At 43.5% G+C, this 288,358-nt stretch overlaps 6 protein-coding genes across 13 annotated transcripts; 2 read left to right on the top strand and 4 right to left on the bottom strand.

Moving 5' to 3' along the window:
- Positions 1–23,868: 23,868 nt before the first annotated feature.
- GATA3 (GATA binding protein 3) lies at positions 23,869–53,086 on the bottom strand. Of its 4 annotated transcripts, none has more exons than XM_069034666.1 (6): positions 52,925–53,086; positions 42,932–43,546; positions 39,821–40,357; positions 36,702–36,847; positions 31,205–31,330; positions 23,869–25,362 (listed from the first exon to the last, which is right to left on the bottom strand). In XM_069034666.1, the coding sequence occupies exons 2-6, from the start codon at positions 43,170–43,172 to the stop codon at positions 25,078–25,080; spliced, it is 1,335 nt and encodes a 444-aa protein (XP_068890767.1). In that variant the 5' UTR covers positions 43,173–43,546; positions 52,925–53,086; the 3' UTR covers positions 23,869–25,077. The 4 variants fall into 4 exon arrangements, with proteins under 4 accessions (XP_068890767.1, XP_068890785.1, XP_068890758.1 ...); XM_069034684.1 differs by lacking the exon at positions 52,925–53,086 and adding an exon at positions 44,193–44,956 and having other exon boundaries at positions 36,702–36,844; XM_069034657.1 differs by lacking the exon at positions 52,925–53,086 and adding an exon at positions 44,193–44,955.
- Positions 53,087–75,159: 22,073 nt separating this feature from the next.
- On the bottom strand, positions 75,160–189,827 carry TAF3 (TATA-box binding protein associated factor 3). Of its 3 annotated transcripts, XR_011156149.1 has the most exons (8): positions 189,585–189,827; positions 179,400–179,642; positions 102,236–104,049; positions 97,214–97,296; positions 82,118–82,373; positions 78,010–78,116; positions 76,816–77,249; positions 75,160–76,256 (listed from the first exon to the last, which is right to left on the bottom strand). XR_011156149.1 is itself a non-coding variant. In XM_069034629.1 (7 exons), the coding sequence occupies exons 1-7, from the start codon at positions 189,748–189,750 to the stop codon at positions 77,135–77,137; spliced, it is 2,784 nt and encodes a 927-aa protein (XP_068890730.1). In that variant the 5' UTR covers positions 189,751–189,827; the 3' UTR covers positions 75,160–77,134. The 3 variants fall into 3 exon arrangements, 2 of the variants coding, with proteins under 2 accessions (XP_068890730.1, XP_068890744.1); XM_069034629.1 differs by having other exon boundaries at positions 75,160–77,249; XM_069034643.1 differs by lacking the exons at positions 179,400–179,642; positions 189,585–189,827 and adding an exon at positions 106,532–106,597 and having other exon boundaries at positions 75,160–77,249.
- Positions 189,828–192,224: 2,397 nt separating this feature from the next.
- On the bottom strand, positions 192,225–200,047 carry ATP5F1C (ATP synthase F1 subunit gamma). 2 transcript variants are annotated; one of them, XM_069034609.1, is made up of 10 exons: positions 199,942–200,047; positions 198,250–198,284; positions 197,192–197,323; positions 196,632–196,836; positions 196,043–196,186; positions 195,599–195,663; positions 194,820–194,975; positions 193,766–193,862; positions 192,926–192,963; positions 192,225–192,364 (listed from the first exon to the last, which is right to left on the bottom strand). In XM_069034609.1, the coding sequence occupies exons 1-9, from the start codon at positions 199,983–199,985 to the stop codon at positions 192,957–192,959; spliced, it is 885 nt and encodes a 294-aa protein (XP_068890710.1). In that variant the 5' UTR covers positions 199,986–200,047; the 3' UTR covers positions 192,225–192,364; positions 192,926–192,956. The 2 variants fall into 2 exon arrangements, with proteins under 2 accessions (XP_068890710.1, XP_068890716.1); XM_069034615.1 differs by lacking the exons at positions 192,225–192,364; positions 192,926–192,963 and having other exon boundaries at positions 193,762–193,862.
- Positions 200,048–200,098: 51 nt separating this feature from the next.
- KIN (Kin17 DNA and RNA binding protein) lies at positions 200,099–211,127 on the top strand. Of its 2 annotated transcripts, none has more exons than XM_069034599.1 (13): positions 200,099–200,259; positions 201,707–201,801; positions 202,460–202,503; positions 202,629–202,751; positions 203,660–203,841; positions 204,780–204,828; positions 205,146–205,203; positions 207,182–207,302; positions 207,798–207,848; positions 208,253–208,321; positions 208,831–208,930; positions 209,204–209,304; positions 210,184–211,127. In XM_069034599.1, the coding sequence occupies exons 1-13, from the start codon at positions 200,146–200,148 to the stop codon at positions 210,244–210,246; spliced, it is 1,170 nt and encodes a 389-aa protein (XP_068890700.1). In that variant the 5' UTR covers positions 200,099–200,145; the 3' UTR covers positions 210,247–211,127. The 2 variants fall into 2 exon arrangements, with proteins under 2 accessions (XP_068890700.1, XP_068890692.1); XM_069034591.1 differs by having other exon boundaries at positions 207,179–207,302.
- A 1,518-nt stretch (positions 211,128–212,645) lies between these two features.
- On the bottom strand, positions 212,646–236,396 carry ITIH2 (inter-alpha-trypsin inhibitor heavy chain 2). The gene is made up of 21 exons (XM_069034577.1): positions 236,185–236,396; positions 234,584–234,658; positions 229,410–229,445; positions 228,512–228,684; positions 227,735–227,839; positions 227,247–227,409; positions 226,637–226,744; positions 225,782–225,910; positions 225,000–225,116; positions 223,764–223,932; positions 222,007–222,132; positions 220,850–221,031; positions 219,880–220,065; positions 218,771–218,910; positions 218,369–218,541; positions 217,411–217,545; positions 216,117–216,230; positions 214,887–215,085; positions 214,286–214,458; positions 213,278–213,389; positions 212,646–212,995 (listed from the first exon to the last, which is right to left on the bottom strand). Exons 1-21 carry the CDS (start codon positions 236,266–236,268, stop codon positions 212,848–212,850), a joined length of 2,847 nt encoding a protein of 948 aa, XP_068890678.1. The 5' UTR covers positions 236,269–236,396; the 3' UTR covers positions 212,646–212,847.
- Positions 236,397–242,849: 6,453 nt separating this feature from the next.
- Positions 242,850–288,011, top strand: ITIH5 (inter-alpha-trypsin inhibitor heavy chain 5). Its single transcript, XM_069034563.1, is given in 15 exon segments — positions 242,850–242,930; positions 242,932–243,216; positions 246,702–246,746; positions 250,756–250,919; positions 251,660–251,767; positions 252,291–252,541; positions 260,288–260,457; positions 261,008–261,124; positions 274,799–274,970; positions 277,506–277,815; positions 280,487–281,040; positions 281,410–281,460; positions 282,508–282,624; positions 283,962–284,339; positions 285,304–288,011. Coding segments are annotated over 15 exon segments (3,102 nt in total). The 3' UTR covers positions 285,603–288,011.
- The last annotated feature ends 347 nt before the right edge of the window (positions 288,012–288,358 follow it).

The raw sequence follows: 288,358 nt of genomic DNA, 5'->3' as shown, positions 1-288,358 counted from the left end.
TCAGAGACAAAAGACAATCTGAATGGCAACAAAACTATGCTGGGAATAAAACTGAAGTCTATTAAAAAGAAAAAAAAAATACAGGAGGAGGAAGAAAAACCAACAATGCACACTAAAATATTCCATATGCACTTATGGTGGGTTGCCCTCGGCACACAGAGAAAGATTGTAACTAGGCACAATCTGATAAGACAGAATGCAACTGCGAGCTACTAGGCAACCACCAAAAAAAGAGGAAGAAAAAGGACAGAATCAGCATACACACAAAAAAGAATAAGGTAGAAGATGGAGGTGAAACTGAGTTACTGTGCATAAAATATCACTGTTCATGGAGGACCAGATGTTCATAAAAGTTTGCAGGGGTTTCCAAGTGAGGCCACGACTGAGGCTGCAGTCTGGGTGCTGCACAACGATGCCTGTTGTAGTCTAGCTGGTTTTCTTTCCCTTTTCCTTGCATGGTGGAGAAACACACGCCAACCGCATAATCACAAGACACCCTCAGCACCTCCTTCTCCCTCTCTTTGTAGGTCTCACCCCACTGTCAAGCCTTGTCATTAATAGAAGCCTTGATCCTGCAATGTGAAGCACGCATGGGATGGCCGGTTCTCACACGGGGAGCTTCTCTTCACATGGAGAGCAGCTTTTCATCGGGATGCCAAGGAAGGGTGTTGCACTGCAAAGATGTCAGCCAAGGTCTGCAAAGCTAGTTTTGTTCCCAAACTTACGGCTTCCCAATAAAACTCATGTATGTTAGCACATAATTAGAAGCTAAGCTCTGGTGGATCTAGACCTGAGATCATGAAGGACAATTGCTGTTTCCTAGCACAACAGGTCTGATTGCTGATTAGGAATTTGATGCACTACTGCAATGAATATAAATAATAATAATAATAATAATAATAATAATAATAATAATAATAATAATAATAATTCACTAGATCTAGGCTTGCAGCTCTGTTTCAAGCAGACTTCGTATTGAAATTAAGCAGGCTCCCATGCATCCTGAGAAAGCGTGTCTCCTTACAAAATGGAAATGTGATCCTGCAGTCCTACCCTATGGTAGCAGTCAGGCCCAGGAACAGCGCCAAAAAGCTCAGCAAGATGAGCCTGTACAAGGGCCATTTTACATAAAGCAGGAGTAATCATGGAAACATGGCTCTCTGGATTGGAACCAAGCCCCTGAGTCACGGAGCGGGACCCCCCTGTTGTAGTTTCTGTAGAAACACAAAGCAACGTGGGAACACGGCCTCATTTGAAGAGACAAAGGGCAAAATCCCTTATTCTGGATTTTTAGGGCAAGCTCTTTCACACCAACCTGCTCCTTGGCTTTGAGCAAATCACTTTGCTTGCTTAAGTTTGTTTTTTTTTTAAATTAGTACCGAAAATGGGTTTCGACACATTTTTCCTCACGGGGGTGTTGGGAGGCTGAGTTAATAACTGCTTGCCAAGCAGTAGGAGATTCTCAGATGAATTTCACTTCCCCTGGATGTGTACCATGCTCATTGTGGCCGTGTCTGAACACTTACGCATGTATAATTAAGAAGGACCATGATAACAGAAAGTGCAAAGTGCTGCTCCTTTCTCACTGCATAATCATGTCTTGGAGGTGGGTGGCCCAAGAGGGAAGCATTGCATCAGGTGCGACAGAGCTTGCTGCTGAGGTATGTTCTGAGAACAGTCAGTTTTTGTCTTTCACCGAATGGGGCTCGGTATAACCTTTAGATTTTTCACTATATGCTAATTAAACCTTCCCTGGGCACTCAGCTATTCCCTCCAGCCCCTGCTTGCTTTCTGTGCACAAACCCTCTACAAGCCTACACAAGCACCCATCAGCTTTCATTATAATTTACCTGCAAAATCCACACACTCCTGCTTTCATGTAAAAAAAAAAACACTAAAAAAAAAAAAGACTAAGATATAAAAACCATCGTGAAAGCCAGTGAAATAATCTGTTGCCTACAAATCAGGGCTGTGATGGTAGGAATTAGACCTCCCACATCACATTAGCTTGGAGGGCTCTCCCTTCCCCTTAGCCTGCAGTGGAATTCCCATTCCTACCACCATGGTGGAAGCCAGCCCTGGCCCGGTGTCTGCATACCACCCGTCCTGTAACTGCAGCATGTTTACTTCAGGATTAAAAAATCAGGAGTGGGGGAAATGATTGTGAACTAACAGCAGTCTCTTTGTTGTGTGTGGTACACACAGGGCAGGTGGAAGAATCCCACCTTGGTCAGAGGCCAGGCTGCATGGCCTCCCCGTCTATTGTCACCAATAGCTGGGTGATTTCAGGTGAGGAAACACATTACAAAGAAGGAAAAGGAAGGCTAGATAAGGCAATCCAATGAGATGGGATTAGTACATCCCTGGCCTTAAATACTCTATATGATACAGTCCCCACTTTTCTGTGATAACTGCTCTGCTGCCCCTAAGGTCTCACAGCAAAGAAGGTTCTTTATGACATGTAGGCCCCATCATTAGTTATTATAATACAGAGCTGTGTCACTGTATCCTCTCAGTGCTGCTGGTTTCACATTTTGCATTGCCAAAGATAACCCCGCACATGTGTAGACAGCTCTAGATAGTTATCATGACATGCTGGCAAAGTGGGGATAAATCCCAGACGAGTGGTACAATTCAAACCTACAACGTCCTCTCAGAGATGAGGGCCTTGCATGGCCCAGTGGGTGTCCCAATGCTGTGAGAAGCACTGGGTTGTTCTTGCCACCTGGGTGTTGTTTCCTTTTCCTTATTCATGTCACCAAGATGGTCACCATCTCAAAGCCTCCCATCAGCACCCTCTGCCCTCATGCACCAAACCTCCTGATGGAAGAGAGGAAGGAGGAAAAAGACCTTGTCCTGAGCAGAGGCAGTGCTTCAGGTTCCACCATCTGCAAAAATGCAGGCTTGAAAATTCTGACTCAAGTCAGAGGGTGCCAACTCACCACAGCCTGCGCCGCACCCTCTCTTTTTGGCATACCTGAAGCAAACACCAAGGAGCCTTCAAAATGAGGGCTGTGCAGTCATTAGGACCTAAGAAATGGCTTGCAGCACTCTGCCAAACTGGGTACTGCAGCAAGAGCTTGGGGAAGGCTGGAGTCAGCAGAATGTTTTTGGAGAAAAGGTGCAGTAGGATCTCAGATATTTGGGCGTTTCACACACTGAGCCTTCCAAGGGAGTATGGCAAGGAGTAGGTGGATGGACAGACAAGCAGCTGCCAGAGCCACATGAACTCATTGCCTCCTGCACGTTCATCCACTGCAGATAGAGCTTTGCAACAAAACCCTGAGGCGGGTATTCAGTGGTGAAGCTAATTAGCCCCCCAGAACTCCTAGTCCAAATAGTCCCCCAAATATACAGCTACTTAGATTGCACAGTGAGTTCAGTAGTAGCTTTCTTGCTAGAATCTTCCTAAGTAGACTGAGAAAAGCAGAGCAGGAGCACCCAAAGAAGGATAAACAATTCCCTTTAAGACGTGGAATGGGGTACAGAAAATCCAGTGAAGGAAGAGTTTAAACAGCTTCAGGCTCCCTGAGCTAAGTGGGGACCCACTTCAATCAGGAACAGGTCACACAGAGACACAGGTTCCCATCCAGAGCCATCTAGGATCTCCCTAGGGACTGGAAGGGAATCTTGGAGAACATGCCACAAAAGGGATTACAAGTCTACTGAGCCCTATTATATTCAGTAATGCAGTAGTTAATTAAGGAATTATTTTGAAGAATCCCAAAGACTGTCAACAGGATATCAATATACCAAAATCAGTCAGTTGCAGTCTTCCCACTGTACATGTTCACATCATGGAGAGGAGGACAATACACACCATCACATCTGGGCGAAAAACAAACGGACAGACCTCCTCTCCTTGGAAACTCCTGGGCAGAGAGGATACACAGAACGTGACCATGTGTAAAGTCACTTATAAAAATGTCAGACACTTGTGTCTCATGGATATAATGGGTCTACAAGGGCAAAGATGCCTGTCAGCTTTTTGTGCATAGCTGATGATTTTGGTAATGATTATGAAGAGTCAAAAGCTGTACTCAGACTTGTTGACAAGGCAAGGTTTTATAGTTCTTCCCATTGAAGATCCAAGTCCTCACTCAGCCTGCACTCTCATTCAGAGCTCATATCTCATTGGTCTCATTGGATATTCCATAGGGTAAGAGGTCAGAAGGCTGCCAATGCCCAGTGGAAAAGCAGCAATCCCAGCAAGGTATCCAGGTTCATGAACCCATTTGACAGCTGCATATTTTTCCCTTGTGGTTTGCCAGCAAAGGAGATACCGTCTCTGTGAACCATTCCCAGCTATGAAATGGTTGGCAGTTCTCTGACAAATCAAGCTCCTCACTTATAATCCTCCCCTTTTCAGTTATCCAAAAGTCAAATCATTATTTGCCATAATGGGTAATGGCTGTTTGCCCAAGGGGCAACTTGTGATTACCATGCAACTAATAAGTAATTGGTGGTTTAGGGATACTATGAAGTCTTCTGCTTTTCCTGGGAGACATCAGGCAAGACAAGAGAAATTATATCTAATGGTGAGTGTATTAATTACTGGAAGAGAAGATTTTAAGAACTGCTGACAAAAATCAACCTGTAAAGAGAAGAGCTGACACCTCAAGGAGCGAAGGATTTACTTCCCTCACCTGAGAAGTTCCTTCTCATGTTATTTTCTACATGTTCTATTTTTTTCAGGAAAATATTATACTTCCTTCCATTCTGCTCTCTACACGTTCCTGTGCCACCTCCATCTGGAGGTGTTCAGACAGCTTTCAATAATGCTGGGAGGACTGTGACCAGTATTTCCCCATTCAGTGGCTTCAGCCAGCAGCAAGCTAAAGGTAGGCAGCAAAGGCGTCTGCCTTCATAGATACCCAACTCAGCAACCTGGGGGGCTCACATAACCTCCAGCTAGAAACACTGCAGTGCTTCTGAGCCACCCAGGACCTTGTCAGGGTAGGGTTTGCAGAGGGTTTGCTGCGGTCTCTTGCCACCTCGCCGTACATAAATCAAACATAATTAAAGACATAATCAAATGGATTCCTGAAAACAAGCCCTGACTGTAAAGTTTCATTACAACCCCTAACACACCTGCTAGTGCAGCTATTGCCCAGCTATGCACTATCAAAGGTGTAATAACACGGCCGTATCCTGCAAAAGCTCCAGGGGAAAGCTTGAACAGAAAAGCCTTCATAGTCTTAAGGCAAGGAAAATATTATTGCACTTCTACAAAGCAGCTTCCTTTCCTCCAGGACAACCACCTCAGGACTTTCATCTCAGCGAGCTCTTGCCATTTATTATTTTAGAGCTTTTTCGCATCAAGAAATGATTATTTTCTTTCTTGCTCCAAGATCACTCTTTATTGTTAGTTAAATAAATAAAACTGATGGAGAAAAGAGCAAATGCTTAGCAAAAGTGTGTTTCATCAAACTGTCTGATCCTGGGGATCCCAGGTATTTATTCAACATGGAAAACCTACTCAGCTGGATTTATATATATATTATACACACACATATAAATGCATGCTTACACACACATATATATCTCATAAATGTTTGTACATTCATGTGATGGCTAATATCAAGTCTCTCTCTCTTTGCTGCTGAACGTGATCATGTTTCTTGAGTACAGACCTAGAGTCTGTCTCTTTCATAGGTAACAAAGAGGGAAAGTCCCAGAGACTTCCATTGATTTCATTTCCCTTGGGAAATTTAAGTTTTGTCTGCAAGAGTGGCAAGCACTTCACTGGGAAAGGAAAGGAAATGAGATCATGTTCCCATCTGCCTCACTCTGTGCTTCTCTAGCAAAACTTCTCTGACAAAATCTGAGGAGATTTATGTGGATTGCAAACTCTGAAAAAAATTATGATCTTAGTTTTTTCAGGAATTTATAATAATCCCACACACATCCCTGGATATACCATCACTTCTGGAGCGTCACTTAGTGCCAGGTTGAAGGCTCCCTGATGCTTTTCAAACCCAAGGGCTGCAGTTTCATGGAGCAGATGAATCTTTGCTTCTTATTCACCCTTTGATCAAGACCAGCTCCAGCAGCAGCAGGCAGTGGGTTCTGACAGCTTCCCTTTTGGATCTGACCCATTTTGGGTACTGGTTTCTGCAGTAACTATCCATGCACGCTTTAAGGCATGTTTTTGTTCCTCATCTATCTATTCACTCAACAAATTAGCACAGTCTAGTCTTATGCAAATCAGAGGTTCGATTTCCTTGTGTACGTTGAAACTCTTCCTCTGCCTTTACCAGCCAATGCACAGCTACTGCTATTTCCTTGCCCAGATGGGTTTTCATGGCTCGCTGCAGGCTGTAGAAGTTAATACGTGGGAACACAATCCAAGTAAGCTAAGCATGTGTTTTACCACATACAGAGAGTAAAACATGGGGACAACAAAGAGACAGAGGATGGGGGGAGAAGAGAAAGGATCAGATTCATTTGCTTTCAGATGACAGAAAGCAAAACATAAATAAAGAATAAAAAATGTGATAGTTGGAGAGGAGAGAGTACTACCAATTACCCACACTCAAATACAAATGCAAAATGACAGCTCCAAACTCAATGCCCTTAAAGAGAAATGGAGAGTACCCTTCATATGTGAGAGCAGAGTAGGGGGAAAACAACTTGTAATTTCCTTTCAGTAGCACCTAGAGATCATAGAACCATGTAGGTGGGAAAAGACCTTTAGAATCATCAAGTCCAACCACTGCCAATCCCTCAAAACCATGTCCCTCCCTAAGTGTCACATCTACATGTGCCAAAATGCCCATGGGTCAGTTTTCCAGACAAAAAATAGAAACCTGTTTATGGTGCTCACAGAAGGCCTTAAGAGTGTAGAAATGAGAAAAAAAAAATTGAGGAGAATTTTATGAGGGCAAAAGAGGGATTACAAGGAGGTTCCCACAGCAGACCATGGACTAGGTCCTATAGCCCCTAAACTCCATCTCCAGACTCTGACCACTGGACAATAAAACTTTCTGTCCAACTGCTGTTTTCACTTGATTTCAGTCAAGGTAAACTGGGACCTGACTTCCATAAAACTATAATTGTGTCAAGGGAACTGTAATGTGTCCTTTGCCAGCATAGTTAAAACACCCTAACAGATGTTATTCTGATGACAGACGTCAAAATAAGTAGATAGATTAACTGACAGATAGACAGAAAGAGATTGAAATAAGGAAAATACATACAGGGAGATAGTGAGAGAGATTGATAGATACATAGATGAGCAGGAAGAGCTGGGAATATAAAAGATTATATAGATAGATAGACAGATCTTGGCATAAAGCACTCACATCAAGCTGCAGTTGGCAGCCCTGATTTAATGCATCATTTGCTCAAAGTGCTCATCTCCCTCCCTCTAAGTAAAACGAAGTTGTTTGTTATGTGTTACGGAACAAATCTGTGTGTGGGCTCCCTCAGGGTCATAGGATTGCATGAGGTGAAGGACCTGATCCTGCCAAGTTCCCAGCACCCTCTCTCCTCTCTGAAGCACAGGGAGAAGGGATGATGCTCAGCATCAGCACCCAAAACGCCAAACGCCCTGAGAGCCCTAACTGGAATGTGCGCCAGGACGCGGGGAGGAAGGAAGGAGGGTGGATCATGACTTACCCGCATCATCTCATAACCTGCCTCAAGATGTATTCAAATTATAAATAAGTAGTAAGATTCCTTCTGTCAACACATTTCAATTTAGGACTTCTGGTTTGGCAAACAGTTTCACAAGAAAGCTTCTTACAATACCCAGGGCAGTGTGAACACAGAGGACTCATGGCCACTCTTCTGCATCACAGAGCACCCTTTCCAATTTCACCTGAGAAATACTTCTTGTAATTTGTTTAAACTTTGAGGCTCTCAGGAGGCTGCCTGCCCTTGATTTTCATTTAAAGCAACTATACCTTGTTTTTGCACTGCATTAAACCCCAGCATTAAGGCCTTTTTGCCAATCCAAGACTGTAGCCTAACACGATGTTTTAACAAAGACAGCTTTATGCAAAGCTTGAAGCTGGGGAAAAGAAGCAATGCAAATAAAAGACTGTAATTCTCCTATTAAATAATCTTGCTTCATTCTCCCTGACTCCTCTGCTGTTGGTCCCTATCTGCTGGCTCACCTCTGCTTTGTTCTAAGGTTGGTGTAAAATGTACCTTGATTTCAATGAGAACAAAAATTTTTGCAGCCTCAATAAAAACTTCAGGGCTGAACTAACATTGGTTCTTTACCCAGAGGGTGGTTGGGCACTGGAACAGCCTCGCCAGGGAAGTGGTCATGGCCCCAAGGCTGCCAGAGCCCAGGGAGTGCTTGGAAAACGTTCTCAGGCACATGGTGGGATTCTTGGGGCTGTCCTGTGCAAGGCCAGGAGCTGGATTTGATGATCCTTGTGGGCCCTTTCCAACTCAGGATATTCTATGATTTTGTGATCCTAGTTTAGGAATGATGATTTATTTTGCCCTCTTTGTATCCATAAGCCAGACCCATTCTCAGTCACCCACAACCAAGATTCAGTCTTTGCACTTAGGACAGCGAGGCTGGGGGAAGGTTTCGACTCACGGGAAAGGCCCCACCTCCAAACCCACTCACGAACAAGAGCCATCCTGAGCCCTGCCAAAGCTTGCTGGAAACCTACCCACACCAGGCGGCCCTTTGTGGTATTTCAGCACATCCTGCTTCTTGTCCTACCTTGAAGGAGTGAAAATGAAAATATGAATATACTTTCCAAAACCTCAACATCGTTTTGGTGCAAGGGTGCAGAAGGCAAAGTTGTGGTTTTGTTTGCATTGCACATCCACAGAAAGTTCAGTTGGTTTTTTTTCTTTATTTTTGCACCAGTGTCTGATTGCCCTTTTTGAAATGTCCCAGACAAGGCAACGCTGAGGCTTGGAGAGTGCCATTTATCCATAGAAAAAAGTCATAATTTCTTAGCCATAGTTACCTCTGGCTGTATTCTTGACCACTTTGCATGGACAGGCAACCCCAGCAGTGATGCAGAATCACCTATTGTGGTTTGAAGAGGAAAGACTCTAAGAATTTCATTTTTACTCCTTGCTTGGAAAAAATGATGGTCCTGATATCTCCAATGGGGTCACATAAAATCTTGCATTCATTTTATGGTAATAGCTTTCTTCCCTTGGCACTGTGTGTCAATGCTTAATTAACAAATGCTCAGAGCTGAGGAAAGACATGAAAGATTGGAGATATTTGAGGTGTATCACCAAAACTATTTTCAAAGAGGTCACCAGTGGTGATTCACTTCAGAGAATTACTGCATTTTCCAGCAGCAGGGCCAAGCATAATAAGTGCAGAGGAAAAAAATTACAAGAGTCAAAGCAAAGCAAAATGAGAAGTTTGAAGGTTTTCATTTGGTTTTAATGAAACAAACAACAAAAAAAAATTGTTTGAGTCAGCTCAAAACATTTTCCTCATCTGAAAATGAAATGTTGAGTACCATTTGGAAGTCATTTAAAAGTTTTCTTTCTTATCTCTTTCTTTTAATATAAATTAGGTCAATCCTTCAAGGAAAATGCCATTTGGAAATGAAAAATGCAAAAAGCTTCAAATAGTTTTTTTTTCATAAAGGAAGTATTTTACCCTAAAAATACTCATGTGCCATGATTTTTAAACATTTCCCTTATTTATTTTGGTGACAAATTTCTTCAGCAAATTCAAGCAGTATTTAGTCCCTGGTAAAAATGTTCTGATTATTACAATATATATATTGCCCTCCACATCACAGATTACAAAGTGCTAATTGCTTGTCACCAAAAGCTGAATTCAGTAAGTGAGCATGAAATAAGACAGTGATCCCAATCATCACCAGTGCTCTGGTGAAAATACCCAGCAAGTAACAGGCCTGTATTAAACCAGACCATAAACCAGAGTCTGTTTTGTGACCATTATCCTTGGGAAGGGGCTCAGAGACCTCGTGTTACAGGAATTCAGGCAGGAATTCAGGTTCACCACTGAGCTTGTACAGGTCTACAACAGCATCTGCACACTAAGAAACTGGTCAAGTGTCAAGAGAATGCTACAGCCCACTCCCCTCACATTTTCTCTGGTCATTCTTATAGCAGTAAGGGCTAGAGGAGGTCACAAAGATGATTAAAGGGATGAAACTCCTCTCCTGTGAGAAAAGATTTAGACAATTGAGTTTGTTCAGACTGGAGAAGAGGAGGCTCCAGGTTGACCTTTTTGCAGCCTCTTGATACTTGAAGGGGCTACAAGAGCTGGAGAGGAGCTGTTTATAAGGGCATGGAGTGATAGGACAAGGGGGAGTGGCTTTAAAGTGAGAGAGGGCAGGTTTAGATATTGGGAGGAAGAAATTCTTTGCTGTGAGGGTGGTGAGGCCCTGACAGGCTGCCCAGAGACATTGTACCAGCCCCATCCCTGGAAGTGTCCAAGGCCAGGTTGGATGGGGCTTGGAGCAGCCTGAGATAGTGGAAGGTGTCCCTGCACATGGCAGGAAGACTGTAACTAGATGGTCTTTAAGGACCCTTCCAGCCCCAATCAATCTATGAATGTTTGGAAACGTAACAAGAATATCTCTCACCCTGTGGCCATTGGAATATTGCTTCTAATAGAAGCATCTCTCAGCCTAGTAACTGGGTATTTGCCTACCTAAAAAAGAAGTGATGGGTACAGGAAATATTGGAGTGTTGGGAGGTTTTATCTTTTTCTTGAAACCTTGGGGTCAAATCATGCCTGTCCCACTTCTATACACCATTAAAAATAAGATGTTTTTTAATAGCAAGTGCTGTTACTCTGAATGTTCCATGCAAGGTAAGGTTTATTCTTTCTAAGGGCTTTGGAGTACTTTTGGCTGAATGGCCACGTGTTTGTCATGTTGGATGCTGGATATTTTGCCCCCGGGGTAAGGGGCACAACCCACGTATTCACGCATGTGCTAAAGCACAGTAACCCTGACCACCCTATCAGCCTATCTTGCTATCAGCACCTCCATCTGCCCATATATTTTATCTCATCCTTCTCTATTTATTTATATTGCCATGATATCTGAGATCCTGCCTACACTCAGCTGCCGACGGCTCAAGCTCGTGTGCTGCACGGGAGGGGAAGGCACGAGGAGAGGGTGCAAGGCTCAGCCTGGCCAGACATAGTTGTATAATGAAGGCAGATTTGCCTCTACAAAGTGCAAAATCTGTGTGGGTTTGCCTTTTTTTTTTTTTTTTTTGGCTGAGGTGTTATTTTTTTGCAAGGTGGTCATGTGGGGAGGTGCAAAAAGGTATTCAGCTCACTTCCAAAGAAGCTCAAATTCACCCAAGTGGTGTCAGAGTTGGTTGGGTTTTTTTTTTCTCTCTGATATTTGTTTTTCAAGCATTCGTTCCCCAGCCATGTTGTTTGCTCGTCTCTGAGTGTTAAATACAGGGAGGCAACGTCTAATTGTGGTTTTCCTGAGGGTGCTGAAACACATAAAATGCACACAGGCTCGAGGTCAGTGTCCTGGAAGTGTCAGCTTTCTCCCTTGGAGGAAACCGGTGCAAGTGGTACCTCGTGAATCACTCTCCCAAGGCTGTATACCTGAGATTCTCAAATTCTGCCTGAAGGAGGGGAGAAACGTGGCTCAAATGCTATTTATCACCCCTGTCTTTCAACAGCTCAAGCAGAGTCATCCAACATCTGCAGCACTGCTGAAAGGCTCCCGTCCATCTTTGCAAGGAAGGTCACGCAGAGGTAACTGAGCACTGCTGCACTTAACCATTTCTCTTGACCTGATGGGTTGTTCCCCTTTTAAATCAAACTTTGGGCACAGCCTGCCTATGTTCCCAAGGGATTTATTCTTTTTTACCAGTCTTTTTAGAAATGGGAGATAAAAGGTAAGGTATGAAAAATTTTGTGAGCTCTGCTCTGGGGTTCTCCTGTCAGAAACCCCCATTTCCAGGCTGGCAAGACCCCTGTTAGCAAAACTTAGAAATGTCAGCACTGTTTTTGTTACAGAACATTTGATTCATAGTGTATCTTACTTGTAAGACCCAGATGGCCTTACAAATGTCAGTGAGTTATGCCCCATGTCTAGTAGGTGGAGCTATTCTTAGTAGTAGAACAAACATAACCAAGATATTAGATTGGGATTTACACCTCTACATTCCTGGATTATAGGGGAGCAGCTGAAGGACTTGTGAAAATACACAGCTTTGGCTCATGTGGGCTGACTTCTCTTTCCCCACCACTACCTGATGTCTTGGAAGAATCTGTTGCATCACAATGTTTTAGCATTCTTCCAAAAGTCTGTCCTAAAGAACTAAGACAATGCACATTCCATGAACCTGGCAAGACACCTACCCTTCAGGATGAGTTTTCTGAAACCTTTTGAGACTGATTCCCTGCATTGACAAGAACCTACTGCTGTCCTTGGAGTCTCTGTGTTGAGATATTTAACTTGTCTTGGAAAGGCAGTGGAGAGAAGGAGAGGAGAGGAGAGGAGAGGAGAGGAGAGGAGAGGAGAGGAGAGGAGAGGAGAGGAGAGGAGAGGAGAGGAGAGGAGAGGAGAGGAGAGGAGAGGAGAGGAGAGGAGAGGAGAGGAGAGGAGAGGAGAGGAGAGGAGAGGAGAGGAGAGGAGAGGAGAGGAGAGGAGAGGAGAGGAGAGGAGAGGAGAGGAGAGGAGAGGAGAGGAGAGGAGAGGAGAGGAGAGGAGAGGAGAGGAGAGGAGAGGAGAGGAGAGGAGAGGAGAGGAGAGGAGAGGAGAGGAGAGGAGAGGAGAGGAGAGGAGAGGAGAGGAGAGGAGAGGAGAGGAGAGGAGAGGAGAGGAGAGGAGAGGAGAGGAGAGGAGAGGAGAGGAGAGCTTTTCTTACACTGGATATCTCTATAGGGTGTCTAAAAAGAGCAGTAAAATGTCACGATCCCTGTTAATGATGGGATTTCTGAAGTCAGGCTGTGTTGGCCTGGTTTGATTACTGATCACAAAGAGAGCAGATTAAGTCCAAGAATAACCTGGGGGTGGAAAAAATTACCCTTTGCTAGAGGCGTCCCTCCCATTGGAGAGATTCCATTTAGAAACAGAATACAAAAAATTGAAGAAGGTTAACATTCATTTTTCATTTTGTGCTGAATTATTTTTAAATGCATTATAGGTCAAGGCAAAATATTTTCTTCAACTAGACCCCAAAATTTTCACATTAATTTACCCTATTAGTATATTTTTTTGGCTGGCTGGTTGGTTGGTTGGTTGTTTTTTTACGTCAGTCCATTTTTTATGCAAAGTGCTTTTACAAAATAAAATATCAAAACTTTTTGCTTTTTAAGCATGAAAGCAAATACATTTGAAAAGAGAAACATTTTGAAAATGTTGAAATTATATACCTGGGGACTAAATTTTCCCGACAACTTTTTTCTGTCACCTTCAAGCTCAGTTCTGAAATGAGTCTACATCCCTTTAACATGGGGGTTTTTTTAGTAAAATTAACTTGAAAACAAAACCCAGCTTCAGGGAGACTACAAACTTAATTGATTCACCAGGAACTTAGCTCCTGTGAGAAGAACCCAATGCAGTGCCATAATCTAACACTGTCTTTAGTAGCCAAAATTATTTTTCATGCTATTAACGTCTAACTTTTTAACATTGACAACTGAAACAACCACTGGTTTGTTTGGGTTTTTTTTTGCACAGCCATTCTTGTGTGTTGGCATGGTTGCAGATTTAGAAGATCTATCAAGATTTTAATCCCAGAAAACAATATTTCCCAGACAGAGCATCACCTTGCTCCTGCCATGGCAAAGTACTGCAATAGCAGGTTTGCTGTAAAGGGGGCTTCAGCATTTCTGAGGTCACTGACTGGAGTTGGATGGGGCTGGTACTATTATGGCAGTGACTTTACTCTTTTCTTTTAGCTTTGAAGCTTTTAACCTCACCCTCAGAAGCATATTGATATTCTTGCATAGTGAAGGAGATAAAATATTTTGCATCTCAAATGTTTTCACAATGTTTGATGACATGAGGCTAATTAGCTCCATTTCTCAGATGTACAAAAAGATGAGAACCTAATAATTTACAGAAATAGGCATTGGAGCCTAAAGCTCTCTGTCACCTTCCCAGATAAAGTCAAAGCTAATGCGGGCAGGGAAAAATAATTTTTTAATGGCCACTTCAAAGATTTGTGTCTACATAACCATAATTTTACAACAGGTTAAATGAACAAGTTAAAATAGGCCTCAGTAGTCCTGACTTGATTTTAGAGCTTTAACAATGCTTTACCAGTGAAATAACACCCCCTTAAGATGTGTGAAGCATTAACTCTATGTAGCTGAGAATCAAAGTATTTATGTGTTTGTTTATTTACCTACACAATGGCATTTCAAGCTTCTTTAACATCATTGCTGTGTCTGGGTGCCCTCCAAATACATGCTTAGATGTTAGATAAGATAAGTATTTTAAATTATTTGTGTCTATAATTATTACTCTTACTGCCAGGAGCCCTTTTGATACCAAAAAGAAAACCTGATTAATGCAAATTAGTTGATCATAATAAACATAAAAACGAATCACTGCAGCACTGAGCACAGTTTTGACATAAAAACATAGATGTGCAGATCTGAAAAGGTTTGGGCCTCAGAGACTTCACTGGGATGCCATTTTGGGTGGAAGTTTTTAGAAGAGGAGCAATAGGAGTCTCTGTCCTAATCTACCTGCTGTATTCCTTGGAAAATCCTTTGCAGTCCAATAGTGCATGGCCACTTCCAAACTCACCAGAAAATCTTCAGTGGGAAGGTCAAAGGCCAGCAAAGTCATCCTTGCTTTGCATGAGGTCACTTCTGGCTGAGACTTATCTCTCTCATTTCCAGATATTGGCAAAGCCCACATCTTCAGTAGAGCTATCCCATGAAAAAAGTGGGCCTCTCCAGGATGTGGAGAGCATCTTGTGAAGGCTGTCTAAAATATGTATAAGATTTAAACTTTTGAACTGCCTTTTTCTCTCTACTTACTGTCGAGAAGCTCCAGACAACTACTGGTAAGTAAACCTTGTATTTGTAGCCTGGGAAAACCTTAAGCCTGAGGACACATATTTGATTAGATATACCTGGAAAGGTCATGTCTGCACCTGGACATTTAGCCTGGTCTAAGGACCTAATACCAAGCCTGAGGAGGTACAGAAATGTGCAAAATGGTCCAGGTAATGGAACAAGAACTGTCAGAAATTTGTTGCAAGAGACCTCAAGAGGAAACCTTGGTTATTTTCAGTGTCCCCAGTGAGTCACTGGCCAGCTCTCATGAGCACCGATGTAGGTTTTGGGGATCAGAGGATTCTAAATAAAAGCCTTTTCTCAAAACCAGGAATATTGTTGCTGGATACTCACTGCAAAGACAGTTTGAACACAAATGTTGCTCCTATTTCACACAGGTAAACTAATGGCTGTAATTCAGACATAACTTCCTGGATTAATTCCAGCCTTAGTCTCACAGCTCTGACACCACCCAAAATCAATTACCCTGATACAACTGAGGACAGAGATAGGCTTCTCCTGAACACCTAAAATTTTAAAGGACCAGCCCAAATGATGACTTTGTGCCAGGGGTAATTCCACTTTCCCTATGTATAAAGGAGGAAAAAAATATATTGGGATACTGGTACAAATAAAAAAAAACCAACAAAAAAGTGACAGAGAAAGATCAGACAACCCTTTTCCATCTGTTTTTTCATTGCCTGAGGCACATGTGCTGTGAACATTTGGAAGGAAGACTGCCACCTTCATGAACACCTCTCACTGAATGTCAGCTGAGTGTGGTCAAGATTACATCCCAGGCTTGAATCTCCTCCTGGGAGTTTCTTTTTGAAAAGCCTCACACTCCAGGGCAGGCAGTGGCATCTATTGATCACCTGTGACAGGTTGTCTGTTCCTTTGAGGACCAAGAATGGCTGACAGCCCACTAAATCCAACCCCCACTCAGGGCTCTGCCAAAGCCAACAAATGAGGCAGGAGGCTTTCCATCAACACCTCAAGGGAGAGGAGAGGGGCTTTTCAGAAGCCACCTCTTCCATAAGATCAGGATTTGAGTTGATTCATATATTTCTGAATCAACTGCTGAATCAACTGAATCTATCCAGCTGCACTTAATGCTTCAAGGTGCACTGCTGAACACAAGTAGCAAATCTAGCAAAGACTAGAGGCCTTAAGGATGTATTATATGAGACAGGGGAATTCTCTCAGAAATTAAGAAGCAGACACTTGAATTCAGGATCTTTTGAAACAAGACCATGTATTTTTATACACAGTAAAAGTTTCTCTTTGGTTTAGCAGAAGGGATGCAGAATAAATTATTTTGAAGGTCAGTCTGATAGATCATATTTGTGGGTGCTCACCCCATCACCTGGTATGTTGCAATGTGCTATAGCTCATGTGTGAGTCTTACAGTGCTCTTAATCCCATACTACAGGTAATGGGAACACAAATGTCTCTATACCCATAAACTGTGGAGAAGGCACATCCCCCATCCAGGTAACGTAATCTACCCATGTTCCTAAGCTAAAGTCAGTCACCAAACTGAAAAATTGTCAAAGATTATGTTTAAAATACATTACAGAACTATCTAAAAGCACCTGGAAATTTTTCTGATAATCCTGCAACAGTAGGAATATGTTTGTATGGATCGATCTTGACCAAAGCACTTATCAAAATCAATAAACTTCTATAGGCATGATAGATGTTTTCCCTTCCATGTCCCTGGATTGTCAGTGACTACAGATTTCCACTGCCTTAAAGGAAAAATGGCTCATGTTCCTAACCCAGGAGATTTATGGTGGAGAAGAGAGAAAATTTGGTTGTCCAATAGCCTGAAGGGAGAACTTAGCCGAAGAAACTCAGTAATTCCTGAGAGTGAGCAGACAATGAGACCTGGCAATTGATTTTAGCAAAACTGGGATGAAGGTCTGGTGGTCAAAGTTTGAAGACAGGTTTGATTTGGAGAGCTATTCACTTTACATGCAGAGTGAAGATGCATGACATCACGTCAGAGAGGTGGATCAAGTAGACCAGAGGGAATGGAAAGAAAATTCAGTGAAAACACGGGATTTCCTCATCTCTCCAAACATCATAAATCATGTCTGAGCTGCATAGTCACTCTGTGCTGATCTATCATACCCCAGTAAAGCAAGCACTTAAATGCTTGAATATCCTGAGGTCTTCAAGAATGCAGGAGGCTTGAAAAGCTTGTTGCCTCCTACCTCTCTTCTGTCTCAATTCTTAAAAAAAAACTAAAGAAATCTTCCAGACACCAACTCCTTTCACTCAGACAGGTCAGGAACAGTTTGGGCAGATTTCCTCTGCACCACAGGCAAGCGAAATCTGAGACCCACTGCTAAAGCCAGAAGCCAAGGAAGACCTGGGTGTTGTCCACTCCAAGGGCAAGAGCTGAGAGACAGGACACTGAAACAGCAGTTCAGAGCAGAGATATAGAATTTGCTGCTCAAGGTTTGTGTGATAAAACTTCCAGTCAATTTTCCAATGAAGTGATAAGGAGAGACATCCCCACCAGAGCCTGCACTCCAGTTTTACATGCCTTGATGCAAAAGGACAACTCTGCAGAACAAAAAACAACCATTCCTATATGACATCCAGGTAGTACCCTATGCAGAGACAACAGGGACAAATATCCATCATCAAATCCATAGGCTTTCACCTTCCTCTCCCATGACCCCTTTGGAAAAGGTCTTAGAAATACAAATAAGGTTGGCAGGAGTACATGGAAGCATAACTCTTTTTGGATGTCCAGGATTTTATAGAAAAGCCACCCTACGGAAATTAATAGACAAGAATATCCCTGTTCTGTCCATGCATGCAGCACACAGAATGAAAATCCTTATAGAAAGGTTATCAGTGTCTGACAAACTTAATTGGGTTTTCATAAAGGAAAACATCCTGCTTGCTATTAATGGAAGGACCCTGGGTGACTGTTCAGAAATCCATCATATGTTCAGTGCCTCCTTCCTCATTTTTGGCTTTCCCATGGGTCTTGCTCCATTCCTACTTGAGGATCCTCCTTTCTCTGGGCTCAGCATAATTTTATATTCCCCTCCACTTCCTGTTCCATACTGATACTTTAAAAAAGTCTATTATGAAGCAGCTGCAATCAAGAATAACAGTTCAGGACCTGTGTCTATTCATTGCTGTTTCCTCAGAGTCCCTAAATATAGTTTAAAATTTATCACAGAATCTATAAATCTGCTCCAGTGCGACGCTGCAGGAAATAAATTCATCAACCATCATTTCTGCATGCATGGAGAACAGGGATGACCTTCTGCAACTGGCTGGAGGTTGTGCAAGGGAGGCAACTTCATCTCTTACAGAGAGGGATCCTCTGCCCTCCCTGGTCATGGGCAATTTTGGGATCTGGGGAAACAAACCAAAAGTGTCAAAAACAGGTCATCAACACCCCTCATCATTCACAGCAGTCCATACTGCTTTCTTCTGACTGTAATTTTTCATGATGGTTGCAGCTGAGAGAAGAAGCTCTTCTATGAATGCTGAATATCAGGTAAGAGGGCAATTAAAAGCAGAACTGGAGCTGAAGGATTGTATTCTGACTTGGAATAAAGAAATCCAGGTCTGCAGACAGCAGTGCTACCTGCAACCATGTTATGCACTGGGTGATTTGTGGCTTAGCAGGAAGAGAGTTATCCACTCAAGTGTAAGAAGGTTAATGTGATTTTAACACAGAAACAGTGAAATAAACAGTTGCACTGTAATATTGCGATGCAATATTAATCGGGAATTAAAATGGTCATGGGCTAAGTCTAAATATGCATGCAGGTGGTTCACTAATTATCCACATTAACATGAACACCAGCATGTGAGGCTTGCAAGCAAACTTTCCCTGAGTGTTTCAGTCACTTCTATCTTCCCAGAGGACAGGTTTTCATTAATTATTTCAGTGCCTCTGGAGTCGACAGTAACCCAGAGTGGAAATGTAAAAGGACAGGTTAAATAACCAGGTGTTTTGTACCTTGAGAGAAAAAAAATGAGTTGAGCTTCAGGTCAAAGCCTTAATTTAAACTTATAACAAGGGAAATATACTTCTAAGATAGAGTGATCCAACATCCACCCGGGAGTCTGCATAGCCTCAGGGCATTGTGTGAAACAGGTATAAATTTGCTATACATTTGTGTTGTGCCTTGGTTTCTGCAGAGCTGTAGCTTAGATATCCACACAGGCACACACAGAACCAGCAAAGACAGGCAGGTGACACAGGGGCCCTCCAGGTCTCTGGGCATAAACACACTCATGCACAGGCACAACACACGTTGCATTTCCTTTGTGACAAAGTATGAAGTCCATACCACCCATAAGCACCCACCTATACCTGTACATGTGTATTTCTACGGAAGAATGCAACCAAAAATTTCATTTAGAACAGTGTGAAGATTAAAAAATCAGCCACCAAAATGTTAGGAAACACCGGACTGGATTATTCACCCTTCCTCCACCTCTATTGTTCCTTCTACATATGATAATCACACCTTTTTATTTTCCTTTGCCTCATTCGGGGCACAGGGAGGACATTGCATTTCCCAAGCCATGCACCTGTATTTTCCTTACTCCTCCCTCCTGCTTTCTTGCAGACCCATTGAAGCTGATGAGTTTTCCTTGGTGCTCATCAACCTGCATCCAAGCTCTGCACAAGTGATGGATTTATCTTCACAACATATCTTTTCTCCAGATTTAGGGATGGGAGGAAGTGGAAGAAATTAAACACTGGATTTGCAGTTCAGGTTGAGATGAGCATTGTATTTTTGAAGAATTTATTTATCTGAAGGATAAATACAGGAGTGAGACTCTCTGGCTTTAAATAGCAGTGAGAGTTCTGTACCCGCAAAGGAGAGTTCAGGGTGTGAAATTTGGCATCGTAATGATGATCACAAATTTAGTACCTGTTTCCACATGACAAGACTGGGTTGACTTTTCCAATGCCATATAGAACCTCTATGAAAAGAGGTAGGGGTAAATAGGATATTTTTAAAGGCTTAGTTTACAGGGTTTTTTTTCAATAAGAACTTCTTTATGTTTGTTATCCTGAACATCTCCTAAACTTTAAAAAAACCAAAATGGGTTCCCTCTTGTCCCTTCATCACTCTCCCTGATTTTTCCCCAGATTAGAACTAGTATTGAGTGAATCAAGAGTTTCAGTGACCAAAAATGAGTATGAGAACATGCGGTCTATGATTCTGTGGACATTAGAAAGACAAGTGATTCTGGAGGGGAAAATAACCCATGCTGAGGACTGAAAGATCATATTTTGTGGGGTAACTTCAGTGTAGTTTTATTCTGGCCCTGAGGCCTGAGTTTCCATGAGTGTAGTAGGTGGAGGTCCAAGGAAACCATGGTGCATGAGCCAAGATAAAATCTCATCACTCCAAAGTGGAACTACCACCTTGGAGGAAATCAGTTCAAAAACACACTGCTAATCTGAACCTAAATGCAGCTCTAGATGCATCCTAAGTCAACTCATAATTCAAAAGGACAGGATAAAAATTAAAAGTTTGCAGACTGTGTTAATTGCAACATTTATATTTTCTTCAACCTCAAAGCACTGAGGTTGGTAATCCTAAAAATATCCCTTCAATATCACAACATCTCTGTGCACATGTGTACCACTATGGGAACAACAGAGCTAAAACATTATCTGAGATCCTAGAATCCCAGAATATCCTGAGTCAGAGAGGACCCACAAGGATCGTTGAGTCCATCTCCTGGCTCTGCACAGGTCAGCCCCAAGAGTGACACCACATGCCTTGAGAGCATTGTCCAAACACTCCTTGAGCTCTGTCAGGGTTGGTGCTGTGACCACTTTCCCTGGGGAGCCTTTTACAGTGCCCAAACACACTCTAAGTGAAGAATCTTTTCCTAATATCCAACCTAAACCTGCCCTGACTCAGCTTCAGGCCATTCTCTCAGGTCTTGTCATTGGTCACCAGAGAAGAGACATCAGTTCTGGCCACTGCACATCCCCTGTAGCTGAGGAAGCTGTAGACTGCTGTGAGGTCTCTCCTCAGTCTCCTCTTCTGTAGGCTGGATAAATCAAGGGGATAAGTTGAAAATAACACATAGGATGTCTTGATTCAAGTCTCATTGCATTACCCATTAGGAGTCTTTCCACTGATGTCAGTGGAGTTTTGCTCGGAGTAAAATGTAGCTGCAACGGACACATCAGCACAGCACCTATTACTCACTCAAATTCCCAAAAGGAATTTTGCCTGCAAAAAGACCACAAGATGTGACCCCACTAATGACTTCCATGGTGTTTTCTGCACAATTTAGATTATCAAAGTGGATCCATGACTCAGAGGGTTTTCCTGGTCCAGCCTGCCCATCGTCAGCACTTCCCTGCAATCTCAGCAATGAAGAAAGGCAGAGTGGCCATTCACAAGGTGTTTGCCCAAAAACAACAGTCCTCAGCCTTTCTGTAAACCAGATTTTACTCATTAAAGGGAAGGAAAGAAGGAATAAAAGCCCACCCAAGCAAGCAAACAAACAAAACAAAGCAAACACAAAACATAAGCACAAACACACAAACAAAACCCTTCAAGACATTAAAATTCTGGAATATTTCCTCAAAGAGAATAATTTTTTAAAAAAAACATTAATTGAGAAACTGATAGAACACTAATGTCAATTTAGCATCTTATGCAGTAGTTGGGGGGATGTGATCTTAGGGATTCTGTTCTTCCTCTTCCTGACATTGAAATATAAGATAATTGATGTAAGAAGTCTCTAGACAAAATCTATATATTTCCTAGAGTATATGCAGACAGAGTGTCTCCATTTGTGTCCTTTTCATGATGCTCATTCTCTGGGCTCACCCCAGTCCTGCTGAATTTCACTCAATGTTCCTAAGACCTGTGAAACAACATCAGAAGGAAACTGCAAGAAGGTGTTTCCACTTTTAAGGAAAAAAACAGTTAGAGACAGAAACTCAGGAGTCAGTTCCAGCTAAAGAAAACGGAAAAAATCCCCCACAAAAATTGCCAGCTGCAAAATTCTGCCATGCAAATCCTCCTCTAAGTTTTGCTATTTCTGTGGTCCTGGAATCAATATTTTAGTCCAACTGCAATCTGCTGATGAGCAAAAGGAGGGAAAGGTTGTAGCATCGCGAATTAAAAAATAATAATCTCTCAAGCTTAATATCAGCAAAGATGATTATTTCCTTTGATTTGTCAGGCTAATTGAAAATAGCTTTATAGTTTGCAGATGATTAATTAGGAGCCAACAAGATCTCCATTTGCATCTCGGTAATTCTTCACTGTTTTATTTCGACATTTAGTCTTTATGCTTAAAATACTCATTGAGAAAGCAAAAAGGTGATTAACATAAGATTTTAAATGTGTACCATTTGTTCTGACTTTTCCTCTTTCACACATTTTTGTCAACAGAGAAGAAAGGAAAGAATATACAACATTACAAACGATTACTTCATGTTCCGCTTCCATCTGCCAAATCCTCCTTTATGGTAGACATAGTTTAACCAGGTTCATTTTGAAACGGGGGAGAAGGAGCCCAAATAAAGGTCAATCCTCTGCCCCTCCTCCCTCATTCCCCAATCACTGACTATTTGACCTCGCATAACCATCCTGAAAGTTTGAAGAGTTTTCCTTCTTACATGAAACACCCTCACTCATGTGAACCATCCTGCAGCAAAAGACCAGACCATGCCACTGTTACCCCTCCCTCCAGGGATCACCCAAGAGAAAGAGGGTTCAAAGAGATGTGACAGATATGATGATATTTTTCCATCCACCTGGCTCTGAAAAGCAGGAGTACGCTTATTTCTGGGTGAAATATTTCACTCAGCATTAAAAAAAAGTCACGTCTGTTGAGGTTTTTACATTTGGGGGTTGTATTTTTGTTTGGGATTTTTTAAGTATTTTCTCACAGCCTTGGCAACCTCTGTCTTGTCACACCGTGCTTAAATCTCCAGCAAATGGAGTGGTTTGATAAGAAGTTTAACTCTTCATTTGGAAGGTGAATTCCCAGCCCTTATGATAGTATAAAGAAGCTGGACGAGTAAACTCTGAAAACTAAAAAAATTATGGATTCTTAATTATTAAACCACCAGAAATCAAATTATAAGAGCCAAACTTTGTTGTTATCAATACTAATATTAATTAAAATTGCACTATTTCAAAGAGAGCTCTTGCAGGATGGGACTTGCTAAAGGCCTTTGAATTTTTGTGAATTTTCCTCTATCATCAAATCCAGCCTTTCAGAATGGATTCTGCCCATTCCTCCAAGCACAAGGACAGATCTGGTCCATCCTGATTTCACACCAAGATCTCAACTCACAAGGTGTTTGCCCAAGAACAACAGTTCTCAGCCCTTTCTGTAAACCAGATTTTACTCATTAAATTGTTTGATCTACCACTGAGTACCCAATGAGACAGAGCAGAATGTGCTTTTCCAGCTCCTGCCCAAAACCTTTCCTTTTTTTTCAAAAAGATGCCAGGATCATAAGGACCCTGCTGTACCTCTTGCACTTATCCCAGTCCTGAATTGTCCTCAACACCAGTTTGTCCATGTTGCCTGAGACCCAAAGGGACCCATCCCACGTGGGAGCCCGAAATCACATAGGAGCAGCAGCTGGGCTGCAATTCGAGGGACAGGGAGCACACAGCGGACAGTGGGGTTACACTAACATGCAGTCCATTTATTTTTGAGGGTTTTTTTCCTTTGTTCTGTGATTTATCTTTTTTTTATCAAGCCACTGCAAACATTGCTTTGGCTGTCAGCATGAGCGCAGAGACAGACATTCCCGTACCCGTGGTAACTATGCAATAAATACCATCCAAGCAAATGTTAAGAAAAATTAATAAAAAAAAGAAAAATACTCCTTTTCCCACCCCCAAGCACAAAACACTGTTAAGTCAACAGAATTTAATCTAGTTTATTCTCAAAAAAAAAAAAAACAAAGGAGGAAAAAATATGAAAACAAAAACAAAAACAAAAAAAAAAGCAGGTCTTATCACTAGCAGTAAATAAATTTGTACAACCATTCAGTCTGTATAATAGGATGAAATAAATCTACATCTTTCTTATTTTGGTGCGTTGAATTATACATACAAACAACAATTACAGGAACTTGTTCACAATGCATATAGACCTGGAGAATGGCTATCTGAAACCCCCTTGTTGGCAATGTCCGCATGTTAACACTGATTGCCTGACACCATTGGTACTTCCTATGTAAAAGGCCCATGGCCCAAAATGAATGATCTCCCTACAGGTTTTATTTATTTAGTTATTTAGTTAGTTAGTTAGTTAGTTAATGCATCATCAAAACCGTTCTAGCCAGCCCCCTCCCCCTCCCCGGAAACAAAAAAAAAAAAGAAACCGGAAAAAAAACCAACCGAAAAAAAACCAAAATAAAAATAAAATAAAAGGAGAAGACATGACTGGCAGTTGGTCCATTTGTTCGTAAGACCGCGTTTCCTCTTGGTCTGCATTGTTTGTTTTTCTGGTTTTAAATTGTCCTCCCATCTTCTTTTTTTTTTTTCTTTTCCTTTAAAAAAAATTCTCTCAGAGTCCTTCATGCCTTTTTCTTTACAGCTCCTCAGATGCAATAAAGTCTTCCTCAAATGTACAGTATTTCTTACAATATAAGTTATATGCAATGTTCAGCGTTTTTTATTTTATTTTATTTTATTTTCTCACAGCACTAGAGATCCTGTCCAATAGGGAATGCAAGTTCTGAATGGCTTATTCACAAATGGTATCCAGATTCAGTGGGTAAGAATACATAGACGCCATAGTGAGTTCCTTTAAAAAGTGGCAAACATCACTTTTTTAAAACTTTTTTTTTTTTTACTATTTTCTCTTTTTTTCTTTTTTTTTCCTTTTTTGTGCTTTTTGTAGTTTTTTTCTGCTTTTTAAAATTTTTTTTCTCTCTCTCTCTCTTACACCTTCAAATAACTTTTTTTTTTTTTTTAATTTTTTAAATTCTTTTTTTTTTTTTTTTTCCCCCTCCCATTTGTTTCGGGACGTCAGACCCATAACCACACGCCTGCAAAAATGCAAGTAGTATATAAAGTAAATCTCACTTTGAGACTGTAAGCATTCAGCAGGGGAGTCTCTTGCTAACCCATGGCAGTGACCATACTGGAAGGGTGGTGAGGTCCGAAGGAGAGGCTGGATGGAGGATGCATCGGTGTCGGTGTGGTCAGCATGTGGCTGGAGTGACTGAAAGGTGAAATGTGGCTGATGGAGGACATGTGTCTGGAGAGGGCGGCGGGGTTAAAGGAGCTGCTCTTGGGAAAGTCTTCAAGGTTGTCATGGACCTTTTTGCACTTTTTGGATTTGCTAGACATTTTTCGGTTTCTGGTCTGAATTCCTTCTTTCTTCATAGTCAGGGGTCTGTTAATCTAAACAAAAAGCAATTATTTTTTTTGTGCTTCCATCCCTTCTCCCCAAAGCACCGTGGGATCCATGGACCCCATGCCTCAGCCCAGCAGGACCAGCTGGTCATAGCCCCCCTCCTCCCCTGTACACACCGTGTGCCATGGCTACCCAGCCTCTCCATTTCCCTCCCAAAATTCAGATCCCTCCAGGAAATCCCAAGTTCAGTTGAGATTTCTGAAGACAAGATGACAGAAAATTGCTGGCAGAGCCACACAGGAGCAAAACATACCCGAATAATTCACAGCAGCTGAAAAATTTCAACTATCTGCACATTAGGTAATTGTACCGTGTTTAGGTATGAAACCAATCATTACCTCCTGGAAATATTCCCCACAGACACCGTCTCACCCTGAGGCTTCCTGTCTGATCTAAAACCATTAGCAGCAAGAACTGCTGGCATTTCAGTGCTATGAGGAGTCTCAAGCTTTCATAGCTACATTAGGGAGCTGGGCAACTCTTCACAAGAGGGACAGGCATTTGTTTTATTTTTCGTCTTTCTAAAGATTTTGCTCTGATCATCCTTTCTGGTTTACTTTAGCTAATCTGATTTTATTTCTAAAGCCTCCCAGTTGTTTTGTTTTGTTTGGTTGGTTTTTTTTTGGGGGGGGGGCCTGAAACAGGTATCTGTGCTGCCCAGCAAATCATTTTCTACATCCATACAAAAGTATCTGTAGGAAAACTGAACATTAAATTCTCCCCTGGAAGCTACACAGCAGAAATGATCATCCATTCTGATGATCAGGGTTAGGAAATGGTAACAAAAGATCTGTTGGACCTCCTGTAAGAATCTCTTATTACTCGAGGCTGTCCTGTACAGGCCCAGGAGTTAGACTTTGATGATTCTAGCGGGTCTCTTCCAGCTCAGGATATTCCATGATTTTGTGATTCAATACTGCATAGAGAGCCAGCATCACAACATACACGAGCACAGGTGACATGAAACCCCTGCAAACCACACTCAGGAAGAGATTTGTGCATCCAATGTCCATAAACAACCTTAAAAGTCTGGAGCTGGGAGTCTACATGGGTCTTGCTCTGGCTCCTCTGCAGGATTTCACCTATAGCAGAAGGGAGCAAATCACCCTGAGGCTGAACCACTTTTTGTAATAAATGTGAGCACATGATGGTGCTGATGGACATTCTGGAAAAGGGAGAAAATGGAGAAAAAATGGATCCACTGTCTACCAGGATCTACTGTGAAGGACAATGAAAAGATGTCCCTGCAAGGGTCCTGAGCAGCTCTTTGTCCATAAAGCCTTAAATCAGCACAAGGAACAAAGCATTCCCTTCTTCCAGATCGCAGCAAAGTTTCACTTGTTGTTCCTCAGCTCCTTCCTGGGCCCTTTCCCCACGGCATGGGAATCATTCCTGGATTTCTCTCCCCGAGGAGGCTGGGATAAAATAGTTCCCTGTTACGTGCAAAGATGGAACTATGGGGAGAGGAAGGACCAGCCTCATCTCTGGTTTAGGCATCCAAAAATTTGTCATTCTAGTCTGGATTTGTGACCCCAGGTTCTTTTTACCAGCAGTCACAGGAGCCTTCACCTCACCAGAAAATGGGTGAATAAAAGCTTGATTCCTCTGCCTCTGGATAAAGGGAGCTGGAGGGAGCAGCCCTGCTTGCCAGCAACTTAAGGTAGGAAGGAAGAATCTTCCCATGAGCAGCACAACAGCAGCAACAAGCAAAATTAAAAATGTCCTGGGCTCCAAACACAACATAACCTGTCTCCCTGGCTTTCTGTCCTCACTGAACTAATGAGGATGCACACACAAGGATGGCCCTCTGCTCCAGATCAGCGACTGGGATGGGAAAGCTTTGCCTGGCCTGTTTTAAGTTTTTAACAGGGATGTATTGCCCAGGTTCAAAGCCAGGAAGAAGTCCCAAGTGAGCTCCACCAGGCAGCGATGCTAGAGGAGACCAGGAGGTGTCAATCCCTGATGAATCCAGCTCAGATTTGGGGAGGCATACACAGCCCCAGCCACACCAGCTTCAAATGAGGATCTGTATCATGACACAAAGGCTCAGGAGCAGCCAGACCCAATTTCCAGCTGAAGCAGCAAAGGTGCAAGCTCGGGAGCTGGTTGTGGCTAAGTGATATAAGCCTGGTGGTGGGATTGGGGCTGTGCTGGGTCTTGGAACAAGCACAGGGTCCTGACCCTTGCTTGGTGCCGTGTCCCAGAGGACAGTGAACACTTCCCCAAAGCAACTCCTCTCCTGTTTCACTCAATCACTAAGAACAGGTTGGCCCAGGCCATGATTTGATGTGAAACTCAAGGATAAGAACACCAGCTCTGCATCAGGATGGTGACAAAGCCATGGCCAGCCCTACAGCTGGGGTCAGAGGTGCCATCCAAGCTGTTGGCTGGTCACATCACGGTCTCACACTTCAAGCAGGTTACTAACCCAAGAGCCAAACAGATAAGGACTCAGATAAATGTCAGGAACCAGCACAGTCAAAGCAGCAAGCTGGAAAATTTTTCCAGTGACTTCAAAGAACAGTCACAGCAGGGTTAAAGTGGTCCCCAAAACATCAAAGCTAAGGACCCATCTCTGTTTCTGGGGTAGAGAAATTAAAGACCCGGAGGGAAGACCCTCTCCGTGAAAATTCATTCTGATAAAAATGACAAACACATGCTAAATTAAAATTAAACCAGCCCAATGCATGTATATGAAATTCATTAATTTCAGATGGAGCCAATTAATTATGGGCAGGAATTATGCTCTTTGTTTTATCATATGCAAAATACTGACTGCTCTGCTCTCGGGACACATAGCCCTGCATTAGGGTATTGTGAAAGGGGCCTTTTCTGGTGAATTTTACCAAAAATAATGGCAAATCACTCACTTCTGTGGGCACAGGCCAGCCTGCTCTGCACCTCCAGCCAGGTACACTCCCACCCATCCCTGAAGTGTGAGAAGGCTCATCCCACTTCTAAGGACTAAAATAACAAGGATGAGAACCTCATATTCAACAGATCAAATCCAGGGGATAGTCTTAACCATTATAGGTCTGATCTTGCTCTGACTGAAGACAATGGGATTTTGCCATTGACCTCAATAAGGTCCTGTCACTGAAGCGGATTTATCCTTCAGACATAGTCATTACAATGTTGGGTTAATCTTCCAGGCTGGCTGTATCTTAGAAAGCACTCTGGGATGCCACAGGATGAAAGGCACCGTATCAATGTGAAATATTAGTCATTGTTAATACTGGTGTTAATGGAGCCGGCTGTTGTTGAAGTCAGTGGGAGGAATGCCAACAGCTTCACTAAATGCACCCCAAGACTATTATGATTATTGCTTATATCCTACTGACAAATGGGTTTGCTTAAGCTGTGGGAATCAACAGTAAAACAAACTGATATAGCTCCATGAAAAAATTAACACCATGAAAAAAATTAGCCTTTTCACTGCAATCGTTCCCGGTGTGGACATAAAAAAATCTGGGTAAATTTCAACTGCAGATCAATCCATTAAAATAACCTAATGATGTTAAGGTCCCAGAAAATTTCATTAAACCCAAAGAAAAGAAAAAATGGGAAGGGGGAATGGAAAAAAAGCTGACAGCCTAGATTGAAACAGAGTTAAGTCGTCTTCCGAGCACCCAAAGACCTTCCACTGGTACTGGCACAACGTCTATGCTGACAGCTGTTTGGGAGGGACATGCTACAATCAGCCTCTCTATTTCTGACCCTTCTCCTGATGGTAATCAGGAGATAATATACACACAGGGAGCAGAACCACACTTCTCACCACAGTCAGAACTAAATACTTTAAGAAAATTAAAAAAAAAAAACAGTTCTATCCACTTATATCTGGTTTTTAGTATCCTTGCCTGGTTATATTGCTGCACAGAGGATCTCAGTCCTCTGGGGGTTTCATTTAAGCTGGAACCATTAATGGTGCTGCTCATAAGGCAAGATGCTACTTGACTTTGGTAAGTAGCTGTGCTGAGCTTTTAAGCAGCTGTTGGTGTTTTTAATGAATTAAAAAGTGGTTCCAATGTGCTCAAGGCCTGCCCCATGTCACAAATTTCACAGCTGGATCGGCGTTTCCCTAAACAATGGATCTAGAGGTCAATTCAGGCCAGGTAGGTTTGCAGTGGTAGTGCAAAAAAGAAAAGGATGAGCTCTTGCAGGCACATTTCTGGAGAACCTCAGCACCCAGACACCATTCTAGACATTTCAGGGGGAGATTCCTCCAGTCAGATACATACAGTGGAAGTAGACAAATTGTAACTCGTCATCCTGCTATCTTTTGTAGTCGTGGGGAGGAATTACACTGTCTTTAAGGGTACAAGTCATCCCATTGAAAAACAGGCATCCACCAACATCAACTGAGAAGAGCCTGTTTTCTTCAAAGAGCTTTGTTGGCTACAGGAGGAGCAGCTCCTTAGAGGTTTCCCAAACTACACAATTTAAGTCCTACCACTGGTGGTTACAAGCCCAAAATGGAAGCAGAGCACAAGCACAGATCCCCCTCCCCCCCCCCAGTGAATCTGGCTGACCTTGATCCCTTCTTGCTAAGGAAATAACAAACAATACTTTTTGTGATATTCTTAGAGTTTTCACTCTGGGTCCAACCTGTTTGCTTGCAGTGATCACACAGAGAGTTTGATGACAATCTTTGCTTGCTACATGAGACTCAAAGCATGCTGAGATACCTGCCTAATAAAGGGTAAACACATTCTCCTTTTTTCCAAGAGAGATGCCTCCCATGAAACAGGTGAAAAATTAGCCTGGTTGTTTGTTGGGGTTTTTTTCTACTTAATCCAAACTTGTTTACTTATCCTAAGAAACCAAACAGCTTGGAATAACAAATGGAAGGGACTGAGATACCACAAGGGTTGGATGCCCCATGAAACCCGATACGTCTTTGATGTGTTTGCATGGGTGGACATAAGGGCAAAACATAGCCCCAGATTTCCAAACCAAACACAAAGCAATCAACCACTACTGGAAAAAAAAATATATCAAAGCAGAGAAATTGCAAGTCTTTTCCTTCTTCTGACATAATAATTATTCTAATGCCACATGTGGAATGAGAGTAACAGGAGTAGCTTTAAGTCTCCTTTATTAGCAGTATTATTCAGTAGAAGACTTTTCAGATCCCTTTAGCTCTTTCCCTGGGGCACATATCCCTGGTTCCTGCAAGCTGGCTTTGCATGGAGATATTAGATTAAATCTGCCAGCCATTTCATTTCATTTCTCCTTCCCTTCCATGACAGATGCTTTAAAATTCACCTCACAGGTTGAGCATACTCTGTCCCCCACTAACTAAATCAAGTCCTTTTTTCGTTTGGGACTCGCTTGCGTCAACCAGGGCAAACACAAGGCCTAAATAAATCATCTTTGGGGACAGGACAAAGGCAGCCACAAACCCAAGAATGATTTAAATAGTTTCTGGCACGCTATTTCTTTTTTTCCAGAGTTTGTATTTGCTGGAGGAACCAAGCTACACATAGGAGGGGTATCAGCTTGCCGGGCGGTGTGTTGTCTTTTCCAACACTCTGAGCCCAATCAGCAGCAGATAATGTCTCCCTGTGTTGATCCACCCCTCCTTTCTTGGCTGAGGCATGGAAAAGCTCTAAGATTACCCATGGACAACCTTGTTTTATAGCTCCCCAAGTTGGATGGGCTACATTTGAAAGGCTGACGACTCATCGCTCCAAACCCCCAAGGTCCCGAAAGGGATAACAGAGGTCCAGCACCACCCAAGACTGGAAATCCTCAAGTCAAGGAAGAGTTTGGATCATTGAGCACCAAAGCTGAGGCCCCATTATTGAGTATTACAGTCACACTTACATTGTGCAGCTTGTAGTAGAGCCCACAGGCATTACAGACAGGATCGCCGTTGGCATTTCTCCTCCACAGGGTGGTAGTGGTGGTCTGACAGTTTGCACAGGATGTGCCCGCCCTCCTGGCTGCAGACTGTGGGAAGGAGGGAAAGAGAAGGAGAGGAAGAGAAAAACACCCGTGTTAAAAAAAAAAAAAAAAAAAAAAATTCAATCAGCAAAATTTCTGAGAAAGAAAACATCAACCCTGCAAGACTGACGCACATCAGCAGAGGCCTCCAGAAACTGACTTGTGAGAACAAATAATAATTGTGAAAAAAAATCCCCAAGGTACTTTAATCCCAAATTATATGTAAACGGAATCAGGTGCCAAAGGGCATCCTAAAAGTGAGTGCTAAACCTCTGATAGAACTCATCAAAATTAGCAGCGCTGGCACAGCCCATTCCAGAGGGGAAAATGTTATTTAAATGCCAACATGTCTTTCCATCTCAATTCTCCCAGACCCCCCAGGGGTCTAATTCTGCAGTCAGGGCCTGAACCGACAATTGCTGGAGTCAAGGACATGAGTCACTCCGGCTCCGGCGAGCGCCGGGTGAGACCCGGGTGGGCAGCTGCTCGCCGGGCCCGACCGCAAGCACAGCCCGGTCCTGTAAATTCAGCTCAGCTTCAAAGGAGACAGGCTCCAGATCGGAAATAACACTGTGGCAAAGAGCAAGAATCCCAACTTTTTAATTACACCCTTTTCTCAGCCCAAACCTTCATGTTTATTTAAGGATTGGTAACCAGCCTGAAAGAAGAATTTACTATTTCATAAAGGGGTAGGAACAAGAAAAAAAATCTACATGTCAAAATGAATACAGAAGCTTTTTCTGTTAGCTGTGATAATGACTTAGCAAAGTCAAATTTAGTAAAGTTACTCTTCTTTCACATGCATAAATTCGTACTTATCATTTAAAAACTGTAACTTTAGCAAACAAATTGTCCTTCTGCCACTGAAGGAGGAACAGGAGTTTTCAGACTGCTGTGTGAGCGTGTATGCGTGTTTGCGTGTGTGCAAGTGCCTACAGCTCCTAAAAAAAAAAAAAGACCTTTAGATCCCCATCCTATCTCTTCTTCATCAATATGACACGGTCCCAGAGCTCTGATTTCATCCCAATGCGTTGCTTTCAATGGGACTGCTCATGTGCTTAAAGTTAAAACATGTGCTTAAGCGATTTGCCAGATCATAGCAATGCTTGGCACCTTGCAGAACTGAGCCTCTAATGCTCTCTTTTGTGCTCTTACTGTTTCAAATTTACCCCTCACCCCACACAGCCGCACACTGTAGCACATCCAACATTCAAAAAAAAAAAGGAAAATACCACATCTTTGGATACTGTACAACAAACCCAAAATGCAAACATGGACACTGGCACAGCTTTAGCATTAATACCAACTCTTGTTAGGTCATGTTTCAATTTTAATCATAATTGAATGCGGCGTAGGTGGAGAGAGGACGGGTTGGTTTTGCTTTAGATAGAGGAGGATTTTTTTTTTCTTTTAATTAGACAAAAAGAACTGTCTAAAAAATAAATAAGACAATGCCCATGAGCACTAGGAAGCATCACAGAGTGGCTGATCCGACAGCAAGTGGCTCTCTCAGGCTGCCCGTAGGGACAGTTCCATTTTGCCTGACCATAAACCACTGTGAACCAAGTCAGTCCCAAGGAGGCCTTTAGCTGACTTTGTGCTGATGACAAGCAGGAGCTGGGGACAGCACATGGGACTTGAAAAAATCCCAGGACCAGCAGAGAAGATGAAGCATCCCACCATGAAGAGCAGAGCCCTGAACTGATGCCCGCACACCTCCTAACCACACCATGGGCCCAAAGTTGGTTCCCTTCAAAATCACCAGGGTAATGAAATAATGACTTTTTCAAAGTGTTTCAAATGCAGCATGAAGAGAGCAGCTTGCAAAGTCGGGTTCTCGTTAAGAGCTGGAGAAGAGTCTGGAGGTCTCTGCCCCCAACTCCCGCCAGTCAGCACGCGTGGCTCGGAGGGGCACAAGCCTGGATTGAGTCTCTTGGTGGCAGCTTTGCCCTTATCAGACCCAAAAATCAAGCCTAAGGAAATTTCTAAAAACCAGTGATATTTGACTCAGCCCACACAGGGGAAACATCCCCTTTGAAGATATTTGGGGTTTCTACACAGCACTCGCTGTAATTTCTCTTACAGCAAGCGCGTTCAAAAGACACGCCTGGTCACCACCTCGCCGCCTTCAAACAAACTCTGACATTAAATAAGCAAATAAATCACAACATCTACTATCTTCTCGAAAACTATTTCCAACTACTGTGTTTCGTTTACGAAAATTCAGCATCATTGGCTGAATATTTTAAGCTCTTTCGGTCCCAGGCTGTACCTTTTATGCTGTACCAACTTCTACCAGAGACACCGGCAGCAGGCAGGAAACAATGAATAACAACGCTATTGTAAAGCTCCCAGCAATGGCATCCACTGACGCTAATCTCGGGCCTGGCCATGTCAGTAATGGGATGACTAATTAGTTGCCCCATATAATCTAAAGGACCAGAGCCCATGGCACAGCTGCCAGTGAGCGAGGGCACAATTTCAGAAGCGCTAGTAGTGATGAGAAGGTGAAATTGAGGAGGTTGGAGGAACCAAGTACTAATAAAGATGCTTAATTAAGGGGTATTTTCAGTGTCTGGATTTACCCACAAAGCTCCAAGCATCATTTTCCTAAAATAAGATTGCACGTGCATGGACCTGCTGAGAAATTGCCTCTAATCCTTCCAAAACCAGCTTGGCTCAACATGGAAACAGAGAGCTCTACATCTGCATGGGCAGGCGATAGGAGAAAATCTAAAGGAAGGTTTTATCTCAGCAGTGACGGGGCTGCCACTGGCTGTGACAGGGACAGGAATGGCCTCCAAGAGGGCTGAAACTTTTTAGGCAGTGATGGTGTGGTACCACCTGCCTGTTCTTGATCCCCCTGCCAACATGTCCAGGTCTTTCACCTTCCTTCTCGAGAAGAAGGAGAGCTATCTGAGCCCCTTTAGCCGGCAGGACTCCATCCCTGTCACCCAAAGGACACCCTCACGAAGACGCCCATTGAATTTAATAAGGCTAGGGCTGGGTTCTCAGCATCTAAGAACCTCTTTGCCTCCTCTCTCCCACCCATCGAATCCTATCATTAGTTTCAGTGCAGCTGTGATCAGAGCCTACAAAACCAGCCCAAGGTCACGCAGGAAACTTGTGGCAGAGGGAAGGAGCTGGATCCCCACCCTGAGCCTCCATCCACGGTCGTGCCCAGTCCACCTGCCTTCACAGCAGGAGAGATCCAGGCAAGCCACAGCCACACAAAATCCACATCCAGGCACACAAAATGCAAATGCAGGCCCAGATTTGGTGCCTTCTGAGTCTTTTTTTTTTCAGAGGTTAGCAAAGGAAATAAATATAGGTGCAAACAGCATCAGGGATGTTTTTCTTTTTCCCAGGCAGAGCTGGGGGGGAGGGGGGGGAGGGGAGGAAGTAGAAAAATCAAATTTCACATTTAGCAAAGGCTGCATTTAAAGAAGGGGAACTTTTTGTAACTTTAACTAAAATGCCCAAAGATTGGAGTGATAATGCAAGACAAGGTCTCTCTTTACTTCTTTTCTTTCTTCCTCTCTTTTTTTCCCCCAAGAATGACCTTTTACTATGTATTTATTTATATAGTTCATTTTACATGTGCCGGGCTCAGGGTGACTCGGGACATTCTTTCATGGTTCCATCAGACACTTTTTGAAAGCTCTCCCCCTCTTTCCAGCCGCTTTCCTATTCTGCCTCCCCCTCCGCTTGTTTGGATATGCTCAAGCTCCTGTGTGTTTGGACTGGGGAAGCGGAGCTGTTGTTTAGGAGTTATCTCCAGGGCTCAGATATCCGGCAGCTTTTTCCTAGGAAGTTAACTTTACACATAAAGAGAGAACGAGGGGAAAAAAAATAAAGAAAATGAGGGCTCTGTGTTTAAGACAGAAGAACCAGGGGGAGGAGGAGAAGAGAACAAGAGAGCTGCCCAAAAAAATCAAAATTCCAGCCTGTACTTCCCTCCCTAGAAAGCTTTTCCTTTTTTCTAACAAGGCTATGAAAGATGAGAGAGGCAAATATTTTCCTGTACAGGAAAAGCCCGTATAGGAGGGCACGGGAGGTTTCACATGCAGGAAGTTTGGTGGGGTAGAGGAGCAAACCCACATCTTCCCCAAAACTCACACGGCCAGACAGAGCTGTCACCACTGCCCTTTGCAGCGTAGCCCTTCCTGGGAATGTACCCTACAAATGCTTCCTGGAGCCAGAGGGAATAAAGGGGATACAATTCTGTGGGTGTCTCACAGGTGAGGAAGCTGATCCCTACTAAGAGCTGCTGGACAGAGCTGTGAGCACCTTCAAGGGGAACACAAATGAACCAGCCCTGTCCTGCCTGAGGGATCTGGCCGTGCCAGGCACAAGCCTCACCAAACTGGCCAGATCCATCCATCAGCTCAGAAATTCCACAGAGAGGCGAGAGCCACTTTTCCTTCACATTTTGAGCAGCCTGCAGGAGCCCTTCCACATCTTTAATCCTGACAAAACCAAACGTGCCTCAATTCAAAACATTCAATAACTTCCCAAGCAGGGACCATAATTTTTTCCCCCGCTTGATATATTTTTTCCCCTTGTGGTCTGTCTGATTATTTGCCAAATACACTTCAACACATTTATTAGCCATCCCCACAGCTTCCAGACCTTTTTGTGGCTTCCAAGGAAATGCATGAACAGATCACTGGGGATGCTGTAATGTATTGCCTGTGCTTAGAATAGTCACCAGTCTTGTAACTATTATTTCAAACATTCACCCACACATTTTATCTTCCTCCAACTTCTGTAGCCTGGGCACATGCTTGACTTTGCACACTCACCATCCCCTGCCTTGTGTCCTTGTTGGAGACCCAGATGGCACAGGCACAAATGACCACCCCAGGTACCAGTGGCATCAGGACCTGATGGCTCCAGCTCTTCGCCAAGATGACACCCGGGACACAGTTTGGGTCCCTTCTCCATGATACCACCAGCCAAGGGGGATAGAGACTCACTTAAGAAGGGGAGGGGAGCAGTTTGGAGAGCCCTGGAGAAATCCTGTGTTCCTGATGATCTCTTTGGTCACTAGGAAATTATTATTCTGCCCTTAGGCCCTGGAAAGTGTCACTGTCCTCAGGTCACCATCCAGAAGCACTGTGTGGAGTTGAAAACTCAGTTCTGGTTTGCCAGAAGCCCTGGATCTTGATTTTTAAACCTGTTTTGCAGTTTGCAAGAGGACGGGAAAACTGAGGCCCTCAGCAGCTGGGACATCTCTCCAAGCATCCCTCTGTCCCAGCCCTCTGATGCAGTGGGACCAGCGGGAGCTGGCTGAGGTTCCCTGTCCATCCCAAGCTGCAGATAGAAAGCAAAAGTTGCAGAAGAAGAAGAAAGAATAAAATAGCAGGAGACTCACCAGTCTTCTCTTGGGTTTGATTAGGGGCCGGTTCTGCCCATTCATTTTGTGATAGAGTCCACAGGCGTTACACAAATAGTGCCCAGTGCCATCTCTTCTCCACAGAGGGGTTGAGGTAGCCCCACAATTTACACACTCCCTGCCTTCTGGAAACAAGAGAGCACATAGTTCACTTAGGGAAAGCAGAGGTAAAAGAGGCTGGAGAAAGCCCCCCCCCCCCCCCCAAAAGAGCCCCACAACCTCCCCAGCCGTGCCAGACCCTGGCAGGCCTCCCCAAGCTCAGGATTTCCAACGAAGGGTCCAAAGCCATGACAGAATGATGTCCCTGGCACAGGCTGACAGGAGTCTGCTGAGGTCTGATCCTGTTCCCCTCCCCAGCAGCACTGCACAGGCAGCATCAGGCCTCTGTCCCAGCAGCAGGGAGGAGGGATGGTGACAACGACAACCCGAATGCCATGGTGGTTCAAGGGGCTTCCCGGAGAAGCTCTCACTCCTCCCCCAGGTCCCTCCTTTGGGGGTGTGAGGGGGCTGACAGTTTCCCCTCACCTTTGGATTAAGGGCTTCTACAACTCTGCGGACCCCATGTTGCCATATATCCCAGAAAAACCTTGGCAGGCTTTGCAAGAAGCCTCCAGCCCTCTACACCCAAAATAATGGATACAGAGTTTAAGTCCATGCCCCCCTTTCTGATGTGTATGAGGATCCCAGTGTCACTCCTTGAGCACTCTTCCAGCTCGCAGGGGTGTTCATGAGCCTGGAGGGCTCTTCCTCTGGCCTCAGGTCAAACCACATCAAGGACCCCCAAAATAATCACAGATAACCACCAAAACATCTCCCCAGCTTCAGCCAATATACAACAACTCCGACAATATCCGCTATTGATTAATTTGAAATTAAGCTTCCACCACCCAAAACTTTCAGAAACTCCTCTGGTTTCCCCACCACATCTGCAGCCTGATGGTCCATCCTGGCTATATGGGACAGCAAACAGCCCAAGCCTGCCTGAACCCCCATAAGTTCTTTCCCTCCTTCTTCTCCTTTTGGGCATCTCTTTATCCTCTCCCCAGCTATTGCAGGGGAGGATCTCCCCCAGCCCACCAGTTCCCAGCTTGGAGGAGGGAACTGGGAGGGTGCAGACCTGCCTCTCAGCTACTTTCAGAGGGTTGAGGGGTTTTATGTTGCATCTTTGGTTTACTGGAGGAAGTTTTTTCGTACCTAACGTCAGTCGTGGCCCACCTGAGAGCAGCAGCAGACCTCAGCTGGGCAGAGCAGAGCCAGCTCAGCACAGAGCTGGCTCCCCGCTGCCCCAGCCCGTGCTGCCTTCGAGCAAGAGGCATCCGTGCCCTAACCACAAACGGCAACCGTTTTTCCAGAGCCTTTGCGCTGAACCCCTCTTCTCTCACACCCCCCCCAACAACTACAACAACAACAAAATACATTTGCAGCAGTTTCTCCCTCTTTTATCCTGCAAAATCACCCCCTCCCTCCTTTTTCTCCAGCTCTAGCCCTCTTGGTCTGAGAGCTCCTAGCTTGCTAAGATCAACTTTTAAAGGGGAAAAAAAAAGAGAGAGAGAAAGAAAAAAAAAAATAGGTGTTGCTGCTGGGGTTGGTTTATCACGAACCGCAGATGTCTTTCTAGAAGGTAAAGTAACAGAAAGTGGCAAAAGGAAAACAAGAGGGGAGGGTGGAGGGGGGCCGAGACGGTTTGAAAATACCGCGCAGCCGGTGGGTGCCCCGGCGGGAGCTGCGGCTCGGCGGGCGCCGGGGCGGCCGGGGGATGCTCAGCACCGCCCGGGGCGAGAATAAACCGGTCCCTACCCCGGACATAGCACCCGGTCCGTACTGGGGCCAGGCGGGGAGCCGCTCCCGTTAATACCCAGGTCGTTTTGTTCCCCTCCTGTTAAACGGGGCAGCGGCTCCCGGGCTGTTTGAGTCTCTGTCCCTCTCTTTTGTTTCACTCCATCTCTCTCTCTCTCCTGCTTTCATGTACAAAACATACAGGTCTGGGTTTTTTTGTCACTCTAACCGCATCCGGACTCTATTAAAGTTCCTGGCGCTGGATAAACAATGCAACTGTCGCGTGCAGCAGTCTGAAAATAATTGGATTAGCTCAAACATATCAGCTAAATAGAGACAGTCCCTGCTCAGACAGACAGAGTAAATGTCACCCTGGAAAAACCCTGAAAACTGATCTCATTCATGCCAGGCAACCCTGCAGCAGCCTCCTCGGAAAAAAAAAAAAAAAAAAAAAAAAAAAAAAAAAAAAAAAGAGAGAGCGAAAAAAAAAAAAGAAAAATAAAAGGGGAAAAAAGAGTTTTGACTAATCGCCCTTTCCTCTGCTCACAAGCACACTCCCCTCGGCTCACTCGCATCTCTCCGTGCACACAAACGTCCAAGCCCGGTGCGTTCAGCCGTCGGGAGCTGGAGCCGCGCAGCCCCTCGCACCCCATTCCGCGGGGTGCGCAGAGAGCAGGGACCCTCCAGCTCCCCCCGAGAAAGGCGACCAGGGGGACACTTTGGGGACTTTCATTGTGGGTGATCCAAAGCCCCTGGCACCGGGCTGGCTGGGGCTGGGGGCTGCGTGGGCGAACTCTCCTCACCGCCCCGGGGAAAACCCTCTCCGCATCCCCAGGCGCCGCATGGGAAGAGGCCCTGGGAAGAGCGAGGCGGAGGGCAGGCGGGGGAAGTTGGCCGGGATTTAGCACCATTATTAAAATACAGAGAGATCACTAATGCTGCGGTTCCCTCGGTTTCGCTTCCTCCCCGGGCGCCGCAGCTGAGCGCACCGTGGGCGCTGGAGGGGCTGGGTCGCCCCCGGGACTGGAGCCCCGCGGCACCGGGTGGGTGGTTTGGGTTCCTGGGCCTGATTCTATCCCCAGCCCGGGTTGGACAAGGGGGAATTTGGTTATAAACCTAGCAGAGCAACCTGTGGGAAAAGCGAAGTGTCGTGTGTGTCCCCCACGAGGGCTTCATCCCCTGCTGCTCATCACACGGATGCTTGAGCGCATCTCTCTGCGTGCGGAGAGGAGCGAGGGCTCAGCCCCATCCCTTTTCCCCCCACTTTTCCCCCCACAGCTTCCTCTCCCGAGCACTGGGGATGAAGAAGCCAAAAGCCCTACCTGTGCTTGACCGTGCTTTTGGTCGTGATTTACACCCAAACCCGGTTGGCGATCCTCCTAAGAGGCTACTGGGGGGAAAAAGTCCAGAGCCATATTCTGGGACATACGGTGGGTAGGTAGTGATGGGGTGATGAGCGGAGGAGGTGGCTCCTCCTAAAGAGGCCATGCTGCTCCGAGAGTGAGAGGACTCCAGCTTCATGGTATCGGCCAGGGACACCTGGTATTTGATGCATTCCTTCTCGTCCTGCCGGGTGGAGCCGGTGGAGCCGGGGGTGGAGATGGACGGATCCGGGGACACATCTTTAGGAGGGGTCGGCGGGAAGGTGAAAAGGTGTGGGCTGGAGTGGCCGGCGGATAAAGTGGAAGAAGAGGCGGGTGGGTAGACGGAAAGGGGTCCCGGTGAGCTGTGATGGATGGAGGTCTTGGAGAAGGGGCTGAGGTTCCAGGGGGAAGCGCTGTGGTGGCTGCTCAGCGCCTTGCTCCCGTCCAGCCAGGGCAGCGAGCCGTGCAGCAGCGGGGGGCGGCACACCTGGCTCCCTGATCGGAGAAAACACGGAGACACGTCGGTCACATCCCTCTGCCACCCTGGAAATGCCCCCCGTGCGGGTCCCGGGACGTGTTTCCCCCACCACCACCCCTTCTCCTTCCCAAAGAGCTCAGAATCCGGGGGGAGCAAGCAAAATTACATCTGATGCGAACCCCCGCTCCTCTTTAAAAATTAAATTTTAAAAGCTACAAGAGCACAGGGTGGCAGCTCCGGTCCTGTTCAGGAACGGGTTTTGGGGTCGGGACCCTCCAAGTAGGGTGCCAGCACTGTGACACGGGATTTGGCGAGATCTGGTTCACTCTCTCCCTTTTCCAGGCAATCCCACAAAGACTTTGAAGCAAAGATCCTGCGTGAAATTGCCAAGTCCCAACTGCAGAAATAATTTTTTTTCTTAGCTGGAAAATGATTTCCCGAACAGAGCCGTGGGCTATAAACCCTGGGAATTCTCTGGTCAAACGAAGAAGACCAGAAAATGCCCACAGACATGATAATAACCTTTGCAACAGGGCTGATAAACTTTGCAAACCACTCAGTTTGTCTTTTCTTCTTCCATGAGGCTGCACAGAAATGTTAGACGGCTTTTTCGCGGTGATATGACACACGCAGAGGGTAACAACTGCCTCAAAAGAAACACTTCATACCCTTTTTGTGACAACAGACACTTCACTTGTCTTTTAAAATACAGACCTGGACTTCGTGGGAGAAAAAAATCCACTCGATTTCCGCAGTCAAATCTTTTTCCCTTTGGTTATAAATGTTCCTAAGGGCTTGTACCTGATATTTTTAATTAATCTCGGCCCTTGCTAAACAAATAGAAAAATATATCCAAAGAATCAAATCTAGCCAAATCCACAGCAACTTGGGCAAATGGGTCTAACATGGAAAATACAGTTATTCAGCTGGAAGGGAGCAAGTTTGTGCCTGCTAATAAAGCCCTGGAAAGTCACTGACATCTAGAGATCCTTAACCTCTGTAGGCATCGTGATATGTGTACAGAGATTGCTAAATACACACAAGGAGAGATGCAAACGCAGATGTATAGAGGCACAGATAGCCATAGGGTGGACACCTATGTTTGCATGGGAGCTCGTGTGTGTCTAGAAAAGCTCCAAACTGGTTTTCACTATAGCAGGCATTCGTGAACAATACTGAAAGTCGCTGCTCGAAAGGAAGGGAAGGTGGGTTATACGAATAGAAAGGGTCAAGATTCATTATCTTCTCCAGGAAGTAGCATAGTAAATAATATTCAGGCTAGATCAGAGAGACCGCATTTCCACTTTCTGCTGATATATTGGGAAAAAAAAGAAATGAAAAGGGAAGAAAAGAAAGAAAGGACAAAGGCTGCTGATCCTTAAAAATAATTGTTTTAAAGGGACTAATAGCAGAACAATGCAGTTACTGAGCGGAGCCTAATGCAGGCTCGCATTCAACAAGTTGCTGAGGGCTGGGAGTAGCCTCCTGAACCCGCTCGGCTCCATCTCCACTCCGCTCATCCCACTTTCTCCATGATTTTGGGGTTATTTCCACGGCAAATCTCGGGGATTTATGTTTTGCCACGACAGAGATCACTGTCCGGCATCACAAACCACCTTCTGTTCTTTTCCCTCCTTTTTTTATTTGTATTTTTTTCCCTATTTTTTAACCATCCAGGTAAACTCCAGCTATAAAGACTTAATCTCTCCACTTCCTCATAAAAGATGGCACCAAAGTACTCATCCCTCCGTGGACCTGGGCCCCATCGGCCCCAGGTGTTTCACCTCCTTTCTAAGAGCTGTGACCCAGGAACAAAATTCACATTGTGGCTCATTACTTTCCTGCAGGACCCTCAGGACAGCACACCATGTCTGATACCTAATTACACTACGGGCTATACTTTTTGAGTTCCTTTCTTATTTTAAACCCACGCCATGCTGCTGCCCTGGGTATATGTGTAAAACCTTCGTCCCAAGCCTAACAAGCTCACCAAGTGTGAATTAAATAGCCCAAGCGTGAGGACAGCGGGGTCATTTTCACAGCCCTGCTCTCCAGCTTGCTTTGCTTCCCCAGAGCAGCTTAATCGTGCAAAAACTAAACACAGTGTGAAAACACTAACTATTAACCTAATTAAAGAGAGGGGGGAGAAACCAAAGCGAAAGAGAAGGGGGCAAGAGGAAGAAAACAAGAGGAAGATGAAAAAGAAAGAAATGGAAGGCGAGCAAGAGCGAGAGGGAAAGACATAAGAGAGGGAGCAGGGACATGAGATAAAAAGAGAGGACGAAAGAGAAAAAGAAGTAGAAAGAAAGAGAAAAGAGAGAAAAAAAGAAATATAAAAGCTATAAAGAGAAAAGTGAAAAAGAAATATTAAAAAAAAAAAAAAAGAAAGTGAAAGAAAGAAAGGAAGGAAGCCTGAATTTTTATTTATTTCCAATAAGACAACCCCAAAATCCACCCGTGACGTAGTTTCCCCGCCAGCAGGAGAGGGTCTGCCCGACAGCAGCGGGGGGCTCGGGGAAGTGCAGAGCCACCGGCACCGGGGCAGGACCGGGACCGGCCAGTGGGAGCCAGGGCCGGGCGTGGGCACTCACCGTGGTGGGCCGTGGGGTATCTCTGCACCGTGGCTCTCACGGAGTTGCCGTAATACGGTGGGACGGGGTTGCCTTGTCCGTCGATATTAAAAAGTACATCCACTTCCTCGGCGAGAGGATACTGCGTGGGGTCCATGTAGGTATGGCCAAGCGTGGGGTGATGCGAGTCCGGGTGCTGCCCATTGAGCACGGCCGGGTGGTGGTGGCTCACCCACCGCGGCTGGTCCGTGGAGACCTCCATCTTCCGCGCTCGCTGCTCTGCCGCTGCTCTTCCTCCTCCTCCTCCTCCTCAGCAAGGAGCGGAGGGTTTGAGATGGGAGCGGGAGACGCTGCCGGAGTTATGCAGGGCGGGGAAAGGTGCTCGGCGAGTTTGGGGATGTTTCTGGTTAGGTTTGGTTTAAAGTGGAGGGAGTAGGGGTTATGGTGATAAACGATCGATTCCAAAAAAAAAAAAAAAAAAAAAAAAGGAAAAAAAAAAGGAAAAATAATAAAATAAAAAGGGAGGAAAAAAGGGAAAACAAATTTAAAAAAAAATCTCGGGGTAAAAATTTCTCTACGAAACGAGATCCCCCCGTATCTTCCGCTCTGTTGCAGATGTTTCTCTTCTTTGATCACCTGTAACGAGAAAGAGGAAAGGGAAGGAGCAGAGACAGAGAGAGAGAGAGAGAGAGAGAGAGGCAGGGAGAGAAACGTACTTGAGAAGTTCTGAACTTTAGCACCTGACTTTTTAGGCAGGAGAAAACCCATCCCATCCCTCGGCAGCCATCCCTGGGAAGCGCCTGCTCTGCCCTGGACCCACCTCTCCCAGCGCCTCTTTCTCTTTCGCTCTCTCCCTGCTCGGAGCTGAGGGCAGCAGCTCCCACCGCGCTCCTGTCGCCCAGCTCTTACTTTTCCTTGGATCTGGGGTTTTTTTGGCTTTTCTTTTCTTTTTTTTTTTTTTTGGTCGTCGCGGTTGTTTGTTTATTTTTTTATTTGCTCCATTTGCACCTGAGAAGCTCCAGTGGCTTAAGCCGGTGAGAACTTGTGCCATTCGCTGCTGCACAGCCCAGAGTCACTTTGATTGCTCATTAATTATTATGCAACCGAGAAAGGGGGGAACAGGGGGAAAAAAGAAGGGGGGGGGGAAATCGAGGAGGGGGTAAAGCGATGGGAGAAGAGGGTGGGGGTGAAAGGAAGGAGCAAGGAGAAAAGGAGGGTGTTGAGAGGGAGGAAAAAGAAAAATTTAAAAAGCGACAAGTTGCTAAAGAAATTCCGCACAAACCTTGGTGGAGAAGCAGTATGTGACCCAGGAGGGATGAAGCTGAAAGTGCTTGATCAGATCAGATTGTGCTCGCTCGCCCTATTTTTTTTCCCTACTTTTTTTTCCTCCCTCTCTGTCCCTTTTTTTCTTTTTTTTTTTTTCTTTCTTTCTTTCTTTTTTTTTTTTTTTTTTTTTTTTTTTTTTACAGGGAAGGCATTCTTTCTGAAAGGAGCAGGATGGCGCCAGCCGGCTCAGTGCTTACAGACAGCTGTGGCGAGACGCAACTTAAGGAGGTTCCAGTGTCATAAGCTCGGGGGAGGCGGAGCCTGAGGAGGGGACAGGCCGGGCGCTCCGGCCGCCCCCGCGCTACCCCCGCGGGAACCCCCCGGCAACAACTTCTGTTAATCCCCCGACTCTTGTTTTATTTATTTTTGAAATTTTTCTACTTTTTTTTTAAGGGGGAAATTAGGTTTTCCCTCTGTCCCAGAAACTCTGCGAGTGGCCAGCCCGGAGAGTTGGTGCGTGGAGGGGACGGGTTGGCTTCTCCGGCGGACAGCCCGGGGGATGCCAGTGGGCTTGGAGCCCCCCGGGAGCGAGGATGTGCCGGCAGGTGCAGGACCTGGGGGGCTCCCCCCTGGAATAAAGCTGCCCGCTCCGGCGGCGCGGCTCAGAAAGGATTTAATGATTGTCATTTTTAAGGATCTAAGCGCACCGCAACGGCCAAGCTCGGACACATGATTTGAGGAGGTTTAGGGGGTTTTGTCCCCCCTTCCCGCCCCACTGCGGACCCAGGACGGGCAGGACGCGGCGGCCGGGCCGTGAGGGGCCGAGGCGGGGGCGGCGGGACGGCACCGACGGGACCCCCGGGCGCCGCGCCCGGCCCCGCCCCCTCGCGGGCTCGGCCAATGGGCGGCGAGCAGGAACCGGGGCGCCGGCCTCGAGCGGCGCTGATTGGCTGCGGGCCCGCGCGTCGCCGACCCCGAGCGGCGCTGATTGGCTGCGGGCCCGCGCCCCGGCAGCCGCGCCGGGCGCTGCGTTGAGCCAGGGCATCCCCTAGCGGCACCCCGGGGTCATCCCGGCGGGAACGGGAGCGGGACACGCGGGACGGAGGGACTGGGACAGGGCAGGGGGAAAGGGAGAACGAGGGAGAGCGGGTGGGAAGAGAGAGAGAGAGAGAAAAGACGCGGACAGAAAGGAAAGGCAGGAGGAAAAAAAGGAAAGAAGGGAAGAAAGAAGGGAAGAAAGAAGGGAAGAAGGGAGGAAAGAGAGGAAGAGGGAAAGAAAGAGAGAAAGAAAGAGAGAAAGAGAGAAAGAGAGAGAGAAAGAGAGAGAAAGAAAGAGAGAGAGAGAGAAAGAGAGAGAAAGAAAGAGAGAAAGAGAGAAAGAGAGAAAGAGAGAAAGAGAGAGAGAGAAAGAGAGAGAGAGAGAGAAAGAGAGAAAGAGAGAGAGAGAAAGAGAGAAAGAGAGAGAGAAAAAGAGAAAGAAAGAAAGAAAGAAAGAAAGAAAGAAAGAAAGAAAGAAAGAAAGAAAGAAAAAGAAAGAAAGAGAAAAAGAAAAAAAAGAAAAAGAAAAAGAAAAAGAAAAAGAAAAAGAAAAAGAAAAAGAAAAAGAAAAAGAAAAAGAAAAAGAAAAAGAAGGAGGAGGAAAAAAAGGGATAATATTAATTTTTTTCAAAGCACTAGAACAAGTCACTCACTGGGTGCTCTGCACGCTGTCTCCCCACGCCGGCCAGAGCGCGTCAGCCCGGGTGCGGGAGGAAGCGCCTCTACGGAGTTTTTATACCGGGGGGTCTCATTAAAATCCGAGGCTCCGCAGCTCCGGGGCCAGTGCCCCGCCGGGGCCGCCTCCAGTCAGCGGGGCCGGGCTGGGCTCAACATGGGGCCAGGAGCTGGCTCCGCTCCTCGACGGCCGGCAGAGCCGAGCCTCTCGTCAGAAGGATGGATGGATGGATGGATGGATGGATGGATGGATGGATGGATGGATGGATGGATGGATGGATGGATGGATGGATGGATGGATGGATGGATGGATGGATGGATGGATGGATGGATGGATGGATGGATGGATTCCTCGATCCTCGAGGGCGCCCGTTTTAAGCCCGGGCGTCAGCCCCCGCTGCAGCCCATCGCCGTTGGGCGTGGGGACAGAGGTTTCACGCGTGAAAGATGCGCCGTGGGCACGCTTTTTCCTTTGTTTTTGTTTAAAGAAGCCGACCAGGACAGGTATAAGAGCCGTGAACGAGCCACGCGTTAGGGTCGATGCAACGCAACCAGGGAGGAACCAGGGAAACGTGCCGGGTGGGGAGTGCCGAGGAGGGTGGACGAGCCGGGTTGGGGGTTCCAGGTCTCCCCCACCCAGAACTGTCCGAGGGACCGGCCTCGGCGCTCCCCGGCCCTGTCCAGCCTCGCCGACGCCGCCGTGGCCGAGCGCCGAGCCCGGGGGCAGCGGGAGCCGCTCCCTGCAGCCCATTAGGGGGATAGGGGAAGGGAGAGACAGGAGGGGGATGCTCATGGCCCTCCCCGAGCCGGGGGCTTTAACCCGCTGCGGGAAAGCTCGTGTTTCCTCTCTCCTCTCAGAGGAGTCGCTTTGCCTTCTGGGGTTTTTATTTTGCGGGGTGCTCCCTCCTTTCCATACTCCAGGAACTGGGGTGCACTGGAGGGGAGAAATGGAGGGCAAAACAGCGCGATCTATCCCGATGCACTTTCTGGGATGCCCCGCCGGCTCCCTCCGCACCGGGAGGCCCCACGGCCGCCCCCGGTGTGTGGGGGCCGGGATGCCCCAGCACCAGGGTGGTCTCCTGCCCACCCCTCCTCCTCCGGGAGTGGGGGATTTCTTTGAGAGGAGGAGGACAGTGAAGAGGGGAGCAACATTCAGGAGCACAAACTTTCCTCTTCCCTCCATCCCCGCTCCCGAACTTTAAGCGTTGTAGGGATGTGAGCACAAAGGGTCTCCCCGGAATCCCCGGGATCTGCCTCTTTATCCCCGCTCCCCAAATTTCCTCACACCACGAGCACATCCTGCGGGGGAGAGGGGTTTCCAACACTTGGGAAAAGTCACTGTGTCTTTTAACATTTAGGGGGGGAACGGGGGGCTTAATGCGAGCTGAGATCTTTGGGCAGGTGAGCTGAGATTCCCACCCCCGCTCCCTCCGGCACTTACAGTCCTGAGACCTACAGCCGTGGGATCACAGGAGGGGAATTTCCATCCAGAGGTCACAAAATTGCTAAACCATTTTAAAACGTGCCTTTAGCCCTGTCCGGAGTTAGTGAGGAAACCACTTTCCTTCTGCTGTTTGGAGGGCAGGGGGAATTATTAATACAAAATAAAATAAAGAAAGTAAAAAAAGAAAGGAATTTAAAAATCAAAATAAATAAAATGAAATAAATCGACAACTACATCAAGTTCCATCAGTAGCAGGGGGGAAAAAGAAATGGGAACAGCCCTGAGGGCTCCGTCCTGCCCCGACAGGGGTGGCACGGCGGGACCCTGTTCCCTGCCTGTCCCTCACAGCCACAACCCCGCTTGCGGGAGGAGGACACCCGCTTTGAAATCCAATTTGTTCAGGCTGTCCTTTTATTTTCAACCCGTCCTCGATAGACTCGATCTTCCTATCCCCCTCCCAGCCGGGAAGAAGTCGTGGTGGGGAGGGCTACCCCCTACCCTCTACCCCCTACCCTACACCCCCTACCAAAAAACCAAACCAAACCAAAAAAAAATATTAAAAAGAAAAATAAAAGAGCAAACCCATCATTTTCCCCGTCTCCTCGGATTATCCTGTGATCCCCAGGGGTTTTGAGAGGAGCGCTGGCCTTGACCGTCCTTTTCCCAGGCTGTGGCTGCAGATCCATCACCTCGCCCCCTCCCCCGGCAGCCCCCAGCAGGGTTTCCAGTGACAGCTCGGCGTTAATAGGAGCCCATTGTTGGAGCAATTAGCCCCAAGCTCACCACCAGCCGCCAGATAGGGGTCGGGGGTTAATTCTGACGGGGGGGGGGGGGGGGGGGGGAAGGGGCTGCGGGGAGCGGGACTCCAGCATCCTTCTAGCTAGGGAAGGGATGGGGGGAATGGGAATAACTCTGCCTCTAAAAGGTCACGAGGAAACGCTTTGGACACTTTATTGTCACTTAGAGACCCAAAACCGGGGGGGAAAAAAAAAGAAAAAAAAGCTAAAATCAACATCAAGAAAATCCCAAACTCGGTAGGATGGGTCGGGCACCCAGCCTACCGCTCCCCTAAAAAATGACCAGTCAAAGGGCCCTAAAGCTGCCGCCCCCATCCCTTTTTTTTTTTTTTTTTCTTTCCTTCCGGTCTTCCTGTTAAAATCGGTGCAGGCAAAGTTGTTCTGGAGCCGGGACCCGGGGCCAGCCGCTCCTCCGTCCTCGTTGATGCCCATCGCCGCGACTGGCACCTCGGGGCGGGGACAGGCAGCCTCCCCCTTCTCCCCCCCTTCTCCTTTAGCCCCCTTAAACGACAATTGACTGAAAGGGGATTAAGTTACGTTTGTCGGGCTGGGCCTTTTTTTTTCCAGGGTACCAGAATAGTACAGGTAAAGCTGTACAAACAGCCCGGAGCGAGGAATCGGGGGGTTATGGAGAGGACACGGCCCAGGGCAGAGCTCCGAAGATTATTATTAATTTTTTTTTTGCCTGTGTACAGCAACTTGCTCTCTTGCCGAGGGAGAGAGACCCGGGGTTGTGAGCCCATTGCCACCTCCCCGACTGGGGCAGCCCCTCCCGGGGCACGGAGCCTGCCAGTCCCCGGGACGGCCCAGCCGGGAGGGTACCGGGCCCTGGTCAGGCTGCCGAGATAATCTCGGGTTAAACAAAGGCGCAAAGAAGAGGGAATATTTTGTTCTCCTTTTTTTTTTTTTTTTTTTTTTTTTTTTTTTTTTTTTTTGCTCCCTTAATGAATCAGGCAGGAATTATGATCCCTTTCCCCAAGGCCACCCCCCTTTATCATTTAAACGGTAATCAGCATCCCTCCAGCTAGGAGCTGGCAAATTAATAATAATAATAATAATAATAATAATAATAATAGTAGTAGTCAAAGACAAAGAGAAACTGACATTTCTGCCTCTCCCTTTCCCATCCCACATGAGTCTCCCCCTCCACTTCGAAACCAACCACATGGGTGGTTTTCCTTTTCTTTTTTTTTTTAATCTCTCGCTCTCTCTTTTTTTTTTTTTTTTAACATATGCGTACATATTTCCGTTCTTTTCTAATAATTCGGTTATCTCCCCTTCGTGAAGATCGGGAGGAAACATAAACACGCACACAAAGAAGTGCCGAGCCATGCAAATTCAAAGAGAGAGCAAATCATCGGCTGATTACACCGGGTCCAATTTTCTCTCCCTTCGTGCACCACCAGCCACCACAGACGCACACTTTTTTTTTTCAGAGCAAATGATGCTATTTGATGGAGGGGTGGGAAGAGAGGGGAAAAACCCTGCTCTGCCGTAGAAAAGAAATTCGAAGAATTAAAATTGGGAGGAGAGAAACTGGGACTTTTCTTTCCCCTCCTCCCCCCCTTCTTTGAAGCTGAGAGAAGGGCGACTGCCCCGGGACACTGCAGGAGTAAAAAAAAAAAAAAAAAAGGTCTGAGAAAGATCAAAAACCGGCTCCGCAAGTCCCAGGGGCGACCTCTCCCCCCGACACATTCCCCAAACTGCGCGGCAGAGGCGCGGAGAGGAGCCGGGCAAAGCGGAGAAGGGGAGGGGGACTCGTGTCACCCCTGCTGCCGGTGCCTCGTCCTGCTCCGGGTGGCAGGAGCCAGGCAGGACCCAGCTCCCTTCCCTCCTTCCTCCCCTACCTCCACAGACAGCCACGCTTCAAGCTCAACCCGGTAAGTCCCTATTCTCCCTTCCCCCCCCACCTTTTCCTTTCTCAGACAGCAAAAGTATACTTTGGCAAGGGGTTCTCCTTCTCCCTTTTATTCCACCTCCCCATTTTACCCCATTCTCCCCTTTTCTCCCCTCTCCAGGCTGCAGGAGAGGCTCCCGACCCTGGAGCGGGTCTCCGCCGCAGCACCGGGCACCGCTCCCACCGCAGGGCGCTGGGCAGCCCTCCCGAAAGGCTGCGACCCCACAAATTAAAAAATGAGGAAAAAGAAGAGCCAGCAAACAGCCTGAACAGCCACTCCAAATTACGGAGAGGTTAAAGAAGTGCTCAGTAGGGAAAAATAATTTAAAAAATAAATAAATAAAAAAGGAGGGAGGAGGGGAGCCGGCTTATTTCGGGTTTCTCGATTTTGCTTTATCTCCCTCTTTTTGAGCGATAGATTTGCAGGCGAATTGAAGCATCTTGCGGGCTTTAAACCCGGCAAGCGCCGTTTTCCTCGCACCCCACGAAGAAGGCGAAGCTGCCGATGTGTTTAAGGAATCTTTTTAGTCTTTTTTTTCTTCTTTTTTTTTTTTTTTTTTTTCTCCAAAAGCAGAAATTACCCCGGGACTTAAAGAAGAAAACACAAATCGCCCGGCGGCTGGCGTAAGAGGAGGCGGCAGAATTAACACCAGCTCCTCGGCGAGACGCAGGGGCAGATCCCGACCTCCCAGGATTAAAACCGGAGCGATTTACTCCGGCAAGCGGCCGGCTGCTGTTAATTTAAAGCCCTCCTTGCACCCCCCAAAACAAATCCCCCGTGCCCACAGACCCCACTGGCTGTAACCCCGCACGACGCGGCCGCTCCGCGTGGTGACAACCCACTCCCTAATCGTGGGGCTCGCATTTACCGTCAGAGGCTCCAAAATTCAGATAATGTCGAGGGTGTCGGAGTGTGCACGATTTCTTTCCGACCTAAAGAGACGACTACGGCACCCCAAATTCCCCTGAGGAGCACGTACAGGCACCCCGAGGTGCTGTCCCGCCCCCGTCCAAGCACAAGGCGATGCCCTCCGCATCCCGGGGGGCGAGAGCAGCCCCCAGCCGGGTGTTCCCCCTCCTCCTCGTCCCACTCCCTACCTGCCCCTGCCGGGAAAAACCTTCTCGTCTTATTTTCCACCTTGAAATTAAAACACCCCCCTCGGCTCTGTAAAAAAAATTCACATCCCCGGGAGAAGGAAGCGCTTCGCCCCAGCCGGGAGCAAAATGCCGCGGCGGGGTGGGGGTAGACCTTCCCTCTTCCCTCCTTCCTTTCCGAGAGCCTGTTTCTCCTTTCCCGGGGCCCCCAGGTTGCCGGGACCCTTTCTTTCCCCCCTGTCTGTCCGGGGACTCATCCCGGTGCAGCCGGGGAGATGGGACCTGTGTCCGCCTCGGCGGAGCAGCAGCCCCTGCCCGCGGCACCGACGGGTACCGGCTCCCTCGCTCCGCACCTGCGGCCCATAAATAATGGAGAAAACAAGCAGGGCCGGTGGTTATTAATTATCCGGTTTCATTAAAATCCGTCACCCGGAGCCTGCTGCCTGTGTACGGACACGTGAAGGTAAGAGGAGCTGGGATGGATGGATGGATGGATGGATGGATGGATGGATGGATGGATGGATGGATGGATAGATAGATAGATAGATAGATAGATAGATAGATAGATAGATAGATAGATAGATAGATAGATTTTCTCGCCTTTCTGTTCTCAAAACGCTCGATGGCAGATAACGTGGATTTTTTGACAGCACGAGCCATTCCCATTGCTCCCTCCCGAAACACCCTGTGCACGGTTTGGAGGGTGAAAAATTCTCCTACAAGGCGGGGAAGGAGGAGAGAGACTTCAGTGCAGGGATGTCGGGAGAGAGAGGAAACTCTCTTCTCGTCCCTCGGCCCCGAGTCATGCCGGAGCCCACGACGGCCCGGCCCGGCCCAGCCCGGCCCGGCCCGGCCCGGCCCGCGGATCTCCGCAGCGGGACCAGGAGCCGCCGGGAAGGTGCGGGTCCGGCCCCGGAGCAGAGCCATCTCCCTCCTCATCCCAGCCTGCCTTAACACACCTCTGGGGTAGCTCTGCTCTGCGTTTCTAAGGTAAAAACGGAGAAATATCTGCGGAAAATCGTCCTAAGCAGATTCTGTTAGAAGCATAATATTCTAGTTCTGTATTATATACCGGATATTTTTAACCTGAATATACAGAGTTCTACATACACAGTGTATATTTTATATTATGCGGCACAGATCGACCGAACAGAATCAAATCAAATCGGAATTATTCGTGGGAAGAGCACAGAACCACAGCCATCGGCACATGCCTGCCCGCATGAATATCGCTGTACACAGAGCGATACACAGAGTATGTGGGTCCAGATATACAATATAAATATATACGAATATATTTTTTTTTTTTTTCATATGCACATAGGTATGAAGTCAGGCACAGAAAGGCCCCGCATATCCCGCAGATAAATATTCCTTCCAGTCCTGAGATTAATATTTGATTTATATTTCACATCCCAGCTATGTCAACACCGTGTCCCATCTCCCAGCCCCCGCCACCCCAGCCTCATTCCTTTGCCCCCAACACCTACGGGTAAAACATCTTCTCCCCAGCTTCCCAAAATTCGCTGCCTCCCGGATCAGGGGGGGCTTTCCCCAAGGTCACCGGGAAAACTCAACTCTTCCTTCCATCCACCCCAAGCAATAAAGGGGGATCGGGGCTGAGTTTCAAGCCCTTTGAGCCGAGCTTCTCATCCTAATGCCCTCCACGTGGAGAAGGAGTAAAAGGAGGATGAATTTAAAAAATAATTTAAAAAAAAATTGAAAAGAGGAGGGGTAAAAAAAAAAAAAGGAGGAGGGTGGGGTGGGGGGACACACGGACAGACAAATCGGTGTTCACTGACCTGGGCAGATGCTTTTGATTTTGTCCGGTTCCGCTGGAGCGCTCAGAGCAGGAGTGCGGGAGTAGCGGAGCCGCTGCTGGCATGTCGCAAGCTCCCACCGAGGGGGAAAACCTGGGGGAGCCGCATCCTCCGAACGCCCACCCTTGCCCTCCTCCTCCTCCGGGCTGGGCTGAAGATCAGAGCTCTTCCGGGTTGGGAAAGGGCAGAGCAGGAGTGAGTGGAATATGATGGGCCATTTCTTTACACACCCATCGATGGGGCGGGGAGGTGGAGGTGGGGGGGACAGGGGCAGGGCCAGGGGGACGCGCCAGGTACAGCGGTGTGAGCGTGATGTAACCCGTCCCGGGAGCTACTGTCAGTGCCGGGAGCCGGGAACGCCGGGAAGAGAGAGGGGGAAAATATAATTAGGCGTGTGATCACACAAATAACGCCGGGGCTCGCTCTGCTGCATCGAAAGCTTTCGAGGAAAAGTGGTGACAATAACGACAAGGAGCTGGTTCTTCTCCTCTGTGCCCCCTTCTCCTCCGGGGGGATTTTTAATGGCCCTATTTCCCTTTCTTTATTATTATTTTTTTTTAATTTTTATTCTGAGTATGTATCTGTGTAAGGCTCCACGATACAGACCGAAAAAAAAATAATGGACACGCATCCCCTGGCACTCCGAGAACGGGGTGGGAGGAGGATTGTTCCCCCTGTCTCCCACTCCTCCTCGGGACGAGGAAGGCTCCCGACCGCGGGCAGGAGCGCAACACCTCTACAGGGAGGCACCGACCGTAGGGTTCGGTCCCAGCCCTGGGGGTCCCATGTGTCCCCCTCTCTGTCCCGTCAGAGCTGAACGGGCTTGAGCCCGGGGCCGATGCGGAGCGAAAGGGACGGGCCGGGGGGATCTGCAGCCCCCTGCCCGCCCCTCAGTCCCCTTTCCCCGGGAATACCTGGGGAGTTTCGAGGGCTGGGGAGTGGAGGCAAGATAAACACCCCCCCACCCCCCTTAAAGCCCTGTAGGGGCAGGAGAAGCCAGGGAGCCGGACTGTGGCCACGCCGCAGGCTCCGGAGGATGCCCCAGATCTTTCAGCGATGGGGAGGTGGAGGAACCGACGGGGGAAGGGGCGGGGGGGGGGCTCTGATTTTCCACATTTAACCCCCCACTCATGTCACTGCCCAAAACCTAATGCTGCAGCCTCAGCGTTCTCCCCCGTTACCCTTGATCCGCGGACACTTTTACCTTCAAGGAAACTTCCCCAGGTTTTGGTGATGACATTTTTATTCGCTAGGGGTGGGTGCCCATTTCGGAGTGGGTGGGTGGGCGTCCTGCCACCAAAACCACACAAGACATGGAGGATCAGCCTGGGGGAGGGGGCTTATCCACGAAAAACACGTCCGGGAATGGCCATTCTCGTCTTACCGGGATGGGCAGCCACGTCCGAGTGGGAGAAATGAGGAGGGGTAAAAACACCCCCCACGCCTCACATCCACCCTTGGTGTGAAATGCTCCCTCGGGAATAAACCTGGAATAAAGCTTTATTTCCGGGGCTAAACAAGGTGCGTGGGGCAGATCCCAGGCCCCACGAATGGGAGCCCCACTGGTTCTGGGGGGATCAGAGCCGCATCCCCGGCCCGGCTCCGCGGTACCCCGGGGACCCCGAGGCCGCATCCCGGCAGCGCTGAGTCCCGGCGATTCAGAAAGCGGGGCGAAAATTGGTCCCTTAGGGGAAATATATATATATATATGTATATACACACACTCCTGGTCCTGGAGGGATATTGTTGGGGTTTTTTGCTGACGTTGGGAGTTCGCTATCGCTGCTTCTAGAGTGACTCTCTGTGAGGTGAAAGGTAACGCGATCGCCTCCCAATTCTATCTTTAGAAAACACATTCAATTAAGGTAATAACTTAAAGCTCATTAGAGCCACGAAGGGAACGTTCCCAGCGCCGAACACCGGTGCAAACAGCTCGGCACCCCGACGGCGGAGGGAGGAGGGTTGAGCCCATCTACCATCGACAAGAAATGTGCCTTTTGCTAAGGAAAGGCTTCGAAAAAGGATTTTAAAGCCACGAGGCTTGTGTGGTTTGGACTGAGCCGTGTGGACGAGCCAGGGATAAATCCTTGCGGGGTATGGGATAAAAAAATAAAGGAGAATAGAGCTGAAATCACTCGGGGGTGTGTTCCTCATCATAGGGCTGGGAAAATCCCTGCGGAACCTTCTGCTCCCCAAAAATGTGCTGCAGGAGGGAGACGAGATCAACCTGGAAGATGATGCCGGATCCCTCCAAAACTGCTCAGAAAAAGAAAAAAATGAAAAAACGAGGGGGGAGGGGGGGAGTTGGATCTGGGCTGTCTGAGCACATCGTGGAAGTGGGGGGCGAGGTGGGGAAACGAAAAATCAAGGATCCTCCTGCAAAAACCTCTTGAGAAGACAGCGGAGATGGAGTCCCCGCACTATTGTCTCTGTTCCTCCGTCTGGGGCTTGCTGGGGGGCGGGAGGGGAGAGAGGGAATTTGGGCACAGGCGCAGGCGCATCCGCACTCATCCCCCCCTCCCGCATCCAGCCCGCACCGCGAAGTTCATTTCCAGCCACGGTGGCCGGTGATTCAAAGGTTAAACATAACTAATGAGGCTTTAAATGGCACCCGGGGTTTATCATAAATATCACAGACCCGCCTCGATGCCTGCGGTTGAGGTCCGAATATACATTCAAAGCAGTAGTCAGATACCCAGAGGTCATTTAAATAAATAAATATATAGGCGGGGAAAAAAATACACACATATTTTTCCATGTGTGTGTATATCTATATGGAATATATCTATGTGGAATATTTATATGGTGTGTGTGTATATATACATATATATATATGCCATATATAAATATATATATGAAATAATTTTTTTCCTTGTATTTTCCAACTTGCTAGGGGAGCCTGTGATTCTCCCACTGCATCTGCTTGATCCCACCTCTTGCTCTCCTCCTGGCACACATTTAGACGGGTATTCACCGAAATAAATACCTACACATACACACACACACACACAATCGATTTCGGCTCCGCCTGAACCAAGATTTGCAGTCGAACCCTCCCTAAATAAAATCCATACGTTATTGTTAGGGATAACCGCTCTGCCGGCTGCAGAGAGGAGGTTGGGGATGTTTTATTTGCTGTAATTAAACTGCCTCGTCTGCTCTGGAAAGAAAACCTTTTCTGCCCCCCCCCCACCCCGAGGAAAAGTTGCCAATAATCAATAATTTCCCCCTTCCCCGGCTGTGAAAACACAATCTCAGGGAGGTTATTTTTTAATATCACCGTTGCAATCTACGTTTCAAGGAGGGAAGTAAGCACCCTCCGTCTTGATCTCCCCAAATCAGGCGCTTTGGCATTGATCCTGCGCTTTGTGTGCGCAGAGTATATTCGCTTTAAAACGATTTCCATTAAACGCGGCCGCCTACATTGGTAGGATCGACCTAATGACTTTGTGGGAGCGCTGGGGAGGGAGAGCGGGGCTGGGGGGGACCCTCGGAAATTAAAAGAATCGCCCCCCCCCCCACACTCCTTTCCCCCTTCGTCCACGTCTTCCATTCACCCAAATCAGGGACTTGGGAATAAAGTCAAAACCAGACCCCAAAAACCAGCTGCAATTGTAAATTCCTATCCGTTACTACCAAGGTGCAAAATATATTTATAAAAATATATAAAGCACGTGGAAGAGGAGAATTTTAATTAAATCTTACTGCGGCTCTAACAACATCGAAGTGATATTTCATTCGGAGCCCGCCTCTTGCTTGTGTTTTATAGCGTTTTCTTGCCTCTGACTTTTTTTTTAAATATTAGACGAGGTACAGAATTATAAATGACTCTTTCCTTATCTGTGCTGCTCACATATCCAGGATCAGAGGAGCTGATTAAGAAAGAAGTCAGAGGCAACGTTGGATTCATAATGATTCGGAATAATGAATCCTTATCTCTGCTTTCCAGATTATCACCCTTTCAGCTCCCAATGTTTTGTTACATGGGATAATTTATTGCATCTAATACATCACAATGAATCTGATGGCGGAAAGCGATGGGCAACGTTGGGGGAAAAAATTCGTGGGTCCTTATTTTAGTTTAGTTTCATCCTGGGGGCAGCGAAACTGATTTTTTTTTTTTTTAATTGGGAAAATATAAGGTAAATCTGATAATAATAATAAAAAGAAGTTGGAGGGGAATGATGAGGCGCTTTAATTAGTGTGTCACTTTCAGACTGAAATTAAGAAAATCGACCGGAGCTTCTCCTCTCGGTGGCTCCGAGATCCTAATTTTACATGATTTATTTTTTATTTAAGGGGGAGATAATGCATCATAAACATTGAATAAAGCACGGAGCCGGCTTAAGATGAAATACAATTTGCATCTTTCTTTTTTTCCCTTTTTTTTTTTTTTTGAAAGGGAGGGCTGCCAATAATGTTCATTTTTTTTTTCTCCCCGCCCCGTTGCCAAATAAATACATGCACAGCAAAAAATCGATAAGATTTATTCGAGGAGTCTCTCCCTACTCTCTCCCAGTGTCTCTGCCTCCTTTTTTTTTTCTTTTCTTTTTTTTTTTTTTTTAAAGCATTTCTCATATACTGGAGAAACTCCGCGTGTTGCTTTGTATGCAAATGAAGGCTGCGCTGTGTTTCTGGCTGCAGAAATGAAATAGGGGATGCAGGGCGGGGAGGGGGGAAACATTCACCTGAAATTATTGATATTCGTGTGCCTGAGGAGGGGAAGATCTGCTGATATTTTGCTGGATTTGAATGTATTCGTTCGAATCCTTGAAGGGAAGCAGCAGCCGGGCTCTGCCTCCTCACCTGCGCAGGGAAAAGCTGCATTTCAAACATTTTCTGTGGCTAATAAACCCCTTCTGCTCCATTCTGAGGGATGGGGGGGAGGAGGGAGGGATTCCCACAGCCCTAACAACTCAGCCCAAAACTTGAGCTCAACAAAAATCATCGCAAGAGTCAAACCCAATAACGGGTTTTGGGATAACCCCCTCAAAACCCTGCCACGGGCTGGGGGATGCTCCCGACCCGCGCTAGAGCATCCCCGCCTCTGAGAAAATGGTGCCTAAAAGCCTCTTCGTGGTCAATTTGCTGCGTCTGGATTGGTTTTTTGTTTAGGTGGGTTTTTTCCCTTTTTTAGTTTTCCTTTGTGTGCAGGCACTCCTGATGCTAAAATTTCTGGGGACAGGTGCTGGCAGCTCTGTTCTGCCTTGGTTTAAGTTTCTCTGGCTCCCTCTCATCCCTTCTTGGCTCTCACGGCACAGGGACGGTGTTTAATCATTAACCAGGTCTAGCGCGGTCCTTTTTTCCAGGAAGCGAGAGCCGTTTCTAAAATGAGGTTGAAAAATAACTTGGTTTTCCCCTTTGCCTAAAGGGAAAGGTTCCCACCTGGGGTCTGGAACGGGGGGGACCCCACGTCGCCTCCTCCCCGCTGTAGGTTTTACATGCGGTGTTTCACAAATCCCATCCAGACGCTAATCTCGGCTTCCCTACTCTTCCTCCACCGTATATTCTGTGCAATATTTGTCAAGGAATTTCAAGTATCAATTATAACCGCAATTTTTGATATGCTCCCCCAATCTGAAGTGTAGATGATTCGATAGGAATATACATATATATAATACCGGTTCTCCCTCAGATGAATTTATTGGACCGCGTCCCACCCTTAGCTGAACATTCAATATTCCAGCATTATCTCCACACTTAAACTCGCTTTCTCCATTTCTGTGCCAAGATAAATTTGCATAATATTTGCAGTTGTAATTAGCTGATGAACATCTCCCAGCCTTCCCCTTTGTTTTCCGCGCGTTTGGTCTTCAATTGATGCCACTTTTGATCTTTAATATTACAGGATCCCGATAGAGCATTTTATATCTTATCTGCAGCGCATGAAAGTCGCGCAGAAAGGGAGTGAGAAGGGAAAAGAAATGGGGAGAAAGGAGAGGGAGGAAAAGGTACTGAACGAAGCTGAACTAATCAGAGTTTCGAAAGGTTGTTTCAGATGCCTGCATCCGCAGTTACGGGCCAAATGAGATAAATGGTGAAATTAGAGCCATTTAAAATAATATAGGGCTCGATCAGGTGAGGTACCGCCAGCATCTCCAGCATCTCCGCATCATCCGAGAAAGGCGCTGGGGGCTCCGGCGGCGGAGCCGGGCTGGGGATGGCCGGGGTGGGGGTGGCAGCGAGTGTGTGTCCCCCTCCAGGCTTGGGGACCCCGGCGGGAGGCGCCCTGTGGACTTTTAGGGACGCGAGCACCAAAGTTGAGCTCTTTTTTTTTTTTTTTTTTTTTTTTTTTTTTGCTTGGGCAGGGGGTGGTGAGGGGAAGATGCTTTTCCTCACCCAACAATTGGATCGGGAGTAGCCGGTACCCCCCGACCCCTTCGCCTCCCGGAGCACCTCGAGCGAGCAGCCCACCCCCAGGGTCACCTCCGCTCGCAGAGCCGGGAGTAAAGGATGTTATCACGTCGGGAGGGTTATTAAACCGTTAATGAATGAGTGTCTGTGAGACTCTGGACGGGCTGGAGAGACTGCGGGAGGGGGGTCAGGGGGAGAGGAGGCAGAAAGGCTCGATCTTCATGCCAATCTCTGGAACAAATAGCTAACATTTAACGTTTACACCCTGCTTGGCGACGAACTGGCGCTCCACGGACCCCTGATCCAGGCTAAAATGTCCAGAAAGCCTTTGGAGAGAACAAGTTCCTAGCTATCAGGTTCTTCTGATCTCTCTCCTCCTTTCATAGGGCTTTGGTTTCAGGCTGGACTTGTCCAATGTCTGCTTTACCGCTGCGCGCTCCTAAATGAGTGTCAAGGAGGCGAATATCAAATAGCAGAGAGGTCAAGGCGATTTGGTTAACCGTTGGCTGGGCTGATGGCTTTAAACTTGTGTGGGAGGCTGGGGACGTGGCAGGGGGGAGGGAAGGGAAGGGGGAAGGAGTGGGAGCAGAAGGGAAGTAAACCCGAGAGAAAGGAAAGCCAGGAGGGGGGAAGGAAGAGGGTGGCGGCTTGGAGAGCCCCAAAAAAGCCAGGGTCAAGGCTTTCACCATGGTGGAGGGCTGTGGAAACCCTGGGTAGAGGATTTGTTGGTGGCCCTGGCTAGGCTGGGGTGTCCCTGTCTGTCAGAGGGGAGTGTGTGTGTTTGGGAGCATTTGGGAGCATTTGGGTGATGGATGAGTTTTGATGGCATCCACATTTGGGCTCGTGCAGGCTGGATCCTGGGTGTTTCTTCTGTGGGAAGCTGCAGGGCGTGGGTGGGTGCACCCCAGAGGAGTGGGTGCAGCCATAGGGGGTGGGAAACACGGGGGATTTTGTAGTGTGTGTTTGGGGGGGGGTCACACTGAGCTTGTGTTGGGGGAAAACCCACAGGTGTATCCAAGAAGGTGCTGTCGTGCAAAGGGTGAGTGAGGGAAGGGCTGAGCCTGGGTGAGGTTTGTGGTCCTGGGGGTGATGCTGGGCATGAGGGCTCTATGGGCAGGTAGGACAATGCCCAGGTAGGACAATGCCATCAGGGTGCTGGGAAAAAGAGGGATGTGTGGAAGTGTTTGCCTGTGGTGATGGGGGAATGGCAGGATGGGGCAGGAGAAGAGTCCACACATGGATGGAACATAAAGGGGAGGTTGTAAAGTGACTGTGGCTGCAGCTGCAGAGTGTGGGATGAGCTGTGAGTGTGGGATGAGCTATGGGTGTGGGATGAGCTGTGTAGGGATGCAGGACCAATGTGAGGGGCCAGGTGTGAGCGGGACATGCTGGGTGATGAGCATAGGGAAAACCTGGGGCAGTGGTGGCCCAGTCATGCTGGGGGCAAATCCCTTCCCTTAGTGCTCTCACACTGCCCAGTATGAGGGCACAGCAAGCAGTGAAGAAACCAATGAAAAATTTTACTTTGCTTGTAATAATCATCTGCTCAAAAATAAAAAAATACTAGAGAGAGAGAGAGAGAGAATTTCCTGAAAGAAAAACTTTTCTGTTACTGAAGTGGCCAATGAACAGAACAAATACTCAAGGCCTTTTCCAGCCACACTCCTCAGCTGTGAAGCCACACAAGCCCTCCCTTCCCAGCAATCACATTTTGCTCCAGACATTAGCAGAAAACTCACTCTAGTCCCAGGTAATGTAAAGCTCGTCAGCTGAATCAAGGCAAACAATCGCCATAGGAAATGTGTGCACAGCCACACACGGCTGAGCAGCGCCAGCGCTTGTAACCACCACAGAGTTTGCAGTAGCTAAAACCAAGAGGGAGTTAACTCTGGGTTTAGTTCCCATGCCCTTGACCTACAAGTTGCAGAGCTCTGGAGTACAGCACTGGCAGAAGAAATCCAGGTGAAGCCACGGAGGCTCTCAGGATAAAGCTGGAGTCTCCACATTGCCCTGGATTTTGTATTTTGAACGTGTTATAGGGGAACTCATTTCCTTCTGGTCTCCCTCTCAGAGGTGCAAGAGGGACTTCAGGGGGTTCAGCCCCTGGGCTGTCCTACAGGAACAAGGGATGCCATCAGGGACACTTCAATGAAGCCTGGCGAGGACAGGAGAGAGGATGAGAAAATTTCAGGATCAAATATGCATTTTAGATTATTTAAATTTTTTTAAAAATTATTATGGGTTTCATTGACTTGGCTGCTTGGTGCAGCATGGAGCCCAGTGAGTGTGGGCATCACTAAGGTGTGTGCCTACAGAGAGGTGCCTCGTGTGTGTGTTTGGCCATGAATGCACAGGCAATGTGTGGCAGGGGGTGCTTGTGCATGTGCACACCAGATCTTAGATATCTTGTGTTTTATATACACACACACATATATATAAATATACATATATTCCATAGGAGGCTGAGAGCCATAGGTCTCTCCATCATGCCAGCATACATCCACATACATACACCCACCGAGGTTGCGTTTCCGGAGACATTCTCAAATAGAGCAGTGTAATTTCTCCGCTGATTTTGATTGACATGCTGTCCCTGGGATCATGTGTTAATCCCTTCTTCACTCAAGCCTTTTCATAACTCATTTCTCTCTGCTAGATGGAGACTCTGATGGTTACCGAGGCAACGATGATAGCACTAAGCCATTTCCCTCTCTGCACGGAGACCATTATTCCGCATGCATAGGCCATTTGCAACAAAGGTCGCCACAAAGTCATCCACAACACAGCACACGTTTATTAAACTTTTATTCCTTTTTTTTTTTATTTTTCTCCCTCCCCCTAACAGAGAAACTAGTCAGCATGTGTACAATATCTCTCTTTTTTTTTTTTTTTTTTTGAGATCTTTGTAATATAGGTAATAATAACTGTAGCAGATGTTATTGTACCCAAACTATATATCACACAGATCAGGGGCTTAGAGTTCCTGGTCTAGAAAGATCATGCTTAGATAGTGAGGTTTTGAACCAATGATTCCTATTTGTCTTTTGTTCTCCTATCAAATAGCAACTTTAATAGCAGTTGGAGGAAAAAACAGCTGACAGCAATGATATGAGAGCGGTGTGAGGTGAATATCTGAATGTAAAACCCACACGGAGCTTTGCCCTGCACAACCAAACACCTCCCAAAACTGAATAACCATCAGCAGTGACCACCCCTTTAAATTTAATTCCTACCTGGCTCCTTACCTGGGCTTCCTGGCTCTGGGCATAAGTTGAAGGGGGTCTGTCTTGTGGAGCTGGCCCAGGAGTGTTAAAAGCCAGCTCTGGCTCTATGAGGACAGAAGGTTAAAGTGCAGCTGGAAAGGGCCCCCACTAACCTGAGGTGCTCCCTCCCCACCAGCGAGGCTTTGCCCATATGGGGCCACGCTGCTGGATTTTATTTCAGCCCCATCCTTCTCCTCTGGAGACCGAATGCGATGCGACGCTTTGGGATGGCTTTTAGCGAGCAGCCCTTTCCCACCGGGAACGGCACGGATGGAGGCACAAATGCCTCTTCATGGATTCACGGATTTAGCACTGGGGTCAGCCTCAGCAATGTTACAGATCTCTGGAGTCTGTGTTTCCACAGCCCCCCACCCTGCTCTGGTGGGTCTTGCAGCCGCGGTGCCTGACGGCAGCGGGGCTGGGCGAGGGCTGGGCGGCTGCTCGGGCAGTCCTGTGGCACCAGGGCTGCTGCGGATGTGAAAGAGGAGGAGAAGATGGCCCACGGTGATAAGCTCCCAGGAAATTTCTACGGTGCCTCCTACTCTTCCCTGTCCAGACAGCTCCAGCTCCGCTCTGGGCTCTTATCTCTGTATTGCTGCACCTCTCTGGCCTTCCTCCTACAGTGTCCTGCTCATCTTGGTGCAAACACACTCCTAATTGCACTGGCCTGCCCCAAAGCCCTGATCCCATCTGCCCTCTCTGACTCCCATCACTGGCTTCACTGGTTTTAACACCTATTTAATTTAAATGCTCAATGCCGACTCTTCAAAGCCCAGCCCTGGCTACTCCACAGCTCCTCCCTTTATTTTCAGTTTGGAAATTTTAAAACATTATAAATTGACAACCTTTAAACATTCAGTTTACTCTCTTGGATACATGGAGACACTTAAATGACTGGGAAATCCACAAGAGCCCAACTTCTGCAAGTGCATGAAGTCAGTCCTGTGCTTGGAGATACATCTAAAGGAAAACACCTTCTGTGAGTAACCATCTCCTGGAGACAGCCACAGTGGTTTCCAAACCAGCCCCTGTGCTTGTTTACAAAGTTTCTGTTTTGCAAGACATTCACGTAGTCAGAGACAAACAGGAGTTGGGGTTAAACCTCCCAATCTGCCCTTTATCTGGAGAATCACTTTCCCACTGCGATACAACCACCGCAGAGCGGGGTGAAGCACCACCAGTCCAGCTGACACACGGGAGGGTGTTTATGGTGTGGGGTTGATGCCTTCAAGTGCAGGGTGAAGTGGCTCCTCTGCCAAGGTGCTGATTTAGCAGAGGTGTTTGGAGAAAACAGCTGCCCTGGATCCCCAGGGGTTGGTGCCCAAGGCCTGTCACTTCCATCCTTTTGAGCTGATGTGGAGCCAGAGTGAGAATTGTTCCACTAGTGCCACATGGCAGTGGGGGGATCCGAGAGGGACTCATGCTGCAGCTGAGGTCCTGCTGCCAGGAGGATGCACTGTCTCATGTTCCCTGTATTCCCAAACCACATCCAGCCAATTCTGAATAAAAGCCTGGTACCTGTTGGACCCTTTCCCCATCCCCTGCACCATCCAGTGCCTCGGCTGCTCTTGCGTCACTCCTTCTATGGAAAGCCTCCAGCATACATGCCTTGATATTAAAAAAAAAAGGGTGGAAAAAATGTGTTTATCATTATTTCTGCTCATAATGAGCTCTCCTATGCCATTCAGGGGTGCTTGAGGCCAGGAATTGCACAGGGATATTTACTCGTGATGCAACCCTGGGATGGTGCTGGGACTTTTGAGCGAAGCGTGGCAGGTATTTCCAAGCCCCCTGCACTAATTGATGGGCTCTCTATATATCATGCCAGATAAAGGGCTCTTGCACAGTAAATGCTGATGTTTAGAACATCCTGATAGCGTTTTGTTAACAAGAAGATAACAGGAGAGCAAGATACGTTTGTTTAGCTGCCTATAGATAAACCAAATAGGGTCTTTGTTAAGTTTTCATGACTGATGGCAGGTACTAAATGCGATAAATAATACCCCAGGTCCTGATTTGAGCTACTGTAGCACAAATTCTAACCCATGGCACTGACCTGTGGGGGGGGATGGAGGGGTTAAAGGCTACAGGAGTGAAAACCTGGGATTTTTTTTAGGGTGGCAACCCTTTTTTTCTGGACTGACAGTGGCCTGCTATGGCTTTTGCAACATTCCAGCGAAGTGGTACCCACCAGAAAAACAGGGAATGAAAAAGAGGTTGGTAATAAGGTATTTATGGAAGCAGAAAGGCAGAGACAATACAAAAATTTACAAGGAGAGGGTGGCACTGGATGGCACCAGCCTAAGACCACTGGTGATCTGTCCTCTGAGGCCCTTCACCGGCTCATCTAGGATGGGATGCCCCAAGAACCTTTGGAAATAAAGGCAAGGCTGTGTCTCAAACCCCACTGAGCAGATCCAGAGCATCCTTCTCCCCCACCCCAGGAGGACGCTGAGTCAAGGCAAGCACCCGCCTCCCTCCCAGGTTTGCCTTCCCAGGGTGCTTATTAGCAGCTCTCCCCAAACCACCTGCTAATTGCAAGGTGGGTCACTGCCAGCCCTCTTACAAAAGACAGAAGTGTTATTGAGAGGTGACGGGGTGGCCCTGAGTCATGGGAGAAGAGGGGCCAAGGGGTCTGCCCACGATGCTCCCCAGTGGCGTCCCAGAGGCGTCCCCACGATGCTCCAACCTGCCAAGGCCAGCGACAGATTGCCAGCAGGGGGAGAGTTGCTCAGCCCGGCTTCCAAAGCTTACAGCTGCAAAACCTGCCCAGGTTTGGAAGCCAGGCCATGGAACACCCCAATTCCTCTCAGCTGTTGAAAAGGATTATAATTACAGTATCTTCAGCACCATCTTCCCTGAGAAGTCAGTAATTTGCTCCCCTTTCGTTTGTTTTCTTCTTCTTGTCTCATGGTTTTTTTTTTTCCTTCTTCTTGTGCCTTTTGGGACAGGAGGCTGCAGGAGCTGCACTGGGTGATGCTAAAAGCACCCACGACCCTCAGGCTCGTGCCTTCCTGGTCCATACTGCTGAGGAAAGGGATGAAGAAGGCTTCGAGCTTGACTCCATGGCTGAAAACCTCTGTGACTCTGTGATTCTCAGCTTCTGTTCTGACAGAGGTGAAACCAGAAAGCAGCTGTGGCACCCCTAAGCTGGTGCTGGGCTTGCACAAGGGCTTTGATATCCAGCTCAGGGTCATGGTTTGGCTCCCTAAGAACTGGGAATGAGGAGCTCAGTGTCCTGCTTTTCACTTAAGAATGGGATGAGTCCATGAGGAGGCTGTGCAGTTTGGGTTTTGTTTTTCTATCCCAGCTGCTCACATGGGTATTTATTTGCTGGGGGTTTTAAAAAAAAATTAAGGAGATGAAAAAGGCTGGAGAAGAAAGCACAGCACTGCATTTGTGTGGTGTTTCCAATTATTTACAAAAATACCTGGACTAGCACTGCTCCTCGCCCAGGGATGATCAGAAGCTGCTGATTTCTCCTGGTTCATGCACTTCTCTCCCACCCAGAACCAGGGCCATGCCAAACCCATACTAAATCCAGAAAAATACTGAAAGAGGATGGAAACTTTGCACTCAAGGCTGGACCATACACCTTTAAACACTCAAAGCTTGAAAATTGATGGATGGGGTAGAAACTCTGCCCCATAACTCATTGGGAAGAGCCTAAATTTGCATTTCACAACAACGGGCAATGTGGGACTCACGCTGTGCTTCCGAGCAAGCGCTCGGCATCAGAGCCAGCCCAGAGCGATGGAGAGATGTTAATGAAAAGCTAGTGGATCTTCCTGAGACAACTTTGAACAGGCATCCAAAAAATGAATGTGTTTTCTTCTAATTAGGAGTGTTCGTTATATCTCGTGGTGATCTACAAAACAAGCCACATGCCAGTTATTGCTGGTACAAGCACAACAATTCTGACTGTGGGAAAAAAAGTATTTCCAGGCATGTAGGACACAAAACGTACTAAAGGCATTTTAATGACACTTTAATTAATCTCTAGGCATAGGTTAAACAGAGACTATCTAAAAAGGTGTGTATGTGTGTGGGGGGTAATAACGAAAGTTAGGACTCAAATCAAAAGATGCTTTAGTACCTGCATATGTTATTAAATATAATTATATTCATTTAAAATATCCACACACAAAAAATGGTAAACTGGAACGAAGGTTGCAAGCAAATCTCAGTAAATCAAGGCTGACAAAAAAATGTATCAAAAGAATGTTGTGATTATCATATGAACAAAAACAAACCTGAATAAATTTAGAGTTAAGGTGAGACTTATAAAAAGAAATCCAAAGGAGCTAGGTGTGGAAAATTACCCAGTGAAGGCAGATAAACCACTTCATCTCAGAGATGGGTTGCAATAAACCTAAAGAAAAAGCAAGTGTGGATATAGAAACACATTACCCTGACCCAGGACCACAGAAATGGAAATGCCTCTCTCAGATTATCTGTTGGCTGATGGAGTTTATTGCAACCATTTGGGAGACTTTCACTTCCAGTTTGCTCACCAGACCACAGTCCTGTCTGTGTAGACACCTGTGACAAAGCAACTGGGGTCTCTGCAGAGGTGCACCTTTTGGTCCAGGAAGAAATAAACCTGATTTTATCCCAGATCACCACTTCCTGCCCAATTCTTGCAAGGGCTTTGCTGAGCTCTTCTTGCATCGTATCCTGGCTGTGGTTAGAGGTGCGCCAGGCAGCCTCGAGGGGAGCCCATGCACAGACATCTCCCCGTGCCTTTGGTTTGGAAGGCCCTCACAGAGGGATCCAGACTTTTGCATGTCTATTACAGGGAGATCTTGGCAGCTGAGTCCCACTTTTGGGATAAAAACTCAACACAAACTCATGCCCCCAGTGACAGGCTCGTACAATGGTGCCTGGAAAAGTACATGGATAGGTACCCAAGGATGAAGGAGGCTCAAAGGTGTGTTCTGCAACAAATGTCGCTATTAAAGCAGGGATTATCTGCCAGAGGGGACCTCAAGCTCAGAAAGCAGAGGAAAGTTTCCCTTCTTGTACCATCAGGTGACCCCTCTGCAGACACTGACCCCCTTGGCCTCAGACAGCTCCGGCACCAGTCGTCTGCTCGGCGTCGATGGGAGCTCAGAGGTGCCTGTTCCCATCCTGGCTGTGCCCCCGACGTGCTCTGTGACCTGGCACAAATCACAGCACCGCCCTGCTTTGGTTTCGCTGCTCCTAACGCCAGCAGAAAACAAATCAGTCCTTGTTCACAGAAAGTGAGTGACGCTCGCCTGGCCCCAGGGTTTCTCCAGGCACATCTGATGGGAACTGCCACAGCTTTTGAGTCCCTAAGCCATTAAACTCATACCAACGCTGAATAGTTACCTGGTTTTATTACCCTCTTCCAGCAATCACTGGGGACACCCAGCTGCCTTGCCCAAATACATGTATGGGAATGGCAAGGTGGGATGTCCTGCACTGGGATGGGAAATATGTCTGGATATCTCAGAAGGTCATAGAAGCATGAAATGATTTGGGTTGGAAGGGACCTTAAAGATCATCCTGTTCCAAGCCCCCTGCCATGGGCAGGGACACCTTCCACTATCCCAGGTTGCTCCAAGCCCCATCCAGCCTGGCCTTGGACACTTGCAGGGATGGAGCATCAACAACTTTTCTGGGCAGCTTGTGCCAGGAGCTCACCAACCTCACAATCAAGAATAATATCCTAATATCCAATCTAAATCTACCTTCTTTTAGAGTAGAAAGTCTGGAAGATCCACTTCCAGAAAATGATTGACAGGCACTTGTCTTGCACAGAGGGGAAACACGGTGTCAGATAAGTAAAAGTGAGGGACCCATTGCAAGCAGTAGGGTAATTCTGATTGAGATAAGGATAACTCAAAATGCAAGTAAACAGCTAAATTACCACGTTGCTGCAGAAAATCAGAGTTCCTTGGGGGAGGCAACACCAAGAGCACGCTCAACTCTGAAACTATTTTGCAACGTGTGCATCCAAGGCTGGATTCATACCAGAGGCCTGAGCAACGCGATTTGGCAAGTGTTAACTCCATGACCAGTGCATGCCATCCAGAAGCCAGAAGAAAAACAAAGATATGATGCAGCTCTGCAGCCATTTAAGCACGGCTTTGGTAAACAGAGCGGGTTTAACACTCACCAGAGCCTCGGGCACGGGCTAAGGCAATGGCTCCTCCCTCCACCCACGTGCACACTCATGACTTGTACAAAACTTGGCCTAGTGGGAGTCCTGGAAATTAATCTGGTCCCCCCTGTGTCTCCCCACCACCCTCCTTCCCTGCTACCAAACCAGCACGCTTGGTTCTGCTCGTAAACACCACCAGACCACCAACCAAGACCAACTGGAAACGAGGATCCAGGCAGGTATCCCAAGATCTGTACCCTGTTAAAATCCCAGGGAATGCTTTCCAGCGAGCTGGTGGAGCGTAGCTCTGCCAACATGGGCACCTGGGTGTGGGAAGAATGCTGGCAGGGCAATGAACTCATTAAGGTGGAGCTCTGTCACCACCTCCTGCAGGAATCTGAGATGAGTCCATCGCTGTGCCGGATCCTTGTGCAAGTGGGTGTAGGAAGGATCAGTCACTGGAGCTCCGCGCTGCCCGGCTCCACACACCAGAGCCAGTGCCACCAGGAGAAATAGGAGCCCTTTCCATGTAAGCGAACTGATCCGGCTGATATCAAGTGACTCATTAAGGGCTTACAAAACTTAAGTAGACCATAGTGTTGCTCTCTAGTAGTGGGAACTTCTTGGCTTGAGAGGAGGATTTGATACCTGCCAAAAGCTCACCTTGGGCCTCGCCGGCGTTAGCAACAGCAGGTCTGCCCTGGGAGGTGCTTGCAAGAAGTTGCAAGCTGCTCCTGTTTTTACTCTAAAGAATTAAGTTTTCCAAAGATCCTGAGCAGAAGATCTGGCCCTGCCCTTGGCAAATGATGAATACCAAAGCCTGAAATGGAGGAGATGAGGGCTGAAGGTGGAATTAAGCTCTTAAGATGGAAAAATATATTTTACTCTGTGTTCTTAGTAGCTCAAAACATTTCCCCCTCAGCTCTCGCATTCATCCTTTTCCCATCCAAGCCCTTTGAAAGAATGAAAGTATCTCATGTTGGTTTGATTAATTAGAGACAAATGCACATGCATATAGAGACAGGACATGGGGGAATGGCCTTAAACTAAGAGAGGAGAGACTTAGATTAGATTTTAGGAAGAAAATTCTTGACTGTGAGGATGCTGAGGCCCTGGCACGAGTTGCCCAGAGAAGCTGTGGCTGCGCCATCCCTGAAGTGTCCAAGGCAAGGCTGGACAGGGCTTGGAGCAACCTGGGATAGTGGAAGGTGTCCCTGCCCATGGCAGAGGGTTGGAATGAGAGGATTTTTAAGGACTCTTCCAACCCAAACCATTCTATGATTCTGTGATTCTATGATCTTCCAAAGAGCCAAATATTCATCTTAAACACATCTGAGTTGGAATCACTGTAACTTGGATGCACAGGGCAAAAATAGCTCATCCTTATGGCCCCCACAGAAGTGTTTTTGTAGCCAGAATTTGCAGACAAAAGAAACCAGGGACACAGAGAATCAAATGGATCCACTTCTAAAGGGGTTGGTGTGCAGGAAATGCTTTTCCCAATTCTAAGGGACACAAGGGTTTTGCGAAATAGATCCTTGTGATCTGATTAACATAAGTAAATGAAGTCTTAATAAAGGTTAAGTGGGTGCACAGCAATAGCTGCTTGAGCTTTGCCATGTTTGCTGTGAAACCTCCAGGTAGACTTAAAAATCATCCCAGACAGGACAGGTGTGTGGCACCTGAAGATTAGGTTCAGTGAAGTTGGAAGACATTTCTCCATTGCAAACTGTCCCCAAATTAAAGCATTTTCACCTGACTCTCTTGCTGGTTCAGCTCAAGACCTTGCACAGGTCATGGTGATATTCCCTAAACATCATCTCATGTATTAGAGAGATTCCGTGGAATCCTCAGCATGAAACTGAGGAACATCCTTGCTTTGGGAATCTCTTTTTTTTTTTTTTTTTTTTTTTGTTCTGGCCAGCAATGCTGAAAACAAAAAATGCAGCATTCAGCCAGACAACTGCGAGGGCTGGAGCAATGTGGTTCCTCCTGAGCTGTGGCACTGCAAATCCAGCCTTTTAGAGAGTAGGGGGCACTGAGAGCCAATGGTTGGGCTGGGTTATTAGATACCGAGGCAAAGGCGTGGATTTTGGGCTTGACTGAGCATCTGTCTTTGCAGAAAATATAGAGAACAACAGCATCACTTCATCCACAGCATCTTAATACATGGCAGCTCCAAGCACCAACGCAGACATTTCACAGCCCACAAAGCCCAGAGAAGGCAGCTATTGTATGAATTATGAGAGGCGTTTTTTGACATCCCTGAAGTAATTTTAAGCAAGAAGCTGTTTCTCAGATAAACCCCACCAGATATCCCCGGAAGGAAAGAAGAGCTAGTAGGAAAATAAGGTCTTAATGTGAACTTAGCCTGGCTCCTTTCACAGAAAGGCTTGAAATCAGTGGAGGAAAAGAGAGTTGGTTTCATGTTGGAAAAGTTATTGGAAGAGAGTCAAGTAAAGCCTGCAAAGCCAAAGGAGCTCCCTGGTTGTGGAGGGTCATCGATGGTTTCCAGCTCCCAACCTCAATGAAAACACATTTTCAGCTGAGGAGCAGGTTCAAGGACAGATCTGTCACTGGGGAAGCTCCCAATGGCTCTGTATTTTATCCAGCCCTTGTGAAGGGTGTTATCGTTATTTAACCCGTGGGAAGGTCTGGGCTTCACAGAGCAGGAAACGTTATCCTCCTCCTGTGGATGGAAACTGGGACACGCTCTGATCCTGCACCTAAACACACCACAGCAGAACTGAGAACTGTGCCCAGCTTTCTTGATAACAAGGCCAAGTTTCTCCCTTTGAATCCATGCAAAGGACCATGAGGACAAGAAAAACCCACAAGCCAATGTGTACCCCTAAAAAGACAATTCTTACAGCATTTACCAAAAAGAGCTGTAAATTACAACTCAATTAAAAATAAACAACTGCACACTATCCCCTGTCCCTATTTCCTAATGAATGTAAAAGAACAATTCTATTTTGTTTTTCCAAATCTAGATGCCAAGTTAAAAGAATCCACAGCAAACAGTGTCCAGTTCCACACCTGGGGAGGGATCAGCCTGAAGGAAGAAGCCTGAAGGTCACCTGCACACAGTAAAGCAGTGGTATTGGAGCCCCAGGTGACACCAGGTGTCGGGCTGGTGACATGCCATCACACTTGTCATTAGTCCCACAGTAAGCAAATGACAGGCACAGCAAGGTACAGGCTTAGGGAGAAATTGACAGGCAAGACTTTGGAATTTGTAAACCAAATTCCTGCTCATGACAGGTGATGAAACCTAAATTTTTGTATGTGTTCTAAGTTTCTTTCTCCTTCATCCCCTCATTTAGGCAATAAAATCACCTAATTATTTTCTGTTTGGTTTTGTAGAACTGTTTCGAGCATTCACACTGAAATCATAACAGGGAGTTGTGTTCATATGAAATTACTTTCTCATTGTGTCTTACAAATTGCCTGGAAAATCTTCCTTCTATCCTGGGTTTACTTGACATTTTGTTTTCTGAAGAAAATTTGCCTTCCTGGTCAAAGCTTGAGGTAGCAATCACTGAATAATGGAAAGGTTTGGGTTGGAAGGGACTTTAAAGATCATCTATTTCCAACCAATATTACACCAAACCTCAAGTGCCAGCATGTTTAGTGTCACCATGCTGGAATGGAAATCCCCACTTGCCCAAGGCACCCAGCAGCTGCTGAGCTGTGCTGGCTTTGGCACAGGCCACCAGACACCTGAGTTAAGGGGTCAGGACTCTGGAGCAGACAAGGACTAGAAAGAAAATTTAAGGGGCAACAGCCAAGGGGGAACAGATGGTCTGGAAGCCCTCAGCTCTCCTCCTCTCTCCCTGTGAGAAGTATCACAGGACTTAAAGTCCTGGTGCAAAAGGTCACTCCATAAGCATCTTAGAATCACAGAACCCTAGGATGGCTTAGGTTGGAAGGGACCTTAAACATCATCTCATTCCAACCCCTCTGCCATGTGCAAGGACACCTTCCACTAGACCAGGCTGCTCCAAGCTCCATCCAACCTGACCTTGAAAGTTTCCAGGAATGGGGCATTCACAGCTTCTCTGGGCAACCTGTTCTAGTGTTTCACCACCCTCATAATAAAAAACCTCTTCCTTACACCTACTCTGGTGTAGGTTTTACTCACCTACAAACTCTCTTTTTTTTTGTCCTACCACCACAGGCCCTGCTAAATAAAAATTCTGACCCCCTCCTTCACCCAGTGCAAACCTTGAAGAGGCTGAAGCAGCACCTTCGAGGGAAAGAACCCTTGGCTCGGCTGCCACAGCTCACGATTAATGGTTTCTGCTCACAAGAGCCAGGTATGAGCTGTTTGCTGGCTGTAAATCTCCCGTTTCAGCCTCCTCTGCCATACAGCACACATGGATTAATAGCAGCTTTCTACTTTTGAGGTTACAGCTGATCCAAAAGTCCCCAGAAGAAAGGGCGAGTTTCCTAAGCAGCATGACTGACAAGACGGCGAAGAGGGAGTTTATTCAGAGCATTATCTAATTCATTCCCCAGTGAAGGAAACTCATCTACTTTTGAGACTTAAAACTTCTAAAGAAAACTGCTATGATCTAAAGAGATTGGCCATAAAACTATTTGTATTGAAAACTTAGCCAGCATGCCTTTAGTGAACTTCATTCATTAACATTCTTCCTGGCAAGGTTTCCATATCTCAGCGTTCATTTTATACTTTAATTTGGTTAGTAGGTCTTTGTTTAATCGTCCTATTGAAAGGAGAACAAAGAAGGTTTAGGTGATACAGTGAAGTAATACACTATATTTTATCTCTATAAAGCCCAGACAAAGTCAGCAGGCTCTGATACCCTCCGATTTGTTTCTTTTTTTTTTTTTTTTTTTTTTTTTTCCCTTTCTCTTCCAGGACATTTGGAATCACAAATCAGTTGCAGAGCATAAAGATCCTCACTGTACTTAGCTGCGGACACCTTCAGAAGAGAAACACCTTGTCAAGCAGAGAAATGATGCTCTGAGCACAAAACAGCCTCAAAGGAAGATTATCTTGGGAAAAGTGCATTCCCATTACTTTGGGGATGGATACTCTGCTTTTATATCTATGTCCTCCAGTAAAAATCAGTAGTCAAAATAGTTTCTTTCCTCTCAGAGCTTTGTGCTTACTGTCTCAATATCAACTTCATGTTTTTTTCTGGGTGCAAAATTCATTAACAAGCTGCAATTTTGCCTAATGACTAACCTGCTTCGCAGCCAGCACCCAGCATAGTGACCCGCAGGCACAGGCTGCCCTGGAGGAGGATTTACAGGATAAAAAGGATAAAAAACTCTCCAAACGGAGCTGCTCCCCAGCCCCAACACCGGCTGTGTGAGTGGGCAGCTCCTGGGCTGCTGTAAACTGACACAGCTCCAACTGACTCCCAACTGACTCCAGATAAAAATCTGGCCCCAGAGTAACGGCAGGATTCAACAAGCTTTTCTCACGGAATAGTTTTTACGCTCTTTTCTTGAATATTTACGACCCATCCTCACTGTCCTGCTTAAATCCACTCCACATGGTGTGTCCGCAAAGGGGGAAAATTGTACCTGTCTACTCTTTATAGTGCAGCAGATGGTGAGTTGTCTCCTCACTGAAAACTCTTTAATTCTTTCCTTTCTAAACCCTACACCAGTTCTACTCCAACCACCCATGGAAACACGTGTTTTCTAGAGGCAGTGCTCCCAGCTGATGCTCCTCTTGATGAAGCTGCACTTCAAGGCAGGAAAACCATTCAGAGACTTGGATGCTCTCCCATGACATCCAACAAGCAAGCAGCCCACCCACCGTGCCCCCATCTCATGGATGGTGGTGTCCAAAATCCAAATCATAAAAGGATTCAGATGAGCACAAATCCCAACACTAAAATCAAGCAACGAACCAAGGGAGCAGCCCTAACTGCTCCCTAACTTTTCATACACAAAGTTTATGGAGAAGAAACCTAACCTGTGAAGTTACAGCAGCAATTACAAAGGTCTGGGGAAGGAGCTGGGCTTGCTCAGCATTGGGTGGGGCCAGGGGCTGTAAAGAAGGTCCAAGCCCCATGGCTGCTCAGGGATAACTATTTCTGGAATGATAATTCATTTATGCCACAGATTCCTGATAAACACCAGCATAAGTGGAAGGGAGGCGGGCTCAGCACCAAGCCTGGCTTCAAACTGATGACCCGGAGGTGAAGGGCCCCTTCTCCCATTACTAATCCCCTCAGCCCCACAAGCCTCCTGAAAATGATGCTTTGGTTTTATTGCCACAAGGGTCATTTATAAAACCATAAAAGCCAGGGTAAGAAACCAACCCAGCAGCAGCAAGGCCAAGCATGCAGAGAAAGAGCTGAACAGCCATCGAAAGGGGCAAGTTCAGCCCTCCCATGGCATCCTGAGTAATTCAGTTGATTAAATGTGAGAAGTTCTGATTCATGGAGAGGAGGAGGAAATGCATAAACAACTTAGCAAAAGCTAATTTCTTTATTATTGCAACCAGAAATGACCAAAGACGGCGTATTTCGTATGTCTGCACATTACACATGGAAAAAACCAAGAATCAGCATTGCAACATCCAACAATTCAAAAGAAAATAAAAAATCAAACCCAAGAACTTTCTTGACTGGTAATTAACAGGGACGGAATATAAACGAGATGGCATTGAACAAAGCAGGTAACACTGCACTTTTAATAAACCAATTTCATCCATATCTCCACTGATTTGCAATTTAACAGTTCTATCAGCAAAGCCTCATTTCCCTAACTAGACCGGTACTTTTTAAAACATGACTAATTCATTCTCATTAATATCAATTTGGATGTGTTTAAAAAATAACTCTTAATATCTGCACAACAGGCTAAAGGACCATATTTCTCCAACCCCAGACATTCTCACTGCATTGGTTCAAAATACAAATATCCCCAAATTAACCAATGCAGTCTCAAATTGATTAAATTGATTAGAAAAAAAAGGCATACATTTTTTTCAAGATTTATTCTTACTTAGCTCTGAGACCCATTGCACTACAACATCTAACACTGACTTTTATTTCAGTTTCTCTGCACTTTCCCCTCACGTTTTCAACGGGGAATGCGACTGGGATTCACTTTACTGGTCTTTCCAAGGCGATACACAAAGCAGAGGAACACACCTGCATCTCCTCTACCTAAACACGATCCTTTTGGCAAACTCACCAACCACTTGTTAAAAAAAAAAAAAGAAAAAAAAAGAGAGAAAAGTCCATTCCAGCTACAGATTAACACGCTGTAGCTGCCACTAGAAGTGCAGAACCCCCCTGGCCTAAGCTCCCAATTCAGAAGGCATTTAAGCACATGTATAACCAAGTGTGGGAACAGGCTCCTTGAAGGCAATAGGATTACTCACTTCTTAAGAAGTTACCACATGTTTAAGGATCTGAATTGAGGCCTAATTACGGTGCTGGCCACCTCCTCGTGCACGCACAGCTGGGGCAGAGCTCACCAATCCCTCATAGCCATGAGGACAGGCGTTTGTCACACGGGCTTTTGGTAGCTGCTAGGTTTGTATTCACGGGCAAATGACAACAAAAATCCTCAAGGCCTAAAAAATAATTAAAAAAAAATTTACTTTATAAATATCAGGTATTTACACGTGTGAAAATCTTTTAATGGGAAGTGTTTTTACACACCGATGAAATGTACAAGCAATGAAAAGGTACGCTGACAAACACTTAAAAAAAAAAAAACAAAACACAAACCAAAAATCAAAGTATAAAATATATTACAGGACCACCAAAAGAAATTCACACAGAGGAAAACAATTGACACAATAGAAACTTTTTTTTTAAAAAATAGAAGATATATCACAAAAGCTTGAACATGTTTATTTTATGTTAGTACTAAAAATCAAGGAAAAAAGCTTCATATATTCTCGTCACAAAAATATTTACCAGCCACTTTTTATTTCCACATTATGATTATCTGGCTCAGCAAGAGTCGAGGCTGAACTGTATCCAGACTACAGAAATCATTCCAGAAGGTTGTCTCAGTTTACAACTTACTGCAATTTACATTTTCTCCTCCTCTCAGCACCTTATTGCAAAGGTTCAAGAGGGATTAATAACAAATCGAGAAAGAATAGGACAGATATCTGTATTTACAACATTCATCCGTGCTGCTGCCGAGCCACAGGAGCGGGAGTGGTCCCAGGAACCACCGAAGTCTTCACAGCGCTCTGTGCAAATTCCCCTTGGCAAGGGAAAGAAACAGCATCAGAATGTACCAAAATCCAATGCCATGGGCTTGGATGGTCCGTGAAACACAACAGCCCCTGACCAAGAGCATCTCCTCGCCCCTGAGTCTCTGCAGACACAACCCCGGCAGCCGCAGGGGGACACGGGCAGGGTGGGTCCCTCCTGCAGCAGAGTCGGGGCAGGAGCTGCCGTGGTGACCGCACGACTTCAGTCCCCTGCCAAGTCTTCAGTGTGCCCTGTGCTTCCTCTTCTTGTGTTTTTTATCCTTCCTTTTGTTGGCACACTTGGAGCAGAACCATTGCATCTCTTCTGGGGGTGCAGCTGTAAGCCCAACGCAAGGCCTGCGAGGGACAGGAAAATATCACATCATCTCAGTGGAGTAACGTGGCTTCTGCTTCTTACCCCTAAAAATGCTACTTGCCAGTGGGAGACAGGATCTGGCCTTCAAATTAATATAGCAATTATCACTATCTTAATGAATATAACTATTGAAACCTAAAAAACAATCGAAACCTAAAAACTCTTGCTTTGAAACAAAAGAGAAATATCAAAAGGATACTCAGATAAAAAGTGTTATTTTAGTAGAAAATATGAATGCACTTTCAGGTGTAATAGACTAGATTTAAAATAATTTCAAATGTTTCTTTAACACATCTGCAATCCCTTATGATTTTATGTGGCTTTTAAAAAAAATGCCTAAAAAGTGATTAATTCCCCCCAACCTTTTTATAAGAGCTGACATTTATATTACTGTTCATACAATGCTTCATAATTTGAACTGTCTATCTGTATACACTGTGTTCATAATCCTGTAGTTCTCACAAAATTACCAGAATCAGCAATATTTCCCAGCAGTTTCAAAAACAACCGTTATCACCAATGCCCATTAATTAAAAAGTAACTCTCCTTCACAGCTTAAAATCTGCTTTTTCAAATTTCAGAGCAAAGGAGATAAAAATATCTTCCAGATTATTAAATTGGACACAGCAAAGCTATTTAAATATTCCCAACGTCACAAACTATTAGAAAAAAAAGGCTTTTTAATAATATAGCCCCAATCTGCCAGGCACTGGCAGAGGAGGATGGATGAGAGGAACTTACCAGTGATACCAGTCATCACAGTCGTCACAACCTATCATTGGACTGCCATCATCTGGCTTGTTACAGCCAGGACAGATCCAGATCTGGTTACCCCACTCGTCTCGGATCTGGTGCAAAGGAAAGCAAAGTTAGCTGGTTTTCAGGGCTAAGCAGGCAGGAAAATTGACATTAAAATAAACAACAAAAAAAAAAGGTTTCTTGCTTATCTGGCTAAGCCATTCAGCAGCCCCTGTTGTTATGTGTGAATTCTCTGATCATGAGAGCTCAGTGTTACGTCTTAATTGATTTTCCTACACTGCTCATGACAACAAAATCATGTATTTTTCTGCACTGTCCTGTAAACCAGTAAAGCCAGTTACACCACCCGACCTCAGCACGGGCATTCACACACAGAACCAGGGCTTAAGGACACAATTCCTTCTCTGTCTATACTTTTAAAATTCGACCCTGTTAATGGCAAGCAGGAGCCACGGCAGCCTCCTGCATAAGATAACAGTTCTTATGTGCATGTATAATATACAGAGCCGTGTGTATATATTGCTGCATTACTTATTAGCCAAAGTCTTCAACTCCAACGAGCTGATAAGATCAGGATATAAAAAAAGTTGTTACTGAGTAACTTTCCATTCCCCTTATGACATTTATGCCACAGTACAATTTACTAAAGGGTAAATGAAACAAGAAAGGCAGCTCACTTACAGTACTGGGCAGCTGCTCACCGGGTTCATCATATGCATTTTTTTAATGTTTATATCCTGCTTGACCCACTGTTTGTATTTTTAAATTTCCAGTGGCTCTTGAACAGCTCTTTGCTAAAAACATACACGCAAAATGTCACAGAATCCACCTAAAGGAGTGCAATTAACAATACAAAGTACAAAATGTCTGGGGCATTACCCTGACTCCATCACTCCTTTATGAAGATTTGCACATTATCATTGAATCTCAAAACCAGAAACTGTTTTGTTCCCAGCTTTTGTGCATTTACACATATCTCAGGCAATAACTTTTTGCTATCTGTACAGCTTACAAACATGATATTAAAAAGTAGCAGATGAAAAGCCCCAAACATTCTCAGTTAAAAAAAAAAAAGCCACTACACGGTGGTCTGTACATCTTAACAGCACTTCGTGAAAAATCAATAGGAATGTACCAGAGCTGCAACCAACACATCACTCTTCCCTGATTCCTCTTAAAGCCCTGAATGTTCCTGCAGTTTAAAACTAGAAAATACAAGGCCCAGGAATACTAACCAGGGAACAATCCCCTTCCCAACAGAGATACGGAGTAGGCACCGTCATAAAATTAACTCAATTTCCAAGCTGATTGATTGCAATAATCATTCCTATCTACCATCTAATCTCACATCTGCAAAGTCATTTTAAGTTGCTGGAGAAGCATCTGCTGCCCAGGTGAAGTGTCTGGGATCAGAGTGAAGAGGTCCAGAGGCATTTTGGTGGGATAACCCTGCCGGGGAGGGAGGGGATGCTGTGCCAGGGTGCTGCAGAGAATGGGTGCTGGGGGATGTTGGACCGAGGGCTCCAAAACCTGCCTGAACACCTGACTGCACCTCCATCATTCCCCAGCATGGGCACCCCATTTCTGGTGCTGCCTGGTTTGGGCACTGGCCCTGCCAGGTGTAGGCAGCACTGCCTGGTGTTGCCCCATCAGAAAATAGACACCCTAACTTTTCCAAACTTGTTTTTTCTTTTTTAGTTTTCTTTTTCTCCCCTGCAGAATGCCTGCCTCAGGCTCTCAGGGGCTGGAGAGGGGCAGGGTGGTCTATAATCACAGAAACCTCTGCCTGTTTGTTAAACAAGAACTTGGGCTGCTGAATAAATATATAAAAAATATTGCATAACTTCTCATTCCTTAATGAGCCAAGGGTCGTGGAAGAAGGGACGGAGTGGGATTGCTGACTGCTGTGCTAGTACAAACCACTGAGAGCTAATGAGCAGAGCACATGCACTGAGATGCTATCCAACAGGGAGATGCGTATCCTCTTTTTTTTTGAACTATAAAATCTCCCTCCTCTCCTCCCCTGCAGAAGGGAGTTGTGCACCTCTGCCCCACTGGCTCCACTCTTATCTCTAGAACAGCTTTCCCATGTGATCTGAGGAAAATCATGTCATGATTCTGTGTCCTGGATTTCCTTCATATAAGAGGCTAATAGTTATTAATTATTTTCTTCTTCCCCAACCTCTCTCTGAGCATTTTGATTTATAAATGCCTCACATCAGGTGTCTCTCTGCCTGTGCACATAGCTGGGTCCTAATGAAGTAAAGCCTTGGTTTCAATTATAATGTTGTAAACCATCACTTTTCATAAGGGCATGGAGAAATAGGACAAGGGGGCATGGTCTTAAGTTGAAGGTGAGTAGGTTTAGACTACATATTAGGAAAAAAATATTTACAGTAAGGGTGGTGAGACACTGTACAGGTTGTTGAGAGAGGTTATGGACTTCCCATTCCTGGAAGTGTTCAGGGCCAGGCTGGACAGAGCTTGGAACAACCTGGTTAAGTGGAAGGTATCCCTGCCCATGGCAGGGGACAGAACAAGATGGTCTTTAAGTTTCCTTCCAACCCAAACCATTCTGTGATTCTGTGGTTCTGTGAAAAGCAAAAATAACCTGGAGCCTCCGTATCCTCTGAATTCTCCATTAAGGTGCTAAGAGTGTTACCACTGCAAGTATGTAGGTGAAGTTCTAGGTTTTCCTTCTTAAAACTAACATAATCTCTAAATTATTTCTTTCCATAATGACAGAAGAAAATGGGCTGTAGTACAGTATTTAAGAAATGTTTCTCTCTTCAATTTGAAACTTTAGGGCACTACTATAGTAATAGAAATAACAGTAGTAATAATAATAATAACAATAATAATAATAATAACAATAATAATAATGGCAATAATAATAGTGACCAAATACCAAAATACCAAATACCAAAGGTGAGGCTGTGTGTCCTGCACCTTAAGGATATGAAGAGCCTGTGTGACGTTGTCCAGTGCTGTAACTAACTCGGGAGTGAAAAGTAGCAGCTGTTTAAATAGAGACCAGTAACATGATACAGTGGTTTAAGTCCAGCAGGGAAGCACCTTTCCATTAGAAATGCAGGGTAGATTTATATTAGAAATCAATACTAAAACAGAATCATAAAAAAAAAAAAAAATCATGCACAAGTTGCAATTCAAGCATGGCAAACTCTGTAATAAAAGTAAGCTTTAGGTGTTTTAAATGGTGAGATTTTTAAACTGCAGCTAAGCAAGGTGTCACCAATCAAGCTGGAATTTAGCCAGGACAGGGAGGATAACAACACTGCTACCCTTGTGCTGCTTTTCAATGATCAGGAATGCTCAGGACTTCATTTCATACTGCATCTAAAGCAGAAATTCTCAGCAGCACAGCAAGCCTTGCCCTACCCAGACATATATCCACATTCTTTTAGGGAATGGAGTTCCTACACCATGTTACACAAGAGACTTTTCCAAAAGAATGAAGAATGCTGCCAGACAGAGGCCAAGTTCAGAGCACGTGTCAAACACGCAAATGAAGTGTAGACTAATGAACAATCTACAGACTTCTGAGATGCATGAATGTCTACAACTTCTGTATGTCGAGGAAAGCAGGAAAGAGATTAGTGGACTCTACACATTTCAAATGAGGGCTAAGTCAAGTTCTTGATGTTGTATGAGGGTTTTGTACTTTACCTGACTGACAGCAAAATCTATGGTGAGTTTGACATTTGAGGTTTCAATTCAGCACTTTTCAAAGCACCTATAAAAAAACCTCTACCTCCAAAAATAAGTGCTCTAGCTCAGTTAGCAGAAAACATCATGTGGGATATAGTCGGACTTGTTAGAAGGAACTTAAATTTGGAACTGGGAACTGATGAAAAATTCAGTCCAAGTTGTAGTGTTTTAAATAAGTTATTAACCCCTCAAAACACGTGGGTGGAAACAAGGGCTGGACAAGCAGCAGCTTAAAAGAGAGCAACATCAGGAATTCAGGAACCATCAGTTTGAGATGATGAGTCACCCAGGAGCTCATCAATTTCAGCGAGGAATGCCCCTGGCACTGTGACAGAGCACAGCAGTGGCATGTGTTACCTACCACGTAAGTACTGACGGTCTCGGTCACTACGCTCCGAACGGGAGCTTTGGAGCCTCCAGCTGCTGACACAGCTGGGGAGGGTGGTGGGATCAGGACTGGTGAGATGGTGGCCTGTGGAAGAGGAGGAGCTGGAGCCGGAGGAGGGGTGACGTGAACGGGAGCTGGCACCGGTGACGGCACAGGCGGAGGTGTCTTGGGCCGCGCTGCGGGAGTGGAAGGTTTGGCCTCTGGAGCTGACACCACTTTGCTGATGACTCTGTAGGACCAACATTGAGAATTGTTAGAGCTGATGGGAGAGAAAGCAACCATCCATCACTGGTTAGAGAGAAAGAAAATACAGAGCAGCTAATTCACATCGCCCTGGAGTCACTGAAGAGGCCGTTTCAACAAGGGCTGTTGCCAGTGCTGCACCCATCCATTTACAGGATAAAGCACAGAGCCATTACAAAGTGAATGCCAGGACAGTCTGAGCCACTCTGTACCTCACTGTCGTATAAATATTCTCTGGGGCTTTACTAAACCTTGTTTCGTTAAGTTTTATTGCATTAGCTCAATTTGTGGGAAATATTAGAAAGGAAAGTTAATCAGCTGTGAACAGGACTGATTTTAATCTTCAAACTGAGAGACGATATCGTCCTGTTCAGATCCTACATTAGGGGGTTCTGCAAATATTTGCTAGTTTGGTATTTCTTTCCCCAAATGTTTATGAAATCAGCAGTGGATCTAGTCAGGACAAATAAATGACGCACACTATACACTCAGCAGTTAAAATATTGCTACTTACTCGAGTAGCTGAAGTAGACAGGATGTAGCTCTAGTAAATACACTGTATAGAACAATTGTGCTCAGGAAGGGGGATACATAAAGAACCCAACGTTTATTAATGACTGTTGATACACAGTGTTATTGATGTGCATGCAATTTAACAGTCAAGCCAGAAAAAGCCCTTACTACAAGGCTCTAGGTTAGAAACATAAAGAGAAGGAAAAGGATGTTTTAAAAAACAGAACAACCCCCCCCCCCCAAAACAACCACAACCTCAAACAAAACACAGGATAGGTCTATTTGTTCTACCACATTTTGGTAAATCATTTAACTAATTTATTTATATTTGAATGGTAACTGTGGGAGTGCAATTGATTTGTGACGGGACCGTACGAAGAGGGTGATTTAAAGAAAGGTTAGACATTCCAGGGAGAAGGATCGCTTAAGAAAGCAAAATATGGAGACATCAGTAGAGAAACCATGACAAGAATCAAATTGGATCAAACCCTGAAAACCAGGAATGTCCAGCTCCACTGTCAATGGGAATTTTACATTCAACTTCAGATGTTATTGCAACTCTTATGATATTCCAAAGGCGGTATCACTACGATTTGAGACACTGTCTGAATTTCAAGTCAATAACCCAACGATCATTTGAGAAAGGCTTGGAATTATACAGTATGTAATGTCTGGCTGAGATAATGGTGCTTTTTCTCACAAGATAAGCCACTTGCACCACAAAATCAGAAATATGGCAAGTTATAGTAAAAACAGACTTAGGAAACAAGAGCAATGAGTTTGGCAATCCTGCATCACACCTACAATGAGTGAACAGGAGAAGAAAATCAAAGAGTGCAGTGGAATCTAAAAGGTGATAGATGATTTTTTCATCAGCAATGCTGAAGACATTCACACCATTTATGTCCCAGTGATTGCTTCAGGTACCTAATGTGGGAGCTAAGGCTTTGTAAGTGTCAGTAAGGTGCTAGACTGTGAGTCAAACTGCAGGAGTCCTAATTTATGTTGTCTGTGACTTGCAGAAGGAAGGAAGCCCTACTATCAGACCATCTTGGGAGCAACCTACGCATGAAAACCAGCCTCCTTCTCCTGCTAGTGGGGAACATCCAAAACCCCACAGTTATTTTCCACCAAGGAAGTTTTCTCTTTGGCTCACGTTGTGTTTCTGGTTCAGTGAAAGTCTCACTGTGTGGCTCCTGGGGCTCCTGCCAGACTGACCACCCCAACTCAGATGCCTCTTCTGTGTCTTCCTCCTTCCACTGCTCCCACAAAGAGCCCTGGCTCCCAAAGCTGAATGCCCAAGAATTCGTTTGGTGCCAATACTTCCATGGTTTGTAAAATCACCCTCATGACTTGAGAGCCACCTCTCAATTAACAAACTCTTAGCAATAATAAAAGTGAGCACAGGGACAGACAGCAAAATATTGGCACAGCAGAAGTCGTTTGGATGGTTTCAAACATCATTGCCCCTTCTTTCCCCACCTCTCTCTCCTACCTCCTGCAAGGAAACAAAGTCCTGCTATGAGTTCTTCAGGGAGTCAACCCTCCCCAAGTCTAGACTAGGAAATGTATCAGCTAATAGGGCTTTAAACACAACTTTGCACACAGGGTAAACAGTTTGAAAGAAGTATTAGCTAATACAATTTGAATAAGACTGACCATGCTCAGCTAACATACAAAATTAAATCACAGAGTTTCTTGGTCTAAAGCCAGGTTCTCCTCCTGCACAGGGCCTTCGAAGCCACTCTGATAGTAACTGCAGAAGCTGCAAGGAACACCACATGTGAAATCTTCCGAAACTACAAATATTCATTAGTGAGCAACACATGCTCATTGATTGGCTGGCATGCCCGAAGTGTGCAATTAGGACATGTTCAGTATATAGGGCAGCTTGTTTATCTTGATTTTAGAGCTCAGTTATCAGAACAGGAGATCGGCATTTTGGAGCACACTTGGGCCTACCACTCCCTTGGGCTAATGAAGTTCAGAGACTTTAGACTCCAGAGTGGAGAAATGAATGGTTTTGTGCTACACCATTAGAGGTGATGGAGTAATCTCAGCCAGGGTGGTTTAGCCTGTCCTGAAGAAGGGGCTGCACACATGGCAATATGGAGGTGGGGAGAAATCAAAGGGAAATAGCAATGCCACGACTAATAATTACTGTTACTTCAGACTTGGAGAGAAACCTGATATCAAAACACTATGTAAATGATGGCAAGATTTATGAGCTCTGTTTAATAGACAGGAAAATTGAGGCACAGAGCACACTGCAAGTAGGCGGCTCTCACTGCAGCAGAGCCTCGATCCACCTGGTACCTGAGTCCTGCTGGGATTTAAACTCTTCCTTGGGACATCACCATACATATATTGTTACCTTCTTTCCCAAATGTGTTTTCATGTTTCCAAAATCATCACTTAGTCTGCAAGTACAATACTATATAAAAAAACCATTCACCTCTTTCTCCACACCAATCCAAGAACTCTAAAACTGAGGCTGAATGAGTATTTTTTGCAGAAATCAAACACAAATGAACATCAACCACCACCAACACAATCAGAGTCCTGAGATGAGAACTGCACTTCTCTGGAGGCTGCTTGCCTGGCAGTGCAGCACAAACAGATTCTACATTGAAAGATAAAAGGTCAACTAGAAGTTGTTTTTCAATCAGAACAGTTCCTCCAGAATAAAGGGGTGTGAGAAAACCTTTGGAATAGATGTGGTAGCAAGAGCCTCCATAAACTGTCACTACAGATTACCACTCCCTTTGAAAAAGACACAGAATTAATGTAAAAACCATGCATTTGGTTGTGTCCAACCTAAATTCACTCTGGATTTCTTTCCACGTGCCAGCAGGAGCCGTCCTGCTCACAGAACCTCAGTGTATGTATGACTGAAGGCATGTATTGATTTGTCAGAGAGTGCCCAGTAGTAGCCAAGAAAACATATCTAAACATAATAAAAAGGGAAAAAACCTAAGAGATGTGAAATTTGAAGTGGAAGGACAGAAAGACAGAAAAATCCTCAAATAGCGTGATTGCAAATTAAAAATATTATTTTTCCATGTTGTTTTTTTATGACCCCTTTGCTAAAAGGGCAGAGCATAAAGCTTCCTGACAAAGGCATTTTTAAGTTATTTTTCTTCCTCACAATCTGTTCCAGTGCAAACACAACTTCAACCCAATATGAGAGCTTAGTAAGATCTTCCACTGCCATTCCTGCTCAAGTACATCAAGGCTGCATTGGGCCAAGACAACAGCGTGTCATATCCAAATCTCAGCTGAGAAGTCAGACCTCATGGAATCATAGAATGGATTGGGCTGGAAGGGACCTTAAAGATCTTCCAGTTCCAACCCCTCTGCCAAGGGCAGGCACACCTTCCTCTAGACCAGGTTGTTCACAGCCCCATCCAACCTGGTCTTGAATGCTTCCAGGATGGGAAGTCCATCACCTCTCTGGCCAACCTGTGCCAGTGTCTCATCACCCTTACAGCAAAGAATCAATGCTTATCTACTGGTTTAAAACTGTGTCCAACACTGCACCCAGGGGAAGGAAGAAAAGAAAACTTCAGTGGAAGTTTTTCTGTTTCTCAGGAGGGTAGAGTGAATGAAAACCCATTTTAATCATCACTCCAAGGCAATCACTCCATTCACAGTTATAGTTGCAAACCCAAACAGGATGAAAACCGTCAGCTTGCAGGCAAAGTGCAAATTCTACCCAGATTTGAAGTGTCGCAACAGGTCAGTTGGCTTCAAATCAGCTCTAAGTGGCATGAGCTGTAACATGCTACATCTGGAGCAAAATGAAGCTCCAAGGTGTGAAATAGTTTCCTATCTTTGGAAGTAATTTATTTGATTTCATTCTGATCCTTACGGCTGAAAGCCCCATTGACTGCTTCACATAAACACAGGGGAAAGACGTGCACCAAAAGGAAATGGCTTTTCAAAAATAGGATATGGGCCACAGGGTGGAATGATTGCTATGGGCAATGAGCTCCAAAAAAATGCTATATCAGTACTTCGAAAGGTCTAGCAAAAAAATCACAGTAATCTTTGTTTCTCAGAGGCAGAGCTCCCAAGGAGATGTTTCTCTGCCCAGAGGAAAAAAGTAACATTTGAAAAGTCCTAATTCTTTTCTGAACCCATGACTCATTTTTAAGTGAGGAGAAGGAGCTAAATGGGTCTTTGTATGTAGGAAAATGACACCAACAACTGCATTGACATAAATGAAACTGGTGCAATTCACTTGGATTATCAATCATCATATTATCTATTAGCTTTGATATTCCCTTATTGATATAAATTCCTTGAAGCTAGAAAGTGATGTAACTATTTTGTTACTGAAAAATCTCACACCTGGAACTGAGATTGTTGCACCAGAAAAAACCTAACATTCTAAGACCTATGGCTAAGAGTGTCAAAAACACCTAAGGAAATCAGGAAATTTCCATATGGTTTAGATTCTTCAAATATTAGAGGTGATTCTGAAAATTTTGTTCCAGCTCTGGAGGAGAATCAGTATGATTTAAGCTCTGTAATGTAGGCTAATTCCCATATTACTCTTAGAAAGGGAAATTTATTTGCTGTTTTATGCCTTGCTGAATATTTTATTCTGTGCAAACAAGTCACATTGGCAAACAGAAGCTCCACAAGCACAGGCCGTGATCAACTTGTGAGTTTGTAGAGTGCCAGAATGCACCAAACCTCCAGTGGAGCCCCAAGCAATTTTGCAAGTGAAAAGCCTTCAGCACTTAAACATCACCTGCCATGTGATATTCTTCTGTATCAAGGAAAATGAACTTTGAGCATGTACTCCAAAATAACACCCACTTTTGTGGGTGCCTGCCTCTTCCACGTAAAGTGTGTTGACCTTCACTGGTGCACATGAAGATCAACAGCCCATTCTCCACTTCAACAGAGCTGGAGAAGGGTCCCCACCATCACCCTGTTCCAAAATCTCACTGTCCTGGTGTCACAGCAACCTCTGCTAATTTCCAGCCTACATTCATAGTCAATTAAGTCCCATCTGCTTTTGTGCCAGCATTGCTCTTTAGCTTAAATTGCTTTCTCCCTCCAAAATATTTACTTGTCTGAGGTACTTCTAGCCAGCAATCATAACCTCTCTTCATAAGCCAGACTAAACACACCAAGTTGCTCTCCTCTCCCAACACTGACCCCTAACAGTGCTCCAAGCCCTCCTCTGCACCTACTCTTCCCCATTCACACAATCCCAGAATGGGTCCAGCTGGGAGGGATCACAGAGGGTCAGTCATCTGGTCCAATCTCCCTGCTCAAGCAGGGCCATGCCAGAGCACATGGCACAGGATTGAGTCCAGCTGATTTCTGAGTATCTCCAGTGGAGACTCCACACCCCCTCTGGACAATCTGTTCCTGTGCTCGGTTCAGTCACTGCACAGGACAGAAGTTCTTCCTCATGCTCAGGTGGAACTTCCTGTGCATCAGTTTCTGCCTGCTGCTTCTTGTCCTATTGCTGGCATTGGTGATGGAAACAGATACCCAAGATCCATGGCAGGAAAACAGCAGGAAAACAGCAGGAAAGCCCCATCTCTTGCAGGGACTGCCAAACAGATTAGACTAACCCAGAGAATCACTTGCTTTATCAAAGATTGATAAAAAACCTACTCATATGGCTCACTTCTGTTTTGAGTTTAATTCCTTCACTTCTGAGCCTTTAATTGGATCTTCATAAGATCCAAAATTTGCCTTATATTTATGTATAATGCTGTCACCAGGTTCCTTTCTTCCCTTCTTTAACACTTCTATTTTTAACTACTGTTTATTAAAATGGATTTGACAAACATTGCATTTTAAAATAACAATAAATGTGTTAAAAATTTCTTGTCACTGAGTCTGCAAATTTACCATCCAGTTCTTCTAGAACTTGGGAAAAAGTGTATTTCAGTGTATAAAGGTCCCGGTATTTTCCTTCCCAATTTATTATGGCAATTTCCACTACAGTCAACGTGCTGCTGTTATCCATCTTGTCCTAGTCCTGAGGAAAGGACCAAATGCACATGTAACCAGAAGGAATGTATTCTTTCAGGTCTTGGCTCATACCTGTATTATTCTTCATCATCTCCCTGTCTTCATTTTCATGGTCTTTCTTCTCTTTTCCTATTTGCTCAGTAACCTTTAAAACATTTAATTCACTTGGATTTCACTTCCACAGTCTTCAGCCTTGGACACATTAACTTTCTTTTTTCCTAGAGATATGATGCTGAATCCTGATATTCTTTCAGGAGGAGCTATTAATACAATTCACTGTAGTCATTTTGCTACAAGTGCCCCGTTCCCACTGGCAGAAAACCCCTTTTTTAATCCATTAGGTTTTCAGTCCAGCTGACATTTCCAGCTGACTCCTTTGGTTTATGGACATTTGCACTGTTGAAATTGAGTTACAGGTTTTCTACTGTTTATTTTTCCATTACTTTAAGTGAGAGTTCTGCCCTTGGTCTTCACCCGCTGTATCTGTTACACCCAGAGATTTTCCCCAACAACCACAAGCACCTTTCTGTGGATGACTCCTGGATCTCCCTCCCATTTTCTCACCATTCTGACTTACACCTTTGCATGGTTCACTGCCAGTCTGACAAAACAAAACTGAGCTGTTAGCGTGGCATCTTGGTATCTTTCATCTTTTTTTTTTCTCTCTTATCATCAATAACAAATATCTTCAATGTCTAAAACCACCTGGCACCAACTCCTTCTGCTGAGTTCTCAAGAGCAAAACCATAAGCTGGTAAAACATGTTTATGTCAATGAGCTCTTTGCAAACTTTCTCTTCTATGTTCCCTGCAAACTGCCTTTTATTGTCATTTGTTTTGGGAAATGTTATGGGATGCACAATCTATGCATTATGCTTGCCCATAAACCAGTCCTACATCCACCCTTTTTGAATACAGAACATGAATTCTACTAACTACCAGGAAGTTGTACCAGCACGGGTTTAGAAGATCTTTAAAGCTGCGATTTTCAGCTTGTTACCAAGCTTGTTTTTGAAAGAAACAAGTAAGACAGTCAGTCCTGGACTTAGAGACTCTGTACAGCTAAAGATCAATTGCTAACAAGACAACTTCATTAAATTCAGGTTGGACCATCTGATATTTTGTGGCTATTTCTTTATGGTCTTCTTGTCCACATCCAGCTCCCAGGAACCACCCCACAAATCCTCAGGTCTATGGAGTTTCCTCACTTTTGTTTAAAAACCTCAATAAAAGAGTGAATAAAAAGAAGCACCTCTGTCAAAGACAAGACCAAATCAGTGCCCTTCTCTTGCAGTCATCCTCTATGGAAAGTCTATTTTTGAAACAAATGCCCATCTGCCTTTCTAATCTTTCACACATATTTGATCAGTTTCTGTTGTGCTTCATAAGGGCAGCTGCTCATGGCCATTTACAAAAGCAATTCCCTCATGTGTCTAAACCTGCCTGAAGTTTTTTTTTTTAATTGTGGTATACAGTATAAATTTTTCTTTTAACACTTGAGCAATAAGCAGCAAAATCAAAGAATCTCACAGTAAGTTGTTTTGTTTTCTAATGACTCAAGCCTTTTTATGGATTCACTTTTGGAGTCATCACCCAATGTGGCCAGCAGCAAAATGAAAATAACTTGCCACCAACTACTACCTACCATAAACAGGATGAATAATTAGTTGGGATGGCTGCAGTAATTAAAAAAAAAAGGAAGAAAAAAGCTAAGGACTACATCTGAAGTTGTAAATTTAATTCATGTTCAAGGAAGAAAAAGCTGTGCTAAATCACCTCTAGAAATATAAACAAAAATTATAATTTACTTGGTTTGGTAAAAGGGATATGGCATTTTTCACTTTTTTTTCATGTAAAAGCTGCAATCCTGCAACAAGGGAGAGGGTGGGGAACCTCCACCAAAGTCAAAGAGCCTTTTGGATGGATACAGGACCACACATGGGGATTTTATGGCAGGATTTGGGCCAATACGTTACACTACAAAAGAACAGTTGGGAAAGGGATATGAATCATAGCTGAGACAGTATCTTCATTAAAATACATTCAGAATTTAAAAAGGCACTAAAAATCAGTCCTCCAGCTCTTATAATTTAAAGGACCACAGAACAGAGAAATGTGGGTATGTCAGTAAATACACTCGCAAAGATTGATGAAAGCTGTAAAGATCACTGGAATTCCTTCAGCACACCTTGGAGAGGAGCAAGATCATTTTTCATTACTCTGTCTCCTCACTTAGGTGGTCTATTGATCATATCAAAAATGATTTCACCATTACATGCTCTTTTACAGCAGAAGTTGGATCGACACCCAGAGCAGCAGCTGTGTCAATGCACAGTTAACACAGCCTTTCCCTGCTAAAATAATTGGGATGCCCATTAGCACAGCAATAAACACAGACTTTTACTGCCTGCACTCTATCGTTTAATTTTCCCAAACAGTGGTTCACCCTTCTCCATTTTTCTCCCTGAAGTATCACTTTTTTCCCCTCCTCTTTAATTCCTCAATGAGTTCTCCTCCCGAGCTTTCCCCTGAATAAGGAAGGTCTCTCAGGGTAACCAACACCGCCCACAGCTGTGTCCCACAATAGCCCCATGCTGCTGCCACTCCGTCTGTCCAAGGCTTTGGTCACGGTGCCTTAACTGCTCCAAACACTGCCCTTATTCATCAAAACGTGCAGGAGGAGGGGCTTCCAGCAGGATTCCTTTACCTGTTTCCCCACCACAAAACAGTGCAATAAATGGAATGGGTCGTGAGCTACTTGGCTGGTAATGCAAACCTAAGGCTTGACAAGTCAATAAAAAGCCACTCCTTCCCTCCCCAGCCACACTTAGGGAGCCAAGACTGGAAGCAAACAATTTGTATATGCCACAGGGAGCTCAACTGATGCCTTTTCCTGGTCTTAAAATCAAGAGTCATACACGGTTGGAAGGGGAAAAGGGATTTTACCTTGGTATTTATTTTAAGGATCCTTAGGTGCACACATCCAGGTCATATGGATCGAGATGCACCCCACTGAGTGTGTGTCCCCCCAACATTGGGTATATCATTATAGGTTTTACTAATTAGCAGATCTATCAAAGATTCCCCAATGAGAGGCTCAAGTGAGCCCCCCTCCCCAAGGAACCTTCCCCTGGATGGTTCTATCTTGGTTTACAGAATGTGTTCTGGAGAGGACCTTGGGCTCTGGGGCACACTGATCCCTGGCTACAAAGCTTCTAAAATGTTGAGTCTCTTAGCTTGACAAACAAGTCCAAGAATGTAGGCAAAAAGCACTAGGAATACAGAAGTTGTAAAAAGGTATAACAGGGGTATAAAAGAAAAGGCAAAAATCTTCATGGCATCATAACAAACCCCATTATTCAGCTTTTGTGGGCAAACACTATGAAGACAGTAATGTAAATTATCCAAGTCTGAGTAGCGTTCCACTAAACAGCACCCAAAGTTCAAAAGTTTGTTCACACCCTCTAATTTATCTGTATGAGAACAACCCTATTAAAAATTGAAGCTCCTGAACATACACCAAAGATGATTCTGTAACAATCAGATGCATTCTTGGAAACTGCATAGGGCAGGATTCTAGTTTAACTGTAACTAGCAGCAAAGTCTTGGATATCCAGCTTTTCTTCCACTACTCAAATAGAGCTTGAACAGTTTTAAAAGAACACATATTCATGTTACAGCAGCAACTCAGATCCCCAGTGAGCTTTGGGGAGCACCAACACAGTCCTTGCCTAATTTCTTGTCTTGAGCCAGGTCAGTAAGAAGCATATGGATATATTTGTTAAAACCTCCTTCTTCTTCTCTCCTCCCTTGGTGCCATGACCTTTTAAAGTCTGATTGTGCATGTGTGTGTGAAGTTTTCCCAAGAAAATTCAATCTCTGGAGAGTTTTCAACTCAACTCTTCTGTAAATTAAGCTTGTTGCAGGTAGAAGATCCATCATTAAGGCATCTCTTTTTTTGGTGAAGACACACTTGATGCACTCTGCATGCTATAGGTGAGATTACATAGTTCTACAGGATTTCAAAAAGTATGAGTGAAGAACTGCTTTACTGAAATTCTGTGTTGCACTTAAAATAACAAATTCTTGAGCAAATAGCACTGAAAGAGGGCAGGGTTAGATTGGATATTGGGAAACAATTCTTCCCTGTTAGTGTGGTAGAAATTCTTAGATGGATAAACAAGAAACTTGGTGTAATAAACCAGGTTCTCCTGTCCTCTTACTCCCAAAAATATTCTTTTGGGTCACTGATACTACACAGAGAGGTCACATCCATGATCACAGGATGATTTCTCTACCTTGACCCTTGGTTTTGAGATGTCCTACACAGGATGTCAGCTGGTTGTGCTGGTGGCTTTCATCAAGGGGATAACACACAGCTGAATGAGCCTTCACAGGAAAATAACTTGCCCTTGGACTGATAATATCCTACCAAGTAATAAAGAATTTTAGTGGGGCCAATTATTGTATCTGGGTAACAAAACTTTTTTATCTCTTAATCCTTTTAGGATTTTATCTTACAATCCACAGGTTATTTACTATACATTTTCATAGGCACACACGCATACATATCTGAGCATGTGCGTGATTTGTTTTTGGAAAGTCACATATCTGCTCACTTAAAAATTGCAGAAGACAAGGGGCAATTTCATTAGAGCAGCAGGTCAGGTTTACCATAAACATTGTTAAAATGCCTGTCTTTCCCCCTTCTGTCTGCTTTCCAGGTTCCCTGCTGACAGCAGAGTTACGAAACGTGTATGGAGCAAAAGTCTGAAATTTTAAGGTAAATTTGGAGACCTGATTTCACAAAAAAACATATATCCTGCTTCCAGGGCATAGAAACACTGAAACAGCACCCAGTGAGTAGTACTGTGCTTTGTATTCTGGCATTAGTGTCAGCAGCCATGTGTTTTTTCTTAAAAGTTGTATTTAAATGTAGTTTATCAGAAGTATCAAACATTACAGCATGTAATTTTGCTCAAGTTTATGTCAGCTGTAGTAGTAGCTGGAATGTCAACACCTTATCAATAGATATGATTTAAAAAAACTTATGTGCTTGAAAAATGATAGTGCTTAGGAAAAATAACAAGACAAAAAGAACCCACGATGTAATTGAATAAAAGTATTAAACTCTACTCATCATTTGTAGTTCATTTAAAATTAAAAAGTCTATACTAGCTGTGTTTTTTGTTTTGCTTGTTTTGTTTTGAAAAAAGATAGTATCTCTAGTTCCTTCCTATACTAACTCAGTTAGCAATCTACCTTGATAATACTGGAATGGAAAAAAAAAAAAGTGAAAACCCCTTCCAACATATCATTCAAATCATATCTAAAAAGGTGGTCATAAATATTTTAGAACCCAAGCAAACCAATAAGAGCAAGGCCCATTAAGGATAAGATCTTTTACAACAAATTAAATAAAACAATTTATTGAAGCCTGGACTTGAGATAAACTAGATTTACTAGCTGACCTTTTATTCATTTAAAGAACAAAATTAGCTCTAATTGCATTAGAATGGAATCCAGTAAATTTCTTCTAATGTGGCATCCATGCAAGTATTGCTGTAATTGTTTACAACTAAGATGGAAATGGTTTGATAATAATCTACTTTCTTCTTGTTTTACTGTGCAGTTAAAACACTTGCAAAAAAACTCCTAAGTAGAACCATTTTTCCAATATTGGTTTGTCCATCCTTCAGCAATAGTACATTTTCATGTCTATTAACCCAATGTTATTGACAGCCATTTCTTTTGAACTGATGTGTGTTGTAAGAAGGTTTGCACTCCAGACAAGCCTGAATGCAGGTATTACTTTGAATCTGGGAGGAATGTGTACTTTTTTTCACAAACCCAAGAGAGAAGACTTTCCTGCTGCTGACATCACTGCTTTGTATACTGGTTCGAGCAGAGGAGTCAAGAAGTGAAATTATAAAATCATACAATGATTTGGGTTAGAAGGGACCTTAAAGATCATCCAGTTCTAACCCCCTTCCATGTGCAGGAGCACCTTTTGCTACACCAGGCTGCTCCAAGCCCCATCCAACCTGGCCTTGGACACTTCCAGGGATGGGGCAGCCACAGCTTCTCTGGGCAATCTGTGCCAGGGCTTCAGCACCCTCACAGGGAAGAATTTCTTCCTCATATCCAATCTAACCCTGCCCTCTGGCAGTTTGAAGCCATTTCCCCCTATCCTGTCACTCCATGCCCTTGTAGAAAGCCCCTCTCCAGAGCCTTGACTTCTCCAGGCTGAAGAGCCCCAGCTGCTCACTGCACTGAAAAGGCATTTTCCTCACCACTGCTCTGTTACTCAGCCAACTGATGCCGGGGTTGAGCTGATTTTATGGTGTGATGAGAATCTCCATTCCATGCACCATCAATCTGACACTTTTGCTTCAGACACCTGAAAGCCCTGTGGCCCCATGAAGATCTGTACGTGCTTCCATTCTAGATATTCTATATTAAGTTCCCCCAAACAAATGAATTTCCAACTGAACAGGTACTTGAGTACTTCCAAAAGCCTCCAAACAGCTCTTCCACTAACAGAGAAATTGAAATAACCAATTTCTCCATCTAGTTTCCACTCATCAAATTCTCTGAATCCCTAAAAATTTTCCTTCCATCTTTCCACGGAGATTCATGGTATCCTCAAACAATCCCATGCCAGTAAACTCTAGAGACAGGCTAATTCAAACACATTTCTATATGATAATTGCCTGCCAGATATTCAGAACCTCATTACCAACACAGATGAAACATGAGTTTAACTTCCCCTTACCATAACACATCAAAAAGCTTTTTCTTTCTGCCTGTTATGAGGTCCTCAGATGGGGGCCAAGGTGCCACTAAAGATGCAAAAATCAATCTGGAATAGAAGTGAGTTTCCCAAAAGGCCATGAAACAAGATGTCAGTATCTCAGACCCACTAATGGTGGGCAGGGATGACAATGATGCCCCCACATGATTTGTAGCAAACAGATGGAGTCTGAAGTCCCCTCTCAAAATGTGTGTGGGTATGAGAAAGACTGGGGTGAGACAAGCTTGGAAGCAAAGTCAGCTCTTTGGTGCTAAAATATGGCTTCAGAACTTTAATTGACAAGTTCTGCCTCGAAAATCTGAGTTAATTTACCTCATATAAACACTCTACAGTCCTTGAAAAAGCAGAATTCAAAAGTATCCACGGCTCCTCAAGGAGGAAAATGGACTTGTGGGCTTTCAAGGGACAGCATGTCCAGCCATGCACATTCAAATCATGCTCAGCAGGACAGGCAAGTATTCTGAGAAAGCTGGAACTTTGTACAGCAATCTGAGGCACAGAAATTTTAGATCACACTCAAATACTGTGAAAGGCAGAAAACAAAAAAAAATGGTTAATAATTGGGGTGGGGGTGTTCCTTAGAAACCAAGGAAAGACTAAGTCCCCTTAGCAGCTTCAAACCACTAAAAGCCATAGTTACCTACTGGGGAGGAGTAGGACAGCAGAGAAAAAGACAATAACCATCAAAATCCCATTTAACTTCTAAAGCAGAAAAATTAGTGATTAGGGGGTTTAATTCATAATGGCTTTATGAAAGAAACAACTGCATTAGCAATATTTAATGTGAGGAACGGAAATGAGAGATCTGTGTGGTGCTCATGTTTACCATCAGACATGAAAGTGTGCTTTGTGCCACGAAATCAACACGAAAAACCTGATTAAAAGAAACCCTTCACATACAGCACAGGACCAGCCTAAGAAGCCCGGTGATGCATGGTTTCCCCAGCCTCTCCAGCCTTCTGTTTATGCTGGATGATCTCAGGATAGGGATCATCCTACTTATGCTCATCCAGTACAAAGTAACAATTATTTGTACAACAGCACCCAATAATTAGGGAGCTAATGAACCAGCACTTGAAACGCGTTAGGTACACTCATGAATAATCATCAACAGTTATAATAAAACAGATGTGTATAAAGGAATTCCAACTGTTATGTTTTAAAGCATAAAACAACTGTTAGCTGGGGAGTGTTGTGAAACTTAGCTGTAGGTTATACTCGGGAGAACCATCCATTACAGAAACCTCACTAAATGTCACTGGAGGCATCATACCAGTCTAGATGGAGTCTTGTAATCCATGCCCTAGAAAGATATGGAATGGGACACACAGTAGGATGGATGGAAGGTGATGGGTCCCACTTGGAGAACACATTTTGCTGTATAAATATAATTTGCTAACTTTGAAGTGCTTTCCACTGAAAAGAAGAGCTCCCACAAGTGCCAGAGGATGGACTGTGGTGAGCACACACCTCACAGATGGATTTATTCGTACTTACATCTTGTCTTGGCCTGCACCCACTCTTAAAGTCAGCCGAGGAATAACCGGTGATGGAGCCGGAACAACTGGTTCCACCTTTATCTGTACAGGGGAACACAATCATCAATCAAAGAGTGCAAGCAGACTCCCCAAATATATTAATTACATGAAAGCACTGATGCAGTTAACCAGAGTATATCAACTTAATGAGACAAAACTATGACAGACTAATCATTGCTCTCTCATGCTTCATCCCATGCCGTGGATGGTCTGTCTGCTGGAGTCCCAGCCATAGCAATTCACAAATACAAACTCTAAGCTAAAAAAACCAACTTGAAATTTTGCTGCATTTGTACCTGCTCATACAATTTGTGACCATATCTTCCTGATTAAGTATTGTTCTAGAGACACAAAACTCCCCAGCTTGCTTCTAAACAATGACATGAAATGCTTTGACCTTAGTACTCAAACTTGTCAGGCACCATTGGTGTTTGCACTTTTTTCTGAGATTTAAATTAAATTATTTCCCAGGTTCATAGCATAAATATACCATGACTGTCTTGAATCAAAAGGAGAGACAAAGGAAGCAAATAAACTCCAAGCTGAATTCACCAACACCGAACACTTTATTAATAAAGTGCTTATCCACACAAGCATAACAGCCACTGCATTTTACTGCAATTAGGCTGAGGTTTTTAATTACTATTTTTCAAGTGGCCTGGGATTCCAATCTTGGTATCTGGTGGAGTTTAGATCACTTGAATGTGTCCTTGAACTTATGGAACTAGTATGTGCCAAAATTACCAACTCCCATTGAGCTACTGGTTTGCAAAACCTGTACAGAATGACCACAGATGTTACAGCTGACACTGTAATGCTTCTCCAGGCATACATTACTCAACTTACATCCATATATGACAAGTGTATATACATTATATATAGCGAGATATATATATATATATATGAAGAGAGATGGAGACTGATCTCATTTTGAGCATGTGTGTCATCACACTTAATAAAATAACCACTTGGTTGAATCTGCTCTGGGAACTTAAGAGACAAAACTAATATGCATACACTAAATGGAAACCTGACCAAATCTCCAGTTCCATAAAGCTTTCACAGAAAAAGGAAGGGCAGACAATCAATGCAAAGCACAGAAAGCAGTGTGGGAGAGAGCAGGCCAGAGTGGGAGGGCTCAAGTGGGGCTCATATTGAGAAAGGTAATAGCAAAATCTCTTGCCACGCATTTTGGCCAAAGAATTGGACCTGCTCTCCAGTTGATGTCTAGGCCAGAGAGAGGAGGAGTGCAGCATGAGAGGTGTTCCTGTTCTGACACAGTGAACTGTGCTTTGCAATACAGCTTTCCATGGATATGGATTAGCTGATTTCACAGGCCTCTCTCTGCTCTTTTGTTTATGCAGCACCATTTTGTTGTTACGTCATTGCCCCAGAATGATGTAAAACTTCCTCTGAAGCTTTTAACGCCTGCAACAATTTCACTGTTACCTTCCATAGGTGAGTCTCTCCTCTGTTTTCCCATCATCTTAACCAGTAACATCAACCATGAGAGATGGAACTGAACCCTGGGTACTAGAGGCTCAGGAATATGGCTTTGCACAGGCTATCTTGCCTCTTTTCCTGCAGGTTTCTCCTTCTTCTGTAGTGCCTGGTTTGAATACAAAGCACCTTAGGACAGGCACTGCTGCTGTAGCTTTCAGCACACAGCACAGAGAGATGCCCACGTCATTTATAAAGGTCCTTGGTACTATTCTAAACAATGGTGGTGTGGGCTCATGTGGCAGAAGAAAAGCACATAAACCACTTCTTTACGCTCAAATACCAGTCTGCTGGGAGAGGAAAACAGGGCTACACCACAATCCCAAATCTTATCCTGTGATACAAGAGGAGAGGAAGCATCTTTCTACAACGTGGGTTTGTGTGTAGGGTGTACATGATTAGAGCAGTGAGAAAACTTAGGAGCATTCACAGCTATATCCTGTGGAGCTTGGTCTTCCTCTACACTGATGACAGGATTTTGATATAGGAGCAAAAGTAGCTTACTTTGGGGCAGCTCTGGCAAGCTCTGCTCTGATGCAAGGATGGTTCCATTTCTCATGAAGCAGTTCCTCAACTACTTTAGTTTCCAGCTCAGCGTATTAAGGCTAGCTGAAACTGGGTCAGCACTGCTCCCTGAGCTGCTCAGTCACTCCTATAGCACGCCTGGTAATCTCTGGAGTACAAGATGGGTGTAACTGCTCCAAGTGTTTGTTTTCCATTTGGTGGAGCTTGCAAGGCAGTGCCCCAGATCTCCTTTTCTGGCTCTGAGGGCAGCACCCAACACCACTGCAGGGCATGGGGCAGGCAAGCCCTGAGACAAAGCTTCTCCTCCTTGATGCCACCCCCAAACACTCCCATCATGAAGCCTTCAGCTTCTGTTTTCTGCCATTTATGCAGTGTTCTGTTTGCTGCTCTGTATCTTTCAGCAGCCTGCGACAAAATTCCAGGAAAAACTTGATAAAAAGCCTCAATCACGCAACAGGATGGGATGTGCACTTAGGTAATAACTACAAGGCTCAAAAATGAGAACATTACAGCTGAGTCACTCTTTTGTTTAACTATAGCAATATTAGAAATAGGAATCTGATATTTTCTCCTGGCCATCAGCAGCTGAAACTGCAGCGAGCCCACGAACTCATCTCCCAGGTTGTGCTCACCTCCGAGGCGGACGCGCCGTGGCAGATTAAACGTCCAAGCTGTAACTCGATCATTTGCTCTTGCAGCACAACTGCTGGCTAAATAAGTCATTGTGTGATCTAAAAGCTAAATTAAGGAAACATGTACTTTTAGGGGTTAAAACGAAAGAGCAGCATTCGGGAGTAATACTGGGAATTGGGGCCAGCAGAAGAGCATTTACAGTGGATTACTAAGCTTCCCAAATCACCAAAGAGGTAAAGTCCAGCAATATAAGACTCCTTTGTAGCTAACTAAAAATACATTGTCAGTGGATTTGTCCAGTTTTATGTATAAGCAATACTTCTTTCACCTGAACTAATACTAGTAGTCATATAAGCCCCTTATTGCCATGTGCTGCATTTTTTTTGCTAATCTTCAAGGATTTAGCTTCTTTGCCACATACCTCAGGGCACCAACTGATAAAGCTCTAACTCTCCATTTTTCCAGGACACCAGCAGTGCGGCCTTGCAAAAAATGAAAATCGCTCAAGAGATTTAAAGGGGAAATTTATTTTTAAAATCCTGACTTGCAGCAAAGAGGTGGATTTAAAAAAAGCTTATCTCTCAAGAATCAGTTTAAATTTTAATTCTATCTGGGGACTCTTTCATGCATTCTAGCTTTAAAGTTTATCTTTTGACAGGGACTTTTTGCCAAGGTAATGGGCAGCTTTGTCAATTTAATTTGTCCAAGTTTTTATTAGTGTTGAACTCCTTTTCCTAATATATATATATATATATATATATATAGTCAGTCTATACTGAAGCTTTACCAGTTTGTATTTGTTTATGTGTTTGTTATATCCCTCTAAAGCAAACTTGACAAAGACAACTGCACAAGAAATGCAAAACTAAATGTATGGAAAACAAGCAATTCATTGCCTCTGTTTTACATACACCCATATTTAACCTAAAAAGAAATCTTTGCAGAAATTCTCAATGAAATACTGCCAAAACAGCTCAGGCACAGGGGGCAGAAAGATGAAATGGGGAATCTGTGGAAGTGCTGCTGCAGTCTAAAACAAGACATGAAACTATCATGGACAACTGGGCATCACCCTGTCGATCACCAACTCATCCACAGCAGACAAACATTAGTTCTCCACAGCACCCAGATTCTGCATGGAAAAACCATTTGTAAACTTAAAAATATCTATCAAGTTTTGAAATCAGCACTTTGTTGCAAGTCCAGCAGATAATGTAAGAGTGGCAAGAAAAGGAGAGTGAGGAATGTCCCAAATCTGAGCTTGTACAAATTGAGTATTACACTCAAAGCAGGATGTAAAGAGCATCTTGGTAAAACTGGAACTCCCACAGTGCTTCCTAAAGCTAAGAACAGAGATTTAGGAACTCTTGTATCCAAGGTTATCACATAGGAAGACTATCTCTTTCTTTTCTTCTTTCTTTTCAATAATAACAATTTAAAGCGTATTATAAGGTGAAGTGACAAAAAAATTAGAGCAAATTCTGAATTAGGGGAGCTGCTTCTAATGGGATTTCAAATCTGATAACATGCAAATATGCTGGTTTCATTTCTTAAATATTAAATGTATTCTCAAGATTAGGTGATATTGGACGGAAGAAATTATCTTTGGCTGATGTAAATCAGTAAGAGTTACAGGAATGGAAGGAGCTCAAACCCCTTGAAAATTAGCTCTCCCCTTCTGTCTCTCAAGCATAAGACTCAAAACGAAAGGTGACATTTGAACACTTAGACCATAATTTGACAATAATTTTCTTACTTCAAACAAATTGGAGCAACAAGGGGACAGATATGCTAAGAGAAGACTCAGCAGCTCTTCTGAGCATCTGAGATAACATTTATTTGAAGGCAGTCTGCTCCTCATTTCTGTCCACCTGGGAATTTCCAGGCTTATACAGACTTTGAAACAGCAGACTTTTAGAAACTAAATTTTAAGTTTTTATGAAAGGTATAGGGTTGCTGCCCTTCTAGTGGAAACCTACAGAACAAACTTTCTGCATCACAACACTGCATCCCTTTGCTGTGTGTGTGCTGTTGTTGAGTCTGAGCCTCAGCTTTTCCAAGTGAAAAGTGAGTTGAGAAAAGCCAGGACAATTTCACATTTCAAATTAACGGAATTGAAATTCCATTGCTTTGTTTTCCAAAGAGGGGGGACAATTTCTGAAGCTCTGGTGGACATCTTCCTTGGAACTGTTATTATTAAGAAACACCAAACCTGTAACCACATTTCTCCTCAGAGCTCTTAGAGAGTGCTCAGCAGAAAACACAGGAATCCACGCAGATTTTTCAAGCAAGTGTGCCACCTCAACTCATCCAACCAGCTTACCTTTTCATGTTTGTGTTTCTCCTTTTCTTTCTCTTTCTTTTCTCTTTCTTTCCTCTCCTTTTCCTTCTCCTTCTTTTCTTTTTCTTTGTCCTTCTCCCTTTCTTTCTTTTTCTTCTTCTCTTTTTTGTCTTTCTTCTTCTCTTTTGGTTTCTCTTTGTCCTCAAACAGTTTTTCAGGTAGCATGGGAGACAAGGAAGGTAACATGCTGGGAAGCCTCATAGCAGATGGTGTGCTGAACAAGGGCATAGACATTTCTTTGGGAGGTAACACAAGAGGTGCTGATGGCACCTTTATCTTATCTTCCTTACCCTTATCTTTGAGTTTCTCTTTGTCCTTTTTATCCTTGTCTTTCTTGCCTTTCTCTTTCTCTTTCTTTTTATCTTTATGTTTTTCTCTCTCTTTTTTGGTATTGCCATCTTTCAACTTCACTTTTGTGTCAGCATCCTCAAAATCCTTTAGTTTGAATTTATAGGGATCAAGATCCTCTTCTTTGAGTAGTTCCTTCCACTGAAACTTTGCTTCTTTGTTTCCTTCCTTGTCTTTATCTTTCTCCTTGTTCTTTTCCTTCTCCTTATTTTTCTCTTTGTTCTTCTCTTTATCTTTTTCTTTTTGTTTTTCTTTCTTCTTCATTTTAGTTTTCAGCTCTTTTTTCAATTTCTTTTTCACTTCTGTCGATGAAGCCAACTTGGTTTTCTCCTCATAGACTTTGAGAAGAGGCTCAGGAGTTGGCGGTGAAGCAGAAGGAGAGGAGAAATAAGTGAAGTTGGTAGGTGGATTAGAAGGTGTCCCCATGTTTGCCTTCCGAATGACCTCATCAATTGAGTCATCCATTGTCCATGAAATGTCTGAACTTGAAGTCCCACCCGAGGCAGGTATTGGAGTTGCTCCTGCCTTATTTGCATTATTGGTGGGAACAGAAGGTTTGGGAGTTGTAGACTCTGAAATAGAAAGTCTTTTAGGACTGGTAAAAATTTCTCCTTCTGATTCGGACCCAGAGGAAAACTCGAAGGGATCCGGTTCTCGCTCTGCACACGCACGAGCAATCACAGCATCGATTGAATCATCAATGGTCTTGTCCATGACCGGCACTTTCTTTACCTGGTTGTCCATATTTGGCTTGGGGGCAGGCTCAGGTGGTGTCTGTCCCTGTTTCACTTGAATATTTTCCTTTCCTATCTTGTCACTCAATGCAGGCAGAGGGGTTCTACTCGGTGTTTCAGGCTTCACAGGAGGTTGTGGAACATGAGCAGGAACCTTTGGACTTTTAGGACTTTTTGGGCTCTTGGCGCGACCTGGTGACTTTTTTTCTTTGGATCCAGGTTTTGGTGAACGAATGGGACTCCCAGCTACCACTGGTGAGGGTGCAGTTTTCGGTGATTTTGTCTTCTGTCCTGGAGAACTTGTTTTGGACTTCGTTTTGGGTAAAAACGGCTTTGCCTCTAAAGGTTTGGGGGTCGGCACTTGGGATTTAATGGGAGCCAACATTGGTGGTTCTGGCGAAGGGGGGACTAAGTCTGTACTGTCCTGAACATGAACTGGAGAAAGCATTGGTGGCACTTTTTGTGTATTTATTGAGCTAAGAGGCTCACGTGGTTCCACAGTTCCATCCAAGGCATCCCCTTTGGAAACAGACAGTTTTGGCCGTTTCACAGGTGGGAATTCCTCGGCATCAGGACTCTCTAATGGTCTCTTGCTCAAGTAGTTCTCATCATTAATTGCCTCATCGTCTTCCATATCTCCTTCTTCTTCCAGTGGGACCTGCATGGCCTCTGCAGATGTACCTCCATCGGTTGGAACCTGCTCCTCTTCCTCTTCTGTAACAAAGAACATTTAGAAAAGCATTAGGATAATTGAAATGTGTTTTACAGAAACAAACAAGCACCAGAGCAAATATTCATGTGCATCTCAGCCCAGAAAAGACAACTGGCTACCTAAGGGCTTCTTACTGGTCTGCTTGGAAGGAACATGTGGCACCTCCTGTCTCACATCAGCCGCCACTGGAACTGGCAGGTGCCCTCACTGCAGTGTAACACTGAACCCATGAGCAAAGGAGAGGAGGGTAGAGCTCTCCAATGGCAGAGCTTGCAGAGCAGGTCCAAAGTGTCAGTTCTACCCAAAACCACCAGAGTAACTTCTTTATTCATTTTTAAATGAAGGGAAAGAGGTTGAAGCACTTTTTTTGCTGTAACACAGTGTCAAAGCAAAGTGTCAAAGTAAAATTAACCAGAACTGTCTTACTGCCTATATATCACACAATTTTGATTGCATATTAACTACTAGGAAAACATCTTCCTAAACCTAGTTTATTCTTCCTGAAGCAGCACAGACTGAAGGTTAAAGCAGAGTTAGACTAAGCCCCATTCAACCTGCCAGGTTCTCTCTCTCTGATAACCATCTTAAGAGCTGCTGCAGGTGGACACAATCTGCTGTGACTGTATGGGAACACCCCAGCATTGCGTGTGTGTGTTGGTTCAGATCAGGAACATGCCTTTGAAATACATTTCCCCATCATCTCCCATACTGTTGTTTTGTTTGCATCATGGGACAATCCTGGAGTGCATATGCTGGCTTCCTGCAGCCATGAAACCAAAATGAAGGAGAAATCCACCTAACACACTCCAGAGCAGGTGGGCATTTTAGCTGTGAGACCAAAAACCAGCTTTTGAAAACAAGATAAATCTGAAACCTGCACAGTGTGGCCATCAGACAGCAACTGTTTCAAACCAGTATGGATACCACCTGTATCTGTTTTTTTGCTTCATAACAATTTTTTTTCAATACAACACCATCTTTGGATCCACATACGACATTATGGTGCAGAGAAAGGAGAAAATTCACTTGAGATCTCCCAACAAATCCACAGTAGGTTTAAAAAGAGAACCTCTGATCTCCACAACCACAGCCAAGCACTTTATCCTCTTGGATACACTTCCTCACTTTCAAAATGGAATTATCTGAGCAGGAAAAAGGATTCTTAGTCCTGAATAAGAATATCTACACAGGCATTAACCTGACACATTTATATTTGCAGTAATTACATCATTACACCTATGCTGGTTAACATTCCTGCAAAGACAACCTCATTTCACTTTACCCCAAGTCTGTGTTTACCCACCTGCAAAAACTCAAGACATTTTGTCTAGCAGGGTTTCTGAGGAAAGATATCCAGTGCCCCAAGATTCTCGCATGAAATATGTAATAAAAAACATTTATGAGGACAGTGGCTAAAACCCAACTTCTTAATGAGCAAGTGGTTTTAAAGAAGAAAACACCAAGAAATTTGAAACATTCCACTAAACACTATTTAAAACTCAGTAAGACAGCATCTTTCTGAACTATCTGTTTTCAAGGAGTTTATTTTCAGGTTTTCTGCACTGGTGTTTCTCTACTGTAATGTGTCAATGCTCTGATTTAGGAGAGTTGAGTCAAGAGCCCTGGGCTGCAGCACAAATCTTGCCAGCATCACAAATTAAGTAAAATGAGCTAGCAAGTCTGGTTTTCGCCAGGGCCCAGAGGATTTACAGCAGCCAGCCTAGAGAGGAGACTTTGCCTGAGGATAAAGTCTTAGCCTTCCGTGAAAAACAGAAATGTTAGGGAGTTAGGTTTTGCCTGGCTGGGCACTGACATTAAATTTTTTAAACTGCAAAGTTAGAGTATAACTGAGAAATCACTGTGGACTGAACCTGCACCTGCTATGGGGGAAAAAATCTGCTTCCCCATCATGGAAGTAATTTCAATCTCTGTTTAAACTGCTGCAGAATTCAGCTGCCTTCACCTGCTCAGAAGGGTTTTCGGGATGAAAAATCAGCATTCATCAGATGTCACACAGTACCAGTTGCTACTGAGCAATTCCCTCCCAACCCCATTCCACCTACTTCATCACTGAGAGTTTGTTTTCATTTAAAAGTAGGAGATAAAATTTAAAACAAACATCATACTTTAAAATCAGGATTTAGAGAAATATTCTGCCTCAGACACAAGATGAAAAGTGTAGCCAAATTAAAATATTAGGAAAGATAGAGTTTGATGATGCAGACTTTAGAAACAGGAACATAAACCATTTTAATACAAGAAACACGGGGATAAGAGGAGTCAATAAAGTGGAAAATAAACAACTGCAACAGTAAAAAAATTTACATTTAGTAGAAAAATCAGAACATTTATTTGCTAAAGATTTCTGCCCGATGTCCATTTAAACAGCCCCTCTCTTACACTGTGTCTCATGGATGGGCAATGCAATATTTCATATTTTTATAACTCCTTCCCATCCCAAGGTGCTTCTCATGTTTTACCTACTCAGGATTGCAGAATACCAGCAGCTGCCGGATCAAAGGCAAAAAAACAATTTCAGAGGAGCTTTGGAGAACAGGGACTGGAGTTCTGTACAAAAAAAAAAAGAGCAATGCTTATTTTTTTTTTAATAAGGCCAAGTAAAGTTTGCAGCAGGCCCACAAAGTTTCTGTGATCTTGTGTGGAGGTGCCAGGGAAGGGCAAAAGGTTAAAGTGCAGTTTGTAGAGGTGAGACAAGAAATCGGGGTGTCTTGGCTCCAGCTTTCATGCACATTCCTGCAAGCCACAAAGACAACTTAGTAAGGAAGCAGAAGCATTACCATCCCTTTTATATGGACTTGGATTCCCCAAAACATCTGGAAAAAATTGCCTGGGTCAGTCCTGAACAATCCAGGGACTAAGGAAGTTCACGAGCACTTAACTACTGACACACATTCACCACTTTTCAGACATGCTCAGATGACAATCTGGAATCCTATAGTGGTCAAATGAAATCCAAATTTCTCTTGGAACAAGGCCACAGTCTGATCCTTAGCAAGGACTGGTTTTCTGCCAGGCAGTGCCTTTCAAACCTGAGCCACCACAGCTGTGGCAGAAAACAATGAAGCACTTTTTTTTTTTTTTTTTTTTTGGGGGGGGGGTAGGGGAGGAGGGAAAGTTAATTAGAGAAAGTGAAATTTCTATCTTGAGTTCAACACCTACAGCTTTTTTTTCCTCCTGAAGGATTCACACCAGAGCAGGAACTAAATATGGGAAAACATCAGCTTTTAAGTGTTTGCTGCCTGATTTGGTGATGAGCATTTACAACCACGCGGCCACTTCCTCACCTCTGTCAATCTCATTCACCACCTGGCACTTCTGGACACACCATCCTTTGTGCACAGGATTGCTTTTTAACTCTCTTTACTGCCATTTCTCCCTATCTCTGGCCACCTTATTAATGATCCAGCCCAAGTTAGCATCTACAGGTCAAATGGATATCACCTCAGCCATCTGCCCTCATAACTCTCCCCTGTAATGAAAAGAGACTAGAGCTGTTTGGGAGGTTTCTCAAGATAACAGATACACTTTTTTTGGTCGTTAGAGAAGTCAGTGATGGATCAATATTAATGCTCACATTACTAAAGCTACAGAGAGCAATTGTTTATTATATCAGTGGGTTCCTGTGCAGAGCCTGGGCTACAGGAGAGATGAGTTCAAGCCATTGCAGCACTGAATTTGTCCATCACTGAAATAAAACAAGCTGAGAGCTGTCAGCATGCTGCCTAGGTAGGAGAAATCTGGTTAGTAAGCCAGCATTTCTTACTTGAGAATATTAGGCTGTACCAGGGAAGTGGTGGAATCATTGTCCCTGGAGTGTTCAAACATGTGGACGTGTCACTCGGGGACATGGATTTAGTGGTGACTTGGCACTGTTGGGTTAATGGTTGGACTAAATGATCTGAGAGGGTTTTTCCAACCTAAATGATTCAATGGGTAACAACATCACCTGTGTCTATGTCAGAAGGCAAATTCACTTTCATGAAAGGATGATTTTGAAGTTAGGGTAGGAAGGAATCCACTACTCTCTTGACACAGGTCTGCAGGGTGATTTGGGGCAGGTCACTCCACATCCTGCTGCCTTCCCATCTGACAAATGATGATAATTCCATCTCACAGAGGTGCTGTAAAAGCTGAACTTGATAAATACACAGCACCTCAGGATTTCTGGACGTAAAGCATCAGAATCCCAAATGCAAACCACAGGGATCTGTCTCCGCTTCAAATGCTGGAAAATTTCTTAAGCTGAACAGTACAAGCAAGAAACTGAAACTCCTGCCCCTTTTTTAAGGAAAAACCACTAAAAAGTTCAAACTCTGTTTCTTGGTACATCATGTTCCTGTAGCACAGCAGGGACTCCAAACCAAAGGGTTATTGAATATATACCTTCTTAATTTGGCCACAGCTCAGTTTCAGGACAGCAATACTCAACACTTCAGTAATGAATTTCCAGGTTCACAAAAATTGAGGGACTGTTTGTCCCTAAAACTGACACAAGGGTACAAAGGAACAGAAATTCTGCCTTTATTGAAGAAAAAGAAGTGCAATCACCTGTACCACATTATCATGCTCACCTGGCTACCTAGTCAGAGGAGGCAGCATAACAGGTCAGATAAAAGTGAAGGCACGAAAGATAGGTGCAAAACTCATCTGATTAATTAGACAGGCACCTATGTACGGGCATTCTTCAAGCAAAAAAACCTATCATATATAAATACATCTGTAAAATTAAAATTGTCATCATCTTGGTGGTCACCAGACTTTCTACTTGGTCGCTTCAGTGAGAAAACCATAAGCACTGACAGCTAGATGGTGTCCTAGAGAACATGGCACAGACTGGGACAGATGAAATCTCTGCTCAGCTCCTGGCCCTGCCAAAAACTTAGCCTGTCTGTTCGCTGGTATTTAATTTAAGCAAAGTTCCAGTCTCTCTTCTGAAAACTGGATTAATATTTCACTCTGTCACAGGGTGGTGACAGGATAAAACCATCTCGGTAAGACATGCAGATTTAAGAATAAATCAATATTTCTCATGTACAAGATGAAGCAGAATCAGACATGCTGGCCTAAAACTGGACACCACTTTCTGAAGAAAGAATAACTTGATTTTAGTAACAGCAGCTCTTACCTCCAATGCTACATCTAAAGAATTAATTGCACAAAGCTCTAGGAGGTAACAGCTCCTGTGGAAGCCAACTCTTGTTATTATAATAATGCAAGATTTTGGCATTTGGCATCTGATATTAACTGTAATATGGCCGACAAACAGTATCAGCTACCAGAGTAAACCCATTAAGGATACAATTCTCAAAAAGCCGATGTTTCCATGCAACTCATACATACCTATTTTCAACTATTAAATTTCTTCCATGATCCTTTTCTTTTTAAACAGAACTTAAACATTTTCTTCTCTAACAGAATGCAAAATGCCCAAGTAAGATCTGTCTGTAGACCATGGAATTCTTTCACACATAGTTCTATTCAGATCAGTTTCTCTGCTCCTTTGCACTGAATGGTACCAAGTACCTAAGAATGGGAGTTGGAAATATCAGGGTTTTTAAGGAAAATTAGGGTTTGGGAAAGAAAGTGATGTGGCAGTACATGCCCTGAAATCTTCAATCCATCTTTGTTTCCAAGCATATCCTCCTTAGGACCACACAGATATCAAGGCTGATGGTTTTATACACAGCCAGCTCAGCCTCTCAAATGCAAGAAGGAAGGGATCACTCCCACCCAACATATGAAACATTTTAGTGAGAAAAATAATAGAAAAAAACTTCCTGCAGACTTCCAGAATAATTTTCCTATTATCTAGTTAAAGCATGAGATGAAGCCAAAGATAAGTTTTTTGGAAATTTTAAGTCATTAAGTCAAGAGCTTACATCCCTACGATATCCTAATAAGCAGGAACTTTTGATTTCTGTTAAAATTGAAGTCTTTTTTTGTGCCATGATATGTTTTATCTCTTTAACTTGTAATAACAATGGCCTTTTCCCAAAACAAACAGAAAGTGTGCTTGTAGTCCATAAAGGAAATTAATGGAAGAGGGACAAAATTCAATCCTGATATCCTACAGGCCAATATCCTGGTACCTTAATGCAAAATGAACACACTAAGATACCTGTGACACATTTGGAGCTTAGAATAATGGATTTTATATAGATACTTGTGTATATGTTACATATATATATATATATATAAATTGTATATATAATTTCTCTGCTGTATGAAACAACTGATCACTGATGTGACCTGTTTACCAGACAGGCAATAAAACAACAGATTTCTCCTTTACTGTATAAAGATCAACCAACCTATTACCAAACCCTGACATTTTCCAGTTGATAGTTTCTATGGGAAGAGAGCTGGGAAGAGAGCACCACCAAGGAGCTCATCTTCCACGTGTCTCAAATTTTTCCACTGACACTGCCAGCAAGTTCATTGCAGTGCCTTCTCAGTATGTTATCAAATGCAGAAACCACATTACAAACATACATTAAAAACAACAACAACAAAAAAAGAAGAGCTTTCAGCTATGGCAAGTAATTTTGCATAAATAACTAAAACACTGTAAGGAAGATGTGAAAGGTGCTTGAAGTTAAATATCTCAACTTGTTAACCACACTGGAAAATGTTGCCCCAAATGGCTGGGTGGTCCTTACTATTAGCCAGGACTGAACTTGGAGGTGTTCAGCAGGACTGAGACTTGGTGTATACATTTATCATCACTCTGGAAGCCCTTATTAACCTGTCCAAGCAGCTGCAAGTAGCCCACAAAACACTCCTCCATCCCTAATGACATAATGACAATCATCTGGAAATATGGATGATAGCAATAATCTGGTTCCGGACTCAAAAATTTCCAGATTGATTCAGTTACCTCTCCACTCTGTTAAACAACTGCTTCAACTCCTGATTTGGCATTTCTTGGTATGAAGCCATTGGAGACAAACTATTGAGCACCAGCAGGAGAAGAGAATATTGACAGTTTGCCAGGAGCAAACCATAACTCCTAAACCTGTAGTTCTACATTTAAAAGGAAACTGTCCCATCCTTTCTTTTGTCCTGTTTCAAGTATTTGTGCAGGAGAATGAAGAACTAATCAAGGCTAAAACAAGAAAGATTATCTGCAAGTTTGGGCCAGAACAAGCCAGAAGAAAGTCCTGCAGTTCCTTTCTTACATCATCATCTTGCCCTCTCTCCATGCTGAAGTGACTTAATGGGATAGCACAAATGGAAATATATCTGAGGATGGAAGAAAAAAAAAAAACAGAGAGAAAGTATTTTTATGTCCAGTTGGCAAAGTAAAAATCCCACCTCAGGATGACACAAGCCTAAGGGAGTGGGAAAGGAGAGTTGTGAGGAGCATCACTGAGCATCAGATCTTGGCTTAGGGTATAATGTGAGATTTTGACTTCCAGTGCTGCTTTAGGATACCAGATGGAATGAGAGTAACACTTCTACGTAGTTACTAGTGGCTGTCCTCATTCTAGTATTTTTTAAAAATATGCAATTTTACGAAGCCAAATTACACAGGATTCTTAAAATGACACAGCCAGTTCCTGCTGAAGACAGAAAAACAGAGTTGGAAGATTGTTACCTGCTACACCCACAATCTCTCTCTGACCTGACAAAATATTAGTCCAGAATTTGTGCTGCTACAGCAAGCAAAAACATGTTTCTATCTAAATACAACAAGGCAGACTTTATGTTTGCTTTGACTTTTAGGCAGTGGCTCAACAGTTTTTGTAGCTCACACACATGAACACACGGCAGTGCTCGGCTAATGGGTCTGGGGAGTAGAAACAACCCCAGAAGCATCTTTAGGAAGTGATGGAATGAGAAATGTGTGGGATCCAGCCAGCTCCCTGTCAACAGGGCAGCCTTGGCTCAGTCACTTTGATGTTGCTCTGAATTACTTGTGATGGAGTCTCTCCCCTGAAATCTCCAAAGTGCATTGTGAAAACCACTGCAGTTAGATCAAAACATAGAGCCAGGGAGAGAAAACCTCTACAAATAAATTTGGCTTTGTCTTCATGCTTTTTATTTCACTTTTTACTCCCTCTGGGGTGTATGATCCCTAACAGAATCGAGAACTTGTCCCAAAGTATGTGTGCAGGCGCAGAGGTTTTCTCTTTAGAGGAACATTTTGACTTCTAAAAAATAAAATTATTAGCAAAGACAAGGTAATTAGGCAATGACAATTCATAGAGTACAACCAATCAATAACAGAGTACATTAGCAAGACTGACAGAGGTGTGAAGCCGATACATTATAAATGGCTCTATACTGACCTGTAAAAATGCAGCGTTTCCCTAACATTCGGCACAATAAAAAACTAAAATGCTATATAAGCAAGCCAACCTGAAATGACACCTAGTATTATAAATGGCCTAATCTATATGTTAATACTGTTGTATCACATAACTGCAGCAAGACTAAGATAACAATATGACTTTGGGGTTTCTATGGCTACATCCTGGGCTAACGTGCCTGAAAGGGCTTGCTGCTGACACCACACAAGCTTTCTGAGTGCTTCTCTTTGGTTATTTATGATATGATTTATGATAACGACAACATCTCCTATTTTCTCCCCTCGTCAGATACAATAAATTGCCATCGTTAATCACCGTTCTTGCTTCAGCTATGATTACAATAGTATAATAGGGCCTAGCTATGGTAATACTGTGTATTAAGGTGTTTTTTCCCCCCCTTTAAAGAAATATGCACAAGTAGATCTTTGTAGCCGATGTCAGTACCTGTAGTATTTTAATAATCTTCCCAGGAGTATTCCTGGATAAGAATTTCTGTTACAACTGAGATTCAGCTTCGCTCCTCTTGCAGAGATCAAATTTACCATCTAAAGACTCAAAATCCACATCATATTATCTGCATCTAAGAATTCTCAAATGTAGTATGAGGGGTTTATATGTATTTTTCTTGAGAAAAGGAAAGGAGACCATCAGTCTTTTCACTTTGCACGTCTGTATCTAATCTTCCTGGCTGAGCTTTCCAAACCAGCTTTTCAAGTATCACAAATCTTACTAAAAACAAAAACACTGAACCTATATAAACATCTGGAAGAATTTTTACAGTGCTTTTCCTTTTCTATACTATGGTCTTGTATAAGAAAATATACTGTTCTACCTTCAATAAAATCCTAGCTTGAAAACCCCCAGGCTTTTACAAATATTTTAGGAAGCAACTATTTGTACCTCCTGGCAAAGGAACAGACTAGGTATTTATTGCACTGGGGTACCTGTACTTCTTCCATACTAATAATTTTTACCTGGTACTGCAGAATTTTAGTCCTCCACAGATTTGCAACCTACATGTGCATTTGGGTACTTGGATTCAGCACTGAGAAAACACTGTGATTATTTAATGTCTTATTTTGCAATTGAGCTAAATAACTCCAGAAATAGGAAGGCTTAACTGTTCTATAGACATCACGTACTTCTTTCACTATATTACTTCAGACCCCACTCTTTCTCCCCAGAAGTTCAAAATTTAACCCCAAAAAGCTTTAGGCTTACATAGTAGTCTATCACCTAATTCACACCACTGTATTTTCTAGATGTTGTCTAACTGTTGGTAATTTTTTCCAAGGTTTAAAGCTATACCAGTGTTGTCCAGGGGGGTAAAAACCCTTAAAAACAGGCAGAGAAATATTCTTGGCACTCTAGGTTCCTACAGTGTAATGCACCTGTGAGAGCAGAAATATGCTTTAAGGCCCAGGTGTTAGAATTTAAGAGTCACATTTCTCATCATCATGAGTCCCAGACACAGCAAGTAAGAGACAGACACGATGGCATGATGGGCTATTTTGGATTGTAGCAATAAGCATATCTGTATTTATATTGCTGCTATAAATAGCTAAGGTGTCCCTCAGCCTAGAGGGACCCAACTCATTACTGCTTTTGTGGCAAAGGTAGAGGAGATGGGAGGGGATATTGTGGCAATTCTGATCAGCACAGGGAAGAGGCTTGGCATGGAAGAAATGGCAACATGAAGTCAGTGGCCTCCTATTAAATGATGAGCTCATCTCCAAGTTCACAGGATAAACACAGACACTGCCAGGTGTGGCAAAAAATCCACATGGAGAGAGAATTCCTCTGGCAGGCAAGGTCTGTGATCAGCTACAATTACCTGTGTCTGCCTCTGACTCACTTTACTCCCTCAAAAGTAGACCTGGGCTATTTTGGGTCTTAATCTCTTACATTCTTGTTCACATGAGGGAGCTTCTGCAAAAATGCATTCCCAGAAGGAAGTCTTGGCTCAACACAGCTTAAAGACCATCATCACTGGCTATGCAGGACAAAGATGTAATTTTGCTGTCGTAAAAAAAGGCTCTGAGTGTTTAAATCACCTTCAAATAACTTTTTAGTTCAACAACTCATTTGGCCATTAATTGCCTTCCCTCTTCTCCTCTTGTGCATCACTTGAAATTGCAAGGGCATGTTTGAATCCCAATGATAAGCTGCTCAGGGCAAGAACCGTATCTGTGTTTTCCAAAGTGCTTTGGTTACTTCTGGCACTATAAGAAAAACAAACAGAGCACGTATTTAGAGACTCTTCCATCCATCTTTTTGTCTTAATTGGGTAAGAAAGGGAAATACAGTATTTTCTCAACAACTGAAAAGAAAAAAATTCTAAAAATGAGAAAGACTGGGATAGGGAGAAGTTTATTTTCAATAGATTAATTGAGAGGTATAAAAAAAGCTAACCAGGTTCTGTGCTCTAGAATAAATAGGAAAAACTCTTGTCTACCCTGTTAGGTGAAATCCTGATCTGTGGTATTGATCCACAATGGCACAAATTACGGGAAGTCACTGAAATTAGATTAAAAAAAAAAAAGGCTCTGCTATTGAATGGAAACTCTCACTAATGCAAATGGAATTACTAAAGAGTAAAAACAAAACAGGCATGTGTTCACCCTCTGCCTTAATAAATGTACACACACCATACACAGAACTGTTTACCAAATATTCCAGCTGTTGGGAATGGGTTGGGAATATTCCAGCTGTTGGGAATCCACTCATTTCTTTAATGATACCAGCGGCAATTAGGAATGCTTTTGCTATGCAGAACAGCGAGTTTATTCTCACAGTTGCTAACTCAGAAACACAACTGCAGTTACAAACCTGTCCAAACAGCATCCAAAGCCTTCAGGAAGATGTGTTGACTATGCACATCCCGGGACTTCAGTGCTCTGAACTGGCACTGGTGTGTCCTGGTACATCTATGAACCCCCCTCTTCTTTGCTGGGATGAATTCTGAGCCACAATATGAATCCCATAACAAATACAATCTTCTTGATCTAGCAGAGAAGGAAATCACTGATGATAAGGTTTTAATAAAGCTTGACAAGCCTCAAAATTAAATTTGCTGGGAAGGGTTCACCCCCGAAACAGATACTTTCAAGCGGTCTTCACGAAAGAAGCCATGGAAAGCCTTAAAGAGAGGAAAATGTTTACTTTAAGAGTTTTTTTTCTTACAGCTACAAATCCAATTAGTGACTCTCTTTGTCTTCCAGCCTCTCTGCTGTATTCTGTACAGGAGCACATGTGTGTCCAGGCTCTGCCTGTAACCCTGCCCTGCAAAAGGTGCCCATAGGCAGAGAGAAAACGAATCAGGGCAGTGTGATCACCTATCCAGCAGCGCTTCGCCGGCGACACTCCACAGCCATTTGAAACCGGCTCGGGCGGCCTGACGCCACGGAGGGTTCAAAATGCTGCTGTCAGCACCGCTGGGAAAAAAGTGCTCTGAGAGCATGGGGTGACTGTGCTGAGCAATAATTCTGTGGGCAGCTTCCCACTCCAGCAAGGAGCCTGATTCAGGAGGCCGTAGGAAAATTTAAAGCACATCCAATTAAAAACCTCTGCTTTCTTTCCCGTGACCTTATAATTTTTCAGGGACAGCTGCTAAAATCTATTGCTTCTTTCCGTAGGACCTCATGGATCACAACAACATCTTCAAATAAATCTCACTTCCAAGGGAGTTCAGAGGCTGAAAACAGAGTACAGGAGTCTGTTAGATGCTCTCACTGTGCAAGAGCTTTTTTGGGGAGACAACCGGAAAGACCTCCTGGGCTTTTACAAGGCCACAGCCACAAAACAATGCTGCACTTCTGAGGTTGCTGCAAGACTTTGTAGGACAATTAAGCTAAGCAAAAGCAGTGAAAAACATCAGAGCAAAAAATAAAAGGGAGATTCACAGGTATCAGAGTCCTGCATTTGCAGAAGTAGAGCTGGGCACGGAGGTGAAATGATTGTGATACACTTCTCGTGGTGTCACTTGCAAAGTACACACAGTAAGAGAGGATACCCTCTTACAAGAGTATGTAGTGATAGAACAAGGGGGAACGGCTTCAAACTGACAGAGAGTAGGTTTAGATTGGATATTGGGTAGAAAGTGCTTACTGTGAGGGTGGGGTGGCCCTGGCACAGGTTGCCCAGAGAAGTTAATGCCCCATCCCTGGAAGTGTCCAAGGCCAGGATGGACAGGGCTTGAAGCAACCTGGTCTAGTGGAAGGTGTCCCTGCCCATGGCAGGGCAGTGGCACAAGATGATCTTTAGGGTCCCTTCCATTGTCTGATTCTTTGACTTTTGTGGAAGCATTAAGCAAGTTTTAGAATATTGTCTCTGTTTAGAAACATTCCAATCCATTTTTTAAAACAAAAACTCACAGCTCTGACAAGGACTTCAAGGCCTACACCGTGCGATGCCGCACTTTAGAGTCAACTCCCTCTTTATGCTGAAGCCTTCATTTGGATGCAAGGGCTGCCCCTGTGCTCCCAATGACCTTGGCAAAATTCTTAAAACAAAACAAAAACAAAACAGAAAAAAACACACTAAAAAACCTTCAGGACCTCAGGCTCTAAAGCTATTTTAGAATTAGCTTTGAATAATTGTCCCACAATAGGAGTTTTCTTGATTAATTGCTTAAGATAAGGCCTCCTTTTCCTTGCTGGCCTCCAGTGACTCCCTCCACTTCCCATAATCACTTTTGTCTCAGTCTCCTGTTCACTGGGAACAGCTAAGAGAAAAATCAGAGATACACCAACTCCATTACCTGAGGATTAGCCAGGAGATAACCCTATGTATTCCATTACTGACCATTATTTGAGTAATTATTCAATCAAGTTTAGACCATGTGAAAGATGCACTAATTGTTTTGCAGAGCTTGCCCAAGCTGTTTATCTAAAGGGATGCAACTTGTGTCCTTTAACAAAACAAAAATGATGTGCTGATTGCAAAGGAAAATGAGAAGTGGCTTTGTATTGAACTCTGTATCCTAATTAGGTTTAACCAAGAGTTAAGGATCTATTTTGATCAAGTTTCTGCATGAGCTGGATTGGGTACATACCTGATTACAGAAATTCTGCAGGATATTGCTTTTCCATCTGAATTATTTTAAAATTGGTACATGACCATTATTTTTCTAGCAGTTTATGAGATAAGCATCCTGAATACTGAGAAAACAGGGATAGTGGAGAAACAAACAAGCCAGTAACCAGCAGGCTTAATTTAAACAAGAAACTTGTGCACACATCAGTACTAGAGTCAGAGGGCTTGATACTCTGATTGAAACTGAATTAATGCCTTTTAGCTAAGCAATATTTTTCTTGGACACACGGGAGGAATGAAAAAAATCCAATGAAAACAAATTTAGTGAAGGAATTGGCTTCAGTAGGCAGTTTTACGTAACATTAACTTTCCACTCAGACATAAAAAAATATAAAACCCTTTCATTTCAGAGTTGTCAGATTCCCATGTAACCTTCCCGTTTCACGGACCTCAGGCTGGTTCACTACCAGGTGACTCCCTGCTGAGAGGGAACTGCAATTCCCAGGGACACTTTGATGATCCACAAAGACCCCAAAGAACACACAGACTGAAGACAACTTCTTCATCCCGAGATACAAAACTTCCCTTACAAAACACTGCAAAAGCATTTGCAGCTGATGCAGTTCATCTGTACCTATTTATTCACTCTGCTGCTCGTTGCCACTCTTTCTAACCCCCTGTTCTGTAAACTCAGGCCTTTACCACCTCTGTTTTCGTGAGTTTTGGAGGGTGCAAGGGAGATTTATCTTCAGGAGTGAGCACAAACTGTTGGTATGCTCGGGATTCAGGCAGAACGAAGCGCGCTCAGCCGTGGCGATGGAGCTCCTTCCAAGCCAGGATTAAAGCCAGTGGTGGGGAAGCTGGAGTTTTAATGGATAAATTGTTGCAGAATACGCTCAGCCAAACATCTTTGCTGATGAAGGGGACTCGGAATTGGGTGGGGAAGGGATTATCGTCCTGCTGTGCCATGTCATTTTTGAGAACACCCCCCTATTAATTTAGTTACGTGCCAAACAGTGAGCAGCAGTTTGACCCAAATCCTATTAGCAACAACAATCTGTTGTTCCCTCCTCTCCCCAAAATGGAATATGCTCTGGGATGCATTACAGAGAAATAAACTGAAATGGGGGAGGTTTTCCCCATTAATTTCTTCCACTTCCCAATTCAAGCTGTAAATTCATGGGACAGGGACCTGAATTAGGTTTGTAAAGCAGGGACTTCACCCATGCTGCTGCCTGGATAAATCAGGAACAGAAAAACACTTAAGTTTTTCTTTCACATTTCTTTGTTTCTTTCTTTTTGTTCTTTCTGTTTTCTTTCATCCTTGTATTTTTCTCTTTTCCACCTCTTCATTGCAGGTGTCCCTGCCCATGGCAGGGGGTTGGAACTAGACAATCTTTAAGACCCCTTCCAACCCAAACCATTCCAGGATTCTGTGATTTTACCATTCATTAACTGCCCCTTCCAAAACCCAGAAAATAATAGCTTTTCTGTATTACAGATTTTTTCTGCTTTTTCTTGTCCCTCACTCTGAGCTTCCCTGTGCTTTCTCTTTGTCTAGAATTTAGCAGGAAGATAAAAACTAGAAGAGGGAAGAACACATTTGCTTTTTGCATCACTCAGGATATATTCATGAAGGAAACTGATGGCCAAAGGGCAGACTGAAGCAAAAGGCAAAGGACAAAACACCCAGAAAGCTCATGAAACATGGAACTACAAGAAGCAGTAAGAAGAGGAAGAGGAGGTAAAGAGGAGTTACACTAAATGAACAATTTCCAGGCCAAAATAAGGAAGAAGGGATAAGTAGGTACGTTGTGGACACACGCTCAAAGTGGCTGTGGGACAAGCCAGAATGTAAATGGGCAGCAATTGATTGCTGGTTTGGTTTTTTCCATCACATGATGTTAAATGCTGCAAGTTTTGGTCCTCAGGGTCTTGTTTAGGCAGAGTCTCCTCACTCCTGAGTTCTTCCATCTCACACCTGTCACTGTAGCTACTGGGGCTTCATTTCTTGTGCACATCCATAAAAATAAAAAATGCCTGAGGATACTCCTCGATAAAAAGCTGCTCAGATGTGACATAAACCAGCAATTATTAAAAAGTAGAAGACAACTTATTCAGATCTCTAACTCTGCAGTATGGCAGAGGATTCTTTTTCCAGCTGTGATAGGAGATATATTTATTTCTCTTGAATGGCATCTCTGACTCAGCAGAGATCACTCCTCAATTCACCTTCTAAGCTTTTTCTTTCCCTCTCTTCAGGAGCTGGACTTTGATGATCATTATGGGTCCCTTCCAACTAAGAATATTCTATGAAACAATGATTATTTTTACACCATATTATTCCCTAATAAAGTGGGAAATGGCAAACCCTTTCCTCTCTCTCCCTCCCACCATGAACTGTCACTGCTCCCAGTGGCAAGAAAGACAGCAGAACTTCAGACAACGCCTAGAAATCTCTCTCAAATATGAAACATCACTGAAACGTACAAAAAAGACCTGCCACCACTTCTTCCACAAGGAGGTAAAGAGTCTTTAATAAGGAATTTCAACTCCAGAAACAGATCTGAATTTGTTTCAAGCACTAAATAAGACTCTGGCAGACATCAGATTCTTGTTGTATTTTGGAGCTTCTCCCCCTCCCTCCACCATTTCTGGGCTAGAGAATTAAACCCAAAAGATTGGTGTGCTCTGTGTACATCCAGGAACTCATTAAGTTCAACCAAAATGACCTCCAGAACCCTGGGACTAAGTAACAAGAAAAATGAAGCATTAGAAATTTTAACATGGTAACAACTTGCTTCCTTTTGCCACAAATTCTTTATGGTCTCTAAATTACATCTTCTACTGCAGGATAAATATCTTGTACTCTGGCTATTAAAGGTTTCCTACAAAAATTTAAGATTTAGTAAGATTTCCTACTTAAATCTAAGATTTTACTTATCTGCACAGAAAGCTGTTTAAAAAGACTAGGCACCTTACAGGGAGAAAGAAATCTAACCATAAAAAAGCAAGAACAAGGACATTGTCTTAATCCTCCAAGTAAGAAGGGTGTGTTGTCAGGACTTGCATCTGTGCATTCTGCAAATTAAAAGGGAAAAAAAAAAAGTCAGTGATGGTCAAAAGCATAGGGAACTGGGAGGAGAAAAGACAAATTTTAGTCAGGATACCTGAGAAACTGTAAAGATATTATTTCCATTTTCAATATGCTACAGCACCATGAGAGAATACTACCCTTGACATACACCAGACATGATGAATGACAGATTGGCCAAAAATATCATTTATCATGAGCAATATGATTAACAAGCTCTCTGACTGCTCAAGAACAGCAGGTATTTAGGGATATACAAGATATCCAATTCAGAATAAAAGTCTAAATAAATTCATTCTTACTCAGAAGTAAGATTTTTGCCAAGCCACTGTTTGGGGGATTTTCTATTACGAAGACCAGATATTTCAGGACAACCTGCTCAGGGCATAGCCACACATTTTTATAGGCTCTTTATTCACAGAAAGAATTTGCACAGACAAACAAAATCACTGAATCATATAATGATTTGGGTTAGAAAGGACCTTAAAGATGATCTTGTTCCAAACCCCCTGCTATGGGCAGGGACACCTCCCACTACACCAAGTATCTCATCTACAGAGGAAAAAACAAGCAGGGCTCAGCAATAACAAATTATTGATGCATGGTCATTGTCACACAAAATACTCATGGCAAGGATGAAAATTCAAAGTCTAGGATGAGTTTGGAAATCTAATACTGAACCTACCAGCCCACTTTTTGCTTTAGAGAAGGTGTAATCTGGCTAATCAGATATTTTAAATATATCGTCAGAAGAAGAAAGAGGCCGTGTCTCTCACTCCTTGGATTAGGAGAGACATCTTGTTCATCTGCATTATGATCCTGCATCTCTCCTTAGGAGAGGTAAGCTCCTCTTGGCACTGGAACTGTTGGTTTCTCCTGGCAGAAAGAGTAGTTCGATTCCTTGTAATGCACTTATGACTGATTTGGGAATGACCATCACTTTATGGCTGATGCCCATCCAGAAAAGGTATAATTTTTAATTTCAAAATAAATCACAAAAGGTCCGAGAGATTTTAACCTTCGGTTTTTGCACCACATCCTCTTCCTTGCCTCCATCCCCGCTCAGTGAGGATTAGGATGGGGAGAGGGATGAATTATCTCTGGAGAACTATGAAAGAATTGATTTTTGGTAAGAACTCCAAGGAAGTTCTTAATACCTCCTTATCTTTTTGAGTAATACAGCAATGTTCCTCTGCTGAGTGAGCGCCTATCTTCGGAGCTATCCTTGCCAATGTTATCTCTACAGAAAAGCAGCTTTGAAGGACAGAAAATAATATATGTTCCCCATTGGTTGCAAAGGAGTTGTGTCAAAACTTGTAATAGAGAGTTTAGGTTCTACACCAGGTATTTCCATAACTGAGGGGAATTCAACAAGTTTGCTGCTGTGATGCCAGCATGAGGCAGAGAAAAGATCTGCCCATCTTGCATTGTGAAATTAAATATCTGGGAAGCACTTCAGAGCACCTGCACAAACCTAATGATGTGACATTGCCCAGACTCACTGTCTTACATGTTAGTATTTTTATTACAGTGCAAATTCGTGAAGCTTCTTTAAATAAATTTTTAAAAGCCATCATATTTAAATATTTCTTGAAGAAAGGCAGCAAATTCTAGGTTTATAAGGGGAAGCAATTTCCTCTCAGACTAGTAAGGAGGGATGGAAAAAACAGACATAGTTTTGGATGCACAAGCTATTTGCCAGGACAGAGGCTCACGTACTACTGCTTTTTTCCTGACCACAATAATTTGTCTAAGAGGAGATCCTACATTCTCTTACAAACTGTCTGATCCTGGCTGCAACATTAACAACATAAATATTGGACTGTTCCACCCCTGATAATTTTGGGTTAGTCCCCTACAACTTCTGAGCTTTTAGGTCAAATGGTTGAGTTTCTGAGAAAGTGAAGCCTTTGATTCAAAAGTTCCTATTTCTAGAGAGATGCATTTAAATGTGCACGGATCTCCACACCCCACCTCCTTGTCAGTCCAGGATTATGTGTAATAATTTCCTCTTTATTTTCATCCCTTGACACGTAGCAAGGAGAACACATGCAGAAAGTGTCGTGCAGCTCCTTTAAAAACAATCCTCTGCTGCAGCTGAACAGCCTCTCCCCAGAGAAAGAAGAACTTTTTGGTCATCTACCGAAGCCAGTAATTCTGTTCTCCGGACTCGCAGGCTTTCTGCTATCTGATGGAATATTTAAGCGGAGACTTCATTCCCCCGGTGGAGCGCCGACGGCTCAGCCACTCCACTCCGGTGTTCAATGAGCTCTTGTGTTCTATTACAGAATAAATGCGATTTTCTGCCCAGCTTGAAAATGATACTTCTTCCTAGTGCAGAGATTTGTACCCTACTCCAACCCGTCTAAATAGGTCACAGTCACATTTTCACAATACTACGAATATATCCCTTCAGAAAATGCAAAAGCTTTGTGCACCCAGGGCAAAGACTATCTAATGTTGAGTACTGCACACTCTCTTTTTAGCAAAGAAAAATAAATCAAACTAAGGAACACGTTACATCTCTCTATAAACCCTCTCCCCCACTCGGAGGGTTGGAGGAGCCTTTCCATATCTCTCTGTCTCATCAGCTTTCCTATTTCAAGCAGATTTGAAGGCCCTGCTCTGCCAGTGACCAGCTTGGCATTGCTTGACAAGACACAGCTCCATGCCTGACTCCCACCCTCTATCAAATGAGGATTACTGATATTTTTTCCCAAGTGCCTTGAGCTCTCTCAGTGTACCAAGAAGGCTTATTTATTCATTTGCCTGCTCCAAATAAAACCTGTCAATCCTACCAGCACTACTCTACATGGTGCAAGTCTCCCAAAAATATGGAGTCTGAGGTCCAGTGAGATGACTTGAGAAAGAAAAAAGTGTGATTTTGCTGCTTAATTTCTTCTTCAGCTGCCTCCTGTGCATGCTTTTCTTAGGCTGTTTCACCAGTCAAATGATGGTTGGATGTGAGGATCTTAAAGGTATTTTCCAACCTTAACAACTACACGATTCTTTAAAGTAATTAAGCACTAGATAATGTAAATCAAAATCACATGTTGTTTCCAGCCACTGTGGTATAACTCGGGAGTAAGCTCAAAAAAAGCCAGGAGAGTTAAACCCTGCATGTGGACAGACTGAAACTTCCAGTGTCAAAATACATTCGAAGCAAAATAAATCAAAATGTGGAGAAAGGAGATGCTCAGAATTGATTTTTCCAACAAGGCATTTACAGGCACTCCAAACATGATCTCCACTTCAAACATAAAATAGTCATTGTGCTGATTTGTTACTGTACGACTTGCTAACGTATTTGATTCCACATTATCTGAAACTCCGAGTTATCCGAGGTCTCATCTTCTTAATGGAAGGAATGTACAAAAGCAGAGCACTCACTTGAACACACAATATATTATCTATACAAATTGGGACTCATTCAACAGACAAACTTAAAAACCAAATTATGGTTGACTATCAATTTGATACTCTGCAGCAGAAAGCACCACTTAAAGCCTGATGGTTTTTAAAGCCTTTTAACAACACATCTTGGTATTATAAAACATCAGATCTTGACCATGTGCTAGAACTTGCTAGAAAGCTCCCAAGAGAAGAACATTTTGCTAGTTGATTATTGCAGCTGAGACCTTATCAAATATTAAACAAATGCAGTACTGTGGGCTAAAATACGAATATTCCAAAAATGCTTCTTGGCATAATACCCCAGTGCAGTGTCAAAAGCAGATTCCTGCTGAAGCAACAAGCTGGGTATCCCAAAGGAAATTTTGAAAGCAAAAAACACAGGAAGCCTGCCTGAGACACCGATCCAGGAGACAATGAATTTTAACTTTTATCTTTGCTTCACCACAGCTACCTCTAAACTAAGTCATCTGCAAAATAAATTCAGAGCCTTGCCTCAGTTTCTCCACTTTTAGAGGCTGGAGAAGCTACTTGAGAATGGTGAATTCAAAGTCAAACACAGAAATATAATCTGCCAAATACAAACACACAAATGCAAATTGCTTTTCCATTCAAAGTCAGATGCTAAAGATGTTACTTTTTATTGAGATGTTTCTATGTGGTAATTAATAATATTTCCTAAAGCACATGGAATTTTTGCCTTCAGCACAGATATTTTTGAACTCATATTTTCAGCAGCACCTCAAAGCTCATCCAGTTCCAATTCTCCTGCCGTGGGCAGGGACACCTTCCACTAGCCCAGACTGCCCAAAGCCCCATCCAGCCTGGCCTTAAACACTTCCAGGGATGGCAAGTCCACAACCTCTCCCGGCAACCTGTGCCAGGGCCTGACCACCCTCACAGTAAAGAATTTCTTCTTCATATCCAATCTAAATCTACCCTCCTTCAGTTTAAGGGCATTCTCCCATGTCCTATCATCCCATGCCCCCGTGAAAAGTCCCCCTCCAGCCTTCTTGTAAGCCCCCTTTATGTACATTTTCTGGTATTTTAGAAAAAAGCCCAACAAACTTCAGTAAATTAAGAGTAAGTATCCCAACAACTTACAGCATAAATATTATTTTTTATTTCTTACTCACACAGGAAAAAACCCCTTAATTTGCCAACTCCTTTAATGAAAAATTATTAAAAGCTCTAATTTGCAATCAGAATTCTGTAACAAAATAGTAACCCCCACATCTCATTCTGCAGCTTTTCATCACACGAGCCAGACTTTAGCCATATAGCACCAGACACACTATGAACAACACAGCACAGTATGGTTCACCAAATAAAAATTCAAGTCCACAGTGCAGTGACAGATACTTGGATGCTACTGGGCAGTTCATGTTATAAACAGAGGCATTTCTCTTGAAAGTTCAATAAGGTTGAAAGCCAAAACAGTGATATGGCATCAGGGATTTATCATCTAATAATAAAAGAGTGTTTGTTCCTCTGGATCTGCTTCGAACAAGTGGAGTCTCATGCTGAAAGAGCAGGTTCAGTAGGCGTGCAGCTCTTCAATTGCACTCCTTATTGTATGCTTTATATTAAAGAAAGCAATTTAACTTTTGAGGACAAGAAAATTATCTTGAAACTGAAGTCCTGCCTAAGCTCAAGGCCAAGCTAGTAAAGAACACATAAAATTATTAAAAGGTCTTCAATTATTAAGATAGCTGGAACACTCGCAACAGCTGTAATTCAGGGTGCCTACACATTTTAATTATATCCCCCAGTGTCAGCAGGTTATAGCTTTCCCTCTCTATCATGCTAAAATTTATCAGGCCTGGCCTGTCACAGCCTTTACAAAAAAAAAAAGTTTAGGCCACATTGCTCACTCCTGCTCAAATCAGAGGAAAGCAGAACAAAAGTGGAAGTAACTGCAGTTCTGCTGCACCACTGGTGATGAAGCAGAGGTAGAAACACCCTCTCTTAATGGTGCCCTGGAGATTTTTGGTGAAAACTAGGTATGGTATGACTGAATTCACTCATGTTACTCAATAAAGTACAAAATAATGTGAGAATTTACAAGACTGTCAAAGCAATGTAAAACAGAGGGGCACCACTGTCCAAGAATTGTAGAATGATTTGGGTTGGAAGGGACATCAAAGATCATCTCATTCCAACCCCTGCCATGGGCAGGGACACCTTCCATTAGACTGGGCTGCTCAGAGCCCCGTCCAGCCCGGCCTTGGCTGAAGCTGTGCTGTACCAGGTATATACATAGATTAATTGGCCCCACTTCCACAAACAAACAAGGTTTCCTACTTAAAAAAATCAAGGCTTTCGGATCTTTGCCTTGCTCCTTATCAAGCTCAAGTGAACACAACTGAACTCTGCAGAAATGATCTGGGGCAGCATTTTCTGGACCTCAAATTCCTACTCATGGATTTTGCTACAGTAGTAAACCCCTTTTCCACCCATGCAAGCTTTGATGCAAGGCACAACTCTGGCCATGTACAGAACAGGCAATCTGCTGGTGTGCACCTAAAATTAATACTCTCTCTATATATTTCTTTTAAATATTCAACAAATTTAAAGCAAAACCATCCCAAGACAGTGACAGGGATGTCTACTAACTCTTGAAAGACTGGAGGAGCTTTGACAGTGGATGGGCCGAACTGCTGATCCGCTGGTTCTGTATGTCCTGCCAGAACAGAAAAACCAACCATGGCTCCTTCATATGGCATACACTGATTCTTCTAAAATGCTTCTCTGCACTGTAAAGTATAATGTAAATGTACATGTAAAGTATAATATTACAAGTGAGTAAAATTCAAGGAGACAAAAATCTCATATAGACACAAGTACCCACAAAACTACACACCAATGACTAAAGCAGATATTAGGATGTAAATACTAAGCAAGACTAATACAGGGTAGTTTTGTAGATCCAGATTTGCCAAATCAAGCACCAGCAAAACACTGCTCTGAGTGCAGAACCTCATGGACCATTGTTTCCTGTTTGCAGAGTTAGGATAAATCAAATATTAATGATGTGGTGCACTTGAAAAAATAAATTGTGATGAAACACCGTCATGTGAGGATTCTATGTCCAACCTCACCTGAACATTTTTGAGCTTACGAAGTGCAACCTCATATGTGTCAACGTTTAAAAGAAGTATACAACATCGTAGTAGCACTGAATTTATGACTGCTTTTATTAAAGAGGCATCTTGGAAACCCCAACTAACAACAGAACTCCGCTGTGGTAAATGCTGTCCAGACTTAACCTGAAAAGCCCTCAGTCAGAACAGTTTACAAATCAAATATGGAAGACATACCTAAGCTGAAGGACAGGAAATATTACTGTAATAATACTGATTTATGGAGGAACTGACCTACCTAAGGTCACAAAGCAAGTGTGACCCTCATCTCCCGAATCCCAGTCCATTAACTGCAAACTGTTCTTTGTCTTCCTCCTGAGGTGAGGAGTTGGCACAGCAAGGAAAGCACAGCTCCAACATTCTGTGTAGGATCTCAAAGGACTTTTTAAATGTCTTTATCCTTCTTGGTGGATTAAAAAGGTTTATTCTCACACAATACTTAAGAACACAACTTACTGTCCCTCCTACACCATCTGTGTTCAGAAAATTTAGCACATACCATTGTCCTACCACCCAACAGCAAGTTCTCTCTACTTAATATTCTATTTATTTGCAGGATATACTGGTGTACTAAGTGCATTTTTAAAGTATTACATCACACTAAGATGTTGAAAACGCCCATTTCACAGGTGAACAAACTGAGATTAAATGATACAAGAAGCCTGTTTGCTGGATCAGCTGAAGGCTTGACACAAGGAGCTCCTGAAGTAAGATTCTATTCACAATAATAAACTTGTAAGATGTGCAGAGAAACCCGTTTAAAATTAATTTAACAGTTTCCACCCAACAGAAAACAGTCACTGCAAAGCTAAGTGTTCCAAGACCTCCAACTTACACTGCCTGAAGCTGATGAAGAGCAGCAAAACAGGTCATTTCTAGCCTAGTGCAGAAGCAGCTGCCCCTTCAGTGGCTCTAAGCTCTCCTGGATGCTGAAGAGAGTTTTTTAATGTTTTAAATACAACATCTGTATTTAAAATACAAAATTCCAAGATACTCTAGGTCAGTCCTAAGGAATTTAAGTAGAGGTTTAGTTATGGTTTCACTGGGAAGTTTTATGTATTTAACCTGCTAGTGTAAATCATCATTACAGATGGTTAAACCATAAGCATCACAATGGCCTTTCAGCAGACACAGTCAGAAAACACCCAGAGCCTGGAAGATGACAGGTGTCCTTGTCTGCTTATTTTTGTCTCAATCTCTCTGAAAGAAAGCAAAAAGCTCCCATTCTGGGCTAGCACAGGACCAATTAAGAATCTATTTTAATTGAGTGGAAGCCAAGCTTTCCTCCAGAGCTCTATGGGTGTTGTATTCACTGACCAGAGGAATTTCTCCCTTCAGGAAAGTGTGACTCTTCAGGAAAGTTTCTTGTGTGTACACAGGAGCTGGAGAGGCTCAGATGTCAAACCTTAATTGTTAGGCCACATTTTTCTTTAAGATGATTTTTAGGTACCTTTAAACTTTTTATTTAAAGCACTAAAACCAAATAAGAGGTCAACTCTTCAAACATGGCCCATGTTAAACAAGAGCATTTATAGGGTTACAACTAAGGAAACAAGTGCATTTATAGGGCTGCAAGAGAAAAGCAACTTGAGCTTCTGTTAGAGGTGAAAGGGGTGGGAGGGAAGGAAATATAAAGAAAGTTTCAGGCAGTTTTTGCCTGACCTGCATATTTTGACTTCTGATTTTTCTGCCTATGAAACAGTAACACACACAGACTCAACAAGTAACACTCATCAGGGATTGAAATCTCTGCAGGAAAAAAGTCCTCAAAGGACGGGCTTGTGTCGGAGCAGCTCGACTAGAAGATGCTGACATGAAGAAGGATGGACCACCAGGGTTAGGGACCCACAGCAAGTAATGCCTCAACCTCCACTTCAGCTGCAACTGGTCTGCAAGCCCCACACCTCCCTAAACCAGGAAAGCACCAGGATATCCTTCCCGTTACCTGCAATAAACCCATTTTACCCATGGCTATTACAGAACAAAACAAGGTAAAAAATACAAAAGCAAATGCACTGCTCCTGTAAAATCCACGAGAAGAAGTTTTGCTTTTCCCTCCTGTGCTTGCAGCCTGGCGCCAGGGAACAAAACCCAGGTCCCAAGGATGGATGCTGTCAGAGATGATCCCATTGACGACACACAGCCATGAATGCCTTCTCCTCTTACTGCAAGGAATGAGGGGTGGGTGGGTGGTGTTATTGTTCTCCCCCAATTCCATCCTCAAGCCTGTCATCGGGTACAGAAGCAGCCTTTATGCTGCAGTTGTACCGTCCTGTTTCCTGGCTTCTGTCAAGCTTAACAAAACCCAAGTACTAAACACATTTTATGCCTTGGAGTATCAAATGTTCTTTGCTATCAGTCGAAATGGAGCTCTGTTAATTTTCATTATTGCTTCATATGAAAATGTTAGCTCTATTCATATTCCATATTCAAGATGTTTAACCTGGGTTCACTGTATGAAAAGTCAATCATGTGTGCATAAATTCAATATATTTTCCCTATTTACTGCAGTACAATGAATATCTTACAGAGTGATGTTTGTGTCCTGATTCAAAAATATTATCTCTTTCTTTTGCCCAATTTATTTTGTATTTATTTGAGGTGAGGCAGGTATACTTGGGTTAAATAAGCTTTATCATAGCTCAGGGTTTATTACGCTTAGCACAAGAAAGAAATGCGGTGTAAGAGAAGGAAATAAAAAATCCATCTTCGAAATCATGCCAGCAAGTGGGAAGAAACACTTTTGCTGATAAACAGGAAATCTTTTATTTCTAAAGTTAACATTCTTAAGTAAAAAAACAAACACTTCAGCTAAATTTGTGGGTTTTAAAACAAACTGTGGCAAACATTAAGGGAACTAAATAGAAACCATCTTTCAAGATGGTAAAACTAGGACAACTGCACACAGGAGGTATTAAACAAGCCACGACAACCAACACACACAACAGCCAATTTTAACACCAATTAAATGTATCTGTGATCAAAACCTGGAAAAAACAAACTCAGAGAAATGCCAATCAAATTATTATGTAATAATAAAAAACCTTTAGTATTATTTATATTTCAGGAAGTTGCACATGCTCCAACCAGTGTCCAGTGTGCTCAATGTACCCTACAACCTCCAAAAAAGATAAATGAAGAGAAACCTTGCTCCAGGAAATGCAGGGCACAGTCCATAACTACAGAAAGTGGGGGTAGAAGTGTGAAAGAACAATTAATTGATTCAGCTCAGCTTGGAAAACCAGCCAATATTGGTGACATTCTGCTGGGGTTCTGCTCTACCTCTGCGAAAGCACCAGTTTTGTGCTGATCATGGGGATTTTTATACACTTCTCTAAATTTAAAAAAAAAAGTAAAAGCAGAAAACATCAATCCTTGACTTTCTCCCTCTTCCCCTTTCCTTTCTGCAAGTTTTCTCAATAATTTAAATGAGAGATCTAAAGGGAATTTTGCATCTCTGTGCCCTGTGCTGAAAGTGAAAGCTGGGTTTCAGATACTTTAATAGCAGAACGGTAAAGTTTCCTTCCAAAACAAAAAAGCAACTTTGATGTATTTTTTTTTTAAACAAAAAAAAAGAAAATCAACTACACACAGAGTCTCCTTTCATCAGTCTCCCTGTTCTCTCAAGTTTTTCACCTATTGGGAAAACAGACTGAGCCCAATTAGCAGATTAACACGCAACATGCGGTGACAGCAAGGACTGCCCATACCAGACACAGGTTTCTTAAGGGCAAACATGTTTTTTCCTGCAGGTAAAATTAAGGTTTTTATAGTTGGTGAAATACAACATGTTCTAGGGGGGTAATAAGCACTGGTGACCGATGTCCATCAGGTTGCTACCCAGCAGTGCACTCGCTCTGGGCGTGCTGCTGTACAGCAGTGAGTACTGGGCAGACTGGGACGCTGGGGAGATCAGTTAATGCGTGAAAAGTGCTTTGAAGCTGAAAAGCAAGAAGTGCTAAGTATTATATCTTATTTCAGCAGCTGATCAAGCTTATGATAAATGCAATATATCTTTAAAAAATGGCACACAGGTAAGGAAAATGTAGAAATTCAGCTCCAATATTGCTACCTGCAAAATACTCCACATGATGACACAGACGTTGTAACCAGTTCCTACTGTACAGAAGGAATGCAAGCACCCAAACAAGAACTAAACTTTTCTTCAAGATACGGGTTGAGACAGCAGCCATGCGTTTCACTTAAGCGTGGAGCATTAAAAGGAACTTAATATTCCTGCAAAGAGGCGATCTGGAGGAAGCCCTGCTCTAATTTCTCTCTTCTATTTAGATTCATAAACCAACGCCAAAACGCCGACAACTAAATCGACGCCAATATTGGGCTATCAAATTATTTACCTTTGGTGGGGGGAGATAAAGAGTTTTAATGGAGTGAAAGCAAGGAAGAAAAACTCGACTTCAAAGCAAAAACTAATTATGTGTTTTACTAATTACATTTTAGAAAGATACACAGGGCATTACCAACGAACCCTGCAAAACTGAAAACACAACTGTGTCTCAGGCTGCCTTGGCCTGGAAAAGAGCTCCTGAGAATTACCAAGGGATTCCTGCTTCCCGCAAACACAGCGCCACTAATATTCTCCAGATTTGCTGGCCCTGCTACGAACCATCTCAAGAAAATGTTTACATTAAAGTCGGGTTCAGCGAGGAGGTCAGCTAACTTTAAGGCTTTAAGAAATCAGCAGCCGTCTTGTCTCCAGAGCAGTGCAGGGGGATGGGGAAACTTTTTTTTTTTTTAAAGAAAATCATTAACTTGCTACATGGACAAAACCTCGGTTTTTCAGCCTCTTTCATTTGCTGTCAGTGATGTGAAAGTTTTGGGCTTTTGTTTGGCTTTTTTCCCCCTCCATCCTTAGGTGTCCATCAATAAACTGTCAGACACATGGTGTGACTGTTGGGGCTGTCCTGTGCAGGGCCAGGAGTTGAACTCTATGTTTCTTGTGGGTTCCTTCCAACTCAGGACTATGATTCTATGATTTCCAAAGTTTCTGTGTGCTCTGAAGCTGCTTTTAGCCCAAGCCACACCTCACATTTTAAACCTATAATGAAAATAACCAGCACTGTCTCACGCAATTAGGCGCAATTTTTATCAGGTTTCCGACTTGCAAACTGCACATGTACATCAAGTAAACAAGATAAGGAATTTATACTGTACGTATTCAGCTTTTATTCTTTAAAAATTGCTTTGATGAGCACTGATTGGCTGTCAGATGATTTTCCATTTCATTCTGTACCACACAAGAATCAATACAATCTGGTTTTATTTGAGCCAGGCTCCTAAGCTTACATCTTATTTGCATCTCGCCACTGATAAATGATAGCAATAAAAGTGTGGCATTCCACAGGAAGAAGGTGAGATTACACTCCATCTAATTGTTTAAAGTAGGAGAAACAGTATTCCCTCGGAAATAAATGCCTTAAAGGCTTCCACTGGTATAATTGTATTGCAAAGGTCTAACAGCTCTATGCCGAGCGAGAATGGCTGCAAATACAACAATAAAGTCAGTTTTTCCTGTTCTTTATTTTTTTATAGCTATGTATACATGTAAACACATCAGAAAAACACAGCCTTGGTTAGAGGTTCTTATAAATAATCAAAACCCCTCGCTGGTGGTTCTGCGTAAGAGACTTTGTGTGCGCTGTTAAATGAAATCAGCTGCGCCTCAACGAAGAGCACGAAGGCAGCTGGTGATATTTGCTTCTCCCACAAAACGTGTTTAGCAGATCAGGGTTATACACAGACTACAAAAATCCCAGAACCAGTTCCTAACAGCACACAAACAGAGGGAAGGTAAATACCTGTGCCGTGTTCTGGTTCTGTCTCATTAACTTTAATTTATCTCTGTACTAAGTGCAACTACTTTATCAAGTTAAAAAGCACAAGCATGCATGTGAGAGCTACACAGGGAAAAAGAGAGGTAGAAACAGACAAGTAAAACCCCAATTAGAAATAATTGGTGTAGAGAAATTATTTGATTAAGTTAAAAGTCTGAGTTAGCACAGGGAATGGATGCAGAAACCTTTCAGAAGGGAATTGTTACTGTCCCTTTTTAACTAGGGAAGTCAGCTTTTCTGCAGGGTCTGACTCTTTTGAGCAACTCCTTTTCCTGCTCAGTGAATCCCAAAATGATTTCCAAAGCCTTCACTCATTTTGACACAAAGGATACAGGAGACTGTTTAGACTCCTAATAAGCCCGGAGCTGTTAAAGCTGCACAGTCCGGTTAAACATGGGATGGCGGCAGCCAAGAAAACAATTCCTTGGAGAGGAAAACAGCCAGCATGTGCCCTCATGTAAAAATCACATTCCAGAGGAAAAGAACTTCTTTGGGCTAGTGTGTGACGTGACTGTAAGATGCTTATTGTGCATGGAGGGGCTCCATTTCCCTGGAAAAGGGACATTTAGTTCACCCACCCAACCTGGCCATCATCACCTGCTGAAGAGCTCAGTGCTTGGCAAGTGCTGGTATTGCTGTCATCTGGCAATTGGTAATAGATATTAGGGATATATTAACATGGAATCTTCTGAAAATTAGGCAGGAAGTTTTTAAAATTCTGCTAGAAACGTTCATGTTCTTTTTTTTCTCTTCTACCAGGAAAAGCTGGACACCCCTTACGAGCTCCTCACAGGTAAATATAAAAAATATAAAATTACACACATGTGAAGTCCAGTAATCTCAAACTATACCATAACAAGGGAAAGAGCACAACTCAGTAATTAACACATCACCACATATTTCTTTCAATTCAGCCAATTTACAGCTGAAAACAATTCCACAGAACCCAATTTAATTACATTAAAAATTATGCAACTTATTTTATTAAAAGGGGATTGATTGCTCTACAAAGAATTTAGATCCAACAATGACCTTCTGTGCTACTGTAAAAGGTGTTCAGAACCCAATGAACACACAATAAGGCTCTAAACCAGAAACTAATTAGCTCACACACAAAGTATTAAATCTGTTTCACAAATTATGTAAATCATATAAAAAATGAGGTATAATACCAATGGCAAACTTTATAGTGCCAAAATGGAATAAGCTGTATGTATACCTGCCTTCAAATTAACTAAAGCAATTATACTGTAAAATCATTAGCCCAAGACATAGTTTAAAGTCAAGGTTTAATAACTTAATGCTACATGTATTTTCTAACCACAGAAAAAGCATTACATACATTTACACTTCCCACTAAATTTAGAGGAGGTTATGCTGCATTAAACAGAGCAGGAAAAATAAAGTATTAAAAAAAGTCAGGAAAAAAAAAAAAGCCAATAATGTTTACTGCAGAAAATATGCACAAAATCAAACCATCATTTCCTCTAGAGCTCTGTCTCCCCATAAAAACAAAATATTATTATGCTTTTTGTAACACTAGCACATTTATTCTAACTGTTCCCACAAAAAAAACCAAACCAAACCAAACCAAAAACCTCTTCTGAATGATGAGAAAATAAAGCATCATTCTACATGATCCTGGCAATACTTTCAAATGCCAATTATCTGGTCTCATGGTTCTGCATTTCCTATGGCCAAAAAAATCTTTTACTACTTCACTTCAGAGTAGGTGGAACAGCCGCTCATGGTCCAAGCGTCTCCCCACAAGGAGCGGGTGCTGCCTCCACAATCCCAAGGGATGGGCTGAAATGTTTAATTTTTTTTGCAGCTGGGGAGTGCTCAGAGACCCTTGCTGGAAACCCTAACAGGATTTCCAACCTGCTTTTCATCCTTTTTAATATAACTGCCCTAGGGCTTGATGCATCTATGCAAATAAGGCATAAATAAACAAGTTTTCTTACTCTGCTCAAAAGTTACACTTGTTATTGCCATTTTCACAGCACTGGGGTGTATAAGAGAAAATTCTTTGTGCCATCGTGCAGGAGGACAAAGTTTAGGCAGAGGGGTGTGAATCATCTACCTGTTACTTTTCATACAGGTGGCTCTACTGTTTCTTCATGTAGCCTCCTCAGGCATGACTTTTCAGATGCTTTGGGATTCCCTCAGCATAAAACCAAGATACTGTGTGCATGATTTATGTCTGCAAATGTGCACATAAAAAACACCTGCATAACAGTTCTCCTGGCCTCATGTGAGATGAATGTATTTTTTTGGGGTGAAACTAAAAGATGGAGGACAACTGTGATACCGTGTGTGTGTTTAGAAATAAAGATTATACTTCAGCTTAAACAAAGATTCAGACCATTTCAAATCTCTCCTAGCTGTTCACAGCCAAGTGTCACTGTCAAACTTTTAACAAACAGAAACACTTCTTGGATTGCTACGATTTATTTTTTTATTTTCATTTAAAGAAAACTAGATTTTTTTGTATATCAGAATTGTTTGATACATCATGAACTAGGCAAGCTCAAATTTGGTGCTTCATACCCCTTCTGATTAATGTTCTGTCAGAATACACAAAGCCTAAACACTGCTCCAGGAATGGACATGACTTTGTTGTGTCAGAGAGGAGGAACTGCAGAAGATCTTTCAAAAATTAAGTGAGAAAGGTAAGAAATTTTCCTGTTTCCAGAATAATGAGTAATTTAAATGCAACTTTCTGAATTTGTTACAGAACTTCTAAATACTACAAATTTAATGGGAGATTGATCAGCAGCGAGGTCAAGTGGCTAGAGGTGTACAAGTATTTCTATGTGTCCGCATTTCTGCAATCACTAATCCCACGTAAACAATACATACAGACTCCACATTTACTAGGGGCTGCTATAATACTGTTTTAATACCACCTTCCTACAAACAGTACAAAAATGATGAGTGTATGCAGGGAAGAATTACCTGGGATGAAGGAGGGAATGGAAAGAACCACAGAGGGTAGAAACTGGGAAAATCTGGGCCATATCTGCGTTAACCTGTGGTGAAAGCCAGTGACATCAAAGCAGTCAAGTGAGAAAGGAGGACTGCAACACAGGATCAAGGATTGAATCTTCTAATAAAATGCATTTGACTGGAAAAAGAATTTCCTTGCCTCAGAGTAGTATTCCCACGGTGATCACACCACGATAGAAACTGTCCCCTAAATATCAGCTGCCTCTTGATGTTGCATGACCACCTCCCTCCCCTCTCCCGAACAGAATGTAACCACTGTAATTACAGTGACTGATGACATGTAAACATTTCCTACAGTTTAGGTTTTGTCTTTAAAATGCGATTTCGAAAGCAAAGTCAATCAGCCTCCAGATCTGACTCTGGAACTCAGTTATGGAGCCTAAGTATTGAAAAGGAGACAGTCAAGGCAAGTCAGTTTGTCTGCATGGAACCCTAAATTTAAGGGAAAAAAAATTTGCTGCTGTAAACTGCATTTCTAATTTGTCAAAATAATTCAAAATTAGATCTTCATCATCAAAAGAGATGCAACAAAGCCAATTCCCTGACATTATTTAATCTGTGCCTTTCTGACTTACTGCTCGAATCCCCACACGTGCCAAACACACAGCACTTGTGAATCACTTAATCTGCTTCCTTTGAAACCTATCATCAAATGCTCATTTCAGCACAGTTAACGGCAGGGTCTTTGTAACGTGTTTTCTTTTTTAAATGTAAATCCAGTGTCTTGGGAAGGTTGGGGATTTTTGGTTATGTTTGTTTTTAGTTTTTTCTAAACACAAACCTATGAAGTCTTGTTCCATGTTTTTAAACAGCAATGCTAAGCATTACACGTTAAAGGGAAAAGATGTCATGGATTTGAAAATTCCTTAGACTGTCATATTTCCCCTTTTATACACCTGTAATTATTTAAAAATATTTTTAAAAGAACAAAATTATATTTCTGATATTTCTGTCTGTTGTTTCAGCGGCACTAAACCCCTTTTTATCATCAGCTTTGAGATATTTATATTTTTAAGACAAAACAGACAGAGAACGAACGAATGAATAGGTCATAAAATACCCTAAAAACAAACAGCAAGAAAAACATCATTTCAACTGCATTACAGCTCAAATTACTACTTACACCCCACTTTCCTGGGTTAGACTGTATCTTGATCAATGATATCCCAGCTGGTTTTAGTTGAAAAAGTTTCCATTTCTATCTCTACTAATGGTGCCACTGATAAAGAGGGAGAAATCCATCGCGTCTGCCGCAGAACTGAACTCCATCGAGGGATATATATTCATTAACACATGCAGGAACTGAAACCGTCAGGGAACATATATATTTATGAACCCTTGCCCATACACATACTATTTTAGAAGTATGGAAATCCAAACAGGGAAGTAGAGTGCAAGAAGCATACCGGCATTAAAAAATACGCCAGGGAAAGGACGGCAGATCTTCCATCTCTAAACGCTGAATAAAAGATCAGAGGGAAGCAAAGTTGCATGAGAAACTCTCAGCTTTGCCCTATCACCCTCTACTACCATATTTAATTCCCACTTTTAATTTTATTAAGAGCACACTGTCTGCAGCTACAGATACACCACTTAGACCAAAAGAAAATGAAATATGCAAGGTTAAGCACCCTCAGAAGTCGCTGCTGTAGCTCAGCTGAACCTTGCACTGTTCCTTCCCCTTTTTTATTGCTCTTCCGATTTATGCTCACGTGCAGGCTTAAAAATGCCCTCGGAAAGGTGGCAGGAGGATATTCTCACTCCCTGCTTCTATACAATTTTGGCAGGGAACGAAGGCACAGCAAAACCATGACAGCCTGTTTTAAATGACCAGTTCCCCTCTCTACACAAGCTGAGAACACAACTGAGCCGATTTCTGCTGTGCCAGGGACCAAAAGCCCAGCCAGGGACCTGCAGCCCAACCCCATGAGCCCCAGCATCCCATCCCATCCCCATCCATGAGCCCACAGGGAGCTCAGCACAATTCCCCACTGGCTGCTCCAGCTGGAAATTAGCTACAACATTGTCACAGGAAAAAAACCTTAAACTAATGAAAACTCATCTGAATTTTGCTCATTTTGCTTCCCTCTGCTTGTATGGAGGGTTTTGTTCCCTTGTTTTGGAGAGGGGGCACAGGGGAAGGTTTGGAAACAGCACATAAACCACTAAAAGATCCCAACACATACACCAAGGCTGCAAACTTTTTGTTTTCTTACACATTGCTTCTTCATGCTTAAAAGACAAAACAGAGGAGCGTGAAGCAAAGCTTTGGCTAAAAGGAGTAACTGTAAAGCCCAATTCCTTTGATAAGATCCTTTTCAAATTCCCATTCATCTTCCAAGGAAAGCCAGTCTGGCATCAAGGATTCAACAAGTTATATTGTAACAGAGTCCTTGTGTGTTCTTAAAATAAACATTTCATCTCTTTGCGTGGAAATGGCATCTCTTTCAATTTACATCTCTGGAAACAAAAGGCCCTGAAAAAGTATACAGAAAAAGCTGGAAAAACCCCATCCTAGTTTGCAAAACCGAAGTAAGATATACAAAGGAAATGAACCTGTGATACTATTGCTGTAACACAAACACTCGCTGGCCACCACCACCATTTAATTCACATTACGTGCTTTTTATTAATCCTGGGTTCTTCAATTTAGCAATGATGAGCCACATTAAAAACAAAAACTTAAATAATTGCATTTTTGTAGATAGTGCTGTGTTTAAGGCCAAAACCATCTGCAAGACTAAGTAGGAAAAAGCCTTTTTTTTTTAGTAATGGATTAGTATAAATGTCTGTTGGAAGAACAGGGTGGAGAGGAAAAGAAGGGAGAATCCAAGGTATTTATATAATTTTCTTTAGGCACCCAGTTTAGATACCCAGCATTTTGAATCATCTTCCTTGAGGTGTCTGTCTGTCTGTTCAATGGATTTACAGGGAACTTTGATTCCTATTTGTAACTACTTGCCAAACAACTTCAGTGCCTGTGTTACCCAGTGTAAATATTCCCATACGTTTTTAAAGTGGGTCCTGAACCAAATCCCTCAATTTTGATTTGATTTTTTTTAATATTTAGACATAAAAGAGCTTAAGTCTGCCTCCATATTACATTTAAAAAGTTAATGAGATTATAGCCAAGCAACCATAAAAAGGCCTGAAAATACGCTTTGTAGCAGAAATTACTTTGTTCTGGGTTAGTTTTTGAATACAACTGCAACATGAACTCTCCTGTACTGGCAGCACATCCCCATCAATCCATCCCCAGTGTTTTGTGTTCTGTGCACGGCTCTTCCACAGCCAAAACCAGATTTCCAGAGGCCAGTGTACCAAAATCCATATTCATGATACAACCAAAGCACACAATTTAATTTGTGGACATTTTATGAACTATGCCAAATTAAAAGAGCTACCAAAAACCCAAGCCCGATTTCCTGCCTTTTCTGTCTCTGTATTTTTACTGCACCATGTTAGTAATCAATTTTCCCACTGGACTTCCTCCTGTCTAAGGAAGGGACTGACCTCCTACTGATCAGCTCTTTAGACATAACTTATTTAAACGGGCAACATGAAATTGGAATGGAGGCACAGGCTACGTCTGAATGTCCTCACGCACTGAAATAAGCACAGATGGGGAAAAGTTTGGTGCACTGAGCACTCCAAAACCACACTCCCATTACACTAAGGGGAAGATCTGGAAGGCTACATAAAAAGCCATCGCTTGGTGAGGTGGGAAATAGGCACCACAAGCAATCTGTAAATACACAGTTTAGAACTAGTGAAAAGCTGGCTAAAACCTGGGAAAAGCCACTGTTTAGAGCCCCATGCCATCAAAATGCTCACAGAGAGGAGACTTTGAGGTTAATAATAAAGAAGTGGATTTCAAGCGTTCTCCCTTCTGCCATTCAAATAAAGTTTTAATTGTCTTAAAAATACATTGCAAAACAGGGTTCCTCCACCACAGTGACAGAGCTACATTGCTTTGGCACAAGCCAGACAAGCACAGGGATAATGTAAAAAAAAATACTTCAACTGAGTTATCCCAACTCCAAACTTCTGGGAATTGACTGACACTTTGTACTGCTACAGAAAAAAAAGCCCAAACACACAGACATATACCTCTTACCATTCCAAGTACCATGAAAACCCAATTTTATGGTTGTATGGGTAGCTAAGGTATTTTTCCCATCTCCATTCCCAGGCAGGATGCAGCTCCAACCTGGCTGATATGGAGAACAGCCCCACACCAGAGCCATTGGAGGGAAATCTGTGGCAGACCATTGCTATAGCAACTGCCAATATCATAGAACATCAACAAAGTTGATTCATTTATTATAACTTGGATTTTGCTTGTTTGGGCTGAAGGCTCTGACCAGATGATTGTCCAAATGAAAAATAGGTAATTTTTTTTTCTCATTAAAACCCCTAAGAAAATACCAATTATTGTGCTCTTTAACGCCAGGGGAGAGGAAAGGAATGAAGTCCATGCAAGAGAACCCAGGTGAGGAAGAGAAGACACAGGAGTCAACCCAGCAACATCACAGCAGCATTTCCAAACGCAAACTGGTTTCTCCTGTGAAAAGCTTTTGCTGTATTAGTGTTTGCAAAACTCATGATTTCCTGGAAAAAGCCAATATAATTTCCTCCTGCATCCCCTCCTCTCGCCCCACATGTCTTTAAACGTTTTAGGTTGCTGCTGCAAGTGGTACCAACAAGCACAGCTTCAGAGAGAAGGCAGGAAAGCACTGAAGCAGCTAAAGCTCTCAGCAACAACTCTGGAGGCAAAAATACCTGGCATATATATTTTATTTAATTTTCTTCCTCTTCTGGGGTATGGAGAAAGGATAAAACAGCAAGGACCTTTTCTAGCTTTCAATAAACCTCACATAATGGTGATAGTTTAGCATTTAGTTTCCTTAGGAGTGATGAGAAAAAATTCTAAGTGGTCTTTGCTATCTCTGCATTTTAAAGCTGGTCAGAAAATGGTTTTATGCAAAAACTCTTCCCTAGAAGGTCAAAAAAAAATTCTGGTCTACCACAAAAAGGAAGTTTTCTACAGAAAGCAGAAGCTGTTTCAAGGAAAGTATTAATGCAATTGAGAACTCCATTTTCTGTTCAAGAACAGACTGTAAAATTTTTTAACCAGCTGTTAAAAATTTTGTTAAAACTGTTCAGAATTGGTCAGTGTTTACTGCTTCCTGCATTATCAAATCCAACATCTGATGCCCCAAGACTAAGGTTTTCAGGGCAAAAACTGCCCCTTTGTGTGCACAAAGTACCCAGCAAAGGCTGCTGTAGCATTAAGTTAGGGAACTAATGAAGTTATGGAAATACGTAGATAATGAACTCTTTCAAGTGCTATCTAAATTTTTTCTGCCATACAAAACATTTATGTATGTTCTAAAACTCTATCACCTATAACTCTACACCAAAATATTAAACTGTTAACATTTTGTCTATAATAGAAGTCAGCTGCCTGTAATGAAAAATACACAGAACAGTCACATTTACAGTAACAGTCCTTAAATCCTCCCTGAAAGCTTCACCCTCTGAAGAAACACCTTCTGAAATGCCAGTACAGAATATTAGTTTCATGGCACTGACATGCCATGAAAAATACCCACACAGAGTAATCTGATGCATTATCATCTCAGAAGCTAAACCTGGTGTCAAATTTACCAAGCCAATTTCAATCTGCAGGAAACCAGAACATTATTATTGTTATTATTGCTTCATTTTGGTGCACGTTTCAAGCTCTGTGGCATATTTAAGGTCCCCTCATACAGGTCAACAGCAAATGCTTTGGAAAGGAGTCAATGGCAGAGAGAAGGTGGCATTTTGGTGGTTTCAATTCCCAGGATAAGCAAAGAAATGGTTTAAACCCAATGGAGTGCTGATTTCTTTGCTGACACCTTTGTGTCTCTCTTCCCACACCTCCTCTGAGACACATGGCTCCATTTGGCTAACCACTGTTGTCTGGGCAATTCAAGGGACATGCCAACATGGAGAGAAAGGTAATTTCATTAGTGGCAGCATTAACTTTACACCTGGATCTTCACACATGGATGAAGGAGGTGCATCAATTTACTGTCCAACCTTTTCTCCCCCTGGCAAAGCTTCCCTGTGCTTTTGAAGGGAGCAGAGCAGAGGACCCCATGTCCATGACTAGGTCACTCCTTCAAAAAAGGCTTCTTCTGTAAAATAAACAGTTATCAAAAGCAACTCCAACATATCTCAAGCTGAGAAAATAATTAATTCATGCTACAATTGCTACAAAAATGAAGAGGGAATAAATGACCGAACACAGCTCTGCACATGCACTGCTCCAACAGCTGCAATCGTGAAAAATATTCCTCACACTCCTTAGCCCACCACCAACCAGCAGCAGAAGAGGTAAAATGACAAATATTTCAAGAAAATATATACACTGAGGAAATAGGCTTCACTTACAGTGCTGAGGTGTTCTTATATGAATTTGATGATGTCTCTTTTTATTTGGAGCACAGAATTCTGGTCCCACTGCCAGAGGATCATTTAAATGTCAAATGGAAACAAAACAGTCACGAGATTGTCTCATCTTGGTAACACAAGGATGTTACATGTGCTTATATATAGATGTGTGTGTGTATTTCTGTGTGAACATGTTTTATTTTACCATAAAAGACTGGTTACACCGTCAGCCCATCAGGGGAAAAATCCGGTTCAAGTCACTCAAACTTCATGTTTGGTATCTCAGCTCCCCTGCAAACACAGCAGGGTACAGCAAGGCCTCGGTGCTGCCTGCAGCCCTGGGCACTGCTCTGCTGTTGTTTTTTAGGAAAGTAAAACAACTGGAAAGTTGTTAATTCTCTTACAATTCATTTTTAAACACCCATGAGGCCAAAGGCCTCTAAACACTAATGCAAAATGCAAAACATATCCAAGTAAAACCAAGGGGAGTTTGACTCAGACTCTTCTACAGACTTTTGCATCAAGGAAACATCCAAGGAGCAGTTTAGTCCTCAAGGTGAGTCGCTTGTGCCATCACACCAGGGTGGTTTTAGCAGCTTGGGATCAGAGACTGCTTGGAGACTTAGCTGGAAAATGAGATACAGAGTGGAATCCCGACTGGAGATCTGAACAGCGGAGCTGTGGCAGAGCAGGGAGCAGCTCCCACCTGCACGGCTCCATTTCACCCAGCTGAGGAGGGAACACGGTGCTGCATCATGTGGATCAGCTTTCTGGAGCTAAAAGGCCAAATCTTGACCCAAACCACAATTATCAAAGAGCAGGGGAATGAAGAATGCTGTGTATGGGTAAGGGGGAGGCACAGGACTTGGTGTATTTGGGCAAACTCGTGGACCCAAGGAATGGTGCTGACGAGCTCCCTGCTCTCTGAAGCAGCCTGGTGTTGCTTTCAGGCTCAGAGCAGGGGCACAACACAAAGGTGGAAAGGACCAGGAGGGGGAGAGGAGTCTTGAAGTCAGAGGAAATAAGCAAAAAATGAGAAAAAGCCAAACACGTAGGAGTAAACGACGGAGTCACTGAAGTGGCTTCAGTGGAAGGTGATCACCACCTTCTCCCAGCAGCACCTTTAATCATCCCTGATGCAATTTCACTAAAGCAAATTCTATTTAATTTCATTGTGCCTGACCAAGCAGTGCAATTCCTACTAGCTGGACACTTTCTAGCCTTCATCAGGCTTTTGCAATAGCACTCATTCCCTCGAATTTATCAGTGCATTTATCACAGCGGTTCCAAAAGCGCCAGCTCCATGAGGCAGAACCTGGTGCTCAATACTTTATTTGTATTCAGCAGATCGACCTTTGCATTCTGTCCTGCTACGCTGATAATTTCCCCTGTTTCCAAGAGAACTCCTACTGCCCTGCCACACAATCACTCCCTCGTTTGACGAGCAGAGCACTTCCCTTCACATCAGCTTTGGCCCCTGCATATTTATACAGCATTTAGCAGCTCAACCAAGTTTAACCCACAGATATTTAATTTGTTTTGCTACAAGAACAAAAAAACTCAGCTTTTTAGTTTAACTCCAAATTTCACAATGTTAGTGATCCTTCTGAGAAAAAAAAATAAATTCAATTATAACAATCAAAGATCAATTTCAGAATCTTTACATACAGGATGCACTTGAAAAAAATTAATACATATATCTATCTATCTATCTATATATATATATCTTGTAGCAGTTTGCTTTTTACTGTCAATCTAAAAGACATTACACACACAATAAAAATCCCAGAGAATCTTTTCCTTCCAATTGTTTTAGCACATAATCACTTGCTAGTAGAGCAGTAGGAGATTAATGATGAAAGGAGATTATAAATTATACCAATATACACAAAAATAGGTAAAAGTTCTACAAACACAGTTATTCAAGTTCTTCTCATGCGTTATTCTTAAAATATATCCATCATCATGTCAGTTCTTCCTTCGGAAGTCAACATTTCTTGAAGTTTGGGGTTTACACTTGCACTGCTGGATATTTTAACAGTAGAAAATGTGATCTATGTGGCATAATTCATCTTTGGCTTGGACTTGATCCAGGTCAAAGAGCTCCATATTTTCAGCCCATTAGTCATGGGAATTACAAGTATTATACAGTTGCTTTTAATTGGTAGTTTATGCTCAACCACTGCAAACCAGTCTATGATTGCAAAACTAGCTAAATTATATTCTCAATAAAACATCACTCAGCCTGCAAAGAAATAACCAAAACAACCCTGTCCCAAAGCAAATTACATCTCACATGCATAAGTAAAATATAACTAGCTCCACACTCAACGATCATGGGAAAAATGTTGATGACCAACCCCGACTGGCAGCGGAGCAGAGCTCCAGCCCAATGCCACGTTCCACCCCAGCTCCCTCTCAAAGGAAAGTCGTTCTCAATGCTCGAGTGGTCAAACACAACATTAAGTAGCAAGCACTAAAAAGTTAATTGAATGTTTGCCAGGAGACGTATGTCCCATTCTTATATTGGATAATTAATTTCTTTGTTTTTATAAGAATTTTAAAGAGTGACCAACATGCACCCTGAGGGTAATGATCTTCATTCAAGGGAGACTTCTGACTTTTTGTGGCACAGGACTTATTTGTAACTGGAAATGCTCCATGATAGTTCTCCTGTAGGTGCTCACTTTTAACATTACACAAACTCTTGCATCTATTTTATCTTAAGCAGCTGGTATCTTTGCACACCTTTCCTAAGAGACGATCATTTTAGGTCAAGGATCTCAAAAATAAATTTGTTCTTAACACTGTTTAGAAGCCAGGTGAGAGAGGCACAGGTGAAGCACCTCGGGATGGAGGCTCAGTGGAAGGGACTATCTCTACTTCAAGTCATGTATTTTCAAATTACAAGACCTGTCCTTTCTCATCATGATAGTCTCTAAACCCTATTAGACACAGTAGCAGGGCTTTGCTGTTGACAGTGTGAGCTACTCATTAAGATAAACTGCAGTTTTGGGGTTTAAAAATGTTTTTCTTAAGTTACTATCAACCCTGTCAGGATTAATCGCTTTACAGTATACTTAAACTGTCAAAACAGTTCCATATTTAGAGCCAGAAAGGAAATATGGACTATTAGCATCTCACAACACAGGCCAAAGCTTCAACTTACCCACAGACTTCTGGTCTACTACTGTTTTGGAATAAAAATCCAGAATTATATTTACCACAATTATGCTTTTGCTGTTTACAATGAGTGTTGCTGTAAGTTAAAACTTTAATCGTTCCCATGCTGTTGCCATCTGTAAGTAACTTTTATTGCCTCTGCAAACAAGGTCTTTGGTCTTTAAACAGTCAGCCCCCTATAATAAAGAAAATATTGACAAGTAAACAAGCAATATTGTGCCTCTCTCTTCAAACCCCCCCTGTGATGACTGCAGGAACTACTACTGATTATAGCTGTCAGAAAATGTACTGGCTATGCATCTGGCATTTAAGTTCCTTGGGCCTTGCCATTAAACATGACCAACCATCAGAATGACCACAGAAACAACAAACTCCTGAACAAGTGAACTCTAAAACTTATTATTGTTTGTGCAGTTTTTGGACTGTGATATTTGACTGTCATTCCAACTGCTGTGTCATCTAAAATTATCTCAGTTAACGTAAAGAGATGTTTCTTATCATCAGTAAAAGCAGAACTAGGACAGGAGTCTGGAAGAGTGACAGGGCGATTACATGGTTTAGCTGCTCACCTGGGCTGGTTCCTGCAGGTCTGAGCACATTTCCACTCCAAAGGAATCAACAGGCATTCACTCTGCACAGCCACCTCCAAGCTCCTGACTGCTATCACTACTGTAAGATCTTTAAAGGAGTTTTTTTCACTGCCTAAATATCTGTATAAGAGCAAATTTTAAACTATCTGCATCGTAAAAGACAACCTGGTGTAAAGGTTGAAGCATCTTTCCACTGCCAGCTGGACCTTCTTCTAACTCTCATTTGAGTTGATGGCAACAGGAGAGTGCCAGGAAAACAAATTCTGCCATCCAACTCCCTTCAATCTGCTCACCCTGCAGGTTACCTGCGCGCTGGTTTGGGGTACAAACACTCACACTGTCATGTCACCTTTCAATTTTACTCCTGGATTGCAGTTTTCCTGCTTGAATGAAACTCAGAAACTTGCAAAATAGTTTGGATTGAAAGGGTCATCCAGTTCCAGCCCTGTTCCATAGGCAGGAACATCTTCCACTAGACCAGGTTGTTCAGAGCCCCATCCAACCTGGCCTTGGACACTTCCAGGGATGGGGCAGCCACAGCTTCTCTGGGCAACCTGTGCCAGGGCCTTGCCACTGTCACAGTAAAAAATTTCTTCCTTGCATCTTATTATCCTCAACCTGGACACTGCAGCTCCAAGTAAGCTCCACTGGTGAGACTCAGGTGATGGGCACAAAGGTTGGTGTGGATATTCCTATCAGGAAGACTTATCTTTGTGTCCTCCTTTGTGTCTGGAAATGCATGTATGCATTTATGTATGTTGAGAGTTTAGGGCTCCTTCCCAAGTCAGCAAACTCAGCTGAGGGGAACTTGTTTGTCCTCCAGGGAGAGCAGTGGGATGTACTGGGGCATCACCAGCACATGGATTGCTGCCTGCAGCTCATGGACGTGTCCACACATCCCAGCTGGAGTGATGGCAGCGCCTGCCCCTCAGAAGAGCAGCCCAGGCCAGGGCAAAAGCACCTACAGATTAGATCTGCAGGTCTTCTGCAGGTAGATGGAACAGATTTCACTTCCAGTCCAAGTAAGGCAAACTAGAAGGAAAATCTCCTCTCTTCACACTAGCAAAATGACAGAGAAGATGTAAAATGAGTGTTCTTTTAGCAGAGCAAGAAAAACCTGCACTCTGCTCCCTCCCAGATCTTTGTTGACATGGTGACTAATAAAAGAGAAAACCTATTGTTTCTTGTGGAAGTAAAAATATGTCTAACAACATGTGCACACACAAATATTTAGGAGCAGACAAAGCTGCAGTGATGATGAGGGGCTTCCTATGTCCTACCAGCAGCCCCCAGCAATAATTCACTTTATCGTAACAGATCAAATGGAAAGGCTGGAGAAGCTCTTAGGTCCTGAGAGAATGGCATGAAGATGTGTCAGGAGAGATTCAGGTTGGATATTACAAAAAATATTGTTCCCCCAGAGGATGGTTGGGCACTGGAATGGGTTCCTCAGGGAAGTGGTCAGAGCACCAAGCCTGACAGAGCTCAAGAAGAATTTGGACAATGCTCTCAGCCACAGGGTGGGATTCCTGGGGCTGTCCTGTGCAGGGCCAGGAGCTGGACTCAATGATCCATGGACTCCATGATCCCTCCTAACTCAGGATATTCTATGATTTTAAGCTACTGGGCTGGTGACATCTTCTGCCTGAGATTGTAATAAGATGAGGCTTATACACTCTCTTCTGTTCTAAAATAAAGCACACACATTTATTCATCAAATAAGAATTAAATGCAAATTATTTCATAGCTGTAGCCTTTCCAGATCATGTACCACCACACTACAACACTGCCACAGTCGAGTTAAAGCCAATATTCCACTCACACTGGCAATTTTCCACTAACAACAAACCCAAGTCTAGTAGATGCAACATTTCAAAACGCATGTAAACTATTTAGATGAATTCTTTTTATTGACAATCCCAGGGGAATGGAGAGAAAATGATTTGTTTTACCCTCAGAGCTCACAGCTCTCTTGGGAGGTAATTCAATTGAAATTTCACATTCAGTCTAGCCAGGCCGTGATAAACAGATGCTTAAATTAGCTGCATTACACCATAATCAAATATCTTAAGACGGGGGAAAAGTTTCCAATAAACAATGGAGGTGGAGGGACCTTCCCAGTATTTTTAGAAGGAATGTTTTTCATACCTCTCTGAAGCTCCTGCAGCAGCCCCACTCCTACAGCCACAGAGGCATCTGACAATGCAGGGAATAAACACACAAACACAAACCCAAACACAACTGGCATTTCCCTGAGACCTCTGGCATATTAGGCGACCTGCACCCCCATCACTTCCTTTACCTACTACACTTAGAGATTTCTAGTCTGATGTCCTGCTACACAGCACCATCCCTTCTCCAAAAATGCTTTTCAAAAATGCTGCTCTTGTTTTCATTTAAACAAACTGTTGCATAAAACAGCCTCACATAAGGGAGGCAGAAGTAACCAGACCGGTGCTGCCGTTCAGCATTTGTTGCTTAGATCCAAACCCTCCCTGTGGTCCGAACAACACCAGGTATCTCCATCCCTTGCTCCCAACACCTGAGCCATTTCCTCTCCCTTTCCTTCTCGGTCCTTCCCTACCCTACTAAGCAAAAAGGCAGCAAGAAGCAGAAAATCTGTGTTTTGCTCCTGCTCCAACTGTTGGTAAGGAAAAATTTCTCCAAAAATAACTGAAGGTTGAAATAAATGTCACAAGGATTCCTCTGGCTTAAAAAACCAACTCCATGATACCTATTGCAGGTTCAGTCTGATTGAATCACCCTGTGCATTATCACAACTGTACAATCCAAAGTGTAAATGGCTCCTTGCGTTTGTAATGCTCAAAAACCAAAGCTCCCATTTCACAACATCCTGGGTTTTTTATTGGTCTTCTAGTCTAATTTAAGCTTTTAGTAAGCCCAGATAGAAATTCTGGGAGGACATTCTTAAAAAGACAATTTGTCTGTTCTCCAGGTCAGCTACCACCAAAGTTTTTCAAGAACCTTTTTGAACCAAGGATGTGTCTAGCAAATGGATCCTGTAAAAGAGCCATTCCTACAAAGACTAGATTGTATTTTAAAGCAGTATGGAGCACCACAATCTGAAAAGTGAGGCTAAGAGCTGGCAGTTACTTAGAGAAAACTGATTTGAACACTAAGTGAGCACCAAAAATGTGTTTGCTGGATCAAATGAAATGTGAAATGTTGCATCAAGTTTTTTGGTGTGTGATAAAAACAGGCTACATGTTAGACACTAGCAACTTCTACTGTAAGATAAACCTGGCATGTTTAAACATCTCTCTCTTTAAATGGCATTACTTCCATCACAACAGCTCAGGAAAAGTTGTCAGTGGTGTGAAACGGGAAGGTAAAAGCTCCTTTTGCCTGGAGAAGGCAAATCCAGTGGGTGAGGAGTATCCCTCTTCTCTTCCGTGCCAAATGCACCAGGAAGGAGCTGCTTGGAAAACTCAGCAGCAACACGGGAGCCCCAGGCAGCAGCACGGGGAGCACCAGCTCACAGGAAAAGCTTGATAGGCTTCACAACAGCCCTAGTGCTGCAGTTCAAGTTCGCCTGACCCCCAGGTTACCACCACACTGCAGGTGATGCCAGGGGCGGCTCTTGCTGAAACCCAATGCATGAAAGTTGTTGGGTTTTTTCTTTTTAGGGGATAGCTGAGTTTCCAACTTGTTTTTACTTACAGGGTTAAGAATGTACAGTAATTGCAGCAGATTAAAAAGCAGCAAGGAAAGGGTCTTGAATCTGTCCTTCATGTCTTACTTCTTTGCTTTCATAAACTAAACAGACTCATCTTCTAAAAAACCAGTAATAAAACCCTCTAAACCCACAGCTTTCAGGCACACATATATTTTCAAATAGAATTCATGGCTCTAAGAGGCTCCATGAATTAGAATGATGCCATGAAATCAGTAATTTAAATAAAGTAGTATTTTAATTGATTCTGACATTCAGAAACATTTTTTAGCATTGCCACCTCTTTCTGACCTTTCACCCCAAGTGGGTTTCATTCCAATGATGGGGACCAGAGATTTATTGCTGTCTTTGAAGTATAAATGCACAGTAGCAAGATCTGCCCCCAAAGAAATAAGGGGGACATTTCCTACTGATCTTACAGAGAACAAGATTTGGCCATGAGAAGTGTCATAAAAATTACTCAAAAATACTAAAGTAACATATACAACACACCCAGCAACAGGGCTGCAGAATCAGAGACCACTTCAATTATTGTGGTTTCTCTTTATAGGAGGGTCAGGAAAAAAAAATAGGCGGCTGTTACATGACAGTATAAAATAGGGCAATAAAACAGAGCACATAATTAGACCTGCAAGGGCAGAACTCCCTGGCCAAAGTTGTGACACAGGTATCTGGTTATCTTACATGCTTACTTAAAAAAAAAAGGACAAAAGAAGAGTTGTATAGGTAGAGGTACAGAGAAGATAAAGAAAAATTAGGCATTTTATTCCCAAAGACAACAATATAAAAAGACATCTTTAATTCCCCACATCCCAAAAGCATACTACTAAATTCAGGAAATGTATTACGAAAAACCTCTAAAGTTTGTTAAAAACTTGAACACAATTTCAGATATTTAATAAGATCAGCCAAAGCTCTAATAAAAAGAAAATTTCTATGTCCTTATGATTCAGTAAGCGTTACAGAGAGAGGTAAGGGAAAACATTAGTTTTATGGGGGGTAGGATACTCTACAGTTGCCTTCTAAAGGACATTTCATACTGTTCTGTGATACACTTGGAATTTACCCACCACACGGAGGATAACACAGCAAATCCTCTGTGAGGATACAGAACCAACATTACAACACCCGGATTTCTGCATTCTTAAAAGCTGTCAGAGCTTTTTGTCATTTCAGCTCCTGTTGACTCCTATTTTGACTTATGTTAATTACCAAATTCTGAAGAACTTGTTGGCTTCTGACTCATCCTTTACTACTTCCTCCTCCAACCTTCATACAGCACACCTTTAGTGCTGTCCAATGATTTATCATTTTTCTGATCAGCTCTCTGGAAAGCACAGAACTATCTATAATCACACACAGCAGTATGAATATTTTAATTTAGTAGCCTGTATGTACAATATTTCAAGTGGTTCAGGTCGTAACACAGTACCACCTTCAGCAGATTATTCCTAGAGCAAAATAACCTAACAGACAAATAATATTCCCATGTTTTGCCAGAGTGAATGTATAAATATTTCCTGAGTGCAGTACATTATTGGGAAATCGGACAACAGGGAAAAGAATTCATGCAACATGCATGAGAGTGTGAAGAATGTGAAGGTCTGTCTGACAAAACAGCTTCACAACTCTCCTTTGCTCCCACGTAAAAATAAAGATTATTTTGAAAACTTTGGGTTTCTGTACTATCTGTTGTTTGTAAGATCAACTGTTTATTTAAGCAACATCAAGTTATAATCCTAAATCATTTATCTGTAGCCATTAGAGTATTTTTATAAACTTATTATTATTTACAGTTCTACTTGGTTTTCTTAAAGTTCATTTTCCAAAGCTGTGCAACATACATTTTAAATCAAGCACACTTAGTTTCATGTCAATTAAATATAAGCATTTCTGAAATGAATAGATGAGCACAGAAACCCTTTTACTCCTACCACACTATGACTGATGTAACCACTGCTGAATGAAGAAGAAAGTTTCTCACCCTATCACACTTCTACCCCGTTTCTCACTGCTTTTTGAGTATCACAAGTTGTTCCATCTATTCAAGCAATATCAACACATTCATTTCCACAAATTTGTGACCCAAAGATGCACTTGAACAATTCTACTTTATATTTCTTTTATCCGAAACTGCTACCAGCACACCTTTGAAACATAGGATTAAAAACAACCGTAAAAGAGAAAAAAACACAATGTAATTTTTTTGTATATCCCATCCACATGACAACGTACCTCCTTTGTCTAATCGACTCCCAGGGAAAAAAAAGGAGGTCAGGAGGTGAGATCTGAAGAGAGGATGGAGCTCAGTGGGACAGAGGAGAGCAGAAAGCTCCCCAGACCCGGGCAACACAAGTGAGATACTGTGGAACCACAGGAAGGGGAAAAGGAGAGACTAGAGGTCAGATCCTGGTGTTTTTGCACATCAAACTCGCGCCAAGGCTGGTATTTTGCACTACCAGTCTCAGGCTGCAATCCCAGGACACCGGAGTCGAGGCTGGGATTTGAACAAGGCATGGGGCTGTGTTAGGGGAGCTGAGTATCTCGGGGGCTGCCCGAGCCGGGCCCTAAAGGGCTCCGCAGCCAGGGCACAAAAAATTGACGAGAAATCAAACGAGGATGAGAATGGAGAAAATGAAACACAAGAGCAGTTTGGCTCTTGCTTTCTGGCCTCATAAATTCTTAGTTGCAGAAGAGAAGTCAGATGGAACAAAGCATAAATAAAGTAGGAGGTGAGTTTTAACCATTTTTCAGGGCAGGGAGAAGGAAAGCTAAAGAGACTGCACCTCTCCACCCTCATTGAGATGCAAACCACACAAAGGAGAAAAACTCATCTTGATGCACTGGTAGTTACGCATGTAAATTCCAGCGCAGGGAGCAAGATAAGCCCAAAGAATGCAGTTTCTCTCACCAGAAAGATTCAGCTTTGTGCATAATGCTGTAGTCTAACTACTGTAACCATCAGGACAACTCTGTTTAATATCAATAAAGTGAGCAATGTGTTCACCTCATGCTAAACGAGCCGAAAACCCGGAGCAACGAATTCCCACAACCTAGAAACACCCATACGTGAAACAGCATCCAACTTTGCTTTGATACAAAAAAACCCTTCTTTCCACTTCAGTCTCTTCTTTCTTAACCGGAGCAGAGCAGCAGAGAGGAGTCTGAAATGAGAGCCCACCTGAGCAGCGCAATGTGAACCTCAGTCTCCTCTCCTAGTGGAAAATAAAGTTTTATTTTAATAAGACAGGCCTGTGACGTGCCCTTGTAGGAGCCCTGTACGATAACACTGACAATACCACTTGGCAACCTCTTCCTCTTTCCTCTGCCTCATCTCTGGCTAATTTTTTTTAATTTTACTTATTTTGGCAGCTGCAGAACACACAAATCTGCACACTGCAGAACACTAGTTTAGTTATCTAGATGCAAAATTTTTTTAAATTTTAATCATTAACAGCAATGATGAAGCGTTGCTTTTGAAAGGCCATAATTAGGGATGACAGACAAACAGTGGATGTGGCAGGAAAAGATAGTACCACTTCTTTGATAGTACAAAGCAAACCACCAAGGCAGCGTGATAGTACTAGTTTCATTCCTTTTGGAGTTCATCAGTTGCGAGCGATTGAATTCTGCCTCGTGACTGATAAATGCATATTTTGATTTGTTTCCCCTTGAAAGCCAAGTACTCTTTTATTGGCAGGCTGATTAAAGTGGAATTAAAATGTTCTCTGAGGAAAGAGGTGAAAACTTGTCACCTTTTCTGCAATGCTCTTTTTTCCCCCCTTAGTAGATAAGGGTTTTTCAGAGTCACAGACACCGGATACTTGGGGGTAAATTAACCAAACTAGTCATGTTTTAAAAGGACAATTGTTCTATTTTTAAAGCTGTCATTTTCTGAATATTTGATTAGGGCTGCGTTACAAAAGATAACTTTTGCAAACAGTCTGCTCTCCCCCAACCCCCCCCTTATTAATTTTACATTAGATTTCCACTCTGTTCCAGCAAAGCCCGTGGTGACTCCCTGCTCCGTAGAGGATTCCTTCCTACAGCGATCTCTGCAGGATTTCAGCATGGCAGAGTTCAGCTACATCAGCAAACAGGCAGCCAGAAACCTCAGGCCCTGAGCTGAAGTGCAGCTAAGGTTGAAAGAAACACAAATATTTAAAGACAGTGCAGAGAACCAATAAAAAGCAGAAAAAAAAATTCTGCGAAGTATTTACAAGACATAAAGCTACTAGACCAAAATAAATGTGACCCTGGTGAATTTGCTATACTAGAAGTTTATGCTTCCCTCAATTTAAAATTTTCAAATAAAGAGACCAAGTACAAAGCCCTGGAGAGAAAAATAGTAGAAACTAATACAGTTATGAGAGCAACAGCAGCCATTGCGAGTGATATTGTTATTCTCCATCAAGGAAGCAATAACTTTGATGAATAATCCCCTTAATGAACACCAAGATGGGGTTCTGCCTCCCTAATTAAATTAAATTAAAAGTGTCAGGTATCAAACCTCTGCGGTAAAGACGAAGAGAAGCTACACAGCAGCTTCCCAACACGGTATTATCAATTCTGATTTTGAATCTCAAAGTATTAACAATAAAAATAAGCAGTCTCTGGTGCTCTGGAGACAGGAGGGGTAGAAAACAGACCTATGAAAGATGACAGATTAATAAAAGACCCAAAAGTAGGTGACTGTGATAAAGGTGGAAACTTTCTCCTTAACTTAGCCCTTCCCATGGTTGTGTCATGTGGCTTAAAAGATCAACTAGAGAAAGCAGAGAAAGCAAAATGAGTTTAAGCAAGCCATGGAGTCTTATCAACAAATTATCTTTACCAGATAGAAGGCAGATCTTCATTATTACTTCAGCAGGATTTTTTGTGGGTTAATTTTCTTACTCTCTATCTGATGCAACAGAAAAATACAAAGCCTGAAGGAAAATAATCCCTATAATTTGCATTTTTAAATGCCCCTACATAAAATACATATTTAAGCAGATGCATCATAATGGCTGGAATTATTAAGTTACATAAGTATTTAGAGAGATTATGAAATACTTATTGATTTAACTGCATAAATATGTACCTAGGGAAATTTATATCACAAATTATATTGGCCAAAGCCACTCTGTCAAAGCCAAAACAAAGACAATTATCTTGTCAATAAAAAATTGAAGGTAAAATTCAAACACCCCCCCCCCCCCCCCCATTAGTGTGATAAAAATAGAGCAATTTTATTATCATAACAAGTAAGTAGGGGACAAACCCCATAAATCCCTATACAGACACCCAAGTGAATGGAAAGTAAATACTTTTTTTGATGGTGTCCTAAGAATCTGTTAGGATTTGGGGGAGGAGGAGCATAAAGCTTTACCTTGTCAAAAACCATGAAGTTGTACAATTTTTTATTTTCAAGAAGTATTTAATTGTGTAATTACATAGGCCCTGTTATAAACAACCATTTAGGGCATCTTCACTCCACTGACAGAGTCCTCCAAGCTTTAAAAATTCATTAGGATCTTGGCAATAAATATTGCCAATGTATTTTACTGTAACTGTATTGATCCTAATGCACTTGACTTATCTATAGAGATAAAACTTATCTTGACCTTGTCGAATACAAACAGTCTGGACTAAAAACCTGCGATAGCCTCTCGTGGGGAAAACACACAGCAGATAACAGCTACAGGGATGATACAGGAGCAGAACATCAGTATTAATGTTACAGACAAAACAGAAATTTGCCTGAATATTACCCTACCAAGCTCATGTAAGGAGACACTAATAGGAAATGATATGAAAGAAGGCTGTAAAAAACAAATATGTACATTTAATCAGAGTCTTCTTGGGCACTGTATTAGTCCCCTTAGAAAATACATGAAAGGGATGGTTATAACCTGCTGCATGGCAATATTACTGACTATGCTTTTGTTTTTTGAGGCAATCACCTCTCTTTTTGAAAGTCAAGACCAGTTACCTTGTGCTGTACTAAGAAGGAACCTAACCAACTTTTGCCTTTGTTATTTAAAGTTGCTGTTTCCAGCTGCAACCCCAGAGGTGACTGCAGACAACGGCATTGGCCTTGAGACACGAACCCTGCTGCAGGCAGGGACAGACCCTGCCCTGCCATCCCTATGGATCCTACAACACCACCAGGGCACAGAGCCCTCAGCAGAATCAGGATCAGGCTCCAATCCTGGGATTTCCCCTCGAAGCAAACAGCTGCACAGACCCACACCGAACGCTTTCGTTTCAAACTCTTTGGTGCTCCTTGCCTCGCAATCTGCCTGCCTCCAGCTGCCGATAACTTAATTAACATTTTCAAGCAGGGAAAAAAAAATATTCCCTGCTATTTCTAAGGCAACAGAGGTTTTTGGAGAAGATGTCTTCTGTGGTTGATTTTGAAATTAATGCAAGAGTATCCTTCCAGTCGGCAGCAGAGCGTATCCCTCGATCTTTAACGCGAACTTCTCCAGGTTGTTCGTGTAACTCAACCAGTTACGGACAAAGAGGCACTTTCTGAAAGAAACCTACAACGTGGTTTTGCAATTAATGCTCTATGTATTTGCCAATTCAAGAGCCAAACACATCAGACTTCCATCTTCCAAATATCTCCTCTCTACAAGCGGTAAGAGCAGTTTAATGTAACGTCAGTGTTAAGTACTCTAGTACCTCAGAAAATTATTTCTTTCTGACACAATGTTTTGTAGCTGGTCCTCATAAATTATAAAAAAATTAGGATGTTTACAGGAATTTGGACAAGGAAACTATTTCTAGGTCACAGTAATTACTTTGCATTTGCAATTAATGAAAAATAACTATGCCTGATCACTCTAATTAATATTTCAATATGCTAAACAGCACCAATACAGGACAAGTTGCTGCAAAGATCCAGAGGAAAACAAACTAAAGAAGAAAACAAAATCTGCCAATTAAAATCAATAGGTTTCACACAGAATTAAATATTAAGTGTTTCATATATATTTTTGACAAACTGCAAGTAATGACAATTCAAAAATACTATAATACACACTCAGATACAAATGTAAAATTATTGTGGCACATTAACTCTGCTCCTTCCTGAGCCACGAGCAGGAATTTTAAAGGTTTCCTATTTACTCTGAGCAACTAAATGAAAGTAACTCCACAGTTTTCTATTTCTACCTTTAAATATTACTTAGCTTTGGGAGATAGCAATAAAACTTTCTACCTTTTGATAGGCAACAGTATTTTGCATTGACTGAAGGCAAATAGAGACAAAAATAATACTATCCACAGCAGTGGCACAAAGAATAAGGCTCCATTGCTAATTATACAGGGAACTGAATTTAATTACATGGAGAACATTAAACACTTTCCAAACAGGAAAAAAAAAATCAAGAAAAGCTGGAGATGAGCCTTTCAAGTGCCTTTAATGCTCCAACAGTGCCCTCTGCCGAGGCTCCCACATACTGCTGGATTAGTTCTCCAGCACCAAACCCCGCACACAACCAGGCATCACTAGCTTGGGATCGTTTCTGCCTAAAAATAAGCACCTCACAAAACCCAATTAAGCCATCTTCCTGCAGGATGAATATGTCACATATGCAGTGCAGAACTGCATTCAGCGTGTGTTTTGCAGTGAGATGGCAACTAATAATTTCAAAGACTGTTGTAGTTCAAAGACATCCAAAAAGCAACATCCGAGGTCTGAATCACTTCGGTCTCACTTACAAGATCCATCTAATGAGGATATTCCCAAAGATGAATCTGTTTAGGATCCCACACTAAAGCACTGTTATTCTTAAAATCCAACTTAGTTTGCTTTTGCATTGTGACAGATAGGGCTGGGTGATACCAGAAACACTTCTGAAAGCAAATATGCTCCAAAATAACCTAAAGCAAATAAAAAAAATTCTATTTCATTACTCAATACATTTTAGTGGGAATTTTTTCAGGTGGTAACTGTATCCCAAAATATTGCTGTCTGGCTCCTGAAAACAAACCAGTGAACTAAATGCCGTCCTAAGCACCGAGGAAAGACTGGACGATATATTTCAAAACTCCAGTTTCAGGTGACCAAGTGAAAAAGGGAAAGGGGAAAGAAAGCAGGAGGCAAAGGATCTTAGCACAACTGAAAAGTATAGCATAGAAATTCCTGACAGCTCCCTCACCGTTCCTTTTTTCTAAAGAAAACACAGTTGTTTTTTTCTTAAGTCACCCTTCGGCTTTCCTACCTTAATTTGTGAGAATAAAAAGAGTAAAGAGCTATTTGTTTCCACTTTAATATGTTTTCTTTTCTTTAACCAAATTTTTAGAATTTCCACTAATACAAATGAATTACACTTTTGAAAGTCTGAGCCTTGCCTTTTCCCCAAATTCACAAGTTATTCTATAGCTCTAATGATTAACTGGCAAATAGTTTATCACCTGAAAAAAACCTACAGCCACAAGCACCTAGATATATCAGATTAGATTGTAGCCATAGAATTTAGATAATTTTATGGCTGCAGGAAGCAGACAATGCCAAAATGGTCATGAATTGTATTAGCCTGTTTCATACCAGCAGCTCCCTGAAACTCGGCTCCTCTGCACAGCACACTCTGCGCTCTCCAGGTACTCAGAGGAGCAAGGGGCAAACAGACTCAGTTAAAACTCACACCTTCCTACCTCAGTGACACCTTTTATAAAACTGGGGGGGAATCTTCCTACTTTCATTTTAAAATTAGAAATTCAAAAAGCTCCCCTGTTCTTGAGGAATCTTAAATGTAGGTGGTTTAAAATAACGGGGAGCATTCAGTGTAAAAACCAAACGCAGGCTGGCAGTCCTGAAGTGAGGTTTTTTTGCACATCCTGCGGATCACAGCAACTTTTCCACCACCTCACAAGCCCCCTGGGAAGTGGCAAACTATCAGATCCTCATCCAGATGGTGATGCTGGAGAATGGGAGCAGGATGCTCGTTCAGCCGTTGATATGGACGCCGATTTCCACAACCTTTATCGAGCATAGTGGCTCAAAATCAGGCTGCCAAAACTGGGTGTAAACATTCAGGGTTGAGAGTACCTAAAGGTGCTGCTAAGTTCAAAGAAATATGTGAGTTCTTAGCAACCCAATCAGCCTTTTTATTTACTACACACTACGACAAACCCTGAGCTTCCTCCATCCAGCTCTGCCTCTGTTTGGCCTCTGTTTTATGTCAGCAAAGCTGGAATATTTTGTTTAACTGTGTTGAAAAATTAGCTGCTTAGACACACTAGTACAGAAAAGGCTGAGATCAAAAGTGTGCCTTTTTCAGGAGTCTGGTACCTCTCCTCACACACCACTTCAATTTCAAATCTGTGTTGTGAGCCTAATTTTTATAAATCTCTCTAACCCCCACCAGAGAGACGACTGCACAGATGTAGCAGGTGAGCCTCCTCTCACTTCATATATTTAAGTATATGTAAGAATATATAATTTTATATATATATATACACACACATATATCAATATATATACTTACAGTAATATACACCAAAGGTTAAATGGAGGTGATAAAATGCCAAAGGTTAAACGGAGGTGATAAAATTACTTCAAGCCACATCAGTGCAGTAACAACAATAAAAAAAGCACATATTAATAAAGCCTTATCAAGGATGTGTAATATTACCCTAAGTTCAAGCTAGACAAAAACATTTAACAACATGCTTACTCAAAATACAATGCAAATGATGTCAGATTTACTGCTGCTCTTGGATCCTAAAGGTCCATTTTCTGCCTGTTTAAAACTGTAGCCTTAAAGCAATATCCTGCTTGTAGGTGGCTTGGTTTTGGCTTTCTAAAAGGAATGTTAATTTTGCAGGACAGTTGTACAATCTAAAATCTCAATCCATTGCCTTCCAGTTGTATTAGACAGGTAGTGCCAGGAGTGATTAACTGCATTAAGTTATTCCTTTTCATTCCCCAAAGGGAGACTTTTAAATTCAGTACGTATTTCTAAGAAAATCCAACACATTGTGATTCACAGAAGTTCTCCAGTATAAACTTATCTCCTTGTCAACAAAACTTCAGAGATGATTGCACAATCTTCTGAATAATTACAATAATGAAGACAGCTCACGGTGCAAAATACACAGATGCAGCAGGCAATAAAGGCAAAAAGCATTTTCTTCCTCTAGGGGTTAAACTAGGAATTTTGTAAGCAACATGGTAGCTAGAAGTGGGAAGATCTGTCCACCTTTTGTCCCCACAGAGAGTTTAAGCAGGTTAGTAAAATCAAAACAGCAAACAAATAATCAAACAGCAAACAAATAATCAATTTACTACAGATCTATCTGTTCACTAATCTGAAAATCCAGATTTTCAGGAATTCTTAATTCAAATGCCATGGAAGGACATTCCCTGAACTTTGAGATCCATCTCGGGAGACACCAGGCTCTCTCTCCCTTCCTCAATATCTGCTGCCAGTCATTACAATAAGGAGAAAAGGAATTCTGGAGGCAGCAGAGGGGAGGAAAGGGGAAGGAGAATGAGGCAGGAGTGCCTGGCATCCCCAAATGATCAGTGCTGACCAAACAAACTTGAAGCTATCTGCAAATTCAAGTCATTTCTAGAATGAGGGAGCCCCTTTCAGGAACAATATTTTTCTTTTCCCCCCAACAAAAACAACTGTTTTTTTTTAATCAGGAGAAAAAATGAAACCATATTTTACTTAGAAGCAATCCGTCCACAGATTCCTATGAAAAGGCAGAGAGGATGTACAGATATTAAAGCAAGCTAAAATTGGGGAGTACAAATCCATCTTCCCGAGTGCCCCACACGTTCTGCTGCACCTACGGCACAGACTTCACAGCACACAAAAGGCACTTTGCAAAGCAGTTTTCCCCAAATCACAAAAATCCTGGCTTCTGCCCTGAAAGTGTTTTTTTAGTGTTCAGTCAGGATATTTATCTCTCTGCTCAATAAAAATGAGAGAGAATGCCTTAATTTCTGTGTGTAAGCTATCCCAATAAACAGCCAGTTGCCAATAGCTGGGATGTACATTGTAGCTTTTGTGATTAATATTTATTGTGATGGTGAATTCAGGCTTAAATATGAAAAGCAGGGCTTTTTCCAGGAGTATTTATGTTTTTACCAGAGATTCATGCATTGCCTCAAACAAAATTTTTAGTTACATCTTCTACAACATGGAAATCAGTGACAGAATACTAGATTTGATCTTCCAGAAACACTTTTGTACATTCAGTAAAGGAATTTAAGGAACATCTTCCAAAACAGTGTATCACTAACAAGCACTAAAAGGAGAACTTTTTACCCACAGATTGCTCCCATAAAAGGCAATGGAGTCAGCACATTTAAACTTTGGTCAGCAAAGGAAACCAAGTTTTCTCTATGCATGTAATTTTAGCCCAAAGAGATGCTCTAAGTTGAGTGATTTAAAAATTATTGAAATGCACTGAAATTTCATCTCTCCTCCCTCCAAAAAAACTCAGCCTAAAACAGGGCACCTAATAAAAAGGAACTAGAAGAGCTTATTATTTTCAAATTAAATTGTTAGCCAAACTCAGGAAATAATGTAACTCCAAAAACGCTCATTTCAGAGTAAAAATGACTTGCATATATAGACAGAAGACTCTTGCCAAATAGTGATGGCTGTCAAACAAATCCAAACTCCATCATTCTTCTATGATAGATTTCTACAATATCAGAAAAAAATGTGAAAGTTGAGAAAACACAGAAGAATCATCACAAATATAAAAAGGTAACTGGAAGAGGGAAAACTAATTGTGACTGTGAGAACTTTGTTAAGAGGCACTTACAGGGAACATTTTGCCTTTCAGGTACTTTAATATTATATATGTCCTTTTAGGTTTACACACCGCAGTAACAAATGCTGTTAACAACAGTCTGTTCATCAGACCAAACTACTCTCAGCAATGCAGACAGAGTGAGAACAGCAAGAAAAGATGCTCAGGAAGATAATGAGCACCAGGGGTGAAATCAACCTTTGAAGGCCACATCCAGCTTTTTGCATTCTTACTATCTGAGCCTCAGAAAACTCACCTAGGACCTGATCGAGGTGATTAAATAGGCTGCTCCACTGGCAAAATCATCACATTTTTCTCCCCTTTTACTCATCTGCACAAAAGTTCTTTATAAAAATTAAGCCAACTGTTCATTAAAAAAAATCAAAAACAAAACAACAAGAAAACAACAAAACCATCTGCTGCTGTAACTTTTTATTTCTAGTAAAAATGACCTCTCAGCATTTTCAGCCATTCTTCCTTATTAGTTTTGTTCCTTGTATCCTCTGTATCTTACATGAGGCTGTACTAAGGAAACTGATGAATCTTACTGAAAGGATAAGGGGCATGTAAGCCAAGATAAGCACATTTAATAGGGGAAAATAACAGGCTATAATAGTAAATCTGTTATTTGATTTTTAAAAAATGCAGTTAACACTGACACAAGTGTCAACATCCATGTCAAAACTTTTTTAATATTAAGGAAACATAAACATTCAAATGTTTTAGACCTGGGCCACAGCAGCCATTGAGTTTGGGTATAAAACCAGCCAGACAAATTAACAGCAAAAGACTCCTGCTCTGTCCAGATCTGCAAGGAAAACCCTTTTGCCTTTTCAGGCAAACACAAACTAGGGAAACAAAATGAAGTTCTAATGAAAGTAGACTGAAAATTATTTTCTTTTTATTCTTTAGCAAGAACTCTAGAGAAACATATTTCTGTGTAAGGGCAGCTGCGGGTTACAGCAACACACAGCTGGCCCCAAGTACACATCCAGGGCGAGCTTCCCCAACAGCAAACACGGATGGAAATACAAACTGCAAACACTTTAAGCCTCCTTCTTTCTCTGTACTTTATGCTGACTTTTTTGAACTTCTTGAACAGTTTCCCTTTTTGGAAGAAAACTGCTTCTGGTCACTTAATAATACATTTACATTTCTGTACTAAAACTTGTAGAGAAGAAAAGCTTTTTCAGTGACATAAACCCAACATATTTTATTTTTGTTTCACCTTTCATGCACTTGCAGTAGCCTCAGATTGTAACCATCAGTACCAAATTTTAGAATTATGAACTGTCAGTCGGTATCACGTGTGTATCCCAAAACAAGAAATATGTACATAGCATGAAACCTTCCTTTAGTACTGAAACAAAGAGCATCTGGATAATTTTGTCTTTCTGTTTGAGACAATTAATGTCTCAAACTATTGTGCTGTCTCTATCAGGAGTTCACTAATTACTAAAGCTACTTGTTATTACATGTATCTAATTACTACTATCAGTAAGTCCAGAATATAGACACACTTCAAAAGAATGACCCTAACAACTACCACTTCTACCCACAACAGATTAGGACGTATTAAGAAAAAAAAACCAGTACAAGATTACAGAAGAAAAAAAAAGATTATTTGATCAATTTTCAGATTCTTCTAAAAGAACTACAAAAATAATTGACAACTGGAAACCATAATAGAAGCTTTAAAGTTTGACATCCGACAATATCACAAAATCTCACTTGAAAAGTCTTGGACAAAAAATTAAACATGCTGAAAGAAGGCAGGCAAGTGGTAATGAACAAGTGGGGAGAGCTAGAAAGGAGCTGAAAGAATATTATTTAGGCATGGTGTTATTGTGGCATATTCCAAAAACAAGGCTGATCCCACTGAATGGAACTTGTCAGAAAGCATCACACTGCAAACGTGGCACAAATGTTCACAGAAAATGACAGCTCTGAGAAATAGATGTATAAATAAACTACTGTGCTTAGAACAATGTAAGCTGATCTTGGCATACAGGAAAAAGATATTTAGTGTATTTCAAGAAACTTGTTAATTAGGAATAGAATCATGGAATACTTAGGAGTGGGAACTACTAGTAAGAGGCTCTGGCAAAGAAAAGGCAGAGCACATTTGACCATAGCATTTAGGTCAGTCTCAGTATTAAAAGATCCACAACAGAGCATAGAAACAGCGTAGAACTGTTTGTCAAAAGCAGGTTCCATTTCCATCTGGGAAAATGGCACATAAATTTGAAGTGGCGTAGCAAAATTAGAAATTCCAGAATGCTGGAAAGACTGAACTTTAAGGGAGAAAAAAATAAACCCTAAACATGCCAGTTTTGCAAAGTAATACAAGAGATAGGGGAAAGAATACATGAGGTTTGCAAAAACATGAGTTAATAGAGAAACCAAAACTCACTGAGCACCAACAGTATTTAGTCTCTTTAGTCCCCTTCAGTAACATCACAGGCACATATATACATGCTCTCTTTGCATTAGGAGTAAAGCACATTTAAACAGAAAGCCTGTGAGATCCTATCTGATAGCTCCACTGTATCTATTTCATCTCCCCAAATGGTTTAACTCTAGAAAATTACGCAGTAATGTGACAGTGAAGGCTCCAATGCTATTTCCATTTTAAATCATGCCTCAAACATTTGTATTCCTCAGGGAAAAAAAACCCAAACACAACTGTATCTATTAGAAATACAACATCTTATGCCTGGATTCCACTTAGAAGCTGAATTTCTGTGAGAAAGTTACCATAATACTTAAGCTATCCGAGTTCACAAAATATTTCCTTCCACATTCCTTTTTTTTATTAGCAAAATGCACCTAAAATATCAAAAATGTTTTAAACCAAACTTAATTGAATATGGTATAATAACCAGACCTTTTGTTGCACGTGAAGAAGTGTTTGAAAATAGCAGAACTTGCAGCTGTCTGAAAATTACAAGTCCAATAGCCTTAAGTCATAACTTCTCTTAACTTGAGGCTTGGAACGATGCTGTAAAATTTCTGCACGTGTGGTATCTGAAGGGAGAGGAGCAATAGAGACCTTTTGGGCTTTTACACCTTGGGATCTTCTAGCTCACATAAAGCTCACCGTGCTCTCAAGTTGGAAATTCCTCTGAAAACAGAGTGCAACCTATGCCTTTCTGCAGTGATTTGTAAAATATTACTGTTTAAACGGTGATGTTAAAACTGTGTAAGACTGAACCAATATGATTATTGAATTTGCATTAAGTAGTTAATGAGATATGATAACTAGGGTGAAAAACCACAGCTGTGTTTTTGGGAAACACCTAATCTCATCTGATTGAGTTTTAAGAGGGAAGAGGAAAATATCTAATTTTCCAGGATATCTAAAAGATCGATGAAGAAAAAAAATAGTGGAACAAAGATCTTCTGTACAACTGGTTCATTAACAGACTCCTAACACTGACCAAATGCCTTGTTTTGCAGGGAGAAAGGACATCTGCAAACCCATTTAAACTGAGTGGTGTCTCTGTAACCCAAATTCTGGCTCAGCTAGCAGCCTGGTATAGTCCTTGAACACGGCACATCACCTGGACTGATGTATTCTGCTTCTCAGCAGAGATTCCTGCTCTTCCTTACGTGACCCAGAAGGGAAAATTGAGCAATAAGTGTGGATGTAGCCTCTGAATAATGAAGTTCAAGCAGACATCCTTACATGCACTACCATAAGTTTCTGGGAAGAGCTTGGCTCTCTCCAAGGCATTATCTCCTGTCACCCAGCATCACCATGTCCTTGACACCTCAAATTGATTAGGGTGCAACTGGGGACAGACCATGGTCCTGTGCTCTTCCCAGAGCTGCAGCAGGAAGGGCACTGATGGCTCTGGTTTAACTCTACAGTGTGCATTAGTGCTTCAGTTATTTTCCTTTTCCCCAAACCCTAGCATCTGATACAGCCCCTCTGTGGCTCCACTGTGGTGTCTCTCTTTTTTTTGTCTCCCAAGGACTGCCAGGAGCAAACCTCTGGATGTCGTGCTCCAAACTGTGCCAGGTGTATCACACACCAAGCCCTTGTTCTTCAGTAGAGATTACTGCAGAGGAACTACTAATACCACCTCCAAGAAGATACACCACAAGTGCAGTTACCTGATCTCCACTGCTCAGATCATCCTGAAACGTTTAATTTTCCTTGCATGTGCTCATTCGGCTCCTCTCGGCTTCCCTCCTGAAGTTTCCATTCTGAGAGCAAGCAATCCCTCCCTCTGGATATATGCTCTTTTGTTTTCTTTTTGGATGCTAGCAAGCAATTTCAAGTAAACTTAGAAATGAACACATTTAATTAGTTTTAATTAAAATATATTAAACATTACTAAATTTTTTGTTATACTAAATTTTTAAAAATGGCTAATAATTTATTAATTGCGTATATACAATCATTAAAAATATTCCACTTGTGCAATGCATTTTATAGCCACATAACACATAGCAATATAAGATGCTATATGGGCTCAGATTAGGGTAATTCATCTGTATTATTTCCTTTGCCATATGTAACCAGATTATGCTGTTGTCATTTAAAGAACACATACTTTGCTGTAAATGAGACATGAACATAAAAGGAAAAATAAAAACTGGAGAGAAATTACTTGTGTTTTGCAGAATAAAAGTTGCAACTTTGACACAGCACAGTGAAGGTAGGTAGGCAGCTCGATAGAGAGCTAACATTCAAGAAATATAAATCCTTGATAAGTATAGCAATAATATACCCTCAAATAGAAGTGTGAGGGTAAAAAATCTTGAAATCTCCACTTATATCTCTAACTTTCCTTACATTACATCAGAAGGTGTGATGACAGGACAGCTCAGGTGCCTCACTCTGCAGCAGGAGGCAATGAGGTTCAATAGTGCTCTGGATTTTTGCCAAATGTCATTCTTTGTCAACTCTGTGGTAATTAGGAATCTGTCTCTTTGCATGAGGAAGCAAGACTTCTCCTTGCATAGTGTTTCTTATAGAAATCAAACTGCCTTAGATATGTTCACGTATCATGTACCTCTGGCCAGGAAAGGTTCCAGGTTTAACAAAGCTTTGGCTCATTAAAATGACAAGGTTACAGCTCCTTCCTAATGCCACAGAAAGGAATGACCTACCCTTCACAGGGAGAATGGCACTAATGTAGCTGTTCAAAAAGCAACCCCGACCTCTGTGGGATGCTGGGACACCAAATGCAGGGAAGGAAACAAAGTCATCTAATTCTGGAGAATAGTGTTTAGGTGTTACCTGATCACTGGCGTGTTCTCCCCCTGTTAATTTGATACTAAGTGGACATGACTTATTGCTGGGATCTCTCCCTCTGGAGTTCGCTTGTTCCCTCATCTCTCTTGTCCTTTCAGAAAAGATTATCAGGGAAAACCAAACTTACACCAATTAAGGCAGCAAAGAAACTGCAAAACTGGACATGGAGAGGCTGCAGTAACTCTGAGAAGTTTGAGCTGCAGTCAGCTTGAGACAAGCAAAAGAAAGCAGGTTTTTAATCTACATCTAAGCTTTTCCTCAGAAAACCAGCATCTAGAGTCTTCCCCTTGAGATACTACCAGTATATTTCATCTCTTCTAAATGACATTAAAAGGTAATAACAGCTTAATGCAAAGATGTGCTGCACTGAGAAACAGATCTAAGACAATGAGGCTCTAGCAGAAAGCTCCTCCGTCACTTAACAATAGAGAGTGAGAATATTTTCATTTATATTCACTTAAAAAGGAAGTCAGAGTCCTGTGACTGCATTGATAGGAACGATGTACACACACTTCTTTGCCTTGAACTAAGGAAAAAGGAGCTGGTTCTTTCAGATGGAGTGGCAGTACACAGAAGTCTTCAGCTCTGCCTCCCTTTGCTCCCGATAAAAGCCTGGAGCAACGAACTCTCAGGAGATTAGCGCACACACACGCCAGCTCCAAAAACTTTAGGCAGCATACATGTTCCTTTGAGTCTTGTACATGTGTTGTGTATAATGTGCTCTTTTTGATATTAAAAAGTTGCTAAGTTGTTCTCAAGCTGGAAAGGGTTTTCCATTTAGATAAGGCCAAAGCTACTGAACAGCACAAGCACATGTCTAACACTGGAGTCTGAGAGCAGCACAAGCGCTGGCCGTTCCACCAGGCGCTGATAAGAATGATTCCTTTTTATACAAATCCTACTGGAAGTTATTTAACCCCAACATTCTCCTGGTGGCACTGCCAGCATCACCTTCCCACATCCCATACCCTTCTTTCATAGCAGATTGTAACCAGTTATCCTGTCCCTCTGTTTGGCTCCTTGCATTTAATCACTCTAAAAGTTCACGCCTTTTCTATACGTTGACTGCTAAAAATTCCCCATGGACATTACTGTCTATATTATGCACAGAGTCAGCCCTCACATACATGAGAAAGGAAGAAAACTCTGAGATTAAAAAAACAAACATTTCTATTTGTCTCAGTTTCTCCACTGTCTTGGCAGCACCTTTGGATCAAACATGGTTCTCCCCTCCGCAAACACAGATTTGACACCAGGATGGGCTCTACCCCCTGACATGAAAGAGCGTAACAATCTTGCATTTATTTATCATCATTCACACGTACAGGTCTAACACCAAGCTAGAAAACACACATGCACTGCTGGATTTACCCTGAAAAAAATAAAGAGAGGCTTGCTGAATGCTTTCAGTGAATGGGACTGGCCTGAGCACAGCATCCCTTCAGTTGCTGCTGAAACACAGGAATTGTGGTGGGAGGATGTGGCGGCTACTCAGCAGCACAGAACAGCATCGAGTGGTTTCTCCTCCATGAATTTGAAACTGCTCGGGGCATTTAAGTTGGCAGAACTCTATAACCCAACTGGAACCATGCCAGCAGGGTTCACATGCTGCTCTTGAAAAGTGAGCCACAGAGGCTTTAATCACCACAAGTGGCAAGGACTTAATTTTTCATCTCATTTGAAATATGCCAGGGCTCAACAGCAGACCGAGCCTCTTATAAAATGCCATCTACTAATCAACACTGTCTCCTGCTTCACTGGATAGCCTTGGATGTCTCCTGTTAGGAGTCCTGCAGCAGCCCTGCTAGGCTTAGCCTGTGACCTTAGCCCACCATGGAAGGGCACAGGACACATCCCACACACAGGGCATATGGACCACTGATACCGCAAAATTCAATCTCTAATTTCATCTGACATTCTTCACTTCCCACACCAGTGGCAGCATTCTGCCTTTGGCCAGGCAGCAGGGCTAGATTTTAGGACCACAGCTGTAGCCTGGCATCCCATCTGTGTGACATTCCACCAGGAGATCTAGGAGATGTGATGGGAGCTCATCTCAGCAGAGATGGTCCAAACATACCAGCAAGGAGCTCAGCACAGTGAGCTCATGTCAGAAGAAATATCTGTGAAAAGGAAAAACTCCTTAAATAGATGTGCTCCTTGCAAAACTGAAGTTTACACTGAGGTTTTGAGGAAATTCAGTGTTTCAGCCTGAATCACTGGCAATTTTAAACAGATACGACACATAAACTGTACTCTGTGAAAATCAGCTCATCTAATGGAATTTTGTTGCTTGCAACGTCAGTATTAAGATACTTATCACTTTTTAATTCACATGAAGTTTACTTTTCCCAAGAGTCCTAAAAAAATACTGAATTGTGTCAATACACGCAATATTGTGATAAACCCTTCACATGCATTCAGTTTTTAAGTGTAACTGAACTATATAGCAACACCATTACAATAAAATTCCATTTTGTTTTTTCAGCTCATCACAACCAATGTGATTTAATATCATGGTTTTAAGGGCTTTGGAAAAAAAAAGGTAAGGTCTGATGCTACGAGAGGATAAATGGATGCCTAAATCTTACCAAAATCTAAATAGATTCTTACTTGTAATTCTAAAGTTTCTTAAACCACCCCCCTGCCCCCCTCTCCCCCCCAAATATCCCAGCTGAAGTTCCCTGGTCAAGGGTATGTGATTTTATTTGTACTTTTTATCTTAAAAGATCCCAAAGAATATACGTACATGTTTTGATCAAACCGAAAATATTTGTTTGTAGAATACTTTATACACATCCCAGTAAAAGGTAATTGAATGTAAACTTTGCTGTTCTGAAATGTAAAGCCTGTAATACAAAAAATTAAAAATGTATGATAAAAACACATTGATTTTCTTTAACACAGCAAAAGAAATTAGTTATTTCTGAAAGCTTACAGATGATCTATCACCTCCAGCCGTATTGTGATTTAAAATACTCAGAGCAGAGAGAAAGCCTCTTGAGTGACTGTGTTAAAAAGTTTCCCATGCAAAACCAAATGCATCCTTGTTTCATATTTAATTTGCAATAGGATCCCCAGCAGCTGAGCTGTGAGAGCTCTCCTGGCTGGTGCCTTGCTGCCTGCTGAGACAGGCTCCACACGAAGGGAGCACACGATTGAAGCCTAAATTCTCAGAGCTGCACCTCAGCTCCCTTTAAAGTTAATCTGAACACACTGGACTCCAAAGGAAATGAAAAGTGAGTTTCTCTCCCTTCCTATGGCACCGGGACTTCCTGTGTTTTAGCGATTGGTCAAGAACTATTATTTCCTCCATGCTATTCCCAATTGTGACTGTCAGACGTAATTAGCGTTGTCCGCACACAAGTGCGAAATATTTGTTTAAATAAGCTTGGAACCAAAGTCCAACATGCACAGAAACCTGGAGAAACTTGGAGAATATTAAAATTCAAATATGCTGTGCCTGAACGAACATGCTGCTCTAAATATTTAGAAATGCAAAGTTCATTTGCTGAGATGAATATCCATAAAAATCTATGCAAGATAAGGGGTATTAAAATTATTCACTCTCCAGTTCAGGATGGATTATTTGGCCAATCTGTTAAGCTGTACCTCTCAGACACCCAGAATCAGTACCATCCTCCTCCCCTCAGGGAAAAGAGCTCATAACGTTTGAAGAAAAGTATGCTCCATCCCAACTGTAGGAATACACATGAAACACTGAGTCTTCCTTTAACACAACCCTTTGGAATGGGAAAGTAGCAGACATCAACAGTGAGAATGCAGAGGGCAAACAAGTTCACCAGAGAAAATAAATTAAGCAGAATGCTGCAGATTGTACAGTGGCCAGAATAAAGGCCATTTAAGTTGTTCTCGACCTCTTTCAAACACACACATGCAGAGCCGAACTTCAATTTATCTCTCCATATAAAATACCACCCCTGGCAGCGTGGCGTCATCACTTATAACTATCATTGAAGCATTAATCTCAAACCAAGTCAGAGAAATTTGTGACTTACTCTGTTACCACCTCAAGACCCACTGTTTTCCAGCCTTGGGCTAAGTACAAGCCAGATCCAGCCCTGCTCAAGTTTGACATTGCTCCTTAAAAACACAGGTATGCTACGGTAGGCTTTGCCTAACCGACCCAAACAATGCACATTTATACACAACATGCATACAGGGTTACATTTTACCCAGTCACGTTGTTCAAAGAAACGGAATCCAAACTAGAGAAATACAGAAAAATACAGCCTTGTCAAGCCATCAGAAAACCATTAATGTTTCTAATGAGTGCAATTACAAAAATGAAAGATTCTGAAAAAAACACGGCTAAAGATGAACTTTAATTATCCATGCACCTGGATACATGAACCGGGGTTATGTCTCCAAATGCCTTCGCATTTGAACTCTCCCTGTTATCCATCCAACTTTGCATTTCCCCAAGTCTTGCAGAATTAACTGGAATTGCCTACACACAAAAATGAGTTATCCCTTCCTAATGACTTACCCAGTCACTAGCATTCTCTTTAGCTGAGAGTTGGAGAAAACAGGAGCATGTACCAAAGGTGAAGACTGGAAGAAGATCACCTCTAACGTCCCTTCCAACCCTAATTCCAAGAAGACACTGAAGTCAAGAGCTGTATGGTAAAGTGCTTATCTGTGTGTGGCAAAAGACAAATAATTCAAATGAGCTTTCTTAGTCATAATTTTAAAAATTAGAAGGCAGAATTCCTTACTCTTAACCTGGACTGTACCACATGCAGAAGCTTATAGTGAGTCATTCCCCTGATTAATGCAAGGGAGATACGGGGTCCCGTAATCCACTCGTGATCTTTGTCTAGACAGTGATTTTTTTCTGATGCTAAGATCAAGGTTAGGCTCAGCCATGCTTGAAAAAGTGCACACAAACACCAAGCAGTATCTATTCCCAAATAGCTCCAAGCATGGATATTTTTCACAGGAGGTAAGAAACATTTCTGACACTTCAGAAGTGTTTAACTGAGAAAAGTTACTCCGCAAGTAACACTTCTCCGGGCAGTTGTGTAATTCAGAACAACTACCTGGAGGGCCAGCTCCTGGATTCCAGGTGTGAACCATTCCCTGTGTCCACGTAAATGCCACAGTCACTAATAAGCAGCAGGAGGATGCTGGCATTGCTTAAGGCCACGTGTCTCAAAATCAGACACAAGTATGAGGTCTCAACCAACATATTCTACATCCTAGTACAAAATTAAGGCTTGCTTGGGCTATGAGACATTTCTCCAAAAGTTTGGCAGAAATGCCTGTGCAGGGAGGTAACAATCAAATTTGTGGCTTTGCTCCCAGTAGCTAAACTGACTTTCATATGTTTTTTAAGTGCCAGGAATTGTTAGCTATCACTAACATTTTCATTAAGTTAAAATATCCTTGGTGTCAGGAGTCAGAGGAAGAAAGAAAAGTTGGATTAAAGAAAAATAGGAAAGGCTCCTGCATGAAAAGACTGAAAATATAAAAAGTTACCTTGCAATAAAGTTACAAGGCCAGCCCTTAAAATAAGCCAGTTGTGCTTCTCTTTTATCCTGCTTAAAGAATCAGCCAGACTTTCCATTTCCCACTCTCTTCCCTCAAGTCCCCAAAACCACTCAGGGCCATAAGGGAAAGTCTGACAGGCCTGAGAACAGTAACACCCAGCTATCAGACGATAACCTAATTTGAAACTTATGCTTTCCAAGGCACAAAGGTGTCTGATGATCCAGCTGAAATAAAATCCTTGAGGCATAGCTGCAGTAGACAGTGCAGGAAGCAACACAGGCACTAAACAAAGTCACAAATTGTCAGAAAAGGGAAAAAAATGATCTGACGTGACGAGTCAAGACAAGTGACAAAAGTTTTGCTGAAAAAGGATCAGTAGGAAATTAAAATCATGACAGCATTTCTGTTCAAAACACACAAGACAATAGAATCCTTTTATCACAAAGTCCCATTTTCTCCTCCAGTTTTATTCTAACCAAAATTGCAATTTGCACATCACAATGCAGTGAAAGGATCCATGACTTTCACTCCCATTCCATGTAAATAATTTACTGCAAAAGGCTGGCTTTTATCAGTCAACTTCTGCATTTTGCAGTTTTTATTTTTGAATCCTTAAGAATCACTAACAACTTGTAAGTTATCTAAACAGGTCAGAAAAACAGAAAAATCTTTGTGGGAAGGTTTTAAAAGGATGATATCCCCTTGAAACGTTAGCTTCATTTCAATTGCTGCATGCAGCAAATAAAACTAGATAGCTTAATTAAGAAGCTAAAACAATAAATTTTCACAATGCTGAATTGTTATAGTTAGTTTCACTAACTTCTTACTATTACTTGTAAAAAATGGAGGCAGTATATTTATAAAATTTATTTTCTGATTTGCTTCTTCATGTATAGCCAGGTTCCACCTGGTTTATTTATTTTGAGGGATAAAACACTTAAAAGACCCCAACAAACAAAGCCATGAAAATTCATCACAAGCCTCTCCTACAATTAAAAAAACCCGTTTTTAATCTGTTTCCTTCGTTCCCCACTTCCAGCTGCCATTAAGTTTCTCAAAAAATAGCAAGCATTTTGGTTTTTTTTTCCAAGGACATCAATTATTAGGAGAAGTTAGGTACTAGTCTCCTAGACAATATAAAATAGTGCCTGTCTCTGCCTCCACAGTCTACGGATCCCAGCTATATGATTTAGTTCCTGCCACAGATAAAGTTTTACTATGGCACTTATTACATTGATTTTTTTTTTTTTTTCTCCAAGTGCTGCAAACTAAAGAAGCTCTCCTGTGAAAGTCTATTTAACTCCACATTTAAAAAAACCCAACTTCATTAAATTCTTACTTGCAGGATTTCACTGGAAATTATGGCTTCGATTATGATACAACTTCTTAAGAAAAGGTAAAGATACAGTTGTCCTCCCAATTACAGCTTTATCAGCACGCCTTCCAGAAAAGTTATTTTTCTGTCTAATGGCAAGATTTAAACCAGGCACATTTTCTGTACACTTTTTTTTGTTCCTGTCTTGTATTTTCCTTTTTTCCTTTGAAACCTCCCTCTCCTATTGGCTCTTTCCCAATACCTTTATGCCGGCTGCATCTCAAGCTTGGCTGCTTTTCTCATTTTGTCTGTTTCTCCTGTTGCTCCTTCCTTGCTGGGCTGATGCAGACGTGAGGATCACTCCTCACAAAAGCAATCAGAGTCTGAGTCTGCACACACTGCACACACAGCTAAAGGATGCCTGCGAGTATCAGCAACCAGGCACGGTGAGCAGCCAGGAGCAAAATCTTCACAGTCTGGCAGGGCTTTAACTCCTCAAACTGCTTGAATACACAGTACCTGTTTGTCGAGGAGTGGTGCTTTCCTAACCACCTATACTGAAAAAGCTCTGTTGAAAAGATCATTGCTGCTTTAAAATCATCAGTGCAGCTGCTAGAATGAGGGAGAGTTAGTCTGTGGGGTTAAACTAGACCTGGGCAAAGGCAGAAAGGTTTAAAAGTGCCATCAGTGAGACCTGTGTTACCAAAATGGCAAAGCGGATACCCCAGGATCCCTTTAAAAGCCCATCACATGCTGATTTTCAAAGAGAGATTGGTTTTGTTCAACACTTGGAGAAACCAGAGATTGAAATCACTCTGGTCTGAGATCCACAACTTGCTACATTCAGTTCTGGCCACAGAAAGCACTGCCAGACTGAATGGGCAGTGATAATTCTAAAGTTCTGATCTATTTCCCACTGGAGCTCGACACTTATACTATTTGTCACTCTGATGCTTAATGCTTTATACAATCACAATTCTAGCACTGGTAGAACCTAGACACAAAAATGTGTTCTTTTGATTAGCACCTGGCTTCACCAGCACCCCCGATTCTCATCAATTCAAACAAGATCAGCAGCTACCACGGCAAACACTAGAGATGTGCTGAGATGAGCTGTAATTTGACAGCTGGGTTTCCATGCTTCCAGGTGGCTGGAAGCATCAGGTTTTGGTAGGTAACAGGTTCTAACATCACATAAGCAGTAAAGAGGGGAAAAGGCAGGACTGTAAGAAGATCAGCAATTTTATGCTTTGATCTGACAGGGAAATAAAATGCTCTGACAGGAAAGGCTACAAATAAATCTGAATTTGTAAACTGTGCCAAGAACTTGTCCTGACTCAATGATCAGAAATACAATGCCAGTGCTTAAGCACACATTACCAGGTATGAAAGACAACAAAATGTAGTGCCTGGTAAAAATTACATTCATTTCCAGATCGTTTTTAAGGGAAAGGAGCTGAACCTCTAGGAGTGGGAGTGAAGTGGTACGAAGCAGAGGACAGAAAAAAATGTAGCTGGAACTGAGGAGAAAGTCTGACTCTCTAAAAGCTACCCTTCTCCCCACAAAATATCTAAACTAGTGGGAAAAGACTCTCATGCCTTCTGCCTCATCTCCCGCTCATGTGCCCCAGCACAATTACGGTGTAAAAGAGGAACGAGGGTCTGATGCAGACACCACAGACTATGAACAGCATTGCACACACAAAACCAACGTGCTTTCTTCAGTTTTCCAGACAGAGAAGTTGGAATGAAGTCTGTGACTTCAAAAAGTCACAAAAAGAGAGCAGTTGACATAGAGTGGTTATTTAAAACAAAAACAAATTATTTTTTTTTTTTTAAACGAGGTAATAAAAAGGGGCAGCAAGCACAAGTAGAAATTAATTCCAGGAAGTTTAAAAATAAGGGTACTGTGGCACATGCAGGAATCCCACCTCACTTTCCTTTGTTTTAATCATGGAGAATGCTACATGTTCTTACAGCACCAGGACTCAGGGCTCTCAACATTATCACAAAATGTAATTGTGATTATTATTAGCTGTGGAGAAGTATCTGGGCTTTCTCAGCTGGCCTAGTTTCAGCACGAACTGTTTTGATTCAAATGCAATCAACAAATTCCATGAAGTTGATTTATTATTGCAAAATGTATGTTCTCTTGCATTAAAGCACAAGAAATAAAGCATGACCATCATGTTTTGTAACTAATTTATTTTTTTCTCCTTTTTTAATCTGTCTTACAAGTTTACCATGACATTTTAGTGACAACAGTGCTAAACTAACTCAAAAACAAAAAGGAGACTAATTAAAAATAGGCAGACAGCTAACATCATGATACATTGGCATAAAATTATCCCTTCAGTGTCCTTTGTAAAAGTACTGCTAAAACCCCAACATCTTCCATGGCAATACTGAGTCAGATTGTTTTATAATATATAGAATTATATATGCAGATCGTCACAGCTTGAGCATTTGGTTAGAGCTTGCACTCCATATTAAAGGAAAGATACATTTTCTGTTTTCTTGGAACAAAACATGTATCACTGAACTGAACTCCCGACTGACACAAATTAGAGATCTTGAAAACTTATTTGCCTTCCTCCCTTTTCCCTACAATTTCAGGAATCACTCGGGGCTCTTTCAGAATTTCTTACTACTGAGTACAATGAAGGAGATGGCTCCTCTCAGGCTGGATGGGTTTTTTGCTCTTATGGATTCTCTGGCAATGATAACTATGACATCTCTTGAGCTGCTGGGCAGCCTCTGTATAGCCTGAACCACCACCAGTTCTGGAATAAGTGGAAATAAGGAGTTGGTTACATGTGCAGAACTAAAGGACTTTTGGGAAGGAGGGTAGCAACACCTACTGGTCGTGGCGCAGACTGAACACGGCTTTGGTTTGGTTTTTAAATTAACAATACTGAAAAAAGAGATTTTTTTTTTTACTAAAAGTCGTGGCTACATTATTGCTAAAATATATCAGCACTCGTAATTTCTGACAGTAAACAAATATTTGTACCTGAGCTGAGCTTTAGGTTTCTATATAAAATGGGACATAACGAGTCCTGCTAACGACTCCTTTAAGTCACTGAAGGATTTACATCACACACCCTAATGTGCACAAAGCCTTCCTCCATTATTAATTATTGCCTACTCAAAGCAACTCAAATAATATGGACTGCACAATCTGAGCAGCTGCATATTTCTTTTCTACACTATAAAATATTGCAAAGTATTTAAATGGCTTCTGCAATTCTTCAGTATTTCTACAATGCAGTCCTTTAATTTGCAAAAGTAGGTTTTTCTTCCAAATTTTACTGGGAATAACATAGAACAAAACATATACAGCAATTTTGTGATCCACCTCGTCCCTTTCAAAAACAAACCACAGCGCACGAACACCATTTTCAGAAAACACTTAATTCAAAATTAAAACGTCCTCAACTGTAAATCTTTTAAATCAACTATAACAAATATGCATTCAGCAACTGTTATTTAATGCTTCCTTTAAATTTCCATTTAAAAAAATATTTTATTCATTTTTACAAGTTGTGTGTATCTATAGGTCCTCTGATACACTACCCTTAGGCATCAGAAGTTTTCCTGGTTCTCATCCAACTTCGGAAATAATATCTTCTTGCTTCAGGTGTTAAAAGGATTCATACATTATTTATAAGGACTGCTAAAATCTAACTCCTGGATCTAACTTGTGAGAGAAAGAGTATAAAAAGTTACATATAGAAAAAAAAGAAAAAGCACAGCTGTCCCCATTTCAATTTTTAGCCTCTCTTTGTGTGCATTGTCAGGCTGAGTCTGTAACTCTCATCTCTCCCTCCCCATGCTCAGGTATTTGTCTACAGCTGCTTTGAGCCTCGCTGGATTTGACTTTTCTTGCATATTTTAAAGTATGATTTTCCAAGGGGAAAAAACCTACAAAAACTGCAACACTGCTGGGCAACTTGTTACACTTCAAAGATGCCAGATTTCTCTGACAGAATGGTGTTTGTTTACTTCCTGAAAATCAGGCTAAAGAAAGTAGCCAGATCAGGGCAGCTAAAATCCCTATTCACTTCTCAAAGAATTCTTCCTCTGTACTCTTCTTCTATATACACTGTGCACATATATGATATTTACCTTTTGTTTGCCTCTTCCTGGTTTGAGAGAGTTCATTGTTAGATTTTTAAGACAATCCTTTTAACAAACTTCACAAGGGTGAGAATTTAGGATCTCCTTACCAAGTTAAGAAAGTATTTCTGTTTTGAACAGCAGTTCCATTTCCTGGGTTGTATTAAGGCAAAAACCACTGAAATGCTAATGATCTATAAAACACAACTAAAGGAAACAGAAAACTGAAGTCTACGGAGCCTCAGAAATACTCACCAGGATAAGTAAGTCCTCACCTTGTTACTGGAATAAGCATATTTGCTCAGAACACACAAAACTCAGTACCTGTTCCTCAGATACCTGTCCCTTATCACAATTTCACTTGGTCTAACTGGAGCATGCAGCAACTGCATCCTTGTAGCTGAACATGATGTAAGAAAGCCTGAACTCACACTTTCTACGGCTTCCTAAATCACTGGAATACTGCCCCGTGCCACACTTGTAGCAGCACAGCAATGGATTTCTTTATTCAGTAAGGTGATGTTGTTTATGTTAATCCTTACACCAGGTAGAATTTTTACACCTATTTCAACAGGCAGACTTTGAGACCTTAGTTCTTAAAAAAAAGAATATGCAAATAGAGCATGATAGATGTTCTGTTCCCAAAAAATTCTAAATTTAACTATCTCGTGCAAGTTGCACTTGTTCCTTAGACTCTTTCGGAAAATTAAGTTCTTCTGCCTGGGATTTTTATACCCATAAGCTTATATATATATTTATTTCCACACAAAGTACAGTTGTGTGCTGTTCACTATTCAAACGGAAAGTCAGACTGGGTCGTATTTCTTAAAGGTTTATCTTATTAGCAATCAAGTCTCAAACAGCTGAAAAATAGAGAAAACAATTTTGTTTTTTCCCCTGCCACAGTCAAAATTCTCAGGTTAGTTCCAGCTCATAGCACTTTTATAGTTGGCTTCATTGCTTCCTCAACCTTTGCCTCTGTGGGACAAGAAAGGGAAAGAGCAGCTGGAACAGTGAAGATGAAACCCTAATCAACATTAGCAACCACAATTAGAAGCCAGTACAATGCCTCTAAAATACTCTTACTTCCATATTTTGAAGCTGAATTCGTTTTAACTTGAAAATGAGGTTTTTTTGGTTTTGGTTTTGGGTTTTTTGGTGAAATTTGTTACAAGTAAGGAGAAACAGCTGTCAGGAGCAGGAAATGCTGTGCCAGTCTCACCAGCTCTTCCTTTTCCTACCTTTACCAAATTACAGAAGCTCTTGCAAGATGCATAAGGGGGAAGCTAACACATAAAAGGTAATGCAAAGCACTCATTTCTATTGTCATCTGAAAACTTAAAATTTAGAATGCATTATAGAAACAAGGGTTAACACGGTGAGTTTTTGGCACAAGTTAATCTGGAAAGTGAAAAGAGTGGAAAACAAACTTGCCACAGCACTGCTATCTGTTTTGCAACCTTGCTTGTGTAACACCCCCCAGGTCCTTCCTGAGCCACTGCCATGGTGCAGCACAGCTCGAGCTGCTGGGGGATGCCCACAAATACCCAAACACACCAAAACTGAAAGCAAAGGATTAATTTGGCACCTTCTTGAGAGGAGACAATAGGTGGCAGGTAATCAGGGATGTACTCCTTCCTCTCTTCCGCATCCTTACTTCCCGGCTGGGGGAACTGTAGGACATTGTTCTTGCTGACAGGGAACGAAGGGATTTGATGTGCAAAAGTGACAGGTTCGATATTGTGTATGTAATCTTCCAGCTCATGCAGGTTAACCCCCATAAGCTTGAAGGCATCGCCTACGTCATCCAAAATTGGATCTGTGCGGCCATCTGGAACAAAAAAAAACAACAGAAGAACAATATTTTCACAAAAATCGAGGTTAAAGTATTTGACCTGAAGACGCTTCGAGACTAGTGAGTCCCCCAGCTCACCAGCAGTAAGACAGATGGATTTACCACCCCACAGTTCTACCAGGTTTACTTTCAGAAGGGTTTTGTTTTGAGCCATCACTTTGTTTCAAATCATACCATTAAAGAACTGCACTCCAACAAGCAAATCAAGCCAAAACGAGGGAGCAGCAACAGACAGCTTTACCTGGCAACAGTCAATTAACACCACATGACCCCCATATGCAGAAGGTGCTCTTTACCAGTATGGAACAGATCAAACATTGTTTCTCAACCTACAAGAGGAACAATTCCAATTTTTTGAACTGACTATAGTTTACAGGGAAAAAAAAAAGTCTTTTGATAAATAAGAAACCTTCACAAAGTATCTTTCCACCAGATGAAATCTACAGGCTTCAGAAACCATGAGCCCCTTTACTAAAGGTTAGCTATACCTCCTGGATAAAAGAAAGGAATATTAAGTAGTGGTCTGATGAGGAGAGAATATTTATATTAAACTTCAGGGGCTGATTTCCTGGGGTGCAACTTAAGTTTGATTCGACAGCAAAAATCTTACTTTCTTCACAAAAAGCACAGTGAAACCTCACTGGCCAGGCAGCTGGGATCTGTACTTAATATGATCTCCAAGAAAACAGTTCAACAGAGGATGCAGTTTGTGCTACACAATTAACTTGGCTCAAAGCTTTAAATTACACTTGCAGAAAGTCCTCCAAGTACCTTAGTTTCCCTGACTTGACAAAGGAAAATCCCTCGAAAGGCCTCTGGAGGGAGAACTGGACACCTGGCTTTGGCAGCCAAGGCACCACTTCAAGTCTCTCCTTGACTTTTTGTAACAACAATAACCCAAAACCAATGCTGTAAACCCCAAACATGATTTTTAATTCAATAAAATGATATACTGAATGATTACAATTCTGTAGAATTGGCTTATGAAGATATTACATCCCTACATGATGATAAGCTGTGATTTACTTCAAAAAGGAATTACGGAAAAGCAGCCCGTGCTTATTGAAGGAACACAATGGCTATTGTGGAGCCCTGGCTCCAGATAATGGGGGGATGCTCTTTTGTTTGTCCTTTAACCTAATCTCTTCTTGGTTTATCTCGAAGCTGAGGCAGCTGAGGGGGCTGGTTCTCACATCGCTGCATGAATTCCACCCCCCCAGCCACCTCATGCCTGCAGGTACATTTAGAAAATGAGAATCTTGTTCTAGAATTTCCCTTCTTCAGTCTTGTGGTGAAGATAAGGATAATACTCAGATTATGGGGTTGATTCTCAGTTCTCCAACACTGGCCTCTTGTGTGACTCTGGGTAACTCTTGCGAGACTCTGTGTCTCGCTTGTGTTTTAATTCTTTCCACAGCTAAAAGGGAGATCAGACCAAGTTACTGCCAGTTTTACCCTGCTGTATCTGGAATGTGAACAGGGTGAAAACCACTGCGGAGTTTGTGTTTGGGTAATACCTGGTACATGTGCAAGACCAGTTTCCTCTGCAAACTCCAGACCTGTATCCACATAATTACATGAGGATATCACCACTCCAGAGTAGTTGAGATCCTTATAGTTATTAGGGGGGGGGAAAAAAGCATGGTTTATGCTTAAAAAATTAAATTCAGATAGTTGACACCACTAAGAAATTTTGAGTTGTTGCTTTTAGTTGCTCTTCAGGCTATGAAGGTACCTGTGAACTCACTGAAGCATCTTCTAAGGTGTCAAGATTGAACAGGTACAAGTTTGACAGGTGAAAAGAAAAACTTGGGGAAAACTTTTCAAAGGTCTTTTCCTAGATCTGCACATGATCTCTTTAACCTCCAGAAAAGTGTGCTGACATGATTAGCAAGTGATAAATGCTAAAAAGGAATTCCTTCAACAACTGCTTTTTAAGAACACGTGGCAAAGAAGCAGCTACTAACTGTAACTGAAGCATGGAAATATTTAACAACTGTATCATGAAACAATTATGTGTGTTAGAAAGTGGGTTCAAAAGGTGACCAAAAAAACCCCAAAGAAGATTCAATTTTCCCACAGCTTTGACATTTGCCTCCAAAAAGACAATGCCAAGTCATAAGATTGATTGAAAGCTGAAAACAGTGTTTAAACCTGCAACTGTCAGAGGGATGAAAGGATGGAGCAGTTAACCCTTCTTTTCAAGACAGAGTGTCCTCAGTGATAGAAGTGTTGGAAAAAGTTTCAGGTCTGTATTCATATCTGTATTTAAAGTCAAACCTATTATCAACTGGAAATTATCACAGCACAAAAACGTGTTAAATGTAATTTCAGGTTATTCATCAAATAAAGACTTTACACTCATTTCAACAATTTAGCATTTCTCTTCACTCTCTGGCTTAATAAAAAAATCAGTAAAATAGCAGAAGCCAGACAAATGAAAGGGAATGCTGACAAACATGCAACCTCTCCTGCTGTTTCATTTAGTCTTAGGCTTTTTTCTGTAAGCAAATGATGCCAAGAAAAAAGTTTAATCTGTGCATACTGAACTTATCTCACTATTCTTCAGATATCTGCGCTACCCTCAGTTTAAAAACTCAGATGCTGAAGCCTCCCAGTGAAATAATTAATCCAATGTCACATAGCAAGTCGGTGCCAGATCACAAACACTTCAGAGCTTTGGTTTCCAGTCTCTTGCTGTTCTTTATACCACAACGCTTTAAATACTATCATTGTTCAGGACTGGGAAGAGGTGGAAGGAGTTGGGAATAGTTTATCCAGCAAGTTACAACTCTCCTCCTTATACCCCATCAACAATGAACTAGGAAAATACCTTTCTCACAAGCTTTTAAGCTGCACTGTCTCCCTGAATGGGAACTGAGTGCTCCAAAACTGGTAAAGCTGTGGCAGCAGCAGAGCTAAATTAAGACCACTTGGTCTCAAAGCAGCTCACCAGAAACCTGTGGGAATGGCTGTGCAGCTACGATACTCTCAGCTTCCCTGGGCATGAGAATAAGCACCAGGTGAGGAGGAATCTGCACACGGAATTACATCCCAAAAACGTACTGGACTGAAATGATGGGCAAAGAGAATCCAGGCAGAGCAGAGTATTTGTGTGGAAGGTTATCCAGCCCTGAGCCCCACTGCTCAGCATCACCTGCAGATGAACCAACCTGTCCACAAGAAAAACCAAATCAAACAGAAGGAGGAAGATGGAGCACTAAACTCCCCTACAAACAAAGGTTTGGGTTGTGCGGAAAAGGAATTTTCAGAAGCTCCTAAAGCCTAGTTATTTTTGCAAAAGTCACAAGAATTCCTCCAGCAAACAAGCTGGCCAGTGCTCATGTCATCCAAAGGCACTGTGAGGGGGTGTGTAGGAGTTAGGGAACTGTCTTACTTTCCTTAAATTAAGTCTCAGGAATAGCTGATTTCCTTTTGTCAAACTTGCCCCCATCACCTCCTCCTTCCTGGCCCAAAGTTCATATGAATGAGTGAATATTTAATAGGCGAGTAAGTACAGAACAGAAGAGCTTTTAATTTCATGCCAGGTTTCTTAAAGGAAGCAACTACAGTTCTGTAATAAATATACTGAGAAAAATTAATGAGTCACCACCCATGCAACATGTAGACATGTTATAAATAGCTCAGCATTCCCCCTTTCAGCTGCTATAAAAGAGATTTTTTCAAATTTTAACCAGCAAATTATTAGGTATAGCTCCTTGGTATTTTAATTACAGGCTCTATCACAGATTCCTTGTGCTCCAGCACATCACAAGAAGTTACTCCAGGATAACTGTTTCAAGGAGACAACACTGCTTCCATCCAGTAAAGTCATAAGCATGCACAACAGGTTATTCAGTAAGTATAGATGCCTTACTTAAATGCACTTAAGTGGGGAAAAAATGATCCTATTAATGTAGTCACCAGACAGGCAAAAGCATCTTCTTGCTACTGGTGCTCAGAGTCTGCTCCTTCTCCCAGTAACCTCAGAAATGTCAAGCAAAAAATACATGTTGTCTTTCTTTATATAAGTAGCCAGTAAGAAGTTAATTGGGTCAAAAACATCAACACTTAAGGTTATCAGGACAAAAAATGTCCAGGATAGATCCTCGCTACGAAGTCACTCAAAGACCAGCAGAGGGAATCAGCTCATTTAAATTGATCACCAAAATCTAACCCTTTGATAGAGATTATTATTGTATAGTGAGAAGAATGAAGTAACTAAAAAAAAGAACAAAACCAAAGAAAACATATGAGGTAACTTTGACATTACAAAGAAATAAAAAATTGGCTGATGCCAGGTGAACTCTCTCCTCTGTGGTAATTGCCAATGAAAATATTGATCTGCTGTTTGCATTCTCCCTTTGCTATAATCAAGTTTACAGGAGAGACTGTGCAGACACTGAAGCAGTTTTGGAGCCAGCTCTGCCTTGGAAAACATTTTGCAATATCGGCAATTTTTCCTTCCAGTTAAAATATTGTGCTCACCAGATCAGAACCTGCCTTTCAATAAAAATGCAGTTGCATTAATAATACCAATTTCAATATAGTCATTAATATTTTTATATGTATACATAATTAGTATTTAGTCCTGCAAAGAGCAGAGACTTGGACTCAATGATCCATATGGGTCCCTTCCAACTTGAGATATTCTACAATTCTATGTTTGCATGAAAATAATCTTCAAAAAGTAGTCAAACAATATGAAACTGAAGACCAACTTTTAAACTTTATTTCCTAACTGTCAGCAAATCTCAGGAAGAAAAGAAATATGAAAGCACAATATATCCAAGCATATGCTCAGCACTCAAAATTGAAGGAAAGAGTATTGTAAAATCCACTACTAGATTCCAAAAGTTAATTATCCAGTTTATTACACTTCTTGATTTAGCAGCAGATAATCTAAATTTGTCCTGTTGAAATATGCCCAGGTGCCCTCAGTGATAGAAGCTAAGTAGCTTCTATCTGACTGGTTTTTAGAGCAATGTAACAGAAAAATGAGACTTTGCAGGGCATGAGCCACAACTGCCCTCCTCATCCCTCCCATGAACTGCACCACCCACATAAATATAATGGAAACTGAACTCCCTCACTGGTATGTTAAGAGGTAAAACATGATATATTCTGCATGTCTATAACCCACCACCCCACTGCCAAGCTACAATATCTAAATTCATGGCAAACAAAGCAGATTCTGATCTGTCCTCATGGACAGCTCCCCAGTATAAAAAAACCCAACCTATACAATTCAGAGCAGATAACCCAAAGCACCAGCTCTGGCACACCTCTATCAAACCATGAGAAATTGGAGTGCAAAACAAAGTGACACCTAACAGGGAGCTTTTCCCTTTTCACCTCTGCTTAAAACCAACAACAATGCAGAACTCTGCTCTCAGAAACCACACTACATCAGTTTGTTTTGCAGCTCGATACCCTAATTACATACTCCAACACTGGTTTTCAAATATTTAATTTACATTTTAGGATAAAACAGCACCCAGCACATTGAATAGTGTTCCTCTGACAAGCTTTCCACAAATTTGAGCAGCATAATATGGTGTACTTTAAGAGGAAAACCCTGATTTTCTCCCTGTTCTGCCTCTCCTCCACCCCCAACACAGCATTCAGAAGCATTTCACGGCATCAAACACATCTCAAACCCGCTTTGCAAATCCTTTTGCCTTCTCTTTGCAGCCACAGAAGCTCCCATCAACTACAGCTACTGCAAATGCAAAGAAACAACAGCAGAAAAGTAATGAAAATCTTGAATGTAGCTCTTCTAATGGGATGTAACAGCTGGAACAAAGATCTAACCCAGCTGGGAGAGCCATCATTTTCTTCTGCAAGTGAGAGAACACGTGAGCAGCGATGACAGGCTTTTCACAGCGATACCACGGTGTCTCAACTACGTCAGAGTAAATCCATTCAGTTTGGAACACAAAGATTATGTCCCTCAGCTGACAGCCCTGCTAACTCAAACCCCACTGGTTTGACTCCGAGATAACGCCCTGACAATAAAGATGCTACAATTGGAATTTAATTAATTCTACTTATGCAAAACCATGGCAGAATTCAACTCATTCATCCAGAGCTGGGTTTGTACAGCAACTTATTTTAGGAGCAAAAGGAAACAATTCTGAAATCGCAGGGAGATGTCAGCTCGGTATTAAGATGTCGTTTTACAAACCTTTTTAAAGAAAGAAATACAGGGATCATTTTAAGAGAGGCAATACAAAAAATACCACATCACTGGCATGAAAACAGCGTATTCCCCATCTCCGGGGGAAAAAAAAAAAAAAACAACAACAAAAAAACACCAAACAAAAAGATAGTGATACTTGTGGTACTTCCTTCCCCATTCCCAGAGGGGAAAAATGCCTTTCCCCACCTTCAGTAAGGAAACCCAAAGCAAGAGAGGGATAACTGAGCTCTGCAAACTTCCAGAAGCACCAGAAGGAGAAAGTTTTATTTGCATCATCTCTGTGTCTTTTCTTCCCAGTCGTACAAACATCTTCCCCAATATTTGTACTAACCCTATCAAAGGACAGCTCTGACCAAGCCCACGTGAGCTTCTTTTTCACCCCATAACTCCATCCTCCCAAACACTCTCTGTTGTCTCCTTTAATTGCTTTAAAGATCATTTCTATGTGGATTGGCATACAAACTTCAGAGCTGCAGCAGCTGCACTTGTGCTGCTCAGAGATACAGGTTAATATTGCACGGTCCCATTTCTGGATGAACTTGTTCTCAAATTTGGGGAAAGCTTGTACAAGTAAACCTATTCAACCTGAGAAATCCAGTTTGCAGCACCAAGTCCCTTCTAAGCTTGGTGACACTGGCAGTGCCAGACTCAATCTCAATTATTCCTGAAATGATGGAGCAGAGGCAGGACCAGGTACACTCAGCACATCACTTTGCTTCATGGGGGATCCCTGCAGCAGTGAAAACTTCTCTTGCCTTCTTCAGAGAAGGGACACAACTTCCAGCAACAGCACTTCTAGCCTGTGGTTGCTCCTCTCCTGACCAAGCCACCCACACTGTGCTTCCCAGCTCCGCACACTCTCCAAACTCCCCCCTGCAGAGGAATCCAACACACACAGGCCTCACAGTTCCTTGGATCTTGAAGCTGCATCCAACCCTCCAGCAGCTGACAGCAGCTTGCCTCTGATTTTCCTCTCACCTGTGGCTGTGACACCTCATTAGCACAGTTCCCACAGCTTGGACAGAAGTGCTGGCAAATGCTCCCACTGGTGCTGCCCATCCCTGTTACCTCTCCAGTAACCTCCTGCAGGCCACAGCACATTCTCCGAACTGGTGGTGGCTACAGCGGCCCCAAATCCACCATCAGTGAGTCACCTTCTCCCTGTCCAGCACTTCAGGCAAGCAATCAATTATCCATTCCAGATCCAACCCCTGCCAGACCCAACTACTCTGACCTCTGTCCCAGGGGCTCTCCAGGACTTTCCCCTCCACAAGTACAGGACACATGCAGCAGCTGCCCCAATGCCACAGCTCTCCAGCGTGCCAAAGGAAGGGGGAACATGTCCCTTTTGGCACAGGAGGCACAAGCAGCCCTGTTTTTCCAGGCACACACGGCCTACACCCACCTCTCCAGGGTTCCCTTGCTCCCCAAAGTCCCTCTGCTATGGAGATTTCCCTTCATTTCCCTCCTAAAACTTACAGATCCAGCAGGACCTCTGTGCACACCAATCTCTGCCCCATGACACCCTCCCTGCCCCACATGTAGGGCAGCAAAGGCCTCCACACACACAGACTCATGACCCTCCAACCACATTGACAGCCTGAGCCTTGCTCCACATTCTCCACAACATCTGCTGTGTTTAGACCCAGCAGTGACCCTGACAGCCTCCCTCTCCTGCCAGAATGCCACCTGCCCTCACCCTTCCAACCCATCAGCACCCCTTCCTGACACTCCCAGACCCAGCACACCCCTACCACCCTCTCATGCCCACTTGCAGCATTACTGACCCAGAAAGCAACTGGACATCCCATCCTCCCACACCCCATGTTCTGCAAGTACCAGCAGGACATCCAACCCCTCAGTACTTCCACTGCAGGCTCTGCAGGGACACTCACAATCCCAAGGGACACACAACTGCATCCTATACTATAGACCCAGACCCAGCAGTGGTACTCCCTTCCCAATCTCATCAACACTCACATACCACACTCCTGTGTGACACAGCCAGCAGTCCTTGGCATTGATTCCCAGACTTCTCTTCTTTCTCTTCTCCCACTTGCTGTAAACTTACCCCTTCCACACTCCCACTCCAGCACCATCTCACCCCAAACCCAGTGAGGCCCTGGGCATCCTGCCCCCCACCATCACATCCAGCTCCTTCTGCAGCACCTCAATGGCAGCGTTGGCTAACTCCAGTCCCCCACACATGCAGCCAAACCTCTTCCACTGCATCCACATGAGGACACTCATACCTCATGCCACGTGCACTAAATTATCCCCAGCCAAATCCACCCCTTCTGTACACATGTACTCCACACCCACCATGTGCAGCCCTGTCACACTCCCACATCCTATGCACTACAGCTCCACTTCCCCCAAGAAACATCCCTGCCTTCCCACATTCCCCATACACGTGTTCCCAGTCCCACAGTACCACTGCTTCCCCCCTCTATACACACATTCCCAACCCAGAGCACTCCAGCCCCAGCAATAGGACTTCCAGCCACACCTCTCCCTACCCATGCAGGAGGGAGTCCAAACCTTGCACCCTCCAACCTCAGCACTTCCCCTTGTGCCAGAACAATGAACCCTACACATACATCCCCACCTGCAGTGGGCCCCCACAGCCCCATCACCACTGCCCCCAGAGCAAAAAAGATAACCCAAAGATGAGCCACAACAACACAGCACCACATCCTCCCATGCACACATCCCACCAGGAAAGGGGACTGGCTGCCCCTTCTCCCCCCAGTTCACCTCCCTTCCAGATTCAGAACAGCCCAGCAATAGGGCCAACAGTCCCCTCTCCCCCTCCTGGACTCGTGTCTCCCCCTCCCCAGCACCCTACACGCTGTAGCCGAAGACTGGGACAGCTGCCCCAAGTCCCCAGACCCCAGACCCACAGCCACAGAGCCTCCTTTCCTCCACCTCCAGCCCCACAGTCCCAACTCCTCGCCCATACCCAGACCCACTGCACCACAGTCCTCCCCGGCATCAGGGCTCCCTTGCGTCCCAGCAGTGCCCCACGGCTTCCCTCCCCATCCTCTCAGTCCTGTGCACTGCTCCACAGCCTGGCTCCCCTTCCCCACAGCCCCCAGCCCCGGCCCACGGGCTGACCTTCCCCAAACCCACACCTCGCACCCACTGACCCACAGACCCCAGCACTGCCCAAACCCCACCTCCCCGCACTCTCCTGCCCTACCCAAATGACCACACCTCCATAACCCTCCCCTGCCAAGCACCCCCAGCTCCTGGCACTGCCTGACAAGCAGCTTCCAGCTGCCCCTCCCACGCCTCCACTGATACCCCACAGACCCCCTCCCAGGGCTGCCCAAATCCACCTCCCTGTACCCTCCTGCCCTGTCCCCCAGCGCCCTGCGCTGCCCAAATCCCACCTCCCCGTACTCTCCTGCACTGTCGCCCAGACCCCAGCACTACCGAAATCCCACCTCCGTGCCCTCCTGCCCTAACCCCCAGACCCCAGCACTGCCCCAAACCACTTCCTTGTGCCCTCCTGCCCTGCCCAGATCCCACCTCCCCGTGCTCCTGCCCTGCCCCGGCAGCCCCCAGCGCTGCTTCCTTGGCGGGATGGCCGAGACTGTCAGGGCTCACAGAGCTCACTCAGTCTGGACTCTGCTCAGCAGGGCCACTCACAGTGGCCTCCCAGGACCGTGTCCAGCCGCATCCCCCCCGGCCCAGCCCCAGCCCGCACTCACAGAGCTCGCAGTAGCGGTGGCAGCCCCGGCCCAGCCCCTGCAGGTACCGCTGCAGCACGTCGGTGAGGAGGTCGCAGGCCGAGACCTGCACCGAGTCCCAGCCGAGGGCCTGGCAGATCTGCGCCACCGACACCCGCAGCAGCCAGCGGGAGTAGGTCTCGCACATCCCGCCGGGGCCGGGGGCCGCGGGAGCTCTCACGCACCGCCCGCCACCGCCGCCATCGCCGCCGCCATCTTGGCGCCGCCCCGCCCCCGCCAGGCAGCGCCGCTCCAGCGCCGAGCGCATCGAGCGGGGCGGGGCGCGGAGCGCGGAAGCAGCGCCCAGTGCCCAAATGCCGCGTCCCGCAGCGCTGGGGGGACGCGCTGGGGTCGGGATAATATAAATAATCAATAGCAGTATCTCAGTATCGCCAGGTGTCTCCCCGTGCCTGAAGGGAACCTACAGGAAGGTTGTGGCAAGACTATTTACAAGTGTATGCGGTGACAGGACAAGGCGGAACGGCTTCAAACTGAGAGTAGTTTTAGACGGGATATGGGGAAGAAATTCTTCACTGGGAGGGTGGTGAAATATGGACACAGGTTTCCCAGAGAAGCTGTGGATGCCCCAATCCTGGCAATATTCAAATATTCAGGTTGGAGGGGGCTCTGAGCAACCTGGGTTAGTGAAGTGTCCCTGTCCCTTGCAGCGGGTGCAACAAGATGATCCTTAAGGTCCCTTCTAACCCAAACCAGCCCGTGAGTCTATGATCTCTATACATAATCTCAATACCTCCAAATAGATATAAATATCTCAATATATCCCAGTGACAGCTGTCAAGAGGATGGTGCCAGACTCTTCTAAGTGGTGTCCAGTGACAGGACACAGAGCAATGGTTATCAACTAAAACACACAAAGTTTCACCTCAGCACGAGGAAGAACTTCCTTACATGGTGGGTGGCAGAGCCCTGAACACACTGCCCAAGAAGGTTTTCTCATTTTTTCTTTCCAGCTGGATGGAGGAGGCAGATGTAAGCGCTCGCCCTCGCTGTGTTTCCCCTCACTGCAGGGTTAAGTCTCCTCAGGCAGATCACACCTGCAGCCATCAGGTGTTCACTGTCAGGACCTTGGCATTAAACTTTCTGGGTGAAGACCCTTAATTAAATAACTGGACAGCAGATGGAGGGAGGTGATTCCTCCCCTCTGCTCTGCCCTCTGACTGCAGCTGGAGTCCTGCATCAGTTCTGGGGAACTCAGAACTCAAAGGATGGAGCTGCCAGAACAAGGCCAGCAGAGGTCACAAATATGCCCCGAGGAGTGAAATACCTCTGCCCTGGACACAGGCTGAGCGAGCTGGGATAGTGGAGTCTGAGGAAGGCTTCAGGGGGAACTTGGAGCCCCTTCCAACACTTGAAGGGGACTTGCAAGATTACCTGTAAGCAGACAGGTATGTAAATAATGATATTTAAGGCCAAGATTACCTGGGCAGTAGAAACATTAGCATGAGAACACCAAAGCAATGCGGAAAAAGTGTTACTGGGTGAGTTGTTTAATTGGGAAAAAAAAACAAGTAGGGAAAGGATGGAACTACAGTGGCAAAAAGGATCCAGAAACAAAATTTACTGTAACTGAGTGGTGTAGGAGGCACAAGGAGAAGCAGCAGAGCTGTTACCCAGTGGTGGCTGTGGAGATACACAAGGGCTAAACTGTAACTCAGTAGTTGCATGTAACTAATCAGAGCACAGAGGACAGAACTGTAAATAATAGTAGTATTAGAACCTAATTAGTTCACAAATTTGCGCTTTTGTTTATTAGTAGTCTGTTGATCAGTCAGTCAAGAGCCCAGTCTGTTTTATCAGTCACACATCTCACATCTGTAGCCTGAAGAGCAGGACCTGGACCCAGAACAAAGTCCTGAAGCTCCTGCTCTGGTCAGCAGCTCAAGGTCCTGAGGGTGGTGCCCCTCAGGCCTCCATACTGGGACCAGTATGAGCTTCTCTGGGCAACCCGTGCCAGGGCCTCACCACCCTCACAGTAAAAAACTCCTTCCCAATAGCCCATCTAACCCTGCCCCCTGTCAGTTGAAAGCCACTCCCCCTTGTCCTGTTGCTCCATGCCCTTGTCCAAAGTCCCTTTCCAGCTCTCCTGGAGCTCCTTCAGGTGCTGGAAGGTCTCCCTGGAACCTTCTCCCGGCTGAACAAAACTCTCAGGTTGTCTCCACAGCAGAGATGCCCCAGCCCTCTGACATACACATTTCTATACACACACTGACCATGCTGTAAACAGTGGGCATTCTAAATGTAGTTACTCACCTAATGAGATCAGTTAATTTTACGAAGTGAACATCTGGAAATAGTAGCAATACAAAATTCAAATAAGAGAGATCAGTGTTGTAACTGTGGGATGAAGAGGTTATTCTAGTATCCTCCTTCAGCCTACAACACAATGTACCTGTCAAAGCAGGTCACTTCACTTTCAAAGACTGCATGAAGTCAGAAAATCTCTTCCACTCTTCAAAAGAAACATCCACTTACACATTTCACATGGCAAATAAATCAAAAATGTAGAGCACAGCCTTTTAAAAAATAAAGTTTCAAAGCACACCAAACCCAACCCAGATATTTAGACTCCAAGAGCATTTGCTCCACAGACAGTCAAAAGGATCTGTTTCATGAAGGTGGTTTATTATAAGAATTTACAGATTTCTGGGGCTTTTCCACTTCTTCACAAGATAACAGAGCAGTCTTGTTAACACAGACACAGGCAGGCTAAACCACATATGCTCAGAACAGCTCCTCTTCACCTGTGAGGAAAATTGAAACAAATTAAAACCCTTTCATTTATTTATGTATTTATTTTAAACTGTTATCTCCCCCAGTTTGAATACTTCACTAATATTCCTTACCACCCCCCAAACTATTCATCAAATCTATTTTTTTTCTTACATTTTAGATTTTGAATTTTTCCTTGCATTTTAAATTTTGAAGATGTTCACTTTGCTACAGAAATGTCTTTAGGTACATCTTACATACAGACATTTTTAAGTCATTGCATTAAGTCAGGGCTCCATGCAAAAATTCAAACAGTAATTGCAAATGAATCCAATAATACAGAAAAAAAACCCACAGAAAATTATATCTAATGTGGGTTTATGCTCCATATATGGACATATTTTCCTTATAATTACTGAAAATTAAGAACTCTTTGTTCAGGCATTCAAACTATAAATGGGCAATTTCACAGCTCTTTAGGAAGAAGTTTTTGTCTGACCAAGACCACCGAATTCTGACTTCCTCATTTGACTTCAGATTTTCTGTGTTAATTCATTTTAAAACACAATGCAGTTTCTATGACATAACTTTACCTCTTGGATTTGGCTGAACCTCTTTTTCCGATTAATCCCTGGTTATGGTATTATGAGAAAAAACAGAACAAGCAGGTTAGGAAGCAACTCATGCAAATTCAGGCAAAACTCTGCACGGATTTATGACCACAAATGTATTGTGAGGAGCACAATACAGCACCAAAATAATATACATATTCCAGGCATTCTGTAAATACACAGGATATGAACACATGTATTTCCATACAGAGCACAAATTTTTGACTGTTACAGTAATACACGGGAGCTACATGCAGTTACAAATTGTGGTCTCAAACCCACAAATTTGTAACCTGCAGCACACACCTGCACAAAACCTCAGCCTTAGGCAAACGAGCAAAATACTGAACTTCAAGCAAAATACATATTCCATAACAATAGATTCTGGAAATTCCCTTCTTGCAAACACACCCCCAAACTCTCAGCTTCTGAACACTTGATTTATCCAAAATCATTTCAGTCACCCCATTCACTCTCTCCCACTCAACACTACTGGGCTATTTGACCAGGCAAAGTACGAAATGTCCAGGTAAAAGGGAGGAGGGGGAAAATCCACCAAAGGCCAAAGAGGAGGACAACCCTCACCTGGTGTTGAGGCTGAAGATCTATTTTAACAGCTTTTTAACTGTATCTTGTCAGAAAGAACTGCCAAACTTTGCTCTGGTTAGTAGAACTGCACAAGCTGAACAGCTTGGGAGCCATGCCACAGACTGCCTTCCCTCTGGTTTTAGGGTCTACAATCCCAAACTTTGCCCATTACCCTGGCACACAAGCAGCACATGACTGCAACAGCTCTGACTGCATGTTCATACAGATACTCACAGAGCAGCAGCACCAGAGATGATCTCAATAAGCTCCTTGGTGATGACGGCTTGACGGGTACGGTTGAACGTCAAGGTCAACTTGTCAATCATCTCGGCTGGAAAAAGTAAGATTGGAGTTTAAACACAAAATGATGTTCAAATGCAGATAAAGAGAAGCTGCATGGGCAGAATATCCAACTGTCTTGTAAACCACTGCAAAAATCAAGAGGCTTAGTGCACCTGACATTTTTTCCCTACAGGTAATATTAGCAGTAGACAATCTAGGAACCTGAGAATTTGCCTTGTCAGTGAAACATCTGCAGAACAGCTGGCAGACTTGTAAATACCAGATATGACATAGCTTATTGTAACATAACACAAGCATGCATCATTTGCTTTGAAATTAGATTTCACTGTCAATTAACTACATTGTTATTTCCTTCAAGTTGAGGCAAAAGGAGACAGATTTTTCTGAATTATTATTTTTTTCTCAATTATTTTTAAACACAGAAGGTATCACCTCTTTCTTTCAAGCTGGTCATCAGAGCCATGCCTACCCTTCCAGGCAGCTCAGTTGCACATCACATCAGCTTCACACAATCACCAGTATCCTTCCAAGGAATACTCATATATTCTCTACTTGCTCCATGACAGGTGGTATGTAACTATTATTCAAGTTCCCCACCTTTAATTGTGCTGCACTAATTATATTTGGTGAACCGGTAGGTACAGATTCATAAAAATTCAGGAAATCCTCAGGGCAGCCACATGAGAGGAGCATAGAGAATATTTAGCCATTACAAGATTAGTTTAGTATTTCATATGCCTTTTAAATAATCTGTTATTTCACTTCCAGTCCTGGGCTTCTTTCTTGACAGCAATTCCTCTTTCCAGGGGCTAAATATAATTCACGTTTGAAATAGAATCGCAGCTGAATTGGCTCAAAAAAACCCTACTCAAAATGGAATTAAGAGAGAAAATAGCTGATTTTTGAAGCACAGAATTACACAAAGGGACATCAGCACTTTCCTGCTGAACAACTGAAGTCCTGGAAAACCCAGGGAGCAGCTTACAAGCATTCTTGCTGGCATTGTCCATGGCAGTCATCCTGGCGCTCTGCTCGCTGGTGGTGGATTCTTTCAGGGAGTAGTACAGAATGTTTGCTAGTGTGAACTCCTGGTAGTTTCTCAGCACATCGGCATCAATATCATCATAGATACTCAGGCTTTCTGCAAAACATGAAAGAGCAGACTTAGAGACACCCAAGATTTACTGCTTCCAGCAAAATACAGTGACATGGAGAAGACTACTTGGCTGGGCTGTTTCAATACTTAAGGCAGCACAGAGGGATTTTCTTCATATATTATGTGTACCTTCAGAATCTCTCTGCTAGTAATAATTTTGTTCTGTATTTTATGTGTTTTAATTCAATTTAACATTAGGAAAGTCAAGTTCTGACCAAAACAAAATACATTATTGCCATATTATGTTTAATCTTCCCATACAATGCTGCAGAAACATTCTGGGGTATTTTTAGCGAGCAGTGCAAAGTCACTCAGTACTCAGGTTGCTCATGCTGGAAGTCATGACCTGACAGAGTTTACATATGCACAGTTCTTGCTTGAGACAGAATCTCAAACCAGAATTAGTACCACCTTTCCTTTTAACCTCCTTGCCCCACAGCACCTTTGTAAGCCAGCCGTGAACTGATCTTGGCCAAGATAAAACCATCTGTTAAACTTGTGATACAAGCACCATAATAAGATGCTTTAATACCATATTCCCATTTTCAGAGTACTTTTCCTGTGATTTAGCACTGCATGTAACTGGTGGTTTCTAGTTCCCTACTTACCAGAGCCAGCCACAGTTTCAAAGGAGAAGATTGGCTTTTCATCGGTCTTGTAAGAGATGACAGACCTGTACAAGAAGAGCAAAATAGGCTCTTCAGTTCAACTAACTCTAAACTGAATGGTTAAAATCAAATTAGAATACACAACTTCTGGCTTTCTAATGCCACAAAGTTTTGTGATAACCCTGATGAAAAGATCTCGGATACCACATGGATATAATGATGTGCTGACTGTAAATATAAAAGCTTTCATTATACACAAGTCAAAAGGGAGTTCCAACCACAGCCACTAGAAAAAACAACCCAGAAGTTCCTCACACACAACAAGATCGAGGAGTAAAGTGAACATGCCAAATCAGTCAGTTTTCATATAACTTCATCTGGCCAATATACTCTTTGAAGCATTCTACCAAATATTTTTCTACTGAAGTTTCAGTTCAACCTTACCTGAAACGATTGTAGATGACAGAACCTTCATCAAATTCATACCCAGAGTTTAACAGCTCTAAAGCAATGGCTGAAGCATCTCCAAAGCTCGGAGGTCTCCGTCCTACCTCTCTGAATGTCAGCAGGAAATAGTTGCCATGTGTCCTGCAGCAACAACAAACCTGTGTTAGAACCAAGTGGATGCTCTACAGTACAAGGAAGCAAAAAGACTGACTTACTAGGAATAAGTGTCTGTAACTTAGAAGCATTCAGAACTAAAGGTTTTATTGAATTAATGTCTGAAAGAAACTTTGCCTTTAGTTAAATTAGAATAGCTTCAAAAGTTGCCTGCTTTCAGACTTTTATTTCAAGAATATAATAGTGCTGTGCAGAAGTTTCCCAAATTGTGAGATGATCAAAACCACTTTTAGGATATTTGCAATTTTTTTTTTTTACAGAAACTTGAATTTAGCACAGTTCCCTTATACGGAATTTCCTGCCAATGGCACACAATCTTCTAAATGGTCTTGAAACTTCTGCCACAGACAAACAAACAAAACTCCAAACAAAACTCTTTTGTGGTGTGAGTTCTGGGCCCCACCCTTTTTACCTTTGAAGCAGGCCTCTGATCTTGTCACCCACTCCAACCACCATAACCTCTTTCCCTGCATTTGAGAGGTTAGTAATCTCATTCTTCAAGGTTTTAGCAATGGACGTATGGATAGCACCACACAGGCCTCGGTCAGAGGACACACCAATAAGGAGGTGTTTCTTCTTGTCCTCAGGTGCCTTTATTTCTGCTTTCTCATAGAGAGCTGAGAAAAAAAAAAAAAGATGATTAAGTTTCTCAAGGGTGCCAAAAAAAGCAAGTAATAAAAATACTCGGAATTATTCTAACTAAAAACAATTCCAAAGGGCCTTCAGACCTCAGCCAGATTAATTTTATCTCCCTCACGATTGTTCCAAGTTTGCACATGGTCAGACCAGATGTGAGCGAGAAACAGCTCAAAGCCAGACACAGCTCTGATCAGATGTCACTCAGTGAAGTTCACTGTGCAAATTCTTTTGGAAATAGACTACTGGAAGGTTAAAAAGCCTCAGCATTTAATCACCACTGTGAAAACCTCCTCTTCTGCTCCCACATGACAAAGTGCAAGAACGTTCTCTCACACAGAGCCCCTATTCCATAGACCCTCGCAGGCTTCAGTTCCCTCTCAGCTCTTGCGTATTTGGCTGCAGAAACCATCTTCATGGACTTGGTGATCTTCTGGATGTTCTTGATGGACTTCAAACGCCTGGTGACTGCAAGGTTAAGAGTTGAAGGTCACAGACTGTACTGGGCATAATGACTCAAACCCAAACAACAAAATGCCAGCAAGAGCCACCCAAAACTATTTTGCCATGTTCCTCAAAGAAAAAAAAAAATAAACAGTGCAGAAATAAACCTCAAAAAAGACCTCAGTATTTACTGTAAGAAAGCAGTAAAAATGTGGCTAACACAAATTCATCTTTACAACAGAGATGTTGCTTCCTTCAGACATAGCATTCATTTAATATTTATCCCAACATGCAGTCTATTTACTATTCTCTTTGCTTCCACATCTACCTGTTTCACAAATATATCATTTGAGGTATAATGTAATCTTTCACAGATGACAAGCAGAGGAAACAAACAAAAAAAAGTCTCTGTAGTGTGAAGACAGAATAAATTTCCTCCTCTGTTTAGACTGTGGTAAAATGACATTTATAAAAACACTAATGGAAAAAGAAACCAAAACAGGTATCCCATAGACTACCACAACTCCAAGGCAATATCCTTAGATAAGAACTATGAGGAATGGTTTAAGAAAGTATTATCAAACTAGACCCATTCAGTCAAACCTTTCTCCCCCCAAATGCTGCATAAAATCACAAGGAAATAAACATAAGAGAAACTAAATTAATTCTTAGAGATAAGCAAAAATCTGGTTTAGCACACATGATACAGTTATTTTTAAAATATATTTGAGTAAAACCATGAAGTGACATCTAGATTAATGCCAAAACCCCTTCAAGCAATTCTGTTTCTGAAGGACACTTGTTTAATGTAATTAGGACTGCAGGCCTATATGTCATTGTAATGTATCACAACCATTTTACTCAACAGAGGTTAAGCAGAATTACATTTTAACATATGGTTGTCCTGCAATGTTCTTCCTCTCTTAAAAGCAAACAAAACCTTTACTTACTGTCTTTTAGCGTTGCCATATTCCTGACTTGGCCCCTGAGAAGGAATGCAGGATAAATTAGGATAATTCACTAGCTCTCCAGCAAACCAACACCTGCCAAGGGCAAGTCCCTTTCAGAACAATGAAAATTCAAGATTTGCTGTTTCTTAAAAAACATCTGTGGTGGAGACAAGCCACTCTGACCTGTGGCTTGTATGCACACCTTCATCCTTCCCTCATTTATACAATTTCACAGAATCAATTAGGTTGGAAAAGACCTCTGAGATGATCAAGTCCAACCTATGACCGAACACCACTTTATCAACTAAATCACAGCACTGAGTGCCACATCCAGTCTCTCTTTAGACACCTCCAGGTGATGTGATACCATGATGAATTTTTGCCTTTTTTTTTACCCGTTATACCTTTTTACAACTTCTGTATTCTTAGTGCTTTTTGCCTACATGCTTGGACTTGTTTGTTCAGCCAGGAGACGAAACATCTTAGAAGCTTCATAGGTAGGGGTTAGTGTGCCCCAGACCCCAAGGTGCTCTCCAGAACACATTCTGTAAACTAAGACAGAACCATCCAGGGGAAGGCTCCTTGGGGAGGGGGGGGCTCATTCAAGCCTCTCATTGGGGAACTTTTGATAGATATGCTAATTAGTAAGATCTATAATGATATACCAGATCTTTTGAAGGTGTGCATTGAGGTGCATTTGACCTAGACATAGTGCACCTAAGGATCCTTAAAATAAATACCAAGGTAAAATCCCTTTTTCCCTTCTAACCGTGTTTGACTCTTCATTTTAATACCAGGAAAAGGCATCACAGGGACGGTGACTCCACCACCTCCCCGGGCTGCCCATTCCAATGTCTAATCACGCTTTCTGTGAAGAAGTTGCTCCTAATGTCCATCCTACACCTGTGTCCTCGTGTCCTGTCGCTGCCTGCCTGGCAGAAGAGGCCAACTCCCACCTGACAGCACTCTCCTGTCACGGAGTTGTGAAGTGATATGGTCACTCACCCCCGAGCCTCCTTTTCTCCAGGCTGAGCTTCCCCAGCTCCCTCAGCCACTCTTCAGAGGACTTGGGCTTCAGAGCCTTCCCCAGTTCCCCTGCCCTTCTCCCGACTCGCTCCACCACCCCAATGTCCTTCCCGAACGGAGGGGCCCCGAACGGGCCACAGGACTCGAGGCGGCGCCTCAGCACTGCCGAGTAAAGTGGGAGATTTAATGCATTATCCACCACCTCGGGTAATGGCACGGAGCAAACGAGGGCATTAGAAGGGCAAATTAGAAATAAAAAAATAATTTTAAACAAAGCTGCATATAATTCAATTAGTTTCTAAAACCATTAAAATGAAGCAGAGAAGGCCGCACTACTTCCCGTCCAGAGCAGGGTCTCCTGCCATGTACAAATCTGTCCTTTAACCCTCGCCTGTCCCATTCACCCACCCCGGCCGAGCGCTCCCTCTCACGGCGGACGAACCCTCCATCCCTGCGGGTCCCCGCTGCCCTCATCTCCCGGTGCCCGCTCCGCCACCACCCCTCAGAGCCCACAGCCCTTCACGGGCCGCCCGGGGCCACGACCCCGCCGCCCCCAGGCGCCGCACGGCCGAAGGAAACCATCCCCCCCTCACCCCGCGGAGCCGCCCCGGCCATCGGGCCGCGTCCCCCCGTCCCCACAGCGCCCGTCCCAGCCCGTGCGGGTACCATTGCGGCTGGACCAGCGCGACCGCGGCGCCCCGGGCGAACATGGCGGCGCCTCCACCACAGCCCCGCTGAAGGTCAGCGCGCCCGCACCGCGCCTGCGCAGCCCCGCCGGGATCCGCTTCCAGGGCGCCGCCGCCATTTCCGGAGGGGGCGGGACCGGGCCCGGGGCCTCGTCGGGAGCGGGATTGGGACGGGACCGCCGTCATGGGGAAGTCGGATTTCCTCAGCCCCAAGGCGATCGCCAACCGCATCAAGTCCAAGGGGCTGCAGAAACTGCGCTGGTACTGCCAGATGTGCCAGAAGCAGTGCCGCGATGAGGTAACTGGGGGTGCTCGGTGTGGGGGGTCCCCGGTGTTTCGGGCGGCTCCGATCTCCGTCTGAGGACCCCCAATCCAGCTGAGGGGGGAGGTTTTCCTGGGGTCAGGTCCCCTTGGTTGGGATCAGCTCTTGTGACAGCTCCGATCTCATGGAATCACAGGATGGTTTGGGTTGAGAGGACCTTATAGATCATCCACTTCCAACGCCCTTCCACTGTCCCAGGCTGCTCCAAGCCCCATGCAACCTGGCCTTGGACACTACCAGGGATCCAGGGGCAGCCACAGCTTCTCTGGACAACCTGTGCCAGGGGCTCACCACCCTCAGGGAAGAATTTCTTCCCAATATCTAATCTAACCCTACCCTCTGTCGTTTTAAAGCCATTGTCCTGTCAGTCTCCCTTGTAAGTGTCCCCAGCTCTGGGGGCTGCGATCGCCATTGTAAGAGTTCCTGATCCTCTTGTGGGGGCTGCAGTTCCCTCAGGGAATAGGGGGTCTGATATCCTTTGCGTGGTTCCCCAGTCCCCTTGTGGGGGGGTTCAGGGCTGGCTCCGGTTCTCTTTGGGAACATCACCAGTCACCTTGTGGGGGCTCTGATCCTATCTGTGGGGTGTGATCCTTCTAGGAAGCACCCTGGCCTCCCCTTCCAGGAGTGTGGGGAGCCCCGATGCTCTTTAGGGGCGCCCTGATGTTGTTTAGGGGCTGTTTGCAGTCCCTCTCGTATGGACCATGGTCCCTTTAGGGGCAGATTGGTGGGACATGGAGGGTTCCCAGTTGCTGTGAGTGGCGTGATCCAACTGGGATTTCCAGTCCCCCATGGGAGAAATCCTCATCCACTCTGGAGAAAGTGTGTTGGCCCTGATCCATCTTTGAGGATGTTATTTTAGTTTTCCATTCTCCATGAATAGCCTATTTGATGTGCGTTAGGGAAGGAGAGCATCCTGTGGATGTTTATTCTTACCATTCTTCAGCTGTGCCCCTCTCCCTTTTATCCAAGAATGGCAAATCCTATTCTCTTCCCAGTGACTACAAGCAAAAAAATGTCACTGATTTACAGCTACATCTTTTTGTAAGCAGTGGGGAGGTCTCCCATGGAATTAAATTTACTCTAAATTTAGTCATACTGTGCTGAATGACCAATATATTAAGAAAAAAAATAAGGGATGTAGCCAAATGTCTGATGTCATTCCACAGGGAATGAAGAGGCCTGGTGGAATGTCCTTCATAACCCTCCTTGTATTGTCTGGAGATTCTAGGCATTGGAGGAGTTTTGATTTTGGCTTGCCTGGTCGGGAGCAACCACCCCTTACCAGGCTGAGGCTGAGTTAAGGTGTTTTCTGTGAAGCCTCCAAGAAATTTCACTCATAAACCGTTATTTTTAATACTCTCTTCAGCTGTGAGTGTTGCAAATTGAGACAAAGACAAGAAAAGTATTTGGTTTTGCTTTATAGAATGGCTTCAAGTGTCACTGCATGTCTGAGTCCCACCAGAGGCAGTTGCTGCTGGCTTCTGAAAATCCTCAGCAATTCATGGATTACTTCTCTGAGTAAGTTTTCTGTGATTTTAGTCAAATTTGACAGTTTTGTCTTGTGTCTTAATCCTGTTTAAAGTTGCTCTGTGTTACAAATACATCACCTTTTTGCCCCAGCTGAGTGACTGCCACACACACACAAGCTCAAAGAGCTGTACCCGAGAGAGAACGAGTCAGGGGAGGGACTGACATCCTCCAGCTTCTCTCAGGCCTTTGTCCAGCTGACCTACATGACAGCTGGGATGACTGGAGCTGTCCTCAGCATGAGTCTGAAGTGAGGCTTTATGCTCCAGCCCTGGAATTAGCAGGGAGATGAGTGATCCATCTGCTCCATCCACCCCCTCTGCCCTTTGTCCTGCCCTGTGCTCTGTGTCAGTCAGCATGGGAAGACACCTGGTAACGAAACACCAGCAATTAGTGGGAAGTGTTGAGATTCCTTTGCTCCATTCTATCCCTACTCTTTTGGAGATTCAAGGTGTGTGCATGTATCGTATTGTGTTTCATTCTGCATTTAATCCTGCCCTGCTGAAAAAGGGAAATGTATCTTAGTATCATCATGCTCAGCTCAAAAGAATAATCAGGTTTATACTGCAGATGTTTAATTGTTAATGACAACAGAGAATTGCTTCCTAGTTGTTAAAAGTTTTACTAAAAATCTTTTTTTTTCCCTAAGGGAATTCCGAAATGATTTCCTAGAATTGCTCAGGAGGCGATTTGGTAAATACTTTGCTGTTTGTTTGTTTGTTTGCTGGGTTTTTTTTAGTGTATTTTGTTGGTTCAGTGCAAGACATAATAATAACAATAGTAGTAGTAGTAATAATAATAATTCTTCTGTATTTTAGGAACAAAGAGAGTCCACAATAATATAGTGTACAATGAATACATCAGCCATCGAGAGCACATCCACATGAATGCCACACAATGGGAGACACTGACTGATTTTACAAAATGGCTGGGGAGGGAAGGTGAGTGTACCTGCTCAGGACTGGGAAATCGTAAAAGTATTGGGTAATTGAATTCCTGATAATTGATCAGTAGATAGTTGTGTTAGTTCTTTCTTCCTCTCCCTTCCTGTATATACGTGAAAAGATTTCCAAACATATTTCTGTGCTAACCATTAGGAGTTTGCTTATGAAAAATGTCAGAAGTCTGGGATAAGTACATCAGTTGTGAGCCTTTCCTTGTTTCATCTGCTGGTCTGTATTTACTGGATGCATTGCTAAATTCTAAATCAACTTCCAGCAGTTGTCATTTAAAAGTTGAAAACTAGGACATCCCTTAAGACTACAGAATATGTCCACATTTGAAGTGACAAGAAGCAAGTAGTCATTTTCATTCCTGGCCTAGTGGAAGGGTTAAAGCTAGAGATCTGCAGTTCTGTGTTCAGTGGGAGGAAGAGAGATTAAATGGCAGTGTGGTGTGACAGAAAGTTTACTTTGGCTCTGGGTGCCCCTGTTCTGCAGGATACATCCACCAGTCACAGAGTGTTTGGAAAGTCACTCTAGGCAGAGTCAGTAACAATAGCACAGCACTGGAATATTTCCTTTAGTATGATGCTTTGAGTGTGTATCATTTATACATGTTATATTTTTGTCTTCTTCCTTGTTAATATAGCAGGAAGGAAACATTTTCTTCAATAAGGAAAGTATTGTAAAACACTTCATGCACTTTGTGACATACGCTGGCCTATGTCCAAATAGATCTGGCTAGCTGAGGGCAGAAACAGTACAGATAATTCAAAGTCAGTTTTAGCAGCCCAGTGAGGGGTGTGTTGTCTCTGGTAAAGTATCTGCATTGCTACAGTGAACATGGACTAAAAATGATCTTGATATTGTTAGTATTAATCTTACTTTGTCTTGCCTTGACTTGTTAGGTCTTTGCAAGGTTGATGAGACTCCAAAGGGCTGGTACATTCAGTACATCGACAGGGACCCAGAGACCATTCGCAGGCAGCAAGAACAAGAGAGGAAGAAGAAACAGGACCTTGATGATGAAGAAAAAACTGCTAAATTTATTGAACAACAAGTTAGAAGAGGTTTGGAGGGGAAAGAACTGGTGAGGAAAATTGCACTGTGTGTGAACCTTCAGCTCAAAACTCCTCGTGGTTAAGTCAGTGAGGAGTCTGATGCTGCTGAAATTCTTGCACTGGTATTTCCTTTGCTTCCTAACTTGGGAGTTACGTTGTACCCAGCTTGCATTAGTACTAAGGAAGTTATAATTACTGCTCTTCAAGTTATTAGTGGTTTAAAAATCACTCTTGAATTTAGGAAGGGAGAGTAAACAATCCAGTAACCAGCATCACGTGTCTTCATTTATGGTATTTCACAACTTCTCAGGCTGCAGATAACATGTACCTTGTAAACTGAGGAGGCTGAGATAAATAATCAGGGGGATCTGGCCTAATCAAATCCACGTAGTGAAAAGTTCTATTTTGGTGGTGCTGACGTGGTTATTTGGAATCTGTTTATTTGGCATCATTCTGTTGCCACACATGTTGTTGCCTGGGGCTGGAATCTCCCATTTGATCCTGGGTATTGATAGGTACATTTAAATGCTGTTGTAAACAATTACCTGCTTCTTAATTTAAAACTAATTGAAATTTAAATGGTCTCAGCCTTCGGTGCTAAAAAATTGGAAAGATACCAGAATTTCCTTCTTTGAGTTATCAGTCTGTCCAGAAACCAGTCTGATCATGCTGGTTCAGATAGAGAAAACTGCTGCAGCAAGGTCACTTGCCTTTTATGCTGGAACTGAGCAAGTTTAAGCAGCATCTCTGTACAGAGTCTTAGTTGGAGAATTTTGCACAGGAGGCTGTAATGAGATGATGTTTTCAATTTTAATCTTTTACGAATCAAGCCAGGTTGAATGTTACAGTTACTGGTAATAATCTCACAGTAATCTGTAAGACTGAGCTAATCAATGATCACCAAGAAATGATCTCTTGACTCAGTTTTCTGTTTTATTCTTTAAATGTGCTTTGTTTTTCTTGGCAGGAAATGCCAGTCTATACTGAACTGAACAGAGAAAACGAGGAAGAAAAAGGTAACCAGATTTTGATGGATGTAATCTTTTAGAACCTACTGGAGCTGATTTTGTGATTCAAATGAAGTAAGCATTGAAACCTGCTTGGTACTTCATAAAGTGCCTTGAGATCAGTTATAAAGAGCACTGGAATATGGAAATGCAGAGTATTCTGTATTACAAAGTTTAATTTATTTTAAAAGCTACACCAAAATATAGAATAGTAAATATTTTCAAATTTATTATTTTTTCTATTTGCAGATTTTAAAAATTGTTAACATCTTTCAGTGCAGTTATTTTTAAAGATAGAAATAGAGTAATGTGTCTTTATTTTTTAGTTACATTTAATTTAAACAAAGGAGCAAGTACTTCAGTCGCAGCATCTTCTAAAACAAGGTGAGAAAAGAATTTAAGGCCAACCCCTTACTGTTACAGAGCACTTCCATGACAATGATATTTGTATGGGCAGGAAGATATGTTTTGTTCTGAAATATTTGGAGTCTAATCTCTCATCCTCTCCTGTTATTCAGAAGGGGCTACTAGGTGACTTCATGGTTCATTTTGTGTTTAAAATGGATTAGTGGGTATATCTTAAATGTGAGCTGTGAGGAGTCTTCTTGAATTCACTGTGCTTCATGGCAGATGCCCATAAAGTTACAGGTTCCTCCATGGAGGGTGGGAAAGGGATCCAGCCAACGCATTTGAAGTGATGCCATCTAGTCCCAGCTGCCTTCTGTGAATGGATATTTGTGACTTGTTAATTTTGGTTCCTAAAAGGTTTGATTGCCTTGTCTAATTGGAGACAATACTTTCTCTGGTCGTCGTTTAAGCAGCTAAACCTACCTGAAATAAATCTTCCTAGAGCTCTGGAATTTAATTGTCACTGTGTAACCACAAGCAATGCAGGACAAAAGGGATCAATAATGCAAATCATACTGACTTACAGCAGTCTGTGGAGCTGTTTGATGAGCAGTACATCTTCTCATGTGAGGCAATATTGCAATTAAATGTATTGCAGGTAAAAAGAAAGCTTTCCCCTCATCACACTCAGCTCTTAGACAAGATATCTGATGGGATATATGCCAGGCAGAAAATGAGACAGTAAAGCAGTTCTTTGCAATAATAGATACAAGATTTCAGGCTTTGAGGAAAACTTGTAAATTATCTCTAAGCATCAAGTTGTGCTTAAGATGAATCTGAAACTTAATTCAGACTCTCACTTGGATAGTTTTAGTGAGGAATACTTCAGGTCCTTGCTAAAATTTGACCAAATGTGAAATTATATATCAAGTAGTCTAATTCCTTCACAGCATATGAGAAATACTTATCTGTAAATTTGAAATGGTAGTGTAGTAACTTCACAGCTAGATATGTTCGTCTTCTTAAATATAGGCACTGCAGTTGTTATGTTTTAATTGTATGTTACCTTTTATGAGATGTTATTTTAAGTACTTGCTCTTTGATTTGTGAATTAATGTGCTATTTCTTCTAAAACTCTGCTGTGATTATTCAGACTTCCTCTGAAATACAATTTTTCTCTCACAGTTGCTTCTATTGCAATTTCTGTATCTTCATTCCCACGGGGTATCTTCCCTGTGGGAGTATATCCAACATCCTCACCCCAGACAGAACATGCAATTTGTCCTAAGACCATATTAATAATTGCATCAGTATTCACCTCAGAGCAGCTGCCTTCATCTTTTGGGTTGAAACAATACCTAAATTTTTTTATTATGTTCAAATGTCTGTTATAAAAATGGCTGAACTGAAGCTGCCCATGGGCAGTTCTCACTTTACCTAGATGTTCCCTCATTCCTGAGTTGCAACTTTTTGTGCTGATTGCTCTTTTCTTTTGCAATTTTTAGGCTATTTGCCTATTTTGGTTATGGGTTGTGAAGGTGGCATTTGTTTGCTGGATGTGGAGCTCTTTTCTCCAGATTCCCAGGTGTTTCCTCCCATTGCCAGATAGGCTCAATATCTCTGTCTGGAAAGAATTCTAGGTATCTGCCATGTCTGGGAGTTCCTGTCTGGGTGGCTTCTCTAAAATTTGTCCTTTCAAATTTGAAAATGTTATTTGCAGACCAGCTTTCTCTTCTTCATTGAACTCAAGTCCTTGATCAACTCTTTGTTTGTGCAGTGGTGAACTGGTTGTTGGGTTGTGTCCATTCTGCTGGACTGCCAGCAGTGACCCTCAGTGGACATGGAGTTTGCACCCCAAGAAGATCAGTTCTAGAGGAGGAGGTGTGCAGGGTCTGGAAGGGGACTGGGACAACTGAAATTAAGCCTTTTTGCACAGCCAGTTCATCAAATGCATCTTGGTAGAGGAAAAAAATGTACGATGTGCTGTGAAAATACCACCTTACTCTTCCAGCAGTGTCCTTGGACAGAATGCACTGAAGATGGTGGAGGGAGCAGTTAAAAGAAAAGAAGCAGCTCATAGCTCTGGTCAGCCCAAAGAGAAAAAGAAGAAATCTGCACTGGATGAGATCATGGAGGTAATAATCAGGCAGGATCTGTTTCTGTGTGCCCCTGTACCTGTGACAATGTCCACTTCAGCAGGGCGTGCCTTTGAAGTGACCTCAGACCTTCGGTTCATACAGAAGTCCAACTTTCACATCTTACCAGGCAAAATAATTTCATTTCCCCATAAAATTGGTTTCATTTCCTCATAAAACTGGCTGCTCAACTCTGCCTATTCCCCAGATGACTGAGGTGTTGGAAGTAAAGGAATACAGGTTTTGCAAGAGAAGAAAATACCTAGAAACACTAGCCAAAAAAAATGCAAATCACCATCATTTTATCATGAGTTCCTGGATTCATCAAATCGATTTTTATGAGGCAAGACCATACTGACTTACCCTTGTTTAGGGTTTTGGGATTTTTTTGTTCCCCATATGACATGGGGCTGGAGAATTGGTTCAGCTTTTCAAAGGCTTGGGAAAGCTTCAGTAAAAGGAGGAAGTAAATGGTGATTATTTGTTGTTCTGTAGCTTGAAGAGGAGAAGAAAAGAACATCTCGAAGAGACTACTGGTTACAGCCTGTAAGTGACTTGAAAGTAATAACTGTTATTATTATTACTATTATACCAAATATAGCAAATCCTGCATTTCTAAAGCCACTGTTGATTGGTGTAAAGATCCAAAAGCAGATTCCAAACTAAATTCACATTTATTTTCCCTTTCCTGCTCTTGACTCGTTGAGGGCTGTCACATTAGATCGTGAATTCAAGTGTAACTGTATTTCTCAAAGAAACCCCAGAAAGTCTTGAGAGATGCTACTTTGAGCCAATAATTTGACAATATACACAAATTCCTGAAAGCCACATCTTTACTATTGTTGCTTCCTGCACTATTCAGCACTAATAGTGCTGTACTATTAATTTAGATTGTAGAGTTGTTTGCACATTTTGAGCCTTTGTTTTTTCTCTCCTTTCAAATCTCCCAGGAAATCATTGTAAAAATTGTAACTAAAAAGCTTGGAGAGAAGTACCACAAGAAGAAGGCAGTTGTTAAGGTAATGTGGGCCATGGGGGACATGTGGTATTGGTTTGGCTTTTCTGGAATGAGGTGACTTACAAAGATTTGTTTCATTGTGCAGGTTGTTCTGCCTTAAGGCAACACTGTTGGGGGCTGAAATGTCACCTCACCTGTATTAGGACCTATTCTGGGCAGGGAGTGAACCTCTGAATTGGTTTAATGTCATTTTTTCAGTGATCCTTTCTTAAGCATGCTTTTTCCTGTGTAGTTTGTCCCTATTTACACATCCATCTTGGAGAACAGTCACTGTGTCCATGGGATGGGACCAAGAACAGTGCAGTTGGATTTTAATCCGAGACTAGTCAATTCTGCTGATATTTAAGCTGCAGGATCTCATTTGCACACAGAATCTCCAGGCTGGACCCCTTGCCTTTTTGCTGCTTTTGAAAATGTAAAATTGCAGAGTCACAATGCCAAAGTTTGTTAACTTTGAAATGTAAATTTAGAGAAAAATGTTTAGTTTTTCTGATGGGCCTTTCACAACAGGAAGTGATTGACAAATACACAGCAGTTGTGAAGGTGATTGACTCTGGGGACAAACTGAAGCTTGATCAGACACATCTAGAAACTGTAATACCAGCACCAGGTACAGCTGTTTTCTCCTGTTTTCACCTTCTGCCACTGTAAAACTTACATTTAATTTCTTGTAAACTGTAATTCATCCATTTGAGGGTACCGTAACCTCTCCTGAGAAGACAGGCTGAGAGAGTTGGGATTGTTCAGCCTGTAAAGGGGAAGGTGCTCTGAAGACCTTAGAGCACCTTCAAATACTTAAAGGGGGTTTATAGGAAAGATGGGGACAAACTTTTTAGCAGAAGTTTGGAACCCTGTTGTGTAACTCTTCCTATTTTTATTTCAGGTAAGAAAGTGGTGGTGTTAAACGGTGGGTACAGGGGAAATGAAGGCATCTTGGAATCCATCAATGAGAAGAGGTTCTCAGTGACAATAACCATCGACTCTGTAAGTATCAAACACTGCAAGGTCTTGTTTGCAGAGAGCTTTCCATCTGCACAAGGAGAACTTTCACAAAGAACCATATTATCCTTAATCCTTTCGTGGATTTGTGGTATGCAAAATTCTGTGGACACCCCCCACATATTCCCAACCAGTAGGAAACACATATTCCCCATCACAGACTATTGCTCCACTGTTTGCCTTCAAAAAGATGCCAGGGTGCTGAATTAAGCAAGTTTTGAACTTGAAAGAGACTTGGAAAATATTTCATGTGTTTTATTTTGAACGTGGCTGTTGCGGTGCTGTTTTGTGGGAAGGTAAAAAATACAGAATTTGCAAGGATATGAATTTTCTCCTGCCTTTTCCAGACTGAATGTGGGGCTTTATGTGCTTATTTGTTGTCTTGTTTATGGTTAACAGTTATGGTTAACAGTCAGTCCATGCCACCATGTCTATGTGGCTCTTTCCTTGTTCTCCTCTGCAAAACTGATCTTTAAACTCATTGGTAAAGCACAGAGGATATTGGCTCAAAGTCAAACTTCTTAAACACAGCTTGCAAGAGGCAGACCCTCTTAGATCCCATTCAAAGAAGGACTACAGAAATTCAGCCCAGACTGGATTCTGGAGAATTTGGGAAGAGACTGTGCAGATGTCCTGATGACAGGAGGAACTTTGGTGCTAAAAGCATCCTGAAAGTGAAAGGATTTCTGAGACAGTGTTGAGGCCCTGTCACATTTTCTGGTCAGGCTGTAAATAATGAAACACAAAACATTGTGCTGTGAATAGATCCTCTTTATCTCTCCTACTAATAAACTCCCTGTTGGTAATTGAAGAAACAAACAATTTTATGTTGTGATCATATTTTTTTTCTCTGTTATTTTCCAGGGACCTTTAAAAGGGCGCAGAGTCGAAGATATCCAGTATGAAGATGTTTCCAAACTCGCCTAAGGTGCTAAATCATGGATCAGAGAAGATTTTGATTCTCAAAACCTTCTTTCTGACATCTTTCAGGCAGACACAAGACTCTACCATGTCAGGGTTTTAATTGTATATGTATGTATTTATAATGTATATGGACATTAACAACAGCAAACTTGATTTATTTAAAAATAGATATCGATTTGTTACATAAAATGTTTATGGAAATATTGTCAGTGGAAATTTATCATCTGATTTTATATCAAAGTTACAATGTTTGCTTCCATTTCATTTTGTAAAATGTAGCAGAGAGCTGCAAACAAGTATGAGGGCAGGTCCTGAAGAGAGAATTACCTGCAGGTAGGCAGTGTGTGTTGGGAGCCAGTGGAGTTTCAACAACACACTCCTCAATCCACAGCCAAAATGGAGTTCTGGCTGCAGGAACGAGGGAAGGGATTAAGGGAATAGCAGGAAGATACCAGTGCTGCAAAGGGATTATTTGAATGCTGTAAGGATGGTCTGGTTTATTAAGTGCAGTCACCAGTTGGTTTTTGATCAGCACATCGGTGGCAGTATAATGCAAGTCGTTGTTCTTCCAGCAGGTTTGTCAGGGCTCCTGATAACACTGATATGCAATTTACCTTCATATGGACTCCATATTGAGCTGCTCCATGGATGTCACTTGTGGAGTGTGTTGGGATGCCAGCTGAAGTGTGTGCAGATACGAGCTGGGGGTTGCTCTTCTGGTTTTTCAAAGCTTTTTCCTTTCTTCCATTGTTGCTCTGCTACATGAGTAATGTTACTCATGCTAAATGATATAGCATTACTTGTTTTATTTTTTTAGAAGTGGCACATTTTGTACAATGTTTTATTTCTCAGGCACTTCAGGAATAAACAAACCTTTCTTAGGCTGGTGTGTTTCTTACCAGTCTTTCCAACGTGTGAGGCAGCTGTTGATTTAAATCCAAAGAGCACAGTGAAGTGCTGGGCTGGTAAACCACATTATTTGGGTAAAAAAAATATGCAGGTTGTCCTGGGCAAAATAAAACCCATCACCTGAAGGTTGTGTGTCTTGAACCTTTTCCCTTTCCTTGCCTTGAAAGGTCTTGTTGATTCATGATTTCCAGGGAAACCTGCACAACACTGGAAGCCTGCAGAGGTGTAATGAAACAGCTGCTGTCTGAGGTAGCCTGGAACAACTTCACACAGGACATCAGCTGTCTTTTCAAGCATAGAGTGGAGAGTTATGAGAACTGGGGGCAGAAAACACACTTGTCTGTAAATTCTGCACAACCTGGGCTGTGTAAACAGCTCTGCCCTTTCTCAGAGAACAGGTACTGAGGGAGAGGAGGTTTGTAGGAGGGTAATGAGGGCAAATTACAGAACAGAACAATCTGTATCACTGAAAATAATTATGCTTGACAAATTAGAGTGAATATAGTAGACAAGTTATAAGTTGTTCAGAGAAGACCAGAGAATGGTAACTCACTGCTTGGTTGAACTGGGGAAGTGGCTGCTGCAGGATGTTGTGGAGGCCAGAACTGATGGGTGAGTTCAAAGAAGTAATAAATAATTTGTAGGAAGTTGCTGACACTTTGGAGAGTAACTCTGAAGAGACATTTCAAAACCACATTGATCCTCTCACTCCTGCCACAGCTGCAGGAAAGATCCTGTGTCAGCTTTTAGTGCATGAGTGAAGGAAGCCAAAGTTGAGAGGGGCAAGGAGACTACTTGAGTTCCTTTCCTAGGACTGCTGAAAAGGATATGGCCAATGGTTTTAACAAGGAGTTCAAAAAGTAGAGTTTTAAATCCAGCTTTTGGTACCCACACAGGTATATTTGTTTCACCACTGATCTCATTCATTGCTGAATGCTCCTGAAAAGTAAGTGATCTTTTGGGAGCTAAGCCCCCTGGAAACGAAACGTTTAGTACTGATGGTTATTTCTATATAGTCTGTATGTTTCCTGCTTTCCTGGGTTTGTATCTGCAAGAAGTCCATTCTGATGATAAAATTTTCACCAAAATTGGGCTGGCTGAGACTCATCTAATTAATTTCCTGGCAATATGGCAGCATCAATTTTATTTCAAGAATCCTCCTCACCACTGGTTAATCCATCTTTAAATCCTGGAGACTGCTCGTGATACCCATTCCAGACCCATGTTCCTTTTCTGTTAAATTTCCTTTGTTTAATGAACATCCTTTTTTTTTTGCCCAGTCCAACACTGTATGAACTTACATTTTCCCAGCAGTCTGAAAACACAAAGGTGTAAGTATGAAATACATATTAAATCTGGTCATGTGTGTTAAGCACAGCAGGAGCCACAATGCTGTTACACCTCTACTATGAAATGGGTATTAGAAAACAGTAGAAGTTTTTAATGGAGTTTACAGCCCATTAAATCAGACACAGCAAGAGGAAGACACCTCCTCCAACCCAGCATGTCACTTTATTACAGATTTCATTTCTTAGCAGAAAAGGGAGTTTACATATCTTTGAAACACTGATAAAACAAGGCAAACAGTGGTGGGGTCGCCTCCAGTCACCCTGGTGTGACAGGCTGACTGCTGCTCAGAGGACTCATTTGGGCATGAAGGAGCAGATAGGAATTTTTTGTACTAAACTGGAACATTCAGGGTTTCTTCATGAAGCTGTAGAGGTGGGGGACCAGGTAATCTCTGTAGTGGCCGTCGATGAAGCCTTTGCCGCTGTTGTGCACAAACCAGCACAGCACATCGGTGCCCAGCACACGGTCTGTCCTGTAGTCCTTCTGCACACCCCTGCAGGGAGAGGACACCCAAAGCAGGGTCACAACGTGGCAAGAAGACAAGGAGATATTGGGCATCCTGCTCAATATTGGTGCTGCTCTGCCAAAGCAGGGAGGTGTGTCTTCCGCAGGCAGGAAGCAGAAATAACCACAAAACACAATTAATTTTACAGTGACCTCAGGGGCCTTTCTGTGCAGGTTCCAGTCATGTTTTGAACCTGACAAAATCAGATGCTGAGCAGCTCTAAGGAGAGAGCTGATTTAGAAAGAGAGTAATGAAGCACATGATTCCTACCTGGTAACAGTGAACTTGTTGCCCTTCACTTCCATGATGGCTTGTGGTTTCTCTGGAGCTTGCCCTGGTGTTTGGTGGTGGATTGACACTTCTGGTTCAGATGCAAACTGACCTGATCAGGGAGAGTTTTAAAGCTGTTTGGGTGTCCTGACCTTTGAAGTTCCATGTCAGTTGCTGCCAGGCACTTTTGGAAAATCAAAGTAGCTCCAGCAGGCAAACCAATCCTGCATGGATCATGGGGCACTCTGTCTGTCACTAATTGGGAAAACAACCTCTGCTCCTCAAAAGGAGCTCTGCATGAGTCCAGGATTCAGGAGGTTGATTTTCCCTATGAACTGAGGCCTTGCTTTTGTATTCTACCACTGCCAGAAAGGGCTGTCATTTAGGGAAGAGCTGAATTACAGATGTTTGTGCAGAAATCTTCTCAGAAGGTTTGAGGGGTTTGTTTTGGTCTTTTTATTTTCAGCCTGCACCAGTTTAGCCAGGCAGTGAAAGCCCTGTTTCTGTGCCACCAAGTCTAGTCAGGTCTGTTTTGAAAACACCCTCCCCATCTGGAATAAGGAATAATCTCCTGGTCCCTGATGTTCCACAATGTCCTTGGGGCTTCCAGGACATTACAGGAGTTTCCCTATTCTCTTTTTCACTTATTTCCACACCTTTTCCACCAGGACATAGTCACCAACAAATTAATGGCATGAAGATATTCCAGGAGATGTTTAGGCTGGATATTAGGAAAAGGTTCTTCATCCAGGGAGTGGTTGGACACAGCAGCAGGCTCCCCAGGGAAATGGTCACAGCACCAAACCAGAGTTAAGGAGCATTTGGAAAATGCTCCCAGGAACATGGTGAGATTATTGGGAGTGTCCTGTGCAGGAGCTGGACTTGTTGTGGGTCCCTTCCAGCTCAGGATATTTTACAAGTTTATGATTCTATAAAATTCATGCAAAGATCTAGCAAAACCCCTTCCTAATGCCCCACCATTCCAACTATGCAGCCCCCAGCCCTTACCTATCAGCCCATGGGCTGCAGGAGAGAACTGGTTTTCAGGAGGAATGTAGATTCCCAGGAAATCAACATTAACTGGATGTTTCTTCCACACGCGGTGCAGCAAAACCATGAAGGACATCTCCTCCCCCACAGTGATGGTAACGTTGCTTTCTTTCTTCACAGATATGAGGAGCCTGGCAGAGAGGGACCAAAGGGCAGAGTCAGTTCACCTGCCCTCACAAAAGCTCTCAGCCCCTTGAGATGCTCTCGGGCATCCAGAAAAATCCCACTGGGATGGCAGATATGTCAGAGGATCCATTAAAACCCCTGAGCCTTGGGTGAGGTACCCAGAGGTCTGGCAGGACAGTGCCTAACAAACAGATGCTTCATCCCCATGTTGAGGCAACCAAATTTCCACCAAAAATTTAAGATCTTTCTACAGTGAATGGAGATTCTGGATGTGGTCCTGTTGCCTAAACAGTGCTGTAGTGTCCAGCATGGCTGATAGCTGTTAATCTGCAGGGGAAGCTCTCCTGGATGATGTGAATCACGGCATGGCAGGGACCCTCAGAGTATCTCAAACAGCATTAGGTGGGAACAGGTAAAAAAATTATCAACTCACTGTTTCCGAATGATGTGCCCTGTGTCAGCCCAGGTCAGTGTGATGGCGTACGAACCATCTTTCAGTGTTATCGTTTCCGTGGTTATCTCTACTTTCAGGCCTTTCTTTTTGAAATAAAACCCAATTTTGCCAAAGTATGTGTTAAGTTTCTTATTCTTTGCTTTCTTGGCCCCGACGAGCTGCCCATTGACCACAACTCCTGTGAAGAGCAGTGAAGGAAACATTGCCTCAGTCTTGGAGCGCTGCCTGAAGGCTTGGAGCTCTGATCTCAACAGGGAGCACCATATCAACAGAAACAGGAACCCTTCTGACCCCCTGTTTTTCTCATTTTTCCAGCCAAGAGAAGAGAATAATTTATTAAATTGCCTCCTGATGCTGCTGTTCAATGCCTTAGCACAATAATCTGGTGGGAATTGCTGTTAGATCTTGCTGGGAGTAGGAGCAAAACCCCTTCGGGTGTAGTGTAAGGGATGCATAGGACAAGATGAAATGGCCTCAGGTTGTGCCATGGGAGGTTTAGATTGGATATTAGAGAAAATTTCTTCACTGAAAGGGTGGTCATTGGAAGAGGCTGCCCAGGGCAATGCTGGAGTCACCATCCCTGAAGATGTTCAAAAAACTTGTGCATGTGACACTTGGGGACACGGTTTCGTGATGGGGTTGGGAGTGCTGGGTTAAAATTTGGACTTGATAATCTTTATGGTCTTTGCCAACCTCAACTGCTCTGTTATTCCATGATCTTGGCTCCTTTCCCAGTGTTTGGCCATCCTCACAGTGAAAGGATTTTTCCCAGCAGCTCTCTCCTATTCTGAGTTTCACCTCTTGCACCTTGTTTCTGTAGGCTCTTATCCCTTAGCTGTGCACCTTGGAGATGTGTGAGGTTTCACCTTCACCTTCTGATTACATGGTTGAGAACAGCAACAAGATCCACCATGGATCCACCATTTCTTTTCTTAAGCTTGACCAAACCCAGATGTTTCAGCCCCTCCCTCTCTGTCCTCTGTTCCAGCCCCAAAATCATCTTGATGGCTACCACTGAATTCAGTCCAGCCCAAACTGGACATGATACTCCAGATGTGGAGGGAAATAACTACTTCCCTCAGCCTGCTGGCCACACTCCTGCCAGCACACAGTCCCCCCCGTAGGCAATTCCCCTCCTCCCTCTGAAGACCTTTCAGACCTGAGAGAAGAAATTTGTGCTGTAAAATAAACCGAGTTTTACTCCCTTACCAGTGCCAGGATCAGAAATCAAGTTCAGGATCTTCCCAGGCTCTGAGTTGATATTGAAGCAGATGTTCCTTTGGCTCTTAGGTAGGTGTATGATGAAATGTGGGTCATTGTCCACTGAAACAGAAAAAAACCAAGTGTGAGAGGCAGGTCAGCACTAGAGGGGAGGGTCACAAAGTCTTTTCAGAAAGATTTTGAAGCACTTTTTGGGACTCCTCATAGTAGAATGAGGGCTCTTTCCACCCTAAGGTAGCTAAGAAAGTTCTCAGATGTTCCTCACAAAAGCCCCTCAGACACCACCTCCTCATACAGTTCCCTGGTTTAAGGGAAGGATGTGACATTCCTGGCTTGAGGGGAGCTGCCAAATGCAGTGGACCAAACTGATGCCAGGTAAAGACACATCCTGCCCACTAATCCTACTGAGGAATACAATCCAGGACTTGTTCTCACAGTATATTTAACACCCTGGCAGGATTGGGCCCCTCTGAAAGTCATATGTTCTTTAAAATTTGCCTCAAATGAGACAAACACCTGCACCCATCACTGAAGGCAGCTGCTTCCAGTCTTGTCTTGCAGTGCAAAACTCTGCCCAGCTCCTGCTGGGTTGGTGGTGGCTGACATTTCCCTGTGCTGAGAAGGAGTTTGAGAGCTCTTTGTGTGATCACTACATAAATACACTAATTGCACACAGAGTTATTGTAGTAACACCGTGTTTATGGGCAGTGATTCTCACAGCTGGCTTGCTCAAATAGGCACTGAACTGTGGCAGAGGCCCAAGAATTAACAGGATCCATCAGTCACAAGTGCACTCAGAGATTTTTATCTACCGCAGAACATTTATCTGCCATTTACAACAGCAGTAACTCTACAAGAGCTTTCATCTGTCATTTACAGTGGAGGTAACTCTGCTACTGCAGAGAAGCTGAAGTTAAGCTCAGCAAAGAGCCCCAGCCTCAGGAAAGCACACAGCAGCTCATGGGGTCACTTAGATACTTCAGATTCTCTTAGGATCCAAATAGTTTTATCCCTGTAGCTTACAGCTTATTTTTACAGGTTCATCTATTCAAGGCCAAAAATGCTCCATAATTTATAAAGAAAAAGCTTAGGCTGGAAGGGACCTTAAAGACCATCTTGATCCAACCCCCCTGCCAGGGGCAGGGACACCTTCCACTAGACCAGGTTGCTCAAATGCCCATCCAGCCAGGCCTGGAACACTTCTAGGGATGGTAGTGAGTCATTGGGCAATGAGTCTTGATGTGTCTGGTGTTCCTTTGCAGAGAAATGCTGTAGGTTTTACCTCTGTTGATGCTCAGGGAGGACACAGGTGGGCTCCTTTGCTCAGGCATGAAGCTGACTGGCACAGCTGTGACATTGGCCCAGGCTGGGATCCCCCTGTTGTTATTGGGTGCATTTGGAGTTAATCCCAGAGTACCTGTTAGATGACAGTCACAGTTAGGGTTCTGTAAGTGCTGACATCTCTAATAGTGTAATTTTTAGACTGCTGCAGTAGATCAAAGCCTGATGTTGTTGTACTAATGTAAAGCAGGTGCAACACCATTTACAACAGGTTTGTGTAATGATATAAGGCTGTATTTGCTCCAGTGTCTTCACCAATAAAATATGACTTGGCAGGGTAGATAGCTCACCATAACTTATTGGTGAAGAAATGGAGCCTGGCTTTTTATCTCTCATGCATGAGGGCAGCCCCCACTTTAGCAAAGCCTCCAATGTAAGGGCTGAAATCTTTTGCCAAGTCAAAACCTGAATTTTAAAAATTCAGCTTATGGTAAAAGCTTTGCTGACTTTGGTCCTGAGTTTGAGGTACATGAGAAAAGGCAGGACTCTTCCTGCATGCTCTGGGATGACCCACATGAATAAAGGCTGCAAAGAAGTGCAAGTATTTAATATAACAACTGTGATCAAGTTCCTTTGTACTAGAGCTTTTGCTGCCTTTGCCATGATGGAGACAGGAGAAAAGAACTTGTCCTCTCTCTCCCACTCAGTTCATAAAGCAACATGATCTTAAACAATCCATGAAACTTGGTTTGTTTTAATATGCTGGGCTGACATTCACGTCCGCTGACTCTGCCCTGAAGAGGAGTAAGAGGAAACAGGAGTTGGGGGACAGCAGCAGGACAGAAGATTGCACAGGTCAAATCTCTGTCAGCATCCTCTTTCTTGTGCCCCTAATTCAGACCAGAGACTGCTTTCACACAAGATGAGAGACACAGTAATGGTCAGAGTGAGACACTGACCTGGGCAGCAGCCCTTCCTGGGGTCTTTGGGCTGGTCTGCCAGCATTATCTCATCCTTTTCGGCGTTCTCTATCAGCATGGCTGTGAAGGGGGTGACAATGTGATGGTCCAGAGACATCTGCAGGATGGATTTGGTGATGTTCCTCTTCAAAGCTGCAGTGGGGGCTGCGTTTCTATGTGGAAACAGAAGCAGAACTCCTGGTTAGCAGCTGTACAGGGCAGCTGCCATGGCAGTTCCACCATGGAGGGGTCACAGAGCCAAGTGGTGTTGCAAGAAGGAAAGGCTGAAGGGATTAATCCTGAACTGCTCCATGGCTCTCACTCAGGCTCCATAGGGCAAATCTCCATCATTTCATTCCCTCAGCCCCACAGCCAGGACTGTTTGAGCACATTTCTCCCCACCTCTCTGCCATCATCTGGTTGACAGTCAGATAGGCCCACAGCTTCCTGGTGAAGTCAGGATCTGCGTATTTGTCCTTCTTCATGAATCCATCCAACTCTTCAACATCTCTCAGGGTTTCCATGACGAGCTCTGCATTTGCCTGTGGAGTCAGAGAGAGAGAAAGATAAGGGAGGGGAGCCAGGAGAACGGGGTGCTTTGAATTCGCCTCTTGTTTGGGATTATGGACCCACTCTGGCTCTGCCCTTAGTCACTTCTAGATCAGAAAGTCCCAGCAGCATTGGCCTGACTGCCATGGAGAGGGAAGATGTAGCAGGAGTGTCTTCTATTAAAGACACTTCTGTGACAGTGGATTAAAGCAGCTCAAGGAGCTGTTAACAGTAGCCCAAGAGGTGCTGCCACATGCCAAAAGAAGATGCTCTTGACAGAGCTCTGTAATTTTCCCCTCAGGCTTTTTCACATCCAAATCCACTGAAGAACAGAAACCAAATTCTACTTTCTACCACAGACCCTTGGACTGCACTGTGTTTTGGCAGGAAAGAATATTGAAAATGTTTGATTTTTTTCCAGCAACTAGCAAATGATAACTCCTAAGCCCTCTAAAAGTGCAGATAATTCCATTCCTCTTCAGAAAGAAAGATCTGGTTGTAATATTCCCATCCCACTCCACCTGGAAGAGCAGCCCTAAAAGGTCTCATCACACAAACAAGGGCTAAGACATGACATGCCATAGATCCACCAGCTTGAACTCCCTGACAGTCGGAAGTTCAGACATCAAAGGAGTTACCTTAGGGGATCACTCCTGCATCTCCACAAAGCATGAAGGAAAATCCATAGTTTTGTCTCCATTGAATCTTTTTAGTATATTGATTAGAAGGAAGTTCATCTGGCAGGCTGCAGGGCGCAGGGAGTGACTATTCCTGGCTGTGCTTGAAGCTATTGTGAAACACTATTGGAAAAATCTCCCCATGAGTTTTCCCATGTTCTCACCCATAACCCAAGCGGACAACACACTCTGCTGGCATTAACCTTCAGCAGGGAGACTGTACACAGGAGGGAATGGACCAGCCCAAATCCCTGGAGCAGGTATCCCAGGGACACCTTCACTTACTGCAGTCGCTGTGACGATGCTTTCTAAGTGCTGCAGGTTTTCCGTGTCGACCTTCCCAGCCACTACTATCTCCGAGCCACCAAAGTAGTTGTGGAAGCTGCTCTGGGTGACATCTGACACTGACTCCTGGGGGTAGTTGAACTGAATCTTCTTCAGGAGCGGGGTGGAGACCTGGTTGTAGAAATTCTGAGAGGGAAGGAGACAGAGAAGTGAGTTTGTTGTACATGAAGTGACCCTCTCGCACGTGCCACTCTTACTGAAAGGACAGCAGGTGACAAAACCTGGAGCCCTAATGAGCAAGGGGGAATTTCCTCATCTCACAGAATGCAGACTTCTTCATACTTGGACCTTAGCACACTTGTAAGGGGGTACAGCAAGAATATCTGGTCCAAGTCTTGTGAAAGTTAAAGGATGGTCAGAAATCCATGGGCTGTGCTCTTCCTAGACCTGAGCACAGTGTGGCCTCAATCCATTATCAGGTTGGTCAGCTCTGGGCTACTGTGTAAGACACCCAGATACTTCCCACATAATTCTTGTACAGGTGGTGAAATCAGGGAATAGTAACACTATAAGGATGTCAGAGTTTGATCAGCAGCAATTCCTGTTCACAGATTTAGAGCCAGAGCTAGAGTTGAAATTTTTCTTACATTGGCTAAAGTCCGGATTATCATTTAGCATTTATATCTAGGCTTTTTGTTAGTGATGAAATGGCCTAAAGTAACATCCAGGCCTTAATTTTAATTCATTTTTGTATACTTAAGGCTGTTTTATAGAATATTATTCCTACTCAGGGAAGTAAAGTATGTGTTATAGATATTAAAACTGTAACTAGGACCACTTAAACTGAAATGTGATTGATACCTTGCAGGATTCTCCAGAGGAAATGGTGGTTTTTGAGACCCTCTTGCTAGTGGAGTTACAGCTGTGAACAGAACAGGAGGGTTTCAGAGGGAATGAGGCAGAAACTCACCTTCATTTGGAGGGAAGTCTCCTGATTTCCAAAAATCCTCTGGGCCATGCCACGGTTGTCAGTTGCGATTCTCTGCAGGAAATCGTAATCGACATCAAACCCAATCCCGAGGCAGAAGAGAGAGAATTCATCCTTTATGCTCTGCTTCACGTTCTTCTGGATTGTTGTCAGCTTCAGCTCACCTTGGAGACACAGAAAGGGTGACACTCACCTGAGCAACAGAAAAGTCTCCATGGAGGTGAGCACATTCCTGCTCCCCTGTGTCTCTGGTTCCCTCTGGATATTAGGGAAATCTAGACAGCAAGCTCAATGCCAAATTTCCATTGCCTACAGCAACATTTGAGCTTCTTCTGGATAGAGATTAACTTGTTTTCACTGAAGACAATTCTTTTGGATGCTTTTTTTGGTGTCTGATGCATTTTCCTTGCATATCCAGGGCTCTTAATAACTTTCTTGGGGATTTGTAATTCTAGCGCATCTAGAGTTCTCCCAGAATTAGTGATTCAAGATCTCTGCAGATTAAGATACCTCCATGAAGACTTTATTTATACTTTCTCATACTTAAGATGTTCTCTGTCATCATTCAGACTGGGATTTTTTTCAGGCTTATTTTTAATGGCAGACTTTTTGAAGCGGACATCTTCAAGTCAGCAATTGCTCTGACCTGCACCAAACCCAATCCAAATTAATTTGCTTTCCACTCTTTTTTCCTGATTTTGATGTTATGTCTGTGACTGCATAGATCTGTGCGGGCTAAGGTCATGGGAAGAAGAAATTTTTGTAGAATTATAGAATCATAGACTCATAGAGTGGTTTGTGTTGAAAGAAACTTCAAAGATCATCCAGTTCCAATCCCCCTGACCTGGGCAGGGGCAATTTCCACTAGACCAGCTTGCACAAAAGCCCAATTTGTCCTACACGACTTGTGCACCTCTGTAAATTGCAAGAAATTCATAACCTGCATGACAAACTGCTCATCTTTTGAAAGCTTCTGTGCAAAGCCCCATGGCACTTCTAGCACTTGCCAAAAGGGCAGCACAAAGAATCAGAAGAAAGATGAATGGAATTTTTTTTAACTTCCTGCCAAATTATCTACTTGTTGCCTTTCTCAGGCTTACCCCACCAGCCTTTCTTCTCACCCAAAGCAGGATCCTTACCTACTGTTGGGTCTCCATCAGACACCAATACAATCATGGAGACTGAGTTAGGGTCCAACATGCCTAAACTTTTGGCTTCATTCAGGATGAAAGTGGCTCGGAGAAGAGCTTCATTGATATTTGTGCCTGTCAAAGACACAATGAAGAAAACAAGTTTGATTCTTGTTGAATCCAGATCAGTTCTAAGATTCTAGTGGAGTTAACACTGACAAGAGCTGAGATCAAGGCAGCAAAACCCCTCCTCTTTGATGTTTAGGTACACCCTTCTGGACTCTGGTTCCCTTTTTCACCCCAGGCTGTCATCCTCATGAGGCCCCTCCATTGCCCCTCACTAATTCCAGTGTGACCATTTATGGTGTTGGGAACTATTTGCTGTGGGGAGAATTACTGGGTTTGCAGGCAGGTGATTGAATGAGAGCATGGAAAAACTTCCTTTTCTGGCTATCAGCCCACTCCTTGAACAAGAAGAGGTGTATGTTTGCTGAGCTTATCTAAGGTTTGATTTGTGGCATAGAAGGGGCAGAGTAAGAAATCAGTATGAGAGGAACAGAAATCTGAAGGCTGAGCAGTCAGAAAATAGGTATTTTCTTTGTCAAGAAAGAAAAAATCAGCAGCTCCAGAGACAAGATAGTAAAGTGCTGCACTGAAACTGGCTTTGCTGGATGATATCTGGTCTCTAAGCTTATCTGTCAATTCTTTTGGGGTAACAAAGTCAGGCGCTCATATATCCAGCATGGTTTCCTATTCCCAGCCCACTGATGATTTTGGACACGTCTATAATTTCATGTTCATTCTAGTGAAAACTTCTGGAAATGAAAGTGCCACAGCACTAGAAGGCTCTGATGTTAGGGAGAGTCTCTCCACACTATTGATGTACAAATAACTGAACAACCAAACCAGAACTGCACTTCAGAGGGAGTGCCAGATTAAAATCATCATAAGCCTCTTCCAAAGACCTGTACAGCTAAAAAGGGCATCTGTCCTTGTTTATCAGGCAGAGAATGAAGGCACAAAAAAGATAAACAGTTTACCCACATGGCATTTAGTAGCTCATAGAATCAACAAACCGTTAAGGTTGGAAATGCCCTCTAAGGTCATCGAGTCCAGCCATTAACCCAGCCCACCACCAAACCATGTCCTTCAGCTGTTCTTCACAGGACTTGTGCTCCAGACCCTTTCCAGGCTCTCTTGCCCTTCTCTGGATTCACCCAAGCACCTCAATGCCTTTCTTGTCTAAAGGGGCCCAAAACTGAACACAGGACTCACTCGAGGTGCTGCCTCACCAGTGCCCAGCACAGCGGGAGGGTCACTGCCCTGGTCCTGCTGGCCACACAAGTGCTGATACAAGCCAGGACACCATTGACTTTCCTGGCCACCTGGGCACACTGCGGGCTCGTATTCAGCTGGCTGTGAACCAGGGGCAAGTGATTGTGATTCCTTGCTTGGGGAATATTTCATCTGCCTGCTCATCCAGGCCTATGAGATGGACTTGATCTTTCAAGGATATCTGGGATCTCCGAGGCAGGAGGTAAGATAGATTAAAGGCAGCTGTTCTGTGGTCTATGTTCTATCTGCCATAGAAGGAAATGTGCCCTACCACAATAAACTGCAATTCTTGCTCTTCTTTAGGCATGCTTTTTCTATCTTGAGACTCAGACTCCCTTTGCAGGAATACTCTGACGGTCTGAAGGCTCTCTGAGGTACCCATTCCCACGATACAGAACTTCTGTTAGCACCTTGCAATCAAAACCTCATACCCCCATTGGGATGGATTGTCTGGATGTACTTCTTAGCATCTTCCACCTGCGATGGGGTGGCTGAGACCAGATTATCTCTCCAGCACCGGACGTTGTGGTTGAAGTCGATCAGGGAGAACTGGTCAGCAGCACGCAGCTCACTCAGTATTGCCTTCATGGCCTCGATGGTCTGAGGAGAAATTTAAGAGAAGACAGGGTTATGCTTCCTGCTTATGAAAGCCTCTTCTTAGCTGGTGACCACAGGCAAATTGTCACCTCTGTGGAATAAGCACATGAGCACTGAAATCCAAATTAGCATCTGCTGTCCAAATCTCTCCTTTTTCTTTTTTGCACTTCTTGCATAATGTCGAACATTTCTCCAAAGAAACACAAAAAACTGCAGTTAGGAAGAGTAAAATCAGAAGATGTGTGACTTAAACAAGTGACAATTAGCCTGTATCCCAGTTTTGCAACACTGATTTCCCCAAGGAAGCAATCTGCCAAGCCTTACTATTGTGCTCTGAAGGAAATTCAAATATACCTGGACGATCCCCAGCTAATGTTTGTCTAGCCAGTTTTTAAAACCTTTCAGTGACACATGATATGCAATCTCCCAAACTCCTCACCCAGAACTACAGAGCTTTTCCTAATACACAACATAAATCTCTCCTGCTGCAAATCCATCTGATTCCATCTTATTCTACTCTGGCTGGGCAGGAATGTCAGTTGATGAGTTTCCCTTTCAGAACAGTTGTTTGCATATTTGGAGGCTGATTATCTTTCTTGAAGCATTTTCTCTTGCAGACTAAAATATCTTAATTTTAGCATTTTTTTACCCCTCTATGGCTTATGTTGTCTAAACAATCTGTAGTGGTCTTCAGAGGGCTGTCAACAATTCATCCACGTTTTGAAAGCAGGGATGGAGTATCCCCACTGAGACTTTCCCAGGATTCAGTATAGAACATTAGAGAAAAAGGGGGTCAGAGCCTTTGAAAAATATATTGTGATCTGTCAATTAAAATTTAAATTTAGAGTTAAAATCTGGTACCACCTCTTCCTTACAATATGGAAGAAGTGTTATAAACAAAGGGCAAAATCATTAAGTCTTTGATTCCAAATATTCTCCAAATTCAGTGGAGTAAAGTGTAAAGAACTAAGCTGGTAAATTTACATGCCAGTGTGCTACAGAATTGCATGGAAAAGCACATGAGGAAAGTTGGCAGGAGGTTCATTTTGCAACAGAGGTAAAACACTTACTTGTTTCATTTTCAGTCCCCACATTGAACCGCTGACATCTATAACAAATAAGATGTTTTTGGGCAGTGGATCAAGATTTTCCGGAGCAAAGAAATGAATAAAATACCCATTAAAAATCTGCAAAATAAAATAAAAGAATTGCAGTGAAGTGAGTGATAGAAAAGATTTCAGAAAACTCAAAACAACAACAGAGCAGAAAATTCTTATTTTCTTAATGAGACAATAATTTTTTCCTTATTGTCTTTTTCTCTTCTTTATTGGCCAATTCCAACTTTCAGCTCTGCACATCTGTGTAGCCTTACACCATTTTTACTCAATAAAAGCAGAGCCTGGTTCTCACACAACTTCCATGCACTAGCATAGGGAGGAATGAAAAATGCTTTAGAAAAGGACTCTTCTGCCTGTAATAATTCAACCTCATAACTCAGCTTCATGTTAACATAAAAATAGTAATGTTCTGGTTGTCTCCTTGTGATGTATTGGTACAACATCCAATGGCTCCATCCTCTGATTCTACATTAAATCACCAGAGTGCTGCCAGGTATAAAGACACTGGCTTTTGGACATGACAGGAATCTGCTCCTACTATATGTAAGCCCATGTCTTAGTCATAAATTAAATAAATCCATTCTGCCCACTTAAAATCCCTCTGTTCTTTCAATTGGATACAGAGCTTGTCCTCACGCTCATTCCCCTGAAGGATGAAGTTTAGCACAGTTTGCTGAAGGGCAGCAATTCCTGTATTCCCAGATCTCTGGTCCCAGCTGAGCAGACACACTTACTTCCAGTTCTCCCCCCGTGGTTTCTCTGTTCACATCGTACTGCACCACAAAATTTCCATCCACGGCCGTGGATGAGCACTTGGGGCATTTTCGCTGTTGAGCCATTGTTGGCTTGAAAGAAACATGAGCCTTGAAATGAGGAGAGATCATCAGTCAACCAGGGGTTGTGTGAGAGGGGGATGATTGGCACAAAGAGGGTCCACCTCTCCCTGAAATACCTGATTTCACTGAACAGTTTCCTGCTTTCGTTATTTGTGGAAAACAGACTTTGTCACTTCAGAAGAAAAGCAGCACTAAGGTTTGCCTGGATATGTTGATTTGGTAGTAGCAACTGTGACACAAATCACATGACCCATCTACAGCACCAAATCTTTCAACTAGAGCTGTGCAAACCTTTTCTATTAGGCAATATGTTGGCTTATTTAACATTTTCCTCATTGAAACTATCCATAATTTTATCAACATTTCTAATAGGTTTCTAATTGACTTTTTTCCCCCCCAAACAAAAGATTGGAATTTGTCTGTAGATTGAGTAGTAGGAAACATTTTCATTAGTCATGTGATTGATCATGCAGACTTTATGGCATTTTTTTTCTGTATTAACTGGATAACTTGAAATTTCCTGAGAAGTTAAGGCATAATATAGACACATACTACCTCTGAAATAATTTGCTATATTAGGAATGGGAGTGAATTTGAACACCAAGAAACAATACTGCCTGGCATATTATTTAGGAAATAGAGACAGACTTTTGCTGCATTTTTGCATGCTTCCATGTACAAAAAGTGCCAGGACTGCATAGAGTGAGTGTGAAAACTGAAGATTTGTGCTTTTTGCCGTCTGTGACTGGTTACCTTTTTCTCTCCCTTGGAGATGGTGGTGATTCCATCGAAATGATCTCCGAGTGAATTAGGAACGTGCACATAGCGAAGCCCCTGCGGCTCAATGATGCGGACATCCACCTAAAGGCAGGAAGGGAGGACATTCAGTGTGGAGAGCTGCCCCATCCCTGGAGTGTTCAAGGCCAGGTTGGACAGGGCTTGGAGCAACCTGGGATGGTGAGGAGCAAATGTGCCCTGTCTCCACTCGTAAACACAGCTGAGAATCTCCTGAATCATGTTTGACTCACGTCAGAACCACTTGGGCAAACAAGGTTTGACATTTTTATACTCTTGTGTAAACTTGACTTGACTGAAGGAAAACAAACAACACACTCCATTTATTTGGAACAGTGCTTTTCACAAAAACTCCCAACTTCATGAGGTAGCATCCTGTGAGATCTGATGGTCTCTGGCTGTCCCTCCACAACCATGATTTGTCTTAGAATCCCAGAGTGGTTTGGGTTGTAAGCAATCCTAAAGTTTATCCAGTTCCAAGTCCCCTGCCATGGGCAGAGACACCTCCCCAAAAACTGTGGGTGCTTTCTCAGCAAGGATTCACCTACACACTCCAGCTCTGCTTTACCTCCATGTGCTTGGCCAGGCGTCCTGGCTTCACAGAGATGACGTGCTCGTAGGAGCTCAGCTTCCTTCGGATCATTTCGTGGTAGTGAAGCTGGAACTGTATCCTCATTCCAGGGGGCACATTCACTTCTGTTTGGAAGTTTTCCATATCCAAGGCATTGCTCCTGAAAAGTCAGCTGTGGGGTTATTTTGAGAAAATACAAGGAGAGGAAAAAACTTCCTTGCACTTTGGTCTAGACTGAGGATTTTGCTGTGTGATTCTAAATGTGGCCTCTATCAGGGAGCTGCAGTTGTCTGTTAGCACAGGGTGTTTTAGCAAGCTGAAAGCAGAAACACAGTCTAAGTCCTTGATAATTAAATATCAGAGCTGCTGCAAGTAAGCATTTTCCTTCTCAGGATTTCCCCTCATCTATCTCCTCCTGGGATGGGTCATCTCAGTTCTCCTGTGAGTAAGTTCACTACAAAACCCAAATGCCAAAGTGTTTATACCTGACTATTCCAGCAGCTTTGCCTTTGGCTTTTGCTTGAGCGTACATTTTTCTGGCTTCAGATTTTTCCCGAATATGGCTGGTAAACGTGATACCATTGATATCCCTAGGAGACAGAAGCACAGTCAGTTTGCAAAAGAAACCACTTTACAATCGAGGACTGTTTCGTCAGTTTACATCAGCACAATCTAAGCTGGTGGGAAATGAAAGAACAAGGCTCTTGTTTAACCCCAAAGTAATGAAGTCTGATTTTCACTAGAGCTCTATCTTTTTCCCTACCTGCTTTTTTTTTTTCAAGTAGCCAGAACTCCTGTGCTCTGAGAAGGACCTGCTCTCCTCTGCCTCCTTCACACTTTCCCCATGCTTTGGGCAGGGAAGGCACTTACCAAAGTCATGGCTGGTTTGGAATATGGATCAGGACGTCTCCTGACCAGCAGGTTGGCTGCTGCCTCTCTGAATGGGTACTGAGCCAGGCCAGTTTCTGTTCAGTGAGGGCTCTAATTTGGGTCTCTCTCCCTTGATCTGGCAAGGTGGGGGCTTAGTCTATTTGAGACTTTTGTCCAGTTTTGTTGATATTGACCAATAGCTCAATAATTAGTGGAGAGGAAGACCTGGACAGACAGACTGACTGATGACATGAGCCTTTTTTCTTTGAGAAAGCCTGCAAAAATTACACCGAGCCTGGAAAAGAGTAAGAGCCTTTTGCTTTTACAAATACCTCCTTTCCAGCCCATTGAATGCTTCCAGAGGATGAGACTGATACCTGACCACTACTTACATGGTAAAGTTGTCAATGAAAGCTCCTTTGGGGACTTGCACGTCAAATACGATGGGCTGAGGCCTCTTTGCATTGTTCACCATCTTGGCTTGGATCATTGTGTTGGCCAGCCGAGATGTGATGGTGGATTGAACCTTGTAGCTGTAAAGACCTATCTTGTCATCATCCTCCACCTGCAATTGACAGAATTGCTCTATAAATCTAGGGCACTGCTGGAAAAGATGCCCTAGAGGAAAATAGCAATCATTTTTATAGTCTCAGTGCTACTTTTTAATTGCTGCTCCTTACAGTATGGCAGCTAGAGGGGACATGAGCTCAAGTTCAGGATATCTCCATATTTTACCTGGCAATTGTGGCAGGATATTCACGTGAATAAAGTTCATTATAACTTTTCAGCTGAAAGAGGGTATTTATTAAACTGGAATGTTTTCCTTGCTTTTCACCACACAACGAGCCCTTGGAATGACTCTGTGAGTGCAATCCAGCATGGAAAGCTACACAGTAATCCTGAACATCATATAATGAGGAGGAGAGAGCTCACATTTTCAATAACAGTCCTAAATAGAGGAGACTTGAAGCATTGGTTACTGACCTAGTGTTATAAATGGTTAAACCACAGCCGAGGGAAAACAGTGTTAAAGTGTTTTATTAAGACATTGTCTTTGTCTAATCACTTTTGATGCTTATTTCTTCATATTTACCATATCCTTCTCCCTCCAAGAGCAGATGTATCAACAGTATTGTGCAAACAGCTCTCTGTTTAAAGAAAATAGGTTAATACCCAACCAGCAGTAAAAACAAGGAACTGAACAAACAGAGGGATTGATTTCCAAAAAATGGTTAACTAGAAAATCACTTTGTTCAGTATTATTTACCACAGAGGAAGAAAAATACTCACCAGATCTCCAACGTAGCCCCAGTCAGATGTGCTCCTCTGGAAAAGAAGAATATGGAGGGGATATTTCAGCAAGGCTAAGAACACTGACTAGCTGTTTCAAGACAGGGATTAGTGTCTTAAAACTGTCTTCTAAGATCATGAATCATAGAATCATAGAGAATCACAGAACCATTAAGGCTGGAAAAGACCTCTAAGATCAAGTCCAGCCATCAACCCAACACTGCCAGCACTACCACAACACATCTACATGTTTTCTGAACACTTCCATCAATAGTGATTCCAGTACTTCCATGGGAAGCTTGTCTCAATTCTTGACAACCCTTTCAGTGAAGAATTGTTCCCTAATATCCAACCTAAACCTCCCCTGGCACAACTTGAGGCTGTTTTCGCTCGTCCTGTCTCTTGTTCTCTGGAAGGAGAGCCTGACCTCCACCTGACTGCACCCTCCTGTCAGGGAGTTGTGGGGACCCAGAAGATACCCCCTGAGCCTCCTTTTCCCCAGGCTGGGCCCCCCCAGCTCCCTCAGCTGCTCCTCATCAGACTTGTGTTCCAGACCCTTGCTAGGTCTGCCCTTCTCTGGACATGAATGAGAATTGGTTTGAGTTCCCAGACTAAGTGTGAATATTCCTTTTGTCTTATTTTATGTATTTCTACATGGGATGTTGAAGCATGTGATCTTCCAGCTGTGCCTCAGAGCCTATCATAAACAGGACAGCTTTCTTCCTCTGTCTTTTATTTTTTTTAGAAGAAAACATTCTCTTCTAGAAAAACATTCTTCCTGACTGCAAACCACGCTGGCAGAAAGTCATCCTCAGACATCCTTGTTTTTAACAGGAAAGTTCTCTCTTTTTTTATGAAAAGTGGAAAAACCTCAAACCCCAGACTTCTTTAGCTCACTTGGTTGTCATTTATATTAGAGAATATTTATTTATGTACTATGTGCAATATCTATGAATTTAAAAATCCATTGTGTAATCGATATTACATTTACATTCTTGTGCCTATGGAAGTTAGTTATGTGTGCATTACTTCCATGAAATTGCTCATTAATGATTGTCGTTTCCCCCGGCCTTATGAATTGTTCTATTTGGAAATTTCTATGGCGAGGTGCTGACATCTTGTGGCCATTTGAATAATTCAGTTTCATTCCCTAAAAAAATCCCCTTCACGTATGGAATATTTCTATTAATCCCCTGAAAGGGAATTTGGCTCACCTAGATGCAATTGTTTAATGGCGAGATCTACATTCATATTATCATCACAACTAGGCCAGTTCAGCTCTCCAGGGTCAAGAGGGCCCAAAACCACAGAAGATGCCCATGAAAACACCTTTAATCCCATGATGCACACAAAGGTTGCTCTGCAGTTGTTAACTTCATTTGAAACTAATTAATATATTGTTCTAGGGAAATCTTGTGCCGTGTAAGAGAGGATGATGATGTCACAACAAGTGCATTTTAAAGACATGGTTTCAAGGACCCTTTAAAGGCAGATGGAGACACTGCAAGATTTTTGCCTGCCTGAGAACAAATGCAGGTTTTTTTTTCTAGCTCTAAAGGCTCTACCTGAACCATTCTGCCTGGGATTTCAAGGTCTTGAAGTTTATGGCTCTCTAGAGACCCTCTGCAAAACTTGATGGACTGATCTTGTCTCAGTCCATCCTGACACCCCACAAACTTTACTGTACAGTGCACTGTACCTTCACACCTGACAAAGAAACAGACCATGAAGAATGATTGTTGGCCCCACACATACTCTTGGCACGGGGAACATCACCAGCTTGAATACAAATTAAAATTAGACCAACATTAACTGAAAGAAATTTAATTTTAGAAAGATGAAGACCAAGACCTTAGCACAGAGAGGTTATTTTTTTATGGGGGTACTTTTCTGGTTCTCAGCTTAGGGCTCCTGACCCACTTTAGGAATGGTGGTTAAAGCTTTCAGGATGCCCAGGTTTTCTTCCAGATTGTTCTTGGGAGAAGGGGGAGGTGCTGATGGAGAGGGAGATTATCACTGGCACTCATAGAGACTTCCATGGCTTTTGTTAGAAATCAGACATGGGGTGGGCCAGCCATACCCCTGGGAACTCAGGGGTTGACGAGGGCAGCCAACAGGTCAGGAGAACAGAGCTGTACCTTTATCTTCAGGTACCTGAACCCCAGAATCATAGAAACACAGAACTGCAGAATGGTTTGGGTTGGAAGGGACCCTAAATATCCTCTAATTCCACTTCCCTTGCTGTGGGCAGGGACACTTTCCACTGGATCAGGTTGCTCCAAGCCCCATCCAACCCGGCCTTGAAGATCCTCCATTCAGGTCTGAGTGCTGATGTGATTATTGACAACAGGGACTTCTGTGGCACATGAGGTGCCTGCTATTTCCAGCATGAGGATTCATGGCTGCTCCTTGCTCTTAAACCACATCCAGAGCTGTTGATCACTGCACAAAACAGGATCTTGAGCTATATCTCAAATTGCTAATTAGAATGAAGACAACATGTGCCTCAGGAACTGTTTAAGGACAGATGCTGGGCTCTGTCTTCACATACTGAGATGCATCTTCTCCTGACACGTGTGCAGGCTGTGGATATTTAACCCTTCACAGTGATTTTTGTTCAAATCACTGTGCATGGACATTGTGGCTATTTAGTAAAATAAGGAGAGCAGAATCACAGATGTTCTGCATTTGACATAAATTTCTTTTCTACTGGGGCACAAAAAATGTTGAAAAGCAGATACCCAACATGAGAAACTAGATAGAAGATGTGACCTGCAAGTGTTCAAGGCCAGATTGGACAGGGCTTGGAGCAACTTGGTCTACTGGAAGGTGTCCCTGACCATAGCAGGGGGTTGGAATTAGGTGATCTTTCAGGGCCCTTCCAACCTAAACCATTCCATGTTTCTGTGATTCTGTGATCTACCTGGAATGCCCTTCCAGGTCTTTGAGGTGCTGTTCCCTCATAATTCACCTGTTTTCCTGTCATTTCCTAAGCAGTTTTAAACACACTCCAAATCCATTGCAGCCTCTTCACCCTCCTTTCAGGGGATCCTCACTGTGAGATGCAAGAAGAGAAATTTCAGACCTAAGAATTGGTAAGAGATTGTCTTGATAGTGCTGAAGATGAATCCTTGTCTGTTTGGTTACATTTATATGCTGGGAGAGTCTCCAACCAGCTGATTTAGGAAGAAATTCTTCACTGTGAGGGTGGTGAGGCCCTGGCACAGGATGTGCAGAGAAGTTGTGGCTGCCCCATCTCTGGAAGTGTTCAAGGCCAGGTCAGGTGGGGCTTGGAGCAACCTGGTCTAGTGGAAGGTGTGGAAGGTGTTCCTGCCCATGTCAGGGGAGTTGGAACAAGATGGTCTTTAAGGTCCCTTCCAACCAAAATCATTCCATGATTCTATCATTCCACCCTATCTCATTCCATATATCCTTCCCGTGCTGCTTCCCTTGAAGGGCAAACCAGGCAGGCAGAACAGTAAGGAAAAAGGTGTGATCTCACCCACCTCTGGACAGTCAGAGATCAGGACCCAGATCTGGGGATGCTATTGCAGAACATCCCACCTCACAGGGTGCATCACAAGTCTAGACACATTATCTATCTCCAAAACAGAGATAACACCTGTGCACCACCATATAGAGGTTCACAAGGTCAGCTGCATTCCAGCCCATGGAACACTCTGCTGCTGTGGTCACGAGGACCATTCACATACCTGAGGCACAGCATTTTGGGAATTACTCAGGAGCAAAATAGCAGAACACCTTATCTGCACCTAGAAAACCATCTTCTGTATTTAGAGGCAATCAATAGGGCCTGCAAGGAGCTCTGTTGCCTTGTTGCCAATGAACTGGTGAGCTCTTTGCAGAAAAGCATAGTGCTGAAAAAATAATTTGGGAAACAGTCTTCCTTTAGCAATGAACAGTAAATAACTCTGTGCCTGCTGCTGGCCAGGAGCTGCTGTCTCAAGATGATTTGCACAGTTCAGTTTAATCTCATTGGTTATACTTTACTGTGACTCAGCTAATGTAAGAGCAGCTGAGATGTTAGTTCTACTGGTTTGCATTTGATACCTATTCATTTGATAGGTAAAGGATGGGAAATAATGTATGGGAATGAGCAATAACTGGTATAATGAAACCAGTGGTAGAATTGCAAATTACTGCATGCATATGTCTGTGGCTGTATGTATCCAGAAATTTTGGGAACAAAGGCAACATAACATATATGGCACTGATACAGACACATTGGAAAGAAATGATGCCGTGAAGAAGTGCAACAATGGGGGGATTTCATAATCATGCTTAGATCATGATTAAATTATTTGAATACTGGACTGGCACATGTGAGGGGGCTTGATTCATTCTCATGCTAAAATCTGCCATTTTCTTCCACTGTTATGCAGGTTTTAGGTATCAATAAGTTCCATCCAAAGCCTTAGGATAAAAAAAAAATCTGGTTTGCCTGTGTGTAATTTGAAAATTCTGGGAAATCCAACATTACTCAAGAGGATCTTTCATTTTCACTACATTGAACAAGCTCAAGAAAAGCAGCACCAGAGCTTGGTGGAGGACGAGGTCCACTCTGATCATCATTTCTTTCATGCAGTGTAATGAAAAATTAACACATTCAAACAACCGATTTCATGAGTATTATCATTAATTGCTACTGTGTAAAACACAGAAAACTCTTGCAATGCTGCTCTAAATGTTTCTGTTTCCCAACCCAACAGACTAAAATAACCAGTGTGCTGGAAACAAATTTTCTTCCCAGGTCTCAGATGCCACCAGCTCATCACTGAGTGACCAGAGTTAAACATGAATGAATGGACTGAAAGTTTTCAGCCTACACTTGTCAGTGTCTGAAGTCCTTTTCCATTTTCTCATGGAAAAGCCTGACCAGCATCAATGGGACTTTCCCCACACATGAAGTTAGACAAGCATCTCCATTGTTTATCACCCCAGGAGCACAGATGCAGAACAAAGCCTTGTTGTGCTTAAGGGAGAGCAGAGCTTAAGAGGTCCCAACCAGAGATATGGAAGTCTCAATGCCTTTAAAGACCAGCTGGGCCCACCTGACTGCACACTCACAACCCTGGACATGGAACAAGACACCTGGAGAGAGCTCCCAGGCATTCTGGCTTCCCTCCTCTTTGAAGCATTTCTGGGTACTGTACCTGGTACCTGCCATTTCTCGCCTTGGAGCTTGAGGGAAATCCATCAATTTCTAGATCAATCAGGTTTTCCACTTCCTAGAGGGGAGAGAAGAAGAAAGAAAGAGTTGCTGCTGCATTACTGTTTGATTTATAATTTGATTTATTATTGATTAGCACTGTACAAGAGAGTTCTAAAAGGAATTTATCTCCCCTGGATGCAAATGGGGAGAAAAAGCACGAACCATCTCAGCCCAAAATTCCCACACATTCAGTTTCCCTCAGTGGCCAACCAGTTCTATAAACTCCTATAAGATCATGACCTTTACCATCATTTTACAGCCTTTCCTTCTGAAACAAGGAGTAATATTTAACATGAAATGACCACAAAGAGCAAGAGGCAGATGATTATCATCAGGACGGGTCTAGCCATGGAAACTTCAGCATTTCAGACACTGATCTCACTCAAAGCAGCAAGTTCAGAGAATTTCTGCTTAGACCAGTAGAAACAGTCTCTGGTTTTATACCAATCTACCTGACAACTACATTTTTGCCACTGGCAGCAAAAGAACATCAGGTCTTTTCCAAGGGCAAAGCTGCACTGATTCATTTAGAAGTGTGGGTCACACCACAGCAATACTTAATTAAATTTTGTTATGAGTTTTACTTATGCAAATAAAGAAGTTTAAGTGCATGAGTTCCTTTGCAACTTATGTGATAGCATACATACAAAGGCTTGCATAAAATGAATTTAAATTGTTTAAGCACACTGATGTTAAATTGATAAGGCATCTACAATTAGAAAGAATCACAGGTCTGGAATATTTTTCCTGGGAATTACAAACCTGGTTTTAAAATCTCATTGAGTCAAGAAAATGGCTGTAAAAATAAAGAAAAATAGGATATCCCAGCTCACTGAAGATTTTTATTAGTTCTGCAAAGGAAAAGAAAGCCTCATATCATCCCTGCTGACTTCACAGAAATATTTCAAAACTACAACGTGGAAATGGGTGTAGACACCAATCTAAGTTCACCTGACCCTGGGGGTTTAAATTTAGATTCAGTTTCAGAGTCAAAGCTGTAACTATACTTCTTTTCATCATTGTATTATCCCAAGAAATTAGAGTCTCTTATAAATTATCTCATCCCTCTGCTGAGGAACGTAAAGTCAATAGGATATTCACTCCATATTTGAATTCCTGTTAACAATAACCCAATTCCATGCAAAGATTTTCTGAAGTTCATAGTGTTCCACACAGGAGACTCCATCCACGAAGATGTCTAGGTGTCCTGTTTCTGCTTATTCCATGGAAACAGGGTATAAAATGTGCTGAAGATCTGAGTGTAGAAGCCCACTTGAATGTTTAAAGGCTAAAACCACACCAGAAAAGGCAACACTAAAGCCAAAACATGAAACCAGCTTGAAAAGAAAATTGGCATTACTCTCATACTATCCCAACTTCAGTAATATTAAAAAAAACAACACTACAAATGACATTATCAGAATATCTACAGTTAAAAGTAGAAGAGAACTCTGAAGCAGTGACCCAGTTCTGCTCCCACTGCAGCTTCTGTGTGGACTTCAGCAAGCAAGGGAGCCCTGGGCCCTGCCTCCAAATACTCACATCTGGGATGTCGTCGATAACAAGATCAAAGCCTCCGACTCCACAAATGAGGAACAAAACCAGGAAGCTGCTCAGATACTTCATTTTCTTCCCACTTGTTTCCTCCTAAGAACAGCCTGCACAGGTACAGACACAAGTTCTTCCCTTCTCTGAGACAAGTTCAAGGAAACAGCCCAGGTTTATGCAGCATTTTGAGCAAAGTTCTGAAACGCTGACTTTGTTTAGGCCGTAGGTAAATATTTGCCTTGCAACGCAAGTCTGAGCTGTGGTGCCTGAGCAAGGGTTATCCAAATAGTGTCTTCACTCACCTCTGCCCCCAATAACAGCCCTGGCTTGGATAGGGTCACTCCTTGCTTTTGTAGCTTCCCGTGATGTTTGACTAATTTCCTGCTAGGCACAGAGCTTGCAGTATCCAAAAACTTCAAAAGATCTCAGCAAGAACTCACTCCCAGTTTGTCTGTTTATAGTAAACGAGGTGAAGTTTGGTTCTCAGCACGATGGAGGCAGCAGTGTTGGGCTTCTCCAAGGGCCCTCCCACCAAGCCAACCCACAGGGGCTGGAAGAGACCTTGGGGTTGGATCCTGACCCACACAAATACCCTTTTCTCTGTTCTGCTGGGAAAGGATCATAGCTGCTGGTGGAAGAGTTCTAATTTTCCAAAATTAGTCCCATGAGAACATCTGTTGATATTTTCAGGTGCATGTTCTATGGATCTTGGGTGCTTTTGAAACAGGTTTTTGGCCTCCCTAGTTCTTTGGGTACTTAAGGTGATGAGATAAAGTAAGACAGCAAAGCAAAAGGGGAGAAGAAGCGAGGAAGACACCTTTTGGCAAAAGTTGCTGGAGTATCCTTTCCACTCTTCCACAAAGAAAGGATTTTTTGAGACATCTGAGCAGCTTCAATGCAAATGACAGAATTACTATGTGAACTCTGGGACAAAACAGCAGATAAAATTATATATTATATTATGTCATATTAGATTAGATTATATCCCATTACAGTACATTACAGGACACTACATTTTCTTGTATATTATATTGTATTATATGATATTCACTATGTAATACTAAAAATACTCTGCTATCTTCCCCTATGTTATGTTTCACTTTGATGTTTCAGTAAAAGATTTCTGTGGCACAAGTCCACTGTTACTCATCCTTTCCCCATCCTTTCCACAGATTGTTTCTCAGTCTGAGCCCTGAACTTACATCCAGAAGTTCACAAGGAATGCCAGCAGAATAGTGGCCTTTCAGCTCTCTGCTAGGTAAGAGAGGTGGGAAAAGTGATGTGTTTGGAGGAGGGGAGTGTACAGGAGGAGAATAGAGAGGATGGGAGCAGGGTTTTTTTCAATAATCATAGAATTGTTTAGGTTGGAACAGACCTTCAAGGCCATCTAGTCCAACCATTAACCCAGCACTGCCAAGAGGTCCTCAAGTTCCACATCCATGTGTTTTTTGAATACTTCCAGGGATGGTGATTCCACCACTGCCCTGAGCAGCCTGCTCCAGTGCTTAACACCACTTTTGGTGAAGAAATTTTCCCTAATGTACAACCTAGATCTCCCCTGGTGCAACTGGAAGCCATTTCCTCTCATCCTATTGCTGGTTACCCGGGAGCAGAGATTGACCCTCGCCTGGCTGCACCCTCCTGTCAGGGTTGTAGAGAGTGACAACTTCACCTCTGAGCCTCCTTTTCTCCAGGCTGAGCCCCCCCAGCTCCCTTATGGTGCTCCACACCCTTCCCCTGCTCTGTTCCCTTCTCTTGGACACGCTCCAGAGCATCAATTTCCTTCTTGAGTGAGGGGCCCAAAACAGAACGCAGCATTCAAGCTGTGGCCTCACCACTGACAGTTCAGGGGGATGGTCACTGCCCTGTCCTGATTCCATTATTTGATACAATCTGGCAGTATTTAAGCTAATGACCTCATAGTTATCTTGGGAAAACCCTGCATAGGTGGGATCACACCTACGGCTCTGACAGGGCTTTTCCAGGGCTGCAAGAGCAGCAGGACAGGGCAGCCAGTCTTTGCTGTGTTGATGGCACCTACTTTGCTCGAATTTTGTGTATAAACTGATTTTTGTTCACACACGTGCCCCTAGTTCAGGGCAACAAGTCCTTTCTCATCAGAAACTTAAAGCTGTTCAGGAGTTATCTGTGCCCCTGGACCAGGAAGCAAATCACTGCTGCTCTGAAGAGATTAAAAAGTCCCTTTAGAACAAAAATCATTTTAAAGAACAAGTTTGTAACCCCTTATTTCAGTCCTCTCACAACCACTAAATGTGCCTTATTTTTTTTGGTAAAAGTATCAAGATTGGGAAATTAGTGTGACCACTAGATGGCACAAACTGCTCAAATATACAGTTCAAAAGAGCCCCAAAAGCTGAAACCTCTCAAGAAGCTGCAGACAATACGCGAGAGGAACAAGTGCTGAGCATGCCCAGAGCCCTACCATCAATTTAGGTGAACCTTCCCAGAGTTTCATGAGGAGGACAGGATCTCATCAGGATGTTTTGTACTTTGTGTCCATTGGGTTGTTCCTTGAGTTGTCCTCTCATGGCTGGGATCCCTCTGGAAGGAAGTTTTCATGCTCTGTCCACCCTGAACCACTTGGGATTAGTGCTGTGCAGAGCCTGTCCCTAGGAATAATTAAATTGTGTTAGTTTGGCTTCCACCCGGGGAGAAATGTCTCAATTTCTGTGTCTGATGAGATAGCCAGCTTCCCCTTCCCATATTGAATTTCATATTTGGAAATTTCCAGTGATGCAGGTGAGAACAGGGTGTACCTGCAAGACAACAGACTTGGTGTGACTGCCCTGACATTAATCCCATCACTCACCAGCCATTCTGGGAAATGATATATAAACATCCAGCAGTCCCCCGGCCACAGTCAGACATGCCCAGCACCAAGGCCCTTTGGCAGAGACTTCAGGTGATATTCATCAGAATAATACCAGATTTGGGGGTTTTGAAATGCTCTGCTGGGCCATGGTGCACACAGATAATGGCAACAGGGGGGTCAGCAGCCACTGGGACCCCAGAAAATACCTTTCTACTTTCTCTGCCCTCATGGAACCGTACCAGGGGTGCTGCATCCAGGTTTGGAGTCCTCACCACGACAAAAATGTGGACCTGTTGGAGCAAGTCCGGAGGAGGTCACAAAGATGCTCTGAGGGCTGGAGTGCCTCTGCTATGGAGGCAGGCTGGGAGAGCTGGGGCAGCCTGGAGAAGAAAATGCTCTGGAGACACCTTGTTGCAGCCTTTAAGTACTTACAGGAAGCTTATAAAAAAGAGGGAGACTGACCTTTTACCTGGGCATTTAGTGACAGGACAAGGGGTAACAGTTTTAAACTAAAAGAGGAGAGGTTTAGATTAGATATTAGGAAGAAATTGTTTATGCAGAGGGTGGTGAGGCACTGGAACAGATTACCCAGAGAAGATGTGGATGACCCATACCTGGAAGTGAGCAAGTCCAGGCTGGAGCAACCTGGTGGTATCCCTGCTTATGGCAGGGGGTTGGAACTAGATGATCTTTACTGTCCCCTCCAACCCAAACCATTCTGTGATTCTTTCAGGAACACAGGCACCTCTCAATAGTGTCAGAGCTGGGGACCAGCAGGTCCCATCCAGCTGTTTCAGAGGAGATTGCTTAAAGACCTGAAGGAAGATATGGAATGCAATTCCCTGAACTTCATGGTAATTAATTTTACCTCTGGACATTTGTCTATGACTACACCTGTGCTACCCTTTGGGACTCTTGCCAATTTCTTGATCCAATTGCTGGCTTTGAATGCCACTAAATGGTACAGTTTGTTGGTGCTTTGGATAGATTTAGTTGCTAGTTCAGACACTTCTGGTTGGGCATTTAACCCTGCATGAGGTCACCAAGGTGCCCACGTTTGTGTGTTAACACAGAGAGACTCCTTGGTATGAGATGATCTCTTTCAGGTGAAATGTGTGTGAAAGCACAGCTGTTGGATCATGCCTCTCTCTCTCTGGCTTCTCTGCTCATGCTGGCTGCAGGCATGCCAGGAAATTGAATTTGCTGAGCCCCCATCCAAAGAACAGCTGCTCATCTTGCTAAGTCTGCAAAAATCAGCATCGAACATGTCTGATGTGAACACACCTGAGTAACTACTTGTCCTGGACTCCAGCAGCATCCCTGGAACAGTGCCTGCCATGTTCACACCCCAAACCAGGAGACTGTGCTCCAGGAAGGCGAAGAGGGGATAATGTGAACAATCAAGACCCCAGGCTCAATGTTCACTCAGCAAGCCCAACTGCATCTGAACCATGTTAAAACACACCTTGGTCTTACCCACGTGTTGTGTCCTTACATGCCCTTGCTGAGGGGAGCATAAGCAGAACTGCTTGTTCCTAATCCCTTTAGGAAGGGCAGTGCTTTTCCCAGCTCTCTCTCTCATGCCCGGTGGTTATCCTATACCTGCTCGAGGATCCTGTTCAGCCTTGGATATCCTCCTTTCACCAGGTGTGCTTAGGCTCAGCTTTATTGCAGCATCTTTGCAGAGTCCCCCTGTTCTGATACACCCTGGCCATCAGATCCTCAGTGGGAGAAGCAGAGTGGCCAAATGCTGCAGCGGGTGAGATTTGGAGGGTATTCCAAACACCTCCTGACTGTGCAATGGTTGTTTCAAACTGGCAAACATCTCCCCTTCCTGACCAGAGACTACTGCTACCCCTAGGGTTAGCAGGCTGCTTTTGACTTGCTTTTACAGAAGTGTCTTGATTCTCTTTAGGTTTTCCAGAACAGGAGGAAAATCATGCTATGTGAATTGGCTTAAATGACTGTTTTCAGCATTTCTAAGCATACACTGCAAGACTTTCACACATCTGAGTCCCCAGGGTAGTGAAACATAGACAGAGCAGGCTGAGACTATCCTCATGCCAGTAGTAAGGGCACAAGAGGCTGCAGTCCTATTTCCAATGCTGCTTCCATGCACTTCTCTGTCTGAGCTGGGCGAGACATGCAGGAGCTGAAACTAACTGGAAACAGGTTAAAAATACTTAAAACCAATTTTTTTTTGTATGTCCTTAAACCAGACCTCAGCCTGAACCACGGCTTTAAATCTTCACTGATTCCCAAATGGATGGTTGAGACCTCTTCCACTGCACTTTGAAATGGGGAGGAGCTGAAGAAAATGCCTCAACTGTCTTCTGGCAGGGGTCAGATCAGTAGAGGAACCATTTGAAGTGTCTCTGGGGACCTGAAGCATCCTATCCCAACCTCCCTCCAGCTTTCTGCCAGCATCTTCTCTTCTCCATCCACATCAGTCTCTCATCATTCCCTGCAATGCTGCCCAGTTCTGCAGCTCCCACTGAGGATGTGGCCACTACAGTGGCCTTTGTACCTGCCAGTGGTCCCAGCAGGAAAAGGACTGGACAGATTTTTGATTCCTTCCCTCCTGCTGGCAATGCCAGCAGGGGCGCATGTGTGAGCATGGTGTCACCTCAGCCTAAATTTGAGCCATCAATTTGCTAACAAGGAGCTCCAAAGGTGCTGACCATGACCTTCTCTTTGCTCCATCTCCAGCTGCCCTCTTCCCTTCTGAAAGGGGAGCATCTCAAAAACACATGTGAGATTTGGAGGACACAAAGCTTCAGCAAGGCCAGAGAGGCATTGAGCCACTCACTGGACTGTTACTGCCATGGATGGGAGATGAACCACAACAGCTCCAATCCCTGGTGACCCAGAGCTGGAAAGGAAAAAGAAAATACAGTGGTTTGAATCATGTCAGGTTTGTGCATGCAGCAGAGATCATCTGCCAAAACAAAACAAAACAAAACAAAACAAAACAAAACACTCCCCCCCAAAAAAACCCACAAAAACAACAACAAAAAACCTAACCAAAAAAAAACCAAAAAAAAAAAACCCAAACAAAACACAACCAAAAAACCAAAACAAACAAAAAAGAGGAAGTTTGGGTCTGCTAGATTTGAGAAGTTACTGCTGGCATAGAAAAACAAAGTAGCAAATACGCCTGATTTGGGGTGAGGTGAGCGCTGCAGATACAGTTCCCGAATGCCTGGGGGTGAGACCGGCTGGGTCGGTGCCAGCTGGCAGTGCCATGCCCCAGGAACGTTCCTGGCAGCTGCCAGGCAGAATCCAGCCTGTCCCACGAGTGTCCAGCTTTGCCCGGGGCTGGTCTGGCAGGAGAGACCTCTGCCTCTGGGAAATGGAGGGAAGAGCAGGAGGTCACCCCAGCTTTGTCCAGCTGAGAAACACAGTCTGGATGGCAGGAGGGGGGTGGAATTACGTGTCTTGGCCACCTTTGCAGTCGGGGCAGCTGCCAAGGTGAGGGTGAGGAGGGAGCCCTGCCCTGCCCTGCCCTGCGGACACCTTTCCTAAACCAGCCAGGGCTCTCCAGATGGAGAGTAAGAGAAGCTTTCCCTTCACAGAGGGTGGAACCAGAGGGTTTTACCACCCCTTGGGAAAGCCCCAACCTTGAAGCACCTCCTGGGCTCCCTAAGGGCGTGGGAAGGAGACTCTGGGTACCATCCTGGCCCTTCCTCAGCACCCAGCCAGGAGTAGGAAATGTCCCCTCAGCAATCCCCTCGCTGAGAGGGGCTGTAGGTGCCGAAATGACAAGTGGCAGCACCTCGGGGACCCCCAGCATCGCCCCTCTCCTGCAGGAGACAAGAGGGGGCTGATGAAGAGCGCGGAGTGCAGAGGGGCACGGCGGCGGCTCCTGCTGAAGGATGCGAACCCTGCAAGGATTCCCTGCAGCACCAGGAGGCCGCCCTGCGTGGAAAAGGGGCCGGTCCCGAGCTGGGAAGGAGGAGGAGAGGGTGGGTCGCTGTGTCTCCTGTCAGGCTCCCGCAGCCGGGCCGGCAGCGCAGGCGGCAGCGGGGCTCTGCTCTCACCGCGGGGCAGCAGCCCCGGCGCTCCCCTGCACCATGATCCTCTGGCTGTGCCTCTGCTGGGGCTTCTCCCCCTCGGCGGGACAGCCCGACTCGGAGCTGATGGCCAGGTACCTGGAGGAGCAGCTGCTGGCGGACTACAGCATCGTGGAGCAGGTAGGTTTTAAGGCGGTGGTTGTTCGGGAGCAGCAGGTGGACGCGGCTGGCTTATCCCCTCTCCCCCAGCAGTGTTGACATGCGGGGCAGTCTGATAAAAATGCATTTATTGCACCTGTCCCTGCAGCTCAGCTCCGTGGGAGGTGCTAGGACCAGCACGGAGTTGTGCTGGGGGTGCTAAGCCAGGAGATCACCCTCCCGTGATGGTGCTGCTGCCCCGGGACGGGTTCGGTCTGACATCCATCCCCACGGCTGTGCTAACGAGGCATTTCACAGGGACAAGGGAGTTAACGCAGTGTCCTGGCCACACTCCAGTCTGAGTAATTCCGAGTATTTCAAGCTCCGGGGAAAGTTTTTTCTGCCTATGGTCTTACTGTACTTGATTTTTTAACTCGTGCTGGATGAAACAAACCACACGAATTTCAGCTTCTAAAGCGCTTCTTGACAGTGAAAGAAAAAAATACATTCTACAAGTGGGGGCTGTTACGTTGTGTTATTGTGTGGCTTAGATTTTCTGAGGAAATGGGATTGAAAGAGCAATGAACTTTTTGCAAGAGTTTCGCTGGTGGTTTGGGAGGCTGCGATCCATTTAAAGTGGGAAGTGTCCCTGCCCATGGCAGAGGGTTTGGAACTAGATGATCTTTAAGGTTCCTTCCAATCCAAACCACTCTGATTCTATAAAAGCCTGAGCTTCAGGTCTGTGCTCACATCTGTCAGGTCCATAACAGATGCCATATGTGACTTTGGGTCACTTAGGCCATCAGTCATTTATCCAAATTTCATCAGATCTGAGAGGCTCTGTAGTATCTGAGACACCCATGTGGGCCTGACAGATACAACGCAGGAACTATGGAATACCTGTGCCTTGCTGGAGGTCAGGTGGGATAATCCAGTGTGTCTAAAATGTCAGTATTTGACTGCATTTGTCATCTTCTGCCATGCAGTAGGGTGGGAAGAATGAGACACTTCACGTGTATCTGTACCCATTGCACCTAGAATAGGAGGAATCTCTCCAGAGGCATCCATATCTTTCCCCTCTGAGGAAACAACTTTGTTGTCAACCCTGATTACCATGAATGCATGCATATTCCTTTCTGTGGAATTCAGCCAGAACCTAACACTGTTTTACAAACCCACCTATCTATATCTCCACCACTGCCAGTGGAGTGGTATCTGGGATCACTCACCTGCTTTAGGGGGAAAATCAGTTGCAAAGCTCAGAGAACTGGGTCACAGTGCTGAAATAACCTGGCTGATGTCACTTGAGGCAAATGAGGGTGTTTTCACAGGAGCTGTGTTGCTGGCAGGTCAGTGGCAGCAGTTGCTTCCACCAGAAAAGCAATGGTGTGTAAATAGGTGTGGTGAGCTGGTGCCCTGGGACAGCCAGCTCTAGAAGAGGACATCTGTCTGTCCTCACTGAACACCTGAGCCAGGCTGAGAACAGGCAGGTGCTCCCCTACATCTAGACACTGCATTAGAAACAAATCCACAGCACAGCTTATATCCCACACACCATGCTAGGACTAACAGATGGCAATAAGTTATGGGGTCACGACTAGCAATTATCTGGCTTTAATGAGTGTGTTGGAAGGCTTTAAAGCTAAAGGTTGATGGTAATTTGGAAATGGTTCTGTTAGATGATGCCAATGAAGCTGCCTGATTAGAACAGTCCAATGGACTGATCACAAACCCTGCAGCAGTGCTTTGGCAGTAGTCCTAGAAAACAGGATACTGCTATCTGGTGATTCTTAGCTCCTCACTGATGTACACTGGGTATCCCCAAGACTTTGGAAGATGGTTCTTGAGGGAGCCAAGTCACACAGAGCCTTCTTATGCAATTAAGCGAGCAAACAAAATGGGTTTGTGGTGGGGAAAGATAAAGCCAGGAACCAAGTTTCCAGTTTCACTGATCCGTCTTTAAAAACCCCTGTGACCATTCCATACAGAACAACAGGTGGATTTGTTCCAAAAGGCAAACCTTCAGTACAAAAATACTGAGGGGTATTGATCTCTCATCCCTGCCTCTGCTCCAAGCAGGACCAACTTCACAGACATTTATCTGTCTTGTTCTGAAGACCCTGCAGTGATGCGGACTCTGGAGCCCCTCACAGCAGGCTCCTGAGGGGCTTTATTTGTCTGAGATAACAGACCCAGACAGAAAGTTTCTTCCAAAACTTAAGATGCAAACAATTCCTCTCCTCTCCTCTCCTCTCCTCTCCTCTCCTCTCCTCTCCTCTCCTCTCCTCTCCTCTCCTCTCCTCTCCTCTCCTCTCCTCTCCTCTCCTCTCCTCTCCTCTCCTCTCCTCTCCTCTCCTCTCCTCTCCTCTCCTCTCCTCTCCTCTCCTCTCCTCTCCTCTCCTCTCCTCTCCTCTCCTCTCCTCTCCTCTCCTCTCCTCTCCTCTCCTCTCCTCTCCTCTCCTCTCCTCTCCTCTCCTCTCCTCTCCGAATTTCCTAAGGGACCTGTTTTCCCTTGGTTCTAATTTTATGAGATGCTGGCTAAAATAATGCAGAAGGAAATAGTAAAGATTCTCGTGGATGAAACTTTAATTTCCCCATTGAGCATTCCTGAGCTTTTCAGTGCATGATATAAACAGACATAAAATCATCTCTTTGGCAAGGGCTGCTGCTATTTCAGTGAAAATCAACAGCAAGGGCAATTCAGGTAAAAAAATATTGTTGCATTCTTCTGCTCTCTGGGGTTCCACTGACATTTTAAGATGGCATTTGGCTTCCCTCACTGACAAAAGACTTGCTTTGGGGAGGGACTTGATTTGGAGAAGTTATTGAACTGAGTCTCACACCATGTGAGAAGAAGTCAGAGGATTTGATGAGAAGGGTGATACAGTGAGCGATTGCACTGTCATAGGTGAAGCACTTTGTTTCATAATAAGGTCTGTGGCTGAACTTAAATATTTTTATTCCCTCTTTGCACATGACTAGTGCTTTTCTGTCACTGAACAATAAATACACAGTACCTGTGGAGAGTATTTAGGCAACAGATCTGTTCTTGAGCTAATATTTATCCAGCTGAAGCTGTAACTTTAATTTAAATTAATTATAGAAGCATAGAATGATTTGATTTGGACGGGACCTTAAAGATCATCCAGTTCCGAACCCTTGCCATGGGCAGGGACATCTTCCACTAGACCAGGTTGCTCCAAACGCCATCCAGCCTGGCCTTCAATATTTCCAGGGATAATTTTAGCATCCAGGGCCAGGGCTAAAGGCTGAGCTTCCTGCCATCATATAGAGGGTCCCTTGCCAGGCACCATTTGCAATACACCCAGCACCTCCTTGCCTGAGACAGCCACACTGCAGTGCTGAGCTTTGATCAGTGGGTCTGTTAATGCAGAAGAGACTCAGGTCTATTTTAACCAGAGGAACATTTGAACCTGGCCATGGGTGATCAGTCACAGCCCTGAGTCTGGGATTAAACAAGTGACATGTCTGCTGTAAGATGAGTTAACTCCCTTAACTCTTTGCAGGTTGCTCGCCGTGTCCCAAGACAGGCCAAATTCCTGCAGAGGCTGGTATGTATCACACCCTGCCTTTATTTTACCTCACAGGAACTGCACTTTCCCTGGATGTGTGTGTGTGTGTGTGTGTGTGAATCCCTGTGCCCAGGAATGCACTAACTATGTGATGGTAAAATGAGATTCTGGGTAACAAAAACAACAACAAAAAGTCTTCATTTTGATCAATGCAACAGGTACAGGTTCTTCTAATACTTCCCAACCCATCTTCTCAAGCCCAGGTTTGGAAAAGGAACTCTTAATGTTGCAAACCTTAACCACTCAGTGAACATTAGCCTGATGAAATCTCACTGAATTTGAAGAGAAAGGGAGATTTTGCTTTGAAATTTGAAGATTTGTTGTTCTCTGACAAAATCTACTGAAGAAAGGAAGAAAACAAGGAAGCCAATATCCTTCTTTCAGCACGGAAATCCAAGATTTAGATGTAGAGAGGCAGCCAGTGGAATTGCTGTTCATGGCCAGTTATTTTTCCTGGCTTTTCTGGGGACTTCCCAGTAGAGAACTGGTGGAACTCATTTCACACACTGAGCAACCATCACCTTAACAGTTTCTGGTTCCTTCATCTTTGACAGATTGGAATCAGCAGCCTAGACAGAAACTCTCAGGCTTATTACCAGTTTATTGCTTCTGATCTGAGAGACAGTCAATTTGTTTTGATGAAAGCAACTGATAAAGGCAAAAATACGGAATGGATTTCATTTATATTCAGCTCTTTTTCTGTCTTTCCAAATATTTCATGTAAACAAGCATAAAATAATTTGTTTGGCGAGAAAATTTCAGCTGCCAGTTTATCATCATAACCAGGACACCTCCACAAAGCATCCAGCCAACCTGCCTCATAGCAGTGTGCTAATCTGCTGCCTTGGCATTCCCTCACTTAATTTTTAATAGGGATGATAAATCACAGTGATAATAACATTAAACAAATTGTTTGTTTTGCTTTTTTTTTTTTCTTTGAGCTGCCTCTCATCTTCTGAAGGCCTTAATAAAAAGTGCAGAAAACTAACAGGCGTTTGTGCAGCTGTAAGTCAGAGCACCAGGCACTGATGGATTGTGCAAGAGCTCCAGGGAATGCAGCACAGGAATCACAGGCTGGAACTCAGGCTGCCTGCCCAGCCTGACTGAGCAACCTGTTTGGAAAAACAGCCTGTGCCCACACCATTTATATTTTCTATATACAGGGAATAGCAGATCCCTTCCAGGGTTAGGAAGATGAACCAATTCATTCATCCTCAGCTGTATGTGATGCCCTTATTCAGTGTTTGATTTCTCCAACGCAAACTCACATCCACCAGGAAGACAGAGGGGTGTTGAATGTCTTTTTTTGTTGTGTTTTTTTGCCATTCCACAGATTTTAATGATATCAGAACTGGAGCTTGCTCAGTGGCATCAAGATATTTGCCCCATCCCTGGAAGTGTCCAAGGCCAGGTTGGACAGGCCTTGGAGCAACCTGGTCTAGTGGGAGCTGTCCCTGCCAATGCTGGGGGGTTGGAACTGGATGATCTTTAAGGTCCCTTCCAACCCAAACCATTCTGTGATTCTGTAACAGCGGTCAGCTGAAGCCAGCAAAGAGTGGATTTAGCAAAAACACCCTAAGTGATGTGTTTTTTCATATAAAATATCATTAAGCTGTGGAACTCCTTGCTACAAGATGTTGCAGATGCTAAAATTTAAATGGATTCAAAAAGCAGCTGTGTAAAGTAATAGAAGAAAAATCCACAGAATACAAATATACCAGCAAAATACTACCCTTGACTTGGGATTTCCTTCAGCCACAAATTACTGAAAACTGAGAGAATATTTCTGGGTAGTATCAGTGTAGGTTGGACTGATTTGACACTCTTCTCTGAGCACGTGCTGTTGGTCCCTGACAGGGACAGGCTACAGGGTGGCTAACCCTACCAGGGTTAGAACTGCTTTTTTCTCACCCAACACAACCAGTCTCATGTTGTTGTCATAATAAGGGCAAGTTTGTGTTCTCTGTCACATTCGAAAGACTTTCTGAGTTCCTGTGAATCCATCAGTGCATTCACAGTGTCAGGTCACTGCAGAGCCACTTGGATCTAAAGTGAAAGGCAAAGGGCTTGATCCTCTTTTGCTGATCATCTCTCAGCTGCACATAAACCCTGAGTTTATGATGAACTGCAGCACATGGGGTGAATGCAGAAGGTCTGAAGTCAGAGAATTTGCTGTAGTTTCTGGTTCTTTCTGTAACTTCTGTTATTAAATCATCTGTGTACCTTGCCATGCCACAGGCAATTAGTGGCACGGAAGACTGAACGAACCATCAGCTCATTATAACTGAAAACATTCCTACAACCCTACTTTCAATCAAAACTACCCATCCTTTTCACCTTCAGGATAACGAGACTGGAAAGCCATGCCTATGTATCAGAACAGCAGGATCTAGTTCTAATTAAAAGCAGTTAATTAAGCAGTGGTCTAAGGGCGGGGCATTAGATCTGTACAGGGGTTTTCTAGTCTAGATCCACAGATCCATTGCACTGATCTGCCTAAAATCAATGAGGTGAATCCTACCCTGGAAGTTCTTATCTCTTGCCATTGTGCTCCATGTGAGCTGAGCAGCGTCCTGGACACAGGGCACATAGATAGATATCTATCATGATTAGGTAAATCTGAGACACATTATCAGTCTTTCCAAGCCTTGGAAGTGTAGGCAGGCAGGGCTTTATGCCAAGTCTGTTAGTAAATCTGTGTTTCCAGTAGATCTTCATTCTTCCATTTGCCTGGAATTTACTAACCCAGCAGCTTGGTTAGTTGGATGCTCAGTTACTTCTGATGCCATCAGCTACTGCAGAAATATTCTTGCTTCATACTGAGACAAACACTTGCTCCCTTTCTTAAGCCATTTGCCAAAATTATTTTTGTTCTGAAAGAAAGCCTGGACATGCAGCTGAAGAGCCTTTTCTTGTCCTCACAACTCTTATGTGACTGTGAGTTTTTATCAACCTCAATAGGAAGAGTCTCACTGTATTTGGCTCAGTGAGATTGCTCTGTATTTACAGTGTATTTTACCCTTTATCCCCCTTCTGGTTTTGAAGGTTTGGTCTTTGATTGTGTAAGTCGATGTACAGATTTTTTGTTCAAGGGCTGCTTACAGTTAAGTACACTGACGTATTCCAGGAAGAAAACATTTGAGCTCCATGGAGATGTTGCTGTCAGAAAACACATTAGCCTGGAGAAATGCTCCAGCTCAGGATTTGTGCACGAAAACACATTTCCAAGAAGCAGAAATTGGCTTTCAGCTTCCATTGCTACATCATGTGTCATTCACTGCTGTCTCTGCTGCTTCTCTGCTGGAAGGAGTCCAGTTTGGGCTAAAAAGCTTAAAATATTTTGCTTGAGATGTCACAGTGTCAGTGTTTTTTATTGAGTCTCTTCATCCATTGGCACAGACTTCCAGGATGGATTCTCAGCAGAGGAGGACTCAGTTGACTCCATTGACAGCAGTTTCTCTGTTTACACAACTTATGGATCTGACTGGATGAATTTGAAGGTGCTGCTTCATACATGGTGATGTCAGTCTTTCAAGAAGTTTTCCATCTGCTCTTGTGCACAGTGCACAGGGCAGGGTCTGTGACACAGTTCTGGACCCCATGGGGACATATTTTGGGCTTCTCTTCCCAGGCCACAAGGGAATAATCCTGATCCTCTCACACAGTCAGAGTTGAAGGCCTCAGTTTAGGACACAGATGGATTTTGTCAGGGTGTTTCACAACTTAAACGTTGGCATAAGCAGAGCTCTCAGACCCTTCCCAAGCTCTGGTGAATGTCTGTGGCCTCTGTGCATGAACAAAGGCAGTACCACATTCCTGATTTACTGTTCGCAGCTCACCTCTAATTGTGAGGACAAGCCCACTTGCCTGTTGTTGTCAGGAGGTCTAATACTAATCAGGTGGGAGTTTGCTAGTACATATTAAATATTAAATCCATTGAAACGCTGAAGGGGTGAGTTACCCCGAGGTGACCTTTTGATTCCTACAGGAAACCAGGCCTCGGATGTCCGAGTTCCACGTGAGATCCACGATCATTTCCCGCTACGCTTTCACCACCGTGTCCTGCACCATGGTGAACAGCGGCTCTGAGGCACGGGAAGCGGTGTTTGAGATGCAGATCCCAGCTGCAGCTTTCATCTCCAACTTTACCATGTAAGTAAGTAATGCACAGAGCAAGTCTGTGGATGCCGGGATATTAAACTCAAATCCTCAATGTAAACAGGGAGGGAAACTATTCTGTTTTCCATCTGAGTGTATTTTAACCACTTCCTTGTCCTCCTCTCTCTGATTTGAATGAGAAAACTCTCTTCAAGACCTCAAAAACCTTTCCAGAAAAAGTTTCAGCAAAACTGGCACATGTATTTATCTCGCCTGACTGACTGTAATGCCTAAGAACCTTCTTGTTCTTCCATGTTCTCCACATTGCCAGTGGAACAGAAATCAACTCCAACCAGCAGATAGGTTCAGTGGCTGCTGGAGGTGTGAATGATAAACCAAATAGAGAGAAACCTCATAGTGAAATGACTAATAAACTTTTGGTCTGAAACATATTTGGTTTGATCATGCTCAGATCCTCTCTACAGGCAGATATTGGGGCCACAGCTTCAGACTTGACCAAAGGGGATAGGGGGCCCAGTCTTTAAGAAATACTTTCATTTAGAGTGCATAGGAGGAATAACAGACTTTTGCCTTTGTACTGGGCTGGTATGTCCAGCCAGGGAATGTCTGAGTTGGCTTCTGTCCCAGACACTTGGGTGGACTCAGGAGAGTGACACCAGCAGCACTCTGAGATTCTTCTCACATCACCATCTGTGAACTCGCCTGCAACAAATGTACATCTGTCACTGTACTTGGGTGCAGAGTGACCATGCTGACATCTCTGATCTCTCCAGGAGCATTGGCAACAAGACTTACTATGGAGAGGTCACGGGGAAAGAAAAGAAAAATAGCAGCGATGCCAAAGAAAGGCACAAGAAACCTCCGAGCCCCACAGAGGGAAGGTGAGTGTTTGTGCATTTGGCTGTGTTCTGGGAAGGGATGCACTTTCCTTCCACCTTTATCTTGGCTGCCTTGGCGTGCCCATCCATGGATTTATAGGCAGGAGCAGCTAAACTGTTATCTGCACTGTCTGGTGTCATTCCTATACTTCAAGCCACGTAAAATTGCGTGTGGCCTTTTCCAACCCTGCCACACAACTTTTTAAATTCCAAGATGCTCCAGGATATACTACTAGGGGAAAGAATTGTTGTTACTTCCTGAATAATAGAAAGGAAATTTAAGGTCCTGTCATGGACAGAGTCATCCACTTCACTCAAGAGGGGAGCAACAATATACTTCATTTATATAAAGTAGTAAATCAACAAAGTTCAATGGTAAATGCAACAGGGGTTCAACAAGAATTGATGGGAAGGTTCACTTGATTATTTATAGGGAACAGGGTAGGCAAAACCATCCGTGGGAGGTGAAGGAGGCGATGTGTGATGTGTAATGGAGTGTAAAAGCGTCTTTGGATTTCCCTTCCAGGGAGAATGGCTATGAGACATTCAAGGCCTCTGTCTTCATTCCTCGCAAGATGCAGGCCAGGTTCATACTGCACTATGAAGAACTTCTGCAAAGGCGACTGGGGAAGTACGAATACACCGTCAGCATCCGGCCCCAGCAGCTGGTGGGGAGGCTACGAGTGGAGGTGAACATCCTGGAGAACTCAGGAATAGTGTCCCTGGAGGTGCCTCCCCTTCGAAACAGCAAGCAGAAAGGCAATGGGAAAGCTGAAGGTGAGGAGAGATTTTATGACTTGTGGTTCTCTTGTGGGGCCTTGATCACTCCTCGAGAAGTGGCCTGGCAGTGTTGGATCTGTTTTCTCTGGATGACTGTGTCTGTGTGGTATCTGTGCATGAGCCTGTGAGCACTTTGAAGCTTCATGAATACAGGGCTGATCCCATTCATCTCAATAACAGGCCTTTCTTTTTTTCTATTGTCTTTAAGAGCTTTGAACTGGGCCTTCAGGCCTTGTGCTCAGCTCTGGAGCAGCCTCTTCCCTGGCTTCCACATCTCCTGGGAGCTGTTTATTTTAAGTGAATTGTTTTTTCCATGCATCCATGCCAAGGCAGATAGGAAATCCTGCACTTCAGAACATGGGAAATTCCAAGAGGAAAATCCATGTTTTGCCAAAGCACTAAGTGCTATCTGAGCATCTGCTCTTACCTCCAACCGTCCTCGCTTGCTGTTCAGACAGTGTAAAGGTAATTTTTTCTGGTGTAAACCAACAGTGAGGGACTCGGGACACTGTGATTGCAACATGTAGTCAAAAAACTCCAAAAAAGAAGGATGGAAGGAGGATGTAGAGTCCTTTGGGACTTGACCCTCAGTCACTCCACGCAATACAGTGCCAGCAAAATCAGTGGAGCTTTTCATGTCTGCCACAGAAAGATCCTAAAGCACATGAACTGGAGTTAAACTGATTGCTCAGTGGGATCCTACTGATTTCATCCAAATCACAGTGAGATCAAGGCTCTCAGTGACTCGGACTATTTTCAGGTCAAGCCTCATTAGTCTCTGTGTCGTACATCCACGTGCCGTGTGATAAATGTGCTCTGCTCCTCATCAGGAGAGGCAGGAAGCCTTTTTTACCTATCAGGGAGTATCACAGTGCATTGTTGGCCTATGGTTTCCTGCAAGACATCTGGCATTGATCAAGGCTAGAGACAGGCTAAGAAGAGCAGACACACTGTTGGTCCAGTGCAGTATGGAAATTCCTACATGTAAATGACATACAGGGAAAACTCATGAAACTCACTATCCAAATGGCAATCTGGGAGCACTGACATTCTTGGCGTCATGCTTCAGATTTCAAAGAGCTCATATAAAAATGGGCCTGAGCTGTAGGATTCCATAATCCTCCCTAGCCAGTAAAATGTATATAAAATAGGGGTCCCGTTGCAGGATGGGTAATGCAACTGAAGCCCAGATTCCCTGTGCTTTATCTGTGTTCAGAATTCAGTTACAGACCTTTTCTGTCTGGAATCATCCCATGTGGTTGTCCACTATATTCCAGCTGTCATCTCTCAAGCTGTATCCAAAAACAAGCCATCATAGCTATTAGCTCCTCCCTGAGAAGCCTTCCTGCTCATATGATACCTGAAGACCCAAGAGTGTGGGAGGCTGTGGGTTTTTAAGTGAGACAGGTGAATTGTGAATCTCACATTTAAAGAGGGGCTGCTTGGCAGACAGTCTGTAAACTGGGAGTAAACCAGGAAAAAGTGTCTCTCTTGGATTCTCATGGCTTAAAATTCTTCAGTACCATTTGGCTGGGACAGCATGGAAGCGAAGCATACCAGACCAGGTGCTGCAATACTGTGTTACCTGTGGTACCCAATTTAGGGGTTGTGACTTAAAAAATTATGACATTCAGAACAGAGGCCTGAACATTGGAAAACAGTACTGCCTGAGCAGTTTGAGTTTGAATATGTCATAAAAATCCTTTTCCTCCATTTCCTGTGTTTAAGAAGATGTCTATAGTGTCTCACAGTTAATGATAAAATATGAGATTTTTGTAAGTATTAATAAGTTGCTTGAGAGTATGGAATGAAAAACATTGTGCCATCAAGCCTCAGCAAACAAGGGCAACCCAGGTTCTTGTTAATAGATCCCTTGGGGCAGATTAGAGTGAAATGACAATGAATGATCAGTGTTTGTAAATACACATGTAGGGTTTATTTTAGGACAACTTGATTGCACAGGAAAACAGATATGTTTTGGTTCTTATTATCTCTAGTAATATGACAAGATAAAACTATAAAAATATCACTTAAGAGAATGTATAAGAGTAGAAAGATCTCACCACCTGAAAGACTTGTGACAAGACTTGGTTGTTGTAATTTCAGTGTCTGATGGTCACAGACCAGATCCATCAAATGGTGAGAGAAGACATAGAGAAACCCGCAGAAGGCACAATCTATTGGGTTTCTATTCACTCAGGTTCAGGCGGGAATGCCCAAGTAACTCCCCCGTGGCGGGGAGTTTGAAATGGTTGTTGGAATGTTGTGGGTCATGGGACACTTTGGGAGTCTTTGACACCTTCTAAGAAGATACAGCTGCCTATTAAATTAGCGTTGTTGAGTCAATTACGGCCTATTATGGCCCATTAGCAGAGTGAACACCTTCAGGCTCTGTGTGGATGTCCTGGCACTGCCCGGGCAGGGGAGTTATCACAGCTGAGTTCACTTGATAAGGACAAAGAGACAAAGTTCCCTCCTCCCAGGGTTCACCGCTTTCCTCACCTGGTCCAACACCAGCTGTAGCCTGAGCTGGGCTGTGCTCACCCCTGGGTGGGTGCTTTGCACCTCAGCAGCTTTCCCTGAGTGTTTGAGCCACCAGCATCCCAGTGTCTCCTCCAGGGTCACTTGTGGATACGTTCTTCTCCTGGCTCTTAGAGAGTTCTGCACGCATCCTCTCTGAGTATGGAGCAGAGGCAATGCGATGACAGGTCTTTCCAGGATATTTCTTTTGACAGCAACTCCTGTGCACATGGCTCCATCTGGGAGTTGTATTTTTCCCAAAGGAAGGTATTAGGCACGTGAGTTTTGGAAAACAATCTTTTGGCATGTGCAGGTGCTGTCCTCTGTCACATGCAAACCCCTAAACAGGAGACATTGAGGCCAATGATCCTGACATCCTCTGGTGACCTCAGAACAGAGCCACTTTCTGAATGATGTCCTGGATGCTGTCCTCATCCTGTTCCTCCAGTGTAGCTGTGTGAGAACTAGTCATGGGCTTGAGCAGGAGGCACTAGGCTGCTTGAGGATGACTGTTTCGTTCTGAAGTCAAAGGTCTCAGAAAGCTTTTTATTTCTTATAACAGCTGTCTGGAAGTTTCCACATGTTAGTGGTGGATGAACTCTGCGTTTGAGCTCTAATTCTGACTCTGCCAGACTCCAAAATAATTTAGGTTAAACCGTTCCTCTGTGAGGATGATAATTTCATATGGAAAATGCTTTTTCCTGCTCTGTTTACTTCTTCAGCTGAATTTAGTGGAAAGATTGTCTGAAGGCTCTACTAACTCCCTCAGTGTGAGCACAAACCAGCCCAAGCATTTGGAGCTCATCCATGCTCCGGACTCTGAAACATCTCATTGATTTTTCTTTCTCTGTCACTTGTTTAAAAAGAACAAGGCCAATAAACAGAGGAGAATAATTGTGATCCAGATATCAAATGCTGCTTAAAAAAGAAACCTGGGGGAAGGCATAGGAACTGTGTTTAAGAATATAAAAGGCTGCTGCAAGGAGGAAAAGGATCCTGTGCCTTCTGTGTCAATAGCTGAAAGAACAAGAAGTCATGGGTTTATAATCCACAAGTTAAAATGTAAATTAGACATTGAAAACATCTAACAGTGAAAAAAGTGAAGCTCTGGAAAGGACTGGCAAGTGCAGGCACTGAGTTTCCATTCCTGGAGGTCTGGAGTGTTTCCTGATTGTATCAAAAAACTAAGTAGGAAGGGATTTGGTCTGGGAACATGGGATGAATTAGATAAGTTACCTTCTATATCTGATTTTTGTTATTCTAGAAAAAAGAATAAGGTTTTTTGGACCTTTTCTCTCAGACCATTTTTTGGTTTTTAACTTCTGTCCCAGAGATGGAGATGAGTGGCTATGAAGAGGGTGGGAGAGATTCCTCAGCAATTCTTATTTACAATGGCTATGTGAGACAGCATTGGAAACTTCCTCTCCAGAGATCCCTAGAGTACTGTCTGTGTTACAAGGGATGACATTTATCACCTCCAGAGAGTGTTTTGAGGAGCAACAGAGGAAGGCAGTGTGATCCACATCACCTAGATTCCACATCACGTTGAAAAACAGATGACGTGTGATTATGCTCATTTACCAGGTGGGGAAACAAGGCATGGAGTTGCTACCTAAATCAGCTGACTTCCAGTGCTCCATGGAAATGTTAAGACTGGAGCTCATGCTGTTGTGGTGCAGGATCTTGTCCTCACCCATCACTGTGTTTATGGCAGAGAAACATGGAAGTGCTGCCCAAAGGCCACGGACATGGACGTGCAGGAGGAGTAAGGAGGGAGCTTCTGTTTCCAGCATGGGACAGATTCTCACTGACCCCCGTGTGAGATGAGAGCCTAACCCACAGCAGGCTTTCCTTTCAGCAGTTAAGGAGAAGTAACGTGAAGCCCTCAGATCAGAAAATATAAATGAACTTTAAAGCCATTTCTATGTATTCTAGGCATTTCCCACACACTGGTAGTTAAATGGGATTTCTGGAAGCAATAGAGGACAGATGGAAAAATCAAGAAGGCAAATACAAGCAAATCTGATGCATTATGTATTAAAAACATATTGCATCTGTTGATTCATCAGATCAAAGGGCAGCTATAAAAATAAAAACAGATCAAGACTGAGGTAAAATCTTATAGTGATGTTGATTTATAACTTATCTTTGCCAGGAGGAAACTGAACTGTACACGGATTTTAGAAAAAATGTCAGAGCTCTGGGTTATCATTTTATAATCCCCCTCTAAGATCCAACACAGGTGTCCTTATGTGATTTCAGTGTATTGGCTGGGACCTCCCTTTCTGTTTCCATCAGCATGAATGGACTGGAGCTGGCACAGCATGAGAAGCTGTGATGCAGAGTCAGTTCTTGATTTTACTGAAATTGAGTGGTGTCTGTCATTCAGTCTCCTTGGACAAGGCTTTTGCTGAGGACTTTTTTTCACATTCCAGCTGCTCTAACTATAATTTCCTTGTGTAAAAGTTGGGCCTATGATAAAACCCCTCCCTATCTCAGTAGAACAGTCTTGTGCCTTGTCTATTCAAATGCCATCACAGGACAGCTGTGAAAGTAAAGCGAAATCATCCTGGGAGTAACATCCTAGAGTGCTATTGACTTATGAATCTTACTCTCATTCTTTTGCCTAGAGGAGCCTAGATTGTACATAGCACTTCAGAGTAAGAGTTACAGATTTGGCTAATCATTTTCTAAACCCACAAGGACCCCAATCCTGGCATTTCTACAGACTTTGACCTGTGGGGAGTCAGGTAAGTTAGGTAACCACTCCATGCCTCCATTTTCCTACTTGTTAAATGGACATAATCACATATTTCTGGTTTTGTAAATCACGGTGGGGTCTGGATGTGAGGTTGTGATCATTGCTGCACACAGATGTCACATTGCCTTTCCCTAATGCTTCTCAAAGCCCTTTGCAAAGGGGAAGTGCCACTGCTGATTACATAAACAGAGCTATAGGAACCCCTGGAGTGGAGTTTTCCCAGACTGCCTTCACCTTGTCATTTGGATCAATATTGTTAATTTATTGTTAATTAAAATTATCCTAAAGCAGATGTCTGTCTGGCCAGATGTACCATACCCTAATCTCTGACACTCTTGACTTGATCTCTACTTGCATAGTGTGAGCCTAGAAATTAAGCTTAGATGTAGGTATTTGCATTGTGTATACCTGAACTGGAACTGAAACTCTCCCAACCCTGATTTCCCTGTCGTACCACAGATTTTTTGGGCATTTTTGGCAAAGATTTGATATTTCCCCTTACAGTATAATTAAGCAGCTGATTCCTACCAATTCTAATCAGCCCAGGAGCAAACATAATAGAACTTCTGTGCCTCAGAGGAGTGTTGGAATAATCACTGTGAGAGCTAAAGCACCCATGAACAGCTTCAGCTGAGACTCTATTTTCACGTTTTCAAACAGTTAGGAAAATGGGGAAAGCCCCCAAAATCTGGAGAAGTTCAGGGGCCAAATCTGACCTTTGTTCAGTCTCGTGTAAGGGTCCCAATGGAGTTCCAAGGGCAAGAACAGTTGGCAGACCAAAAGAGGGTAAGGTGGGATTTTGTTTACATAGGGAGGCAACAGGGAGCTTCCACATCTCTTAAGTTTTAGAGAATGAGCACAGATAACAATACAAGGAGAATTTCCTGTGGGGTGACTCAGACCTAAGTAATTGTCTTTCTCTGAGGTGCCCTCCGCCAGGCACACCCCTCTTTATTGATTCAGGATGGATTTTCAGAGTTTAGGATGAGTTATGTCTTAGGGATGCAGTTTGTGTGACTGCACTGGCAGTGTTGGAGTTTGTCTGAATTAGTTAGACTGAAATTGCAGTGACTATAATGATAATTTTCGCTGAACATAAAGGCAGCTAAGGTGACTTGTCAAACTGCAGACATTATATATAAGACACTTGTCAGATCAAGGGATCAGTCACTCAGATCAATCCCACCTCACATGCCTGCAGTACGTCTGAACATGCCACCTCAAGAATTCTTTATAATCAATGAGGAAGAATCTACAGTGTGATTCATCTAATCCGGGAAGAAATGTTGAAACAGGTCAAATGAATCATGCTTGCATCCACTGGCAGGATCTCAGGTGTAGGATCTGCATCCTGGCTGTCTAGAGCTGGCTGCAATTAACAGCATGTACATATCTGAGGTGGTGTGTTTGGCTGAACAGAACTGAACACAGGACTTTTGTGTAAACATTTATATCCCTTGTGAGGAATGAGACAACTCTTAGTTAAAAATTAAAACAATTTATTAAAAGTGGAAAAATTGAGAAATTAGCAAAATATAAAAATTTGGGATCCTATGGCTCGGTAGATGGTATGCCCCAGGAGCGCAGGGATTCTTGATCTTCTGGCTGAAACAGCACTGAACCTCAGGCAGAGAAAAAAAAGGCTTGCAGTGCTAGGCTGGTCAAAAAAAATGTATTTCTAAAGGCTCCTTAAAAGGAGTAGGTTTTTCCAGCACTGAACTCCTCAACAGGCTGGAGGAGAGAAGGGGCGTGTCTTTCTCGTGCTCGTTGTTTTATAGCCTTTGCTCCGCCCACAGCCCACCCACAGCCCGCCCCTTTGGTTTAAGGTGATTGGTGTTTTCCCTTTGACAGATTATCTCTGTCCACCAATCGCTCATCCTTGTCAGAGGGGTGGTAGCAGTTGAGATAAGGGTTATTAAAATTCAGGTTGCTATGGTACTTGCCTACAGGGCAATGGCTATGGGGGCTGGGCTGTTTGTTGGAACTGGGGTTTTGAAATCTGCCTTGGAACCAAAGTACAAGTAAAAACATAAAAAAATACATCCAACACATCTTAAAACACTTGTAAAAGTATACAGTAAACACAGGAAAGATAACTTTTATGGTGTACAAGTGATTAATGGAACTTAATTTTTGGTACCTGGGCTGATGCGTTAATTTTAACATTCAATTTAAAAATATTTAACTCAAAATTAATTAATTAAAGCACTTAATATGCAAAGACCAAGCACAAATAGGGATTTCATGTATGACACCCTGATAGCAATGCAAGATGGGTTTCAGTTTAAAATTAGAGGAGAGGGGTTATTAAGTTCTCTTTTTCTCACTGGTGAGCTGAATCTTCAATCTCAGCAAGTCCCTGTGGTGGTTGACCTGGCTCCATGGCAATACCACCTGTGCTGTGCTTTGACATCTGTAAGGCAATGGGAAAAACCTGTAATATTGTGGTTTTATCTCAACAGGTGATGTGTCTCCTCCTCCCTCTACTGTCATTGGGCACACCAAAACCTTAGCTAAGGTTACATTCAATCCCAGTGTTGTTGAGCAAACCAGGATTGCCCGAAATGGAATTTTGGGAGATTTCATAATTAGATATGATGTCAACAGGGAGCTGAGTGTTGGGGATGTTCAGGTACTGTACACATAATTAATCTTTTCTGTTTTATTAGCTGTACCTGAGGTGGTTCAATTGTCTTGCTTGCTCCAAATTCCTAGAAAATGCTTTCAAAGTGAAGGCTACTCCTCCATCCTGTAAGAACTATCCAAAATAAAACCAGTCAATTGGCAGCCACAAGATGGACTTAAACTCCAACTTCATGAGCTTCTTTTTTGTGTCTGCTTTTCAGTTTCTCAATATACTGGCCGTACATATCTGGATACAAGGCTAGTCCCTCAAGTGCGTGTTGTGGCTCTGATTTGTGGGCACACGTGTTATATCCTTGCTGCATTTGGAAGGAAACCCCAATGTCAGTCATGGAAGGAGATGTGGAGAGGTCCAGTTGGCTCATCCAGCCTGGATGAACAGGGGACCAGAAAGAAGAAGGAAATCAAGCAGCATTCATACCCTCCAGTGTACACAGAGTCACTGGAAGCAGCCAAATATCTAAATATCCTATAATGATGTGTGTGGAATATTGCACCACGATCTACCTTTGATTCCTGGCTCCCTTGCTCTTCCACAGATCCTCAATGGGTATTTTGTGCACTACTTCGCCCCCACAGATCTTCCTCCATTGCCAAAGAACGTCGTGTTTGTGCTGGACAGCAGCGCTTCCATGGTGGGGACAAAGCTGAAGCAGGTGAGCTCCTTGTGTCTGCTATGGACTGCTGGGCTCTCAGGTGGCAAAGCTTGGTCCAGACTTTGTCTCACCATTTTTCTTCTGCAAAATGTTTGCTGTGTTGTTGGAAGCCGCGCGGGATGAGGAGCCCGGATCCCCGGCGGGGGGGAGTGAGAAACAGAAATCCAAACCAATATGGTTGAATAAATGAACTCCGTTTTATTAGCAGTCTAAAGGCACTTATATAGTATACCAGCTTGTTAGCTCCTAAGTGGCTTAAAGCTTATCAAGACACATTTCTATTTCTACATAATTGGACTACATTGGCAGTTTTCCACAGTCTTGTTATGATCAAAAGAATTTTGTGCTCACCTCCCTTGTTCACTCCCGGACAGCACACCTGCAAATTCCTTACTCCCTGTATTTTCTCAGGCCGAACTGTTTACTTTCACACAGGGACTTTCCCACGGAAAATGTCTCTCACACACACAGGCCCAAAAACCTCCAGCCCTATTGCTTGCACAGGTCTTTTATTGATCCCAATAATTCTATTCCCCAACACTGTGTGTGAGGTGAGAGGTGGCTCTGAGGACACACAGAGGTGAGATGATTTGCCTGCAATGGGAAATGATCATGTCAGTGGGAATGGAATGGCGACAAGAAGTGTAGAAGGATTCACCGCTCTGTAAAGGTCTGTGCTGCCAAAACTGAGCATAGGGTTGTCCTGGGCAGTTCTGTTTTGAGTGGCTTGAGAAGAGGCAGATTAAGGAGAATTCCAAAAGCAAAGTGCATTCGGCAAACTACTGTGTCCAGTCTAACAGCACAGAGAAGACACTGCTGCCTTTAAATTACCTTGGCAAAACACTTAGTGAAGTATAACTCAAGAGGTTCTGCTGAAAGAAAATCATTTTGTCCTTTTTGGAAATCTGAGTCTTTCAGAACAAGTCTCAGATGTTTTCCCAGGGCACAGACCTTAACGTGAGCCACCATACCAAGCGGAAGGGCACCTCAAATATAAATGGAATATGGATTCTATAGATCCTAATTATCTTCCTCAGTGACTGGGGAAGAAGATGACTCTCTCATCAAGAGAGTTATTAACAAGCATTCCTAGTCCTTTGCTGAATGAAGTATCAAATCAAGATGCCTGTGACTCTGTACAAAGTCCTGTGGACAGGGCCTGGCTCTTGGCTTTCTGTTACCCTCCTGCTGAAAAATGACCACCCTGCCTCTCAGAACAAACAGTTCTGGCACAAATGCCCCAGTTCTGCATGCTGGAAGTGACCAAGTACTGAACCAGGGAGATTAAGACTCCAAAGGGCTTTGGTGCTCTTGTGAGCTGCACAAGTAGTCAGCAGATTAACCTTGCACTATGAAAGCTTTTATTGTCCTTCTGTGAATCAGAGTTTCTTTTCATTACACCTACTAGAAACAACACTGCCATTAACCCCTGAAGGTTTACTTCACAGCCTAGGCAGTTCCTGCTGGTAAACATGCATGAATATCAGGTAAATTATCTATGGAGAGGTTCCTCCTGAGCCTGAAGTGAGAGAAGTGTCTATCCAGAACCTTTGTTGAGGGTGTACCCAACTTTTTGCCTGTTATCTCAGTATATTCTTTTTGTGGAGAACCACTGCTACGTTATGGAGGAGTGCTATGTGATGGAGGCACTTATCTTCCTTTGATTCCAGATGCTCCAAAAAATAGAACTTTATGGAGTTAAGATCAGAATCGTAAAACCCCCACATGGATTAATCAAGAAAAGACCAAAATCTAGGATTGGCTGAAAAATAAGCCTCTCTTGGTTCTCTAGGAAAGAATGATCAGTTACAGCCATGTCTGCTCAGTGTCCTTTTTACCCAGTTGTTGATGCTATTAAGATGTTTATTAAATTACAGACAGATTCCCTGGTGGCAGGATACATCTGAGCAGAGGAAATGTCTCCTTTTTTTCTTTTCTCTTGGACTCTCACAGCTGTGGTGGTCCGTGGTGGTGTGTAGAGAGCTGGGAAATCCCATGGGACTGTCTTTCCTCATTTCTCTCTACTGTGTCACATGCAAGGGCAGCTAAAAATACAGCCAGCAATTGTAAAGAGCGCTCTTGTGGGTCAGCTGCAGTGACCATGGCAAATGACTTTAGGATTGTATAAGCAGGGATGGGAAACATCAGCTCTGCACCTTTTTCCTGCAGTAACTGGAGGAGATTTTGTACTCTGCAGTCACCTGCCTTCATGAAGTAAATGGCAAAGTGACTCAAGTGGGGTCAGGATTCCATGTATCCTGCAGTTCCCATAACCCAACTGTGAGTCGTTTATCTTTTCCGCTCCCAACGTTTTCCATTCCTGACATGAATTTTTACCTGTTTGTGCCGTCCCTTTTTTCCTGAGTCTTTGAAGCAACAAATGTCCAGTTACAAACACATACAGTGAGACTGGTTGATCAGCTTGAATAAAATAATTGGAGATGTTTTGGCGATTTGGATAATTGGAGATTTGGGTACACGGTTTAGTGGTGAACACAGTGGTGCTGGGTTAATAATTGGACTTGATGATCTTAGAGGTCTTTTCCAGCCTTAACAGTTCTTTGGTTCTGTGATTAAGACCCTTGAAACATTACCCTCACATCACTAAGGGATGTATTAGCTTTGAGGGGAAGGTATTTCTCCTCAGTTTTCACAGCCTCTGAGCTCTGGTGACGCCAGCAGACTCGGATGTGTTGCAGCAGTCAAACTCCACTGAGAGTCTGAGCCTTTGCTACAGTCTCCTCTTAGTACTGGCAGGAAGATAAAGTTCAGGAATAGAAAATTCTTGAGCACGATGAGAAAAATATTCACATGCTCTAGGCTTTGCACATCATTACTGCTGTCCCACTGGCAAGGAAAATCCCTATGAACTTTGTTCCTTCATTTGCAAAGAGACAGCAAGTTCTGTGTGGAATAGTTGCTTTTAACAGCCAGGAGAGCCTGGGGAACAGGTTGTATCTTCAGGGTTTACTGGGAAGCAAAATGATTTGCCCTTTGAGCCGTCTGCCCTGCTGGTTTTATGGTACCTCTGGCTAGGTAGAAGGGGATATAGCAGTTTTACATTGGTATCACCAGGAGAAAGAGGGGCCAGTTATAGGTTCACCACTTTATGATTACCACGATTGCGCCCAGCTTCACTAAACATGGTGAAAAAGGACCCATGTTATAGAGCAAGCATGTTCCAAGCTGTCAGTGTATCCACAGGAGGATGAATTTGCAGGTATTTTGAAGATATATAGTAAAATACAGTTGTTTCAACCACAGATTCATTTCACCTTACCTTTCCCACAGGCAATAAATGCCACACACTCAGTTGAGCATTTGGCTTCACCGCAAGCCTGGCAACTTGTCAACAGTGGTGTGCCAGACTGTAATTTTCTCTGAGGTTAACTGCTCTAGGAGGAACCCAGCTGAAACTGGGACCTGCTGGGGATTTGCAAGGGCATCGTTTATTTGTCCAAGGGACACTGTTGGTACCCTTGAGTCACCGACACTGCTGGAGCCCATCTGAGGGCCCTATGTGCCCAGCCCCTCAACCTCTGTGCCTCAGCATAGACCCCCCTGAGGAGTTTCAGGGTGGTGAAAGAGCAGACAAGCACCTGAACACTCAATATTCTCCTTCCAAACTCCTCTGACTTCTGCTGGTTGCTGCAGAACTGGATGTGAGCCTGTTGACTGTTAGTCCAAATACTGGCGGCTACCCAGGAGAACAACCTTAAATCACCAGGGAACTTTGGAAAAAAATGCTAATTCTAATTACAGCCTTTAGAGCGTTCAAAGCTACTGTGACGAGGAAAGTTTTGTCAGGTTTTCCATTTCTGTTGGAAAGAAACAGCCTGAGAGAATGCAGAAGAGCTGTCTGCAGCACTAACAACTCCATGCAGCTGCCTCCTACTTAGGAATACAACACAGCAGAGTTTTCTCAGTCCTCTCTGGAGGTGTGAATATGGGATGTAAGAACTATTACAGTAAATAAGACATCAGATCCATATAGAATTCATTTGCTCTAAGAAAATAAAAATAAAATTTCTCTTCCAAGAGAAATGCAAGTGCTTGTCATGCAGAAAAATAATCTGCCTAACCCTAAAACAATTAAGTAGTGACAGGGTCAAACAGAGAAAAAAGTAACCCTCAGAGCAAGATGCTCTCAGGTATCCAGAGCAGGGAGCATCTGCTTCTGGTCTTAAGACTAACAGCCAATTTTGCTTCATGCTGAGGCAGTAGAAGCAGAGACAAAATTTCCCAGGAAGATCCCAGGCCAACTATAAAGTGCAAGTCCTTTAACTGGGTTCAGAGTAAATAGGATGCAAAGGTAAGGCAGAGTTTGGCATGGAAATGCTGCTGAGGCTTGAACTGAAAACCCATGAAGACACTGAGAGCTCTCCCAAAGGTTTCAATTGGACCATCACTGAGTTCATCAAAGGATGAACTTAAAACTGGTGCTGCTGATGTTCCAGACACAGCCCAGTGACCACCAGACAAGTCTGTAGTGAAATGGAAGTGGCTAAATCGGTCCATGCAAGTCAGTCCATGGATTGGGGTCATTGATGTTTATGGCCAGGCACAGCTATAACCAGAGTTACAGACAGCACAGCTCTTGGTCTGAGACTAGGACTGAGGGCCCAGGCTGGAGCTTAATTGGGCAGGAGAGTGGGTGCAGGCCCCAGACAGGGCTGGGCAGAGCCATTAAAGCCTCTTGGTATCCTCAAGGCTCTGGCGAATGCATAAAAGTCAGTGAAATGGAAGAGCTTTCTTTAGTAGTCCTGTCCAAGCTGGAATTAAGGATTTTTTTTCCAGCTGCTGGAGTAACACCTGGAAGCCAGACCTGGCTTCTATGTGTTTTCATCATGAATCTGTTATGTGAATTTAGATAGGTTATTTTCTTTGCCTGTGCTTGTCTCTTTGCAGAGTCTTGTCTCTTTAGCTGGCAAACGCATGTCTGGACTTATGGCTGTACAAAGATCCCCCAAGTCTAAAAGACACCAGATCTTTGCCAAGACTGAAGTTATTAGATTAGCACTGTTTGCAGCAACACTGCTATTTCTGAGTAGATACCCCTTCACCCTAAATCAGGGTGTGTCCTACACGTTGCTCAACTGGGACCATTTGTTTCTGGCTGTGGAGAGCAGCTGAAGCTCAGAAGTGCTTGTGGCACCTCACGTGGAATCCTGCTGGAGTGAGATCTTCCATGTCATATTATTGTCATCAAACAGTGTTCACAGGCAGCTCTGAGGTCCACATGATGTAATTTGAGATCCCTAAGGAATGAGGGATATGATGCTGTGTCATGAGGAAAGAGCTTTTGCTTGGATATTTATCCCTGATCAGTGACATAATCTTCTCCAAAACATCTGCTCTCTTCTCTGCAGAGTTTTGGACAAAGAATTGGCTTCTTCTTGTGCCTGAGGCAGTGGCTTAGGATGGAAATGGGCAGGGGAAGGGCTGGAGGCAGAGATGTGTGGGAGGGAGTGGGGATCCTGGAGCTGGAGATGCAGAGAGGGTTTGGAAATGGTGAAAATTGGATGTGGGGCAGGTGTTGGGGGACTGTGAGGGCCCTGTGGCAGACTCTTAGGTGGGAAAACTGACAAGTTTGCTTTTTAAAGGAACTATTTAGTGCTCTTTCATTGCTTAATGCTAACCCTGAGCAAAAGTGCTGGGTCTTTCCTTCAACCAACAAACCTTTGTCACCATCCCTCACTCACAGGAGATCATGGAATTCTAAAATGGTGTGGATTGGAAACGACCTTAAAGATCATCCAGTTCCAACCCCCTGCTATGGGCAGGGACACCTTCCACTATTCCAGGGTGCTCCAAGACCTGTCCAAGCTGGCCTTGAACACTTCCAGGGACGGGGCAGCCACAGCTTCTCTGGGCACTCTGTGCCAGGGCCTCACCACCCTCACAGGGAATAATTTCTTCCCAATATCCAATCTAAATCTCTCCTCTTTTAGTTTAAAGCCATTCCCTCTTGTCCTATCACTAGAATCTTCTTGTAAAGTCCCTACCACATGTCCTGTAAAAAGAAATGAAAATGGGGAAGCCACAAGGGAGGAGCAGCACATCTCTCCTAGCAGGTTACACCCATGGATAGGATGTTCTGAGTAGGGGCTAGAAAGCTTCAAACCTGTTAGGCTTCAGGCTGCTGAGACACCTGGTCTGTGAGAATGGCTACATGATGAAGGGTGGGGGTAATCAGTATGAAGAGCACAATGATTTCTGTATCAGCTCAATTCCTGCTGTGTAACACAGCAGCTGATGATTGCTGAAATTGAGGGGACGTGTTGTGGACAGCTCTTGGGCATGTCAGCTCTTCCAGCACTGTGTTGGGGCTGATCCCTGTGACAGAAAATGACAGTACCCAGTTACTGGAACAGTTTTCGTGCCCTGGGATGAACTCCATCTTCTGAGGATGGGCAGAGGGAGAGATGTCAAGCTCTGCATTGAGGGCATGGGGCATTTTTCCCTCGGTGCTGACCTTTTTGCTGCTAACTCCATGGAAACTTTTTGTCATGCTGACAGGGTGGGGGTTTAACTGTCTGATGGGGATGTTATGGGATCTGATTCCACTTAAAATGAGCTAAGCACAAGACAAGAATGTGGCCTTCAGACACTGCTGTGTCAGTCTGGCTGTGTGCCCATGCAGCCCCATTTTTTCCAGTAGGGTTATTTCAGTATAGCCCTGTGGGGCAGCCCTTAAGCTTTTCCCTTTGCCTTATTTACTGTACGGAATTGTTTACTGCTCCAACTGTAATCCATTCTGCACTGGGATAAGGGCTTCCAGTAATGATGCCTGGTGCTGATTACAACTTGCCTCCTTAAATCTTCACACTGGCATTTATTCACATCCTCAGTGCTGCAGTGGGATTGCAAAGACTGAGCATCTGCTCTGCTCTGCGCTGTTCATGGAACTCCAGTTCCTGAGAAATCAGATCAACTTTTGATCATCAGACTAGTTTTTCATGTATTTATCCTCACCATGCTGCTGGGTGCTAGAGAAGTGAGTTATCCCAACTGATCACATCCTTGAAGACAGTTTTATCGTCCACTGAGCAAAAATTGAGTCCTGTCTAGGATGGATGTGGAGCTAAGTGTTTTGCTCAATGTTAAGTGGAAAATCTTTTTTAGAAAAGGCAATAGGAACAAATGTTTGTTCTAAAGGATGGTTGTTTTCCAGACCAGGAAACTACAGAGCAGCTTTTTTTAAAGCCATATAGGGAGTCAGCAATGTTCAAGTGACCAGCAAGGGATCTGCGATGTTCAGGAGGGGGAGAAAGGACCATGGACTGGAGACAGACCTTTATTGTCCAGAGCTCTACATTCAAATTCCCTCCCATCACAGGCCTGTGTCAGTATAGAACAAAATGCTTGTTGTCCAGAATTGCGAAGGAGTTTTCCCTGGTTACGCCATTCTGGTCTGCCAGGAAGAAAGCACAAAGATACATTGACAGGGAGAGGGGCAGTTGCAGTCCCTCAATTGCAGGGCATTCCCTGTGGAGGAAGAAGGGGCCAGTTGTCCACTCTGAAAGTGGGATGCAGGAAGGCAAAACAATCCAAGGATTCACTTCTGGGTTAACCCCTCTTTTTGGTACAGAAATCCCTGTTGCTGGCAGGTGACATGTGACCAGCATTATGTGGGCAGAAAGGACACTGGGACATGGAGGAAAGCAAAACTCACAAGATGTGGCTTCAAACCTCAGCAGGAACAACACTGCCCAAACCTTTGCTCTCTCTGTTCCTCGGTTCTCCCTATAACCCCACTGCCTTCCCTTGGCTCTGGACCCAAACCAAATCTATGGCAGCACCTTGTCTGACCATGGTAGCACCATTTCAGGAGTGACTTTGATGCCAGCCTTTCCTTAACTCACAGTATTAATCCTTCTGACAGACCATGGGGACATTGATGAGCTACGGCTCTTGTTTGGAAAATCCCTCTCTGGACCTTTTCATCAGCTGTCTCTGCATGCTTGGAAAGGGAAAGAGAAGAACCAAAGCACAGAGGACATTGAAGTGGAGGAAGGAGCTCTTTTGGTTCTCCCTGTAGTTCCTTGCAATCTTTTGCCAAATAACATATTCACTTGTACTTTTCTCCTCCTTGCTGTAGGAGATCTCATTTCTGAGCCCTTCTCTGCACTGTTGCACTCTCAGACACGTTAGTGGACAGAACTATGGGTTCCTAATTCCCTCAGAGCTTACATCTTGTGCCTTAGCTCCTTTCCTGTTGAATTTGATTTCTCACAAGGGATCGGGAAGAACAAAGGGTGCTGAAATTTTGCCTTCTAGTTGTGGGATCTTTTAGCACATGGATGCAGATGGCCCCAGGTCTGCTCTCTGCAGGCTGTTCTCGTGCATCTCTCAGTTAATGGGCCCCGTTTTCCAAAGGCTGTGGCTGGGAATGCTCTCCTCTCTGCTAGCAGTGTTCCCTAGACTGGCTGATCCTGAGCCCAAGGAGTTTCCTGGTGCTGGCTGAGCTGGAAGGGGCTGTGTCACTGGTGATGAAGTCCTGCTGCCCAGCTGTTGCGAGGGCGGATGGATGAAACACTTAGAAGTGCTCCTAAGGCGATGGAAAGTGTGAATACGTGGGCTTGGGATATGCATTTTAATGAGGTGTTTGAATTCTCCCCTTGCTGCCTAGCAGGGCCAATGTCTGGCAGTGCCACAGCTTCTAACAACCACATATTGTGTCCCTTTGAGCTGCACAGCTCTCAGGGTAGCCAGGCTTCACCCTCGCCCCATTCCCCAAACAAACAAGGGACTGTGAAAGAAATGTCATCAGGACTCAGATTCCTCCTAAAAGGTGCCCAGATGGTCTGACATCATCCCAGATGTCTCTGAGGCAGATCTTTGACCCAAAAAAGGGCTGAAGGCTCTCAGCTTTCCATAAGAGTGTCTGTCTTCCCATGCTTTGCCCCACCAATGTTTAAGCAAGATGAGGTCTGTCAGAGCTAACTCCAAGGGCTGGGTACAAGGCTGACAAATCACAGCCTAACTCGAGTGTAGCTGAGGGAGTTCTCCTCTTCCTGCTGTTGCTGGGGTGGTACAGCTCTGAATCACCTTGTCCGTGATTCAGGGCCCATAGCAAGCAAGAACCAGAAGAGCAGCAGCTCTGTTGCATGTCCAGGTGTCAGTGTGGAGGTGACAAGGAAGGCCAGAGTGGCGGCTGGGAGCTGGTTTGTCTCTGACCTTGTAGGCTTGAGCAGACACTGTTTGCACATCAATCATTTAGACAGTGTGAGGTCCCCTCCTCTCTCATCATTCATGAAGCACAGACATAAATTCTGGTCACTCCCTGGCAGTCACGGTCACCTCACCTGTCCCCAGCTGTAGACCAGGGTTGTACTGCTCCAGGTTTGGGGGTGATATTTTGTAGCCCTAGAGGTGGATGTTTCAGTCCCAGGGTTCCAGCTGTGTTGGCAGCTCATTCACCAGCACAGTTCCTCATCTCAAATGCAGTGGCAATTCAGTCTCTACCTCTCAGCTCAATTTCATCTGTGCTAATTTGAGGGAAATGGAGGCATCTTCCCCCACCGAGTTATCTTCTTTTAAATCCTCATTTAAAGCTTTACTCTGACAACTACAAACCATTCCCAAATGCTAAAAATGGATTTTTATTCAGCTGTTCTGTGTTGTTACTTCCTGCCATCTTCTCCTTTAATCCTTGCTCCAAATGCATCCACCCAGGCAAACATGTTGGGAAAAGTATTTCACTTTAGAGTACTTGGCACAGAGGCATTGGACCCCCAAGCTTTTTCCTCAGTGTGAGCGTGTCCAGCTTATCTCCAAAATGAACCAGTGCCATGTGCATGGCCATGGAGGAATGACCTGGCCCTCAGCAGGGAAGAAATGGTTACTTTTCTGCCTCTTTGGCAGGAGTTTCAGTGGAATGACTCACTGGGCCCAGGTGGGAGTGGAAGTGCAAGGACCCCATTGGCAGCAGAGCAGTTTGGGAATCCTACAGCAGCCACAGCCCTTGGCTTCTTGGAGCCAGGAGAAGTTCCAGCTGTGGCTTTACAAGGCCAGAAGCAGAAACCTGCTGCTGTATCCTGACTGAAGCTGCAGCCAGAAGAGCTCTGCAAAGCCTTGCCTGGGGTCTGGTGGAGATAGGAGGAGAGAGCTGGACACCAACTGCACTTGGCCATAGCGGAGTCCTTCAGGATTTCAAGCAGTGCACTTTTACCAAGATATTCTCTCTATTAAAAGTTAGTTTTGCCTGCCAGCTCCTGAATCATATCCAGCACTCTGAGGGCAGTCATGTCTCTCTCATAAACCATTAGTGGGTGAGGAATGCTGGTAGCAAAGCATGTTGTTGGCACCCCATGAGGACTGCAGTCTTTAGGACATACCTGGGAGTTCTTATGAGCTGGGAAGAGAGATAGAAATAGGAGGAGACGGGGAATTCAGAGCACTCTGGGAGAGGTGGAGAGCAAATTCAGCTTCTTTTAGCTCCAGCAAGCATCAGAATGCTCATCATGGAGCAGGATTAATCCTTGAGGTGAGTCCCACCTTCTCTGCTTGATGGCAATGCCTGGAGACAGGCACTTCCAGACAGTGACTCAGCCCATCCTACAACCTGTCCAAAACAGACAGGATGGATTACTCTGCGGAGGTGGCTTCCTCTGCCTCGAGCAGTATTAGATGTGGTGCCCAGCTTTCTGATGACTGAGTTGGCAAAGCTGAATCCCACCCTTTATTTTTACTGTGGATGGGGTAAAAGCTGCAGGAGAATGAACCATATGGCCTCCCTCGCTCTGTTTGCTTTGGAGCAAAACCATGTGCACACACACACACACACACACTTGTACATGTGTTTGTGTGTATGTTGCATAAATTCAAAGGGTTTTAATTTAAGTTGCAGAGACAAGCACAGGATACAGATGCCAGAATCCAGGCTGTCAGTGCATATCCACTAAAATATGGCAGAAGTTTTTTCCTGGGAAAAACTGACTCAAATGCCAGGGAGTGACAAAAATGAGACAAAAAGCAGAGGAAATGGAAGAAGGGGAGAGAGAGATGATCCCAGCCCCACATTTGGCCCCTGTATGAGGGTGTGGGGAAGTGCTGGGTTTCCTGGGCATGTCTGCTCCAGTTCCCTCCTGATCCTCTCTGCAATTCTAGCTTGGATGCTGTGTACACCAAGCTACTTCTGCTCTGTGTTGTTTTACCTTTTTCTTTCCTTTTCTTTTGGCTGAACACAGGCAAGAATGTCAAAAGGAATTTGTGAGCGCAAGGGAGGTGAGATGCAGTCTCTCTGCAAGTAGGCCAAAGCAAGATTATTTCTCCTCTTGCCTTGTTCTCAGAAGCAGCACAGCTTATTTGGGCCCAATAAATCCCTCTGAGAAAAGTGCAGTTTGACAGAATTGAAAAAAGAACTGAAAAGAGGGGTGATGTAATGGGAGAGGTCAAGCAATGTTAATTATAATCAGAGCTGTAATATAGATAATGAGATTTGGGGAGTTTTTCTTCAAATCATTGCCTCTAGACACCTCTGTCTCCTTTGTGGGAGCAAAGGAGGATGCTGTACATAGGGACCTGTTGTGGTCTTGTCGTTCCTTGCTTTAACATCCAGCCCAAATTTCCTTCAGCAGAGCTTGGCATGGAGGCCTGCTCGCACACAGGATAGAAGGCTCTCCATTTTCCCTTTCTGCTTACTTTGATCCATTTTTTGAGGGACAAATACTCGGGCCAACCTTGTTATCATGGAATAAATCCCAGAGTCCTTTTCTCTGCTGTAGTATTGCTGCCTGTGCACGTGTGGGATGGTTTGGCTGACTGAACTGAGAGCTGGAAACCCCAAGTTTTGTGAAGCTCTTGCTTTCTGACCTTGCATCATTACTAAACTAGCTTATGCCTTGGTTTTCCTCTCTGTAGAATGGGATTTTGAGTGAGGGTCGCTCTGAAGGGTGATGTCATGTATTATCTGAAGCATTTTTACATTACAAAGGGTGTTGTAAAAGAGGAGATGAGAGAGAGTAAAACCTTCTCTTCTTCTTCAAACAGCTGATACTTAGCCCAACTTTGCCAACTTTGTCCAACTTTTCTGTGGACTGCTAGACTGAGGAGAGCCTCCATGTTTGGGGCAGGAGTTCACCTTTATGGAGGTTTGTTCAGTGCACATCATGATGTGAACCTAGTGGGGCTCTCCCTTTCTCTTTGAAAGAGTCTTTTCCACCAGCATTTGCTTCAGTATTCTTGTCTGTAAAACGTGGTGGGACGTGAAGGAATGTTCCAGCTAAGCAAATGGAGGGATTAATCCTGAGATCCCTGCAGAGGAAAATGATTTGTACAGAGGACAGAAACAGGCAGGGAGAGTCTCCAGACCTAGCTCCAGAGTGTTTGAAGCTATGGGAAATATTCCCCTTAATTTCAGGTGGACTGGGAGCCAAGGCACCAGCTGTGAGGATTAGATTTGTTTGCAGTTGCATCATTGCATCATCATCTTCCATGCAGAATCCAGGGGGATATTGATGACACAGCTTGATCAGTCCTTTGAGCCCCTTTCCAAACTGTCTTTGCATAGCAACATCAGGCCCAGGCTTAACTGCTTTCCAGCACTGCTGATTACTTCTATATTTTTCCTGGAGAAGTCCTTCACATATTTTCCTGACAGGCACGAGAGAAACCTTTAGGTGCTGATGAGCCAACCATATTATTTCCTGCATAGCTTTCCTTGGAATTTGGAAGGCTTAATGGTGGCCAAAAAGGGGCTGAGCTGAGACTCTGCTGATCCCTCTACTTAGATATTGCCTCATAGTCCTCCTGTGTGTTTTGCATCCAAATATAGGGTATGTTTGCATGGACAGAGGCTGCTTTTGGACAACTTCTCTGAGTCTTACTCAACTGAAGTCTGTCTCCATGTGAACGCAGCTGCATGGCTGCTAAATCCAAGCTGGTCACACTGGGGGGAGCTGGACACCTCTGCAGTCCACCTCTTGCCTTTTTCTCAGTGGTCTGGCTTTCCCAGAACCCAGGATCCTTAACCTCTTTTGCTAAGAACTCTTCTTGTGACCAGCTTTCCTCATTCTGCTGCCTGTATTTACACAGGATGATGAACAGTTGGCTGAAACAAAACTGACTGGCAGGTAGAATCTGCATTGACTAGCCAGGACTTCTTTTTATATCTAATTAATTGAATATATTAACCTAAACATTTATTAATTGCTGAAACTACTCATTAGAGTATATATATAGCAAATAGTATCCCAATTATGAACAGAGAATGTGCATCCTTTGACATGTTTAGAGGGTTTTTTAACTTATAAATAACCTATTTTAAATATATGCCACTTGCAGCTTACTGCAAGTCTAGAGGGCATTATACAAACTCTATGAGGTTTTTGTTATTAGTCATAATTCACTGTCCCTTGAGTCAGAGCATGGTTCTCCCAGTCACTGGGAGCTTTTATCCTAATTGTGATGCCTGATTTTTAAGCTTAGTTAGGTCTAGATGTGCCTCACAAGCCCTTTTGGGCAAGAGTTGTTTTTCATCTCATATTTGCCCAGCCCCTGGCACCACAGAGATCAGGCCTTAGGACAGGGATGGACATCCCAATTTTCTTCATCAGCCAAACTGGCAGTGTAGAAATATCTAACAGATCAGTGAACATCTTAAAATTAAATTCTTACCCACTAAAACACTGACAGCTGTGTCTAATGGTCTCCTTTCTGTTCTCTTTCTAGACCAAAGAAGCTCTCTTCACAATTCTCCAGGACCTACGGCCTGAAGATCACTTCAATATCATCGGCTTTTCCAACCGAATAAAGGTCTGGCAGCAGGACCGGCTGGTGCCAGTTACTCCAAATAACATCAGGGATGCCAAAAAGTACATCCATAACATGTCACCTACTGGAGGTATGACCAGAGACATGGATGGGATTAATTGTGTTATCCAGTTGACTACAACAGAACAGAGAGTGGTGAATGTGGTCCTGGAGCATGTAGCAATGAAAAGACACTGGGATTTAGGTCATGGGACAAGGGGATTCCTTCATCTCCACTCAGGGTTATGTGTTCTTTATTAACATACATGATAGGAAGGTTTCCTCAGATCCTGCCCATTGCAGGGGGTTTGGACTAGATGGCCTTTAAATATTCCCTCCCACCAAAATTACTCTGTGATTCTATATACCATTATTAAACCCAGTTTGATTTCATTCTCTTGTTTATCTGGTGGCACCCTAGGAGTGGGAAAGCTTCCAAGGTTATTTCTTGAGGACACAGATGAAACCATATCCTGGAGAAGGACACACAGGACCAGTATTGTGCAGTTTTTGAAAGGCTCTGTTCAAGCAGGCACATGATTTTGTCTGGGCTGGAAACCCCAGAGATGGAAGATCCACTGCAGGATGTGGGATTGCCTTCTGCAGGGGCTTCTCACCTAGTACTGTCTTCTTGTCTCTACCAAGGAGCAGCCAAAATGATATTTAAGAATTTCTCAGCCCTTTTTGCTTGTGCCTTGTTGCCAGGAGGGACGAGGGCAGAGGAGAAGACCCCAGACCAGTGGCAGAGTGCAGGCACGATTTTTAATTTGATTCACAGGTCTCTTGTGAGGCTATGGACAGTAGTATAAAAAACCCCCAACTATGGTGAGGTTTGTAATCAGACATATTCCAGCAGCTGTGCCCAGAGAGCTGCAAAATGACCTATTCAAATCCTTCCCTGTGGAAGTAATCACAGCTGGTCGAAGGTCAGGTAGGGCCTTCCCATGGCTGCCCCTGAGCAGTGACCACTCCTAGCAGAGGAAACCCTCTGATGGAAAAACACAGCAAACAGGATGGTTGGCTGTGCTGTTTGTGTGCTGAGAGGAATTGTTCAGGAAGTGGTCAAGGGACCTGCCCAGTTAAACAATTACCAATAGTGGGACTAAACTCAGAGAACAAAGCCTTTTGCTCCTGAAGTGCCAAGAGAGCTGTGCAGGAGACAGCTGGGTTTGCCCATGAACCTGCCAGAGAACAAAAGTAAAAGGAAATGATTGACTGTGGTTCAAGAGGAAGGTGCAGTGATTCTCCACCACAGGTACTTCAGCTTTGTCTAACTCTGTGTTTTCCCTATAAAGGTGCTATTCCTTGAGTATCTTCCAGTGAACATGAACACACACAAAGAACACGGTGTGGTTACACTCCTGTGTTGTACTTTCACACCAAAGAAACGGGAGAAAAATCCTGCTGCTAAATACCCTGAGCATGTGGCAAAAGGCATTTTTCAGTGCTTGGTAGTGCTGTGATATGACTGAGTTTAAAATTACACACGCTGCTACATAGAATGGTTTTCTCCTCTTTCTGGGGAAAAAGTTCTGAAATTTTGAATCTGCCTGGAGACTGAGAGATTGTTAGGGTGCTTAGGGGCAGGTTTTTTGGTTGAAAATCATTTTGCAAAAGACAGAGTCAGGATTTTTGGACTTTTCAGAAGTCTTTGCTGCTTTCCTGTTCCTTGTCTTGCTGCAGTCACTGGAGCTGTGCACACTGAGTTTCTAGGTATGTGCTGCATGGTCAGACCTTCTATCACATCCTGTTGATAACCTTCCTAGATCTCCCTTTCTGGACGCCCAGGAGTCAGCTGTGTATGGCTCTTAACCCTTTTCACCTGCTTTGTTTTCTAAGAGCTGTTTTTAACCCAGATATGCTGATTTTGCAAAGGTCCCACAGCCAACCCCTCTGGCTTTGACTAGAAATACATGGAGAAAGGGAATACTTGTACTCATTTTCCTGTTTTCCCTTTTTTATTTTATTTTTTTTTTTAACACACCGTGGGCTTGGATCCTTTTCATGGCTATTCTAATGTACATCTGTTCCCTCATTTTCCTTGTTTTCTCCCTCCCACCCCACTTCAGGCAGTTCTGTTCTTCACCAGCCAGTTGTTTTGTGCAAACACACTCCTCAGCTAACCAAGCTCTTTCCTTTAAACTTTGTATCCCCCTGGGGTGTGAAGAACAAACCCAACCACTCATTTTCCCATTTGAAGGCTTTTTTCCTAACTCCAAATGCTGTGCCCTTCAGAAAAAATGAGCAGAACTTTTCCTAGTTCAGATATCATCTGGGAGAGTCCTGTAATTAAGTTTAACCATTTTTTTTTTTTGGTACCAGCCAGACATGGTATAACTCTGTTTACCAGGCTGATGGCTGATTGTTGTACATTGAGACATTCAACAGCAATTTCACGTGATAAACAGAAATTCATAATTCAATTCATAAGACCATAAACAGCTATGCCAATCTGGTGCTGAGTAACAGAGCTGAACTGAATTAAAGGGCTAGAGCAATTTCATGTGGAGAAAGGGACATCCTGATGTCCAGATAAGCTGTCACCTCACTAAAGGGAGCTTGGGGAAATTATTCACACCACTCTTAGAAGGGGAAATGAGCTCTAATCATTCTGGTACCTTCCCAGGGACTAATATTAACGGGGCTCTCCTGACTGGGGCGAAGCTGCTGAATGATTACATTGCTCAGAACGACATTGACGCCAGGAGCGTGTCCCTGATCATCTTCCTCACGGATGGGAGGCCGACTGTTGGGGAAACACAGTCATCCAAAATCCTCAGCAACACCAAGGATGCCATCCGGGATAAATTCTGCCTCTTCACCATCGGCATTGGCAATGATGTGGATCACAAGCTGCTGGAGAGGATGGCACTGGAGAACTGTGGCATGACGAGGCTTTTCCAGGAGGATGAGGATGCAGCCAGCCACCTCAAAGGGTTTGTTCTGCTTTTCCTGTTCTTTGGGTTCTCTGGGAAAGCATTTTGGGATGGAAAATCCTTTAAAGAGACATGGCAAGACACTGGAGTTTCCCTGAGGCTCAGCTCTGGCTGGGAGAGGCAGAGTATGATCAGATACTCTGAATGGCTTCCCAGAAATTTTCTTCTTCTTAGCAGACCCCCTGCGTTGTACTGGAGCTTCCCAGCCCCTCAGAACAAGGCATTTGTTTCCCTAATTCAGATTGTTGTTTTGGACACGTAAACCCAGAGAGTGGGGGGCACAGGTCCCAGCTCCTCACAGGTAAATGGTGGGGGGAGAGGATGCATTTCATACATCAAATCAACAACATAAACACCATGGAGGGGATCAGGAATGAAGATTCCAATTTGGAACATAAAATTATTTCTTTATTTTTTGAAAATGATAACCTTTTGCCCAAACTCCAAAATATTTGACTTTGAAAAAGACACAAAGATCATTCCCGGGATAACTGTATAGTCACTTAATTCCCTCATTCTTTGTGACCCAAACTCCTCACAAGTTTCCTGCAATCCTCATCCTTCAGTAGGACCAGAGATTATGTTCCTCTTTGGTGATCAGGGAGCTGTAGTCCAAGGGGAGATCCTGGTAAGGAACAGCAGAAAGATACATGACCACAGCTCTGACCAAAATGTCTGGCAATGTGTCAGTATTTCGAAATAAAAATGTTTGGCTTTCACTCCCAAAATGTTAGGTTTTTAACCACAAAAGCTGAAAAGAGACAGTTACTAAGTACTGACCTCTCTCCTGGCTCATGCCCCTGGAGCAATGAATCCAAGCACTTTCCACCAGAGCTTTGCCTTCTGTGGTGGTTATGTGTGGACAAGAATTCCTTCTAAACCAGATTCTGTAGATCCATATGTCACTCCACCCATGTCATTTCCTCCTCAGGACATGTATTTTGGAGAGTAAGTGGAATTCCCTGGCAAATAGAGGATGTTCTGATTGATTGGGCTACGGGAGCCCAGCACTGCAAGTACTTGTTCAAACGCCTCTCTGTGATGAACAGCTCACTGTTTATCAAGCTCAGTCATGGCAAACCCATTTGGCATCTGGTGCCAAAATTATACAGAAAAGCACAATCACTGCTGGAGGCCGATTCAAACCTCGGTTGGAGGGAAAACCCAAATGGGTGCCAATGTGATTTTTTTTTTTTGTGCTCAGTGGGTTGTATTTTTATACAGACACTTCCTTGAATTGTACTGTAAGAGAGGTTGTGTATCTCCACCATTTGTTACAACTCAGAAGTTAATTTACAGAGAGTTCTCGAGTTTAATTCAGTCACGTTCTTAAATCTGGGGAGGTCTCTGCATGAAGGACACTGAGTGCTCAGACAGACTTTAAAAGAAAGTCAACCAATTCAGGCTTTGGGTTCCCTTGGAGAGAGAATAAAGCAGAAAGGGTGACTTTAGCTTCCAGACAATCTGTTTAACCAGATGTGTCAAATAAATGCAGCTTGAACTAAAAAAAGGGCTGAGGCCAATTCTTTGTTTATTTACCAAATTAAACTCAAATGACTTGCCAAGAGATGAGCAGTTTGGCATTTAAATGGGAAATATGGAATACTTGGAGCAGCTTGGGAGGAACCTTCAAAAGCACATTGCTGTAGGGAAAACACAGCACCGTAAACTTGGGCCTTGAGCCTTGGGAAGGTTTTCTGGGCTGTCCAGAGCGAGGTGTTTCTCACAAGTGTGGCAGGTCACGTTAACAAGGCATTTTAAGGGTTAACCTCCCTGATTCCATGGAAGCAATGCCTTGCTCCAACAGAAAATCAGCCACGAGGTAGTGAGCTCTCTTGTGCCAGGCACCCTGTATAGAGTAGCTAGAATTCCTCCATTCCTTGGAAATGTCCTTTTTATGGGGTCATGGTGAGATTCCTTCTTGATTTTCTTTCTCTGTTGGCCCTCAGAAAACTCTATTCCTGCCTGTCCTACACTGACCAACCCAATCTAGGGGCCTTCCAGAGATTCAGAAGCTTTGGTTTGGATTCTCTTCGGCTTTGAGGGACCTAGCATTTTGGCCTCACAGTTTCTGGCTCTGGGATACCATGTGTAATACCACTAGAAACCTGTGGGTAACACCATCTTGTCTAAGTACATTTTTTAATAACTGGGGTGCTTTCTGTGAACCTTGGAAGCCAAGAATTTACTTTTAATGTAAACACTTAAGTGATCACAAATACCTCCTTGCAGAGATCTGGAATCATAGTGGAAGGGAGGGGACTGCCAGGCCATGCTGGGATGGTTCTGGACATACCTAAGAGACTGTTTAGATGCCTAAGGAACAGTGGGCACTAAAATGAGGCAGAGAATAATTTTGGTTTACAGGGACCTCTGGAGATCCTGTATTTCAACCTCCTGCTCTGAGAAGAGCTAACTTCAAGTTTAGATGAGGTTTCTCAAGGCTTTGTCCACTCAGGTTTTGAAAAGCTCCAAGGGCAGAAACACCCCCACCCTGTTTCTCTGGGCCCAGTTAGAGGGGATGTGGTAGTTCAATTTGGCTCCTGATGGCTCAAACTGCTGCCTGAATGATTAGGAGCCCTTTTAGATAACCTGACTGTGTCCTTGGCCACGTACAAGTGCAAAAGTGTGTTCACACAGTGGTAACAGTGAGAAATGTGTCTTGTTTAAGGTTCTATGATGAAATAGGGACACCCCTTCTCTCCGACATCCGCGTTGATTACCCTGAAGAAGATGTGGAGCAGGTCACCCAGAACTTCTTCCCCAACTACTTCAATGGCTCTGAAATTATCATAGCTGGCAAACTCATCAACCGCACCTCGGATAAACTCCACGTGGAGGTGACTGCCAGCAATTCCAAGAAGTACATCCTCCTCAAAACAGATGTGGCTATTGACTTGCCGAGCAGGAATGACATCAGAGGTGTCCCCGGCCTGGAGGATGGCAAAGGGGATAATAATTACATCGAGAGGGCATGGAGTTACCTCACCATCAAGGAGCTGCTCAATTCTCGGCTGAAGAGTGATGACAGTCAGGAAAAGGACAATTTGATGGAGAAAGCCAAGTCAATGGCCCTGGCTTACAATTTTGTTACCCCCTTCACTGTTCTGAAGATGAAAGAGGCTGGACTCCACTCAGAACCACCTCAGGAGGAGTTTATCAGCCCTTCTACTGATGGCATTGGAGAAAAGGTGCAGAGCCTACAGGGGCACAAGGCCCCACCAGGTATGAGAGAAGAATAACCTTGTTCTGGTAAGAAATATTCTTGCATGGGCAATGTCTCATGGCTGACTTTGGCACGGGGGTGATTTAGACAATGAACTGAAGGGTAAAGATGAGATTTTCATACCAATTTTGCTAATTATGGGCTGGGTAACCCTAAGAAAGCCTTTTAGGCCCCTCACTCACCCCTTTGAAGCACTTACTACTCTGCAGAAACCACTGGAGAAAAACTGGTGTTCTACATGAAGTTTGAAGTGGCTGCAGGAATATATCCCATAATCTCTCTGAATAATATTTGGGGAACATCATTATAATATGTCTCTTCCTGCTGCTCCATTAGTAATTGTAACAGCCTTCCTTCCCCACTTCTAGGTATACGCAGGGAGCACGACAAACAGAGAATTAAAATCTCCAAAACTTCAGGTCAGTGCCTGTTTTCATGCCTTTAATAATGCAAAATAATAGTGGCTGATTTATGGAAACCTCAGATGCATATCACTGTGGTATAACCATCCTAGTGACCAGCCAAAATTCTGTTTGTTAGACCTACAGAGTAGGGAGGAAAATGAAAACAAAACCGAAATACAGAGAGGATGAATAATGAGAAGGAGTTGTGAGCAAGGCAGGTGATCTATAACACTTGATCCTCATGTCTGAGACTTCTGTAGGTTAGGGGAGAACAGAAACACATTCTCTCTGTATTAGAAATAGTCAAAAAACCTTCTATAAAGTAATTATGCTGAAACATGAAAATGTCGTTGAAGATGGAAAAAAGATAAAATTCTATATAGTATTTTACAATTTTCCTGCACCTCTACTTAACTTTTCAAACATTAAACACTGAAGAATAAGTCTATATCAAGAATTCTGACTTGAATTTCTCTTGATAGGGTCAATTTTACCTTAGAAACTAGGATTTTTGGCTTGCCTCAATAATGGCAGATGTCTGATAGTTGATGATAGGTCAAGGATTGTTGAAAAATTAAGACTGTGGGATCAACAGCTGCTGTTGACTGCTCCAATCTGATACCGAGGGCCAGGAGGGGTCAGTGTGAGGTGCACCCATGCAGCAGCCCTTGGTTAGAAAGCACATTTCTGTGTGCTCTGGGGGATGTAGCCTGCCAAGAAAGTACGGAGGAGTTCAAAACACCTACATGATAATTCCCATAAATCACTGAAATTATATTCCAGGAAGAAAATATCCTGATTTTTACCTAGACTGTTTTGGGTTTTGAGTTGTCATTGAAAACCCAACCTCTTCTGGGAGAAAAACAAAATAACCTTTGTGATAAACAAAGCAAAACTTGGCATTTCCTGGCAAACTCCATCTGACCCTGTAAAAACAACAAACCAGGAGGACTTAGAAAAAACAGGGACAAACACACTTTAAAGAGTTTTGTTGCAATCTTGGACGCTGCACTTTTGTGCAAGCCTCTCACATTTATTATCTCTTTTTCCATGTCTTCTCAGCGGATGGGGACCCTCACTTTGTCATTGATTTTCCTGCCAGCAAGTTCTCTGTCTGCTTCAATATTGATGGAGAACCAGGGGACATTCTCCGGCTGGTCTCTGATCACAAGGAATCTGGTGAGCAGCCAAGTCAAGCAGTTTCTTGCAGAGGAAAACCGAAGTGTAAGGCCAGCCCTGCAGCAGTAGGACCAAGCACAAGGTGCTTCATAGGGAAGAAAGTGATAGGAAATGAGAAAAAGTTTCTTCTATGGTTCAACTTCACCCAGTTACAAAGTCACAGCTTGCAAATAAAAGATTTGGACTCACCAAAATTGCTCTGCTGTGGGAATTTCCCTCTTTACTTACAGTACTGCTGTTTGGTTTAGGACAGAGCAAAGCACCCAAACAGGCTCACCAAGCACCATGGCTCTTTTAGTAAAGAAACCACCAAACTGGCTAGCGAGTCACGACACACATGTCAAAACCCACAGGATTCAGGATCTGCTTTACCCAAGCCAGCCTGATCCTCAGGGGCCCAAAGTGTGGTCTGATCCGATCTGGAATGCTAAGCAGGGCAGCTAATAAGCAGATTATGTCCTGAGCAGGGCAACAGTGGGAGAAAGGGGTGTTGAAACCAGAAACAATTCACAGACTTGTTTTACAAAACCCTACAATAAAGCTGTAAGGATTCTGTTCTGTGTGGCAGTGGTCTAGCCCCCATATTTGTGTGTTCATGTCTGCCTTAGTAAGATGCAGCTCCAGGCAATGCTTCCCTTCAACTTCTTTCACAGACTGTTTGTGCTACTGCTTGAATGATTTTGTGGCTCAAATTGCAGAATGAGCTTGAGCAAAACAGACTCTGTAGCACTAGAACTTTGAGTCTTTGAAGACAGAAATTAGAGATCCCATCAGGAATGATGGGATATGGAGCTAATTTCATCTCAGCGTTAATGGTTTGGGTTTAGCTTGTGTTAGCAACAAGCCTCCTCAATTGTCACCGTTCAGTGTGTCTTTAGAGGCTTGTGGGAGGTGAGTCACTGTCTTATGGACAGTAAGTCACAAAAATTATTAAAATGACTGGGAATCTTACTGTGGACATCTAGGCTTTAATTGACTCAGTGGGATCTTCACCTTAGAATACTCAGAAGTGGTTCTTTTTGTGGCATTGTGTACACTGTATGAGGATTAATGGGGCTGGGGGCACCTGCCTGCAGAGAAGGCCAGCATTTCTGAGCTTGGGTAAATTTATGTGCTCTGTATGAGGTGAAAATTTTGTAACAGACTGATTATACTCTTTTGAATAGTGGTAAGTGAAATAATTGAGCACGAGGTGGTGAGCCTGCATGTCCTCAGTCACAAGCCTTGTGTCGTTGAGACAATAGACCTATTCCTTCTGGGCCCCTTCCAGCTCTGACTGTTCTGTGATTCTGGGATCCTGGGTTCCAGCTTTCATTTACTGACTGTTCTCCTGCAAGGTGTAACTGTGAACGGGCAATTAATTGGAGCTCCCGCACCACCCAACGGCCACAAGAAGCATCGGACTTACTTCAGCACCATCACCATCCTCAGCAATAAGCCAGAGAGGTCTTACCTGGAGATCACACCCAGGAGGGTCATCCTGGATGATGGGGAAAGGCTTGTCCTGTCCTGTGGCCGGAGTGCTGTGGTGCGAAGCAGGAGCCTCGAGGTGTCCATCTCTGCCTACTCCAACATCACCGTGACGATCCGGGACTCCATCAGCTTTGTCATCCTCATCCACCACTACAAGAAGCCAGCTCCATACCAGAGGAATCACCTGGGGTTCTACATCTCCAACAGTAAAGGCCTCTCTTCTGACTCCCACGGGCTACTGGGTAGGTGACAGGTTCTCAGGTTCAGAGCTCTAAATCAGACAAAAATGATCCTTCCGAGCGGAGACAGGAAAAAGGCAGGTGGGGATTAAGTTCCCAGGTCCTCTCTCAAACAACTTCTCTATTTTTAGTACCTCCTACTCCTCTCCTGTCTTTTCCTGTATGAGCTACCTCTCCCTATCCCAGCTGTGCCTGGTTTTCACATTTCCACTCTTTTAATGATTGTTCAGTACAGTTACTATTAGAATACAGTACTTGATGGTCCCAATACAGAGACAGAAACCAAATCTTCCACAAGAACTTTTTATGGCCCGTTTTTTTCAAATGTCAAGTGAAAGAAGAGCCACCCTACCTTTTGAAGGAACTAGGCTTTAGGTAGGCTCAGCCAATGAGAAGTAATAATGGTTTTGGTCACGTACGGGTGCAGAACTCTAAAACTTTTACCATAGTTTCTGTGTCACTCAGACATCCCCAGGTGAAGCAGGAGGTGATCCCTTAGGAGTGGGTTTTACACTCAGGCCAGTCTCATGCACAAACCTCTAAATCCACACTTAGGTTTGGCCTAGAAGAACTTGCTCCCAAGAAGGCAAGGGAAGAGAACTTGAGGCTTCAGGCCTAGAACTTTTTGCTTGCTGATGGGTATTGTGTGGGTTATTAACCTCTAGTAACCATATCCCACAGAAGGGACCTTACTACTGGCACCTAAAAACGCTCTTGAGCTCTTTAGTGTACTTTGACTTGTGGTTAAAAAAAAAAAGGTAGGGTTTTATTCTAACCTCTGTGTTTCTGGGATTTAGAAAAGAATCACAGGAACAAGATTCATCCTGTTGTTGCAGAGAAGCCCTTTAGAAACCCGTAAGCTGAGAATCCTCCAATGTGTCCTACCAAGAAAACCACAAACCACAACAATTTATAAACAGGCACAGATCAGCCAGTCATGGACTCTTAACTTTATTTTGCCTTGCAGGTCAGTTCTTGAACCATGAAGTTAAGCTTCTTCAGGAATCTCTAAACACACATCGTCAGGAGGCTGCGCAGAACCAAACGGAGCCGTTGAAGGCAAACCCTACAAACACCCTGAAGGTGAAGGGACGGCTCGTTCCTGTCGTGTGGAAGCAGAGGAGGATCTACAATGGCCAGCAGGAAGTCAACTGCTGGTTTGCCAAAAACAACGCAGACAAACTGATCGATGGGAGCTATAAGGACTATCTGGCTTCTCATCCTTTCGACACAGGGACCAGCTTTGGGACGATCAACAGCCTTTAAGACCGGTCACAACAATGTGCTGCGGCAGCACGTGTGACAGCAGGTCCCTTCTGAAGCCTCTATTAGGCAAATTATGAATATTTTCTTACTTTTTGGTGCCAAAGAAATCAAGGATTTTACCCTTGAAAATCAGCTGTCTCTCTTTCATGCTAGATGAACACTGTTCATCAAACTCCTGAAGAAAAAGAAGGCTGGGGTGAAGGGATGTGGTTAAAGGCATGATTGGTGCTCTCCCAGTGGGGAGGGAGGGAGAAATAAGCCAGTGAACAGTGCAGAGGCTGCTGGCCCTAAAATAAACCCATGCAGGGATCTGTGCAATACCCCCTGGGGCTGGTGAGTCACTCCATGGGAGGCACATCATACAGCACAGCGCCTGTTGAGGTGATATGCTTTGCAAAGAAGTGACTTGGAGCACCTGCTCCAACCTTGGTTCATGGGGAAAGGAGAGAAAGACAGAAAGAGAGAGGAGAGGTGGGTGGATATTCACCTGCAGTGCCCCATTAGCATCAAACAAAATCAAAACCTTAAATCAACAGGCCAGAGGAGGTTATTGCTTTCCTGGTTAGTGGGATGAGGTCTGCATTTGCCACTAAGCATGATGTTCTCTGAACCACTACAGACCCTTAAAACAGTAGTGAAAACCTTGATGTGGTTTATTGCTGTCTTGGTGCACAGGCTGTGTGCTTAAAAAGCACCTCTGGTCCTCAGCAGCAACAGGAGGGGTGCAGGCTCCCAATCCATGGAGCAGTTAATTCAACGTAATTCAATTTAAATAACATTGCAGGGTTAGTGATTTCTTGAGTCTTGACTCCCTCAGAAAGAAACAAAGTTCCACTGTGAGCTTCCAACAGACCTGCCACGTCCTTGAGCATCACATCCCTTCTGCTCAGCAAAGATTAAAATTTCCTAAGGGATGACAAACCAGAACCCACGACAGCTTGTGAGCCTACAAAGCAGCCTCTTGAATTTCGGCTAGACGTTTCTAGCTGCTTTTGTAATCAGGGAGGAAGTCTTTATTTATTCCAAATTGTCAAAAAATTTTCATCCCGATTTCCCCTGGCTTCTTCTCCTTCCTTACACTGCAGGAATTTGTGCGCAGCAGGAATTTGGCAGCAGGAGGTTACAGAAGGGTCTGCCAGCCACCCCCACTGCAGGTGGTGCTCCAAACCCAAAACTGCAAGGCTGTGGTGTATTTTAAAGTGAGGCATCACTGAGCAATGCTATAGATCAGCCACAGGGGAGTTTTAGCAGAGAACTTGTCCAAAGAGGACTTGACAACCACAAAGACATTTACATGGCAAGGCCAGACTGAGCTCATGTGCACTCTGCCTTTCCAGAATTGAGAAGGAGGGAGGCTGGGTGTGGAAGCATCTCCAGGAATTAAATTATATCCATGTGTTAGAAGAAAACAGTTGCCAGAGACCTACAGAAATAGGTTCAATCCTGACTGATTTTTTTGCATATTTAACAATTAAATCATATTGTTGCTGTAGGAGCTCCAGCTGCTGGGGGTGGGGTGGTGATTTTCCAGTTGCTTGATCAGCTCGTTAGAGCTGCAAGCACCGTGGCAGCAGAGCAGGTGCCAAGCAGGGTCTCTTACTCACACCATGTGCTGCCTGGAAGAGGGAAACAGCTAAAAGCACCGAGCAAGATTTAACTGCACTCTGGAAGATCCTTACAGAGAGCTCAGTTAGTACAAAACTCATGCCAAGGCTCATACTTTGGAACAGAACATAAAGAAGAAACTACTGCTTTGGGCCCTGCTATCTTGAGAAACAGCTCTCCTGCGAGGGAGAAATGAAGGCAAGACCTTCAGCACAGTTCTGTGGAATAATAGCAGAGGCTTAATGCTCTGCAGTTTGCTCATGGGCCAGAAAGATGAGGAAGAACAGCTGTGAAGTTGATGTCTCTGCCCAAGAAGACAGTAGGAAGATCACCCACAGCCCACATCCAAACAACCTCCCATTTCACTAGCACAGAGTGAACAGGAGAGTGGCAGTGGCTTTCTAGACACTCCAGGGTTTGGCAGGTGTTTCCATACTGTCCTTACAGACCCCTTCCTTCTCCTCCCACATTGTGCTGTCCATGTGTATTGCTAAGGGGAGTGACTGGCTTAGGCTCTCCCGTCATCTCTTCTGTATATAGATATATGTATATAATATATATAAACACACACCTACTGCTAATAATTCAGGTGCATCATTGCTCCTCTTTCTCCTCCTCCAGCCAAGGAAACGCATTTCTGTCAGGGCCTGAAGATAGCAATGATCAAGTCCAACTTCTCAGCGATATGAAGCACCTGGAGCAATATACTCAAGGTCTCCTTAAGGCTCCAGTTATCCATTTCACAATAAATATTTTACAGTGAACACTGCAGTGAAGCTTTCATTTGGCAAAGATAAAACAAGCTTTGGAGCTAAGGTTGTGCGTGTTTTATGCTGCTGGACAGGCTCACGTTACCAGCTGACTGAAAGAACCACTCACAAGTTAACAATAAGTTGGGAACCAAAGTAATTTCAGTGGAAAATCAAAGGTCAGTGATGTTCTTTAGTCTCTATACACTTGGTAGGAGGCAAGAACAGACCCTAGGGTTTTACTCCCACATTACAAAGAGAGTTTAACCACAGACTTTAAATACACTAGAATAGGACATGGGAAAACAGTTTGTGCTCCTGCTGCCCCAAGAGCAAAGGCAGGTCATGGACTGTAAACTTCAATATTTTGGGGCATCACAACACTTCCCTCTCTCATGAGGG

The sequence above is a fragment of the Aphelocoma coerulescens genome, chromosome 1A (genome assembly GCF_041296385.1).
Source record: "Aphelocoma coerulescens isolate FSJ_1873_10779 chromosome 1A, UR_Acoe_1.0, whole genome shotgun sequence".
Lineage (NCBI taxonomy): Eukaryota > Metazoa > Chordata > Aves > Passeriformes > Corvidae > Aphelocoma > Aphelocoma coerulescens.
The sequence above is the reverse complement of the archived record's forward strand: the minus strand, read 5'-3'. Positions and strand labels throughout refer to the sequence as shown.

Excerpts from the sequence above, each read along its gene's own strand:
- GATA3 (XM_069034666.1), bottom strand. The coding sequence starts at position 43,172 with ATGGAGGTCTCCACGGACCAGCCGCGGTGGGTGAGCCACCACCACCCG. Across the intron at positions 40,358-42,931 it reads ATACCCCACGGCCCACCACG|GGAGCCAGGTGTGCCGCCCC; the intron begins GTGAGTGCCCAC and ends TTCTCCGATCAG. Across the intron at positions 25,363-31,204 it reads TCTACTACAAGCTGCACAAT|ATTAACAGACCCCTGACTAT; the intron begins GTAAGTGTGACT and ends CTTTTTGTTTAG.
- TAF3 (XM_069034629.1), bottom strand. The coding sequence starts at position 189,750 with ATGTGCGAGACCTACTCCCGCTGGCTGCTGCGGGTGTCGGTGGCGCAG. Across the intron at positions 104,050-179,399 it reads TATTGTCTCCTCTCAAGAAG|AAGAGGAAGAGGAGCAGGTT; the intron begins GTGCCAAATTAA and ends TCTTTGTTACAG. Across the intron at positions 97,297-102,235 it reads AGAAACACAAACATGAAAAG|ATAAAGGTGGAACCAGTTGT; the intron begins GTAAGCTGGTTG and ends TCCCCTGTACAG.
- ATP5F1C (XM_069034609.1), bottom strand. The coding sequence starts at position 199,985 with ATGTTCGCCCGGGGCGCCGCGGTCGCGCTGGTCCAGCCGCAATG. Across the intron at positions 196,837-197,191 it reads CTATGGAATAGGGGCTCTGT|CTCTCTATGAGAAAGCAGAA; the intron begins GTGAGAGAACGT and ends TTTTTTTCTCAG. Across the intron at positions 195,664-196,042 it reads GTCATCTACAATCGTTTCAG|GTCTGTCATCTCTTACAAGA; the intron begins GTAAGGTTGAAC and ends CTTCTTGTACAG.
- KIN (XM_069034591.1), top strand. The coding sequence starts at position 200,146 with ATGGGGAAGTCGGATTTCCTCAGCCCCAAGGCGATCGCCAACCGCATC. Across the intron at positions 203,842-204,779 it reads GTTTGGAGGGGAAAGAACTG|GAAATGCCAGTCTATACTGA; the intron begins GTGAGGAAAATT and ends TTTTCTTGGCAG. Across the intron at positions 208,931-209,203 it reads AACTGTAATACCAGCACCAG|GTAAGAAAGTGGTGGTGTTA; the intron begins GTACAGCTGTTT and ends TTTTTATTTCAG.
- ITIH2 (XM_069034577.1), bottom strand. The coding sequence starts at position 236,268 with ATGAAGTATCTGAGCAGCTTCCTGGTTTTGTTCCTCATTTGTGGAGTC. Across the intron at positions 225,911-226,636 it reads TCTCCAAGGGAGAGAAAAAG|GCTCATGTTTCTTTCAAGCC; the intron begins GTAACCAGTCAC and ends CCTCATTTCAAG. Across the intron at positions 214,459-214,886 it reads GGGCACATCATTCGGAAACA|GCTCCTCATATCTGTGAAGA; the intron begins GTGAGTTGATAA and ends CCTCTCTGCCAG.